Source organism: Homalodisca vitripennis, chromosome 3 (genome assembly GCF_021130785.1).
Source record: "Homalodisca vitripennis isolate AUS2020 chromosome 3, UT_GWSS_2.1, whole genome shotgun sequence".
Taxonomy (NCBI): domain Eukaryota; kingdom Metazoa; phylum Arthropoda; class Insecta; order Hemiptera; family Cicadellidae; genus Homalodisca; species Homalodisca vitripennis.
In genome coordinates this window covers 146,305,779-146,594,136 of record NC_060209.1, presented here as the reverse complement: position 1 = coordinate 146,594,136, position 288,358 = coordinate 146,305,779, and the positions used below count along the sequence as shown (strand labels likewise).

The 288,358-nt window shown below is 30.4% G+C and overlaps 1 protein-coding gene across 3 annotated transcripts; it reads right to left on the bottom strand.

The window, feature by feature from the left end:
- Positions 1-71,507: 71,507 nt before the first annotated feature.
- Positions 71,508-191,256, bottom strand: LOC124357641 (dopamine D2-like receptor). Of its 3 annotated transcripts, XM_046809615.1 has the most exons (9): positions 190,638-191,256; positions 189,747-190,177; positions 91,115-91,224; positions 84,981-85,233; positions 83,617-83,805; positions 80,195-80,301; positions 77,311-77,476; positions 74,556-74,814; positions 71,508-73,797 (listed from the first exon to the last, which is right to left on the bottom strand). In XM_046809615.1, exons 2-9 carry the CDS (start codon positions 190,053-190,055, stop codon positions 73,583-73,585), a joined length of 1,608 nt encoding a protein of 535 aa, XP_046665571.1. In that variant the 5' UTR covers positions 190,056-190,177; positions 190,638-191,256; the 3' UTR covers positions 71,508-73,582. The 3 variants fall into 3 exon arrangements, with proteins under 3 accessions (XP_046665571.1, XP_046665570.1, XP_046665572.1); XM_046809614.1 differs by having other exon boundaries at positions 189,747-191,256; XM_046809616.1 differs by having other exon boundaries at positions 77,311-77,473; positions 189,747-191,256.
- Between the last annotated feature and the right edge of the window lie 97,102 nt (positions 191,257-288,358).

The window sequence follows — 288,358 nt, the reverse complement described above, 5'->3', positions numbered from 1 at the left end:
TTTCTGAAAATGATAACTAATTTATCAAGGCTGGTGTGGTAGTGTTCTGAAAGTAGAAAAAAAAAACTGTCAAGATCCTTAAGATGACATGATAAAACAGACTTTTATGCCGAGCTGCTTCGTTTGAATACTTACAGGTAGTCCAATAGTATATAAATGATATGATAACTAGAGTTCGATATGGATTATAGATATTTGCCCTTGTTATATACTATAAGAATAGAACTAATAATTTTGTTTTAATCAGTATGTATTTCATACATGAGTCAACGTTATCATAGAATGAAGATTCCCAAAATCTTACTATCCCTTCAATAATAAATTATATACAAAGCAGAAGTTACTTAGGGAATATTTTCTATAGAAGGACTGAATTTTCGAAAACTTACTTTGTTGATTACGTATTAATTATCCAGAAAAAGCTATAAAATAATAAGTTGAATTTGTTATAGAAGAGTACTATAAGACATATGATTTCCTTTTTCTTCGGTCCCTGCAGGGGACGATTCTATAACAACGACGCAACTTTTTAAGGACAATTTCAATAAAGTTTAAATAAGCATAATAGTAACGCATACATACAAAATGCAAGTAGTGCAATTAAGTTATTATTTTTGTTTTATTTGTATTATTATAGTCCTGAACAACGAATATACAGTTAATGTTACCTTTGTCAAACAGTTGAAATAATTTTTTTTAATAAATGCTACTATAGTTTAAACCTCTAGTAAGCTATCTTCTACTGTATAATAAAAAGAACTGAATCTGAGGATTACTTATCTGAAGTGGTATAATTGAACGTTTACAAACAGAGAACGAAACACAACTATTCAATGAATAAATAACGGTACATCTGATACACAACATTTGATAGACCTATCACAGACAAATATTAAACATTGCGCCGGCATAATAAACGATAAATGACAATAGGACTAATTTAATACAATATGAACGATTGAATAAGTAAAGGAAAACAATGAACTTAGTGTAAAGTAATATAAATTCGAAGAGCAATAACACATTCAGTATTGATTGTAAGTCAGGAATCCATAAGGCCGAAGATCGTGCCAATACCACAGGAAAACGATGCTTTGGTATTAACGTCTTTTAAACTCGTACTTAATGGTATCATTTAAACCACAGTACTTCATGTAGCATTACTATAAAGTGTATTCAGACCCAGCCATGTAATAACCCATATGTCTTGAAAAATTTGTTTTGCTATGAATCGTACCTATTCTGTTTACATAATAACATTTCCTGAACAATTTTAACCTAACTGTTATCCTGCTAATAGCTTTTGGCGAAAATCTTGTAAAATAAAATGTCTCTAAAGATAATGACGTTGACTGCTGCCTTTGCTTAAAGAAAGAATCCATTTCTAATTCATCAAGTTAATTTGAAATTAAAGAATTTGATATATTACACTGTGGTGAATTAAAATTTTTGATAAACAAATAAGCATTTCAGAATATGATTTCTTTAAATCAAATTTATTTAAAAAAAAAAACAAAAAAAAACATATTGCTTGCTCCAAATATTGTAAATATCTTGTAAATCCTTTCAGAATATTAAATTTAGCAATATTTATACAAAGTTGTAATTGAGCAGAAAGGCGTGCGTGAGTATGGCCGTTCGTGTAACATTCTTTGATCATTTATACATTAAATGGTACTTTGGTACTATCACACCGTTATTTTTGGAAGAGATTTTCTTACTGGGAATCTAAAACCAACATCATTACAAGCATTTAATTAAAAAAATAACTAGTTGTACCAAAATAACATATAACCTTTACGTGTGCTCACGTAATATGAGCTTGAATTTGGGCACTACCACGAGGGATGTTTTTCATATCCCCGCACTGATTGTCAGGTGCATTTCCTATCTGTTCTCTCCCAAACTCAATTTACGTCCCATATCGTTCAAATATTCCTAAGCCCGATCAACTCACTGGTGTCAGCCATGGGTGCCATCACACGTTAAAACAGAAAATCATTTATCAGTATAGTAGACAGTTTTGGGAATGCCATAAGGTCATGAATTTGCTGGTGAAAAACCAATAAAGTTACTCTAACATAGGTGCCTGTTCATAGAGGAATTACAGTTAATGAAGGGGCATACACTTGTGCTAACTTAGGAGACAACTGTCATCTTACTGGTCCTTAACCGACGTGTTCATGTAACTTAGCACGAAGATCGGTTGACAAGCGGATGTTTAATAAACACCAACAACATAGGAGAAAAACTGATGGGAACGTACAGGCAAAGCGGATGCTCAACTGAACATTAAGGAAAATTGCAGCAGATGCCCATAGAATGAGTAGAACGGAGATCCGTAAGATGACTATTTTTACTACAGCTCATTGGATATGCCGAAGTCACCTGAACAGAATTAGGTATTCCGGTTCATTAAACACTGTGCAGGTGTGCAGGAAATGTGGCGAGGTTAACGAAACAGCCGGTAACCTCAGATTTGAATGTCCGGCATTACAGAGCAAACGCTCAGGATCTTTAGGCTTTATATATATATATATATATATATATATATATATATACACACACACAAGTTTGATAGAACAATATTTGTGGAATAAACAAAATTTTGGTTGACAAGATATCTCTCTGATGCCGCCAAATCTTTTGACATTAAAATCAAATTTTAAAGGCCTGTTACTTACTTTGGTTCTTACTTTATTACATTTTTAATAGATTTTATTATGGAAACGTCCAATATTTTCAAAATTATACATTAACTACACTATCAATATGAGTCAAACAAATACTAACATTGTTTATATCTAATATGCTCAAACTTAGTTTTAACCAAACCATTCAATCAACCCTTTCAATACTATAATATGTTTTATTAATCCTCGACATCTTCATAGTATAGTGTCATAAAATTTAATTAAAAATATTGTCACAATACTATCATCCAGCTAAGTGAAGTGTATAGTTAAATATATGAAATAAAGATTTATAAAACCCCTTTCTTTATTCCTATTCTTGTAACTAATTTCCTATGATGTATTGTTTAAAATTATAGGTTTGCAAATTGTTTACAAACCAAATGCTAACGATATTAACATACTACGTATTAAAAGTGAATATACGGATCGAAAAAGCTTGGAACCAACAAGATTTAAACTATGTAGCAAATTTTACTTTTTATGCTTGTAGATGATGCGACATAATATTGGAAAGGTAACGTAATTATAATTGTTCCGAGGAAAGAGTTAATTTCTAACGTGAAAGGAACACACTATTTAACTGTTCCCTTATAAACACTTCTTTTAAAAGTACAAGTTTTATTGCCATGGAAAAATTCACATTATTTACAACAATAACACACATAATATAAATTATTATTTTATTCTACTAGGAATTTCAATTGTAAATAATTAGTCTTGAAAAGATTAGTTAAACTACTATTTATAATATTTTTAGTACATTAAGATATATATATATATATATATATATATATATATATATATGTGTGTGTGTGTGTGTGTGTGTGTGTGTGTGTGTGTGTGTGTGTGTGTGTGTGTGTGTGTGTGTGTGTGTGTGTGTGTGTGTGTGTGTGTGTGTTGTTATATAACATTTTAGCATATAATATAAATAGAAGTTTAGTGTAAGGGGCATGGGGATGGGTCAGACATAGTGCAGCTAAGTGGTGCCACTCTCTGTTATGGTGGGTGACAGCAGGGAGTAAGTAGAACTATGTACTCTCTCCACTATCATGCCTGGGCGTTGGGGAGACAATGGTTCTAACTATGCTCCCTAATGCTTTACTTTACTTTGCTCCTCCCTCACATCATATACTTGTCTATGCTGATGGCCATAAGATTGAAAATGGATGAGATGATGCATGTCACGGCCATTGCAATATAGAAGTAACAAACTAATGGAGTCCCCACTCACCATTTATGTGCAACAAATAAATGCGTAATTTCTTACCTATATAATTATACGAGTACCTACTAAGACCTAACTTTAGTTTGTAATATTATTTAATGTTATATCGTATTCTGTAACAGGAACTATTGTCAGAAAATAATAAAATGTACATTCAACGCAAAAACCTTGTGCAATAACCGGTATTTGTACTGCTCGAAAAATATTAAATGAGAGGTAGGCTAACCACGTAATGTGGTGTTTTACGTTATGAAGTCTGAATATGTTATGGTTTTAATCAGACCTTCTTATGTTTTCCCTTTGCTTACTATCGTGACAATACACACTGTTACACTGTTTAAATAATTATTATATAATATTAAGCTTAAAAAATTTTACAATAATATAATTGAAGATCATTACCATATTAGGAAACCCAGCTTTTAAACGATTGTAAAAGTAGGATTATGAAATTTTCGGTAATTTAAATGAATATTTAACCGCAGCAATACTTTTACATCATCAAGAGGCATGCAAGCACCTACCTCATTACTGCAATTCTATATTTTAATTTATATACACAAAAGGAACATGTTAAATAATATAGTCTCTTGCACTACTGAATATACGGATTATAAAAAATAACAGAGTTTCGAACATTCAAAATCGTCAAATATTAAAACAATAAAACACTAGGTTCAAAGCATAGAAATCTATCCTCTTCTTTAGATGCCAAAAAATAATAAAATATTGTGAAGCATTTAAAGATTTAAAATTTTTGAAATCCTCCAATAATTTCCGATTTTTTTACGTTTAAAAATAAACATCGGTCTAAAACTGTAATCAAGATTTATTTTTATTACTATTGTGTTCTATTTTAGACCACATATAAACAATTATTCGGATTGTAATGAAATATAATACATTTTTCGTAATTTTAAACACCCTCTTCTTAAATCTATCCTTGAACGGGACGTTGCCCCAGCATGCAAAATAATACGTGAAAAAATCTTTTAAAAATGACAACCTTACTGAAACTGTTCCAGTTTTATCGGTAATTATAACTTAGTCAACTTACTAGTTTTTACTTCATTTATTAAAATTTAAAGAAATTATATTATTCCATACGTATATTATTATACGTATTATTCTATACGTATTGTATACGTTTTAAGTATGTGAAATGTCAGAATATTTATTACGTTTAATTTTGATACAGCATAATTTACATTTATGTTTAAAATCGTATTTTTTTTATTTTTAGACAAGGCAAACTATGTAGAATTTCGCCTAAAAGCATAACACTTGTCGTTCATCGCTCTGGTCAGAGAAGGGCAGGTAATGTATTTAACGCGACACGGTACAGCACTTTGTCTCTTGTTGAACTAGTGGCTCTATGTAGATACAGTAAAGGTGAGAATGTGTTTGATAAATGGTGAATTGTTTGGGTGACAAGTGAGCCGAGGTAGATGTGTCCATGCACTTGTCTGCCTTTAAATAGTAAATGGCGTTTTAGCTGTAACAACGTTAATGGAGATATAGGTAAATACGAACATTGAACCGGAACGTCGCACGTGAGTTTGGTTCATCCAAGTGTCATGTGCAAATACCCGCACGAATACTGATGAGTCCAAACATTTGTCTTAAAATACTACTTACTATTTAAATGTACTTGATAATATTTATTTTTGCTATAAATATTAAATTATTCGAGACAACAGAGTATAAAAAAGGTTTGTATTTAATAGTAGTTTTTGAGTTTCACTGTAACATGATATTAACTAAAGAACGATTTTCTTTTACTGTATTCCAGCTTGTATAAACTCTTTAGCAACATATATTGTATTAATAAATAATTTATCTAACTAAATCTACTTGTGAAAGTTGAGTTTAGCTCCAGTTCAACTTCTTCTTACGTGCAGCGTCTGAAGTTTCATGCAACCTTTCCCACCTTAGTTGCGTTATGTGTATTAGACTCGGTTTGCACTCAATTGTGCACCTGATGAGACAATTAGAATACCTCTTCACCTAGATTGTACTACTTTTATTAGTTTAGGTGTCTCTGATCTCGAAACGATGCGGGGAGTTTCCGTTTGAGCTTCTTTGTTCTTCGTCCCTGACTGTTTTTGTATCCCTTCAGACGAACATGACTTCAGATTTTTAGGAGTCAAGTCTGCAACAGCGTCATATTTCAGATGCTGCCCGTAAAGGAAGATTAACTGGAGCTAAACTCATAAACTCAACATTAGTATTAAATAAACCCTTCCCACCATAGCTGCGCTACATATAAATGTACTTACCTGTATATATTTTTCCAACAATGTGTATTTATGGAAATGTTTAAAGCAAGATAACGACTTGTATTTAATTATGAAACTTTGTGCTTTGTTTTGTTTGTTTTGTTTTTTAACTGAATTTAGTATGCAAACAACAAAGCTCTCCCTCTCTCTTTGAGTAATATAATACAGTGGATTAAGTAGTACGAGTATTTAATATCTCCTAGAAATACTGTAAAATAATAAGTGATAAGTTTTAACTATATATTACGTTATGGTGGTTTTTACGCATTCGAGACACAGAAAGTGTACGTCTGAGGCAAAATCTTGAATCAACGGATAAGCTGGGTCTTCGTAACGCTCAATTGAATCTCAGAAACGGCGAGCAATCTGCAGTTTCCATCGTATGTTTCCTATAACGTAACAAAACGATTTCAGTATCATTTCTAAATGTATTTTGGCTATCAATTCCTTATAAGATACATGCATAACAACACTATAATTGAGGCACAGGCTCACTAGCCAAATAAGTTTTACGTCTCTTTCTATATTTTATTATAAATGTATTACAATATATTAACAATATATTAAATATTAAAAGACTCCGAATATGGTCTTCTATAATTGTAATAAAGATTACCATTGTATAAATATCACAAAATATTATATAAACTATAACCCAAATTAGTAATAAATAAGTGCAAATGAACCAGAATAATCATTCTTGAGTCATAAAAAACTAGATAGTGATAAATTTTTTTATGTCAATCCCTTATGTGCCGGGATTATCGGAGAAAATTAGAGGAGTAGGTAAAAATTTCAACACCAGACCCACGTTCTAAACACACAATACTATTAAACAAAGTCTCGTAAAAACAGAATTAAAAAATGGAACACAGGATTCCAAAAGCTATGTTTACACTATAAAATGTAGTTGGAATAGCGAGACAAAAAGACCATTAAACGTAGGGATAAAAGATCACAAAGAAAACACAAGAAAGGCACTCACAGAATAGTCAAAAATTGCACACCATTGTTAGTCCGAAGGCAATCATATGAATTAGAATGAAGCCAACATGATACATCGGAAACCACATTTGTTTAAAAGGAATACTGCAGATCTCAAAACGTAGTGTTACTAATGTTTTTTTTTCACTGAAAGATATCAAGTCTGGTAAAATCATGTTTCCTTTATAGCTTATCTATATATTAATGAATTAGTTAACTAATACTTAAGAGATGCACAACATTATATAGTTTATTGCAGTAAATACGAAATCAAATGTCTCTGATAAACGTTTGAAAACTTCAATACAAGTGTGTTTCAAATATAGTTTATAAAGAGGCAGAGATATCGAAACAACCTATTCGTCAAATTCACGCTGTTACGGAGAATATATATAAATTAAATTAAATAAATAGATTATTTCTAATGCATCAGTACTCTAACAATAGATACACGAAATTCCACTTTAATATCGCATTTCTATCGTAGTCTGGGTTGTTTTTGTGCAATAAATATTACAAATTAATTTTTAAAATACAAACCAACAAAATAAGAATCTAAGTACTATAAATACCTTGGTCTTAAAATGTATACTAACAGAAATGAAAGATAATTAAATAACTTACTTTAATGACACTTAAGTGAAACGTTTGGAAGAGTTTAAAGAGTTCATGGTTTCATAGGAAATAACCTCTCTGTGTTACTTTTAATAAGGAGGAAGTAATTAAGACATTATTAGTCTTAAATCGTTTTTCGCCATAAACAATTCAATAAAAGTCTATACTAATCAGGCTATTGCTATTGCCCTAGTGGCAGTACTAATCGAAAATTTCAGCATAACTTCATTGAAACCGCCTCGATCTCAAACCCCGTTCTAATTTGAATATATAGTGCCGAGTAGTGTAATATAAAATTATGTATCTGTTACCTTTGTAATACGGCTTGCAAAACTGATAAGAAAAATTAATCATATAAATATCTCAACTTGTTGGCCAGCTTATAACATATTTAAAACAATATGTAGGCCTAACTATTACTTCTTTATATTTATTAATGTGTTCGTGGTATCGTTTACATGTAAATGTTATAATAATTTTCTGTCGCCAGAAACGGGCATAATAATTAGTGATCTCATAAATAACTTAAGTAAGTTTTTTTGGCTAATTACTTGGTATTTCATTTCTTTTAAATTTGGAGGTGTGTTAAAATTATTAAAATGTTTTCTACCAAAAAATGTTTTTGGGATAATAAGTATAAATAATTAACTTCAATAATAAAGAATTAATAACATTTCAGTTGTAACAAAATCTACCTACTTCTTCCGCCTGAGCTAAAGAACTTTTATAAATTTATGGTCAGTAACACTGAAAGATTTATTCATTTTTTGTTTCGTATTTTTGGCTGAGAAATTGAATGCCTTCTATTTCATTTTTGAGGTGGTCATTAAATTACCCCCTCGTAAAAAAGCTCTAGTTTGTTAAAAACTAGTAATAAATTTAGCGAAACAATAAATTTCCAACTTCACACCGCGGTGGATGAAGTAGTGAAGTGGGAGTGGGAGGATGGAGTGGTGGGTGGGGGTTGTCAACGTCTACCAATACAGATGATTGATGAGCTTCACAAACACTCACGTGCTGGAATATGACTCAAACTCAGACCTATAAAACTATACATTTACTCAATCTCTCTACTCCTGCAAGATGATTCACTAAAACTCTTGAAAGAGGCGTTTTCATTTATTTCGTATTTTAAATCCTAACTTGCACAGTATAAAAGGGCTAAATTATTCGGTTCATTTAATATTACAATAATATGTTAATAATATTGGTCCCATTCAATTACAATGATAACCCATAGTGTTTCGTCTTTATAATTTAGAATTTCATTAATGGTGTAATAATAAATTTAAGTGTAGCATTACATTTATAGTCATTTAAAAATTCACATTTTGGTGTTGTCAAAAATCCTTGGACTACCAAACATACCATCGGCAACATTTAAGATAATTTATTTACCAAATATTGTAAGGATATTACTTAGTAATGGATATTAAATTTGGTAATAATTCTTATGTGATATCTAAAGCAAAGAGTTAATTTGAGATCAACCTCCCGTCATTCAATCGCTTGCGGACACGGTATAACAAACATTTTCTCTACTCCCTGCCCCACTTCAGGTAATTGAGCTATAAATCTCCGACAGAAGTGCAGCTCCCTTTCTGAGTGAAACTTTAATATTGCTGCACAACTTCAGCTCTTGACTCAGCTGTGACTTCTCAACAAAAATTGTTCAAACAAACACTCCATATATATTTATACATTTGTATTTCGATGTATTATTCTGTAATTAGTACTGAGTTAGTTTTCTAGAAACTATCAAAACCGAAGGTTATACATCTTTTTATAAGAGAAATTATGTCTGGCTTAAGTTAATTTGATTATGTGTTGCTAATTATATCTTTAAAACTATTCATTCTCTGTTCTCATATCAAAAAAATTAACATATTTAGCTTTATAATAGTTAATTAACTATTTAATTTTTTAGCAGCCCAAAAATGGGTAATTTACTATAATTCAGACATAATTATTTGCGAATGAATCAATATAATATATTTATATTTAAGGTATAAATTTCAAATCTAATTAATAATTATGAAATGTTATTTATATTACTTTTTTAAAATCATTTATACGTAGTCTGACCATACACAACTTCTTTTATTATTCCGTATCATTGTACCATAGTTCAAATTCATTTATGCTGAATCGCGGTAGGAAGTAGGCTCTTATTAACTAGACGCGGTGCGGGGACATTGTTTGTTCAGTTGGACCGGCAATCAGCTGATCGGTCAGTGACGTATCGGGTGATGCGTTCCTCCCGGCTCGCTGGAGGAGCGGTCAGTCGAGTCTTGAAGCCACGAGGAGTACGTGTAGCGGTCGAGTTAGTAGCTGAAGTTCTTTCTCTAACCCAATAGTTGGGATTTAGAGTAATTTATTTTTCGTGGGTAAAGTCAATTTGAAGTATTTAAAATTTTTAGTGCGTTTTAAGATCCGATCTGCCTCCGTAATCTTCAAAGTAGTAAGTCCCGTACCAGCGTATAGTTAATATCTTTTATTTTATAATACTGTATTAAAAATTTCTAAAGTTTCCCATCTTTCAGAGTCTGAAAATTTAATTCAAATTTTTGAAGTTTTGTGAATTAAATTTTGGTGATAAAGTAAATATCAAGTTTTGTGTTATATTAATTTTGAGTATTTTGAGAAGAGAACTTTTATTTTGTTTTGTTAATTTAAACCATTTTTGGAGAAGTATACATTTTTAGTTTAATTTTAATTTCAGTACCTTTTGATCAGACTCTTAATTAGATTTGATTGATTGAGTGATTTTTTGAATAAAATTGAATCAAAAGTTTGTAAACTTTGTAAACTTTTGGGTGAACTTGAATTTCGGAATAAACTAAGTATTTCCGAAAAGTTGTTTAATTTATAAAGTATTAGCTCCATATAAATTACAAAATATGTGCTGTAATAACGGTACATCATAAATAATTATGATCAGTATTGTATTTGAATTTTTAAATGGCTCGATTACGATAAACAAGCACTTTTTTATTTTAATCCTATTGTCTTTTATGATCGAAAAACAATTTTAGCGAACTAACTTGAGTTTTTTGTTTGCGTAGAACTTTTCACAACATTACTGAGTTGTCATGGGTCTCTACCTGTTATAATATTAAACGTCTTTAAAAATGGTAATATCAGAAAATCTAATATTGAGGAATTCAGTTGGGGGCCAAAACAGTACCATAAAACAGTTTGTACATTTGTTTTTTATATACTTTTAGATGTTTAGTGTTAAAAATATACTGATTTTGTATTACAATCTACTACAGTTACGACGCAATATATAATGCAAGAGATAATATAAACAGAAGTTTAGTAATTGTTCAATTTACATGAAGCGCGATCCAAATTCATTTTGACATGTACATTTTACATTATGAAAAGCTTCGTGTGCAAAAAGAAAACTATTTATGTCCACAAATAACTGAAAACGTTGTACATAGGTTCATGTACATAAGTTCAAAGTATAACTCTGTAGATTTTGAGATTAAGGTTAAAAGGATAGTTTTTCCACTTGACTGTCACATTTTGGTATAACTCTATTCTCTACGTCCTGTAGGATTCTTATTAAATCCTTTCTTCTTTTCTATTTATATCTCTGTTATAATTAGTTTTGCACACGTAATCATATAAAATAACAAGATATAGGTGTACAATATTAGGTAGTAATAATATTGGAAAATGTTATTACACACCTGATATTTATATTTTGTTAATAAGAATACCAGCCGTGATGAATTTATCAACAGGTCCATCATATTCAGAATGTCTAAGTGAAAAATCCCATAAACTGACAAACAATAAAAAAATTCATACAAGTGCTCAGAATCTCTCTTTAGCCTCAGTGTTCCATGATCGAAAAGAATTTAAAGAAATCTCAAAAACTAAAACACCAAGTTGTGAACATAAAAGTGTGAACATTGTTATGCTAAATAAAAAGAAACTACTTTTATCTATTTTTAATTTCTCAAATGTTTTTGGCACTGCTGAAAGTAAAAGAAGCAAATTATAAAAAAGTAACCATTATACTCCACGATACTTCTGAATGTGACCTAGTGGAGCTGTATCTGCTGTCTAACTCTGAACGATGCAGTACACATTGCTTTGTACACATTTTTGTATTTGATTTGTCTCAACCGTTCCACAGAGGAAGCGACCATATTAATTCTTGAACGTAAACCAGCTCTAAACCTAGTTGCAAAGACTAAAATTCTTGCATGCTATCTACAAGGTTCCACTAAATTTTTCTAATATTATAGCAAAATTAAGTGTTGGAGATAATAATATATTGGAATTATTAATATATATTAAAATACAAAAATATTATTATCAAATCCATTCTACATTATGTTCTGTATTTAACACTAATAATTTATTGCTATTACGTATAAGATAAAGTGCTTTCAGAGGCTCACATGTCTAAACTGGTGTTGTACGAAAAATTTTATATGTGATTTAATTTATATCACGAAGTAAATAAAACATTGTTTCTTTGAGAAAGAGTTTGACAACGGTATTTTGTAGAATTTAAATTTGGTTATTGCAGTTTTAATTTTTCCTACAGATTTATTTCATGCTGAATAGGATTCATCGACTAAAGTTAATCAAATAACAGTATATAATATTACAAAGTACCGATAATTTATAATTTACCATTTTTAGAATAAAATATACATAGAATTGTGGTTTTTCTTATTGAAAATTAAGCTAAGCATATATAAGTATCCATTTAACCTTATTAAAAACAAACACTTACTTAGGCTTGTACGATTTTTGACCTTCTTAATATCCGCAATATGTAAAAAGGTCATAGCTCTTTTGAGTATAATGGATAGAATTTAAATAAAAATTTTAGTATAAACCATTATAATATTAATATTATTATTAAAATGTTAGATAATAATTAAATAAAAACTTAAAATACTGCGCTTCTGACCGTTCAGTGGGTGGTAGACGTTATATTAGATTTATGCTACCAAAAAACTTGTTATATTTTTAGTGTTGTTCCTTATTGTGTATTGTTAATTTTGGATGAATTGTTAGTTTTTAGTTGCCGTTAATAACCGCCATTTAAATTTTTCTTGTTATTTAGAAAATTTTTATTAGGGGCATATTTACTATAAAATTTTTTAAGTGTACTGTCATATTTGTTAGTGCCATGTTATTTATTGATTATGATCTATTTATTATTTAAAATAAAGATCTACAATAAAGTTATTGTGAATATCGTAATAATTAATGTAATACTTCAAATAATCAATAACTCTATTAGTTATTTGTTATTTTTTGATGCAATAAAAATTTATATATATATATATATATGAAATGGGTTATACTTGATAGCTTTAATTTTTGTTTAAATTGTTCTATTTAAATTATAATATGTTAATATTGTTACAAGTAATTAATGTAATTTGTTTCTTAATTTTCCACGTATGCTAATACGAAAATCAAGTAGATTTAGTTTTCTCCCTCAAATAGTGACTAGCTAGAGGATAATAGCAAAAATGTAGGCATTTCGTTTTAGTGTGAAATCCGTCACGCTTACGTACGATAGATGCTCTGATAATATAAAGGTAAAAATATTCACTAAATTTATGCCAAAATTTCATGCAGTGAAGTTAAACTTCATAAAACTTGATGTTTCTTGTGGAAATACAACATTTCTAGTCAGTAGGTCAAATCTTACTCGTAACATCGTGCGGGCAAAGAGACCGAAAAAAATAAAATTTTACGGCCCTTCGAGTAATTGGCTTCGCTAATCCTCAGCCAATATAATTGTCTGACATTAGGTTATCCCACGCTTCATTTGCTAGTAAATAAAAATATTGTTATTCAGTTTTAAATAAAAACTGTTATTCTGTATTGTAAATCTAATGGTCTCCTACTACTTGTAAGTACAAAAAGGCCACCTTTATGTTTATAAAAGGTTGAAATACGCCACACCAGGATCCATAAAAATATAAATCTATATCTTATTTACATTATATAACGACAAACAGTCATTAAAAAACAAATATTTTAATCCCACTGTAAAAAAAATTAACTTTTTCAGCCAATTGTGTAGCAACGCAAGAATGCGCTGAAGCAAAATATGTCACCGAGTTTAACATTAGATAATCCACTCTATTTCCGTTTCCTGTAGCCAAAGTGACATGTTGAAATCTAAGGTTATTGATTTCAGTCAAACTTTCAAAGACGTCACTTGAGGATTAAGGAGAAAATCATGTATTTCAAGTAAATCATTGTGTACTCTAAAATTATTGGTCAATAGCTTTAGTGGTTTTTCAAAATTGGGTCATACTTTTAAAATGTTAATATCCAACAACTACAAATTAACTAAACCTAAAGTGTATGACACTACAGAAGAGGATTCCTTCATTCAATACTCCGTTTCATACCAATAACATTTTATTTATAATTTAGTGTATATTTTTCTCTTTTAATACATTTCAAATTAGAGGAAGAAGTTACTTTTAAATTCCTAAGGTTTTAATGCATAAATACTATACATTATATCAGTTTATCGGCTAATATTTACTTTATGATTGTAATACATTTAGTATTTTTCATTGCTTTCTCTAAACACATTTAAAAGACATATGTTATCCCCAAAAGGCTTTAAACTATGTATAGTAATAGCTTTCCCAGATTGTAGTGCCCAGGTCAATGAAACGTGCATATTTCTTTTATTGATTGAGTGAAAACTAATGACTACCTTCAATAATATACTCATTGTTATATACACAAATGATGGTTGATTAATTTATATTTAATGTCCATATTTCGTTTACAATAAGTACTGTATGAAGGATCTTGTTTGTATAGTCTCATGATAAATAAGAATTATTGTATACATAAACAAAGAAAAAGTCGGATTGTTTTTATTTATGCAATAATATTAGAAGATAAGTTAATATTAAAATACGCAAAGAATTCTTCACTATTACTTTACAATGTGGTATAAAATAATCTGTGCAAAGTTTGTTAAATGTTAAATTTGTAAAAAGTAAACAAACAACAAACATGTTTCGGGGCATGCGATATGTTTTCAAAATAAACAATACTTCTGAGAATATGTTACACTTAAGAATAGAATAACCAACAATAAATGAGGTACAGCAGCCGTGTGCTTTAAAGTATTTTCTGCCGTCACACAATCGGCAAATAAGATTTCACCGAGAAAGATTTTGTTGTCACAATTTTTTTGCTGTTGACATTGTTCACCTTGTTGAAAAGACTACTGTTGACTTTTGTCAGAGTTGGTGTTACTGAAAAAACACACGGTCTTTGGCTCAGTAATCTAAGGACTATATAGGTTGTTTTAGGTTGTTTGTCGTACTTGTGCAACCTTGCAGAAACGCTGGACTTACTTCAGATACAACTAAAGTGTAAGGTATAACTACAACAACTTTATATGAGAGGCAATTAGACAGTTTTGTTATTACTATATAATGATATGAGAACAACGGTTGGTTTCACGTAATATCTTTATTTAATTACTTGCACAAGAAGGAATATTTCTTATTATATTTGTAGAATGTAGGTTCATTACACATTAAAGTTTTGAATTACCTTCAATAACTTTTTTAATTTTGTCCCTCTATGCATAACATTCTATGATCCGGTAGATACACACTTGAGTTGGATTACCATGTGGCTACTAGAACCTGTATGGATGTGCGACAAGTTGAGACGCATTTTTGAATATCACATGTTCATGACGCATGTTGTTGTTCACAGGAGTACAATATTAGTTACTGAGGTATTGGAGTCATGTGGCTGTCGCATCTCTCTTCCGACAGGCTTGGTCGTGTTGCATGGGATGACGACTAGGAAAAAGCATTGTTTTATATTGGACTGTAAACACTATTGCAACTACTGCGAGCACAATACGATATGCTAATGAAGTATTTAATGGTATTGTACATTTTTTGCATAGAGCAAGTGCTTCTAAATTAAATTAGAAACTCTTTAATAACCCATTATCACAAAAGAGTGCTAGTATGATCTAGAATATAGATACAAAACAAACGTACAATCTAAAACTTTATTAAAATTACAAATATATAAATGTTAGAGTTTCATTTAAGTTATGTTTATAGCCTGTAGACAATGAAAACATACCTTTGATTAGATCAATATGGGTTTGTACGAATGTTTTATGGTACGGATTTTGAAGAGAGTAGGATAATTATTTATTATATCTCTTAAGAGGAACCTAAAAGATAGATATGTTATTTTAAATTTAAATTAGTTTTTTATTTATTTATTTACTTCTTTTAAACATTACTTCATCTAACATAGTTTACATTTATTTTAGTTTTAGAGTTTGAAAATAAAAAAAAATTAAAGTAGTTTATATTAAAGGAAATAAATACTCAGAGTTTTGTGACATGGGGAAAACTATAGCTTTATAAAAAGCAAAACCGAAAGAAACATATATCAAAGTTTTAGTATTACGAAAAATAATATATTTATTTAAAAAATACCACGTTGAAGCGACACCTAAAGTTACAAATTATAAATAATTCACATTAATCTTGAAACTGCTTAAAATGTCTACGTGTGAACCATTAACCTTTATTAAAAAATTGTATTGACATATTTCAAATAAATGTGTAATAGACTATCTACTGTATAATTATAGTTAAAACATGCAGTTTTCAAAAATTGGTGACTTTATTTTCGTAATATAATTTATTTATTAACTATGTTTATAGAATTTTAAACTTATTGTTCTTTTTTCTATAAATTAAGAGGGAATTTACTATTGTAATCTCTCACATTGTTTAAGGGCTGTTTTTAGACTATATTAATTTAAAAATGTTAAATATTTTAAAATTCATATAGCGATGTAATTTTAAAGTTGGTGTACATTACAATGCCTAAAAATATCTTCAAATTATGCTGTGGAATTAATAATTGTTCATTGCGTTGAAAAAAAAAAATAGATGATAGTTTTGTATCACAAATTCTAAATGTAATTCTTGTGAAAATGACGAAAATAGAAATACCTATAAAACTATCAGATAATCACATACTGGAATACTATGAACTTAAAGGGTATAGAAAGTTATACCTAGTAATAATAGTTCATGAAACTGTTAAAATACATGGAGCTATGAGTTGGAACGTTAGGTTATACTAAAAAGTTTAAGTTATAATATGGACCTAAATTAATTTTTTCATTATTTAGAAAGTTAATTAAACAATAAAACTTTATTATTTATATTTTTTTGGCAATGAAGAACCTATAAATTTTATGTTTGATTTTCACGCTTTTATTGAACTTTTAAAAACCGTGTTACCAGATGTTTCTTATTTTCATTACTTATTTTCATACGGAGTTTAGTTTTTTCATTCAGTTTTTGAAAAAGTAGTTTTATACGAAATATTGTACAACAGATTTAATTTTCTTTCAAATATAATCTATAGGGTGTTTTTAGGCTCTACTGGTCACCTTTGTTAAAGTTAAATACATTTATTTAGGATTGTGAAAAAAGTTATAGAGCGATATTTCTATACCTACAAAATAACAGTTCACGCTTTTTTATATGTAGTTTTTTTCTTTCTTAGAGATGGAAAAGCACTAGTTCATACTCCGGCGTCATCTTCACAATTTCAAGTAAACGGACAATGACATATTTTGCTCTTATAATCCTTTATGAAAACATCCGCTTTCATATATCAATACGACGTCTCTCATTTTGCAATGCGACTATACTTGGCATGCATGTGACTCAAGTCGATGTGTGTATACCAGGCCATAGATTTATTTTCACCTGTACTATCACCAAATTAAAAAAAAAAAACAGTAGTGCAAGTGGTTTTAGATACTTTAGCCTAAATGATATCCGACCGTTGAGTCTGATTTAGAGACTTCGTATAAATAAACACTTCCCGCAGTGGATTTAATCTCCTTGAAACGACATCGAGACTATCATCACAAATGTATAGAATTAATGTGAATAAAACTTACCACAAGGAATCTTTGGCCCTTGGGTTGATGCCCATGCCGGTAACCGGATATTAAGCAGTATTGACCTACTATACATTCCTTTAAAAATAAAATTGAAATTTCACGTCAGTAACATAATTCAATGCAATGGACAAGAAGTTTTATAATTTGCAGTCTTCAATGTGATTTTTCATCTTTCAGAAGAAATACAGCTGTGGTATATGCTTTACAAACTAAGATCGTTTCTGTAATACTACTGATTTTTCCAGGTTTATTGAAGCTCTTAGAGTAGAATATTCGCCTTCTCCAGTCGGCTTGGTTAGAAATAAGGTCACTTGATTACATTCCTGTTGTGTGTATTCTGATACGGATCTCCCTGCAAAGGTTTTCTTTTATACGGCCTGTTTCAAGTATTGGAAAATGCTGAGTTAGGTCACTTATCAGGTCGACCATTTCAATCACGAAGGAATAAAAACACCACTGTCAAGGATCAGTATACCTCCTAATTTAGTTTTAATGCATGACATATTAAAACGGTGGGAAGTCTTATAAGCCTTTTAAGAGCTAATTTGCAGAATAAATGGGCAGCCTCTCATTCGCAGTGTTATATATTAATTGCGTTAATGTACGTTTTTCAGTTTACAGGCATGGAATGGACACAATCGTGACACACAGGTTCCCTACGCTCAAAGGTGTGCTTTTTTGTGTTTATTTTTTTAAAAGAAATAGTAAAAATTGTTTTAAATAACAAAGTAAGCAGAGTAATTTTATTATGATAAGTATCATTATGAAATTAATATGCAATATAAATGTTAGAATACTTTTATGACACTGAAAGGATTTATTTTGTTCTTTCTATCACAGTTTAAATACATTGAAGATCAACTAATCTCCAAATAAGGATGGGACAGATTATACGAGATCAAATGATTAAAAACAACTGTTAATATTAAAGTTGCTTCCTGAATTGAAAGTAATAAATAATAAGTAATGTATAGGTACAAAATGTAACATACCACGGTTACATCTCGAAAGAGAACCTAGGTGAAATTAATTTATAACTACGTTTATATAGGATCATACAGTGGCATTAACATTATTTTACATACTTAACCGATGTTAGGCATAATGCTTAAAAGCGTATATCATTTATGTTCCACAAATGCTATACAATACATCTTTTACTGCTAATAAAAATAATATGGGATTTAAAAAATCATAAAAACACTGTGAAATTTAGAAGTGGGCTAAATACGTCATAGTGATGGATAGGAAGGGACTGCAGAGAGACCGCGAAAAGGGGTCAGTTAATCAAGTAGATAACTCTCGAGGGTGGTGATTTCAACGCTTACACTGATTAATAGCATTTACATGATGCCACAGTTCCTTTAAATTGAAATATTAGGCTAACTATTATAGCTCATAACTAAAATCATGCTCATTGTAAGATTTCCTTCTTAAAAATTACTGGGACTTAGAACTTTCATTTCTTAATAAAGTACATATAAACCTAGTTATAGGTTTTCTGTTTTGTTTCAAAAATTATTTCATTATGAAAAGGTACACTTTCTTGCACCACTTCTCTCGCAAACAGGCTCCATTGAAGTGTTATGCAAAATCAGTCTACATTGCAACGCTTTATAAAGATACCCCACGGGTGTTTAAGATTCAATAGCGCTCTGCTGAATTCCATAACGCATTGGATTCGTAATAACAATAAATTCAATTTTACGAATCCAATGGAACCGTAATTTTCCGGGCGATTCAATGAAATAAAAGGAAAAAGATATTGACTTGCATGTAGGTTGCCAATTAAATAATTATTTTGTTATACATGAATATGCATGGATGCATATGCATATGCACGATCAAAACTGAGGGAGTGATAAGATATTCTGATTGTAACTACTTAATTCTGAAAAGAAAAAAAATCTATATTCTAAAAATATAAATTAAACAACATTTCAGTGAGGAAAAAAACTGTTTATTCGTGGTCACTTTACCATATTAAGTTTCTAATCATAATTTTATAGTCATATAAATATATCTTCCCTTCTAAGAGGTGGGTGGCGTCTGCCCTGTTCTACCAGTTGCTGGGTACACCCATGTAATAGATGTTTGATTGTAATGAATATAGACATCTAAACCTATACATTTCAATTATTAAATATTGATATACCAATTTATTATTGACTAACTGCCATCAAATGTATAATATTAAATTTAAATCCAGATATGTTTATTTCTTTATACATATGGTAGTTAATCCCATGTTGATTACTTGTAGTATGATTTTGTATTGGAATTAAATTATTTTACTTCAAGCAATATATAATGTTGTCATTTAAATTTGAAACCCAACTTTGAGTCAATAAAATGCCTTCAATTTAGAGAAAACGTATTAAAATATTCAGTACATTCGCTGTATCAGGGAAACGTGTACAGCTAATTATTGAGGTGGTTTTAAAACAACTAAATGGTTCATAGGTTAAAAGCCATACTTTGTAACGTTTTGCCGCTTGTTTTATCAGATGTTTTATGTTCTCTATTACTATTAAAACAAAGATTGTGATTTTTTATTGATCAATATTTATTTAATCACTACCAAACTATCAAAACAAACGAACTTGAACTGCTTGCAAATAGTTCTATTAATACTAAGCAATATATAGCGGAAAACTGAAGTGAAATATAGGAACAAACAGTTTCAGTTATTTCAGTCTAATAATAACATTATATATTTTCGTTACACCATAACAGTATGTATTAATATAATTCTCCTGTTTTGACCTAATATAGACGAAACTCAGTATTGATTGAACAAGGAATGACTGAGTAAAATGTTTTAAACGAACCAAATTTACCTTCCTGAATAACTGACAGGATTTTTTGAAATGCTCGCTTCTGCCAAACAAATTAGGAACACAAACAACATATTAAAAGGCAAAGTTATAAAACACTAAAACTTTTTGAAACAGACAACTAATGTTGATATTTTACCAGTCATGAAATTAGGTAGAATAGCAAATAAAACTAACCTAAAGCCAGGGGGCGAGTTGAGACAATGACAGATGGAAGGATAACTCCATACCTGACTTAATTGAAACTACTGAGCGATTACATGCGTCAAATGGTCACAGAAGAAATTAAGTTTTTCATGAGATCCTCACAAAAAACCTACTATATTGTAGCAAAATCCATTCAAACAGTAAATTTTTTGAAGTTTTATTTTGAAGACTGAAAGTTTCAAAGCTTTTATAAATTTATAAAATAATTAAAGTCCTTAAAAATCGTTGTTTCTGCAATTTCATACTTATATATATATATATATATATATGTATAAGTATATATATATATATATATATATATATATATATATATAAATCTTATCTGATTTTTTATCATTTTAGTATTCTTCTTTATTCCAAACAACCTATTCATGTATCGTAGGTAATACTTTTTGCTGAACTACTACCCAAAAAATCCTCTAATAGATCGAATATCTGTTAGTTTAACAGAAATATGTGTCCCATGTTCTACTGTTAAATATAGTGTATATAAATTGTCATGCACATTTTTTCCTTTAAAAAGTTCATAACGTTAGTTCAGGCCTCAGAGGGGTTCATTCCTGGTTTATACCTTCCAGTTGAAACCATACTTGGAATAGCAAAAACCGACCTGTCACTTATATCAGAGCAACCTTATGGATGTCCTGGAGCGGCACATTACTAACGACACGTGTCGAGATTTTGCTGTGCAAATGTAATTCGATAAATCTAGTCTACAGCGGGAGATGACTTTTGGAGTTGGGGGGGGTCTCCAAGAGTTAAATGTTTTAAATGTTCTTACATAAGGGTACCCCCCTTTCTGCTTTGATTGCGAAGGTGGTTCAAAGCTGCCTCCTCCTTCATCCAAGGGGACAGTACTGATATTAGTGCCGTAATTTTTTCCTTATTGATCTAATCAGGACGCGGTCCCTCCACCCAATCCTTAACAGTCCAGAATATGCTGTCACTCTGGAAGCAGCGTATTTCAAAGTCCTTTTAGGATAAGATGCATTTTTAAGCTTCTTTTTCTAAGAGAAAAAAAGGCTAGTATAGCAGCTTCAGTATAAATTTTGAGTATACTTATTTAGTTTCAAGGGTTGTCTAAGTAACTTTTATAGAAACATATTACTTGTCTCAGAAGCCAAATAATTTTCTATGGTTAATGGGATTTTTCTATTGACGAAAGTTTCGAATAATATTGAATAATAAACTGTCAGACATTGTCAAATAACCGTCCGTAAATGTTAACTTTTCGGGTCACTAGTGGATGGAACTAAAGTAATTATCGTCATTGCCATGCTAACATGTTCCACACAATGTGAACTGCGTGTACTAATGTGTAAGTCATTACACAGTGTATCTAAATTTGTTGGGCATCACACGGCTTTCCTGACAAAAACCACTTATCAAAACATTTTTTATGAATACTAAAGTAAAGAGTGAACTAAAAGAATTTGATTCTCTATTGAGCCTTAAGAATTTTATTCTCTTTTTTTCGATTTCGATTCTCTTTTTTTCAAACTTACATATTATGTAAACTTCCTAACCATTACAAAGGTTTTTGTAAGTAATCACTTCGGTGAAAACGAAACTTTATTATCTATTTTCATTTTATAACAGAGGTCGAACACTGTGGACTACTGTAGGTATTACACCATAACGAGTTCGGCTTTGTGCATTAACTCTTTTTATTCTTCTACATACTTTACCAGTAAACTCAGTTACACAGAGTCATTTTAGGAACAAAAATGTAATTTTCTCAAAATGTTCAAAGCCTAGAACTGAAAAATTTAATTATCACATTTCAAAGTTTTCTAATCCAAACATAATTAATTGTACGTAAATTTATAAATATATTTAATAACAAAAAATATTTCTTTTTCTAGCTATAATATTTTTCGGGTTAAATATTGTGTTTTCATTATAAATTTAACAAAAGAGGTGGTTTTAGATTCATAACAACGTTTTAGAGCGATTATTGTTAGTAAATAAATGGAATTACTTTGTTAAAAATCAATATAAGGACTATTTCAAAGAAATATTACATTTTTAGCGGTTCATTGTATTATCTGTATGGGGTATTAGTTTGTATGATGGTAAAAACAATGAAATAGTTACCTAAATTCGTGTTTATTCATATATATTTTCATTCGTAATAAACCTTCTTATTACATACGAAGACTGACTGCTATTATTCGAATAACACTTATTAAATTATTTCCAAGAATTGTCTTTTTTCAGAGGTATTGGCTCAATCCGTAATTAAAAATTTATTGAAACATGTTACACTTGTTCTCAAAGTTTTGACTTGTTGGTAAACTGTTTGGTAAATATCCTACTACAATCTGTTTTTTGAATTTGATACGATCCACCTTTATGGAACACACTGTATAAAAGCTTGTGTGTGAACTGACCGCTCTTTGACCAACCGCAACTCAATGTAAATATACAGAATGTACGATGCGCAATGTTTCATCCGACTATACTAGTCTACCTTTCGGTATTGCATTTGACGATGATTATTTGCAGATGGAACACACTGTATAAAAGCTTGTGTGTGAACTGACCGCTCTTTGGCCAACCTAAACTCAATGTAAATATAGCCTACAGAATATACAATGCGCAATGTTTCATCGGACTATACTAGTCTACCTTATAATAATTATGTACCAGTGAAAATCATGGTTTCAAATATACCAAACACGTTTCTCTTGTTCTCTGCTTGTTTTAACTATGCATTTATTAGAACCAAATATATATATTTAGGATAAGTTACGTCTTTTTGTTTGTGCGAAACGTAAATTTCAAGATTTATTTAACCGTCACCCTTTATGGATCCAGACTTTGCCTTAAATTTGAACTATTAAGATTAGTAAAAGATATTTAATCTAGTAAGTTTATTTACAATTCCCTGCAAATAGTATTTTTAAATGGAAAAGGAACCGTTTTCTGTGTGTTGTTTAAAATAAACTATTTGACTTGTATTTGCTTGTGATATAAGTTAAAATAAACAGCAAGAAAGAGATGAAATCCCTTTTGAGGAGAACGGTTATATTTGTGCTTTCACCTTTTAGATATCAAATACTAGATCGCTGTTTGAACCGAATATATCGTACAATTTTCATGTTTATATATTTTCCATATCATTCATATCTACCAATTTTATTACCTTACCACTTTTATAAAGGTGAGCATAGTTTTATTAGTAAAATACGATTGAAATAATTTAAATTGTGTTCAGTAAATATTTAGTAGGCTATCTTTGACTAAAAATTAGTAAAATGTAACTCCTTACTTACTTTGGAAAGTGACGACTAATTTATAGTTTGTGTATATCTCTAAAACGCACAGTTAAATTGTATTCATCAACTATGGTCTTAAACAAAACCAGTTACAAATATTCGACAAACTATATTTGTAAAGTGTCTGAAAACCATCAGTCTAATTTTAGTTCGATACAATTCATGAGACACGTTGCTTCAACCCTGATACTTTACTTGCTACTAATACAACACAAAACCTGTACTAATGTATTTGTTTAAATAACCAAATATTTACATGACCTGTAAACTAAACACTTGCCAAATCAATTTTAATATTCATAGAGTGTTTATAAATGCTTATAAACTAAAATAATACTAATTGATTAGCAAAAGATACGTCTTTAAGAATTTTAACTTAAATGTGAAACGAAGACTAAATACTCGTAAAATGACTTCAATATGCTACGTTATATTGATTCTTTCTTGAGTTTGATATTTACTTTCTGTTCGAATTTGAATTTTAGAATGTAGTAGTGTTAAACACCAAATGTCACGTAACAGTCTATGCTGGTTTTGCATTAAAATGTCTAACCCTATAGCTCATTTTATCTTCTTTATCATATGGTGATATTTGGAGCAATCACACAACAGAGAAATTCTTACATCTCCGTCACAAAATCAAAATCTTATACCAGTATATTCGTATTCTTAATAATTTATTCATTCTTATTTTTTATTGATGCTAACCCGTAAGAAAATTGTTAAAGTATTATCTAACTATATTCCAAATTCTATGAAGAGAAATGCATCCAACTCACTGTTGCTTATATTGAAATGAGTCTTCAAACATAAATTTATAGTAGACAGTAGGTCAGTTGGTTTTTGAGATATCATGCAAATACATGAAATATTTTCATCAATCGAGTGATAGGCTTTGTACTTTAATATCATCTAATCTTAACCAATCTGATTCGTTCAATTATGTTGACAAGATTGATAGTATCATAATACTTAACCTTTTTGGAACTTAGATTTTTATACACAATTTAACTTTAAAGGTTTGGCTCGTTACTGAAATAACGAGGGCTCCTAACACCATTAGTCGAATTTGATGTTAAATCATTAAATATAATTAAACTCGGATATGTTTGAATAAATATTATATGTATTTGTTTAAATTATTTCTTCATAGCCAGAATACTCTCCTGCCCACTTCACATGTTACGTCTGTTTTTCATCTAAAAGTATTATATACTTAATACTATGTAGCCTGTAACATTTTTAACAAACATACCAACACAAAATAATGGGTATTAAAACCTTTTAATTTCAACATTTTTGGCATGATTACGTATGTTAAGTAGAATAATATGGTATTTAGGAAACAGATAAAAACAATAACCTACAATTAGCATGGTAGAAGAAATTTAATAACGAAGAAGCTAATAAATAATAATTATTATATGGTTTTATGACACTGGATTACCTATGGACTCTGCAAATTTCCATAAGCTACGTGTTACATAATTAATGGTAGTTACACACTACATAGATCATGTTAACATGTAAGTCATGGATGTCACATGTTTGAATAACGAATTTCACATTTTATTACAGGAATTCTATAATGTTAATTGCAGCATACTAACTGTAATTGTATTATTAAATTATATTTGGTATACGAAGAATTCATCCACGACAATTAATCAAAATAAGACAAGGTTAAACCAACGCAATAAAATATAAAGAGGTGATATTGTGTTTATTTTGATGCCACAGTTCCCATTAACCATCGCTAGAAGGATGTGTCATTAGCCATTACTCAAATGTTTGAACGCATAAACGGCACAGGAAGATTGAAGAACCGATGCTAAACCTTTATTTCAGTATTTTCTATTTTGTGACAGTGATGAACTTGATACCTACACATTGTAACGCCTCGAGATGTAACGTACACTGCGCTATGAGGATTGATTTCAATGATGTTTTGGGTCATTAAATATGGCTTAATATATGATATGACATCTCTGGTTCAAACAATACATCATTGTCAATTTACTAACCACACAATGCGCACCGTTTTAATCAAACGATTATACAGAGTATTTATTGTTACGCCCATACACTGTTTAATATTCGTTGTCCGTCGACGATTTGTATATCACTACTCGACATATATTACAAAATTTTTCTTTTATAACCTAAATAAAAATATAACAATTATAGTCCAAATATCATTAAAATGTAAAGTATATGTGTAAGACGTAATTAAAAGAATTACACATGTTTGTTATTTTTCTCCTACATTAATTAAGTAATACGTCTAATCTTACATTACATCATGACATATAATTGAATTTAAATGATTCTTAACCTCGATATTGAGTATTTCCGCTGCGTTCAGTACTCCGCAGTGATAAGTGGACTGTAGTTTTCTGTCTGAGTTTGGTGAAGGTGAAGTATTTTAATAAACTTATTTACTTTTGATGTAAACTCAAAGCGTAGAAGAGAGAGGTGTTAGGATCCTAGTAGAGCAGTGGGTTTATAGCCGTATTTTAATCTTTCATTGACTGAAATTCTGGAACGTTATTTGAAACAGTTACTTTGTACAGGTTTTAAATTTCTAACTCTAATGATTTTTATACAAAACTGTCTATTCCCCCCGCTTAAATTATCTTCTGGTTCAATGTATTTACGGAGCGAGGTTTTCAAGATTTACTTCCGGAACAAATTTTTAATTATGTGTCCTTATCTACTTCGGTCTACTTCCGTCTACCTACCTACCAACAGTCCTACGTCTACCCACGTCTTACCTACCGTCTACTTCCGGTCTAATATAGTTACAGTGTCATAAGAAGAGTTTGCCTTGTGCCGATAAAGCATATATATATATATGTGTGTGTGTGTGTGTGTGTGTGTGTGTGTGTGTGTGTGTGTGTGTGTGTGTGTGTGTGTGTGTGTGTGTGTGTGTGTGTGTGTGTGTGTGTGTGTGTGTGTGTGTGTGTGTGTGTGTGTGTGTGTGTGTGTGTGTGTGTGTGTGTGTGTGTGTGTGTGTGTGTGTGTGTGTGTGTGTGTGTGTGTGTGTGTGTGTGTGTGTGTGTGTGTGTGTGTGTGTGTGTGTGTGTGTGTGTGTGTGTGAGTGAGTGAGTGAGTGAGTGAGTGAGTGAGTGAGTGTGTGTGTGTGTGTGTGTGTGTGTGTGTGTGTGTGTGTGTGTGTGTGTGTGTGTGTGTGTGTGTGTGTGTGTGTGTGTGTGTGTGTGTGTGTGTGTGTGTGTGTGTGTGTGTGTGTGTGTGTGTGTGTGTGTACTATGTAGAACATTTTGTTTATGTTATTTAACATAGCTGGATAAGTAGTGATGTAGAAAGCAAATACAAAGTTAATATAGCTTTTACACCAGATTCCAGTGATTACCAGTGATTAATTTAAAACATCGAATGCATTGTAAATACTCTGTTAACGCCGTTACAAATCAACTATAATGATGAAAGCTTTAAATGTTTTCACATTAAAAGATTGGTAGGCTGAAATCACATTGTGAAATGTTTTAATGGTTTATGGAATGACAAAGAAATGAACTGTTGACACTGTTTCAGAATTCTTCTGTTTCAAGACTACAGTCCAAAAAGTAAAATAAGACGATTATTTTGAAATTTTTCATGCAATTGGTAAGGATTCTTCCACTGTACAAGAAGTTGAAAGGATTTTCCCTATATAACTATAACAGGCTACTCATTTTTATATATGTACGTATACATATTTCTTCATCGGTACATAGCAAACTCAAATATGGCACTTAAACTATCCTAGACCAAGATACTTTTTTACGTTTTTTTACGAATGAGAAATAAAGATAGCTAAATAAGTAGGCTACATATTTTTTAAATGAGGTTAATAAGGTAAACTAAGGTTTGGCATCGTAAGTGATTCGAAACGGCTACATGACGGCTTTTCAGTCCTACGTATGAATAGCTACACTTTTTCAACTTCTCTATGTCCTAGAAAAAAGAAGTCAGACACTAGCGTCCTTTATGTTCTAAGCAAAAAAACTATAAAAATAATAGTAATTATTATGATAGCATAGACATCTAAATGGCGTTAGTCTCTAAAATGTTTTATTTTTCAAATTTCCTGAAGACGGAATAAGATAAAATTGACACATGCTCCATGCCTTAAAAGGAAAATCATAATAATATTTTAGGTCATAACTCACCCATTAATGTTGAAAAAAATTGCACCTAGAAAAAACACCTAGAAAAATTATATTACGCATTTTCATTTTCCTAGTGGCCTAGAACAACGGAATTGAAAAAACTTCGCTTAAGCTTTCGTCACACAAATTAAATATTTTTTCATGCTGTAAACTGTCTAATAGAGTGACAGTTTAGATACAGATCAGGATATAAATTTACAACTAGAGGGAGAACTGTATTTTAATTTTCCATTTGTGGTAGTCTTATAAAGGTTATATTTAACACACATGTGCATCATGTACTCAAAAGACTATTGGTACACAAATTGAATATACCATAATTGGATAAATAAAATTGATATATAACAATTGTCGGAAATATTCACTTTACAACCGTAACAAAATGTTATAACGGAAGTAAGTTTCAATAGCCGTACTAAGCCGCTTTTGCACCGAAGTTATTTCCTTACGCACGCATATATTTTCTCGATTTTGGAAATAACTATAATCGCTACTAAGCCATTATAGTTGTCTAAGAAAAGAAATAAATTACAAAATCCGACAGTAGAGGTGCTTCACATAAACCTTCAGACCAACATTTGCATATATTTAATGATCGAGACAACAATTTAAACTATTAGAGCACCTAAATAAATTATACACGATGAAGATTACTAAAGGCTAGAGTAGAATAAAAAAAAAATTAAAGCAGGCTTTTTGTCTGAGGCCGAGTATAAGTGTTTTTTATCGTAGGATGTAGGCAAAGTCAATTATTGCCTGTGATATATAATTGATTCCACCTAGAAATGCACAATTCCATCTTCACGTGCATAAATACTGCTAGGTGGTTTACAATCCATATCTTTGTAAATATACGAGAAGTATGATTTCTAAACACATGCTTTTCTAGTAAAATTTGTACTCGAATAAGGCCATATTACTTATATTGCAATTTGAATGGACGATTACAAAAATGTAATATTTTTGTGTTTTTAAGTTCTATTTTTCGTACGTGTTGTTCTAATACAGTATTTGGAATATAATAAATCTAAATATAGCTAAAACTACAAATGCATCATTTTGTATTTTAAACTAACAATGTTACTAAAGCATTTAGTTTTTATATAACAAACTTTAATATATTCGGGTTGTACACGGGTGTCGAACAGTAGCGTGCACTTTTATTTACTCTAACTACGTTTCATACTAAGCCGCTATAAAATATATTGAAGTCGTGTCTTGATATATTTACTATTCTACCTATAAATTACCATTTAATGAGTAAATAAATGGTAATTAATAATACATTAATAAAATGAGTAAATTTCATAAAAATATTTTATATCAAGGTGATCTGTCTCGTTGGGATATATTAACTTGAGTATTGAAGTAAGGTTTCCTACTCACAAGAGGAAAGGTTGCACTACGTTTATTTAGTATTTTTACATTTGGTGTTATGGTAACCAACGAGAAAATTACAGAATAAACCTATTTAAACAGAATGAAAAGAGTCATGTAATATTTTAACATGTTTCGATACACGTGGCATAATATAGGCCAATTTGTTTGAAAACTATTCACAGGGATTAGATAGGTGGTAACTTGAGTATGCGTACAGACCTAAAATAACATGCACTAATTTTAATGGGCAGCTGTAGTACTTTAATTTTAATATGTAATTACGTAAACTTGTAAACGGGTTTTACTCAGAAAAACTATATAATAAATGATAATAAATTTACGTGATGGAATATTATATTTTAACCATATTACTTAAGAAGAACAGGAACATTACTTGCAGGTGAGTTTCTTTGTTAAAAATAAAAATCAACAAAGAAGTAGGCTCAAAGAGCTGTTACGAACTTTATTCAATAAAAAGGTTGAAGCATAAACACCAGTCCACTTAAATCCTACCTCTCGCCAACATTTGAGCACACAATTCACGTCAATTATGTAATGCTCGCTGCACATTCCATTCTAGAATCTGTATTGCGCATTATATTTTCGTGTTCAACACTTGTTACATATTGACACATCGCATTAGATGCTTAGTAATGATACTTATACAAACGGTATTTTTAAAACTACTTTTAATATTTTTTTCATATTCAATAAATTAATATAATATGTCGTAGTTTTAGATAATCATAATTTTAGTAGTTTAGTAGACAATACCAATATAAGAGAATGAAGCAGAGATTTGAGATATATAGAATCATTAAACCTAATTAAAATACTTGCTCAAGCCTTGGTTTGGTCTATCGAACCTGTAATAACTGTTTTAATAAGATTAAACTTTTTATCTGAAAGTGCTCATTGAATGTTATTGAACTTCCAAAAATAATCTGGTCTAATTTCTTATTGATTTAAACAATTTAGGTAACCACAACATAGCCTTACTAATTGCATAGTACAGAAACACTAATTTTATTGAAGTTAAATATAGGTTATTGAGTTTGTAAAATAAAGCTAGGTAGTCTTTAATAACATCACCAACAGTCTATATAATAAATATCGATGCGAATGACGACATTAATTAGGTTGATTTCATACAATTGTATCTATTGGAATTTATATGATTATATCTATATTTATATACACATGACGTAAATAAAAAAATACAAACTGAATGTAGGTAGTCATTGTGCATAGATTTAATAAGTTTTTTTATCCAATATTAACCAGTAAATAGTTTCAAGATGGCTGTCATCTGAGCTCGTACCAATATTTTACTAAATTCAAACTTATACCCAACACGATAATTTAGTTTAATATTTTAGGTAGTTATGAAATCATTTTACGTGAATATTTTTCCATATCTCCTAATATTTTCAAGATGGTGACTATTATGACTATCTTTTGATTATATCTTTCATTATTGTTGTTTGGAAAAGAAATAGTCTCATATATGACAAGGTGACATAAGAAAACGTATAAAATAGCTGGTAAACTGGATTGTACCTCCAACAATTGATTTTAATACCTAACCTGTAGGTTTTTTCCAAGGACTACATTGCGCAAACCTCAAATTCTTTGCGGGTAAGAATGACCGTTCACCGTTTTTCTATTAATGACAAAGACGAAAAAACCAGAAGCCTTACACGCTATTCAGCATAACAAAAGATTTGAGTATTGATATAAACTGAAAGCTATAAACTAAATTAAACCTATAGAGAATAGATCTCGAAATGATTTGAATTTAAGGAATATTGAATTGGCACACAACTTTCATTTAAATCGAAACAACCATAGTTGAATTATGTTTTTCCATTTGAATCGTTAGATTCTGATCTACAAATTCACCTTTATTCAAAATTGTATTATATTATTAGGTTATTATTTTTTTAAATCAATAAGAAATAAAAATTTGTTTGAATGTCACAATTGTTATTGTCATTTATAAAGTTTTTTACCGTACAAAATATTACTCTTGGTATAGTATACAATATTATTTTGAACGACTCCTTACCTACCGTAGTACACAACTATAAAAATACAACATTATAATACAAAATATTACTCCTTAGCAAACGGTTGTTAGGTAGATACGTTGTAAGCAGTATCGTAAAATCTACTGTCAATTGTAACAACTAGCTTGATGTTATTAATTAAAGGTTTAAAGTTAATTATGAAAAATATTATTAGTAATCTACTCGTATAAGTAGTTATAAGTAAGACTAGTGTAAGCACAACAGAGATACCTTATAATTTATATCTTATTTATTTCAATTTCTACTTTACATACTATATTGTTATTGTTGTATTGTTGAACGATCTCCAACATTTCGTTTTAATGCAGTATATAAATTGCTTATGTAAATAACGTAGTCATAAATATCACTTATTTTAAAATATAATATGAAATATCGCACATGTTCATGTTATATTGATAATTATAATTTGTGTCCATCGATATTTTCCATTAAACCGTAAATTGGATTTTCCAGCAATTTTATTGTTTATCATACTTTTTACTTCAAGTAAAAATAAATTAAAAGCCAAAAACATGTTATTTTTATATAGTGTGTACTTTAGATTGGTCGTTATGACATTGTCATAGACCACAATGCTTATCAAGTAAAATATATGTTGAATACATTCTGTTTTAGTCAACCGCTGTTACTTTTAAGATGATCGTGAAAGAGCATGTTGTAGGGTAGTATCGCCTATACTTCGTAATACAAATTTGTCTTAATAACATTCGTACAATTAAACCTATTTACAAAACAGAAAGCAAATCCATTACATAAAAATACTTTAGATATACTTTCCCTGTAATAATACAAACTTTCTTAGTATAACCTGACATACACAAATATAGGCTACGTAAAAAAATTAGATCTATAGTACGTAAATATTCGAATAGATTTACGGTACGGAACACAATACAATGAATGATTATGAATTAACAATGAAGCACTATATCTTATGGATATAGTTCGCTCTGTTTGGTGTCAAAACAGAGCGAACACTTATCGCACACGAGCTCACGTAATGGCCACACACATCGATGACTCCAGTGTCATTGCGTGGTACATGTCACGCCTCGTACCTCGCCAGTAGGGCAGTGTAGTGTACAGAGCGGCCGTGGCCGTCCATGTGAACATGGCAACTCTAACGTGTTTGCCTCTCTCGTACACAGTAACAGCGTTTAATAATATTACAAACGTTTTTGTATTTATTTTCTGAGCATGATGCATTTTACAGTTACAATGAATTAAAAGGGTTAGGTGTCCGTTTCAAAGAATATATAATTAATACATTTTACTGTGAAAACTGTTTTGACTATTAAATATATAAGTGCTTTAAACCTCTTTAAAGAAATGTTATTGAGTTAGTATATTTATTTTTTAATGTTATTTTCCCTTAAACAAGGAGAACTTATAAAGTATAACAATTTTCAAAATAAAAGGAAATTACATTGTATTTGGTTTAAACACAAGTTCTATTTAAAATAAAATTAACGTTACTACTATCTTAATTTTATTGATCGTATTTAGTGTTAGTGTAATAGTGAACGTTATAAAATCTACTACAAAAATTTTTAATTTAAACGATTACAAGGATGAACTATTGTAAAAATTCATGAAAAAGTTGGTTGTTATGTTCGAAAGATTTCAGTAATTTCCAATATTCTTTAAGTAGACTCACAATAAAAACTTAAGTATTAATAATATCTAAGAAATGTGTAAAGTCAGTGTCGACAAGAAAAATAGTTAACAAATTTAGTTTATTAAGAAATTTTTTTAATACAGATATTAAATTCAGTATACTCCCCTTTATCATTTGCTATGTGGTGTTTAGAGATCGGGTTACAGCTTTAAGCTATATTTTCTCACAAACAGTATAATGCAGAAAATCTTAAAATACCTTAATAACCTTGGACTGTTCTAATTTCCATATGAGTCTTTCATGCAATGTAAATGTTCTATAATTTTATAATACGTTATCTTTCAAGATAAAAGGAAACCCACAAAACCAAAATGAAGTTTCGGACGTAAAGATTATAGATGTAATATAGTTTTGTACATTATTTATTATGTAATATTTACCTAATATATTTTCCTGGAATGAAGAACTAGTTCGAGTTATCATAGGAAAACTATCAATCCTACAAAATATAATGTCTTTAATGTAGGATAGATCATGTAAATAATAGGCATTTAGTTATTTAATAGTGAATGAAAATTACTTATGAACTGTTTTAAAATGTTGTGGACATTTGTTTCTTAAATATTTCTTGATAGATAGTTTGCTAGTATATTTTCTGTTAAATAGTCTTATAAAGTTTTATTAATCTCAAAATAGCAACATATTTTTATCATTAATAACTGTCTAATGTCTATGATAACGATATAAATTTAAAAAAAAGCTACAAACTAAAAATTTAACGTAACAAAGTTTGTTTTAAATTGTATATACAGTAGGTAAAGCGTAATTATATTATTGGTTGGGGTGTTTACACTGTTAGTGGTCTATTGGTAAATATCAGGAGTAATGTGGTGGGATTGGAGAATCAGTATGCAAATTACAATTAAACGATAGAGCTATTCTTAATTCGGAAAAATACGCTGGAACATTAAATTAATTATATAAAATGATTGAGGACACCTGTTTACAGTTTCAGATTTTTTATAGTCGGTACAGTAATTCTTTTAAAACAATAATAATAAATAATCAAGTTGCAAGGCGACCTGTATGAAACATTGTCACTCGGTTTATTTACAGTCTGTTCGTATTCTACTGTTTGATTAATAGATCTGCCAGTCTTAATTGTTACCTTACCCAGGTCCCAAAGTAGACTTATTAGTAAGATTGTTTTAATAGACTTATCAATGATATAAATGTCTACGATGAATGGAATACCACGCGTAAACGTAGATAACATGAGAACAGCTTAATTCCTTCAATGCGGCTTGTGCCGGTGACCCTACTCGCGCCTCACTAAGCCTGACGAACTAGTGCGTCTACCGCAGTCTACGTGTTAATCGAATTTCCCCCCTTAAACCTCCCTGAATTATGGCCTAGTATGAACTAGTTTGCACTATGGTAATATATTTTGCATAGTGGTATAAACGTAAGGGTATTATTTATATTTTATAAATCATATTATGGTTTTCTAGGGTAAAATATATGAAGCGTTGTAACCTACAATATAAGTAAAATCATTAATTACAAATGACGCACTACTTAACGAAAAACAATAAAAAGCGAGAGAGGATCACATTTTTAGTCTAAAGTATTAACTTTTCGATTACCGACTTTTTGACAATCTTCCTACCGAGGCAATTTGTTCACACTTTAACAGTCTTTTTACGTTTAGATATATGTTGAATAGCACAGCTACTATTTGATCTAATAAAGTAAAATTTTGTTTTTATCTGAAGATTTAGTTTTTTTATATGATATATCATGGTAAATATGCAATCTTTAACAGTTATGAACACGTATAGACGTCTGAGAAAGTATTATATTGGATATGAGGACTTAATATACTATTGCGATTATTGTTGGTTTGTCGCCAGTCGAATATAAAACATATGTCATCGATGTCGATAAAAAAATCCACTTTATTCAATTAGGGTGGTATATGAGGTGAAATACATTGCGACTTATTACACACTTTGTACTATGTTTAACTTCCTAACAACTTCTCACAAAACCTTGTTATCGTATTTCAAACAATTAATTGGGACTGATAGACCTTTTTATGCGTCAAAATTTAGGAAATCTATCAGCACATTTATCAATTTTGCTGTTATCTGCTGCTGGCAATGTGGTTGAACACGTGAATGAGTAGTTTATAATGTATTCACAGCAACTACGGGGTTGGTCGATACTGTCAACTCTGATATGCTGTGCGGTCTTGACGTAACTTAATTTGTTTGCAACCCGGCAAAACATTATTTTACTTTTTGTTAGTTTAACGTTACAATTCGTACTACTAAAAAATACCAAGGGGAAAAACTTCACTCATTAATCTTTTATATTACATTTTTATATTGCTTGGATTATTTTACCCAATAATTCAATTAGTGGATACGAACAATCGATAGCTATAAGTCACATTGATTAAGGATAAGAGGTGTTACATTATCACGTTTTTAGTCCCGATAGTTTTCATTTATTGTCCAAAAATATGTGTCTATAAAACAATTTGGAAATTAATGATTTTAACTAACACCCTTTTTAATGCTTTAAAGCAGGTTGAGAAAAAAATGAGCTTAAGGATTGCTTACTTGCGCATTTGAGAAACTCGTATGTCCAAACAAACGACAGTCTCAGAACTCAATAATACCATCAAAAGTCATGACGTGACAACCCTGCCAGTGTGAGAAGGGTCTGCACTATTATCCTGCAAGCCATGATTCTTGCAAGCTGTATGCCTGACGATTTGTTGCTATTTTATTTATCACATTTATCTGAGATTTCCGTTATGTTATACAATAAAATGTTCTTAAACACTCGTTTTATCGCTTACGCTAAAAAATACAGAATGATGAGTTCTGTAGGATTAAAATATGTATTCGTAATTTTTCGACGAACGACTACGTTCAAAATTTATACTCCTTAAAATAGTAAGAAACACGAATAAGACTTTAAGGTTTGTGATATATCTTTATAAAACTTCACATTACTATATGCTACATGTATGTAGTAAATCAGTGTCCAATATAATATGCATGTGTAATTTGTTAAGGTTACATTGCACAACTTGCAAAAACAAGTGTTTTATTTAAAGAATCGATTAAGGCTAGTCTTGTGTTATTTAATTTACAATAACAAGTTAATGTGACAAAAGCAGTGTATTGTTTGCCGGTACTTTGGGTTTGATGCCAAATTTAATGAGAACTTATATTTTCTGTGCAATTTATGTTTATCTTTATTGAGCTTTTTTAATGTATCAATTAAAACATAAGCAACTTTTTATACAACATTTTCTTATTTTCATTTTCTACATCAGGCGTCTAAAACGTCTATATTCTAAATATTAAGTCCCGGGTTTAATATAAAATAACTATTGAATTATAAGATAAAATAGCAATATAAAATAACACAAAAAAGAAGGAATTTTAAGGTATCAGGTATAACATATATGTGTTAATTATAATTGCACAGTAATCGTCAACACAGAGATTATAGTTTATAAAGTAACATGGTTATTCAAAGAACTTTGATCTAGGTAATCGTAGGTAAGGAGCGGTACCGCGGAGGATCAAGGACCTCTAAAATCTAAAGAAGGAATATGAGTTCAGAAAGAATGGAGAAAACCGAGGATCTGTGGAGCATTATTTCAGCCCCGTCCTCCATAAAATTCGAAGACAAAAAGATTGTTGCTCAGATGTTGATAGAGACCACACTCTTCTTTACAGTTTTGAAAGGTACGGTAAAACAAAATCTTAGTAACTACCCGTGATTAAGGAATTATTGTAATTATTTATCTAAAAACTCCGAAAATCCTTAAGTCATCTATAATTATCAGAAAAAAGTTGAAGGAAGCCTGTCTTACCATTTTTTATAAAATATGTGTATGTATATGATTGGCTAAGCGTTTAACATTCTAGGTGCTGGAAAAATGTAATTTATGTATGGATATCTGTTTGTATGTCTGCGGTTGTAACGGCTTGATTATTTGGGTGCTTAAATCTAAATATTTAATTCCAAAAATAAGTTTGGAATAACCGTATTATTATATTTACTTTTGCTACCTTCCCTAATTAAACTAACAAAACATGAAATCGTTCCATCTAATTATTTCACCTTTAGAGCAAATGAATTTACTTGTATTAAGTTATATTTTCTAAAATGCAAATTGACTCTATTCTCTATAACGGCAAGGAGGTATACAAATAGACTAACTCAAGAGGAACTTGAGAGACTTGTGGAGGCCAAGATATAAGTGGCACTAAATCATACGTAACAGGCTCCAGAGTAGTTAAATATGTGAGATACGTGCTATTTTAAATTTAATAACACAATAAAACTAAGTAATTAAACTAAAAGTAATAAGAAGCGAAAGCTAATCATGACAGGTTTATGAATAGAATAAAACGTTGTGTCAGTTTGCACAAAAACATAATAGCCATGCCTTAAGGGAATGTAACCAGTAATGAGTTTGATTAACTTTTTTACATTGCCGCTGAAATTATAACTTGAGATTCTTCACCCTCTACGATTTATTCCTCTCTCCTTATACTGCAAAATATACACTGTTAATAAATCTTTTTTTCAGGCACATTCAAGTACTGAAAATGAATATAAATAATTCTTTATCATCCAATATTTATCATCAACAATGATTATTAATGTTGTAGATGGAGCTTGTATTAGTTACTGTTAACTTAATTACATTAAAAGATAAAACGAATATTTAATAATTTTGTTTTTGTGAAGGAAAATTTTTAAAATAATAAAAATATTACCTAATCTATATTCATACATTATTTCAGTGAACATTGTGGGAATTAATGTGACAAGGAGGTGGGGAGAGGTCGGTTCCTGCACAGTGCCTAGGGCTCCAGAGTATTATAAAGCTTTTCTGATCAATCGCACCTGGTCCCGCTACAATCTTTTGGGATTATCCATACCCACAAAATTATTCTCTCTACTATATTAAACACTTTCGGGTATACTCTTACCATTACATTTTGTATTGTTCTCTTCAATTTCAATTTTTTAACTTGCAGGTATAGCTATGCGTAAGAGAACCCATCGTAGCAATATGCTTACAGAGAGTTTTATGGTTACTAGATGTACAATCATTCTCCTCATACAGGTAATATAGTAATGTGTGGTTCTTTGATATGTTGTTGAAACCACATTAAAGTAGAGAGTAAGGCTCAAACTTTTATTAGTTATTACTTGCATAATCTGTAAAATGCTTCGTATTAAAGATACACCTACACATAAATGTTAATTAAATATATTTTACGTTAGATGGATACGATATTAGTTGCTTAGTCACTTCTGTTAAAATATTTTATTTTGTAGGACTTCGTGTCGACAGAAGAATTAGATGAAAGTTATTTTGTCGGTTGTGTAATCCTAAAAGTTAAAATTGCATTCACTTCCGTTTTATTGATCTAATAATCCGTTCGCTTGAAATATAGACGTGGCATAATATTTGTGGATTACGTTAAACGTTGAATTATTTTTACTAAGGACATTTGTTTATTACACTATTGTTTTAACAGGTTTAAAATAAATACAACGCATAGTAAACTTAAATTTAAGTTATATTATTTATTTTCTTTGGGATCAGAAAGATTTATTTATTGAATAACACCGAAACTGAGATACTTAAAAAACCTATTATATGTTACTAGCCAGTCATTTACAAAACTACTTGCTATGTAGAAGGCTTTACATATTTCGAGACAAGTGACACAGTTACTTACATCGAGTTGACGAAAATAATGTCATAATATTCAAACTTCTGCCCTCTTCTTAAATTTGTCTCAACATATTTATCTAGTGACCTTTACATAACAAGAATTGTTATAACTATACAACAAGGACATAATGCCCTGCCTTTCAATCGATTTCCAAAACGATTATAATGTGCCACACGCCACAAATTAATGAGCTTTTATAAAAAATACTTTGTTTTACGAAAAATAGGTTTTTTGGATACTGCAATGTTAAGCTTTTATTTACCGACCTTTAGCTGAAAATACTTTTCAACGTATAATAAAGCATAGCAACGTGAGTATCATTTTTTCAGAATATACACCACTCAGAGTCTTGTTTTTATTATCTGTGAATTAGTAACGGCTATTTCTCGATGGGCTGGAAACATTTCATTTATGTATGTATGTATATATGTGTCCTTGTCCGCACTCTATCTGAAAAGGTAAACTAACCTTTAGCCTAGAATATGTACTTATTTTAATAAGAGCAATATTAATTCAATGATGTTGCTCTTATAGATGAACTTTGCTAGCGTTCAATGAATAGGTACGTAAAGAATCATTTAAATTGATTAGTATAATTTATTACAAGAAACCTAAAGTTTGCATGTAATGATTTGGCATTCGGTATTATTATTTATTCACACAACTGATTACAGTTTAACTATCGACAAACCACAGAAGATGAATTATTGAAAAAATAAACAGTTTTTAATTTTGTGTTTGGACAAAATTGTGTACTAGGTAAGACCTTACGATAATAATTGATTGGTGAAGTGAATGAATTAAGTATGAGTGTTTTATTTTATAAGTAAAAGATATAAGTAAACCACATCCCGTTTTACGCAACAAGTTTCTCTGAAGTCGGATGTAGTTTCAAATCTATAGCTCATTTCACTGTAGAAATGCTCTGTAGATAGATGGAGAGATAATCATATAACAAAATAAACTTTACATTGACACAATTGATACATTCTGTCTGCCTTCTGATTCGTAAGCTTCAATGATGCTTCGCCTAATTCCATGTGTGAACTTCAACCATCAGAGAATCATTGTTTTCTACATAGATCCCCGATGAAGGTAGGTTATCTAGATATACTGGGTCTCCGAAAAAACGCTCGGATTTCCATCGGCCGTTAACTAAAAATTATTCAAGATAACTAAACGACTTAAAGGTCAAATTTAAGTTCAAATAAGTACGTTTTATTTTTCGTCTAGCATAGGGGAAAAACTCCTTGACGTACACAGAACACCTGCGTAGTGGCAATAATTATATTAACCAGTTTTAAGTGATCTGACAGAAACAATTACTTATCAGGGAAATTATGATTTTTATACACAAAATTATTGTACTCTCTGAACCATCACTGGGATGACGAAAACTCCTAATACCATTAGTAGATATTTTCTCTGAATTTTTTAATAATAATCAATAAGAGTTTTTCGGATAAATATTAAATGTATTATATTTAAATATTCCGTAATAAACTATTAGACCGCCTTACCAACTTCTCTTGTCACAAAACCAGCATTATGTTCTCGTGCGTTTGACAGATACCAGTTTTACCTACCTAATGCTATATAACCTGTAACTTTTTTTAAAGTGAATGAATGAATGAATAACGTTTATTCCAGCAATTTATATATACACTAGCTGTTTCCCGCGGCTTCGCACGCTTTTCGTAAGTTTTGCCCGCGTATGAGCATTTCTGGTTGAAGTAAATTATATTTCCAACCCCGATGTAGATTTTACCTTGATGTCACGATCAAGAAAATATGTCAAAAATGTATTGTACATGCATAATGTATTTTATTACAAAGTGGTCTACCACTCAACCTTTAAGTTCAACCAAAAATTTAGTTTAGACAATTATACATCATAACTTAGCGCCTTCAAATAGTGTTTCACTGTTTAATATACGTATCTATCTCGTAATTGCAGGTTATAATGTGCAGGCGCTTTGAAAACTTTTCTTCATTTTATTCGTTTATATTCACGACATAAGCGAATAATTCAGATAATAACTATCCTATCTTCTAAGTTAGACTAAATTACGGATACATGTGAAATTTGATTGAAATTGGTTCAGTCGTTTTGGAGTTTATTGGCAACATACATCGTGACTCAAGATTTTTATATATATAAGATATATACAATCTTTCTTAGATGAAATAACTATTATTTTATATATACAGCAGCTTATGTATAAAAGAAATGTAAAATGAGTAAGAATAGAAAAATAAGTGTAACAATACTGGAAAGCCTACATGGGCAATCTGCCTGTGCGTAGGCAAGATACCAATCTTCAAACATGGTAAGAAAGAATATTAGGGTGTCAATTTTACCTCTAAAATGTGTAAATTATTACCTATTATTGTTTTTTTTAATTAACTTGCAATGAGAACTGTAGAACGTAATTCAGTAACGAAAAATCCAAAAAAGAAATATTTATTATATGTTTTAGTAGACTGGATAGCCCTTGGATTTATGGAACTCCATTGGTTTTGTTATGTATAACTAAAGTTGGATACGTAATAAATGATTTATTTTACATGGATTACACATACAATTTGTCTCATTTTATTACACAATTTCTGTAGTGATAATTTGTGTACAATAACTTGAATTTTATCTCAGAAGTGATGACAATTATTCAAATACATTTCCTATACGAAGATTTAACGTACGAAAATTAATAAAAGCAACAAAAGCTTAAACCATGGCACTGAATTAGAAAGGGGTGATACTCTTTTTATACTGGAGTCACGGTCATTAATTATCGCTGCTGAGCTGTGACATTTAGCATTTCTAAAACGTTTGAACGCATATACGGCACAGTAAGATTAAATTACTGATGCTTATACACATATTTTTATTTCAGTACATATTTTCTATTGTATGCTAATGAAGATTTTGATAACTTGACATGGAGGGACAACGAGTTATAACATGCATCGCGATATTATGATTGTTTATAGTAATGATTTAGTGTCATTATGTGTGGCCTTGTGTATGGTATGACCTCTGTTTATTAAAACAATAAACCATTTTCAATTTACTGAGCACACAATGCGCACCATTTAATTGAACGATAACACAGAGTATTAATTCTCCGACAATGTAATTTTTTTCGTTTGAACAAACTTGTACATTATTGATCATCACACATTCATATTATTTAATTAAAAATTTTAACCTAAATAACATTTTTAAAATTACATATAAACAAAAATATTCCCAACGTAAAGGTTTAAACAGCAAGGAGTTAAAAAAATTGGTACGTGAGACTATAAAAAAATATTTTATAATTTTCGTTTCTTTACCCATTAATTAGAAAGTAAATAATACTGTAATTTATATATTATATTATATCATGAGATTTTGTAGATTTTGTAAATGGTACTTACCTGAAATTGAGTATTTATGCTTGTGAGGAGGCAGGGATAAATGATCTGTGGTGTTCTGTCCAAGTTGGGTAAAGATGAGGTATTTGAATACACGTTTTACTTCTGATATAAGTTCAAAGTGTAGAAGAGAGAGGAGTTAGGATCCCAGCAGAGCAGGGTTTATATTCTTGTTTTCATCTTTCATGGACTTCCGTTCTGGAAGGTACTTCGAAACGATTACTTTGTGTACGTTTAGTTTAACGAGTTTCTATAAAGTTTTACATAAAACACCTTATCACTTAAATAGGTTAGCACAGATTAGGGCTTCGTCATACTGTACCATTAGTTTGTTTTGAACTTTATTTGCGTACTATGAGTAACCAACAGGCTTTCAACGCGATTTTAAATTATTTTAATATAGTTTATGATGTAATACGATAGAGGCTTATGTAATTTCTTAAAGAAAAGTTGGCATTTATTTTGTCATTGTCAATTTGTTAAGAAATTCATAAGCTAAATACACTTTTTATAAGGTTCTTCTTACAGGTTTTCTTTTGTTCATACTAAACCAACGGAGTGGTATTTTTTTAGTAAAAATCGAGTTTTTTTATTTGTTATTCTTTGTTTAATGTATTTTTCAAAACTTTAACTTTTATTATTGTATCTTATTGCTAAGAGACTATAATAAATCAAACAAAAGTCATGTCAGAAGTATTTTGGGCGAAAATGCTGATAGGAGTTTTATACAGCTCATACAATATGTCCTCAGCTTTATAAAATTGGCGTTCTCATCCTCTTTGGATATTTTGTGTTGTCCATACTCTATGTGTAAAATAACAGCTGACAATCAGTATTGTTTGTAGCAGTGATTACTTCTGCTAACATATTTTGTTTACTTCGTTTTCAAGTAGTGATTTCATAAAGTTGATGCTCTTTGTAGTGTGTGTTTAGTAGTATTAGCTTAGTGTAGTTTCCAAAATGCCTAGAGCAAAGGTTAGTTGTAAAAGGAAGAGTAAAGACCATACAAGCAATCAGTATTCTAAGCCTACTACAACATTGGAAGAAAGCTCAGAGCCTAGGACTATGCCAACGCAAGGGAGCCTAAAATCCCCAAAATGAAGGTAAAGGTGTACTAAAGGTTCTTCGAAAAAAAAATTGTCATTTGATAAATTTAAGGCGTCTGATTGTGAAAATATTATTTTTGACGTACCCTTATTGTCTGATGCAATCAATTAGTTTATAAAATGTACATTCTGTAATCGTGCAGACTCTATTGAACTCCCATTGTGCAGAGATGATCGTGAAAACAATGGATTAGTTATAACGTATAATATGAAGCGTAAATTTTGTTTAGAGTCCATCAATTTCAAAAACTCAAAAACTTCCGCTGGTTGAGAGATCTAAGACGTAAACCTAAAATTCGTGTACGCAATGCAAACGATCGGTTAGGGTCCAACTGCAGGCTTTGTGTGTTGTTAGACTTTCCTAAGCCTACACAAAAATATAGAAAATACACACTACACTGCAGAAAGCTGTCCAATTTTTTCCTGAAAAGAGAATGTCGAAACAACGCAAGAAGATATAGTTGAAAATGATGGATGTACTGACGTCGCGGTGGCCATAGATGGATCATGGCTATAACGAGGATTCAAGTCGCTCAATGGCTTGGTAAGTGTCACTAGCTTTGACACAGATAAGATTATTGATGTGCCAATTCTTCCAAAATATTGTCAATTGTGTTCAATGAAAATAAACAAAGACACAAGTGTACCTAAAACTAAGACAGGAGCTCTGGAGGTATGGAAGTAGCCGGTGCACTGGGAGACTTTAGAATTTCACTAACTCGCAATTTTCGTTACACGAGATATCTTGGAGAAGATGACATTAAAGGTTTTTCAAATAGTCAATAAGGTCAAACCATTAATTTGGTGATGGGGCGACAATAGATAGGGTTGAATGCATTGGCCACATTCAAAAAGAATGGGGATACGGTTGCGAGAGCTCAAAAGGAAAACTAACGGTAAAAGGTTAGCTGACGAAAAGGCTCTGGGAGGTATAAATAGGCTGACATGTCCAAATAGACAAGCTCCGAACCTATTATTGTGTGGCCATTAGATGAAGGGTAAGCAATGTGGATGAAATGAAAAAATAACAGACTAGAAGAGGCCAGCACCATACTGTGTTTCATCTGCAAATTCCTCCTGTTCATCTGCTACCATTCTCCTCTTTCTTCTTTCTTGTCGTGCTTCCTTAGTTATACTTTCCTGCAGCCTTCTTCTTTTATTTCTGTCTCAGCAAATCCATTTACGCAGCGCACTTACACACGTTAACTTAAACTGATGCCTAGTTTCTTGTAAACTTCTAGTTTGCTGCTCTGGCCGTCATTGAATGAAAGTACAGCATCATACACACCAACGTTTAGTATTTTCTCCATATAGACACTTTTTAAAAGTTCTGGGCTCGTCAAAGCTTGGTAGTTTTATTAATTTCAACCATGACTTCATAAGGTAGGCTATAGATATCCATATAAGATATCCAATTGGCATATGTAATAATATCCCTTCATTCCGACTTATAGGAGATAAAGCTAAAATAGTCAATATCACAAAATTTCAAACTATATGAATTGTTAGGCGTTGTATTTGCACTGATCATGCTGCTGTGCTGGGGCACATAGACATTCCGTAAACTAATTCGTAAGCTTCATAACAATAAAAAGTTAAATGTAATGTTAACCATAAAACTTTCCATTCACAAAATTACTCAAGAATAGCATAAATGAAATATCAATACTAATCAAGGCAGCAATAAAATGATAACCCTTTTTACTTTGTTCCAACAGAATTAATGTTTAACAGATAGCCTATAGTATAAATAAAAACAATAGGTAATGTAAAACAGAGATTCAACAAATTATTCAAATTAGAAGTTTTATCCTTGTAACAAGTATTAATTGTTGTTTAAATATTAATTCCCCTAATTAAACAGTAACAAATACGAGGTATGAGTAAGATTATTAGTTCTAAAAGCAATTACATAAAGACCGATATACAACCACAATGTAATTCATAATTACAGTGATCCCTTTGATCGGGTTAATTAGTTGTACGTCGTCAATTACCGTTTCTCCTTCGACAGGTAATAAACCATTACGTGTAACATACTAAAAGACCAACAGGTCTAAAATGCCTGTGAAATAATTTCATAAAGGGAATTGAAATTAACAGCCTTTAAAAGGTTTCTGTATAATAAAAGGGGGTTGCGGACGATACCTGTCTACAAGGGTAGACACAACTCTGTCACAAAGACAATGCGGGACAATGTGGGACCGAAAATATTCAAGTGACTCCACATTCATCGAACAATTCTCTCTGAACATCACCATTAGATGTTTATTTTTGATCAATGATCATTGGAAGAGATAAGTTTTAATGTCGATGAAAAGTACTTTACAATAAATTAATTATATAATAAAAAAATCCCAATTATAAAACATTCTGGAACCAGAACACACTTGAGTAATAACTTCAAATTGTTTCCATTTAAACGTAAAATTGTTATATTGCATCACTAGGAGGATATGGTTATTTAAGACTATTAATTTAAAATGTTACATGCTACATTTTTCTTTATTTTCCCTCTTCTTTGTAAATTACGTATTGATTTTTAAAAACTGTCCGTTACGATTATATGGATATGACAGTTAAATCTATTAACTGTACTATCCTTATTTAATTAAAATCTTTTGAATTTTAATAGGCAGAAAATTTTGAATAGAAAAATAACTGTTTAGTGGGATACATTGTCGATTTATCGAATTTGGTTCGTTGGAGCAATTTGTTTGAATTTAAATTCTTCTCTTTTAAAACAAACAGTTGAACAAAGTATTTAAAAATTAATAAGATTGGTTTACAATATTACAATAAAGTTTTAAATTACTCATGATAAAATGTTATATATTTAGAGCATTTTAGCCTGTACGAGAATTAAAACGTATAAATTATTGAAACTCTTTTACGACAAGATAAGAAAAAAAATTCTTTAAAGTTAAACCTGTAAAAATTAAATTTAAAGAACATTATAGATCTTTTTTCAACGAAAGGTGGAAACGTGAATATAAAACTGCTCTTTCGTCTAAGCTTTGAGCTCATCAAGAGTAAACCGTGTATTCAAATATTTCAAATTTACCCACAACTCAATTTGTGGGACAAAAACCCACAATTCAGTTATTATTACAGAATGTTTAGAGCAGACCTATGGAGTTTCAGATTGAATATCGACCATCACTTTTTTGATTTTTATCATTTAATTTGACATTTGAACAGTTTTCAAGTGAAACTGGGCTATAAATGTTCATAAAGTATATTTACCAAATAAATAATTTCCACATGACATATTTAAATGATAAAGATATATAAATAATTTGTAGAGAGTGGTATTTATATTTTATAAAGTACACCAGCCACATAAAACATAAAACTATGTTGAGGTAGTAGACAATGTTCAATGAAACTGTGTGGATTGTGTACTTTTTAATTGACAATGATGTATCGTTTGAACAATGAGAGGTCATATCACACACGAGCCCATATATATAATTACACTATAACATAATTAATTTCAATGATCAGAGCGCTGTGAGCATTACGCCTTGTGATCCCAAAGAGTTCGACGTCAGACTATAAAGTTCTTTAGTCATTCCTAAAAATAATAAATTAATAAATAAAAAATTAAATTTGGCCGTGATTCCATAGTGTTTATTTGCCGTATATTACGAGTGTGGTGTGTCAAATGTCACAGCCTTTCAGCGGTGGTTAATGGTACCTGACCTCAATATAAACATGAAATCACGCTTTCTATTTCAGTGCGTTTGTTTAAGCTCATACAGATTTCATGACACATTTTTATTTAATATAGGTAACAATATTAATAAATCTTTAGTTACTAATTGGTAATGGTAATTTGATAACAACTGGGCAATAGTGTCGATGTACTTATATTCTACAGGTAATATTTAATAATATTGGATATCCTTGTAAGCAATTCAGATGAATTAGGTATTCATTAAACGTACCACAAACACGTCTTTTGTGTTCACTGATCCATAAATGTGTCTAAAAATCACATGCTAGTTACTATTACGTAATTTCCTATTTATGAGACAAAGAATATTTAACATATAAAAAAAGGACATGAATATATCATACCTGAGCCATAATTGTGCTATTATTATTTTATAGTAACCAATAAACAAACAATTATCAAATCAATTATAGCATCATATTCATTTGCAGCAGTTTTAAAAGAAAACTACTATTATTGGTTGTACAATTTTTCTTTATTATTGCAGTTTTCTCAAGTACACTGTACAAGATTACACTGGATAAAAAGGAACAAACAAAAGATGCATCAGATAACAAACTTTCTAAATGTAAATAAAATTTTTACATTCAAACAAATTTTGATTTGTTGTTGGTTAAATACAAAAATATATACCATAATATAATATTGAATTGAGGTAGATTTGTAGATCAGAATCCTAGGATTCAAGTGGAAAACTAAAATTTTTCTAATGTTAAGTATATTTGGTTGTTTTGATTTTAATAAAAGTAGGTGTGAGAATTCTTAATTCCATAAGTTCAAATAATTCTATGAAGCTATTATCACAAGGTTTGATTTTGCGTAATGCTTTGAGTTTATAGCTAAATTCTCAAACCTTTTGTGTTGGTGAATAATGTATTAAGCTACTGGTTGTTTTCGTCTTTGTGACTAATTTAAAAACTGGGACCGATCATTCTTACCCGCAAAAGAATTTGAGGTTTACAATGTAGTCCTTGGAAAAAGACCTTCAGGTTAGCTGCTAAATTGAATTGTTGGAGGTAAAGTCCAATATATCAGCTATTAGATAAGTTTTCTTAATGACGCTACTTTGAAATTGATCGGTTTTATCCATAAATTTCGGTGGTTTATTACATAGTTCACCCCCAAAATAGAAATTTTGTGAATGTTTTCGGCATGGATTTTAGGCCTTACAATGATATTCTTCAAACTGTGACGTCAATTAAATAATATTCTAGAAATTAATAGTTAAACTTTATATCCCACTAAACATAGCGGTTCCTTAAATCACGAAAAATGTGTTATGCGTAAGTTCATCTTTTAGATCGCATATAATATATTGTTTTACTTCAACAACAAAGTATCCGTGTCGTGAATAAATTATTTTACGTACCCAACAGGTATAACAAGAAAATTAGTCACTAGTCAGTAAATACGTTATTTGAATTTTAAGTAAACATTTATGTTTCCTAACCAAAGAAAACTGGTTTAATAATCACCAAAAGTCATCTCAAAGGGCTGGTTAAAGATTCATACAACTAAGCCAAACTTTTTGCAAATAAAATATACCAAAACCACGTAAACATGGAAATTGTACATCATACTCAGTTCAAAGGCAATCCAGAAACTTGTTCAGTGAAAGTTTGGAAGACAAATATAACCGCTCTACTCTCATGGGATGCCAATTCTTTTCTTCTACATCTTGTAATTCACATCACGACTTAGAAGAAGTGGTAAAATTGTATAACTTTAACCAAGGTAAACAAAGTAAATTCCTCACTACGCAATACTGAAACAAAGTAACGTTCATTCCTTGTTAGCAAAACTTAAACTATTAAATATTGCCGTTCAACTTTTTGAAACATGAAAAGAATAAGAAACAAGCACCTCTCAGTTCGTGTGCTTTTCCTGTAAATTGAAATACAAATTTCTTACGTTGTATCACAAAATAACTTACAGCAATAATAAAATATTAAAACAAAACAATGCATGATTTACTCCTAACAAAAATCACAATCTCCAGATTCGAATTTGCATGATGGGATATTTAAATTCAAATTCGAAACATTTAAAATTCATTTATTTTCGGAAATCATTGAGCACACTGCAGTATACGTAAAACTATATCCGTCTTACATTGATAATCTAGGAATAACATTTTTAAAGTGTTTTGTTTTCATACATATTTCTTCTTTGTACATATTCTTTCATACATATAAACTTTCCATACATATTATTTCACATAAAACCAAAACTAATTCAGAAATAAGTAATTTCGATTATTATAAACAAAATGAAATAATGTATAGATTAAAAAATTTCATTTTTAAATAATACATTCTGCTTTTATCAACAGATCAGTTTGTAGAGTAAATCGGGAAATTGTAATAATTTACCCAATTTTATTAAAGTTTTGTTACGATAGGTTTATTGGATGAGCGTTAGCGAAGCTTATAACACTTAAGAATATGAAAAATAATTTATGTCTGTCTCCCAATGTCTGTCCCAATATATATCTGCTGAACTGTCCACACAATATATATATATCAGCTGAACTGTCCACACAATATATATATATATATATATATATATATATATATATATATATATATATATATATATATCTGCTGAACTGTCCACACAATATATATCTGCTGAACTGTCCACACAATATTTCTAGAATAATCGAAAGACTTGTAGTTGTGTAGTAAGCCTCATTTATCTATGGGTAAAATTGAGTTCTATGATGTTATATGTCACTTTAGCTCAGCATTAACAGACATTCTTACTTTTGCATAACACTTGAGTAGCCTGAACATTTTAATTTCTACCAATCGTTCTGCTTTTCAGCACGACTTATCGAAAACGAACTAACCTATATACTTGAAATTTTCCATAAAGCTTAAGTTCTATGTCAGGAACATCGAATATATTGATGGCGCATAGACTTCTATGGTATTTACTTGAGCGTAAGGAATAGTTAAAGTGTTGTTTTGTGTAACCATGACCTTAATGAGAAAATCGCAGAATAAATTTTTATCTGATTAAAGACATTTATATCACATTTTAACATGTAACATAGTATCACATGTAACCAACTGAACTGAACTTAAAATTTTGCTTGCAACCCAGTGAAGCCTTTTCTACTTGACACGTAATTTGGCGTACTCTTACACTGCTTAAAAATTAAACCACCCTTAATAACCATATTTATAACTCCACTTATAGTAAAACATATGAAATTCTGTTTATGTAACGTATAAATAAGCTACTGAAATTAAATATTTTCAGCCCCTCGGGTGACAGGGTTCTCTAGAGGTCTGCTAAATAAACAGAAAAGCTAACGCTCTGTTTTGATAGAAATTCCCAAAGAGAAAGGTTTATTATCAGGTGACCGTGATGTTCACAGGCCGGTAACCACAAACGCATGTATCAGTAAACAATTTACCACCGTCGTCCGATGTACTGCTGTGCATTGTGTATTCTGTAAATTAATAGTAATGAGCTTCGGTTGGACAAAAAGCAGTCGCGTCACACACAGGCGCAAGCATAATGGCTGTAACACGTCAATACACGCAGTCCACAATGTATGGTACTTGTTACGTTCACGTGGAAATGCAATGGCATGTCACTAAATCAGGTCCACTCACTAGGGACACGGAAGAAAGTATATACGAAAGTTCAGTTGTTGATGTTTGACAGGTTAATATTGTCCGGGATATGCTTTCAAACTTTGTTCAATATCGAGTTTGAGAGCAACGCTTTCTAGAAGTTATAACGGCAATGTAAGTAAAAACTACTTCTTTTCCTTTTATAATAACTTGTGTGTTGTATTATTGTTATTATTATTATTTGTATAGTTTCAGCTAAGGATGTATAATATAAATATATACTGTAACTGTTGAAATACAATTTTTAATTTACTAATATCTGACTGAATCTCAATTCAGGAAATCTACTTACTTTTTTGCTGACTACTTGACATGCAAATCACCTTAGTCCGCTCTTCTCTACAAAATAATCCTGAATTCAGTAAAAAATTTTCCAGTTAAAAAAAGAACTTTTTGGCCAAAGCAGTCTTGATATTTGTTTAAAAGTAAAGTTTTTATAAAATTATAAATCTGGTTCTCGATCTAATTTAAGGAGGACAAAACTCATTGTATTATGATAGACTATTCTAAGGTTGATCATTAAACTAGATTTACGACGGTACCAGTCTAAAATTGAAGAACCAGGAACTACAGTACACTGATAAGTAAAGCAACATGGGTTAATTGAAAAATGTTGTAGCTTAATTAAGTAGTACTTTCTAGTTCAAAACCTCAAGCCACTGGCCTAATATATGAAACTGGATGTTAAAATGCTGATATTTACTCCTGTAAATGTCTCATTTAAATTTTTTTGTCGTATCGTATGACGTTTTCTAATAGTCACCAGCGAGCTGAGAACTCTCAAATTGGGTACATTTTTAGACGCATACATTTTACAGTTGCATTGGGTCCTTTATTAATACCTAAATATGGATCATAAAATAATTATTTAATATAAATATATATTTTTAAATACTTGTTGAACAATGTTTAACTTGTTTCCTAAAAAGTTAACAAAGTATGAGGAGGATATTTTCCTTATGGTATATTCCGATTCATTGAACGTCATCTATCATATCTATCATGTATCTATCACTTACTGTAACTGACGATATAATAATAATCTTTCAGCAAGAACTAGACCAAAGACAAGCGCACTAGCTTCTGAGTGGCGGTTAAGATATTAATTTTGCGGGTTCTGGTAGTATAGTGGTGGAAGCGTTGTGGAAATGGAATACAAGCTAAATAAACGTGTCTAGTAATAATAGTAAACATGTGGGTGTAATTAAACAAATAATTATTATTAATTTTAAATTAAATAGGGAATTATTTTATATTTTTAAAAATTTAATAAATACAGGGTGATTCATGAAGTTCTCCCCCCACTTCTACAGCACATTGTACTAGTAAAAGTAATGAAAAAATGTTATATAAACATAGGTCCGAAAACGATTCGTTAGCGAGTTACAGCTAGCGAAAGATTTCGCCTGAATTCCTGGGTAAAGAGTAAAATAAAGCCATACTGAACTTTTGGAAAGGTTCATTAAGTAAGACATATCGTGGGATTTTCTTATGTTATTTTTACCTGATAAAGCTAATAAAATAGGTTTCAGAACTGTACCTGTAGTAGTTTTTGAGGGATTCAGGGTTAAATGCAAAAAATTGGGGCACGAAACAATGTTTTTTTTAAGTTTGATGTATAATAACTTTGTTAAATTGGTAATAAATACATAAAATCAACAAACATTAATTGTAGAGAATTTAATTCTGAGAGAACATTGATATAATCAAAGTCTAAAATAAAACAGAAATAAGTACCAAAAAACGATAAATATTCAGTATAATACATTACTAGCTGTAAAGAAATACCGTACGGTATTTAGTTAAAATAAAACAAAAACAAAATATTTGTTCCTTATTGATGAGATAAATTGAGAAAACAAGATTAAACTGTTAAATAAATTTGTTTGTAAATAAAAATATCATGTTTTATTACGTTTGTATTTTTTTTTTAATAAAAATTTACATCAAATGTTCGAGAATAAATGAAGCAAAGCATTTTCCCATTATTGTTTACTAATCATCGAAATGCAGTTTTTTGTTTTATTAATTTCTAAGTTGGTAACGCACGAAATAACAGCTGATCAACAATGGTATTCTGTACTGTTACGTTAGAACTGTGTATTAGTGGTGTTTTGCAAGCTACAGCAGAAGATCGGGTTCTGTGAATCGTGTTATTCAATGCAATTTTTCTCTGAGTTATAATTCGATTGTTTATTCAGCGAAAAATACCTTACTTATTTACATCAGAGGAATACGCTGATATGGTTTTTATTTTGGGTTACTGTAATGGTAATGCTAGAGCTGCTGTAGAAGAATATGAACTTACGTTTCCTAATAGGAGGATTCCAGATACCAAAACAATTTCAGGAACTTTTCGTACTCTTCGGGAAACAGGATCACTACCAAGTACTAGAACCAATTATGAACGAGCTGTCCAACTTGAATGATGATATTGTTATTAATGCTGTTCATCGCAGTCCAGGTGTAACTTCACGACGTCTTTCTAGGCGGATAGGAGTTTCGCAGTCAACGGTAGTGGAGGTCACTTAATCGAAACAAATTTTATCCGTTTTCATAAACAAAAGGTTCAACATCTGGACGCCTAAATGCTGAGTTCTATTTGCATTTCCTTCAAGAAGAGTTGCCGAAACCCTTGGCCACCAGAGATCACCAGATCTATATCCATTGGATTATTGCATCTGGGGATGGATGAAGAGACATTGTATACAAGACAAAAGTGAATTTCTCGTGATGAATTAATTTGCCACATATTATGGATTCGGCTGTGCAGATACACGGAAGTCCTGAAAAATTAAGAAAACGCAACAAAAGCAATACACAAACGTGCTGCAAAATGTATTGATAATGATGGCCTCATTTTCGAACATCTCTATTATAAAAAGGTGCGTACGGTTGGCCCAACCTGATAATCGTTTTTTTGGTACAGTTCTGAAAACCTATTTTATTAGCTTTATCAGGTAAAAATACATAAGATTCCACGATATTTCTTACTTAATTAACCTTTCCAAAAGTTCAGTATGGCTTTATTTTACTCTTTACCCAGGAATTCAGGCGAAATCTTTCGCTAGCTGTAAATCGCTAACGAATCGTTTTCGGACCTATGTTTATTATAACATTTTTTCATTATTTTTACTAGTGCAAATGTGCTGTAGAAGTGGGGGGAGAACTTCATGAATCACCCTGTATTTTATTACGTTATTTATTGTACAAATAACGTAAAACTATTCATAAAAATAGCTTTGCTCAGTCAGTAGTACAGATAACTTCACAGTTTCCATAAAGTTGGGATTATTGTCACTTAGTTAAGAGGTGATTTTAGTACAAGAACGTGACCAGGCAAAATATACTGACCCTGAAAAATAAACTTCCTTTGACAACATGATAATACATTTTTGTTAAAATAAGACTAAATACAGTACAAACAAAGTTATTTAATTTTGCGTTAATTGCCTACTTTAACACTGGACCATGTACAACGTGATCCAAGGGAATGCCAAAGATATTTATATGAAAACTCGTTGAGCGATCGTTTTCATCCCTGGGCGTGACATTGCTGTTATCCTAAACAGAACATCAAAACAACAGTTAGTACAACTACTGATAATTTGTTTATAAATAAAATTGTTTTATTTTAGCCCTTCGTCATTTCGTTTATTATTGAATAATTTATTTTGAAGATTTTAAACTATAATATATATAAATAGACTACCTCAAACATAATTTATTTACAATGTGCACGGTTATGTTTTTAATTAAATGTTGTTAAAAACCTCCTGTAATTACATTTCACATTAAAGATATTGATTACGTTCAATTAGAGTTTTTATAATTAATAATGAAAAAAAACTGTTGAAACGGTTTATGACATTGCTCAAAAATTTATTCATAAATATATCTGATAACCAAATAAATATAAATATCTCAAAGACTAGAACCAAGGAAAATCAGGTTAAAAGCTTACACCACTAACTCAGCTACCAGGTGACTAAGTTAGGAAGGATTAAAAGAGTTATCACGGTAATTAATAATTAATGTTAACTTAAGGAACATAACTCTTAATCATAACATTTGGTACATAAGTTTTATCTAGTGGTCTTGAGGTGAACTAAGGAAGAATTATTACCTTACCCTCTTACCTCAGGGCTGTCTCACTTTCACAATGTTGCCAAACGTTCCTTACATGCAGCAAACGCATGTTATTACTTAAAAGTGCCTGAAATCAGATTTTTTAATCAAACATTGCACAAAAACAATACATAATCATAGATTTAATCATGTTTTACTTTAAGTCTGTAATAATATTTAAAATAGCGGATGTATGTTTGAGTAAGTGGGAACAAATAACAACATGTTTTGTTTTGTATTTGATAATCGTAGATATGTTGTTTAATTTAAGAAAAGCCAAAAAAGTTGTTTTTTTGTTTTTTTTTTAATACAATAGTTAGGTTTGCCTAAAAATAAACCTTTATCAATGAGATTCTAGTATAAACTGACACAAAAGTAGTTTGTAATGGTTTAACTCCTCAAGATCTCTGGGATAAATTAAACTGGATATCCTTCCTTAGAGACGAAATGGGACACTCTAACTTGTCGCACCAAAAATATCCACAATTAACAATTATCTCTGCTAAATGTTGTGCGTAAATGATACAGAATCTGTAATTGTAATTCCTTCTAAGTTGAAAAATTACAAAGATTTATAACCGACATCATTGTAGAGTAATATTTCTATTAAAACAAGCATTCAAACTAGCATTTATATAATGTCATAAGACAGTCGCTAGTCAAATATATATCTGTTTATCTTAAAATATATGTTTTTTAATTTTCAGATCTAATAACCATGACAGGTAACAGATTGTAAACTTAATATGTGTCTTGTAAATCAAATCAGACTAAAAGTGGTGTCAAAACCACTTATGTTAAAAATAATCATTTATGCACATTTTGATAATATTTTATATTTTGCATAAGTTAAGGCTGAAACTTAAAATTTAATTATAAAGGAATAATAACATAAACAATCTATGTTAAAGAAATAATGTACTATTAACAATAACAGTTTTAAAGGGGATACATATGTATTAAATATTTTTATTAACAACATTAGACCGATAGTAACGATATAATCTTCAAGTCAGTGGTTATTTTTAGCAAATTTTTTACAATAATCCAATATTTTAATATCTATATATAATAAGCAAATCGTTTACTCATCACTCATTCTCCAACTTTTCCGATATCCCAAGAAGTTAAGGCGCACGAGTGCCTCATGAGTTAAATATAAAAACTCATGTTCATAAAGATCAAACATCTATAAGGGTTGGAATACGTTATTCGACCATTACAATTAAAATTCTCTTTTCTTCCTCTCTTTTTATCTTGAAAGATAAAATACCACACACACACCTGCCTAATGATGTACAAACGAAAAAAGTATTGTTTTGAAGACAATTGTCCATAGCGGTTTAAATGAGGTCACAGCTTACTACTACTTCTATATATTCTTTGTTTTTAAACTCCTGCTCATTTAAAAGTGAAATTAAAAATATATGTGCCTTCTCTCAACAAACTAAATAAATAATTTTCTTTGAGATAATCATCACATAGGGAAGGAATTAGTGTTTATAACATGGTTAGCATTTTAACTTTACGCTTACCTTGAAAGTGCATTATGGTCTACACTAATCAGAAATAAGTTAGACCAGAATTACAGTATAATGACCGGAAGTAGCAATTCTTTTCCTGAAAAAAATTTGTAGCAGCATTGCAAATGCTACATATGATAACGAAAACACTGTGCAGAGGTAGTAGATTATTGACTGTAAGTAAACGCCTTAACTGAAATTGAAATTTCTGACAAAAGTATTTACGAGTAAGTACCAATGTTCTATTTTCATCGACACAACAAGGCAGACGCTACAATGGCGGAGAAATAAATTTAAATGTATGTAGATTTAAATAGACAGAACACTGAAGAATTCCCTCCAGATCCAAATATGTGTATATTTTCTTTATCGGGGCCAAACTTCAAGGGCTTCTACGGAACCAGAAATAATGTTTATCGCAAGCAGATTACAATTACCTGGAAAGAGACGATTTCTACTTAAACGAGGCAAACGTGAAACGCTACTAGGGGGTTTGGAAATAGAAAGGTTTTGTTTAAAGTAGGCTTCTTAAACAGAGTATATGTATAGTTTGTTGATCATAGCTACAATGAAAACTATACTATGGCGTGTGAAATAGAATGCCAGTGACAGCTTAATTTGTTCTTATGAACTCTAAAGTATGCAAAATAACGTACCAGAAATAAGTCTACTTCTGAATCAAATTTATAATAAGGCTGCATCATATTACATCTTACTTACTTTGGTTAATAAGTTCATAGTATTCCTCCACTCTGGCCTAAAACTAATTAGGTGTAACTGAATTTTATGGGAGTAATTATTCATATGCCATTGTTGAATGTCACAGTGAAATGTGTCAAATTCCCCAATACTCGTGAACGATCTTTCACCTCCAACATAAGTGTCCCAATACTAATTATCCCAACTCGTAATAATTACAACCAACTTAATATCAAATATATAATAATATTGGAGTATCTCGAGTGACATTTAATTATTTTCAGGAATATTTATTATGCCTGTTAAGATGGATATATTTTTGATGTACCTGTTGATCAGTAGGAAATCTTTTGAGTAACCAGCGGTGCTTTTTTACAAATAAGGCTTTAGAGGTGCAAACAGTGGTACTTTTTATACGTGTTAATATATTTTTATTTTACTACTTTTATAAAAAAAATTAATACCGTGTATATGTTATGCTGTCTAATAACATAATGTCTTGCAAATAAGTTAACCATTATACAGTAGTTTAAATGACATGGATCCGGAAAGGATATTTAGTAAAGTATTTATAACATTGTTGGATTAATTTATAATCAAATATTATGAAAATTATTATAATCCCCTTTCCCGTACTCCAAAGTGTTTAGTTATAGTTTTATTTTGATTGAAGCATTTGAAGTTAGTCTATTAAAATAATGACTGGGATGTTAATAACAGTTACCATAATGCTTATTTATTTTATGAACTTTTAGAGTTTAATATTTCCAAGTACAAAATAAAAATAATAATTTATTAACTATAATTAACATAATAGTCGGTAAACGTAACTATGTATAATAAATAAAAGAAATACTAGGATGTTGTAAGAAAGGAAAAAAAGTATAATATTTTTATTTCAATAGATGCCATCCAGCTTTTAATATTAAATGAATATTAGGACGGTTTCTGCAAATTTTAGAGGCGGACTTAAAGAACAGTCTGTATTTATGTAGGTAATCTTTTAGGTATAACATTAAGTACATTGAGTGGGTAATATCTTATACAACATTCTAGAAAGCCCCTATATATTTACTGACCCAATTTATTTGTAAAAGATGTCTTAAAAATATTAACGAAGTTTCAAGGATGATAATCAAGACTCAAAGAGAATAACATTATAACAGCATGAGAGTAATAGTATGTGGATTCCTAGCACCACTAAATTAATACTCTTAAGAACTGAGTTAGTAGTTCATAATCCAATTTATAAAGTATTTCCTTGAGAAACATTCTGGAAACATTTTACATTAAGAGTAGACACTACATTAAAAATAAAATCGTAAACTTTTTAGAAATATACTAACAATTAAAACTTTATATAATAGCATCAAATTTAGTATTAGACCGTTATAAAAAATAAAAAAAAATTTTAATATTGTATTTCAATAGTTGCCATCCAACTCTCGTTAGTAAAACACTTTATATAAGTTTAAAATATGGATGTTTTATATGTATGTATCATTGATGTCTATATTTCAGTACTTTATCTGACCGTTTGAGGCACTAAATAAACATTATCCAGATTAAAACGGCAATTAGTAAATACATATTGTTCCTTGCAATGTCCTGTAAATAATAAGAAGCGGTGGCTTAATTACACCTGTTTTAATTATGCATCACTGCAGACTGCTCTGATTGCTTCCTCAACAGCAGACGAGTTGTACATTCGTGTTTAGTTGAATTATTATTTTATCAGCTAAACGACTAATGTCCTATACTGCATTATTGTTATTGTCTGAGCGAAATATTGTCCGGGGCTGGACAAAATATTGTTTTTGTCTCTTTGTCTGTCGACAAGACATCATATCAATCTGACAAATATTTTAGAATTTAAAATGTTCGAGAAGCTTCCTTTCTATATAACCACCATCCAGTAATTTATCATGCTGATACTCAGATAGAGAGAAATTAAATGTTCAAGCCCCTCGGGTGAAAGGCTTTTCTAATGCTCTGCCAATAAACTTACCTCCATTTCTTTTGAAATAATCACGTCAATCTAGCATGTATGAACGATACTTAAATATTGAAAATTGTTATTTTTACTTCTTTGGAATTTAGAAATTACTTTCGATAGTTTATATTTTACACGCGTTTGACAATCTCTGCAACACTTATAAAAGGCTCAGTCAGATAGCATGTTGCCTGTCAAAACTATATTTTTTTATTATACGTATTAGTATTCTTTATTCATGATTTCTCTAAGTACTGAGTGACATTACCTATCAATATGTTTTATACGAGTAAGAAAAGCATAAACACCCTGTTTCTTGTAATAGATGGAATATAGCTAAGACGTGTTTTATTGCTGTAAATATTTTCTAATGTGATTGAAAAATTCAGTGTTGCAATAGCTTTTTCCAAGAATATGATATTTGAATTAAATCCAAAGGGATGCTGTAATGTTTCAGAATAGTTGTTAGTTTAGTAGAAAGGATTACTTTTCTTTCAATGTTCACAGCGCGCGCCACGAGACTTAAAATAAGCGGTTACTTCTTAAGATATCGCGACTGAGCGTCTCAAACCAAAGAATAACTGTCCCTACCATTTATTTCTTGAATATAGGTATTTTTAGTCCTATCAATATACTCATACTCCCGTATTTCAACAGCTACCAAATTAGTGGCATCTGATTCTATGATTCAGATGTCAGATTGTAATATTCAATTGATTACTCATAGCTTTATTTATAAATATAGTTACGGTAAAAATTTTTGTAAAGCAGTAACAAATGTTTGTATTGATTACTTATTTATATTTTGGTTAACTGTGGCTGCTATTTGTATCTACATAAAGGAAAAATGTATGTATTTGATCGTATTTTAGGGGAAACATACAGATTAATATCATTCTAATTCAACTTAATTTCTTTGAAATACTGCTATATGATTGTGCCTATTGTATTAAATGGTTCTTCGAGAGTTAAATAAAAGTTAGTAAAATCATATCTTCATTACTTTAACAAATGCATAATTAACAATAGTTAGTTGCATATCATATAATGTCTTAAAACCTATACGTTATCCACAGTATTTTAATTTTGATTAAAACTATAAGATTTACTGAATGTGTTCAGTGATTGTGGCTGTGAGTTATTTAGTTACTCTGGATGACCGTATTACGTATTCAGTTTTACGTAATTACGAATATAATAATGTGAATTACATTTAGTCAGTTAGTTCATAGTTAATTTCATATACTGTAACGAGTATTATTTATTCTAAATGCAGAACTGGTAAACTAAATACATCTTAGTCGTTTATTACGTATTGATATTGTACATTAATTAAAAGAATTTGAAACATAAAATTAATTATACAGTTAAAAACTAATAGGTTTAAACAGTGTTTTTTTATACTATGTGAAGATTATACTATTGAATTGAGGACTTCGGTTCAAAACAACGGATTCATCTGTTTTAATTGAGTCTTATCTTGCGTCGTTTATCTTAGTGATATAGGAATCTGTACAGGAAAATTGTGACAAAAAAAACATTACAAGTAATACTGTAGGGAGTACCCGTTGTTGTGTACATAATTATAACAATAATTTTCTGCATTGATCTTAATATAACGAGACCAATTTGTAAGCTTACTGTTAGCATGGTACAATAAATGATGCTACAAAATGTTCATCTGAGTCTTGAATTAAGTTTTATTTCTTTATAGCTTTAACTCTTGAAACAGCATGAAACTCATAGCATAATTAAATACTTATTGCCATTTAGGTACTATAATATATATGTTATGAATGGATTGGGTAGCTTTTGGAGGACTGATTGCTGCTCGGTCTAAGGCGTCGGATTACGTATTTGAGTTAGAGAATGCGTATTTTCAAATCCTGTCTGTGAACGAATGAATTTTCGTCAGAAATGTTGATCTTATACTAAGCGTACTCTCTCACTATCCCTCATTTCTGTTTGTAAGATCTTTACACAGGTCATTTCCAACGAGGATGGGGAGAAAACGGCTGAAAAGAAGATTAGCCTCTCATTTTGTGTATCAAAACTCTATGTATAAAGCATAAAACTGTAACAAATGAAAGAAATAATATGAATAAGAACACTTTTAAAGTAGAATTAGAAAATTATAAACATAAACTGACAAGTAAAGAATGACTGACATCAAGAATGAAGGGCGGTTTGGCACATGAAACCAAAGGTAAAACATTGAGGTGTAGATAGTCCAGACACCACCGCACTCAATCGTTATTTATTGCACCTACCTTACATTTCCTGTCAAAAATATCATTTTACATCTACTGTTTTTATTTGATGAATTTTCTTCACTGTTCAACAAAAACGCCTTAATTTCAAGTAACAGGTTTACACTCAGTTCTAAAATATTGTAGGGGAATTCCTATTAGGCGGTATTTCAAAAATATATTATAATATATAACTTATATTATTATTTTACCAAGGTTTACGATGGTAAAAAAGAGCTATTCATCTTTACTATAGTACAATGAAACGTAATCATAACTAGTTCACGTTATGAGACTATTATTATTTTTAATCATCTCTTACTAATTTACACAAATAATTACTAATTATTGCACTTTTATTTAGGAGCCATTCTTTTCCTTTCTTTTATTTATACGTCCCTGAACACAAACTGTGTATGTTCACAGTTTAAGATAGATCAATCCATGAGTCATCTGATATGGAAAAATATTATGGAATAAGTTTAGACCAAACTTTCACCTACGAATTGGGGTATGTTTCTGATATGAAAGTATAATTGGTTAAAAAAGCAAGCATATCACTGTAAATTGGGTTTAATAAGAAATCTCAGAAATAGATAGGGTTGAAGATTTCATTAAATAATTTCACGAAATCACACTTATAGTGTTAGTATTATTAAGGCGATATGGATATAATCAACAATACAATCAAAATTATATGATTGAATTCATCACATTACATGAGTCATCTCATCACAATTACGACTATTAGAAGGACAACTGTTTAATAATAAACAACCACAAATGTATGAAATCTTAGATTAAATAAGCTTTAATTTCATGGACTCATTAGTTTAGTATTTTATTTCTAACAGTTTTGGTCTATGCCAGTGATATTGGTACTACACAATAACATGAATATTTAGTTCTTTACTTACTTGTCTTCTTCCGCTACCTCAATAAATAGCAATATTTAACCTTTAGACACGGTTTAATGGCATAAAATAAAGATCTACAGAATAATAAAGTTAACATAATAACATAACATAACAGTAACATAATTACATGACAACATAACATAACATAATAAAATAACAGTAACAGTAACATAGCATAAATAATATATTGGGTATAACATAATAGTTATCAGGTTCAACTTGGAGGAGTCAGCTGTCCCTGGGTTTCTCTTTGTTTCAATATTGTACCCGTCAGGCTAACAGGCGAAGTCGTTGAACCAAATACCTTAATGAGAAGGATAACTGATTTAGTTATGGCTAACCATGTTCAAAAACACCTGGTATAAGTAATATAGGATTCTAAATATAAGGCGAAATCAAGCTGTAATATTTTCAACTAGCAATCTTTTAGCCTAGTAAGTCGATTGAGTCCAATAAACACTTTAAGGCCTGCTTTTAGTAACATACTGGTAGTTCTTACAAAACTTCCTGATAAGTAAGAAATTGAAACGTAGTGATTAGGAAAACAACAACCAGACAACCAACCTAACTATATTACTGTGGGATATTAATGGAAAACTTTTAATCATATACATAAAATCCTATTTGTTATTAGTGACTTTATGTAATCAAAATACAACTTAGTTTAGTTTAGGCAAAGTGTTCTAGGATAGGTTCACAAGTATAAACCTGAGTAAATATAGGGGGAGATAAAGTACTTTTTACGGACATAATTGCAGTTATTGAGCATAGTTTAAATATATTTACAAGTCATATAAGTCACGCAGCGCAGAGTATATCATTGAACTCGCATTCGGCTCGCTGGAGGCTACGCCCCTAGGCCCCTAAGTAGGGTGTTAGCAAATTCCAGGATAAGCGGGATATTTCGGGAACAGGTTTAGTCCGAGCATTCGATGAGGAATCTGGGCGAGCTTTCAAAAGAAATAATAATCTTGCAGGCATTTTTTCCCTTAATTATTTTTTATACGATTATGTCATAGTTATCTTAGGAGTAAATAACGTGCAAAAATTTCATTTACCCAGGTCAATCAGTTCTCGAGATATCGTGCGGGCACTTAGTTTCAAGGGTTAACACCGATAAACGCAATAAACGAACAAGATTTTACTCTGTTTGCTGTAGTTTATGAACAAAGAAAATAAAGCTGATCCGAAGAAAAACCTACCAAAAGAATTGTAAATCAAGAATCTAATATAGTGTCATTTGCACAACAAGGGTTAACTTGACCACATGTTTATTACTGTGTTCTAAATTGAGGCAAACGATATATTGCAGATTCATAAACGTGTATTAAAAAATAGTTTGCCATACATCACTTAGTATAAGAGAAATTGTCTTGTAAGGCTATTGCAGTTTCAAAAACTAGGTAAGTATGAGCATATATAGTTCGACATCGTATACACACGTTATTGACACTTTCCTAGAGATACACATATATATATATATATATATATATATATATATATATATAATTATTGAATAAAATGTGCGTGGTTGTAATAAGGTTCATTCTTAATAGCTGTATGTTTATTTAAAAACTAATAATCTCTTTTTCAATATTAAGTTCTCATTTTCAAGTAATATTTAACAGTCTTTTTCTTCATCTACACTTATATATTCTACAACTTATATTTAGTTGATATGATACTGATATCAAGTAAAAGTAGCTTTTAATGTAGAAAGGTTGCTTCCTGTTAGATCTGTGTACACAAGAGAGCATGTATAGGGCTGATTAATGATTGGCCATGGCTTGACTGGCACCGAACATAACGGCTTGAGTCATGAACATTTCACGATAACAGATGACATTTCATTACCATTAGACTTGCAAATATGGCCTGGATACTGGGATGTAACTTAGAGGTGGTAATCGAGGATAATGTACCGAGAACTGTAACATTATAGATTGGATCATTATTAAATTTTTAATATCGTTGTTCTGTTTAGCAAGGGTAATCAATAATTTATTTAGCAAATTACAAACTTTTACTGCTTCTTCATTCTTTATATATATATATATATATATATATATATATATATATATTTGTATAAAAAATTATATATATATATATTATTAACAACAAATTTATGTACATAAAGTATCTATTTAGTTAAAAAAAATTTTAATTGATTAAATATAAATAATTCATGCATTTAAAAAAAATGGGCATATGTTCATTATCAATTGATCAGTTATAAAATCGTTATAATATTATATTTATCTTTTGAAGTCTTTGACGATCCTTTTTGAAACGATTAGAAGAGTTTATTTATAAACACAAAGTGTAAATAAACTGTACAATTTGCATATGTGTATGTAACTGAAACGCCAATCCGTGTTTATAAGTTGTGACATTATTCCATCTGAAGTACAATTAATGTACTAGGGTTATTGTTAAGATCGATGGGCAGTATGTACAGTTTAACTACAAATCACGTTTTGTTTGTTAGCTTAAAAGTACAAAACTGAGTAAATGTACATAAGAAAAATCCACTGTTTCCAAACATTATATTATTATGTATACTTGTAAGAAGTTTTTTGTATTAAATATATGTATAAAATATGTATTATTTCGGGAATTTAGAACTACATGACGAAATTCAGTTTGATTAAACTCATATATATATATATATATATATATATATATATATATATATATATATATATATATATATATATATATATATATATATATATATATATTGCTGAACGTCACTTAGGGCAAACGTTATCAGTGGTATGTATAATTAACTACTAAATCTGATGTTGGTTCCTATTGGCGTAGATATATTTAGCTTAGCGATAGGGAAGGAGTTGAATAGTTTTATCTCTCTCTATTTTTCTGTTGGTCTGTTAGTACGATATCTCGAGAAGACACTGGCGTAAAGGCTTGAAATATTTCATAAAGCATAATATCTATCTATTTAGCTGAACATTAGATTTTTTTCTTTTCATTGATCTTTTGTGTATCCATGATGGTAATGTTATGATCGCAACATAAATACATGTGTAAGCTACCGTGTACAGTCATATTACATTGTAACGTATGCTATATTATAACACATATTACTTAATTGTACATGCGATATCTCGAAAAAGATTTTGCTGGTACAATTTATCTTTCGCCTACCCAGGAATGTTTCGAAATACATGTAGTTTTACACATAATTCATTTTACAAATAATTAAGAAATTTATATAAAGTTTGAAATTAAAAAGGTAAAGTACAAAAATTATATACCTCTAAGTTTTAGATCGTAACATAAATAAAAACAAATAAAATAAAAAAATAAAATAGAAGTATTCTTTAGGTAAATTTAAATTAAAAACTCGTCAAATGATCGATATAACGCAACAATGTACGCTGATTAGTAAATTTTCATGGATTATACAACTATGTACAAATTAGATCTAATCTATACTAATTGAAAACAGTCGTAAGTACAAGAAAGTGTACGACATAGATTATGATAATAAGAGACTAGGTCCCCACATGTAGATTATTAGTATTTTTTAAAACATTGTAAAGAGCGAATTTAAATCATAATAATATATATTACGATGGAATTTTATTGTTAACACCTAAAGAGTTTTGGAATTTATAATTCTCCTTGTTTCTTCTTTTAACTGCTACACAATATATAGTATTATGGTGTTTCTAACACATACATTATTTCCTCTTAACATTCTAGATTACTTCCTGTTTAAAATTGTACTGAAATAATTGAAATCCTTATAGAATTGATTTAGGATCATATTTTTTATGTTTAAAAGTACTAAATGCTATGGAAATTCATTCCTTTTAAGTAGACTTCATAGAAATCACCATATTGCATGGAAAAACCATAACAATTCTAATATGTGTTCGTGTATTTATACTAATAAATATGTATTTCATTAAATTCCTGGCACCTTCAGTTTGTTTGCATAACAGTTATATGAAAGTTTATTCTGGGAATATATTGTTTTTATTGATTTAAAAAATATAAAATATCTCATAAACGTGTTTACTTATTCCCAGAAGGGTAAAACCATGCACAATTTAACAATTTAAACCAATTTTATCTCAATTTAAAAATAATTTTTAAATGCTTTGATATAAAACAATTCATATTCCACTGCATATGAGATGGCATTGGCAGTCAGAGAATATCTCAAGCAAGTTAAAACTATAAAGCTGGTCTGGAATTACATTTCATAAAAGTTTTGCCACAAATTTTCTATGTGCCAGAAAGTTTTGGGATATTGAGCACATAAACAAAACAAGAGAATAAAGTAAAATAATTTTTGTTGTTACCAAATTTACATAACTATTCTGACTGAGCTGGAATTATAGAGAGTTTTATGTAGAGTGACTAACCTAAGGAACTGAAACATAAACTCGCTTGATAAGCTTTTCCAAGCCCATTATCTGCGGATGACAATATTGTTAGAAACAAAAAATGTGGATACATCAAGTATAAAAAAATCATACGACATCGTTAACGCATTTATAAGTGAATTTTCCATTAATTCCATTTTAATGGAGTGTATTATCATCCAGTCTGTTCACCAACACCGTTCCTCATAGAAATTGAACTAACCCACTTCAATCTATCGTACATCATACCATGATATCTTATTACACTAAGGATTACTTTGTACACACTTCCTTTAAAGCTTACCTTTCAGTCGATTCCTCTTTTCAAATTTGTAATCTATCTCTGTCCCTTAAGATCTAAAGTCTCAATAATCACACAGCGTCCTTCTAAACAACCCCAGTCCCTTTACCTACTTAAACCTTAAACAAAATTAGTATATCCTAAATTTATTTAAACCTATCTAATTTCAACTACTATATCTTACCTTACTCTTGATAGTACTGTGATGTACTGAACACGCACACACTATCCTTGAGTGAATTTGACAGTATTACTCTGAAACTACATTCCACTTACTATGTTCAAATTTTAATCTCTTCCTTGCGCACAACAGGCTACTTATCAAATTAGTATAGCAGTCAAAATTTGACTATTTAACGTCTTCTGGATCAGCAGTTAACTCCTTTCATCTCTTCCACCAACTGACATATGGTCACGTCAATAAACTGCCTACTTCTTTTTTAACGTGTTGTCACCAATCTTATAGGCATTCAAATAATATTCAAACAGCTAAGCACACCCATATTCATCTAGAAATTCTTCCCTAACACTTTTTTATCTACTGCCTATAGATATTTCCTACTTCTCTTAATCAATTATTTCTTTCTCCAAACTTTACTCATATTCCAACCACAGTTATCTCATCACAACACTCTACCAAACTTGCTAGTTTTCAGATAATCCTTAACATCTTAACGTTTTATCCTCAATAAAATGTTATAATTATTTCTGAAAAGAGTTATAATTGTGTTTAATTTTGATGGCCAAGACAAGAAAAAAAACCGCATTAAAGGTATGTCCCTGCTCTATAAAGTAATCCACCTGATTTATACATCAATAATTACGTGGTAACTTCCGCTCAAGAAGCACAAGAACACTGGAATTCCCATTTTTTCGTGTTTCTAAAATCCAAGTTACTTTCTTAGTTGATATTGAGTCTTTTGGTTCTCAATCAATTTTATTTTCTTAAAAACGATTTAGTTGGCTCCAAGGTTACTAAAAAGTTTATTAAAACAGTCTTGTCTAAGTTTCAAGTACATAATATGTATATCTATCACTTTAACAACGAGATGGTTTTTAGTAGATTAATAACATTTTTGAAGTGGTGATCGAACTGAAAGTTTTTTTTAAATATTTGATAATACGTAAAACTATGTAAAAATCCGATTTCAAACTCTTAATCGGTACAAACAAAATTATTTGAAAACCCAGGTGTGTATGATAAAAACAGTTAAAATTATAAACCCTTAAAATTTTTAATATGATACACTTTAAAATTTTTTTAAGAAGCTCAAAATACCAAATAAATTAGTTAAAGTATATTTATAAAGGTATTAGTTTGGTTACCACCTGCTTACCTGTTTGAAATTTAATGAATATCATTGAAATAAATAAAATATCATTAAACCCCTCCATGAAAATATCGCTATTGTTTATATTTATTGTTCAAACAATCGAAATTTCACGTCTATGGTAAAGTGAATTGTATGTGTTTTGTATATTTCTGTATGTTTTGAATAATTCAGAATATTAGTAAACGTAAGAATTAATCCTATATGCCGCCATAGATTTTTTTTGCCTCCGAACAATAAAATCGTCAAATACTTACTTTGATCTGTTAGTTCACTGTACACCATAAACCACAGGTGCTATGATGTGTAATGCGGAAACAGACTTAAAATAATAGCACTAAGTTAATATTTGAGGAATATATTCGTTAATCTATAAAAAATTCAATAATTCGCATGAAATAGAATAAAAGAGGCGATTATTGCTGTTTACAAAAATTCAAATGTTTCAGATTAGTTACGCATTTTAATTTATGTTATTTACAAATGATCTTGTCAGCAATGAAACAAATATTTAACCCAGCTCAGAGTTGTGTCTAATTATACGTAACTTTAATCTCTAAAAGATAACTACAAGAAGAATAGGAGTGTCAATCTAGCTCGTCTCTGCTCTCACATAGCTAAAGTTTCAGGTATATACTTACTTATGTTGTTATATAACATGTTAAATTCAAACGATTGTACTTAGTTTATTGAAAGTTACTTATTCAGATATATTCGCGTTGCCATCATGCTTACGTAAAGGACGGATGTAAAATAATTACAAAGAGTGACAATCAGTATCATATGAATATTTAAGGTGATATTTATAATATACTAAGTTTGTATAATTTCAATTTGGATATGAGCATATCTTTCATATATTTTAAAATAACTAACTCAATACTATTACATAGTAGCAACTACAAATATACGTAAAAATAGTACTTACACAGGATAACATGATTTTGGACAATTTACAAAATGGTTACAACATGTATCACACAACGTTTCTAGGATTGTAACGTATCTTCTTCATCAGGTGGAGGAGGTATTAGTACATAAAAAAGAAGAGAAATAAGAAAAAAATTTATGAAAAGGGTATCACACATCACACCGGCACGGATGAAAGTGGGATACTAACATGAAAATCGATGTCGGCTCTTTTTTTGGCGCGACGGCGTGTCATCTGAAACAATGGTACAGGGAGGCGGAGGTCACGAGAAGGAAGGGTAAAGGCAAGCCGCTTCCAGCCCTATGTTTTGGTCCTAAACTTTATTGTCATTGTGTGTGTACGAATCTTGTTGGTTGAGGTTTTATTAATTGGTATAATCTTTTTAGGTTTCCTACCTAGTTCTTCTTTTAATATTAATACCCAAAGTGTTCTAGTCTCAAGGTTTACTTAGCGATTGGTCTGCTAATTTTATGTATGAAGCCTCATAAATTTTGGGTTCAAAAATCTCCTCGTGGAGTAATATGTTTTCTCTTCCTATTTCAATTGACGAATTTTAGACTAGTAATGTTGAGCAATTTTAGATGTTTTCACTAGTTCTTTATTCGTAGTTACTTTTTATTTTTTATTCTTACATTTAGTGGTCTATTTTGTCTCGCCTAAACAACAAACTTTAAACCAAGAATAGTACTTATGCATAGTTTTTCTATCCTGGACATCAACATTTCCATAGGTTAAACATCATATTACTAGATCACAATCCCCCTTTAACGATAGAACAATTATTTAAATCTTAAAAAATACGAAATTATGTGTAATTTTAAGGATTTACTTTAGTTTTTAAGGTCCATTTTAGCAAGAGGCACTGCTATATATTAAAAAATATATAAATGACATACAGAAAATTAACTATAATTTTTAAATAGTATTCCATATAACGATTCACGTTTCTGTAAAGTTTATACTGTAATACCAATACTTCATAGCTTATGAAGTGCACCAGCATTCAAATATGATATGTTTACGTATAGTTTTTATTTTTAAATATAAATACATAGCAAAATTTGGAAAATTCATTCCCTACTATAAATTTGTATTGCCTAGAAGATCTGATTCCGTAGTGACATATTGAATTCCACCACTGCATCAATACTGAAATGAATATCAGGCAATAAGATCAGCACTGCCAGAGAGGTGGAAGACAGAGTCTCCCCCGAGAGTTTATTGTTCAATCACGCGAAATGGGGCAGCCAATCGACCGTAACCCGCAGATATAACTACCAGCCGCGCCGCGCCCTCAACTGCTTCTGTTAACTCTGGTCAATGTACATCTGCGTATATCACACACTGTAAATGGATCTGTTTACTGTTCTAAGGAGGGAAAAGAAACACAGTGTATCTTTATTTGCGAAAGAATAAATTAATGCATATAAAACAGAACTTGTAACTGTTGTAACCTTCAATTCGAATCCAAATCATTTCTGGATTAATATAATAATGTAGGATCATTTTATTTTGAAAAATCTTTGAACTATTCCAGAAAATATGTACAAAATTATCATGGAAATAATGATAAATCATTTAAAAGAATCTATGGTGATTTTTTGTTTCCCACTATTAATATTGTTCTGTAAATAAGTTGAACTAATATTTAAATCTTAAAAATCTATTTGTCATAAGAAAAATTTAAAATGCATTTTTATAAATCAAAATTTGTCACAAAACTGCATGTTATACACGTTTATTACAAAATTTTTACAGTTTATGTTAGGATTAAAGCTATTAATAGACAGCTACTAAGTAGACGCCACGGCTTAGTAGAACGTTATAGAAGTTTTCTTATTAAGAAAGTGTAATGCTATTATTGGTAAACATTAAATTTAATATGTACAATTTTATTGTATCTACCTATAATAATTGGTTTGCAGTGACGATATTTTTGGCCCTGGAAGAAGTTAAACCACAATGTGTAAAAGGATATAGTATATTTATTTACATAATATAGCATATTATGGTACAGTATAGACAATACATTGTATAGGTTTATGTTTCCCAAAATAAAGCTTAAATTTAAACTATATAAAGCTCAGTTTCATAAACAAGGTATAAATCTGTTAATATTTAACTCCTACAATGGTAAAGGATTTATTTACAGTAAATGTTCATTTACATTATTGCATTTTGGGGTAACATCGGGGTACATTTAACACAAGGACCCTGTTTACAGTTGATTCATCTAGGTTAAGCGTATTTCTATATACAAGATGTATTTATAGATAAATTGAGAAATCTCCCTTTGGAGAGAATATAAAAGGATATTTCCTATCCTCAGAATATTATTCAAGATTCTTTCGAATAAATTGGTTACTTACAACCATGTCAACATTTTTATGACGATGAAGTTTTTTTTTACGAAACGAAAAAAATAAATCACCACTATTGAGGATATTGTTGCTTATTTTAGAATCAATACTCTTAAATTTAATTAATTGTAATTATAACCACCTATTCTTTGAAAGAACGTAGCTTTCAGTACAGATAATTTTTAAATCGTCTTATAATGTGGCATTATAATAAAATTAACACAAATAATTCATTGAAATTAAGATACACTAATAAACGTCTAACTTTAATTAGAAAATTAAATGTAAATGAATTATTAACACTAATTATTCATAACTTTACCTTATACATTTTGATAAAAATTATTAAATGTCTAGGCTGGATAAAACAGATATGTATTACTTTTTTACCGTGTAACGTGATACATCACATACGTCATAGGTTTCAAAGTTCAAACAAATACCTTTTCAAGCCTGTATATGAATATAACTACACTTTTTCCTGTGGAGTCAGAATACACAAACATTGTAGTTTTAAATTCATTGTATATCGATGAGATATATATGGTGTTTCCATAATGACTTTAACTTTGTTTTTTTAAACTAACATGTCAAATGTCTTAGTTCTAGTCGATGATCATATAGAACTTTAAAACCTCATAAAACCGTTTACAAAATATTATAATCAACTTTAAATACAATTGTACTTCAAAAACTACGTATCAAAAATAGTTGGTAGTTGTAATGGTAAATGATTTTAACTCCAGATATCAAAAGGAAATTATGATAACCGGATATTATTATTATGGGTACTATAGTATTTAAAAAATAATAATAAGGATATTAACTTTAAGTTACTTAAATCAGTTTGGTATTTTTTTATGACTTATATATATTACATTAAGAATAGCTTATCATGAACTTAGCTTTATCATGAACATGTTATTAAATTGAATTAAAACTCAATTAAAGATTACTGTTTGTTACAGAATGATGTTACGTGTGATTAATACAATTAATAATACTTTAGTTTCATTAGATTTGAAAACGAAAATTATTCCGAAATAGACTTCAGTCAACAATAGACGTTCCAATTCAACAATAATTGTGTGCCATGACAGTTTTAATTATATTTCTAGTATGAAATATAAGAAAATTTTAAAATATTTAATAAATCAACAAGTTATTGTCTAACCGATATGAAGCAATGTTTTAAAAGTTTAATAATGCATATATAAATTTTAGATTAAGAAGGTACCGTTTTTATTAAGTATGAATAAAAAATATTGTAAATATTATTAGCATAATAAATTTAAAGAATAACTTTTTCAAGAACATATCTTTGGTCTCCTAAATCTATATTGTAGCAATACAAGATATAAAAACCTCTTTTTGTCAAATGTTTTCATATATTGCATGAATATTTCGGGATAAAGTTTTAAGTCTAAACCAGAATCATTTATAAACGAAATGAAAGCAACCGTTTTAATTTAAAGAGTTGAGATTTTGACAGTTAAAACAGACGTTTGCGTAACTCACTCACAAAGTTAGTATGGTGAATTTTAAACACTGGTTTGAACTATGAAAAAGCTTTTGAAAATAGTATTTATGTAGTAAATTTTTCATCGTGGTAGGGAGACAAACCAGATTCTCGAGAGTTTGGCGAATCATGTTACGATAAAGTGCGCGGTAGACTGAAGATCACGTGCCTAGCGCCATGAGCTTTTTGAACGCTTTGCGGAACTCCGGGTTGAAAATGGTGTAGATGACGGGGTTGACAAAACTGTTCATGTAGCCTAGCCAGGTGGTGATGATGAAGGCAGCGAGGGACGGCTGGCAGGTCGCACCCAATTTGGTGCAGACGGCATCCATCACATTGCAGGTGAAGAACGGCACCCAGCAGAATAAAAATACACCTGGAAACACCACAATGTATTTATGATCCTATAGCTAAGACGCTAAATCACTACTCGAAGTTTTTCTCGTGTTTAGTTAGTACTAGTTTCTTTCTATAGACTAAGTGCTGTTACAATCTTATTTTTACATTGTTTTAAACTAATGTCATAGACAGCAGTTTGTATTCAAGTATTTTGAAAGCTGTAGTTTTGGTTTTACTATTAAAAGACATAAAAGTAGTACGATAATATTTTGCGCATAACAAGTTTTGGAAGAAGTAGTTTAATAATATCCAATAGTGTATTTCATGCTTGTTCAAAAAATGAATTTCAAAGATTTGTTTCTTAACTAGTAATCGGATAGGTTGTTTATTAGGATCATTAGGTTTATTAGACTTTTTTAGACTTATTACAAAGTATAATCAGACGCTGAAGCTTTTATGTAATAGAAAATTATTCATCTTTTGCATGATTAGTATTGGATAGTTCATAGGATTTAATTTAACAACGACTATTTGAAGGCTTAAGCTCCTCCCGAAATCAACATCGAACCCAAGATACGAAACATTTATGGTCAGGATAAAAGGGCAAATTAGACGTTTTCCAACAACTTATAGTGAGAAACGGTTATATCATGTACAGATTTGTGTAAATGTATGTTCTATTATAGTAAACGAATATTATATGGAAAGGAACCATAGTTCATATTTGGATATCATTTGTTAAATTTGAGAACAAATGCAATTTTAGTGAAACATTAATCCTAGAATAAACGTTACCTAAAACTATAGCTAATGTCTTCGTTGCTTTTCTTTCCTTCTTTGCGGATGACTTTTCTCTCTTTTTGCGACTAGCCTTGTTGACCTTGTAGATGGTAAATCTTGTGCCCGAGGAAGCTTTCCGCTCCTTTTTCGATCCTGAACCCTCGTCTTCCGAGGTGGTTCTCACGCTCGCCGAGAGAACCCGTTTCACCGGAGCAGCTGATTGCGAGTGAGCGGGCTCTGCAGTCATTGATCCGTTCCGTCTCATGGCTGAAGGCTATGTAAAATGAATTCTCAATCATCAAAGACATACAATATTATTATTAAAAATCAAATGCAGGGTATAAGAATGCGACACAACGTGTGGCGTAAAGTTGAATGTTAAATTTGAGTCATATATGATCACAGTGAAATACATTAACACTTTCTGACAGAAAACAAAATGCATATGCCATCGTATTAGGTATTAGTCTTCAAATATGCCTAACCAAATTCATTGGTTTGACCTTGTACCATTATACGAGCTCACTCTTGTCTATTTAGAAAAGAAGTTTTCATGCGAAATTTATTAAGATATTTTGAAACATATTACAGTAAAATGTTTTGTTCTATGAGTTTAGATACGTAACAGTCATTTTAAAACGAAGGTTCCTGTGAAGTAGGGAGGGTAATACACACTTGAGTTCGCGAAAATATATCTTTACACAAACATTTTACTATATGAATAATCTACAAGTGAATTAATGTAAATTGAAAAAATGAATTAATGGTGAGTATATGCAACTGACAGTTGCAAGCAAAGGAAAATAATCATGGATAGTTCGTCGTGATTATTTGATATTGCATCCTGATTACATTCACTACGAATTTCAAATTATAACTTTCAATTGAGTTAGGCGAGATCACAATGGCCTTATTCTCGTGCCTGCTAGAGACAGACGTCTTGTTTCAGTGATCAGATTGTCCACCCAGCTCACAATTTGGTTTAGCTTAGTGTATTAATCCAGTCATTAAACAAGGTTATGTCAATAACATTTTGGAAATGTTCCGTGTAGCAATATTAATTTTAGATAGATTGATAAAGAACCTGGTTACCTTGTAATTCATTCCTTTTTTGCTACTAAAGTCAATTGATGTAGATATACAATACACTATGTCAGACTTACCTTAATAATACTAATATTTTTAAACAGATATTAAATTACACTTCAAACAATATTTGTGTTATTAAGGAATGCTATAATTGATTATAAAAGAAAGAGTTTTCGTTGGTTTTAGATCAACCTACAGTATTATTTTAAAACAATATTGTTTTAATGTACATTAATTAGGTATAGACAATAACAAATGTTATATTGATATTACAAACATTTTGCCTTTCATTACAGGGATTGAAGAAATGTAATTTCAGTCTATGTATATCTTTCTGCATGACTGTTTGTCTGCAAGCACAATCTCCAAAACGGACTAAACTTTTAGGTTTTATTTCGTAAACTGAACTATAAATGTGCTCATTCATGCGCTGTAGAATCTATAGAATAATTGAGTAGACAACATCAAATAAATTAGACTTTTTCAGGCCCTTATCTAATATTTTTACTCTTTGTTAATATAATATTAAATTTCCCAATCTCAAAATTAGTTTACTGGATTAGTCATGCCACATGTATTACACGTCTCCTACGCATTATTGATTTTGTTTATAGAATTGGGACTTTTCCATTTGAATGAATATCATCAGAGATAAAATTATAACATTTCTATGGGTGTTTTATGGAGTAGAATCATTTTACTCTTAATACAATAAATAGATGTTTTGAGGTTCTATGAATCATTTTGCATTACAAACTAAAATTTATTTTAAAACTCCGATAATAATATAAATAAAAACACAAAATTTCTTTTGGATGTTAAGTACATATTAATGCAAATAGTATTGTTTTGGATAAACTTCAAACAAGCCAAATATAATTTGTAACATCTTGTAATACTATGATATTATGTTCTAATAACGTAACTATTTAGAACTTTAAATATTATATGTTACCCGTGGATTTATGTAATACTTGTGGAAGTAAGTATAGTAATGGCAATTGATGGATTCTATTTCCAAACTAACTTCGGGACAGTTAAATGCGCTGCCACTAGCCTTTAATTCCTTGAGTTCTGAAGTCTTGGTAGAAAATTGTCATATTTGTGAGATCACTTAAAGTAACATGCATTTTTCGCGCAACATCATAAAAAGTTTTAAAGATATTCCTCAAATTTCATAAAAATCTCTTTAATTTCTTCGAGGGTAGTATGAAAAATTCTGAAAATAGGAAGAAAACCCGTCAAGCTCCTCCAAGATAGCCTATGATAAAGCAAATTGATGTGCGGAGCTCCTTTGTTTAAATACTTACTGGTAGTCAAATAGTAGCAAATTAACATGGTCACTGAATTTCAGTATGGATTATAGATATTTGCCCTTGTTATATATTAGAAGAATAGAACTTCTGTGTAAAAAAATTTAACTTTACCTTTAATTCAAAAGTCAAAGTTATCATAATGATAGGATCTCCACGATCGTGTTATCCTCTCAAATTATTTAAGGCAATAATATTCTGCAATCAAGGGAGAAGTACCTAAGGGGGTATTTGCTACATAAGGATAGAATTTACATAAAATTTGATTTTTAATGATTACATATTAATCATGATAATGCTATACAGAAGTTAGTGACAATTGTTAACGTACATTACTATAAAGTATAGGAATTTTACAAAAAATTTACCTTCTGAGGGGGATTCTCGTCGACTGCTGGCAGCGGCCTGTGGTGCGGACTGGCAGGAGGGCTGCTGGCAGCCACTGCTTCCTCTAGTTGGGAGGCAGCATACCCTGAGTCATTGTTACCTTTTTCTTCCGTCGCTACAGGAGGCGATGCCACAGCACCCACACTACTTTTAAAGACAGTATCAATAATGTAAATTAAACATAGTATTTAACGCATACATACACAATGCACGTGACGTGACTTAGTCAAACAGTTTAAATAGTAGTGATATTTTTTCCATTAAAAGCTACTATATTGTAAACTTATAGTATGTCTTCTGGCGTATAATAAGTACTAAAGTTAGGATTATCCATCTGGAGTAATCATAATTTAAAAATCACAAACGCAGCACAAAACATAGTGATTAAATAAATAAATAATGATATACATCATTGCGTATATACCAATTTTATATACACTATTTGATAGGCCAATCACCGTAGAATATTTATCATAACACGATATCGTGGACGGCAAAATACAAGACAGCTCACAGTAGGCCTAATTAAGTATAATACAAGGGATTGAGTTATTAAAGGAAAATAATTAGCCTAATGTGCAGTAATATAAATTCAAAAAGCAACAACACATTCTTAAATGATTGCAAATCAGGAATCCATAAGGCCGAAGAGTGTTATAATTCAAGAAAAACAATGCTTTGTTATTAACTTAATTTAAATTCATAGTTAACGGTATTATAAACTCAACAGTACTTTTTGTATTAAATTGCAGTTAACTTTATTAAGAGCTAGATAGTCAATAGAAAAATAAACCTTGAAAAAGTATCTTTAATGAGTAGATTGATATTAAAATGCTTTAAGGAATCTAATTTCATGCAGTGCGCTTAAAATATTCGAACGGATACTCATAATACGTTAAAATTACGCTTTACTCGACTACAATTTAAAATGTACTTTGAGTTGCTACTATAGCAATTGCCAAAGTTAACGTCACTTACAACTTGAAGTTAGCAAAAATTATTTGTAATCATGCCAATATTAATAATAAATATCTTAAAGCCAACTTTATTTGTGTAAACAATTTTCAGCATCAATTCTAAATAAATATTAACACTACATGTCCGTTCTGTCTCATAGTATAATAATGATATAAAGGATTTACTTATTGAATAGTTGTTGGACCTCATATATGATCAATTCATAACAAAAATCTTCCTTGATTAAAGACTGTAACTGACCTGGAACTTCAAATAAATAAACCGCAATATATCTTAAAGTAATTATTGTTGCAATATTATGGCGATATATTTTTCCACCACTAATTATATTACGAGGGCCATTCAATACTTAAAGAGACAAACAGATCTAGAGAGGGAAATATTTATATTTACAAAACAACAATTTTACTACTTTTCAACAATTATCTTGAACATTTATGTACTTGTTCTAACGGACCACAAGATTTTTATACCAGCTGTTAATAAATTCTTTCTGTTGGCGTTTGAGCTAATTTTCATAAACCTATTGACATATTGTTATCCTGGAACCTCTTTCTACGCAATTCCTAAGCAGACCAAAAAAGTGGAAATCATTTGGTGCTAAATCGGGACTGCAAGGGAGATGAGGCAGTACTTCCTTGCTCATTTTGTTAACAGTTTCTCGGGTTAGTCTAGCAGCATGAAGACGTGCATTGACTTGTTGGAGAATCACACCTCTCCTCTGAGATCTACTACGTTTCTCATGGCTGGCTTCACTTTGTTCAAAAGCATATCCGAGTAGTATACGCTGTAGTTTGTATGCTTCTCTTCAAGATTATCACAAAACCGAACCTTCAGCATCCCAAAACACCGTCAACATAACTTTTCCTGCTGATGCTCGGGTTTTGATTTTTTTCCCTGACAGATGAGATGGTGCCTTTTTTATTTTGGCTCTTAATAGTGAATCCAAGTTTAATCACATGTTAAAGTTTTGTTAATCAAAGTGCTCACTTACTCTTTCATAACGTTCCTGTAGCTCTTTGCACACTCTTAACCTTGTTTCCTTGTGTAGCCGTGTCAAAAACTTTGGGACTTATCTTGCACATGTTTTGCGGTACTTCAACTTGTTTTTAATAATGTCATGAACTGTACCTATACTCACATGTAATTTTTCTACTGCCATTTTCACAGTGCCTCTGTGCCATCATTACGCCAATTACGCCATCAATTCAAATTTTCCGTGAGGGAGTTTATCTTAAACTCTTCGGCCAGGACGGTGTTCGTCAGACTGAGTCTCGGCCATTTTTTAACTGTTCTACTCACTTGTAAATATTTGCACAATAAAACAATTTTTACCTTACACTGCAGTAATTCTAGATAATATATTCACTAGCTTTTCACCTTCAGCAAGTAAGAAACGAATATCGTTGTTTAACTAAAGTAGAATTTTCAATCGGACTTGACGTAATAAATGTATTTGTTTTCAGGCTATAAAAACAACAATGTTAATCAGTCAGCTGATAAGGTCTTATTCCAGTGATACCAACTTATAAAAACTATAAAAGTACCAAAATTATCCTACTAATAGTTTTCTCCCCAAACCTGTTTGTCTCTTTAAGTATTGAATGACCTTCGTAGTATTTTTTTAACTGAGTATTAGATATTTTACAGGATATAAATTAGTTGTTATAAAGAACAGTATGTTACCGATCTCTGTTTTGTCAAAGCAAGCCAGAAAACACTAACTGTCATAGTTGGTCCAGGATAACGGACGCAAAATCTATTAATTTTATCTTTTACGTAAAAATTAATTGTAGATCTAAATAAACCTTAAGAGTTAACTAAATTAGTTTATTTTTTTAAAGCTTCAATATTGAGCAAAAGTAATCAAGATAGTTTCATACTTACGCCGCTTCCTCTACTACGGTAGCCAATATAAACTCTGTTGACTTGTCGTTGGGTATCACATGGCAGTCCTCTAGTCCCGGCGATCGTTCGCCGTCTTCATCTTCTTCCTATGCACAAAAACATATCTGGTTTAATTTGTACAAAATTAGTATATTGTCAATAGTAAACCTACATATTGTATTCTTTTAAACAGATTAACTAAAAACTCATGATGGATTTCTAGTAGGATTTTAGAATACTTAATTAAGCCATTGCAGAAGAACTTTGGCCAGGCTTAAGCAACTTATATTTCTGTTTAAACATCAATAAAACAAGCTAATACTTTAACTACAAATAACATATGGGAAAAAGTTTATAGTTATAGTATACATATTTCCAAACATTTTACACAAACCTTCAAGCAAAATCTCTATATAATATATGAACAAACCTTAACTTAATCTAAAAATGCGTCAAATGTAAGATTAAAACCTCAACACATTTTGTCTCAAACACACTAATAATGAATGGTGCATATTTTAAATTATTTTTTTGGATAATAATGGATATAACGTTTTTCAATATTTGAGTTGGAGTCTTCTAAAATAGCTATTAATATGTTGCAAAGCAAACGTATTTACAATGCAAAATATACGTTTAAATAATTCAAAGACATTTTTACTGAATCCTTCTAAGTTTATAAGTGATGTTACGTGTCCATATGAATGTAGAGATTATTTTTACATGTCGAACAAAGAATATATACAGCGTTATGCCACCGTGTAACTAAGTAGCTACACTATAACTGTAACGAAGTAGTGATTTAGAATGATCCAATACTATAACTAATAAGTAACCTTTAATTTTAGATTATTAGTAGTCACAAAAACCAAATACACAAACATTAGTTTGCCAAATATCTGCTTATCGGTAGGTACAACCACTGGTTTTATGGTTTTTAATACAAGCTTATATTTGTAATATGGGCATGTTAATAAAACATTGCTTTAATTACGACAATTTGAAAGTTATAATTAAAACGCACATTGGATAAACTGTGTAATTACTCACATCTAAATAATTTGTAAATAAGCCTAGTGAATGATTTAATGCTCAAAATGTATATGCTACATTTTAAACTATGTTCCTTGAACTTATTCTTATATCTCAATCACGCTTGGAAGGGAAAGCCAGCTTATTTGTAGCCTGTACACAACACATTCTCATGTACATGCTAAGAAGAGCCTTCAATATTAAAGGAGCCCCACTGTCTTCAAGAGTCATCTTTCACAATGGATTAGACATATCGGTTCACCCCTCTGGATATTAGCGGTTAGTGATGTGTCGCTGCAGGACATCCGTAGGGATACCCAGACATAAAAGACATTGGTTTCTTCCTTTATCCAGTGTAGGTTCAACTGGAGGTTCATACAAGCCATCCAGAAGTGAAAAATCTTGGGGAAATCGATATAATGTTTTGTTACAAAATTAGATATAACAAAAAATTTTTTTAGCATATAACGAAGACAAATTGACGTAGTCGTGTTATTGTTATCATACAAGCAGACCAACATAAATGAATCAAAGAATAATGAACCACTTCAGATACATAAGAAAAAAATTAGTTGTAAAAATATTATTTTACGTCTAGCCTTCATAATGCACTGCTTGCGGTAAAAAAATTATTGGGTTTTCCATTCGTTAAACTGTATCATTTTAACGCATATAACCAGAGATAACGTAACACACCTAACTCACAGTTTATGGATACTAACGTCCACTCTCAATGGAGTTAGAGTAATATAGTGGATCATACTTAGTGAGGTGTTGTAATTAAACAACAAAGTAGTACTTAGCTCCCACAGTAAAGCTATCTTATCTTTACTATTTTCTTGGTTTAAAAAGGTAAAACTCAGTTTATTGTTTATAACATGAGACCTCATAAACAAATGAACAATGATGGTGCATATTAGGTTTTAACATCATAACTTCCTAGATATTACAGTAAATATTTTTTGAAGAAGAGATATAATAGCTTCTTCCTTGAATTTGTAGAATATTCATTTAAAGTATAATATTTACTTAGCAACACAGTACGAATGCTGGCCAAAACCATGAATGATTATCGATCTGTCTGCATATTTTCAATGTATTTATTATAACTTCGGTAGAAAGCTATTTCTTGAAATAACTCTTTGAACAAATGTTTTAAAACAAATAAGTCAACAATATTATGCATATATCATTGATACGTGGTAACTACGAGTATATCTTGAATGACTATTTTTTGCAATAAGAAAACAAACGAGATTCCTTATACCCTTATAAACTATATATCGAAAAATAAAAAATGCTAACTTAAAATTAATATAAACGCAACCTAGAAAGCCTAATTTGTCAACCCTATCGTTTCTTCATTTGATTGACGTAATAAAACTAATGGTATATATTTTTCACCATTTTACTGAACAAATATACATTTAAATGATAATAGAAAGCTAGTGTAGACAATTACTAATGTTATGTAAAAATATACAGGAGAATGGTCCTTAGATAGATTAGATAGAATAGATTCCTGTTACATTTGCTAAGGAAGACGAGTAAAGTGCCTAGCAAAGCTCACAGAATATTTTATTGTTCCTTTATGTATTTGGTTAATTGATGAGGATAATTAGAATAATTTAAATTAACGTCATAGATGGGATATAAAATAAAAATACACCATGACTTTTTTATAAACTTAAAACATTTTTTTTATTTAACCTCCTGGTGTAAAAGTGACTTTGTTTAAAGATGAATTATAATCAACAGAAAATTTTAAATAAGCAACATACAATGTTTATACTTAGTAATGTTCAATATATTTTAGCTAGAAGATTAAAATTTCTATTTAAATTGTACTACATAAAAATATACACTTTTATGGTTGTCATTACAATATTTGTCTTATATTTAAAAACGAACACAATAAGAATATTGTATATTATTCGAAAAAAAAATATTAATAATAGGTTTCTATGATAGGGTATGATTTCTTAGTCGAAACTATTATGTTTATATTGCTATGATTTTCAATTTTATTAAATTTTACTTTATAAAAAATTAATTTAAAATGTGTAATGTCTGTTGGCCAGTTTAATATTAACTCAGTTGTCACTTTGAAAACTCACTTTAGCAGGAAATATGCCTGAACTAATATTTTACTAAAATAAAGACGGAATTTTTTCAAAAAACATTTTAAATTTCACGTACTAAATTCAATAGTTATGCATACATTGAATTTGGTATTGTAAAGACTGAAAAAGTTTTCAGAATTAAATTTATTTAAACATTTTTAGCTACTCATTATAAATATATGCACTTCAATTTAACGTAATTAGTAATCTCCTGTCTTCATAGACATGAGCAGTATCAGCCAGTAAGAATATTACAGAAACACCTACCTGACTACCGCTGCCAGTGTTGGTAGGCGCATCGTCTATACTGGTAGTGGGTACCAGAGCCGAGGATGCCACCAGCGTTGTTTCAGCCAAGCGTCTCGTCTGAGCTACGTTCTCTATCACTATACCTGGCTTCATGTCCAGATGTGGTTTGCGAGCTGCCTTCTGCTTTTTCGCTCTGTTTCTTAATGCCTAAATATAAGTTTTAAATTAGGAATATACCAATACATCGAATACACATACAGGTATAAAGAATAACTCGTAATTAAACAAATAATTAGCATGGCACTACAATTCAAATGTACAAAATAAGTTCTTTCCGATTATTTCATACAGTTAATTTATAAATTTTTTTATTTAAGACTGAAAGAACAATAATATTATCAATTTGAGCCTATTATATCTATTGGCTTCTGAAAGAAAACATCGAAACTAAAAAGAACATACAGAGATGGTAAAAGAGTGGTAAAAGACATAGAGTATACCATTGGTTGCAAGTAATTTTTATCTCCTCACAATCTATGGAACAATATTCTAAGTATAATTATAGAGTATTTTCACATTCTGTGTATCCCTTTTTCTAACTAATGGTAAATACAAAAAAATGAGAGCAGTTTAAATTAATGTGCATTGAATCGTTTGGATGTTCATTTCGTTAGTACGGATTTTAAAAATAATTAAATTATTATGAATAAAAAATTATATTTACGAAAATCAATAAATTAATGAATTTTATGACTTGTATTGTAAATTTATTTGTTCATAATTTTCTTTTTCAACCTTATATCTTAAATTAGAAAAGAAATTTCACTAGCTTAACAACTTTAGAAGTCGATATTGTACATGTTTTAAAGCTATAAAAATACTCATTATAATAATTGTGTATATTAATAAAACATGTATTAAGTACAGAACATATAGTTTGTAAATTGTGTGTTTTATTCATAATTTAATAATATAACCGATGAATATTCGTCAGCAATGTTCTGCAATTTTTTAGATTTTTACCAGTGCCTCAAAATAAATTGCATACTAAATGAGTATTTACAAGTCTAAGTAAGTAACTGTCTCTAATGCAGTTTTTTATTTACCATTCTACCACTTTATGCTCTATTATTCATTTACTATACATATCGTAGCTATCGTGGGAAGGGTTGATTGAATCTCAATGTTGAGTGACGCTCCAGTTCACCTTCTTCTTAGTGCAGCGTCTGCAATCTGAATAATCCAAGAGTCAAGACTGTGACAGCGTGAGTTCAGATGCTGCTCGAAGGAAAAGTGAAATGGAGTTAACATCAACATTGAAATAATTTAATATTACTTTGAAAAATTATACAACTAATTTTGGTAGAAGAATGTACGTATACCTTAAATATACTATAATACAGGAAGACCATGATGATGCAGGGGATGTAGAAGGACGACAGGGAAGAGTAGATGATGAAGTCTGAGTTGTAGAAGATGCAGAGGTCTGGGATGCGGTCAGGCGTGTTGTTGAGACCCAGAACTATCGGGCTCCCGATAGCGGCGCTGATCACCCACACCAGAACTATAGTAAGCCACACTCTGCGGTTGTTTTTGTGTTTGGCATACTTTATGGGCTGCGTTACAGCAATATACCTAAGTTATGGGAAAAAAGATTAATTAATACAGTTTAAAAACAATTACAATTTATAATTAAAAAAGCAACAATATAATTTATTAATTTACGTAGTATTTCAATCTAAATTGCTCCTATCTATTGCATTTTACATGAAAATCCTGTCTAAATAGCTCATAATTTAGTGATCTAACATAACCAGTTATACATTTTATAAAGGAAAGTTTTAATAAAACATTTACTTTCTCTATAAGTAGATGCACTATATATAGCCAAGGATTAAAAGTTTGAGATCAGAACACCTTAAATATACATATTATGTGAATAGACATATATATGTCCCATGCATCTTCATATAGATACATAATTTTAGAAATAGTCTAGAGGCAAAATCTTCAAAATCTGTAAAGATCCTAGTGGTTGAGACCTATCACAGAAATATAAATCGTAGAGACTGTGGGTTAGCGTCCCTAGAATCTTCCAGAAAGACAGGCCGAGATATTCCATATTTTTCGTACATTTTATGGCCGTAATCCCCCACAAGCCTTCTAGAGGTGGAAGGTACTGTACATAGACTCAACAAGCTTCCAATGAGAGATAAGTTCCAGGTCTCAGTGATTTCTGAGACAGAAATAGTGTCCTAGAAATAATGAAGATGACATTTCGGTTTTCAAAGTGCGGTTGTTTCTATACACAGTAAACTTATATATTCTGAGATGATTTAAAAGCTGGAAGATTATAGAGACTTTAGGTCCTTGTAATACCAGGCAGCTTTTATACGCAACAATCTCCCAGTCGTCGGAAACTGTCAACCTAACAAAACCTTGTAGAAGTTAGGAAAATGTCTAAGCTGAATTTCCCTTTATTCCTCGATAATATTAATTTTTTAGGGTGTTTAGGGTGTAGAAGCATCAGAGGATCTACAATATTACTATGGGTTGGGGATGGCTGTTACGACTGTTAAAGGACGAGATATTTCTGATGGCTGGAAGTCTGAAGCTATTAAAACATGATATATTGTATAACAAACATATTCTTGTATATTTGAAACTTCTTTAGCAAATTTCTGATTATTAAATCTTTGAGAAGCAAAAATGTTCCATATTGTAGAACTTGAGGGATTTCAGTGATCTGATATCCCCATAGGCAAGTCGTTTATAGAGTATTAAATAAAAATAATATCTTGATGTCTTTTGAATTCGATAGGTGTAATATATCAAAACCATTTAAATGTACAGAGTCCGAAACGTTTTCAATCTCACCGAATATATAATTCTTTTTCTCTGACAGAGTAAATCAATAATAGAAAAGCTACTTGTATATTATTAGTCGGAGAGTAAAAAAACCATAATATCAGCAACTGAATGCTCTTATGTGAGACACTCATTTTTACTTTTATTGAAAGAAGAAATATTTTATTTTATTAATATAACGTAATAGAAAATTACTTCTGAGACAGAGAAACTGATAATCACAAATATTTTGCACAACTTATTGGCATTGTTTATACTTATTTAAAATAGCACAGAATTAGCTACCTATGTGTTATACAATAGCATTAATAGTTAGAAATCTTCCATTTATCAACAAAGTTTACTCAAATATGACAAGCATTGTTTCATACATTGCAGTGACTTGAAAGGAGCTAAACAGATAAGCCGCTAATCTAATCTATTGATTTCCCCTCTAATTGGCATAGATAGGACCAATTACTTGATGAGTTATCCTATTTTGGTTTGGCTACTTAGTGCACCAAATGAGTTCCAATAATAAAAATTAAAATTACTCATGACCACTCCTTTCAGTATTAGGCTACACATTATTTTTGCTTTCTTCCGTTACATAAAATTGTGTACCTTAATGTAGGTAGTTAAACCGCCTGTACTATTAAAATGTTCTGGCAGATTATGACATCTATCATACTTATAAACCTAATTTACGTATAAGAACTGAATGGAAATGTTAAATTGTAGATAAATTATAGTTGTAAGGATTAGTTTCAAAACAATGGTTTGCTGTAGCGAGGAAAATGGCTTTATAAGTTTTTGCATTGGGCTTCAAAGTCGTCTAAAAATAATAACATCTCTATAATTATAATGTTTAATTTACGATTATAATCTAAACAGAAATGTAGATATGTACAATCGTATCGGTTTAGGTCATTAAAATAAATTTTTTACAAAGATTTCTCCGGCAATTTCCCCCTGCTTATTGTTTACAAAACTAGTATTACTATGTTTCGGTATCAGCAGTCACTCTGATTTCTTCCTCAGGAGGATAACAGGTTTCACATAACTTAATGTGTTAAACTATTTATCCCCATGAGGACAACATCAAATTGCAGTTATTGAAACGTAGTTTTCCTCTAAACGATGACAAAGGACCGGAAAACTCCTTTTTTTCTTCATAATTCCTCCATCATAAAAAAAACCTTTAATCAAAGAAATGTTGCATCCTGTGAAATATTAAACAAATATTCGAGCATTAATGCAAAAGGTTGAACTACTGAGACATTTAATGCAATGAGGACTAGGATTGGTTGCGACCAGTTGCAATCTATTTTACTGACATTGGTACTTGCCGTTACTGTTCTGCTGTATTATATTTGTGATTAGAAATTAAACTTTCAAAATCATGATACCTCACAAGATTTCTATAATTTTCCAAAAAAGTAAGATAGGGCTAGTAATTTAAAGGCCATTAATAATTAATACATTAGATTTACCTATTGTAACTAAAAAGCTTCTACTTTTGATACATTGATAATAAATTATTAGATTCTATATTAGTTTAAAACATGTTTCTAACGTATATCAATCCTTCTATCCTATCCTTCTATCCATCTATCCCTAAATCAGATTGCATGCGGCTGACACACCCGTGCCCATTTGTGCGTATTATGTTTCCTTTCGCTATATATTTATTAAATTAGACTGGGTAGTGAGCTTATGTAAAACATTAACAATTACTATTTTTGTCGTACATTTAATAGAAAAGTGCTGATTGCGTTGGTATTCACAGATTCAATAATTTATAATTCGAATGTTGATCAGCGATGTGGAATAAAAGAAAATGGAAATTCACCAAGGATCTGAATGAAAATATTCACTAAATCATACCTTCAACGGTTCTATTATACATTTAAAATAAATATAAATAAATTTTTTGAGCGTATTTGAATTAGTCTTTAGATAGTGCACGGAATGCATTTATGGCACTTAAAACTGGTAAATTCAGGTCATAACATCCATCATGATAAAACGAGAACCAAACAACCTCCGAATACAATAGCGCAGTACGGCAGAATATTCATACCTGCTGCCCTAGTAGGGCTGAAGTTGATTAATAAACTTGTTGAATGCTGTAAACATAAATCCCAAATCAAATTCTAGCTTGACTGAAGTGCTATGTGTTGGTATGAGTTTGCAGAATTTTATTCAGCCGCTGAGGAAAGTATTTTGAATTGCCATAGAAGAAACTCTATGACAGCATGGTGTTTTGTGCGTTATATTAAGAAATTGATTAAAACGCTGTGAAACAATTAACTATAGTCTAAGGGGAAAAATTATAATTATTATAATAATTATATTACTTAATAACCAGTGGCATATGTTTGTTGTCTGGAACCAACATACACAAATATCACATTCTGTTTTTAACATAAAATCTTTTGTTGTGTATAATTAAACACTAAGATCGTTTAATATCTGAACATTGTTCCGTATATGACAAATATTTCCATTAATTATATTTAATAGTATTTCGACACATTAATTGTCAGCCAAATTTGATAAATATTACGTAAATAATGTCATGAGTACTATCATATATAAATGATTTTCCTTGCTGGGGTGACTAGTATGTTCATGTGTTCTGCAGAAGAGTATAACGCAGGCCGCGGGCGATACTATAAACAGGCTGACAAGCGTAGTTGGCCTTATTCCAGTTCGGGCTAATGACAGACTACCCACAATCTGTTGTGCTTAAAACTCGTTTAGTTCACAAATTCTATATTTATTCTCTTAAGAGTACTTTTAGATAATACTACCACCTTTGATGAAACCTACCAATCCATTTTTATAGTCAATCTGTTGTTTATTACCACCGATATTACGAACACCTGAGAATGGTTGTGTGGCTTGCGGTACGTAGGAAACTGATTATTTTATTAAGAGATCGCTTAGGTTTCTGTTAGAATTTAAATTTAATTTCGTTTAAGTACAGTTGTTGCACCTATCAATGATGACTATGAGGAATATCATTATTGCAATATTAAATTATAGCCTATATTTGCTGCTCTATTGTCATATATTAAAATTCAAACTCCAATGGGTATCTCTAAAACTCATCAAGTGCCAAAATTACAATATTTTCAAAGGTTTAGTAGTAGCTAACTTCAAATCTTGTAATATATTCTCCAATTTAAATATGAATTTTTACCTTTAAATCTAAATCGATGTGTGTGTAAGATTTCATTACATTTAGTTTATGATTTCTCACATTAATTCAGTTATTCTTAAGTAATCCTCACTGGGGCTCCTATGCAGTAGCGTGTTGAGGAGGGTTTAACGCAAACTGTGTATATCGTGAGAGGTTACTGATAGTGGGTCCAAAATGTTCTCCAATGCCCGTCTTTACCAGTAAACAGATTTTATGTGTTCGTTGTTATTCCTCTTCTTAAGCTTATCCCATTATAGAAAGGTCACCTATTTCCATGCAAAAGTTGATAAGCTGTAAAAGATAAATATCGGTATTAGGTCAAGTTTTACGTATAATAAATGTAATTTATGATGGAAACTATTACTCCACGAGAAATTTCCCATGCTTATAGGATTTTGATATCGTTCATTTTAATACAGAATACTAACAGCAAAGTCATACATTTACAATTTATCAACATGCTTAAAAGCATATAATAGTAAAAATGTATAACCATTAAATTAAAGTATTATCTTTACAAATGTGTAAAACTTAGGGACATATAACTCAAGACCGAGATTTTGCAGAGACTTTTTAGATTTTTAGTCTAAAATTGAATACACTTGGAGGTTTCATCTCCTATTTTAAGTCATCCACTCTGCATTTCGTCTAATAAAATGCCGGTTTTCTTTAAATTTTCCGCAACGAAACTCCCGTTGCATTTAAATTATAGTATTAAACTTTGTTAGCCACAAAATACACTGAGTGGTATGGTAACTCAACTAATGAACAGAAAACTTTACAAGCAGCTATTTAACTTACATTTGTTTAATAGACCTGCGATCAATAATATATTGGCTATAAAAAGTAGGTATGTATGTCCAGTACGGTGAACCAAATAGTCCTTAATATAATTTGAGTTAATAATGCCAATTTAGCCAGGCCATAATTGATTAGAGGAGTAATAAACCTTTTCATAGCCAAATGATAAAATTTAATTTACACGCACACGTGCGCGCGTGTGAACTTATGCTGTTACTGACCTATTTAATTGAGTATATAATAATGTATAAATTGTACATAATAAATTATTAATAGTATGATAACCAAGCCATAGCAAAGAGTGGCCACGTCCGCTCATATAATATAAATGATTATTTGATGCTATGAACGACTATTGTAAATTATCCAAAACATATTTTAAATTGTTATTGATGCTATTACACTACATGCGTTTAAGATACATGTATAGTTCAGTGATATCTTAACATTTAACATGGAAAGAGGTTACTTATAAGAAGCATAGGGGTCAGACATAGTGCAGTTAGGTGCTCACTATCTATCTTGGTGGAAGAGAGGACAAAGTGCAACTGTATGCTCTCTCCACTATCTGGGCTGGAGGTTGGGGAGTCAGTGGTTCTAACTGAGCTCTCTAATGCTCTACATTACTCCTCCCACCACCCCCTCTCACTCTCTATTTACCTGTCTATGCTGATGGCTACAAGGTTGAAAATGGACGAGGTGCTGCATGTCACGTCCATTGCGATATAGAAGTCACAAACAAAAGGAGGAAGTCCCCAGTCCCCATTAACCTGCAACAAAGAAATGCGTGATTTATTACCTTTATATACAGGTAATATATATATATATATATATATATATATATATATATATATATATATATATATATACAAGTACTTATATAAGGCGTAATCTTAGTTTATAATAAAATTATATTATATATTGTATTTTATAACAAAAAGTTTAAAATATATTAGGTCATAAAATATACAAAAATATACATTCAATGCAAACACGTGCAATAATTTGTATTTCTACTCCTAAAAAACAGATAAAATAATAAACTACGTAATATGGTACTTTAAGATATTAAGTACGTATTTATTTTCTTTTAAGACCTTGTAATGTTTTACTTGGTATTATATCGTGACCAACATAAATTTTATATCATTGCAAGCTTACAAAAGTGTTACAATTATGTAATCGAATATCAATACTACATTTTGAAACCCAGGTTTTACATACGCCGTAGCTTGCAGAGTAAGACTACAGTATTTCAGGTTGGTTAAAATGACAATAAGCCACAGTGAGACGTTTATATCAGGAAAAGGCATCAACATACCAGCCTGATAGTGGTTACGTTATATACTTACATTTATGCGAAGAAAATGAGGATATTAAATTATATTTTTTTTCTTTTGTGATTGGATATATTGATTAGAAAGACTAACCGGATTTTGGACATTCTCCATCGTCAAATGTTATAAGAATAAAACACAACGTTTTGAGGATCTAAATCCATCCGTTTCATCAAGGTTAAAAGTCATAATAGCAAAGCTAACCCAAATCAGTATAAAGGAATGAACTTACTTAAGTGAAAGAATTGACAATATTTATATGCAGAATCAAACCTATTACAATACAAACTCACTACAGGAAATATATTATACAATCCAAAAAAGAATAGAATGAGGAAATTGCGATATGAGAATATTCCGTAACATGTGGTACATTAGAAAAGAAGAATCGTGGCAATCGAAGGTTGGAAGTGTTTTCAAAATTTTCTTATATTTTTAAATTAAAACAAATTAATAAAATAAAATTAAAATAATAATAAAATAAAATAATAATAAATAAAATTAAAGTTTGAACAAAAAGTGTATTCCAGATACAATACAATTATTATTATTACATTAGTAAATATTTTATTATAATTTTTCTTAACAAATAGGTAATATTTATTTTTTTTATAGAATGAAATAAGTATGTAATATTTTTTAAACCCTCTCCTAAAGCTATAAGCGACCTTTAGAGTAGGATTTCTGGGTTTCAGTTAAAGTAAACCTTTATTTTGACACTAAACGCAACGTATGCTTCTTAAGAATTTCTTACCGACCCTTGAATGGGACGTTGCCTTAGCAATTAAAATGAAGTCCATTCGTCTAAAGCCCATTAAATTATTACAACTTTAATGAGAAATTAATGAAAAGTCCAGCCTACGTTATATAGTTATAGTATACCAGTAGCTATAACATAGTTATCTTACTAGTTTTTACTCCATATATAAAAAAATATATTTAAATAAATAAAAAATAAATAATTTAAACTTTAAAGAAATTATATAATTTCGAATGAATACGCTTCAATTTCGTAAAATACCAGAGTACTTTCACATTTAATCTCATAAAGCAACAGAGTTATATTTTAGTTTAAGATTGCGTCTTTTAATTTTAGACGAGGCAATCTGCGTTGAACTTTGCCTAAAAGCGTAATAATTGATGGTCGTTCATAGGGGTGGTTGGGGTCAGAGAAGGGCAAGTAATGTATTTAACGCGACACGGTACGACACTTTGACTCTAGTTGTTGAACTAGTGGTTCTATGTAGACACAGTGAAGGTGAAATTGTGTTCGATAAATAGTGAATTTTCTTTGGTGACAAATGAGCCGAGTTTAAATAGAAAATGGTCCACGTTATTCTTAATAATAGTTTTTACGGTTCACTTTCTCACGATATAATTTTTTCAAATAATGAGTGTTACTAATAAAGAAACTATGAGGCGTAAATGTTTACTCTATTAAAAAATGATTTAAATGAAAATTTTAGAAAATTACCGTAAAGAAACAAAACAAAATTTCATCGTTAGTCTTGTAAATTGTATCATTTATTTATGAATTAAAAAATCATTACCTTTGCAGGTGATAATGTAGAATTACTACTCATCCGTATCTGCTACAAAAATATAATGGGAAACGAAAAATAATTACCTCGACAGATACCGACGCCAGTCATATTACAAATTGATAACAGTCTGTTGACTATTACAATGCAATGTGTTTTAGCCTTTATGCAGCTTATTACAGCCTTTAAGCGTCATCTATTGTATAAATAAAAGTTCTTTTCATCTAAATCAACTGAAATATAATCCACATACTCACTTTTTTAAATTATTTTTTGCTGCATTACTAATTGTACTAATACGTTATATTTAAATGAAAGTACACAATATCTGTATAAAGTTGAAGACTGTAGAGTTATATTAAACGATAAAATGATAAAATGAAAAGAATATAAAAGTGAAGGAAACAGAATTATCCGGACATTTTCCATTGTTTAGTGATACCAAAAATAAGAGACACTACGTTTCGAGATCTGCAAATCTGATCACTTCTTCAGGTAATAATGTGTTAAGTTAGTTATTTACATGAAGAAGAGATCAGATTGCAGGTCTTGAAACGTACTGTTAATTATTTTTTGTATCACTGAACAATAGGAGACGTCCGGAATAAATCCTGTTTACTTCAAAATCCTCCTATCGTCAAAAACAAACTTCAAACAATGAATATAACATTCATTATAAAATCGTAAACAGAGTAAAATGCATTTTACATAAAAATTGTTTTTAGTTAAAAAATTTTAGTTAAAACTCAGTTGAGTTTTATATTTTTAATACCTACAGGGAGACTGTTGATTAGTCTGATACGTAAATGAGAAGGCAAATTTCTGATAGCATTCGTTCTGTATTTTTAGACCCAAAGTTTTTCCCTGCCTGTAGATGGTGAACATCCTCGCCTCAAACGAAAGCGCACACTGATAATTAGAAAATATAGAGACAAGGCAATTGCAGTAATCCTAGTTTCCCAATTATTCATGTCTGCACAACTGTCTCGCACTGAAACTTAGAATCAGCTCTTTATTGGAGTTGGAAGACCCGTTCCAACCTGTGTTTTGTGCAGCTACCCCAGATTCTAATCCCATATCCTAGATGAGGATAGGTTAGACCAAAGTAGGCCATCTTCAAAACTCCAAAGTAGAAATACTGTGCCAAGCTGCGAAGAGCACAAATATCTGATGCAATTTTTCCACATATGTGGACAACGTGATTATCTTAAGTCTGAATCCGAGTTAGGTATAATCCGGGGAATTTTATGGATGATTTTCTTGGAAAGAAACATCATCCACAAACAATGAAGTTTGTTTTGTTTTAAAATCTTAATTCCTCCATGCAAATGTTAAGAAATTTTATTTTGATTCATTTGTTTTCAGGTCGATTAAAAACATTTAATGCAGGAAATTAATTCCTGAAAATTTTTATGTTTCCAGGTCCTGAACTGTCCTTGACGAAGAGAGCCTTATAATACGCATAATTAAACTACTATCTATTTTGCATTGATTGGTACAGATAATTTACGTAAAACAAAAAGAGAATTGGTACAAGAATACATCCCTGCCGGACTCAATGGGCGACCTTTGCTTTTGAGTATATTGTGACCGAAATCTGCACAATCGGCTCTTGGTCACAAAGATAAAACTCGACATATTTTAAAAGGCAGACCCCGTACTATTTACATTTCCAGCTTGTGCAGAAACGTTCCATGATGTACACAGTCGAATGTTTGGAAAGGTCAAAAATACGCTTACCACATGTTTATGCTTCTCTAGTGAATAGAAAACTTCCCTATTAAGGTTTGTTATAGCAATTGCTATAAATAGTTTTTCTCTGAATCATAGCTGATTGAGACTGAGAATTTCAAAAATTCCAGAAAAAAGTTGAAGTTTTCAAGACATACAAACATCTACTCGATTTAACATCAAAACGTTGCGCAAGATTAGTCCGATTAACAGAGAAAATACGGAAAAAAACTCAGATGTACGTACGAAACTTTCAACACAAATATATTTCATAAAGAGACAAAGATAAAGAAACAAACTATTTGTTGAAAACACTGTGTTATAGAAAATTACAACAAGTTAAATTAACTAATAACTGTATTAACTGATTGTGTCAAATATATCAATATAATAACAATGCATAACAAAATTCAACTTAAAATAGTTGTAAAATCTTAGTATGTCTTCTTTTTGTAAAATAATATCTCCAAATATGCGTTAAAATACAAATTAACAGGCATATGAATGTATGTATATTAAATACATAAGCTTTAGTAATCTCTTCTAATAGCAATAAGAGGCAATATGAAAATTAATTTATTAACAGTTAAGTGAAACGTTTGGAAGAGCTTAAAGAGGTCTTATCCATGGTTTTACAGGAACTAACCTCTCTCCGTTACTTTCAATGATGGGAAGTGTTGAAGACATAATTTGCCTTAAAGCGTAATTTGCCATAACCTCGTTAATAAAATGTAATTGATGCGAACCTTTATCCTTTTACTGCCGGACCTAATTTAAATAACTCAACTGTAAAGAAATGTGCCACATATTTAAATTGTAATTCCTATAACATACCGATTCCTACGTTCTATTTAATTAATTTTTTACTGCTTTAGCTTTAGTGTAATGTATTTTAACCATGTAATACTCAAAATATTGGTGTGCCTTATTAATTTTGTAATGTAATTTTAACAGTAAATTTACCAAGCTTATCTCAACAAACAGTTTTTAACTATGTTATTTCTTAAGATTTATACGTCCAATCTCCCTTAAAAGTTTTTTTTAGTCCTATAAATACACTTATATATTTATTTCAAAGTATTTAATTAGTGAAACATTGTAAAATAACCAAAAAATACAATCAGACTAGAGGCAATGATGTTTTTATTTATAAAAATGTAACTTCATTAATTGGTACAACATTCAAACCACGACATACATGAAATGTATTACTCATTAACACAGTGTAATACAACTCAGTGTAATATTAACAAACAGTTAATATTACCTTTAACTGTTTGAATCTTGTTACAATATCAATTTAATGTCCTATAGAATAAATTGCAATTAAGTATTAATTTATTTATCTTGGATATAATAAATTGTCTTCCGGTTTCGTAAAATATATCTTTATCTATTTAAGTTATGTACAATGAAAAAATTCGGTATTAATAACAGACTGCACTAAATTAAATTTCTTTTATAGTACGAAGTTTCTTTGAGATACATAGGAAATATTTTGTAATGATATATTCCAGAAATGAGTTTAACAAAAAAGCTTAAAAAGAAGAGCTGATTAAAAAAAATTTAGAATTTCAAATGCATACTTATATTAGGATTATTTACAATATATAATAAATTATTGTATACGCTATAATAAATGGTTTTTATTACAGAAAATATTGATAACCGTAATTTTAACACACACACACACACACACACACACACACACACACACACACACACACACACACACACACACACACACACACACACACACACACACACACATATATATATATATATATATATATATATATAATATATATATATATATACTATAAGTCGTAAGATTGAATGTCCACTATTCCATTTTTGAGGTTTGTTAATAAATTCTCTCATACTACTAAAGGCTTTAGCCTAGTAGAAGCTAGTAATAAACTTAGCTTAACAATAAATTTCCAAATTCACACTACTAAGGATGAATAGGTGGTGTGGGAGTGGGAGGGTAGGAGTGGTGGGTGGGGGTTGTCAACGTCAGCCAATACAGATGATTGATGGGTTTCACAAACACTCACTTGCTGGAATATGACTGAAACTCAGACCGATAAAAAACTATACTTTTACTAAAGCTCCCCTCTCCTGCAAGATTAATCGCTAAAACTTGTGTTAGAGGCGTTTTCAATATATGTTATATTTTAAATCCTAACTTTCACAATATTAGATCAAAATCCTCAATTTTACAGTTCATATAACATATCATATTGGTAAATTTGCAGCTAAAATATTGAAGTTATAAAGTAAGATTCGTCGACTTGAAAAATTAAAATAACAATAAAAATGTTTTTAATACAAATTATGCAAATCTATATTCGTAAACTGTGTGATCTATTTGTGACATTCCACACGTTTAACAAACTAGAATTACATCACACTAGGGGATGTGTGACACACTGCACAGAAGTTACATGCAAAAACTGATGTTCTGCTGCTCATTTCATTTTTGAGATGTCTTGTGGAGAAACAAATAGGCAGATAATCATACAAAAAATGTGTTACATCCCCCAGGCAGGCAAATTAGAATATTTAATAAGTGATACGCTTCAATAACGCAGAGCTAAATTCTATCACCATCATAGACATAATTTTTGTTGAGTAGTAATAAAGATACAAGCAAACACAAGTAAATTTTAAGTTTACAGATGAAACTCATAAAACACATAATACTAATGTTCATTTGCACTAACGCTTAACAAAATTCAACGGAGTGACGTTCTTCATCATTAAATCGATGTTGCCTATATATAAATTATGCTAACGGATGTAGAGTTCTTGAGATATTTTGTGGACAGGCAGACTGAAATGAAATTTGAAAAAAAATTAAATGAAATCGATTAGTAGACTAATAAAACAGTTTAGCCTATAAAACAGTGAACGTTGAACAATAGCAACAGCCTCAGGTGGGGATATGCAAATTGCAGATACCAAAATAAACATTATTTTAAAAGTAACAAGCGACAGGGCTGATATGTTATCTTGAATTGAAGTTTTTTTAAAAATAGTTAATTTGAGATCAACCTCCCGTCACTCAATCCCTTGCGCCCCCGGTGGAACAAACATTTTCTCTACTCTCTGACCCACTTCATGTAATTAAGCTATAAATCTCCAACAGAAGTGCAGCCCCCTTCCTGCAGTGAAATTTTAATATTGCTGCACAACTTCATCTGTGACTTCTCGAAAACAATCATTCAAACAAGTACTCTACAGATATTTACAGCGTTTATCTTATAAATATAGTATTAACACAGAGTTAATTTGCTGGAAACTTCAAACTTTTTTCCTATACACACATGTAAAATCCAACAAAACCAAAAACTATACATCTCTTTAAAAAATGTATTGTGTCTGGCTGAATGTTATTTGACTAAATTTCGTACTGAAACTTAAACTATTCATTCCGTGTTCACACATCAATGAAGTACATATATAATTTAATGATAGATTATTAATTTTCCTGCAGTCGATAAATGGGAAAGTTAATAATACTTTATACATAATTAATTAGACATAAATCAATAGAATATATTTTCATTTCAGTAATAATTTCAATTTTAGTTAATAACCATAAAATTAAATTTTTTGTATTTTATAATAAATATCCTTTAATATATTGTTTAAACTTTAACATCTTTTTTGGGTTTTGTACTTAGTTGTCTTATTAAAATACAATTTGAATTTATAGTGCTCCATTAACTTAAGTTAAGCACTTTTGTATTTTGATTATTAAGTTGACGTCTTTTATAATCTATACAAAATTTTAGATAACTAACTTAACTCTTATGTTTATATGGATTTTTTCACATCATTAAAATATTGTCAAAGATGTCATTTAACCTATATTATATTATACGTTTATAAACTACAGTGAAAATTTGAAAATATATTTATTGAAATTTGTTTAGAGTCAAAAACAGTAACATGAAATAATTTATGTATTTGTTTTTTTTTTGTATACAACTTTTGGTATTTTTTGTTAAAAATAACCTGATTTTACAATAAAATCAACTATAATTATGATGCAATTTATCAAGAAACAGAAAATAGAAAGAAAAGTTTAGTCATTTTTCAATTTAAATCAAGCCTGACCCAAGGGTGGTATGTATTTTTACTTTATGAAAATCTTTGTGTAAATCCACAGTATAAAATGGAGCATTTCGTTAAAAAGGAAGCGTTATAGTCAAATTAACTGGCAATTACTCCCGAAGCCTACATTGAAAACAATCACTGTCACACAGCTAAACCAAAGCAGGTTATAAAATCAGATTTATGGTCTATTTAATGGTTCTTGACTCAGAGCGAATGGAATAAAAGACGAGTTATGAGTGATTTGACAATAAACGGCGCCGCATTTGAAAGTATAATGGGCTTGAAGTAGTCTCTATTGTAACAGAAGAGCATGACATTCGCAGTCATTAGTTCAGTGCTTGAACCTCCCTTAGCATTGTTCGGAGCAACTTTACAAATCTCAAGTAAGAGCAGTCGTACTATATTTGGAGTTTTATTATTTGTTCAGATTTATAATTGTTTTTCTGAAATTAATAAACACAAATAAAAGACCCTATTTGTAAAGGAAAAGTTCCGTTACATTGTACAATACTAGAAGCTGGGCATTACCAGCACCTGTAACTTATTCATAGCTGACATGAATAATAAGTTCAAAGCTTTTGTATCATTATTATATTATTAACTAACACTAGTAATTATTCATTATTGCTCATGAATTAATAAAAAAGCGTAAGTATTTTGAGTTTAATAACATATTAACAGTTTTAAGTGATAGAAAGAAATTTGTAATTGATACTGTTATTGTAATTTGATCTATGAGACTTGACAGATAAGGAGGATATATTTTAATAAAAGTAACCAAAAATTTATTAAGTTCAATTTTAGCTATTGTTGTTTTTAATACCGGCGTTATTGTTATTGTTTAGTTTCAACAGGTAAATTTCATTATATTATTATCTTATATTTTATCTTTACTATAATACACAACTAACACATGCTTTTAATATATTCAGTATTTCTTGTTCGTTACGTTATAACTGGCATCTAAACAAGCATATTATGCTGCTAACCCCAAAATGTTTCGTTTTTTTCTGTGAAAATGAATAACAGCTGTTTTTGTACGTAAACCTAACAGTATCAGATGTTGAGTCTATATGTAATACACATACAAAAGCGTATGATTTAGAAATTCATATTTATTATGAAAAAGATGGTTTTATATAACACAACCGTTTCAAGATTTATTTGTATGTAAAACACTTTTTAAGCAACTGCAATGCTCGCGACGATCAAAATTACCATTAAATACTAGAATTTAAATTTGGAATATTACTTAAATTATTCAACTGTCCTAGATTTGAAGATTAACTTAATTGAAAAATACCAATGTTTCCTGTTATTACTACTATACAATTATTGTATGGAAATATTACAAAGTAACTAAAGACATTCTGACCACCACCATGAAAAAATTAACGATATGTCCAGCAGCGTTTATATTAACATTGTCACTCGTAGTAAAAACCCAACTTTATCAATCATTATAGTCTGTCTTAAGAATTGTTTTTATATGATGTAATGTTATTTTATTAATCATGTTTTTAAATCTTTTTTTTTGTATTTAGGTATTATTTTTAATTTGCTTAGGGGTTTATGATATAATATTAATAATCATTGTATATTCCAATTCTCATCTTTTAAGTGGTCATGTAATGACTCGTATTATAAAAATGAATTCCTTCCAACACGAAATATTCCATTACCTTTAAATTAGTATCCAATTTCCAACAAAGGAGAACATACACGGTCCAGCAACTCTACTCGACAGGTTTGTATTACCGCCAGCGTCAGCCCACACGTCTTCTCTACCAAGTTAACAGACACGATTACAAGGTAAACACTAACATAGTGAGACCGGTAAATTAATTGCATTGATATAGTATTTTTAGGTAACTAGAACATAACTCATATTCCAACAATGGCGGTTGCCATTTCAATGGATTTTCGTAAGCATTATTATGAAAACAAGAAAATTGCGTGATAAATAAGTTTGTAAACAAACAGGGGTCGCTTAATTATAATATTTTATTTTGTAAATTTAGTAACACATGCAGCCTAAGATAATTAGCTATAGACTTTATATTCTGCATGGAACATCAGTGAAGCATGTTATGCGGCACGGAATGTGAAGCACTTCTATTCCTTTAATCATCATTATTAAAGTTAATATATTATATTATACTTAAAATCTATTTGTAAAAATTAAATCTAGTTGGGTAATTAAATTCCACCTTTCGGGTTTTTGTTGTTTACGACATTCCCGCAGTAATACACCGAGCTAAATAGAATGTTTTCATGAATTATATTCAGTGTTTTTATAAGAAATAAATGAATTTTTAAACACTAGATATGATAAATAACTTATTAGAATATATTAAATATTGAGTCGACATAACATTCATGTAACGTTTGTGATTTTTTTATAATAAATCTAAGAAATAGTTTTTGGATGTCGACTTTTGATATTTTATACAGCTAATATGTTACATGCCAAACAAGATTTGATCCTTATCACCAACGTATGTTACAAACTGTGGTTTACTTATAAATATTGTTATTTATTTTTTATTAATATTAAATCACACAAAAGTAGTAGTAGTAGTAATATGTAGACCAAGATCTTTTAGGAAACATTTGCTTTGTACAGTCTAGTCACTGTGTTTGTTCCTAAATAATAATAGGGCGTTAAAAATCCTGCCTGATCTAAAATGCCATAAAAGAATCTTAGAGGCCAACGACGTGTTTTTCTGGCAACACGGGCAAACACTGGGTGATTTAGCTGATCGAAAGTGTCGAACCCTTCCTTAGTTTGTTAAACAAGTGTACTATTTCGGGATTTCCGTTTCTTCATTTACACATTTATCACCATGCATAGTATACAGCAGGCAAAAGCAAAACTCAAAGAAAACACTTTTTAGTTTTTTGATAGTAGGAATGAAGGTTGGATTTATCTCTAATTTTTACGCAATGTTCCCTCTACTGGCAACTTGTAGTTAGTTGCCATAGTATCTGCCAAAGGTTTTGACATAAACCAATTATCGACAGTGACGTTACTACCTATCCTATGTATAGGTTCTGTAATTTCTTTTGCCAACCTTAGAGGTTGATTTATATCTCTTCAGAAATATTATTTTCCAATATAATGTATTTCGTTTGTAATATAATATGTTTTATTATCACACATGAACACAATTTTCAAACCATATTTATGAAGCTTAGAAGGAATGTAAACCTTGAACGGGCATTTACATCGAAAGGCAAGAAGATGCTCATCCACTGTACAGTATACATGGGGTGTGTAGCAAGATTTTAAGAATTAAATTATATATATAAAACTATGAAATAGTTTATGCCTTGGGTATAGATTTCTTTAGATCCTTACGGCATAGTGTTTTAGGTCATTACCTATCAATTATTATAAATGTACATAATAGTTTCAGTAGTGTTCCAGAAGTATATATGATCAAAATTATACTTAAAAATCTAAACTAATCATTCAGACGAATATTAAAAATGTTGCTCTTATCGTCTACTTAATTTAACACTACGATAAAATCAAGCATTCTTTTTAGTTAATCATCTTCCAGGTAATATCAAGTCAAATCAAGTCAAGTAAAATATAATGGAATTACTCTTAATTTTCAAATATAGAATAATTATAATTACAAGCATACAATACTGAAAATACCGCGACATGTTCCAAAGCATGTGCCTGACGACGTGCTCTTATTTAAAATACTATTAAAAGAACAGACATTTTTTAAATTTATTCATACAGTAAACACAATTCGGTTCTCCCATCAAGTATAACGAAATGAAATAATAGTTACGAATAACAAAAATAAATATATAACCAAGCGGTTAAACATGTATAATATAAGGACACGACGGCAAAGCAACTAAAGGTAGTTGAAATAAAAGGTAGTTTATAACGATAAATGGGAGTGAGGAGTGACTCGCTATCAGAGCTGGCTATCCGCAGCTACTGTAGGTAGTAATCAGTCGTTTGAACTGACCGATTGGTTCGGCCCGCAGGTCCCATCTAAGTTTTTTAATGATTATAACTGGGTATTTGTACTGGTCCACCCTCTCGATAGGCTGGCAGTGACAGGCTATGTTACCTGAATCGCCGTATGAGTATAGTACTAATTGTAATTTCGCGGCTGGCTCACTCATAATGATCTTAATGGAATTGGTAATCATTTTTTTACTGACGTTCATTGTTAAAATGTTAGTATGAATCCAGTTTTGAATTATCATTAGCTCGTTCGATCCAACCGAATAAACTTCTTGTCAGGTTCTTCCCTCGAAAACAATTACTGTGACATCTGCAAACAGATTTGACATTCCAGTTATATTTAGCTTTGATATGTTGTTTATATAAATGAGTAAGATTAAAGGACCAAGTGTACTCCCTTGAACGACACCGTAATTTACTTTCAACAAACGAAGTAATTATTTCGATTATTTATTTATAGTTACAATTTTGTCCCCACCAGCTAAATTTAGAACCATTTTTATTTCTTTTATAGATTGTAATTTATTAATCAAAAACGTTATGTCAATTGAATCAAAAGTGTATGAAAACTAAATGAATTAAAAAATTTCTTTTAGTAAATTCATTATATTTGTATTAATTTTTTAAAAGGCGTCTTAAGTATATTTTACCTGCCTGAAACCAAATTGTAATTCTGATATTAAATTATTAGATTCTAAAGATTTTTTAATTTTTTAACACTTCTAAACAACTTTACCAATTACACTAAGCAAGGAAATGGATCAGTAGTAGTTCTTGCCCGATTTGCTGTTCCTCTTGTGTAACGGAAAAACTTTAGCCATTTTAAACCTTTTTAAAGGCAGGGAAAAATACCAGAAGTTAGGCTAAGATTAGTTCAATGTTTGAAAGGACGAAGAAAATGTATAATATTAATTCTTAAGGTATTTAAAGGTAAATCGTCATATTCAGGAGCAGTGCCACCACGCATCTAAGCCACGCATTTTCCACCTGGCTGTCGGTGAGAGGCTCCATCTGAAACACAACACTACTAACACTCTAACATACTAAAATACTAGAGTAACAATACTCTAGTAGTAACAATACTAGAGTTTGGTATCATATATGAGTCTACTGTTAAGCAAATACTTGTTGATAAATTGTACTAAATATACCCCAAGCCATAAAGTTTTGAATGAATATTGTTATCCTTCCTCTGTTTAGGTATTATCTCTTTAAATAAACTTTCTTATTATCACCAGAACATATTTTTCCTTCTTTCAGTCTAGAAATAACTAAAAATTATTGCTTATTTCAGGGTAAATTTAGTTTTAGTTTAACTTTAAATTATGGGCAGTTACGTTTTGTGAGTACAAAATATATCTGAATGAACTGAGGCAGAATAAAGAAACCCCATAGTAGTGCTGAGATCAGTATTTTATCCTCTCAATGTCAGAAACAGACAGGTGACAATCCCCTTGAATCGTGTGATGTCACCAGTATTGCTGAGAGCTACAATACAAGCTCTGTATTGTTCTGGTGACATCGACAGAGCGCTTTGTATCTCTACACGAATTGTTGCTTCCAATAACCATTTTCGTAATCCAGTTTTATCCTTTCCCACCCATATATCACGTTTAAAAAATAGAACTTCAAACGTAGTGTCGCATAGTAAATATATTATGTTTCATATTCCACTTCCTGTTTATAAATGGATTTATTATCATATTCTTGTAGATGCTTAATTTAAAAAAATGACTGCACTAATAAAGAATGATGTTTAATTCAGAGACACATATGGTTCTCACATGAGAGTTCCATATAACTTGTTTTAAACGTTTTTGATGAAAATAGAAAAACAGTTTTCCAAAAGCTAGATTTTATTATAACTTAGAGTTTTCAATCAATGTTACTTTTGTTAAGGACCCTACGATACCTTCTTCAAGCCTTTTCACTTGTCTGTGTGTGCCATAACTCATATCAATCATCCTGGAGATTTAAACTTAGTACGTGCGATCCTCTTAGTCTCAGTAAAAATCACGTTGATTTTTGGGTCAAAAGTTCAAAGGCCAGTCATACATTTTATTTATTCGCCCGTATGTGATATATATTATAGTAGCAAGCTCCTATATTATAGTAGACGTGAAAATTGGCATATAAGTATCTCTTAGTTCAAGAAAAAATATATTTATTTTAGGGTCCATAGGTCAAAGGGCAATTAGTTAGTCTGTCTGTTCCTATGTACCATAACTTTTGAGAGAACATGTCTAGACACCTGAATGCATTGTAAATAGATTTTTCTAAGTGAAAAGAATAATTCTATGGATTTTGATATAATGAGTAAACGGACAGTCTTCCTGTCTATCTGTCACTTTCTGTCATGACTCTTGTTACGTAGTCTCGGGTCCTGACATGATTCCTTGGTCTGGTTTATTTATATAGATTTTTAATTTATTTTTTACTCACAACCTGAATTAATAACAACTATCTACAAAATAAAAGCAAGTTATCAATATCTGAAAATAGTGTACTGAAAACTGTTATTAAACGTATTATATTTGTTTTTTGTTAATAATAATGGCAGCAGAGTTGAAAGCGTTATAATCCGGCAATCTGACGTTAAGAAAAGTAATATTTAAGTGATACTAAGCGATCCTATAAACAATTCTAAGATTGATTATTTTCAACCTTAAATTAGATTAATTTCACTGAATTAAATACGTTTTGGGGTTGAACATAGAAGGAAATATAATAAATAAAGAAGAGCTAATTTCCAACTCAGGAATGTAAATTGTTATCAGTTACAACATAAATTCTGGGAAAATAACTGAACTATTAAAGAGAAGTGTTGAAGATGGAGCTTGTATTAGCTACTATCAACTAAATTACATTTAAAACACTGAAAATAATACTTCAAACTTTTATTTTGTGAGGCCTTTTGACAGAAAGGCTATCTTCGTCAGACCCACATAAAAAGTAAATAGAAAAAGGATTCTTTATTTTGATTAGGTAAAAATTAGGTATTTGAATTTTTTTAATACTCGAGCTCTGAGCCTCCTGCTCGCTGGATGTAAAATAACTGTTTATTGTGATTGATTACTCAAACCATTTGGAATATATCCAGGCGTTTTATAACTTAATTTACACCATGTATAGACGAATATATTTTCAACTTTTATTATATATTACGGAATATTTATCATAATCTTTTTATGTACGTACTAAACTATAAAATATTTTCCGCATTTAGAAAAGTGGTATCCATTGCAAAATAAAAATGTTTCGTTATAGAAAGTGTTTGAGGACGGTATTGTGCCAAAATCCGATTTGGTGATAGCATTTTTCATTTTACATACAGATTTATTTCTCACCAAATAAGCTTCATATACTAGACTTAATAAAATAAGTATACAATAAGTATAAGTAGTATACAGTATTATAAGCAAAACCTTATATTAAAATACGGTTTTCATGGGACAGATTTTTTTATTTGTTACATGTATTGGCAGGCATAACGATTAAGTTAGGCATATTTAAGTAAACCATTTATCTTTATTGGAAACAAATATGTAACTAGGTATATACGGTTTTTGACTCGTAAAATATGCTAAAAAGAAATAGTTTGTAGCTATTTTCACTATAATAATTAATTAATATTATTATTAAGTATTATAATCCTATACTGTATTATACGTAGCCTATAAGTAATACTATAAGTATTTTTCATAACTAAATGGAAATAAAACTGCGACCATAACATATAGTAAGGTAAATTATACACCTCAAATAAGAATATTATTCTATTCTTAATTTAATTAAAGCACATTAAATAATATAATGTGTTTCTGATTAGTAAAAGACACATACGCTACATCGTGTAAAAACAATATTTTGAGGCTCCAAACCAGTAAGAGTTGATCCTCCCATTCAGGTTATAGATAATTGAGATATTCACGATACTGGCTGTGTTAGTGAACTTTATTTTTAATTTGAATTGTTTACTTTTTACTTAGCTGGTAGGAATCTTGCTCGCCATTTATTATGTAACATATATCCTTCATTAAGGATATATGCAGCATTTCAAGCCTCTTAGCTCATTTAATTAGGCCACATGAGTTACTATGCCATATAATCAAATGTCATATAATAATTGTACTCAGATTATTTACAAAGTTGCACTGTTTTATTGTAAATCTTCCGTTGCCATCATGGTTACTTATTAAAACAATGAAAAATTATTCAACAATACAAATTCCATGTAGTGAAGTTTAACTTGATCAAACTCAATGACTATTACAAAAGTAAAAATTTGAGGTCTACAAGTCCCTTCGTTATTGATATATTGTGCAGGCAAAGAGACCAACACAAATGTAATGATCCGGCCCCACGAATAGTAAACTTCCCTAAACCTAAGCTAGTATAATTTCTAGATGTTATTCCACCATTTTGTTGTGTTTGTACACTTCATTGCATGAATGAAAAAGTATGCTGAAATTTAATTATTGCAATATTAAAAATGCTACAGACATATAAATTAGAAGTAACAAAGTTTTAATATTACAGTAGCCTGAGAGAAGTTGTTTTAATAGGAAAAATTATATTATGTATGATAATTTAAATAATATCTGTATTATTCATTTAGTAGATTTAGAAGTTGACTTATAGTATACAAAAATTCCACTTAAATTTGAAGACAAAACTACAATATATTATTGGATATAATGGATGTATGGTGTAGACTCGAGAACTACTGTGAAATAATTTAGCCTAAGTATTAAAATTAGGGGTGAAACAATATGTCTGCTATATGTACGCCGTTAGTGAAAATGTCACATATGATCGAATAGGAATCATCATATCTGTAAAAAAATTGACATTGGTTTCAAAGCTCTCATTAGCATTTTAGCATTGAATATGGTAAATATGTCTCTCTACAAATCCAGTGTATTGGTTTTGAGGGCCATGTCCGAATTCTTGCACGCTAAATTGAAGTATGGAGTGTGTTTAAGCTTTAAAATGCTTGAAGTTACTATTAAATATATTTACCATAATTTTTCTATGAAAATTTTAAATTTTTTTATAACTTTTAAACTGTGTATTATTTAAATTTAAGAATTTTTCTTATAAATTCAGGAAATATATTTGTATATAAACCATAAATTTAAATATAAATTATATAGCATATTTAATGTGTTATAAACATTTTCATCACTCCAGAAGTGTTTATAGTTCAGGAAAAAACGTCATTAATTTTGTATACTTAAACATATCTTACTATAGCTTTAAGGATTTTCAAAATCAAGTCACTTTTACATTTCTGATATCTACTAACTATAACTAAATATGTCTTAAAAATCGAGATAATTTTTATATGGTTAGAGGAGTATTCTTTCATTACTACATTATTCATGTAAAAAATAACGTTATTTTTAAATTACTATATATTTTCGGCTTCTGATAGCAATATTATATTTTTAAGTTGTAAATACGTGAAACATGAATCCATTTTAATATTAAAGAAAAAATGAACCTTTAATTCCTATGGTGTATAAGGTGTTAAGAATATATATTGTGTTATATATTGTGTGCCTTGTAGTGCCAGTTTTTGACGCGCTTAATATTTTTAATGTCTTTCTCTAAAAATATTTAAAGACATATCCTCCCCCAAATGCTTTTAAACTATGTACAGTAAAAGCGTTCCACGTTTAAAGATTCAAACTAAATAAAACGTGCATGAAAATTGTCTTTAGTTACTGAATGAATCATTGTTTTATCAGTTTAAGTAATATAGAAAATACAAATCATACATTTTTATATATAAACATATATATTTATATATTTTAGGTTATTATTAATTTATTATTGATTTGATTCTCCATAGTTGTTTTACAATAAGTACTGTCATAAGAAATTTGTTTTTTGTGATATGAAAATAATTTGTTCAGTTTAAAATTTTTAAAAGTAATTTTTCATGATTTATTGTTATAATAAGATAGGCTACAATATGAATAATATACATAACAAAACTTATCTCTAAAACTTTAAAACTTTTAAATGTGGTCTGTAATATAATTTGGATATTTTGTGCTAACACGAATAAGATTACCTTAGTGACAAGTAAACACACATACACATTTTTCCAGGGCCTGTGAGATATTTTAACAACGTACATTATTTTAATGACATTGTTTTACTTAACAATAGAATAATTAAAAGTATAGGAGATACAAAAACCGTGTGCTCTACAAGATTTCTTTCATCTCACAATAGACGAAAAAGATTTTAGCGACACAGATTTTGTTGTCAATATATGTTTTTGTTGACATTGTTCACCTTGTCGACTTTTGTCCGAGTTGGTGCTACTAGAAAACACACAGTATCTCAATGATTTAGGGATTGTATAAGTTGTTTAATGTACTTGTGCGAGATTGCCGGAACGATGAACTTACATCTGATACCACTAAAGTACGAGGTATAACTAAAACAACCTTACAGGATGAGCAGTTTGGTTATTACAATGGAGGAATTCGCGAGGAATGCTTAATTTCGTATATCTGGGAACCTTACTCAATAGTTCACAATACTTAATATGAATCATTAGACTTATTATACAAGTGGCATGAGATAAATAATATCTTTATTTAATAACAGTTACATTATTGCTAATTCTTAATATGTTTATATAATTTATGTATATCACGCATTAGAGTTTGGAATTTCCCTCAATAGGTTTTTTATTTGTTTCCCTATGTAAGTTAAAAACGTTGATACACTTTAGCTACGCATAAAGTGACTTTAGTCGCATTTCCATACGAACTGAACAAAGTCATCTCTTACATTTATTAGTCCCTTCGCGTTATTGACTAAAATTGATTGATATTAGTGTTAACAAAAAGTTGATTTTTTGCATACTTGATTGTTTATATTTATATATAATTTTGCTACGTTTTATAACAATAACTACTAATATCAACAAACTCATCATCAATATCCAAAACATTAATAGTATATAACCGTATTGAGATGGATTTTGATACCTCTGATCAGATAGACTGACAGATAGAAATGAAAAGTTTCAGAACCTTCGTTAACACTCAACCAAGGATCACGCCAGTCGAATTTTTAGGGTGAACTGTACTGTTAGGAAAATGATTTGGATGTGAATTTGAGTTGGAAAATTATATAGTAGTGAAAAATCATTACGTCATTATTGTAGGTTACAAAGGTAATATATGCATAGACTTATCAGTTACTTAGTATGAACACTTGCCATATTAATTGTTTTCTAAATATTAAAGTAACTTCATTCCTCTTGTGTGTTTCTTATAAAAAAAATTTATAAACAATAAAAAATAATTTACTTTCAGAAATAAGTTAGGAAATACTGTAAACACATAACGATTCATTGTATAAATGTGCTACAAAGAAGTAAGTTGTGTTCAGCCACGTAGGAAAGATTAATGATGCAGCCTCCTGAGAATGTGAATCAAGACGCTTAACGCCTGCACTATAAGTTACCAACATTCACGTCTTTTCACACCACAGTAGGGTATTTTATCTGGTGATAAGGTTGAAGGTTAAAAAATTCAATACTGCATTAATTGTTAAAGCCTTCAAAACCCTACACGTGTAAAAGAATTTAATCGATTAATTATCACGTATGATTTTTTATTCGAGACTCGAGCACCCAGACTCCTAATCGTAAGTAACTCACATTAAGCTCTTCTTAATGGATGCATTCAATTGTAGCAGAGACTACCTACGTCTTTTTGAGGTGGCCTAGATTCGCACAGCTCTCAGTGTAGAGTATTCACGATCTCCAGTCAGTTTAGTTACAAATAAGGTCACCCTGGAACTTGATTTGATTTCTGCTGTGGATATCCTGCATGAGTTATTTCTTCCTTGGCTTATGTCAAGGTTGGACCATTACAGTTTTGATCAATATACCGACCAATTTATTCTCAATTTATCTTCAATTTAGAAGTCTGGTAGGTTGTTTAGGAGTTAATGCGCTGAAGGAAAGGCAGCCCCTCATACAAAGTGTTATAAAAAAACATTAAAATGGGCTTTTAGATAACGTCAAAACACTGTGACGTTTTGAAGTGGACATAATACTTCATAATGATGGAGAGGATGAGTTACAGCGGAAATGGTTACGCTATCAAGTAGATAACTCTCGAGGGAGACGATTTAAACGCTTACACCAATTGCGCTTACACGACGCTGAAGTGCTCTTAAATTATAAATAACTAAACTAATTATCTCATCTCATAATTAAAATGATCTTATGTCCTACATTTCTCCCTTGCCAGGCAATACTTATTCTAAACGTTAAACTTCAACCAAATTCCAATGAAGGAACATCCACCATAAATTAAACTACATGTTCTCTTTGTAAATATAAAGTTGCATGCCAATAGCTTATAGCTCAATTTGTTTTTGAGGTATTCAGCTGAAGACAAAGAGGCAGGAGATGAATTTCAAAAGCATTTAGAGATGAAATATAAATATCTTTTGCATGTTTCAGATTACATTGCACTGAAGGGGATCAGATAGAATTTAATGATAACGTATAATGTGTAATCTACAGCTCTGTTCCTTCTCAAGATATGGTATTGACAGGGGGAGAGACAGAATTGAAATATTTCCAGACCAACCAGTCATAGGCTCTCTTACCCCTCAGCCAATGAATAGTATGACATTGCTTACTAAAAATTCGACAATTTAATTTCTAACTGAATTCATAAAATCCTACGGTTTTTATTACATAGAAAGTGGCAAGATCACTTTTGTGCAAACCATTAATATCGTAAAATATATATTTTTAATTAATAATTTGACACCATAAAATGTGTTTTTCAAGAAATAATAATCTATTACATCAGAGCCACTCACGATATACATTACAGTTGTAGTAACTCCACCTAAAAACATTTATTAATTTTCCATCCTTGTAAAAATTAATACAGACCATTCAATTATTCCAGTTCTTTACGTAATACAAAAAAAAAATACTCTATTCAACTTTGAAAGTTTACGTTTTTGAATTAAAAGGGGGAATACTTAAAAATATAAAAAAAATATTCACATGTAATCATTATTTCCAGTCGCACTTGTTTAGAACGATTCAGTAGATAAAAGCAAAAGATTGACTTGCAGGTAGTTTACCAATTTATTAATTATTTTGCTATGTATGAATATGTATGGATACATAGGTATATTTACAATCAAAACATGAAGAGGGATAATACGTTTAGGTTGTTACTTTTTATAATTGAAACACCATTTCAGTGTAGTAAGTAACTGTTTATTTGCTGTCGTCTTACCCATTTAGTTTCGCAACATAATTTTATAATTATACTACGAATTCCTCCCATGTAAGAAGAGGGCGACAACTGCTTGCGGCCTAGCACACAGGTAATGTAATGGATCGTTGTAATATAAATAGTAATCTAAACCAATAACACGGGTAAATAAACAATTTTCATATATATATATATATATATATATATATATACATATATATATATATATATATATATATATATATATATATATATATATATATATATAAATTTGTGCTTATTAAATTCACACACACACACACATTATACATTTGTGTGTTTGTGTAAATTTACGAAATATAGATTAATTACTGTCAAATTACATCACGTTGTAATAGTTGAAAATCATAATATTATATATTATAACGTTAACAATTTTTATTTCTGTATAGCCTACGTATATTACTTTTTTGTAATATTAAGTAGTGTAATTTATAAGGTAGCTAAATCTAATATTATAATTCACATGTAAAACTAGGCCGCGAGTATAATAATTCCCTACAATATGAGGAAACAAATTTAAATATCCAATAAATTTTCTGCAACAGGGAAAAAGGTTAATATAAATTATTCACATATATTTTGAAAGAACTGAATCGTTCAACAGTTATAAAAACAATTCGTTTGTAACACTTTGCTGGTATGCTAATCAGATGTTCTCGGTCCTATAATCTGATCAAAACAAAGCTTGCGGTTTTTTATCGGCCAGTATATATACTATATTAATATTATGCAACTATTAAAATAACTAGACCGGAACTGTTTGAAAATAGTTCAACTTGTATTGAAGCAATATTTAATACTAAACCGACAAAGAGACACCCAAGCTACTCAAATCCAAGTAGCTGTACCTGTTGCAAAGTATGACAAAGTTTTTAAAGTAGATCATAAATTAAAATATCAGACGGACGTGTTGTAGGAACAAAATGATTTTGTTATTTCAATGTAAACATATAATCTTCTCTGATATACTTCATCTTTTCTGGCGTATTTTAGACGGTACTCACTATTTTTTAAGTGAGGAACAACTAAGCAAACATTTTTATGAAACACATTTTAATTTCTGAACATTTATAATGTGATTTTTGAATATATGTGTTGTGCCATAAACATTAGGTTATTCTAATATCATATATCAAAAGGCAAACTGATTTACCCCTAAAACATATTAAATCCAAACACTAAGTTTCAAAGTTTAATTGCCATGAAAGTAGGTAAAATAACAAAAAAGGTAACAGCATAACCAGTGGGGAGAGTTGACCAAACGACAACACAATGACGGAGATGAGACAATGACAGATAGAGGGATGACTCTCTGACTCTGCACCTGACTTAATTAAAAGCCACTGAGTGATTACATGCGTCAATTTGTCACGAAAGAAATGATATTTTTTACAAGATCCTCACAAAAAACCTAGTACACTGTAGCAAACTCAATGGAAAAGTTATATATTTAAATACTATTAAATGCTTAATACACCAGCTATCATAAAATATTTTACTTATATAATTATTAAGATAGTTAAAAACTATTGCTACTGCAGTATTATACTTATTAACTAGCATTTCGTACATTTGCCACCATTATATACCGTTTGGCTAAGTTTTTGTAATATAATATTACCATGCAAAATGTGCAAAGTTTTTATTTTTGTTGCTCTATAAATTGAAAGAACAATACATTTTTGAACACTATTCATGATTTTAAATTACAAATAGATTGGAAATGTATATAAAGATGGCAAATTTCCAAAATCATATTATCTCTTAGATCATCTATTGTTAATAAAAACTTTAAACAATGCACTCATGGAAGATTTTATTTTAAGATATTGGTACATTTTTATTTCATGTGTACTGAAGAATTTGTAACACAAATATGGAAAACAAACGGCAAAAATTTGTTTAAGAAATTTTGATAGTTAATGGAAAATTGTATGTATTGTATAATGATATAAGAAGTAAACGTTTACCTAATGTATAAAGAAAAGTAAATAAATCTTATTACTTAGATCAAAAATGAACATTAACAATTTAATTTAGTTCTATATCCTAAAAAAATTTTTAGCTATTCATCAAGATAGCTAATGCTTTTCATCGAAATTGTTACTCTAAAGATCCTTCAATCCGTTTGGCAAAATAAATATGCTCCTCGTATTATTGTTAATGTGCGCGTACAAAAATTAAAAATGATCATAAGATCTTTAGTTTCTTTCATGAAACGTTATTCTAGACTCCATGTGAGTTTATTTATGGCTAGTTGTTTATACCTTCCAGTTCAACCCACACTAGTTACAGCAAAAATAAATGTGTTACTTAAGTCTGGGCAACCTTATTAATGTTAGGCAAAGCACTAACCTCAAAAATTGAGATTTGGGGTGCAAGGGTAGTTTTATATGTCTAGTCTAATGCGAGAGATGACGGAGTTGGTGGCCCCCCTTGCCTGCTTTGATTGGACAGGTCGGTACACAGCTGGCTTTTCCTTCTTCCGAGGAGACGTGACTGAGATCAATGCCCTACATGTTTCCTACATGGATTTCGACAGGAGGTTGCCTCTAGTCCCAGCCTTACACATCCGGTATTACCTGTCACTCCGGAAGCAGCGCAAACGTCCTTTTTGGACTATGTGAAATTTCTAAGCTTCTAATTTTAAGAAAACAAACATATTTAGTGAGGTGCTTACTAGAAATCAGAGTAGACGTATTTACGTAGTTTTAAAAGGTTTTTAAAGTTTTTTCATAATCACTCATTATATATCTTTCAAAGGAAATAAATAAATGTGTAATCACTCTTGTAATCCATTATTGGAGTTTACTATCGACGACGTTCCTTAGCACACTTTTAGTAAATGATAAGCTGACGAGCTGATAAGATCTATGATATTATCCAGTGAATGGCCGTATATATTTACTTTTGGGGTCACTAGTGGATGTAACTAATGTCATTACCGCCTATTACGGGCTATGAGGCGTAACACTTACCACACAATGTAAACTGCGTGTACTAATTTTTACACAATACACAGGGTGTCTAAATTTGTTTCAAAAACACAGATGTTCTGACAGATGCAACGTTTGAGAACTATTCAACATTTTTTTAATGAATACTTAAGTAAAAAGTGAGCTAAAATCCGTACGAGTTTGATTCTTGTTTTTTTAAACGTACTCAATAAGTAAGTTTTAAATTTCAAATACTGGTGATTATTCAAATAACACTTAATGAATAATCACCATTAAGTAATATTTTTGAAAGGTATTGGCGCATTCCGTATTTAAACCCTCGTTGAAAGATTTTAAAACTGTTCTCAAGGGTCAAATACTATAAAGTTATTTTAAAGAGTGTTCAAAGAATATGTAGTAAAATTCCATTCATTAAGAAAGTTGTAAACTGAAAAAATATACCATACTCAGGAGAAGTAAAGAATACATTCCTAATAGTTTTGTACAATTCCTAAATACGTAGTACTACCTGTTTATACATTAGATGCAACATTTACGATCATTTAACAAAAAGGTTACGTATAAAAGTTATTTGAGTATTACACAGTTTTTTCACGGAATTCGACAATCTTATTATGCTGTCGCTGTTGAATTCATAATAAATTTTTATTTTTTTAGCATTTTATAAATTTATATTAAAAATCAAGTGATTTTGTTAAAAGTAATCAGATATGTAAAAAAGAAGAAGAGTATAGTGGGGTTTTGAATTATGGATCTGAAGACAAAATATCAAGCTACTGGTCTCTCAGGACTCAACCTTATCAGAATTATGTATTCCGACAATATCTTTTGCAGTAGAGTATAAAGCTGACATCAGGACCGTTCAATATGTATTTCATAGCATTGCATTGTAGTTTTTTTTATTTTAAGCTTTCATAAAAACCCTAATTACAAATAGTTAATAATGCTTTGGTTAATATTTATGTACTTTGAAGTCGGCGGTTTAAATTATATCAACAAAAACATATTTTTACTTGTAAAAGTGTACATCATTAAAACAAACATTATGGTTTAGCGCGTAGCTTATCACTCGAGGTTCTGGAAATATCGCATTTGTGTCTGTAGCTATGTCTCTCTGCAAGATATCTCGTTATAAACTGAACTATAAAATTGAAAATTTTACAGAAGATTTATATCTATATGAGTAACATGCTAGTAACAAACGAGAAATCGTAGCATTAACCATTTTTTACATATTAATGCAGTCATATATCATTTTAAAATGTGCAGCTTATCATTCGAGGTTCTGGAATTATCGCATTTGTGTCTGTAGCTATGTCTCTCTGCAATATATCTCGTTATAAACTGACCTATAAACTTGAAAATTGTACAGAAGATTCATGTCTATATGAGTAACATGCTAGTAATAAACGAGAAATCATAGCATTACCATTTTGTTGACATATTAATGCAGTCATATATCATGTTAAAATGTGACATAGTAATATATGTGGCATAATTAAATTAACTATAGACTTGAAATTTAGGTGCTGTGTCAGTAAAGCGTGTTTCGAGATGTTATGGTGTACTCCCACTATGTCTTATAATGATTTATAAAAAGTTAGATATGTCGTAAAATAATTGTGCGTGCATACCCAACATAAAATGTCACAGTTTCGTTATTCAGATTTAATACACTAATTCAAATAAATAATTATAAAGTTTTAAAATTTTATTCATACATACAAATGGATCTAACTCAGTTAAACTATAGAATGCAAGACTACGAATATGTATAATGGAATGTTAAATTTACTATATTATTCATGAAGACCAGTGGAATGACTTTCAAGTGAGTTTCTTTGTTAAAAATAAAAATCAGCAAAGAAGCAGGATCAAAGAGATGCTCAGAACTTTATTCAATAAAAAGGTCAAAGCATAAACACCAGTCCCCGGAAATCCTACCTCTCGCCAAACTTTTGAGCACGCAAGCACCGCCAATTTTTAATGCTCACAACACATTAATTCATTTTTTAAGCTACGCAGATTCTTTAATTAACTGTCCATATACTTTTCGTGTTCATTATTAAAATATAAATTGACACATCACCTGCTTAGTAATCATACTTGTAAAAAAATTTGCATTTAAATGCATACTTAATATTTGTTCCATTAATATATTAATAAAACTAAGTCAAAGTTTTAGAACAGTATACGTTTAGTAGTTTTATGTACGGTAAACTTCATATCAAAACAAATAAATATCTAGATGAATGAAGCAGAGCTTTGCAACTTCATATGTCATAAAATAAAATTAAGCCAAATCACAATATTCTTTCTTATGTTACTTTATACAAGATTTGAAGAAATCACAAAATGTAAACGATTTTTTTATGTACGACCACTAAAGAAACGCTTCCACTAACCAGGAGCAACAAACAACTGATGACTTTCAATTGTGACATTTTTGGCACTCCCTGGTGTGTAAGCGTATATTTAAAGTGGTCTTGCTCGCTTATACATTCACGGATTTTGTTAGAAAAAAATATTTAAAAAGTAATAGTTATATATAATTGATTAAAAACTGTTAACAAACAAAGGTATTTAGAATAATTTAAACTTTTAAAATAATATTAACTTTCATTTATTTTTTAACTATTCCAAACTTGTATCGTCATTATTACAGGGTGCCCCACGTATAACCCGAAAAACATCTCAGGTGGTTTCCTCTCATTAAATTAATAAAAAAGTTTGTATAAATACATGTACATAACCAATTATATCTTATCAAACTGCGGCTAGGGAATATTTCGCATTATTGTTTTTAGTTTTTGTTTATGAATTATGAATTTTTTTGGAATTTAAAAGCGTAAAAGTTTAAAATACTTATTCCCTTACAAAATTTATTCAAAATATTCTCTTTACTGTTTGGCCTGTATATGCATCAATAGCGCCAGTTTTAATAAAGGCAATTCTCAATGAAACCCAAAATAGGATTTTTATTTTAAGCTATATCTCATAATGTCCTCGGGGTAACAAAATTCTTCGTAAGCCTTGAATACCATTATTTTTTGTGGTATGTAGGTACTTTAAATTGCTCGCTATGACACCGTCATATAAAACAATGAATATACTTTTTGCGATTAAATGTTTATTGAAATTAAATAAGGCTATTGCCATTTCTACAAATTTAATGTAAATAAAAGTCATTTGACAGGTATTTGGTTTTCCGATAATATGTTCGTTTGGTTATTTAAACGCATATGTGACATATACGGCTAAATACAAAATAATTAAAATCGTAAAATGTAAGGGCTCTGTGGTGTAATGGTAGCACATTCACCCGGCAAGTGAGAGATCCGGGTTCGAGTCCCGGAGGAGGAAGTACTTTTTGCGATTCAATGTTTATTGAAATTAAATAAAGCTATTGCCATTTCTACAAATTTAATGTATATTTATATAATCTCTATATATAGTTTTTTCTGTTTTTAAAATATCTGCTATTTGTATTACAATTTTGAGATAATTGTAAGGTTTTTCCAACTATAGTTTGTGATAAAATGGCGTTAATAATTATCAAACACTTTAATTTATTCACAAAACAAATAGTAAGCATATATCAAAATATACTGCAATAATACAATTGAGTTAACGTAATCTACATTTTTTAAATATGTTACTTACAAAAATCAGACCGATAGTACGTTGAATATTTGAATAAATTTACGCTACAGAACAAAATAGAATGAATAATCATGAATTAACAATGAAGCACTATTTAACAGAGCGCACACATATCACACACGAGGTCACGTAATGGCCATACACATCGATGACTGCAGTGTCATTGCGTGGTACATGTCACGCCTCGTACCTCCCCAGTAGGGCAGTGTAGTGTACAGAGCGGCCGTGGCCGTCCATGCGAGTCTAACGTGTTTGCTTCTCTTGTACACAGTAACAGCGTTTAATGATATTTAAAACTTTTTTGCTTTTTTATGTTGTGAGGATCAGTAATTTTGCAGTAGTAATGAAACAAAACGGGAAGGTGGCATACTATTAATATAAATATAAATCAATAGTAAATTTTACTGTGAACATGGTTCTTTCTGATAGTTATATAATGGATTTACACATTTAAAGAATATTTCTTGAGTTGGAATATTTAATTGTTAGAGTTGTTTTCCCTTAGAAAAAATATAATTATAAAATGTAACGATTTTCGAGATACAAGGAATTTCTATTACAGTGGTTTAACCACAAGTAGGTTAATTTTTTAATAAAATTTACGTAAGTACTCTCTTCACTTTATTTGCCTCATTTATCATGTCATAGCAAGCGTTATTATATCAAATGAAATAAATTTTAAATTGTAAACGATGGCCAGGATAAAAAATTGGTAATTTTAATGTTTGAAAGAATTTCGTATCTTAAAATCTCCTTTACGTGAAAACACAATAACAATTAGATGTTACGAAAAGAAGTCTGTGTCGAAAAGAAAAATAATACAAAAATTTAGTTTGTTATAAAGTTCTTAGTTGCTGTACATATTAATTTCAATATACTCTTACTTATCGTGTGTTTTATAATGTCTAGACTGCGGTTACTACTTCATGCTAAACTTTAGGTTTAAGGGAGTATAAACTCTCAGTGCCTAATAAATTTACTTCCCTTTAATGAAACTAAAAACAAGGATTTGTATATTAATAAGTATAGTACGTATAATTAATAATTATTAAATGACTTGAGAAAACAACTTGGAATACCTGTGTGGAACTTTTGAGTTATTTTGAAACGATAATTAACAAATAACTAATTTACAAAAAAAAACTAAATGATGTACAGATTATCCTGTCAACTAGTTAATTTACAGTCTGTTTATATTTTACTAGTTGAATAATAAACTGACCCACTTAATTGTCACGCTACCAAGCTTCGAATGAATAATTATAATCATTTACATTTAATAATTTGTATTTAATATTTGACGCTATTTATATACTTAACTTGGCTGAGTGAATACGGACATTTTGACTTGACTGTACTTCAATTTATTTTTCTTAGTATACGGGGTATATTAGACTTATGAAGGAACATTTGCGATGAATGGGAATACCACGCGTAAACGCAAATAACGTAAGACTAGTGTAATTTCTTCAATGCGGCTTGTGCCGGTGATCCTACCCTAGCCGCACTAAGCCTGACGAACTAGTGCGTCTACCGCAGTCTAATTTTTAATCGAATTTTCTCCCATCAAACCTCTCTGACTTGTAGCCTAATTTCAACTCGTTCGAACGATGGTGATATACTTTTCTTAATTTTATAACAATAAGGGTTTTCGTGAAATATATAAAACCATAATGTAATCTTCTGGATACAAAATATGAAGCATTGTCAGCATAGTAAGATGGTCCAGAGATTATATAAAAACAAAAAACATTATGGTTGCCTGTAAATTCGGTTTTACGGGTGAAGATTTTACGTGACAACGTATATTTTTCGGTAGAATATTTATTGATATGAATATTATTAAATTGCACAATAGGAACAAGGAATTGAATGAAAATAAGAATTGCACAAATTTTAACTATAGAAATATATTTTGTTTACTAAAACATTGTACATAATTTGAAATTAATTAAAATTTGTTATTGTAAATGGTAAAGTTGAATAAAACATTTACTAAAATTGGAATTTGAAATTCTTGCTAAACACAGTTAAATTCTAACTCCGCGCGTGGTGATTGGTCGGTTTAGTTCGTTTGTTTGGTCGCACTGTTATGACAGGTTAGAGGTTATAATTTGTTATTTTAAATGTTTGACTAGCAATACGCGCTGTTTCTTCTCAATCGACTGAATTACGATGGATTGCAGAGTGATTTAAACTAATAATTTACTTATCACTATCAACATTTGTCAATAGTATGACATAACCTATAAACTCAGTTTCTCAACTTTTGTGTCAATCTAACAATTAATCAATCAATCATAGTTTACGATAATGAAATATCAGTGTACAATTATTTACCTTTATTGTTGTAGTTGTTGTAAATGACGAATCTAAGCACTCCACATTTTCACGAATAAACATAGTTATCTGCTTTATCCCGTGCGGCGGACTCACAGTTATCTGCTTTATCCCGTGCGGATCCCGTGCGGCGGACCCACTGGACGGGCATCGTAACGTTACCGGGCGTTACACTTTTTCATCAGTGACTCCGAGCCGCAACCTAATTTAAGACGTTGTCACGTCAACAATATTGTATTAATTATGTATAAAATAATGAAAACAATATTAGAAAGAAACACACATTTAGATAAAGTATAAAATGTCTCAATTACCCCGATAATATTACATGTTCACACTTTATCAGGCTTATGCATGGAAATCAGTGTTGAATAACAAAAGTAATTTTTGAGCTCACAAGGGAAAGTATTGGTGTTATCTGAAGATTTTGTAGGAATTTTTCACAATATGAATACTTTTAGACATCTAATTAAGGACTATGTTTAGTATCAGCCCTTAATATGTCTTAACGATAATTGTTTACTGATAGCTAGTCGGACATTGTATGTATGTATTTACGTGTATATATATATATATATATATATATATATATATATATATATATATATATATATATATATATGTATATATATGTATAATATTTCAATTGACCATTAGAAATCAAGAAACAATCAAAAATAGCATATTTGCTTCGATATATCCTACGAAACATTAAATGTTATATATCATATATATATATATATATATATATAATGTATGTTGTTACAAAACATTTCCTTTACTTAATTATTGTGATATATGAGGCGAGAAAACGTCAAACTCCATAGATATTGTATTTTAAATAATTAATCGAGCCTGATTGATCATTTTATACTTCCAAATATTAGAAAATATATCGCTTCACTAATCTTGCCGTTGTCCGATGTTACCAATGTTGTGGAACACATGAATGAGTAGTTTATAATGTATTCACAGCAACCACAGAGTTGGTCGATACTGTCAACTCCGATACGCGGTCTTGATATAACTTAATTTGATAGCATACCAGCAGCACCGTTATCGTTATATCGCTTATTCATAATATTACGTTATACGTATTGATATAATACTTAAAAAGAAAAAACCTGATACAAAAAAGAAAAAAGAAAATACATTATTTAATTTGTTCATATTATTACTATACTGCTGAATTTTATTGATCCGCCAACTCATTCACATGTCACGAACAAGTAATCGTGTAATCACACGTTGATATTGGTTAACATTTTACTTAGTAATGTTTTTACGCCTAATGGATATATTTCAATTTCCTAAAATATTTGTCTATAAAAGACAATTTAGATCCAACGATAAAAGAAATGTATTTTTAAAACTTTTGTATGAGTTTGAGAAAGAAAAAGAACTCACGGACTGTTTACTTGCACATTTAAGACACTCGCATCTCCAGACAAATGACAGTCTCAGAACTCGATAATAGCATTGAAAGACGTGAAGTGACGATCCTGCTAAGTGTGAGAAGGGTCTGCCCTTTTATACTGCGTGCCAAGAATCTCTCAAGCTAAAAATTTGATTATTTATTGCTCTTATGTATCACATATTTATCATATTTCCGTTATTTTACACCCTAAAATATATTTATAACCATTTTAAAATCCCAGACGGTTAATAATTAATCGTACGAATTAATTATATTGCAAATTATTTTGGAAGAAAACGTATACGTGATTCTTTGATGAACATTTAAAACGTTTTAATTTAAACAATATATTTAGTTTTAATCTTTAACATGAAAAACAAATAAAACGTAATCTATATTTTCAGAGCTTTACGATAGTACGTGCTACATTTAGGTAAGAAGTTACTTTTTATCAAATATTTGAAATAATTTGAAGTTAAATCTCACAAGTTTCTATAAAGATCTGTTTTATTTAAAAGAGTTGAGAATGACTATACGTACATTATTTCATTTTTAATTATCTAGTCAGTATGAGAAATAGTGAGAAAATAGACAGAAAATGTTCTGTCTCTGCTCCCGGTTTTGTAAAAACTATTGATGCTAACTCTAATTTTGTAATTTATTTTAATTTAACATTAATAATTTACCATGGTTAAACGTTGAGTGAGCTTTAAATTTGTAGTAGTTTATACATCGTATTTCAGTTAACTAAGACGGATCAGTTTAAGAATTTTTGGAAACATAAATTTAGTGTGGAAGGATTTCATACCACTAGAAACGAAAAAACTTAATTTATATTCGCTGACAGATAGCACCTATAGACCTATAAAATAAAAATTGCTTATGAAGTATGTACAAGCAACAATGTGGTGTTTGCATCATGTTGGATTTATACATGCAACATAAAGGATAGTGCACGTTATTCCTTAGGATTTGGCTGAGCTTTGGTAAACGTTTTTATGTTGGCCTTATGAGTAATGATAATAAAAAAAGGAAAATCATACAATATTCAAATTTATAAACAAATTTGTATACATTCTTGTGAGATTTTAGAATGTACTATTTGGTGGATTAGTTAGTTAGATATTTCTTGGATTCTATCAGATCTTTTGATACTTCGTTGTATCATTGTATTTGTATATACGTTAGGAAGAGTTTGATGATAGCCAAATGTAGTCTACAAATGAAATTTTCAAGTATGAACTTAAATGTGATGTGATGCAAACTCCTTATCTGATTAGCAATGTCTGATTTTTGGCGTTGAAATTGGGTTGATATACGGTAATGCCAGATGATATAGTTCTGATCGCTAAGAAACGTTATAAATAAGCTAAATCCCATTATTTTACTTTCCTTAATCATTAATTACACGTATTTTAAGAATTATTTGCGTATTTAACAGTTTTTACTGTGATATTTAAACGAAAATACTCTATCATTATTATTAGATTTCCTTTTGCTACCTACTATATTACATGATACACATTAATAATTGTGGTAAACAATACTGAGGGGATTGTTTTATACTCTCTAATTACAAATTGTACTATACAAATCTAATTACAAGAAATAAAATTTAATTCATTTATTTATAATCCGAAAGACATAACGTTGATGTTTTTGCGTTATTAGAAAATGCAATAATTTATAAATCGAACTTTAACCCCTAATATACATACCATTATTTTAATACTGTATTTTATTCAACTGAATGTTAAGATTTTTCAGTGTATTAAGTGTAATCCATGACCTTTTCAATTATTCAGTTTTCAATAATGTTGCTGTAATATGAGTAACCTGTTCAGTTGTGTATTGATAATTAGAACGCCGTAGGGCTTCATATCATTGTTCTTTATCCCTGTTACTGGCTCCTATTTCCAATGACGTCATTGATGTATTGCAGGTTTAATTATTTTAACGATTGATTTATGTATGAGATAAGATAAATTAACGATAAGTAAACAACAGAGTAAATTATCCTAGTACATTAATGTAATGTGTCCCTAATTTTAAAATATTTAAAAAAAAAATCAATAATACTCAACTTGGAGATGATTGTGAACAAAATACCTTGCTCCTGACTTTAAATATAAGTAGTAAAATAACATTGTGATCTTGTTGTGGTGAATATCACCATCTAAGATTAGATCGTCCTGATAACTTAGGAGGAGTCCCAAGAGTATTCTCTTAAACGGTATTAGATAATATACTATCCTAACACCACATATACGAGATCTGAAGGCCCGTAGAAGGATGACGCGAAATGGTAGCACCCTGAGTCGGTATCCAAACAAAGATAAAATTCATAGAGCTGTTTCATTGGTTTCAATTATGTCGGAATGTGAGACAAACTATTCTCCCTCTCTCTCTCTCACACACACACTCTCTCTCTCTCTTAATCTCACTCTCTCTTAGTCTCTCTCTCTCTAGCTTTATCCATAGTATTTATAATACTTATTAGATCCAAAATTATGATATTTTTCATTTTAACTGAACTTACAAGTTTAGATTGACAAATTAAACATTTCGTTTCTATTGGTTAAATAATAAAAGAATATAAAATAATACTACAATAAAAGACAAACTTTCATGCGTTTTATCAGCTACAGTTATGTAGGTACGTTTTGGAAATACAAGACTTACTTCTACTTATCTTTGAATAAATTGCAAAAATACGTAAATGTGTGTTCGTAATTTGTAACGTGTGTCTTCGAACTTGATGATTGTAATAGTCATATATTTTTAGTCCTATAAATACACTTATGTATTTATTTATATTAAAAGTATTTAATTGTTGAAACATTGTAAAATAACAAAAAAATACAATCAGACTAGAGGCAATGGCGTTTTTATTTATAATAATATAACTTCCTTATTTCGTACGACATTCAAACGACGACATACATAAAATGTATTACTCATTAACACAGTGTAATAAAACTCGTAATATTACCTTTAACTGTTGGAATCATGTTACAATATCACTGTATGTCCCATTTAAGTAATTGCAAGTATTAATTTATTTCTCTTGGATTGAAAAAGTTTTCTTCCACTTTCGTAAAATATATCTTTATCTATATAAGTTTTGTACAATGAAAAAATGTTCGATTAATAACAGACTGCACTAAATTCCTTTTCATAGCCCTATTTCTTTGAGAAACATAGGAAATATTTTGTAATAATATATTCAAGAAATGAGTTCGACAGAAAAGCTTAAAAAGAAGAGCTGATTAAAATAATTATTTTTAAATATTAGAATTGTCAATGCATACTTATATTTAGATTATGTACTATATCATTTGAACACACACACACACATACATATATACATATATATATATGTATAATATATATATATATATATATATATGTACATGTATATACGCGGAGAGTAAAAATCATAAATACGTTCTGATTAGTTTTTTACAAATAAAGATGGGGGGATAGAACTCGAGACACATTTGTAGGAAATATAAGTGAAAAATGTAGTCATCATTTGCCTAGGACGGAATTTGGAGGGGGCTCAAAACGTTTTAATTAAAAGACCCATTAAGCGCTACCTGATTTTAAAGGTCTTGATAAAAGAAGAATTACAGTAGGGTGTTAGGCTTCAATCGCCCAATCCCATGGATGGACCAAGATCATAGTGTTCATTTGTTGTTTAGATATCACCTATTAGAACAGAGTATTTGCACGATAGTAGTAAATCAAAGGTCAATAAATACATACACTACGATTAGTTTAGCTAAACTCCACTACAAAATACCTGCTAACGCTTTTATTGCTGAAATAGAATGTATTACCGCCAGCAATTTTTAACTTAAAGATAATTTGTTTTTTGTTAGGAATGAGTCATTGATTGTTGCAATTTAATCATTTTTTGTAAGTTATTTTGTGATTCAACTACAAAGACATTATAAATGTAAATTATAAAATATAAAAGAACTAAAAGGGGCATGTAACGTATTCTTAAAATGTTTGAAGCGTTGAACAGTTATTTTCAATATTTGTAGGTTTGCTACCTAGGAATGAACTTTATTTCTTTTCGATACTATGCAGTAAGGAATGAACCTTAGATAAACTTAGTGTATTTGACTTCTTCTTATAAGTCGTGATGTGGTTGCAAAATGTAGAAGAAAAGCGATGGGATCCCAACAGAGTAGAACGGTTATATTTGTCTTCGAACTTTCACCGAATAAGTTTCTGGGTTGCTAAACTGAATATATTGGACAATTCCAATGCTTAGGTTTTCGTATATTTCATATGCAGCAAATGTATCATGATATTTGTGAAAGTGGGCAACTTTGAAACATTCGTTACCCAGTTCAGTTTTCCATGGTTGGGCTACATAATTGTACACATTCAATACACTTATTTAATGTATATATGTATAATGTATAAATATAAATATGGAGAACGTACCTGCTAGAGACGACGAACTATGAGGTTTTACAGACTAAAATTAAAAATTTATCGGTTCGAGTCCAGATCCCTTGTAAAAATAATAAACCTAGTAGGCTTGACAGTTAGCACCACTGGTGTATGACTAAAACCTCAAAGTTTACCTACTTGTGCCTAAATCTCTCTTTTAAAATACAAGGACTGTTTGACTACTATATGTTTTAACAGTATTATTTATTAATGAAAAAGAAATATAATCAACTGTGATGTATTAAATCAATTGGTTATAAACTAGTAATGAAAAATCAGTAGCTTGTACAAATATTCTTTGAAAGAGATTGTTCTTACAAAATGAAATTTAACTCATATAGTTCTTTCTTATAAGTTCAAATAAATTTGACATACATTTTAATAAGGTGTAAAAGCTCAGGATACATCTTATCTAACTATTCAATCATCACTTAAGTTGATTATTGATCAATTATTAATTAGGACCTTTTAGGGCCAAACAATTATTATTCATGTTCGTCTTTCTGGATTTCGCATACAATTTCATATCTGTATAGGCAACAATGAGTTTTCCGATGGTGTATGTCGCTCCATAGGATGTAGCTGAGTTGCAGGGAATATTTTGCATGTTAATATTGTGGGTAATAATGGTTACCTAAAGGATAACATAAAATATATTCTAGAAGGCAGTGAGTAACTGTGTCTATTTATAAGACATGACCTTTTTTCATGGAGTAAAAGAAGCAAAGTAATATACAGGAAATTCAATGTTAGATGAACCATAAAGATTTATAAGAATCAGTAAAATATGTATTTAGCCTACGATCTTCTTAACTATAGGCACTAAAATAATAAATTAAATATATATGCCTAATTCATTTTTTAAATTTCAGAATTTCAGTAGGCTTTATCGTATTACTTTATAAGCTATTTAAATAATAAGGCTACGTACTTCAATTTTGAAAATAGCGTGGAAAGCCACGTGTACTACTACTATGCTAACAACATTCAAAACCATCTAACGGCACTGCAAAATGATTCGTAAATTTATGTTAACCTGTAGTGATGAGGTGTTTGATGTAAAACTCAATAGAAATTCTTCAATATAAAATCCATGAAAAGTAACCGTATCAATGAACGTTCTAGAACTTCAGTCAATGCATGAAGAAAACACGAATATAAACCCTCTGCTCTGCTGGGATGCTAACTCCTCTCTCTTCTACGCTTTGAGCTTACATCAAAAGTAAAAACGTATATTTGAGTGCCTAGTCTTTACTCAACTCGGACAGAAAACCACAAATAATTTATTATTACCTCCGCAGAAACATGTAGTCTAACACGCCAAATGTTTTAAAACATGCTGTTTGAAACATAATTACGTAAAACATATTTTAGTAAAGTTTTAAAATTTAATATTATTATTGAATGCAATTAAAAACAGGCGATTGGATAAAAAATGGAAATATAGTTCAATGAAGTGGTGTGCATTGAGTGCTTAGTAAATTGAAAAATTATGTATTTTTTGAACAAATACAAGTGATATCACACACAACGCTTGGCATAATCATTATAAAACATCATTATAAGGAATCATCACGTGGTGCACGTTACATCTCCATGACTCAACAATGGGCAAATGTAGCTCCTGGACTATAAACGCCCACACTAGGTATCTGCCTAGGACGCAAGTTTTTAGGAAGCGTAAACTTTTGGAAGAACAAATTATTAAAGTTCATAAATAGTACAGAGAGGAATGATAATATGATATGCAAAGAAAGTCAACCAAAACTATTTTAAATTCGCTTTTTTAAGTGAGTTATATTGAATAATCGACTCAGGTAAAACGTAGAATTATGTTTTTACACATTATGTTTGCTCATAATACTGTCTGTTGAGTGTTGGTGATGGCAAAACTGACTCTGATATAGCTGTAGTGGCAGCAGTGCAGACAAGCGGTCAGCTGTTTCTGTTCTGCTGGTGGACTGGCACATAAATTACCTGACACTTCCTCACCTCACTCTATTTGTCATTTATGTTTAATTGCTAACGTCAAGGTAGAAGCCATAGCAAAGACAGTTTTTGTTTATTCCATACTTTAGATTGTGTAATGATTTTTAGATGAATCGCACTCCATCACCATAACAATATTTTAATGTTTTAGTGAAATTTAGTATGGAAAGTTTTTCAATATGGTAAAGAAGATTGTGTGGAGTTGGAACATTGGGAAAGAATCAAAAGTATTGATGTATAAATCTTATTTCCAACCAATTTTATTATATGGAGCAGAGACGTGGACGTGGACTAAAAATGATTTAAGCAGATTGCAAGCTGCAGAAATGAGATTTTTAAGAGGGATAGAGAAGACTACAAGAAGAGATAGAATAAGGAACGAAATAACTAGAGAAAGATTGAAGGTAGTTTCACTGCAAGAGACAATGGAAGGAAGAAGAATACAGTGGATGGGGCATGTGAAGAGGATGGGAGATAATAGAATGCCTAGAATAGCACTGGAGAAGGAGGAAGGAGGAAGAAGACCAAGAGGAAGACCGAGAGGAAGATGGGAGGACCAAGTGTGGAAAGACATAGAGAGAAGGGGACTACAGAAAATACAGGTGGATGAAGAGGAGACCTGGAACGATAGACTAAAGTGGAGGAGGCTGTGTACGACGACCCGTGAGAACGGAAACGTCTGACGATGATGATGATGAGTGAAATTTAGTATGTTTAGATTAAGTTTAAATTTTTATTTAAATACGATCAAATAATAAGTGAGGATGAATGTAGAAAGCGTGCTGCTGATAAGCAAAGTAAGGAACAATAGCTTTTAAAGATATTGCCCAAAATTGCGTCCTTCTTTACTCAAAGATCCTTCTACCTCGTTTACAGCTCCATAAACTAAGGACACACTAGGCCTGAAGTGTTCTATCAAGAGTCATCAGGGACGCTAAATACTGTTCCTAATAATTAAGCTTGTTTGTTTCCAATTGACTTTATTATTAATAATAACAAGAAAATATATATGGACATATATTTTCTGAGTAAAAATGTTCATGCATTAGTTTTTACCAGTAATATTTATGTAAATAACCCTGCAACTTGGGACATCACCGTGGCTTCAACTGTTGATTATATTGCTAAGATTATCCCAAAACAAGATTTTCAAGCTGATCTTACTAGATGTGAGCGTGCATACAATGACGGAAAGAAGCGTTCCCTTTCTACCAATTTTTTAAAATGTACTCTTCCTAATAGGTGGGAAGACATAGGTTAGACTTCTTTTGTCCTAACCTCAGTCGTCTCGTAGTATTTTGTACCATGTTGTTTATTTCAATCCATCAACAATAAAACAAACTTTCTACTGGATTCAATGATTGGAAACAATGCACTTACCTAAATTAACATGAGCTATGAAGAGACCATCGTTCTAATATACTAATTTTTAACAAAATACGAAAACAAACTTTGCAAGTACAAGTAAGCACATTGATTTCAACCTAATATAAGTAGGAATCGCATTATTGCCGGAACACATTACTTAGGATTGTGTGTTTTATACGATTTAGCTGAGTGTGAAAATATATTCTTAAATAGGTGTAACACTTGAGTTGCTGGGAAAAACGAACATTCTTACTTTGGTATAACAATTGAATACCTTGAAATATTTCGTTCGTTTGTTTTTTTTCTGTCTTTCCGAACGTCATATCGAGAACGAACTGATCTATCGTTGAAGGTGCACGCACATCTAGGACTTAGATGAGCGTAGGCAAACATCTATACAGTAGTGTTTTATGTAACATGATGGCAATGATAAAATCAAGGAATACATAAATTTATATAAAATAAATAAAAACTAAGTCATTACAATTATATGATATGTAACATAGTAACACATGTAGCTTAGAGATGTAAACTTCAAATGTTGCTTGCAATTTGCAGTGAAGATAGTTAAATGTCCTGAAGTATGGCGTACTTCTACCTTATTTAAAAATTAAAACAATTGTAATAATTATATTTATAACTCTACGTGTATCGAGACCTGGGAACACATGTTTATATATCGTAGAACTGCGCTGCCGAAATTTAATATTTCCAGCCCCTGGAGTGACAGGATTTAATAGTCACTTATAAAACTTATAAACTTATAAAAAAAAAGATCTTTATTTAGATTCCTAAATATAAATGTTATCGTCAGATTTTCACAGGCGGGTAACCACAAACTCAATTCTATGAACGATTTACTACCATCGTATGATGTACTGTTGCGCATTGTGTATTCCGTAAAAAAAGCAATGAGCTGCGGTTGGACAAAGCGCAGTCACTTCACACACAGTTACTCGTATAATGGCTCTCACAAGTCTGTATACACAGTTCACGTTGCATGGTACGTATTCGCCTCATGGCCCTTCAATGGCCTGTCACTGGTCCACTCAATAGGGACGCCGAAAGAAAGTTTATATACGAAGTTTAGTTGTTTGATGTTTTGACAGCTTCATGTTGACCGGGATAAGATTTAAAACTTTGTCCAATATCTAGTTTGAGAGCAATGCTTTGTAGAAGTTACAACGGCTATGTAAGCAAAATCTACCTCCTTTCATTTTAAAACGACATTAGTAAGTTTTGTATTTTCTTTTAACTAAAAGTAATACAATTTAAATATATTCTGTAAATTTTAAAATACAATTTTTTAATTTACTAATTGTTATTAAATTTCAACTAGGAAATCATCATACTTTACATGCGGAATCTCCTTATCCCCTCTTCTAAAAAAGTCCTTAAAAACTCAAAATTAGTATTCTCCCTGTTTAAAAAATGTTTTTAGCTTCTACAACAGCATGACCAGAGTACTTGTTAAAATAATTAACGATGTCCGCTTTGGAATTTCTAGGATTCAGGCATAAATATCAACTCAGCTTCAACATTGAACACCTTTTGAATATGCTTTATAGCCCTGCTCATCATTAAACATAACACAAATGGTTTCTATACAGTTAGTGTTATATTTGTCACATTGAACTCTCTTGTATATGCTAAAATTCTAGATAAAAACATTATAATCAACCTACTAAAACAAAAATACTTGGAAATCTTCAGAGTAATTATCAATGATTATTCATTAAGCTGGATTTATGGGAGTTTAAAAAAAATTAAAATCAGGAACTGAAGTAATCTGATAATTAAAACATCATGGAGTCATAATTGAAAAACTCTTGACATAAACTGATCAGGACTTTCTTACAGTAATTAGGGGCTTCTGGTAGTATAGTGGCAGGGTCGTTGAGGAATTGAAATACAAGTTAAATAAACGTGAGTATGCCTTATAATATTAGCAGGTTTTGGTGTGTAGTTAAATGTATAATTATTAGTGATTGATTATAAACTAAACATTGTTTTATATTTTATAAATTGTTACTAATAACATGTAACTTAGTGACGTACACTTAGACAGAAATATAGATTTTCTTAGTCAGATGTAGAGGTGATTTACAATCTTATCTTATATTCTTATCTTAACAAAAAATAATGTCATTCCTCTTTTAATTTAATTTCAGTATTTTGTTGGTTTCTCATTACTGAAAACTCAATAAGTAGTTTCCTACTTTTGAGCAAAGGGGTTATATTTTATTATTAAATTTGGTATCATCTACAAGTAATACAACTTGTAAATTTAAAAATGTATGTTTCTCTTCTCTATATGATTTCTTAGCCAGTTTTTTTAAAGAGGAGTTTGACCTTAAACCTCCATTGGCTAGGATAATTTATACACTAGATATATTTATTTTTAAATTTTATAAATCATAATGAATTATACGGATAAAAAATGTGTTTCATTGTAGGTAGATGATCTGACAACCACTAAGATATTAATAACTTTTGTTAATAATTGAGTTAGTCTTGTAATCATGTTTTTTTCTCATGAATACTTATTTTAGACACTTTAATTGTATGACAAAAAATTATGTACTATTAAAAAGCCTGTTTGGTATTTTTAAAACCCATAGCAATTTTTTTAGAATTATAGAAAAACTTCATTGTTGCCGCGACGAAGTAACGTAGTGGTTTCAATTAAGTCAGGTGTGGAGTCAGAAAGTCATCCATCCATCTGTCATTGTCTCAGCTCTGTCATTGTGTTGTGGTTTGGTGCACTCGCCCCACTGGTTGTGTTTTATCTTTTTACGTAATATTTATATATATATATATATATATATATATATATATATCATTAAGATAAATAATATTACGTATATGTAAGATATTACATTCAAGTACATGTTTTAAATCAGTACCACAGGTAATTCAATCATTATATTGTAAGTTATATGAATAATTAAAAAACATATCATAGACGAGAGCTGAACAAACTTAATAAATCACCATATAGAGATTGCTATATAATTAGTAAATAATCAATGTTGGTTTTGTGAAAGCTTATTGATTAAGTGATGCTGAGCATCTTCTAGAGTAAGCCGCAAATAAAAGGAAACTTGTTAAAGCTCTGTATTGTATTTAAAAAAGAGATTTTCTTGTCCTGATTGAAATAATTAAACTATATAAGACATAACTGATTTTTGTAAACAAATTAAAAATTTATAATGAACAAGCTATTTGAAGTACAGTGGAAACAGAAAATTGTGCAGCTACCTGTATTGTAAGCTCATGTAATATATGTTTGGGGGTTTTAATGGTTTATTATTAATTTCTATTTAAATGATATGGCATATTAGCTGCTCACTAACTCCTATAAGAGCGTTAGAAAAATATCTTCTTTCTTTATGTATACCTATCATATTGATCCAAACTCAAGACCGATGTTGTTATCTCAAGAACGAATTAAAGTAAAGACTTTAATAATGGTGTATTATTTTGCCAGCTACTCAACTGCTACTGACAACACGTAATAATTACATATTTACTGTATTAATGTTTGTACTATAGGAAGATAATACTACATGTTTTAAATGTTGAGTTGGTTGTGCATAAAGAGAAAATTTCACCTAAGGTAGAAAATCCATATTCTGTCTGTTTTAAGTATTTTCGAAGAAATAATTCAGATATAGACTTTAAATTTATACATAGGCAAGTTCGAGTTGGATGATGGTAATAGGCATCCTATCGTTATGTCCCTCATTCTGCTCTTAGCGAATCTTATTATGCGAATATTGTTTGATGCACTATCCTTGTATTATTTTAACGATGACCATCCAACTACAAGAAATTATGGCTAAAACTAATATTTTACTAAACCTACGAACAATTCAGTTTGAAATCCCTTGTGGATAATTCCCTGGGTAGTCCCTTGCGCATTTTATTGATTGGATATGTCCATTCTTTGCTTTAATTCGTTAGTTGCGTTATTTAAATGAAACGACAAAATAGACTATATGAACACTTTGAGTATATAGTAAAGGCTATAATGGAGTACAGGTAAAGTTACTGAAAATATTACATTTATGTATTGTAAAAATACAATGATTCCAATTTTATGTTCATTTGAAATATTTTATTTACATCTATTTCTTATTATACTTTTAGAATTAATCTTAATTTTGTTATGACAAGCTATTTGAATTGTATTGTGAGCGTGTTTTTGGTTTAAATTATGCATGATGCCTCTTAATTATAATTGCGAGTTTCGTACAGTGATATTACAGATCTTTATAAACTGTGGTCTTCGAAAAACTTAAACGTTATCTTTTGATTCAATGAAGGCCCAATTACTTGAGTTACTATAAAATATAATATAGGCCTACCCATTTTTTTATTGTAAGACATAATTATGTTATGTAAAAAAGAAATCTAAATTATAAACATAAAGGCAAATAATTTAACTAGATATTCGGATTTATAAACACAAATACTAAAAGGAATTTTCTTTAATTTTAAATTATTTATAATGAATTATTTAAATTTAGAGTGCTTTCAATATTTATTTATTTTAATAATTAAACTCCATGTGATAAGGAAACTTTACTGAAAGGTTTTCGTAAACATGAATATCAGCACATATAGCCATGTAACTTCAAAATTGGACTTGATTTAACATTTTAATGCTTAATTTTAGTAATTTAATTATTGAGATAAAATATATACCTATTGAATTCAGGTTTAAAATCAAATTTAATTCTGAAATTTTATATTCTTGTTTTTATATTAGAAATATTATAAAATCTATTCTATTCTAATATTATATATCTAATCTAAAGTAGTTGCTCGTAGACCAAATTGGTGTTTTTTTGCACAAGGCTCATAAATATTCTTACATGAAATTGTGGTCTACACCTTTCAATTAAACAGAGCAAAAAATCAATATATAGCCTAACCAATATTATTATAAATTATGTTAAACTATCCTGATGTTACCTCTAGCTGGTTTATTTAAAACAGCTAGGTACTAAAACAGCTGATGGAAATGCAAGGTTTACTTTGAATATTTGCATTTCTACGGAGATTTCTTTAAATATGACAGGAGTAATTTTTGACATGTCTGATATGCTGTCCTACAGTCTTTTATAACCGGAGGTCCAGATAAATATTATACGTTTTATTTTATTTAAAAGTAACTTTAATTTTGGTATTAGGTACAACCTATTTATTTTTGTGACTAGATTATTTAGCAGAAAAACTTATAACCACAACATTCCAAATAACACTGAATATATGTATTTTACACACACACACACACACACACACACACACACACACACACACACACACACACACACACACACACACAAGATCTTAAATGACTATTAAAAGTAAAGGAATGACTGTCAAAAAATAAGCAATGTAATTTAGTAAGCCAACTTTAATTCCCGCACGCGCCATTATAGGGGCATTGGGAATGTACGGTTAAAAATGCATGTAATGATAGATACTTAAACTGCAAGTACTGTTAATGTTTTGCATGTATTCAACTTTTGTAATTCTCTGAATAAAGATCTTTTGAACTTGAACTTTTAACTTTGAACACACACACACACACACACACACACACACACACACACACACATAATTGAGATACTAATTTTACTATGGCCTAATAAAATGCGTACAAAACTCCGTGGTTTTTATATTATGGTATTTGATTTTAAGGGTGATTTATGTAAACATTTTATATTGAGTGATTTTGACTGATGTAAATCGCATTTTGTTAAAATATTTAACTGTTTCTATAATATCACTAAAATCTATTAAGACTATTTTAAATAATAACCTAATATTATTTAAAAGTATACTAATAAACATATTATATATATATATATATATTTTTTTTAAATAATAAGTAATATTAGAGCATTATAAAGTGCTAGGTACAGTAATTTATAACACTGTAATATTACAGTGAACAAAAGGGAACTCCCAGAATGCGACGGATTTGGAAGGGGAAGGTCGGTACCGCACTTTGCCCTAAGGCCCCAGAGGCTTACGTAAACCTACCTGATCAATCGCACCTTGCCACGCTACAATCTTTTGGGATTGTCCATACACAAACAATCGATCCTCTACTATATAGCATTAAACACACGATACGATTTGATGTCCTCTCACTCTGTTTTTAATAAAAATATTAATACAACTATGCGTAAGAATAAGAAAAATATCAATTTATATAAGAACGACGTTTTTATGTGACAGTATCAGAGGAGATCCCTATTCTCTTTTTTTGTGATTGCCACGGTGAAGTAATCAGCAAAAGCTATAATCATTAACTTGGGTTTATCTGATCTTTATAAAACCTTAAAATAGATAATTAATGTTTTACGTTAAATTTACTTTTTGTATTTACTTTTGTGATGTGTCTGAAGAAGATATCCTTGATATCGAAAGGCCTCACAAAATAATAAAAGTATTAAATATTGGTTTTATGTTTTAATATAAGTAACTTACGATTTTTAAATTTGTTTGGAAAGTTTCTTGAAAGGGTTATAAGGAAAATAGCAAACATCACACAACTTTGAACAATTTAGTTTTCGAATTACACAACATTTTTTAAACTATATATATATATATATATATATATATATATATAGTGAAACTAATTTATAAACACAATTTGTACATTCCTAAAATAAAATTTAATATAAATAATATATTAATGCATTTTGAAAATTAACTAAAACGTAAATAATCTAAAGTTCATTGCTACATTGCTTGTGGGTAAACAACTTTACCAATTATATAAATAAGTAAGAGAAAATATGTATACTCTTTTTAAAAATACTTAAGTGTATTTTTTACAGATTGTGTAATATTATATGGTGTTGTAGGATACATTTATACCACTTTATGATTTATTTACAAGTTGTTGGGTTAGAATTATATTGCTAAGGTATGATCAGTTGTCGATTGACATTTGGATCACTATTGGGTTTCAAATCAATGTTCCCTGCCCCTGGAGCTGTCTCCCGTTTCGAGTGGGGGGACTGATGAATTGCAACGTGGGTGTAAGGTTTAATTTAACGTTGGAAGTAGTGACTTGTAGGAGAGATAAACTCCATACTTTTAACCGTACATTTCCATTGAGATAGTTTGTAATAATTTCGTTTCTACTAGTATAAATACATACAACCCTTCTGCTATATTATTTGCTATTTAAAAATTAGATACTATTCTTTTTGGAAATTGGAACAACAATCGTCACTGTTCTAAACTTTTCCGAGTGTTGCTTCATATTTATACATTGAGAATGATTTTGTTCCTTAACTGGTATCATACGTCTATGAGACGGACTCAAACACTAATACCTCTCCTAGATCATCCCCCCTTCCTTAATACCAGGATACTGGATAGGGAAAAGAATTTGCTTCAAGTGGATGAAAGGAATCCTTATGGTTAATGTAAGAACTATAAAGCAGATTTATTTGACATACACAGCCACCGATACAAATGAAGCTGAGATTATAGCTCAGTTTCAGCCCAATAATTCAAGAATAGAGAACTCTCTATGTACCGGTACGTATTCATAGAAAACTTAACCTTGTTTTCATATTTTCACAAAATAATTTAAAGTTCTTATTTTTCTTTCACCCATGCACCATCCGCCTTCTACTGAAGACAGCTCAGAATAACCTGAAATCATTGCTTTCTACAGTTTGACAAACAGAGTAGTCGATAAAATCTGTATACATTACTGAACGAAGCAAAGGATCTTTTATTGGCCTATGGTGATTATGTTTTACACTTTTTGACGCTGGTTATATTTACACTCTAAACCAAAGCTACATAGAAGTTACCAAATTAGGTTGATTTTAATACAAGAAGTCTCTAACACACAGCTTGACTCATCCTCACATGGCACGCAGAATGGCAATTGTGAGAAATTTACCCCATAAGTTGGAGCCTTTAAGAGAATCGTTTAAACTGAAGATCAGCTTTAATATGTACGTAAATTATTAAAATCAAATTGATATTCTCCAACACTGTTAAAGAAAAGGATAAAATATAGTTCCCAGCTACTTGGAGCAGCCATTTGCCTAGAATATGCTAAAACGTGTATACAATAAAGAGAAATAAACTCATCCCTTTAAAAACTATATAACCTTAAATGTAGATGGATACTACAGTAGCAAGTAGTATTATATTTTTGTTAATATCTACGCTATAAATTACAACAACGTGACTTATTACCATACATGTAGTTTAAATTACTATATATCTATAAATATTACCTAAAATGTCTTTATATCGTAGAAAATTTTTGTAAATGAAATTTAGTCTATAACTCAAAATATTAATCGGATTGTGGTTTGATTTTTTTAATGTTTCATACAAATATTTATGAGAATATACAAATATAAATAATTTTTTACTCAACAGTGATTTAAAGGTTAATAAATAATTTTCGGCTGTTCTGTAAAAAATTAAGAATATTAGCTGTAGATAAGAAATTAAACATTTCCTTTAAAAATTTTGTAATTAATGAAATCATAAGATTAATGCAACCTAGTTGAACAAAATGACTGAAGTAAGAAAGTATTTGAAAAATAAACGAAAATTTACTTAAGAAAATTAAATATACCTACTTAAAGTTGACATTACCTTTATTCATCTCTAACATTTTACTGCAAAAATTATATAATTTACTTTTCAATCATTTTCTTGTGGGCCTGATTTCAGAAGACTAACATTGACAACTTGAAATACCCTTAACCCGTCTAGAATGATACAATTTAACTGACCGAAAAGTATCTAACAGTAATAGAATAGCAATATTTTTATAATTTAAGGTAATATTTCAAAGGGTAATGATACAATTTAACTGACCGAAAAGTATCTAACAGTAATAGAATAGCAATATTTTTATAATTTAAGGTAATATTTCAAAGGGTAATGATACAATTTAACTGACCGAAAAGTATCTAACAGTAATAGAATAGCAATATTTTTATAATTTAAGGTAATATTTCAAAGGGTAATGATACAATTTAACTGACCGAAAAGTATCTAACAGTAATAGAATAGCAATATTTTTATAATTTAAGGTAATATTTCAAAGGGTAATGATACAATTTAACTGACCGAAAAGTATCTAACAGTAATAGAATAGCAATATTTTTATAATTTAAGGTAATATTTCAAAAGGTGTTTATTTATATAACAGACTTCAGAAACTTTAATGGTTATAAACGTGTTCCAAAATTATTTGGAGAAAGTTTAATTATAAAGTTTAAGTATATGGAAGTTAGCTAAAGCCATACTTTTACATTATCGTGCACATTGTGTGGCCACAACGGATTCTATCCTTATTGTAAAATGTTTGTAACTAAGATGGGAACTAAATAGTGTCATGTGTATGCAAATAAAAAGTGTACTTAATTATGTGTGTAATTCCGTTAAAGCATTAAAATAAATGTGTGTTAGATTTTCCGTTAGTAATCCAATAAATGTAAGTTTCGTAAGAAATAAGATTATTGTAGAATGGAAAAATTATGTAAAAGGGATTTCTTGAAGGGTTCACCAATGACATGTATCTTGTACAATCAATGTTCCTTAGAAGTAAGTAACTCATCCACGAGGCTATCGAACTACGGCTTTTTTTATAAATTATTGATGCCATACACTTTAGTTGTATTGTTTTATGAAAAAAATACATCTACCATGATTTGTTATGAAATATTTACCTAAAAGATCTTGATCACGAATTTTAACTCTATTGTAAATGATATTGCTGGTAACTGGGCTGATGTGAAGTCTTAAGGGACCAGTTCGAGACCTGTCACGAGCTCCATTATTTAATAATACTACCTCATAAACTTGTTATATTGTTTTATATTTATACATATTTTTGTGGCTATGTGATATAAATAAACTTATGAAGTATAACTTAACCTTAAAAACTGTTCACGTGTTATAATTGCTAACGTAGCAATTAAATATTGACTTGTCATGAAATATTTTACCAAAATTTATAATTCAAAATATCCTCAAATGTCAATTTTCCAGCTATATGGACCAAGAGGGCTGAATTACACGATGGATATCATTTTCAAGTAAAGAACATAAATGAAACTTGATACGTTGATTTTTTTGGAGACTCAAGTTTAAAATTGGATTTTTTTATTCGTCTGACTATCTAAATTCTACTTCGAAGAAGACTTGTCTATAATGATTATTAAAGTTTTATACGTAAATATCAAAATATACATTGGAATAAAAATAGAGAACAGTGCTTAAGTCCTGTTTAGATTCACTCAATCTAGCAACTCGTCTCATCCTCATCTTTTTTACGGATCTGCGGCTGGATCAAGGAAAACGATTTTTTTGAGAGCAGTATTTGGGGTTTTACTTTGTGGTACCTAGGGAGCATAATAAAACCATTTTGAACATAACTGTTTTGGAAGAATTGCTATTAAAGAATCCTTTTACAAAGTGCTGTAATGGTTGTTATCAAGGATGTTAATCCTTTATTTTAAAATTGAATGATAGAGAGTATATAATGTTTTGCAATAGCAAAATTCATTCCTTATATGGTTTTTAACTTTATATTATTAAAACCGTCACACTTTTAAAACAGATTTATTGTTATACAATAAAAATGTTTGTTAAAATTACTTTATTGTATCTAGAAAAAAATGTGATTACATTTTTAAATTACACAAGAAATGTTTCATACTTATTGCAAAATAGATATTATTATTACAGAATATAAATTATAAAAACTATTATTAATAATATAGTAAATTAACTTGTAACCTGATATTACTAATGCACCTGTAAAAACTATTACCGAATAACAGAGAAAATACTTTTCAAATATAGAGGAATGAGTGAATAAAATATCGGGGGACATAACTTTTGCCGATTTTACTTAGTGCTATATGAATTTTGAAAGAACAAAATACCAGGGCTACAATTTCGTATTCAATCTACACGCACAAATGAAAAAAATCTATTTGCACCAATAATAATTTTAAGAGACATGTAAGCAAAGTTTTATATCTAACTACTAGGGACCCGTAAGTCCGCAGACATTTGCAGTATTCAAATATTGAATAACCTATACTTCATGGGCATAATGCAATAATAATCACTTTTTAAAACGTGTAATTGTCACTGGAAGATATTCTATACCCTGAATAATTAAATGGAATTAAAAGAAAAGTGATTTGTTTTACGACTTAGTTAAGACTATAAGGTCCTTTCTACCACTTAAAGTACTAGCTAATTTAAAATGTCATAATTACTCAAATTTAAGTTTGAAGATCAATGTTTTGAGGTCCTGAATTTGGATATGAAAACAATGTTTATTAGTTCCAATGTACTAGATAAATTTATCCGCAATATTCTATAAATGTTTTATAAAAAGCTCATTATAAATCATTATTATCATCCTGACCTACGACGTGAGTTTACTCGACGCCTACATCAGCTGCTCTGGGGATAGACCACGGAACAACTCTTCCCTCTGATCCTGTTGTGTCTGCCTTTGAGCATCACTACTCCCCGCCTGTGCCATGACATCGTAGCCAACATCACCGCAGTCTCCTGCGCTACCAATTACACTCCGGCACGACAGATTCCAGGCTGACAAAAGCGGCAGTAAACGGGAAATACGGTAACTTACAATAAATTTGCTTTAATATATATACCACTCTCCAGCGAGGACTAAATTGACGAACTCAAAAATTTAGTAAGAAACAAATTCGCTACCAACAAACTTTATGAAATCTATATTTTGTGTAAAGATATGATAATATATGTGCTTTTAATAATTGAGAACAGTCTAAACAGGTAAAACATAGATCTTTGAAAAATGTGGTGGTGGTGTGGAAATATTTAAAAAAATATCAAAGTCAGACTTTTTTATAATTATTTCAGAGCAGTCAGAATTAAAGTGATAGGTTGCATCAAAGTTAGCTGTTTTTACTAGCGAGCTTTACAATCTCGCAGTAATAATGAAGAATTTTTTTATAAAAATTAGAACTTTCATTTACAGACTTGAACAATCGCACTCAAGATTCCATCTTGTTACCGATTACAATACTGACTCTTTGGACAGCGTTCTTCCTAACATGGTTCGACTGGCCGATTTATTAAAATAAATGTATCTTAAGCTACTGCTGAAATACCCAAACGACTAATACCTACTACAGCATTGACAATATCACTAATCTCCCAAATTTCACAGTGTATGAAATTCATACAGCAATATATGGCCAAGAAGCCATAATAAGTGGAGAAAAGCTTGAATGGGAGTCAAAAATTACAAAGACAATAAGAGACAAGAGCCCAGAAAATAACGCTCTCCACAACAAATTCCTCTGAAAAGAAAATTGGACTTATATAAGTCTTCTGATAATGTAGAGCAACAATTTAAAATTTATTACGATTGTCTAAATTTCTACTTTACCATATGCTACCTTACTGAAAAGGCGAACAATTGAATCATTAAAGGTGTTCTGGTTTCGAAAGATAAACTTGAATATTGAGAAGCACTGAAAATAAAATATCATAATTCATTTCAGATATCATAAAAAGACCTTAAGAAAAGTGGTCCAAGCTGCGAAAGCATATGATGTCTCTATAAACATTCCCTCCTCAAAAAGTGTTCCGGAAACATCATGAGACTTCATTGAAAATAAAAATTAGATGTCTTCACAAATCAAACTTAAAGTTGGTTATAGCCTGGTGTAAGATGAAGCAGGGGTTGTCTATGGGTTCAACAGATTTTTCGCGTCTTTTACTTGTGGGTAAATTCCCCTTAAGCCTGTACCAAACGTTTTTCCCTATGCAAAGATAGATTTCAGTAGCAGGTATTGTGTTACCTCCTGACCTTTGGAAGAGCTTGACCGAATTATCCAGCAGCTCCCAACCAAACAATTAAATAATCTCAATTTTATGTATATATGGTTCATAAAGAAATACTCCAATCATAGTATGAGGTCTTTGTTGGAATCAGTAAATTTATGCCTTCAAACGGGAGGTTTTCCTTTTAAAAACACGTGCATTAACAATTATCGGCTTGTCTCGATATTGTCTGTTTTAAGCAAAGCTTTTTTAGAATGTTCTTAATAAGAATGCTTTAGTTTATGAATGAAAAACAAGGTCTCAAAGGAAACATTTGGTTTTCGAAAGGGCAAGGAAACGATAGAATTAGTCGTGTGTCTATTTGACATAGTTTTGTGTGGGATAGAAGTTTGAAATCCCACAAATTGAGTATTTTTCAACCTAGCAAAAACATACGATCGTGTAGATCACACTAATTGACATAATGAAATCCAATGCCATTAGATGTGTGACCCTAATACGTATAAATGATATAAGATAACCCTACTTATCAAAGTGTCAAATTTTAGGTGTTGTGTGAAAACATAAAAAATGTTAAGACTATCCAACTTTTAATCTAAATTTTATGAAACAAGTCACTGATAACAAACGTTTTATGCCAAGCTTACTGAGTCCGGGGTCAATACTGATAAAGTTTTAGAATCATATAAGTGACTGAGTCAAAGTCCACTAAGGATCCCTCTACGAGGGCTTACTGTTTCTGTAGCGTAAATTAGTTGGAGATCTTCGCACTAAGTTAAAGTCAGAGAATGATATCTTAAGGTAGATAGAGAGGGAGAAAAGGATAAACACAGACTTTACATGCATTCATACTCATAGATTATCGGGCCTGCATCTCCATAATTGAGATTAGTAATAAATATATATTACGCTACTCAAAGGATACTTTTAGTAGCTGACTTTAAAATTATTTTAAATAGGGAAAGTTTTACTGACATCCCAACAATATCAATATATTATTACAAGTTTTTAGCGAAAGATCGGGAAATTGTTTAGTTTGGTTCAAATAGAAACTCAGTTAAAATTTATGAACATTGCATTCAAATATTAATCCTCTGTATTCAGCACATCTTGCACAGATGACCTAGTTACACATATTTTCTTTTTAGAAGTTTGTATTTTATTATTAGAAAAATAAAAATTCTAATCTTTGTCCTGTTACAAATTGATAATAACAAATCAAAATCATCTATTTAATTTGTAGTACAATAACATTTCTGTAGCTTAAAAGTAATAAAGAATGTATAAAATTAGAAACTAATAAACTAAAGGAATAAAAACAGCAACGTTATAAAGTGCTTAAAGGTGTTTCATATAATCCAAATATATGATGCATTACTTAAAAATAAAAGAATCAGTTACTAAAACTCCCAACATGTTGGATATATTTATAGTCCGGGTGTTTTTTGTTCCAAAAGATTGTATATAGTGGCTGTGGATGAAATTGACCGGAACAAGTTTACAAGTCCCTTGGGCACCATCAAGTAAAGGGCACGCACTGACCTTCCTTCATCCCTTCAGTGTTACGAGTGTTAGCCCTCTGTCTACAGGTATACCAAGGTTCACTCTGATTTTGTGCAGTGATAGGTAATATTGAGGCACACTGTCTGCTGTGATTATTGCTGGTAATCTAGCATCGATGTATATGTTGCATCATACAACGAAACAGATAATAATCTATTGTAAAACTCTTTACAAAAGTAACATGCCAGGGTTAATATTCATGTCATTTATGTTGCTGTTAAGTTAAAAAACTAAATTATTTAATATATGCCGAGTTTTTTTTTTATTAAAAAGCGTTTTTGGATAGTGGCAAAGAGAAATATCTTTTAACCCATGCATATAAATTTATACTTTAGATTTTTGGCTAGATTAATATTATTAAAATTGGAAAATCGGATCCCATATAAAGCCTAATTTTACCCATCCGCATGTGAATTAACCTCTGTGACGGTTATATCAAACTGAATTATGAGAGCCTCTAAAGTACAAGGTCGATGGTACTGATAAATATTGCTAAGGTCACAGAGGTGATTTGATCTTGCACTATGTCTAAAGTCTATGAACGTGCATACGTCTTTGACCGTGCGTTTATCGGTTCTCCCATTTTTTTTATCTTAGAGAATCAGTTAAAATTTAATCTAGAGGTGTGATTTTCTTTCATTGATAAAGACGTGAATTCATTTATAATTCAAACAAAATATAATTTTATTTCACCTCTAGGTTTTCTTTAAACTTTGTCCTATTCTTGGAAAAGATCATGACTGGTTATGAGAAGGATTCCTATAATTATTTTACTTTATCAATTGCAATGCAAGTATTTTGTTCATATATGGATTCTAAGTAACGCCTTGTTGAAATCATCATGAATACGGTCTTGATTGATTGATTGTGGTTGAAAATGTAGGCTTATGGTAAAATTAATGATAGTATCAATAGTAATAGATATACGTTAAATATTAAAATCAGCTAAAAGATTAAGATTCTCATAAAGCACTTATTTGGTCGTTTTATAAGTAATATTAGTTTATTAGAACAAATTTAATGTACCTAGATTCATCTACTTTTACGTTATAAAAATTAATTATACGTATTTATTCTTTTTGTTTCTTTATTCCGTTATTACCAAAATATGTCAGGATGCGTTTCTCCCCATATCCCAATTTTGAATTAATTTTTGCTTAAAGAGTAAATCTAATTTCAGTAAAAAATTTATTTCGTTGAACATATGAAATGAAATATTGGAAAAAGTATTAAAATTCTCATATTTGCTTTACAGCAGCAGTACATTCAATACAACTTCAAATTTATACACGTCCGATGACCGTAACCGAAGGTCGAAGGAACAAGTGAGTGTATCCAGCTGGTGAAGTGTGTTATTTTTTAAAGTATACAAGAAAAATAAAACTTTACTTTTCACCTATGCATCACTTTTTACTCGTCGAATGTTCGTGTAACTGATAAGATGGTACATGGATTAAAAACAATTTTGTTTATACTGTACATCTAGTGCGATTTTGATGTACACATATACAGTTAAGTATAATTTTTTATGTCAAATTTTGAACATTAACGTTACGTGTAATCACAGTAAAAGGCACATAAAAAACTTCGTTTATATAAAAACTTTTACTATTTCACAATGTTTAGCATTTTAGAAAATTTTAATTTTTTTCATTTTGTATATATATATATATATATATATATATATATGGATATTGGATCCATAGTTTTAATCTATGGCTTATTTATATAGGCAACATATGTTAAAATGTTTTATGATTTTACTCAGTTTGCTTATAAACTTATGAGGTCAGGATTTCCCCCGTTTTCAACATGGTTAACCACAATAAAGCATTAAAAGATGTTATCTAACGATCGATCGAGTCCCATGAAGTGAAATTAACCAACATTGAAGTCAGTGTTGCATAAACATCAAGCTAAGTGCAAAAGGTCAAGTGTTTAGATTAGTTCATTCTCAAGTTATCCTGCGGTCAGACATACATGTCGGTAGACAGAGAGACAGAAATGAAATGTCCTTGCGATAGGCTTCGTTAATGTTCAGCCAATTCAGTTCTTTGTAAAGTAAAAGTAAATAAATTATTTATCCGGTGAACGCGTGTACAATGTGTATCCCTAATTCTATTTGGCCGGAAAATTGTGGTAGATGCAGTATCTTAGGTGAACCAGTATGGCAGGCTTTTGAGCTTCTCATTATTTTTCATTTAAGTATTTTAGCGAGGAAAACATTATTAAAATATACCTCTCAAAGCACGGCTCACACAAGCTTCGCTCCCTTGTGTACTTCGGTGTAAACAAAGCCGAGGTGAATGTTAACGGTTATTGAGGCAGCTGCCGCCACGCCGACAAGCTCTGATTAACATAAACACTGCTGCCTGCTCATGGCTACTCCTTCTTGTTAGTGCTTACTTTTTTTAATACAACGTCCAAAAATTTACATAATAAATTACGTTGTTCTCATCTTTAGTTCGTATATGTAAAATAGTTAATAATTACCCCAAAACTGTATGCTTATTGATGGAAGTTTTTCAAAAACCTATGATCTTTTCAATTACATTGTCTATTTTGAAAAGAATAACTTTTTAGGTGTTTCATTTCTAAACAAGAAATAGACATTATGTAGACGTAATAACATTTTTTCTTTGAATACAATATTAGTGTGCTCAAAAACATTTCAAACTTGTATCTCATTGTTGTTTAGTTTAAAGTGTGTATTTGGCGATGATTGATTGTGAAGGAAACTGAATTATCCAGACATTTGTCATCATTCAGTGTAAAAAAAATTAGTAACAGAACGTTTCGAGAATTTCAATCTGATCCCTTCCTCAGCTGAATAACCAAGCTAATACATAACTAAAATCTACGTAAAAATAAACAAATCATACCAGGTCGTTGTGACAGAGATAAGTCAAGAATCAATACTACCATGTTCTTTGACAAGTGCAGTAATTTTAAAATACTTAAACAATATTAAAAACGTCACTAATTGTCACTGAACGATGTCAAATGTCTGAAAAGCTGTGCTCACATCATTTTTTCACATATAAATCAGTATGGTACGTAAAGAACAATAGAATAAATATTTAGCGCATAGAAATAAAAATTAGAATATTATAAACGACAATCTACAATACATATTTCTTCTTTTGCAAAAATGTAAGTAAAAACATTTGTTAATATTAAAATATTTGATGGATCAGTGTAACAACCAATAATTGTAGAGAACTTTAGCATTTCCCCCCACATAACACCCCAAATAGTATTCTAACGTAACCTGATTTACATAACAAAGTTTTATTTGTTAAAAATTGTATTCTTTTAAGAATTTTAGGTTTTCAAAAATCCTTTAATGTTTTTATCACTCACCTGAAACATTTATTTTCAGCCAGAAACCATTTGAAATACACTATTGAAAATTCTAACGGATCTAATATTTTTTGTTTTGAATGAAAACCTCTCCATCGGTTGGACAAGAGTAAGAAAATATATTAAAGTCATCATTGATTATATTTTTTCTGGTATATTTTTCTTGAGCATTAGTATTGATTTTTATTTTTTACAGATTAGCTAAAAATAAAGTATAAAAAGCGAAATATGATAAAAAAACCACCGACAAGTCACCTGAGCACTTCTTATAGTTTTCTTGTTTTGAAACAAGAGGCGCATGTGTAGTTGGGACTTGTTGCTTTTGTTGTTAAGAGCACTGTACTACACTCCGTGTTTCAAGAGAGAGAAAAGAGGAACATTATGTAGTACTTTTTGTTGACATAAAATTAAATAGACCCACAACGGACTCTCAGAACATTCATTGAAAGAGTAGGCATTTAAGTAACAACAAAGAGGTTCTTAAAGGATTACTTGTTAGCTAAACTTGTTAAGGGCTACCTCTCTTGTTATCAAGAAGAGTTATTATGGATGTAAAAAAATTATCTCCAATTTCTTCGGTCAACATGATCTATCTGATAAATTAATGAGAATTAATGACTTTACCTTATAGGATTATCCAGTGTTATGATGAATGGTATTTCCAGTTAGCTAATGTTGATACATTTACTTTTCCCTGAGAATTTTACCCGTAAAGACATGAGATATAAAATGTATGTAATATTATGAAAGTCTATAGTAATTTGGAATTATTTATTTATTTGCACCCATGGCAATTTGACCTTTCTAGTAACTGAGGATGTAAACTGCCATTGATGATTTTAACAGAAAGATTAAATCTGAAATATCTCTTCTTTTAGCCAGAGTAAAAAGATTTAGTTAGGACCCAAATTCCTCAATGGGTATACGTATAAGTGTACCCACATTTTAGTGCAACCGATCTCGAAAATATCCTCTGGATTGCTTTCCAATCTAGAAAAGTGGAGAGCATTATATATTTCCCAGGCTACCGACTCGTAATCAATAAAGTTTAAGTATTCTAGTATTTGTAGTATTCTTAAGTATTTGCGTATTGTAAAGGATTGTTACACTTATTGAGAGCCCATTTCTAGACACTATGACGATAAGGCGGGAATTCTACAAGCCCTGCTACAGATTTAATTACTGTGGTGCTCCGAGACAGGGAAGAGTTCTAATAGACTCCGAGATCCCTAATTACTTGACAACTGTTTAGAGACGTTTGATCATTATAGCGTTCACTGTCGAGAAATTCATAAGACAAATATAATTGCCACTGGTTTGTGCTTTCTATTTAGCTTTTGAAGAAGCAGTTTTATACAAACCAATTAAAACTAAACCAGAACCATTAGCAATTATATTATATTATATAATTATATATATATATATATATATATATATATATATATATATATATATATATATATATATATATATATACGTTGTGAGAAACTTACTTTAGAGAGAACTTAGAAAATACTCTACTTTTGGCCCTTTTAATATTTTTCTAGTATAATATATTCACGAGTAGCTTTTGCTTTTTTTCTGATCAATAAATTCTATAATAAGTTGCCTTAAACACTATTTTGATCAAACTCCGAATATTGTATTCTACAACTGTAAAAATTTATTTCTGTTGCCAATTGTATTTATAGGGATTATTACATATGTGTGTCTAATTTAACCTTATTTAAATATATGATAATTACTGACACTATCTTTTGATATTATAAGGCACGTGAATTTTATTGTTATGGCCCATGAGGAAGTTTAAATACAAAAATACAGTGTTTTAGTTGTTTCAACCCCATTTAAATCTAAATAGTTGGTTGATATTCATAAAATGTTATTTTACTTTTTAATTTTGCATTTTCGTATTAAATTTAATTTTTCCATTATTGTTTCCTTCATGCCTGAAATTCTATCTTAACCCCTATGGATGTTTGATCTTTATGAACATATTTTCCCATCTAATTCATTAGGCATACATATGCTAAGTTTCAACTTTCAGGTATATCGGGAATTTGGAATATTAGTTACTGATGATTATGTGAGAAAGTTAGGGCTTTGCCTTTTATATATAAACTAGCAGTTAAGCGCGACTTTGTACGTCCTAATGAACAACATGAACGTCATAAACATGTCCCCTGTAAATTTATTATTGAATATTATTAAAAATAAGGGATATTCCATGACAGATATTCTAGTCTTCTCATCAACTTCAGAATAGTTAAAGTGATATTTAAGATTAAGGAGAATTGTTCTAGAATTCTGAAATCAAAGGGTTTTTATAATTACCAGTGATATACAAAACTTTTAAGTCCATATTATATGTAAACGAATAGCAAAAGTAATTTCGGTAACACTGCTTCGATTAGTCATTAAAGTTTGTTCAATCTCTGTACTTTTCAAATACCAATCTCAAAGTGTCAAAGGAATTGTTTATTGTTGCTGAAAAATTAACTGCATTTCTTTACCTATAAGGTTCCATCTAGGAATTTTTAATATATTTTTTAAGTGGAATTTTGATTTTAAATACATTTCAATTAGCTAACTAAGTTTTTTTTTAATTTAACTTTATTATTATCTACCTGAATTTTATGTAATTTCATTATTTTCTAACTATGATTTTTTTATTTATAATATTACGAACAATCTTTATTTTCGAAATATCTTTTAATAGTTTTTAAAATACAAATCTTAAAAATTAATAATTATTTATTTATTATATAATTTTAAAATTCATTGCTATTAAGTAGTAAAACTTCATTATAGTGTAATTTTATTCTCATATATGAATTAAAAAATCACGTAAATAAAAATTGACACTTCTGGCATACATGTCTGTAATGATGAAGAATGAGAGAAATTAATGTAACCTGATTAACATTTTAGTTTCTCAGTATTATTGTTAAATAAAAAATAATAAATTGTATGATAAGATATTCCATAGAAAGAGTAAAAGCTAGGTAATTTTCTATTACTACACTCTGAGGGTTAGGAAAAAGGGATGAATACAATGTTAGAAGGGTGGAGCAGGCAGTGTCCCTTCGTGGAGGAAGGAAGTCTACGGCGCTCCAAAGAAGAGAGGGGAAATTGCTGCCTCATCTGACCAAAGCGGGTAGACTTAAGTCTCTAAGTTCTAAAGCCTTTGACACCTAGAAGAGACTACCTCTCTCTTCTTGCATTAATAACACATCCTTGCCACATAATTTTCCACTGAAATCTTAAAAATCCAAAATATAATAGATTTATTCATTGTTTAAATATCCAAAATCCCAAACTGCTCAAACTTATACATTTCACAGATGGTCCAAATTAGCAAAACTAAGGTGATTGTGATATTAATAACGGGAAATTTTCTTTGTTAGTTTGTTTTGCTTTAACGAATATAAAATTTAACCTATATTTATTAACCGAATTAAATCGGTAGATTGTAGCGATAAATTTTATATTTAAATTCTTAATAACCCTTAGAAGAATATAAGCCTATTCTGATAAGAAAATTTCCTCTGGACTAATTCCCATTGGTCTCTAAATCAGTTAAAATCCCATATAGGTCTTTAAAGCTGCAAAATACTAATTGAATGATTCTTTTAAATGTAGTCAACTACTGTTCCTTGTAAACATTGAATAATGATAACATGATTATATGCTTCATGAATTTAAGTACTATTTTAAATTTTTGACATTTATAGAGTAAAAGTAACACTTCTAATTTCAACATAATATTAAGAAGAAAAACTATTTAAAATATTTTAATTAATGACTATATTGTGAATGTATACATTTAACTTATAAAATTTCCTTACACATAGTGTATTTTTAGTTTTGTAAAATTATTTATTGTCATATTATAGAGAAATAATGAATTTCAGCTAAAAAATTATAACATAGACTATTAAAAGACCTATAATTACAGTCCGACCACAGCGACACACTGATAACAGCGTTTAATGTATAGTAAGCTCTTACAAAGAAATTTTGCGGTATCCGGGGAAGTGTAACTACTTCAATTGATTGTTTTAATTCCTAACCATTATTGAATCTACGAGAGTAAACTTTTCAGTAACTCCATATATAGAAGTCACACACGGTTAAATCTGGTAGGCCAATCTAAAATATAATTTCCACGACCAATCCAACGGTAATGAAGGTTGTCATTTAGTAATCACTTGACTGGATTTTCGAAATGAGGAGAAGCACCATCTTGTTAGAAGATTGCTTGATCCATTTCTGGAACCTTAAAATGAGGCAAGACTTACTAGGCAAGACTACCCAAACAGTATTTCTTTTTGATTTTAATAGGGTCTGTTCAAGAATGTGTGGATTACAGGTGTTGTAATAGTTACAATTATGCCTATTTACAGCACCATCGCGGTAGAAAGTGGAAGCATTGATGCGCATACTTTTACCTTTCTTTCCCCATGTGATCCTCTAGAATACTTTTTCACGATACTTCCAGTTTCTAACAAAAGATGTTTCCACTTAATTCTTGTTGGATTTCTAGGTGGTTCAACTCCTGGGTAGGCCACCTGAAAGTGTCTAATTGCTTCTTTAATGTAACCAAATGAAATAGCCTATGCACAACACTTTTTATTAAGCATTAAAAGGCATTTCTGGAATTTAAATACTAGTAAAACTGTAATGGAGGAAGTTAGGTTATATTTTTTTTTAGCACAAGCAATCTTTATATATATATATATATATATATATATATATATATATATATATATATATATTTCTTGTGTTCGTGTGTACGTGACTGAACTCCTCCTAATCGACTGGACCGATTTTGATGAAATTTTGTCTGTGTGTAGAAGGGGACTCGAGAATGGTTTAGATTCATGATTTGGTCTGATTTAAATAGTTTATTTAATTAATTTTATATTTATAAATTGTTGTTGATGTTAGAGTGTTTTATATTAGATCCGGCAGATTGCGCTACGACACGTAATACAAAGTGAACTGATACTTCTTCAAAGAGGCAAAAATATTTGTTTACATTGAAATTTTTGTAACTAGTAAATTACTGTAAACTGCTTAATCAGTAGTGTAATGCAGATTGCAGAGACGAAGTTATTATCTAATTTTAAATTTTGATTGCGCCAATGATCAATAATCCATCTAATGCCATAGAAATGCAATTTATACGCTGTTATAAAAACTATTTCATTAAATAAAGCTGTGAATGTTTGCACACAAAGTAATCTAATCTGCTTAGCTCCTTTAACATTGTGTCTGAAATTTTTACTGTAGTTTATTCAAAAGCAAATGGGGATAACACACTCTTGTCCTTATACTAGAAGCATATACCCCTTATTCATATTTATTGATCGGTAAAAATATAAAAATATACAAATCACTTAATCACCAAAATTTAATCTAAGTTGAATTCCGAAACCAACATATGAGACCATTGTTTAGTTAGTGCAACAGCATAAATCAATTGTGGAACTGTAAATAGATTAGACCGGGGGTGAATTTAAACGACCAGAACAGACTCATATTGACCGCAGCAACTTTTTAGTTGGACAATACACTTTCGTCATTGGGATAAAAAGGCTAACTCTTATTGTTACTGAAATCGTCGAAGCACTTCAATAAATTATCATGGAATGTTGGAGGGAATACGAATCTTATAAAAACTGTTTCACTTTACGACTTCAAGACCCCAAAACACTGTTTTTGAAACTTAAATCTAAAATGGATCAGGAGATTGGAATAGCTTTGAGTGACTATTGATTATTTCAGGAGTGTTTATTATGTCATATATAAAGAATACATGAATATATTGTCTCAGTTTTCAACAGGTAAATGCGTGCGAAGCCGCGGGTAACTTCTAGTATTCTGCTATAAAACAGCTGTTTTCAACAATGAGTGTTATTAAACAGCTGGTCTTTAAAACTGCAGCGTTGTTATCAAATCGGGTAATTAAGAAATGAGTTTTGATATGCAGCAAAATGGTAAAATTCTCAGTATGTCACCGTTGAGTTTCTAAAATGGTTGGGAACCTTCACAGAATATTTTTAAAACCTATTTTATTAATTGTGTAGGATTATAAATGTTCGGTACATGGGCAAATAATATAAAATCAAACGTTTAAACGTATATATATATATATATATATATATATATATATATATATATATATATATATATATATATCAACAATTTTGCTTTGAAATATAATTCAGCTAGAACCCCATAAACAAACACAAACCCTGAAATTGTTTCTCGCAATTGTTCTTAACCGTTGGCCCTCTTAAACATAAACACTGAAAATGTACCTGATGAACGACATGTCTATTACTAATTCCATTTTTATTATCATAGAACTCAAATGTGCTTCGACTTTGGAGTTCCTCTACATTTATCTATAATAGGTTTTGTTACTAAAATCGTAAGAGTTATTCAATTCAATACATGTTATATTGCATATAATGTGCAGGAAAAGCCGCGGGTACTTACTAGTAGACTGCGTTTGTCACAAAATACAGTTCTTCCATTACTACCATAATAGTTTCACTAATATTGGTAAATAACTGAATGTAGAAGTGTAATTGAAATACTTTGTACTTCTCTACTTCAAAAATACTTCTATTTTATAAAATTTTCTTCCTTAACTTTAACATTTATATTTAGGACCTACTTATGCTCCATTAGAAATCTATTGGAGTTATGTATATTGGAGTTTGTAATTCACGGTATAGACCTACTTTAGAAATATATTAAACAAATAAGTATCAGTACTCTTTCATATTTTCTATTACTGAAGCATGCTACGGCATTCACAACATGTTTAAATACTTATCCGTCTATAGTTTTATTTTGAAAGTCATATTTCATAATAATATGATATTTACTAAAGAAGAAAGAAAATCGAAACATTAGCGTTCTAAGTATATAATCATAGCTAACATAATATTGTCAATTGTGTAGTTATTGAATCCAATCAGATGACGTTCATGAGAGTTATAATTAACGTTCAACATTTTCCTTTTTATTGGACTATTAAAGGTATATACATGGTCTTAATCTGCTAGGCTCATTGTGCAAAGCACGGGGTGATAGTGAAGGATGGGCTTAAGCAAAGAAATAAAGAGAGCATCCGGTGAGATGCTGTGACGCGGTAATAGCTGTTCCCAGTTTCAATTATCACATTGATTTCTGCGTGAGCAACGCTATTGTACTTGTTAATACTTTACTGCTGTCGTTTTGATCATACTTAACCAGACGCTCTAATCGTCAATGTTATTTATTTGTGAGAGTATTACAATGAACCGTAACTGGTAATATTTCCAATGATACTTTATTAAATTCTCCAAAGGAATAAAATAGAAAAATTATCTGGAAACAACAAAATGAAAATAACTTAGTACATATCGGCAGGTATGATATTTCAGTATGTGTCGGCTCTCAAGGAGTAACCTCACTATAAATCCGTCAAGACGTTCCAGTGTTCAGTTGGTGAAAATGTTGTATCGACTTATGTGCAGTACAAAATAAACCACCTGGTAGACTGTGACCTATATTTCTGGTAGTGCTTTTATATGTTTCCCGGTCTCACGTCATATGTCTAAATCTCGACAGTGATATTTTCTTGCAGACGCGTAGAAAATATTTCATTCTTTGTGGCATTTCCATAATGTTTTTTATTGTTAGGTTATGATTATTCATGGCGATATGAACTGAAAGAACTAAAAGGTTAATAAAACTATAAAGTTAATAATATTTATAATATCAATTAAACTTATTTAATGACTTACGTATGGAAAACACATACATTAAACAGTCTGTTATTCTTTGATTCACATTTGTATTGGTGATGGATGATTTGAATGGAGTGGATTTCAGACGTATGTACTATTGACGTATATTACTAAAATATGGAAATATGATTCTCTTCTCTTCATAAGGTGGAGGCTTAGGCACAAGGTTAAGCATCCACAAAATTTAACAAAAATGTTGTATTGTTGTATTGCTATGACTAGCTAATAATGTAATGTATTTATAACAATATTAATATTCGTACGTTAAAACCAATATGGCCAATTCCTGTGGTAGTGCCTCGGGTCATTATAAATGAAAAACATTTATTAATAATAAATTTTAATTTATTATTATAAATTTATAATATATAAATAATAAATTATATAAATAAACATTAAACATTGAGACGTTTCTATATATTATTATATACTATACATGAAACTATTATTTAGACTGCTCTGTAAAATTTGTATGGCAATTTTTAAGATCAAAGCAATTTTACGAGATTTAAAGGCAAGATAAGGGATGAAAGTAATTACCGTGTCTAAGCACTTTAAGAACGATATCTCAATTATTGCATTACAGCCTACCATTACTTTTATTGGCAGAATTGACTTAGATTTATCATGTACTTTGTTTCTGTGAAATAAAACGTCATGGTTGCTCTAGAAGAATCAATTATAAAATTAATTGACAACTTCTGCAATACACTAGAAAACCTCGGCGCAGTTACCGTTATTTCTTTTTATTATTCTATTCTGGCAACAACTTGGCAAGTTATATTATTACTTTAATATATACTATATATTATATGCTAAAAGTAATACGTTTATGTTTTATTCGCCATAATTTAACATTGCAATATCAAGAATTTATTAGTACAAATTCAGAGATCATGTTTTTAGTCCATTCGGTACACAAAAGTTACGGTAACTGCAGTGATTACATTTCCAAAGCAAAATTGGAGGTTATTATTTTTTGCATTTATACAACCAAAGTAAAAATATATATTTTAATTTGGTTGTATAAATGCAAAAAAAATGGTATCTTTCAGGTTGAGAATTGTGATTCAAATTTTTTGTTAGTTTTGCCTACGAACGTAATAACTTAATAAAGCTTTAAAATGACTTCCCTTATCCATCGAGACAACTTATATCTGTAACAATCTGGCAAACAAAATATATTTATGGATAAATTAATTTATTATTTTCAAATTTACTTTATATAAACTTATAATAAATTATTCACATGAAAGGGTTAATGTGTGATAAGAAAATGTGAGTTTTAATTACGGAAAAAGCGCGCGTGGTGGTAACCGGAGACCTATCGAACGGCTATAAATTTAAAGACAGAAATAATTACTACGCGTGGCAATTAGATTATAATTCCATTAATACTTTAGTTCCAAGAACATCAGAGTAAATTACCACTAACCAATAAGTTTATCAAGTAAAAGGGTTACGAAAATATATGTAATTCATCTGAACAGCGCTACAACTGCAATATTCGTATGTAATTATAGTGTCGCAAACAGATGTTATAAAACAAAATTCAATCATGCTTTTTTATTGTCTAATTATCGACCAACAAGTAAATGGTAATAAAGGTATTCCGAACGTTTAGCTTTTGTGTAAATCAGTCTTATGTAATGGTTATGTTAATAATGTTTCTCACCAATTACTAAATTTTACACTGCTATTTCTGCTTCGTAGTATCACTTCATCTCGGTTCGTTATAACATCTACCCACATGTGTCGTATAGGTAATAAAGGAACACATAGTACAGGGTAATAAAACGTTAGCATCTACTATGTACACTCCACAGACCACATTGTTTGCCACTATTGTTTATACTGAAGGCGAAACATAAATATAAATTATCTTAAATGGGTTCTTTGTCTTGAATATCTCATTTAGAACAGTAATTTGCGGTTTGTTTTTACAACAAATAAGTTATAGTTTTGGTAAATTGTTTTTTTAGTGGATAACTTAGAGAATAATATAAAAATGGTAATGTTTCATGTCTTTCTAGTTAAAACAGTTATTTTGAGATAAAAAATTAATTTTTCACAAATAGTATAGCTATTTAACGGAAGTTAATAATGGAAAGTAACATAGAACGAATTTTACATTGAATTTGTATAAGTGGCAACAGCCTAATTTAATTTCAATAAATATTGAATCGCACAAAGTACTTGCTCCGCAGGGACACGAACCCGGATCTCTTACTTGCCGGGTGAATGTGCTAATATATATATATATATATATATATATATATATATATATATATATATATATATATATATATAAAACGATAATATAACGATATATTAGGGTGTTCCACTACTCACCATAAAAAATTTGGGCCCAATCAGAGAGCGATTACAGGTATCTATAGTTTTTTGATAACTCTAGTTTTTTATTTATATTTGGATACATTAACTGTTTAAAGGTTACTTTTGAGCAATTCAGCTAACAATTACAAACAACTTGCATTAAATAGGTTTAAGTTGTTGCACCTATTTCACCTGCTTTACTCTCATCAACATTCATTAGTGAAGATCCATTATTCTTATACTGGGATGGTAAATTGCTCACAGCATTGATGAGGGGGGGGGGCATTGAAAAAGTTGACAGAGTGGCGATTCTTGTTACTGGATACGGGGTCGTAAAACTTATCGGAAACCCTAAGATTGATCGCGGGACTGGTCAGGGACAAGCTACAGCTTGTCTAAACTCTCTGGGTGATTTTAAACTGAGAAAAATTGTGTTGTCGCATGTGTGAATGAAGAATTTGAAGACAGTTTAAATTCTAGCCTTGTGTGGATTCACGAGACACCATGCACTTAAAATTGTGCCCTCCTCCGGTTTTATTACAGTTTTTGGAGTTATTGAGGGCCCTGATGTTGCCATATTTAAGCATTTCAAGAAATTCTAGCCTCAGATTGACAAGGAAACATTTTCCCCCGGTAGTAATTATTTTTTGAAGACAATGACCAAACAAAAACTCAGAAAAGATCTGATGGACTATTATGGTACTATTTTAGAGAACCCAAATCATTCAAAGTGGTCTCATGATAACGACTTAGAGATTCTACAGTTGTGTAATGTCTTTCTTAGTGATATACAAGTTTAGAATCGAAAGTTAAGTTCTGAGCCCCAGGTGGTTTGCACAATGCACGTTGAATGGCTGAGGATATTTATTATCACAAAATAATTATTTAAGGATCAGTTTACCCTTCCATCTAAAGAAAAGAAGCGAATCACTGAGATAAGATGGTTTGTAAAACTAATTTATGGACAACATTGGAACGAGGCTCCCAAACCTGAGAAGGCAGTTGTGAATGCTTATTAGCAAGTTGAAGCATATCCTAACTGCATCGTTAAGAATGTCGCTTTAGTACCATATAAACGCCACCTATGGTACAATCTAAAGTACAATCATTTAACCATGATAGTCCTCTTGAAGCATAAGTTACACAGCGGACAGTAAAATTTGTTGAAATCCTACTTAAAATAAAAAAAAATAATAAAAGAAAAAGCCTCTTCTTTCCTTTGCAAGGGCCCTGTGTTATTGCCTACTGATCCGATCTTTATTGATTTTGAAGAGAAAGCACAGAAAATTAAAGTAGTGAATAACTGTGCAAAAGAGGATTGCTCTGACTGAAACATTTAATACTTCAATGACAAAAAATAAAAAAATAGTTTTAATGCCTTCTTCAGTTATTATACAACTACACGAAAGACAGTTTGCCACGGCGAAGAAGGCAACGCTGATGGCTGATAATGTTAATATGCTGTATTAAATTCGAACTTATTAGTAACTTTACATGTATGCAGATATATTTATTACTTTAAATAATAAAGTTATTTTTAAACCAAAGTATCGATGTCTGACTAAAAATTCTCTTGTGTTCTTTAAAGTGTAAAATCATAGGAACCTCTAAATATTGACTTAATTATCTAAGAAATGTTTCTGTGTTGTATAATACCAAATAGAACAAGGGGAAAATGTGGATATTATGTTTTCTAACATTTAAGTTTTTGTACTAGCCTAATATATATATATTAGGCTTTTTGCGATTCAGTGTTTATTGAAATTAAATAAGGCTATTGCCATTTATACAATTTAATGTAAATAAAAGTCGTTTGACAGGTATTTGGTCTTCCGATCATATGTTAGTTTGCTTATTTAAACTCATATGTGACAGATACGGCCAAATACAAAATAATTGAATCGGAAAAAGTAAGCGCTCTGTGGTGTAATGGTAGCACATTCACCCGGCAAGTGAGAGATCCGGGTTCGACTCCCGGCGGAGCAAGTACTTTTTGCGATTCAGTGTTTATATAAAAAATTATATATATAAAATATCCGTATATATATATATATATATATATATATATATATATAAAATATCGGTCATTCGTTTAGCCCCATACTACAAATAAGGTTTTGCCTTTATTTGGAAGAATTTAATTAAAGTAGAAAGAATAATAAAACTAAAATAATTTGAAACCATTCACATAATTTACAAATTTACTCAACTTTATTTTTATTGTTGCAGTATTAGTATGAAATTCCACGGTATTTCCTTAGTAAAAAAACGCATTTAAAGATTTCATGAATTACTAACATTTTGGAATATTTGACAGTTTACAAATAAAATAATTTACAAATTAATTGGTTTCTTATCGTTAAAAAATTCTATATTAACTCTAACATCATGTAAATATGATGCGAAGGATGCTTTCATAGTCGAGCATTGTTGTGGTGACGAAGTAATTCTATCTCCGTGGCAACGTGCAGTCCTATAATGAAGAAAAGCCATACTTTGGGAACCTTGGCTTACATTATCACAGATGTCATTTATGATCCATTTAGACTTTCTAAGATAACGCAGTTCCTTGTTCATAGTTTTCACTCTTTACAGTCTTTGTGGTCCAAGTTACATTTGACAATGTCTTTTAATGTCAATCATTTTCAATCTCTTTGGTAACACTTAAAAACTCAAGTGGCTTTTACTGTATTTAAATTAAGCTTAAATTATTAATTTATCAAATACAAATAATAGAAGGAAGAAATGCATTACACAGATAAAAATATATTTAGATTTTATAGCAAATAATGAACTAAGCAATTCGTAAAGTTCCATATTTTTAATTCCTATAGTTCAAATATATTTAGTTGTATTTCAGTTAAGCGTACATAAGCTCCTCACCTTAACACATCAATCCCAAGTATAAATTATTTATAAACTATGATTCACAATATAATAACAAATATTATACTATAAATTAAATTAAATACGTCTGCTTCAGTTTAGAATTGGTCGCGTAAAAGAATTATTTGATATTACACGTAGGTCTATTTTATATATTATTTTACTTTTTTAAATTGAAGAGTACTGAAAACATGTTATGAAGATTACATTGCATTTATCTCAACAGTTATTTTTAGCTGAAATATGTATAGCCTATCTGCAGTATAAAATTAATTTTTAGGCAGCTGCAACAGGAATAGATTTGATTTAAAATGTTTACTGGTATGTAGTGTCACAACCCTTCGATGCAGCATTAGACTTGTAAAAATTTAATTTATTCCCAAATAAAAAAAAAGAAATAACAATATGTGTAACTGCAGCATCATTAAAATCTTGCTCTATACTGCTTGGACAGGGTTAGCAAAAGGATTCTCCTGGTATTTAGCCAGCTGTATTTTAAACTTTAATTAAGGAATAGCGACTGAATACAAAATAAAATTTCATACCGTGTTTCAAAACAAGTTTCGAATTTATTACAATTTATGCTAAATTTATATTTAATTAAATTTTGAAGCAAGTTATCGTAAGTGAACAGTCAGTATTATCTTATCATAAAAAACATACAAGAACGTCTTTAAATACCTAATATATACATAAATACATTACAGTGACAATTGCTAATTGTATAACATTTAAGTGTTTCTTATACCTATGTAATGTGAGAATAGCACTGAATAATGCTAACTTGTAACTTTGAGTAACAAACGATTACGGATTAGAGATGAATTTTAATTTAAACATCAACTTCACTTGACGATCACAACACTCGACAGAGAAAGGCGCCAGAAACTCTCAAACTGCTTTGTGCTTCCTCTGTTCATCTCAAATAAGATCGGGGTACGCCTCGAGTTTATATTAAATAAGGCAAGCGGATCAAGTTTGTCCATTATATAGATAAAGACGGCTGCACACAATTTCATAACTTTTTTTTCAAACGACGTTTCTAGCAAAACTCGTGATAAAATGAATACAAACAAAGGTTTTCGCTCCAGAGTAAAGCTGTTTATCTCGCAATCGATTACGCATTCTTGCAGTGAGTTGCATAATCCTAATTCTGTAATGATTTTTATGTGTTCCACATACATGTTATTTTTTAGAATTGAGAAATTTCATGAATTGGTGGAAAACTCATAATAATATTAAATTGGTGGATATTTTACTATTGTATTATTTAAACTTGGAATTTTGTTGTTCTAAGTGATTCATGAAACACCTTTTTAAAAAAAAGTTGATAGTATTAGTGAAAATATTTTCAATGACTTACGAATTTCCAAAACTATGTAATTCGGGGTAGAGGTAGCTTTAAATCAAAGTAAATTTATTGAGACCTTCCCAAAAATAATCAAATAAGTAATTTACGAAAACTCGTATAGCTATATAAATAAATAACACATTAATAATAGACACTTTTATTTATTATACGTGCAACAATTTGATCAATTTGTTTTACAAAATGTCATTACTTTAACAAGTTGTTATTCATCGAACTGTACTATTGTTGATTTGAAGCTTTACCAAAAGTTTCAAATCTTACGTCACATCTTTTCTACGAATAAAAATGTAGCGCAATGCTGATTGTTCATTATTTGAAACTTAAGCAATGTAAACTCACTCAGAATTTTATTTTCAATTTAAAATCAATATATTTGAATTATTACGTATTAACGCAAATATTCACGTGAGTACTTCAAGATATGAGATATTTATCATAAATCTCATCATTAATATGTATGAAACCATTAGCTGTAAAACTGTTACATTATATTGCTTATGAAACATAAAACAATGTTACAGTTTGAAATTTCTACCACAACTAATTTCCCTTTCGGGTGAAAATTAGTGATCCATCCTTTGAGCGGTCAGGGCAATGATCTGGACGAGAACGTTTTCAAAGGGTTATCATCTCGGTGCCCTTAAGTCTACCTGACCACGACCGTAACGTTACCAATCGGTATATCTAATCAATGTTCTAAAATTATATACAAATTGTAACATGAAAAATTAAGTACATCGAACAAAAAATAACACAATATTTTGTAAAAAAAGATAACATAAAACAAAAATAACATTTATTGTACAAGTTCTTGGTAAAGCGTTTTCTCAAATAAAGTCTTTGGCGTCCATAACAGTAATTATCGTCAATAAAAAAAATTCTAAAGTTTTTGTTAATAAAATAAAATATATTAAGTTCACTTTTATACAAAGATGTACTAAACCGTTCTTCCATATGAGGCTGTTACAAAAGATTGTATTGAGTTGTTCAATACTTACGAAGTTGTATTTCTGAAGTGTTGCAAGTGTGCAAACCGATGATTATTATTAACCTACATTATTTCATATACAGGGTGTACATAAAGTCCTGCACGGGTATAATATTTTCTGAACGATAACAGATAAATCAACAAGATTTGGTACATCAATACTACACCTAAAAAATCTACTTTTTGAACGAACTATCAGTTTTCTGTAATATCATGGGGACGTCCCATGATACGTATATATATACGTATACTCTCCCAAGGAGTCAGAAGGAAATCGTAAATAGGAGCATAGGTCAATATGTACATCATTTTAAAGGGCTCATCTATCAGAGTTTAATGCCGCAAACCGCACTCAAAAAGATTGATCCAGTACAAAATGGAGGCTGTTCAAAAAGTTTTAATTGGTTACATTTTATTAGTAGCCATAACCCTAGTAAAGCAAAACTGCAACCAAACGAATACTGCAGCTAACTACTACATTATGCTTTTCAGTTGTACAGAAGTAAATTATGACGTTAGTTATCCTCAAGGGTTACAAATTTGGTCCTAATATATTGATAACGGGGAAAACCTGATAACAGTAAACAATTAGAAATCTCTTTTTTCTCATCTAGAAATAGTTTTTTATGTGCATCTTTCCAACTGTCAAATAACCGGAGGTGAACAATTCGAACATTTACTCTGAAAACATTTGGTAAGTAAACATCTTTTTTAAATAAAACATTTGAACAGCCGCCATTTCGTACTGGATCAATCTTTTTGAGTGCGGTTTGCGGCATTAAACTCTGCTAGATAAGCCCTTTAAAATGATGTCGATATTGACCTATGCGGGATGGACAGCACTACTAAACCTAGCCCTCCAACTGTTGTTCATCAAAATTTTGATAAACACAAACCCAATTATGATTGTTGTTCACCAAAATTTTGATGAACAAACATTCTCTTGCATAATCACTCATTACAGTATATTCCGGCAACGTATCGATTCGATTCATGCACCATTGGATTCGGGAAAAAAAAGCCTAAGGAATACTATAGTTTTATTCCTTTTTGTATTGTAGTTGCAATGTACCAAGTTCGTAGTTTGGAACGTAAAAGATGTGACCGCTATGTTGTCGATGCCGTCTGAGTTGTTGATGTGACGAGTCGTGTTTATTAGTAAGTTTTAGTAGGTTTTATTTGTGTTTTAGTGTTGTGTTTAGTGTGTGGTGAATTGTTAAATATTGCAGTAGTGCAAATAAATATATTTTAGAATAAAATACATTTTTCGAAAATTTTTCGCAAAAGTTTTGAGTAATGACAAAATGAAACTTTTTTCGACTCTTCAAAAAAAAAGTTATGGAATTTATTTTACTACTGCTGTATAGTTTACTTCATTCTGAGTAATAAAATATGCAAATATAACATGTATTGAAGTAAAACTGTATTAGTAAAACTTTTATTAGCAAAACTCTTACATATACACCCTATTTTCACAATTTATGCGCATCGCTGCTTTTTGTTATATAGTGTTATTATAGTTTCATAAATTTGTAAAATGCTTATGTGTTTCTGAAACTAGAATAAAATTTGACATAAAATGGATATCTCACTTTTATAGTTTTTCTTACTATAACTTGGTTTGCTAGGTATGGTCCCCCCCAAATTAAAAAATAAAAAATGTAAATTTTGAATTTCATGGAAAAAAATTTTTAGTCAACATTTTTTTAAGGCCAAATTTAAATACTAATATTATTATATGTTTAATTCTGAACACAAAAATATATACTTCTATATATATTACTTTTAATTTATATTTTTAATAATTTTTTTTAAAAACCCTTGCACGAGGCTCGAAAACATGCTGCCACTACAGGAAAAAATGACTGCCAGTTGGAGGGCTAGAAAACTAGAATAGCCTACTATGAATAGACTGGCTAATAGGAAAGTCCTAACTGCGACCCAAAGATAAGAGATTTCTAATTGTTACTGTTATCAGGTTTTCCCCGTTATCAATATATTAGGACCAAATTTGTAACCTTTGAGGATAACTAACGTCATAATTCACTTCTGCACAACTGACAAGCATAATGTAGTAGTTAGCTGCTGTATTCGTTTGGTTGCAGTTTTGCTTTACTAGGGTTATGGCTACTAATAAAATGTAACCAAGTAAAACCTTTGAACAGCGCCATTTTGTACTGGATCAATCTTTTTGAGTGCGGTTTGCGGCATTAAACTCTGCTAGATGAGCCCTTTAAAATGATGTACATAATTGACCTATGCTCCTATTTTAAGATTTTCCTTCTGACTCCTTGCGGGACGTTCCCATGATATTACAGAAAACTGATAGTTCGTTCAAAAAAGTAGATTTTAGGTGTAGTATTGATGTACCAAATCTTGATGATTTATCTGTTATCGTTCAGAAAATATTATACACGTGCAGGACATTATGTACACCCTGTATACATATAACCGTTGCATAAAGAAGGTTTCATGGTTTCAAAGAAATTAAAATTCAGAACAACACACATATTTAGTTTGAATTTTACCCTGTTGAATAATTATAGCTTATATATGAAAAATATTCGCTTTGTTATCGTAGTATTGCAGTTGACATCTATAACTATATATGCAGTTATTCGTACTACGGTTACTATGAGCATTATTTTATTTCTCTTCTTTATTTTTCAGTCATTTTGCTTAAGATTAGACATTGAATCCTAAACTACAATCATAACAAATAATCAATAGTTGAAACAATTTTTTCTCAACTTTACCGAAGATTTTCAAGACTACATTTTCCAACAAGACGTAGATCTATTTATGTGCACCTTCTTTACTTATAGATATATCACATCAGTTACCGGAACCTGGCTCACGATATTCTGATCGGACGCCATAAGACTTTTTTTCTTGGTTGACCTGCGGAACTCTGTACTGCTGCAGTGTAGTTTCTATATATGTTGCCTCTATTTACCTTACAGAAAACGGGGGATATATTAAGTAATTATAATCTCTCTAATGAATTCCAAAACCGATCTACCAAACTAACATACAAAACTTTATCTTAATAATGTATTTATTTAAGTTGGCATATGAAAAAAATTTCTTTTATTTCTCTAATTTTTCACTTATAAAATACACTGTATTAGCTTGCAGTGATGTTACTGATCATTTATTACAGTAGGAATTTATATTCAAACCGAATTAGATTAGGTGATCATACTTCGCAGCTTCTTACCAACAAAATAGTTATTTATACCATGTTGTATATTAATTTCTCGTTCTGTAACTACACTAATGAATTCTCTGGAGCAAACACAGAGAAGAAGAAAATTATAACATTTTATAAGGATATTTAAATAACCGATTCATTTTTATATGATAAATGACTTGTGATAAATGACACTTACAATGTTTTTAGTAAGTTTTAAAATGGTCTTAAAAACAGCACTGAAAGAAATTAGATGTTCAGGAGTAATAACAATTAGAAGTTATGCTAGGATATTTATCATTATGTCGCAGGAAATACGTACACTTAATTAATGATAATATATTAAAAATGTAAAACCACGACTTATATTCCTGTTGTAACGTGTTTTATTGATCTTAGATGATTTAAAATGGTAATAGGATTTCGGAAATAGCCATCGCTCTATGTCCCAAACTACAACACTAAGCTTCGAGAATGAATCTAAAATGCTTATAGAATAGTTACTAGAACACAATATGCCATTTTCTTGCGTACAACAAAGATATAATATGTAAGTTTTTAACATGCAGAAACACTTTAGTATAATCGGTGCAAGTAAACATCCTAAACATTAAACTAAACTAAAAATATAAAATGTTGTGGGGTAAGAAGTAACGTGATACATGACTGGTACACCTCTTCATAAAGTCCCAGACTGATGAGATTGAACCCCAAGGGATGCCACTACATAGAATCAAGAGCACTAAACAATACATGCCACACACCTCAGGAAGACTGAGTCTGTTAATACAAACCCTATTATTTTTTATTGCTCAAGTATAATATTCGTTATTGTAGTTATAAAAATTTGAAACTTTATTTTAAACAGTGCAACAATACATATTTTAAATAATTAGTACAGTACTTACAGACAGCTGAAATACATTTACTGGTATTCTTGTCACTTATAGCTGTAAAGCTATTCAGTTTCTAATTTAATTTATTTTGGTCTCAACTATTCTTGTAGTTATTTAATTATTATAAACATTGTCTAAAATATATTTAACTTCTTTCATAGGTAGAATGATTGGAAGCTATATATTAAGTTTTTTTTATATTCATGTGATTTAAAACATATTTTTTATATAAGAACGTATGGAAAAAGTTCCATGTGCTGCGACGACTTATTTGTTTGGATTTTATCGGAAAGAACGCAGCAGTGCGGATCAAATCCCGGGTCGATCCTTTTAAAGTAGCCTCCTTCAATATGACTGATATACATGGGTAGTTCTCGAATAACCTTTATGTGTTAACGAAATAGACTTACGAAAAACAAGTTAAAATGTTTATAGCCGTACATTAAAATAGAACAATTCACAAGCTTTTTGAAAATAAAGTTAATGAATTAATCTAAAATTTAATTTTTAATAATAATAACACAGATTTTGAGATCAATATTAATGTATATCAATAATTAATTTCTCTCTATATAAACTGAAATTTCTACAATTTTATTAATATATATATATATATATATATTATATATATATATATATATATATATATAATTCTCTTTATGTACGTCTTGGAGTGTTATTGAAGACGTACAATTACAGTTGATAAATCAGTTGGCAGGCCCAAGTTTTAGAATTTATTTGTCCATTTTTGCAAATAGTGTGAATATAAAAAAGACACAAAACGGGTCTAATACAAGATAATTATGTTTTCTATGATAATTTCACCTTTCTGATTCCGCGTGCCAAGTTAATAGAGATATGAATGCAATGCTGAATTAAAGTAAACTATGATTTTGAGTGAATCATATCAAAGATTACAATTCATGCAATTAAAATTCTTCAACTTATTGCCCTAAGATTATTAGTAAATTAAAACAATTCATAAAATTAAAATTCTTCAAGTTATCGCCCTAAGATTATTAGTAAATTAAAATACATTAATGAAACTTGTCGTATCAAATAATAATCTCTTTTTTATATTGCAGCGTGTTCACTGTCACGAGCCTAATTTAATTGAATAAATTCATTATGCTTTAAAATAACACACAAGCTCTAGTCCAAGAAAACTTTCCATTATATTAAATTATTTTTTAAATAATATTTAATAACTAGAATTTGATAATATAACTACATAAACTTATGAGTAATTCACAGTTTTGAATATGAAAAGCCTACGTATATACCTCAACTAATTGATAGTTTATAATAAAGGATAGGATAATACAAATACTGAGATGATATAAACAAGTTTTAGAAATCTTCGGTAGGATTGAGATAAACGTGGGATTACATTTAAATGTATTGTATATTTTTAATATAAGAATAAAAATTACATATAAAAAGATAAGAAGAGATGTAAAGGAAAAATGTGTGTCCTTGAATTGTAGATATCGATTTCTCATCAATGGTACAGAACAGTATTTGATTTAATTTGCATATATTAAATCAATAGCAGTACAATATTTAATCTGACCAAAAGAGACTTTTTTGTAATTTTTTAATAAATATGTTTATGTAATTTTAAATAAAATATTTTCTCCATTGCGTACACATGGAATACATCGGCCTAAATACTGTACCTTATTGCTATAAAATAAAAAAGAAGTAAAATCATACGTTATTTATTTATCTACTGCAAAAGTAGCCTAATCAATATTTCTGAGTGCCTGTACTGTTTACATAATTGAATTCCGTCCTGATATTAACTCAATCCTGTTATAGCATTTCAGTGCATCACAAAGACAAAGACGGTGGGATGATCGATTTAGGTCAGCATTGCTTTGACGATACAAATAGGATAGATGAATATTTTCTGTTAAATTGCATAAATGGTGGATCTATGAAGCATATCCCTCGTAGAGCTGGAAAATTTGTATTTCTATCCACCTGTCTTTTCGGACGATATACAGAAAAGGAAGTTATCTCTCAACTTTTAGCAATACACTTCATTTACATATGAGGAACAATGAGTTTGATGACTGTGCATGTCACTCCATGAAACTTTACTGAGCGTTACCGTATATTTTCACATTGGTCTTAAGTATAATCGTTATGTAAATTATAAATTAGCTGAATATATCTATTATAAAATGAAGAATGTCTTTATTAGAAGCAAAGTTAGGACTCTCTACCACTAAGCATATGATTTTTTAAATTACACGTTTATTCAATAACAGTTAAATATAATATACATGAGCCAGTGTTAAAAGTCTGTGACTGTAATTGCCTAAAGGGCAAAATCTGTATTTAGTTGAACGTCATTGATACATGTTACTCAGTAGGCTAACAATTTCGATTTTGTCTACAGGGAACATGAAAAGAAGTACTATTTTATATATACGAGTACTGTTTTATATATTTCATATATTTTATATTATATTAATAGATTTCTGAGACTTTTTTATTGCGGTAGAATAATTTAGGACTCTCAATACCACGTTACCTTCCTTGTTATGTCGGACTTTTAAAAACTTAATTTACCAGTTTCAAGGTCATAATTCCTGTGTTTCAATATTATTAAGTACCAGGCAGGAGTATGCCACATTACGTATCATGTAACCGTGCTTTGCTGAAGGTGCATGTAAAATTTCAAGCCTACGTAACTCATTTAATTTTACTACATTAGTTACTATTCCGAATGTTAAAATGCAAATATATTCAGTTCTTTATAAATGTATTGGCTGAAGTGTTAGCAAAACTATTAGCCAATGATATCGTGAGAACGAATTGACCTATACACTTGAAATTTTACAAAACGCTTTATTTATATATAACTATCAATCCCTTCGATGATGGTGCTTGTTACTCCAAGAGATGTTTCTGGGTAAACATTTTTCCATGTACAATATGGGCAACTATGATGGCAACGAGAAAATCACAGAGTAAATATATATGTAAACAATCTGAGCATGATTGTGTATGGGATGTATAACCAAATTTATCCTATTAAAATGAGTTACAGACTTGAAGTTTTTCATAAAATCTGTTATAAGCAACATTATCTAGTATACTCCTGCCTAATTTACCTAAGTATGACTTCTTACCTTCTGCATGTAAGTATTTAATATAAGCAAACATACTAGTAGGCAACGATTGATTAATTCATATATTAAATAATGTAGTACGCAATAAATTAAAATAAATCATATTATTAATTTATGATTTATTTAACTTTTATCATATTTAACTAACAAATTATGTTTAAGGTATGTCAGTTTTAATGAATAGACGTTTAAAGTGTTAAAACTAACTATAAATAAATTTAATACAATATTTGTCTTCAAGCTATGTTACTAACATAAATATAAATGCTTTCATTTTTTTTTTTTTGCTTGGTGTATGTGCATTATTTCTGAGTCTGATGACAGTTCCTTAGAGTTTGAAATGTACATAAAAAAATAATTTTCTAATTTTCATTGGTATATTAATTTTATTTGATGACATTATAGCTTTACACAGGTTTTTTCGCATTATTTATGTAACGAATACAACAAAACTCAACCACATCAAAACTTTAAGTGAAAAAAATGCTTTAAACAACGTCTATAGTTTATATAGTGATAAAATATCATTAACGATTATTCATTTCACCATAATGTCAATTATAACTGAGATAGATATCAGATAACTGCGTGTCTATAGTGTTAGTGTCTTATCGAGGTAAGGCCCACCTAACTGAAACTCTTAACTTGACACTGAAAAATAAAATTAAATAAATATGCTTAAAGACCATGTTCTTGAAAAGTATGTCTATATATAGATAAAAATTTCACCGATTATAAATCCATTAAAATATGAAATCATACATCAAATAAATCACTCTTTTTGTGTACTTATTTGAATTTAATTGGAAAAGTTAAAGTAAAAATTCAAGGACATGATAAACACGTTTAGAAAACTATGATTGCGACAAATGTCTAAATATATATTAAAATATAAAAACATTTTTTCCCATTGAATAACTGATCAGGGATACAAGTCGTACTGAACATGAACAATATAGATAGTTAAGGCTCATAATACTATTTTAATATCGCACCTGTTATAATCTTTGTTTCTTTGTTGTATCGAGTAATACTGGGCTTGTCTGGCGGTGACTACCATTCAAGAAATAGCATCTCCAGTATTTGGCTTCCACTTCAACATACTGGCAATATTTCCGTTATATGGAAGCTGCTCAGTCTGGCGCTATCGTTTTATAAATTCAACAAAATCGACGAAATATGTTTGTACACATTTTGACTGTTTCCACAATAGCAATTTTGCGAAGATTGCACAACATATTAGTCAGCGTCAAAGTGCAGGTTCAACTTATTCATGTTTAATCCTGTAGCTTATCAGATTAAACAGTGAAAGGAAAATGCAATAAGAAATAATCCATGTTTTTATAGACCAAGCATACACCTATATTTTAGATAGAGTAAGATACCCCGCATATGGAGTGGTTTTGTATGTTTCCTTTAAAGTTATTGTTCATCATAACGGAAATTGACATGGGCATACATTGAAATTGAAGAATGCTCTTAAGTTTGGTGTTCATTGTGTCATTTAATTGTTATTACTTCATAAGGTAGAACAGCACACTTCCAACATAATACCACCTTTATATTAAAGCAAATTTATTATATTAATAACTTTTACTTGACTTGTTATCGATTTATATTTTACACCCAATTCAAGTTTATAAAATAATAAAATGATTACACACAAATAATAAATCCCGGTTTACTATTTAAAATATTTTTTTTAACAGCATTAGCAGTTCTCAATTTTGAAGCTCTTAAGTTGAAAATGCAGGAGTTTTATCTTTTAAATTGTCAATATATATTGAGTAAATCAAAATAATGAAAGTATTAGGACGATTAATTATAAAAAAAATACTGCTGCTATATTTTATATATGTTCGTTATACGAAACATTGTTAATTAGTAGTATATCAATTATGAATCATTTAAAAATAGCAGCATACACGTATATCCAATAAACTTACTAAAATATTGCTGATATCTGTCAATTTAAACATGGTGACTGAAAAAGAAAATTAGTAATAGAGAAGTATATTGTTTCTGATAAATTAATGAGAATGATAAGTGTTTATTTGATATAGAAAAACTACAAGTCACTTACGTACTAGTAGATAGTTAAAAATACATACATCTAAGTTTTAGTATATTTGGATGTGAATATTTACGATATTTTAGAGTAAATTTAAATGTTTTATATATTAATCAGTAATGTTTTATTTTAGTACACAAAGGATATTTGATCACACCCTTCTACTGAAATGGTCGAGACTTAAATGCTGTGCGTATCACATGTTTAGGCTATAATTGAAATAATCCCATTATATATTTTAGTGTGTCAAATACGTTTTACACATATATTGTGTACGTTATGTGGTGTACCATTCCTTCTGCACAAAATATTTCGTCTCAGAGGCGTATAATCTATGCTATACACTTCTAAATTTTGGTAAGTTGCCAATTTAGTTATGTTTATAATAAATAAAGTACTATAGAGCATTGCAATCTTTCATTTATCGATCCTATTTTCCTCAAGGAATTCAATAAATAATGGAAGATATCCACTTAATACGTAAAACCAGTTGTTGTCAAGTTCTGTGGTATTTTTATACTTGTAAAATACTATGTTTCACTGAGAGTTAAAGGTTAAATGCAACTTGTTCGAGATAAAGAGTGAGCAGTTTATTCCCGTGTTATATATTGCAGGATGTGAGGAAATACAGTAGATGATATCGGTATCAATCGGTGTAAGCCAGCCTTTGTGGCAAGACCGTTGATCCGGTAGCTGATGGAGGATAGCTCGCTGGTGGCTCAACTCTACCCTATCTTGCTTGCTTCCTAAAGTAAGCATAGCCACTAGTCTGTTTTATACAAGAAATATGACCTTTATAGGCCAGAAATATATGTCAAACTATGCCAGCATAATAATAATGTTAATAGTATATAGTGCTTGACCTCACGAACCATTTTGTACGGTACATCCCTTATTCAAATAATTTAATTTAAAATATGTCCAGAATACTGTAATACAATAATTATTGCTTTTCCTTCAAGTGAAAAGTATATTTAATTTCATCCTACTTTGGAATACACTGTTCTAAACTTTCATATACCTGACACGTGTTTCCAATGTTTAACTAAATAAAGTCACAGTGATTCACCAGCCACAGCAGAGTTTAAACAATCTATCACTTTTTCAGACTTGATTTAAATTTAAATTTACTTTATACTTTTTGAACTTTCTACTGAACTTCAGATGTTAAGTCCTTAGATACCAAAAGGAGAGAACTAGCACCTTTCCACAAATCTTATATGTTTTGACGTACCATGTTGATAAATAATGTCCGAATACTAGTCATTCTTACATAATTCCTTTATGACGAAGGATACTAATTTCAAAACTATAAAAGGATTATAATTTTTTTTTTTCAATTCTTAATTTAGTATTTTACACGAACAATCTACATATTTGTATTTATGAATCTATATACAATGTATAATTAAATGTCTATTAATTCCTTGAAATATAATTAGGTTTTCCCGTTTAATATATACACATATTATATATATATATATATATTTATATTATATTACATAAATACCAATTTCAAAAATTTTTTAAGACTAATAACTTTAAAACGAGAGTTTTTTTAGCTGTAGTGTTCTTGTACATACAATATTAATGAGAATATGTTTTAAAAGTTGTTACCCATTATTTTATGAAACATTCAATGTTTCAGTTTGATACCATTAATTACCAGGGCGTTATAAATTGTTATTAGTAATTTCATATCGACAGACAGACAGAAATGTAAGTAAGATAGGACTACAAATCTTTTTGTGTGACCTATAAAATAACATGGTAACATTTTTCACAATTTATAGCATACCCTGCATATATGCTATATACTTCCTACAAAATTATAAATATGATATTTTGTGATGATTTTTAATACTGAGTTAAACAAAACAATAACATACATATTTGGACACAACTTGACCTGCACAATACTTAAATTTAAATATAAGATATGCTTATTTCGAAATACCACTTATAAAAAATCTTAAAAGGTTTAAGACAATTTATTCTAATTTATTTCCTATAGTATAAGGATAGAACAATATTTACGGTTGACCGAATAATATAAAGAACGTGTGACGCAGTGTCCTGCATTTTGTATTTGCACAAATCAAAATCAGCTTTTGTACTGTAATGTAACATTAATGACTAATATATAGTACTATACAACTGTAATTACGTAAATGATTAATTCAAACCAGTTAGTTTATTCAGGTCTTTATTTAATGAACAAAGTTTATGTTCTAAGTATTCGAAATAATTACTTTAATATTGTAGGACGGCTTATGGATAGTCGCTGAATGAATAAAAACATATGTACCGGATACTAATATGATTCAACAAACCATTACTCACAGTAAGTACAATATTTAAGGAAACAAATAAGCATAGCTGTCCCATGACCATAGAAAATGTAATCACAAAGCAATATACTAGGCAAATACAGTTGTCTTGGATAGAAAATCGTCCAGGGATATCGTGTCTATGGATATACTGATATAATTCCTAGACTGCATGAAAGAAATTGGATATTATGAGAAGATTACAAGCAAGATAATGTGTTTTATCAGGTAAGTAAGTGTATTAGGTTTACAATACTATACTTATCCATAACTTTAACAAACTATTACCTAGAATAGTTTAACAATAGGCATAACAATAGAGAATAACAAAGGAATTGAACAGAGTGACCCGAAAAGTAGACACACATTTACACATAAAACAAAAAAGCCAATTGTATATAATTCATTAGTAAATCTGAATAGTTTGAAAAGTTAATGATTTTCTCTAGTTGTGTTCTAATGTTATCACTAAGGCCATTTGGCATGCAGTAAAGAGATTTAGCACAAACGCAGGTATGTTAAAGATTCAGATAATCGGGTTAGAATTTTGCTGTTCGCTCTTGATTAAAAAAGCGAAATATAAGCGGCAGGAGTAAACTCTTAGTAAAATTATAAAAAGTATGTCTTAAAGAGCAAAAATAACTAATGGTTTACTTTATATTGATCAGCGAAATTTTGAATGACCATTATCTGTACATATGAATCAACCAAAATGATGTAAATAAATTATTCAGATGAATATTAATTTACCATTTAGACCAAATCCTGAGGGTAATTGAAATTTAAGAAATTTAAGGAATGGAGGGATGGAATAACGGCTGATTTTACAATATAGGCAACCATATGGTCTAAATACCAAATAAGTCACTAATTCTAGTACTAAAATTGTATTTATAGAAAAATCTAAATATTATACAATATAGCTAATTGGAATACTCTTTTTTATTATATTCATTTATTTATTGTTATCGGTAAACATTTTCTTCGTATGTATGCATTTTACTAATCATATATACATATATATCAACTAGCTTATTGTAGAATTTTCTTAAACTGCTAAGGCTTGTGTGTGTATATATATATATATAAACATATATATATATTATTATATATATATATATATATATATATATATATATACGAATTTGTTTGTTATATAAGTTACTACCACGTATCTTCATGGCTTATAGAACATTTTTTATATATTTTAAAATATTTTTGGTTGTATTAAAATAAACTATTTGTATTCAAATAGTATAGTATTACCTTATCTCTTTCGATGAAAATATTGAAGAACGCTAAAAGTTTACAAAAGAAACTTGGATCTATAAAAGAGATTGTTTCAACTGGTAACAGAATACTCTATAAATTCTCCTAGAGAGAAAACACATCCTCTCTTACTTGTTTCAAGTTAGAAGAATTGAGGGTGTAGCAGAAGCGGGATCAGAACTTGATCAATTCCCTACACGCTCCTGCTCTCAAAGCGTCGTCTACTTTCCATATGTCTGGATACAGCACCTCTCGTCGACAGAGCGCTTTGCCCTGTTCTATCAATCATTTACCAAACAAGAATCCTTAAGAACGTAAACCGTGTATTTAAATGTATTACAGTACCTTTTAGTTTATATTTCAATGACAACTGTAAAATATAAATCGCGTATGTCATTATTTACACTATTATATATGTACATATCTGTGTTTATTTCACAATCACGTTAAAACTTATGTAAAGTTGCATTGCAGTAAACAATTTTTATTCATTGAAAGAGTCTGTTAAAACTGGTATTCAAAATTTAATATTATAACAAAGCTATTTAAAACCATTTCTACGTATATTTTTTATAAGAACAAGACAGAATCAAATTTTCCTCTTTATCAAAGGCTGAATATTTTACCACTCTAACATTTATTTATCTATGAAGTATTAATTTTTTTTTTAGAAGGAAACAATGGAACAGATCATTTATATAAGCATACACACATGACGTGAAACGTAAAAAGCAAAGCAGTTATAAGACTACAAGTTAAAAAATATTTTTTTTTCGTTTGTGTTTTTAAGCCCAAGGTGTTTCAATATGTCTAAATTAATATAAAAAAGTGAAAATCCAACAAAACATTTAAAGCTCACTAAAAAATGGTTAATTAACTTTGGGGAAACCAATAAATTTACAGCTATAATTACATAAATTATACGAATGTATGCGTGGGATGAAAATGTTGTACATAGAGTATAGGGGAATTTAGGTTTCATGGGTTACAAACAAATAAATAAACTACCAATGTAACAGTATTTAATAAGAATTGTATATAATCCTTTATAGTAATTATGTTTTGGTTGCTTAATTTTATGTTAATATGTAAGGTTTAAGTTTGTCCACAGTTTTTTTGTAAACAAATAAAGTAACAATACTACAGACACCGAATACCAATTCTCAGCGTCATAAAATTAGTGACTGATAATAGTGTTTCTTTTTTTTATTGCCAGCCATCAAAACCGTGTAGGATAGTTGAGTATATTCCTCCGATTTTATATGATGTATGAAGTGAATTGTTTTAGAAGGAATAAATATATTTTCAATTAATTTTATATAATAAACTGCTCCATATAAACATGTCTTTCATGACAGAACAGCTATATTTTTAAATATTTGAAAGGACTATTTTCTATTTGTTTGAATTTATTAAATTTTTTATTTTCTGCATTGTTATATTTGATGGAAGTTACCAGGATTACTAAATTAAATAATAAACTAAATTAAATTGTAGAAAGAAATAAACATTTAATATTTTATATGAATTTAATCTGGAAGTCATCGAGTAAGTGTGGTAGTCACTATACTTATTATTTCACTCTTTTATTTGACTGTTGTTGACCACAGAGTGAAAAAATATCCACAAACAAACATCTATAGTTTTAGTAAAATTAAACTTTTAACTGTAAATATTTATAAATACAAAGTATGGAATGCTAGGTCAGTACTCTAATGCAGATATCAAAGTCAAGTAAGGCGTGAGCTCTGAGTGACATGTACTATCTTCGTTTTATTATATCTCTTTTAGTCAAAAATTCCAACTCCAATTAAAAGAGGCCCGAATCGCTTCATTGATTTAAGATTTAAAAAAATTACAAATCAAATATAATATTTTTAAAGCGTTGGTATCATAAATTTTGTTGGTAACTTTTATGTTTTTAATAAATAAAAATGTCATTCTATTTTTTTTATCGTAAAAGTATCTATATTTTTGTATAAAGTAATTTAATTTGTTAATAAGAAATTTTACAGGAGAAGTTTTACAGTAAACAATATTGCCTTGTATATCCTGGCCAGTTTCTAAAATACAGTTTTAAAAACAAAACAATATATTTATCTACAACCAAATACGGTAAACGAATCTTATTCTAGAGATTCCAATTCGACGATATAAATTCTTTGAAATATACGACAATGTGATAACGTTTTAAATTTGGTTTGCAACTATATTGTTTAAAGTATTAAACAATCTATTAGCGGGCAGGTTTTAGTGAGACTACAGAAGACAAAATCTTTGCGTAATTTGTAAACAAAGTAAAACAATATGTTTCAACGTAATAATAACAAAGATGAAATGTAAAACAATTTTCTTAGATTTCAAAAACTCATTACATGTTTAGAGATAGAACCTATGGTCTTTCGAAAAACGGTTCAACATTATTAAAAGTATAAAAGAATAAAATGTACTTTTAATTTGTAAGTACAGATTTAATCTCCAAATATTCTAATATATATAAAGAAAAGTAAAAGAAAGCTTTTTATGTTTTAAAAACAGGTTTTATGAGCAGATGATTAACGAGGATAATTTGTGCATAAAAAAATGTTTTAGTAGAGATATGGTTGAGGTTAAACAATGACGAGGTGTTTTCTCCATTTCAGAAAGGTGATTAATGCGCTTTTGTCGAGGAAATATGACGGGAAATCTTGGGACATATAAAAGCACTAAGGCCCCTATATAGGTCGCCTTCACAGCTGCTGCAGTTCAACACACTGTACATTCTTGGTTATAACAGTATATTCCTCGCCTTCTTTTTCTAGATTTACATTTATTCTCTAAACGGGATGAGATTTCCAGAAACTATAACAAGCAAATCTTTTATTTGTGTTTTTAACATTTGTTTAATATACATGGCTTTCACAGTTTGTTATAAAATAAATATTTTTGTTTGGGAATAAATCATCTGAATGTGTCTTTTTACTTCAAGCATAATATAAAAAAATAGAGCGAATAACAAATCAATTAATGAAAACATTTATTTATATTATTTATTAAATTTATGGTATTTTGTTCTATGAACTTTTAGTGAATAAGGGGTTGAATATTAAATAAATTTGTGAAGTACTGGAAACAGTCGGCATAAACTGAATAAAATGTTACAGATAAAATTTTTGACCTTCCCCTGACAATAATGAATAAAAAAACAGTGTGATGATCTAAAAATTGTATTGTTGACTTTTAATAAAAATATGTTTTATGGAGCGCCAAATAACATATATTAATATTACATTTTTTAGATATCCCCTATCAAATACTTAGCTGTACATTTAAATTGAAATATTCCTTACAAAGAAGAAACTTGTATTTATCAAATACAGTTTAAGAGTTGAAATATGATTTTTATTGCGCGTAATTATTATTTCCTTAAAACATTTTAACCAAGCCAACTATATGAATAACTAACTTACCACGCAATTACAAACTAGGTTAAAAGAAACAAATCATATAGAAAAGAAGGGATCAGATTTCAGATCTCGAAACGTAGTGTTACTGATTTTTTTCACTGAACGATGGCAAATGTCCGGAAAACTCATGTTTCCTTCTCGGAATTCTAACTCTTAATGAAATATTTTGAATCGCATTTAAGTTATTTACTATTTTTCATTTTAAATACCAATAAACTATGAGTTACCCATTTAAAATAATTTTTCTCAAAAACCATATTTGGATTTTATGCATGTTAACCACACAATTTTAATAGTTGTGAGAAATTCAATATATGATGATCAAAATATTCTGAGATTATCTTAGAAGTACTAAAATTAAACATTCTTAGTAAAAGAATTTATAAGTATAATGTTTATTCTATAGGAATATAAGTTTGTAACATAAATTACTACTTGTTACTATTGGAACAGATTAAGTCCATTTTTGCTAAGATAGTTTTACTTTGGCGTCGTTAAATATAAGGTTGTTAATAGTATTGTTGCTGATCTCTTTGGGAAAGTAGTATTTTCTTGTCGTCCATATGTTATGATAGATTAGAATTAGTTGTAACAGAATACTTCCTAGTTAAAGAGACAGGGACAAGTTAAACACCTATATAAAGTAAATTTGTCAACGATTTATAGTGTCTAATAAGTATACCAACTTTATGACGATATACTTCTTAATATATGTTTTAGCAGTGATGATTATTTGCTTCCCTTGCCAGAGTGTTGACTGCAGGGTTATAAACCATTTCGTTTTAATACTTACAGAATACTTCAATCAGTCAGTTTTTCCGATGTCAGAATGGTTATCATGTACTTACAAACAATGGATGTTCCAGTGAAATTTTAAACAACTGAATGACACTGTCCAAGAAAAGAAAAGAGCTAACTTTATTTTAAATATTTAGTTCATTTTATTAGATTGAAACATTTTATCCATACCAAATTCTCCGCAACACATATGAGTGTTTACCGCGATGTAGAGATTTGATATTTTGTCGATAGCTTGAACTGGATTGCAATGAAATTACAACTTCTTAAATTAAGTCCATAACTTACTTAGTAAAATCACATGTAACATGATAATTTTCAAACGTAACAAGGTAATGTTATTGTTTACTTTTTACCATCCAAATCCTGTCCTAAGGTGTGTGTGTTGCAGCGAAAATCTGCTACTTCTACACACAAACGAGATAGATAACATTACCTTGCTAAAGTACCGCATTTTGCAAATGAGACTTTTGTCTTTGACTCTTTTGGCATCCGAGAAAGCTCGTAGGTACCCTTTTGTTATCTGACTTTTGTCTTTGATAAATACAAACAGTACCAGCTGTAATGCAAATTTGCAAGTTCCATGGCTAATTTCCCATGCTGATGAGTTCCGAAAACATAACGAAAACAGGATTATACGCAAACTGAGTCATAAATCAATTCCCCATTTTGCAAGACACTTTGTCCAGGCGACAAGGCTTTGTCACAAAGAGATCGGTTACCATCTTGGGATCCGAAAGCTCGTAGAGCCCGGTGACCCTTTTGGGATCCGTTACTCCGTGGCGGCCAAAACGCTTTTGGATTGTGTGTCAATGCAAACTTATTCTTTGAGCTTACGCTCTTGACATATTTGCGGATCTTTCTGTTTCGACTTTGATTCGTCTTTTCAGCTAATGAGTTCGTGCGTAGAAGCAGCAGATTTTCGCTGCAACACACACACACCTTAGTACAGGATGAGGATGGTAAAAAGTAAACAATAACATTACCTTGCTAAAGTACCGCATTTTGCAAATGAGACTGTTGTCTTTAACCCTTTTTGGGATCCGAAAGCTCGTAGAGCCCGGTCACACTTTTGTGATCTAACTTTTGTCTTTGATAAACTTAACAAGTTATAAGATCAGATACATATTATTTTAGTGTTCATGGTTTGACGATCAAAGGTTGAAGGACTAAATCTTATATAAAGTTTTAGGCGTACATGATAATTTCTTGTTCAAATTATTTGTATCTATTATGCCACAACTGCGTGTGGGTAAGCTGTCCCGATCAAGAAAATAATAAACTGACATAGGTCTCAAGAACCTACTTTGGTTCAGAAAACACTCATTTCAAGCTCCTGTGATCTACTTCATGTCAAAAACTGTTGACTTTTGGTCTAAAATATTTCCAGTGCTATTTTAGAATTTTCCACGTTATTGTGATATATAGAATATATGTAAACACACATAAATCGGAAACTTACTTTTGTCAAAAGTCTACTTACGTCCCTTACACTCTTCTTTCTCACAAAGATAGTGCCATAGTTGAGTTTGCATTGTTGTCACGATAAATAAAACATACAAATATAATTGCGACCGATAAATCTACCACTGTCGAAAAGAATCTATTCCCGGTAAATAGGAAACTCTTATGTAACAATTTATGTAACAAACAAAGTTTATGTAACAATTTAGTAATCATTTGTGATAGGTTTTGAGTTATAGAAGTCTTGTTTTTCGGACTAAAAACTTTGACTTGTTAAAACATACTAGTATAAACATGCCACATCACAATGTCGCAGAAGCCAACCGGATGATGCACATAAACATTTACAGTTATCAGGACATATACAGATTATCATTAGCATACTGTTTAAAATAATTAAACATGTGGTTGAGCTGTCATAATCCTCTGTCTACACATAAGAGATGATTACATTCAACAGGCTCTTTCAATTAACATTTTGCAACATTAAAGATCAAGATGGGATTTTTCTATGCTTCACTGATTAAAGAAGTGTACCCCAGGGGATTTAAAAATAAGAATATTCCTATATTCATCCCAGGTACACTAAGAATATCCATGTAAATTTCAGTACAGTCGATTGAATAATATACACGTGGCAGCAAAATTATTATTAGGATGTGGATAATAAATTTTCTTATTTTTAATTAAATAACAAAAAAAATTATGAAACAGTATATTGTTTTTATAGATACCCACAGCGGGAAAGAGAAAAATGTTAATAATAAATAACAATGTTCTAATTTGATGAAAATTATGTTGAAACACTGCAAATTTCAAAATATAACCAAAATATAACGTGTTTTCGATACTTTAATTAATACTAGTACGGACAGTAAGTAAAATTTTTCAAAACCAACAAGAAAAGACAGTTATTTGGTGATTAGGAGTTAGTTGTGCTTTAATCTGACCATTTAAACTCGTTTATTTTATTCAACTCAACTAGCTTTGTGAAAAAGAAGATCTTAACCCAATGATGTTTTCTACTGTACTGAGTAGAAAATTAACAAACAGTTCTTTCTCATAGTATCGATAACTCATTCCAAGTAAGGTTTAGTTTGTTCTTTTCTATACTAGTAGTCTTACGAAGTTTTAAAAACACTGATAATCAGTGTTGTACTTAATAGCGTAGTGTGAGCAATGTCTCAATAACTTTCGTTAATAGTTACTGCCACATATCAAACTCTAATAAGCTACGCAACTAATAAATGCCTTTTACTAGAAATATTTTACATGTTATTAAATAAATAAATATTCTTACACATTAGGGTAATTATTTAAGACGGTGACATAAAATACGGATTGTTATTGTCAAAGCCTTTTGAATGAAAAGAAGAAGCCTTCACACGGGAAAATTTCTTTATAGTTTCATTATTTTAAAAATAAAACCAAATTACTTTCTACAAGAATGTCCGCAGAAACAATGACAGAAAAAATGTGGTTTATCGGGTACATTAAGACAGTCGCTTAAAAACTCGAAGAAAATGGCCTAGCCAGTCATTATCTATTAAACAAAGAAAGAAACATACACTGACTTTTCAATATTAGGCATCAGATTATTATTACTAGCACAATCTAAATATTTTTGATGATAAATCATTTATTCGTAACAAAATAGTTCGTATATAACGTCTTAACTGAAAACCATGTATGGGCGATCTGAATGACAACTTCCGGATGAGAATTTTAACACAGAATAACTATATAACTAAAAAAATAAAATTATCAATGGAAGAAAATTTTATTTCACCTATATGTATAAATGGTATTTAAAATAAGTGTTGTCTATGCCAACGGTAGTAGAGAGCATGCCATTTTCTTAATTTTACAGGAACTAAGGAAGTGATATCTCCAACAATAATACTTGGTGAACGTCTAAGGAAAATAATTCTTGTGGACATTTCATAAAATAACGCAAGCAAACACAGCACGTCAAATGTTTAAGATACCATATCTCCCTAAAGCGGAGAAAAGCCTACGGTCTCATGTTTACAAATGAATGTTGTATGTTAAATATGTCAGCTTTGTGTGTTCTGATTGAAAAGAAGGATCCTTTAGGAGCAATATTAAACCAGATGGTGTGTAAATTTCGAAATCAACATAATTTTATTGATTGAAACCTTATATCCCCCTCATAACTTGACCCCCCCCCCCTTAATAAACAATAAAAAGCACTTTCGAAGATTCCCTTTTTTTAAATAACCGGTTTCTAACATTATGGTATTAAAATTACTCCTGTAAATTTGTTTTGAATGTTGGACTACAAATATTAAAAATAGGTTATTAAATAAAGAAAATCTACAAACCTCAAATCTAAGACGATGCTGAGATTTATAAAACATGTTTAAGCAAGATGTATAGTTTATCCTTGTTCTTGGAGAGAATATTAATACAATTTCTCCAAATCAAGTACACCATGATATTATTAATGTTTACATTGTTTGTTTTTAAGGAAACGCTGGTATTAAACCAATACAACGTGTAGTTAATAAGATACCGGAACGGAATGGTTTCCCTTTTCTTCATTCCCTATACATTTTTGGGTATATAAAAAGTGTAAAAGCGCTATTAAATATTTTTAACTACATTATTCAGATAAACCACATTTAGGATACTTTATGGTATAAACATATACTTTTTGGTAACTTTTGCAACTTAGCCACTTTTTTCAAATTAGGGTATTTGTGTAATAACACAATATTTTTAATAAAAAGCTACATCAAGTGACCCTTGATTTTAAAGGGAGTAGTATAGGAGTATGAAATGTGAGAAGTGTGTATATGTCATTCAAGGTGTGCAAAAATTTTTCCTACTAAAATATATTTCAAATAGGTCCCATTTTCGTATGGTATAGGATACATACATCAAGTTCTCAGCATTCATATTCCTTTACAGTGCATCATAAACCCATTAAAAGAGGTATTTACTTTATGTTGATTGCAATAAAAAGAATTTCAGTTCCCGAATGGAAAATAATTGGGTTTAACCTGTAAATATCCCATTAAAAACAGATGCTATGACAAAAGATACCACAGGACATATTTTGTATATACACACATATATATATATATATATATATATATATATATATATTTTATATATATATATATATATAATTGTATTATATTGATATATGTATCTGTATACATTTCTATATTATAAGTATATAGTGATGAAGAAAACGTGATAGCAGCATCAGGATACAAGCGCTAATATCTCACACTTCGGAAGAGAATCTGAATACTGTAAATGATATCACTAAAATGTCTTGGCGAAGTAAGTACATTTTGTTTATTTTATTATCTGTTGATTTTACTGTTTATGGTTGTAGTTTTCAGTATCACTTGGACTTGATAAGTATTACATTTATAAACGCCGAAAACTTGATATCACTTTCTTACAGTTTGATAGAAAACCACATTTCACTCTAGTAACTACTCTTTTTCCTAGTAACACTCTTTTTTGCTGCTTTAGCGGAAAAGGGTTAAATGTATCCAGTCAGAAAACATTTTTTATTTCGTAAATAATTTGATGATATTCTTTATGTGGATACTGAAAGGCTAATACTTATACAATTGCATACATCAAGACTATATGCACTATTTAGTGCTAAGTGTTATTCATTTTAGGCTTACGTTATGTTTTTTCATACTTATAAACACGGATTTTAAACATTTATTCATATTTTTACATATTATCTACGGAATCTTTTAACTAAAGATCGAAATTTTTATTTTGAACGTGTAATTCCTAGATTAACAAAACTAGAAATATTTATCAGCCACAACAAAAAAGCATGAACAGTTTTTCAGGATTTCTTTCTCACTTGTCAAAGTATAAAATTTAAATTCTGATCTAATATTAAAAACTAATAACTAGATAAAAATACTATTGAAATAACAGTAAAATATATTCTTCAATAAGAGAGCAATTTAGGAACTTGTATAAATGAGATGGGCTTTAGCGAAGCCTATATCACTTGGGAAGCCAGAAAGAAATTATTTTATGTCTGACTGTTAGCCTGCCTATCTGTGTCTATACATGATATCTAGAAAAATAACTGATCTATAAACGTTATTGGTTTGATAGGATAAGCGTGTTTTGTGCAGAAAAATCTTCTCTTTCTCATTTGTTGTTACTTTAAAAATACTATACGCTGTACATTACATGTACATATTTTACGTACCCCTTTTTAATGTCACATTAAATGTTATTCACCAAATAAAAAAAACACATGTAGTACAAACATTAGGTTTAAAAATTAAAGATAATAAAGATAATAAACACACGACTGTATTAACTACAGAAGTACGTCTTTTTAAAATTCAGTAATAATATTTTTAATGGTTATACTAATGCTTATAAGATAAAAATGAGAAATGTAAAAAATACATTTATTTTAATATAATTATACATTAGATTTGTTTTTAACGTTGTGAATAAAATTTTATGATAAGAAACTTATATGTTAATATTTAGTTCATAGTACTCATTTGACTGATAAAGAGGTATAACTCCTCAGTTTAACTGAAATATATTTATGACATTTAATGGCATAAAGCCACGAATATCTTCAGCGACAAACAAATACTACTAAAAAATAATTAAAATAAAAATGCTAAAATAATATATGTAAATTTCTCTTCTGTTACACCCTGTATAATACGGCAGTAGTGTCCACAACAATCACATTATTTGCCGTAACGCACATCGTTACTGTTTACGGCACTCGCCAGTGCTTGTGCCGTAGTTTACTCAACATCATGCGTTACGACTACAACAACGTAACAGCTGTGTCAACTAATATTGATTTTTAGCACCGTATCCCAGTATATCTGACTTTATTTAACGTTAGAGGCTACCAGATCTTTTTTGAAATAACTCCGCATGAATGAAACATAGTATATACTATTTTGAATGAAGTAATGTTTTATGAATATTATGGGTTGTATTGATATGAATATCCGGTGTGTACTAAGATTTAGGTTTATAAAATATATAATACTAGTTATCACTTTTGATATTTCCGAATTGCATCTGACGTGTAAACGTATTCACTAAAACTAAATACAAGGAATATGTTAACAGATAAAATTTAGTAGAGATTAAACTGGTGGTTACTCAATATATGAAAGTCTCAATGAATGCTATTATATTACTACTGTTTATATATTTTTTTTAATTTCATTAGACAAGTATCAATTGTGATTCATAATATTAGAATTTTAGGGCAATATAGGGCAAGTCATTATTATGATTGGATCTCGTCACAGGCGTTATCTGTGGTGACAATGGTTGCATTTGTTTAATTAACGTGTTAATTTCATTGCCAATAATATAAAGTAATATACATTTTTTGCAAATAAATTATAAAAGTACCTTTCATTTCAAACATATATTTTATTATTATTATTATTTGATCATAGTTGTACGTACTCTATAAATAGTATTATTCCTAACTTTAAAATTTTGTGATATTACTTAATGCATAACAAAATATGTAACTGGTTTGAAAATGTAAAATGATTGCGCCGTAACACACATTTCCCTCTCCATAAATGGAAACGTAAATTGCCTCTCTAACGTTTTGCATATCACTGAGGTTTGAAACCCGTATTGCACCAAACTCGAACTAAACTAAGGAGATTCTACAGAATGATAGCAAACTTGTTATTTACAAATACTGAGCCTGTTATTTTAGGCAAATTCATTATGCCTGTACAGCTTGTCAAAAGGTACAAACATATACTTTTAAGTTTAATATGTAAGCATAATAATATTTCTGGTGAGATGGAGTAATCCTTTTTTACGTTTTGACATTTAAAAGGAGTTAAATTATTATTAGAGCATACCTGTACGTATTCTGCTCACAACATTCTGCTTAACGTTAACGCTTAGTAATATTACTTCATTTATAATTAATATATACTCCTGTATATGTCGAAATCCGTAACTGTATTTGCTGTCAGGTTAAAGTGGCCTACTAAGCTCATTAAGATGCTCTATCAAGAGAATGTCAATATGAGAGTTTCTAGTTGCAGGTATTAAGACATGAAATCAATTAATGCATCTTGGACGATGGCACAGTAAGCACTGTATGTTGTCAGTGGTAGTAATAGCACGGGTATCTTGTATGAGTACTTGTTACAATTTGTCCCAGAATTACTTGTCAGCCTTGGCATCAAAGATTCATTAGTCTAAAAAGGTTAAACAGTTTGACAACAGTTTTCTTATTATTGTATAATGACTCAATATAATTTTTCCTCCGTTGTTAACGAAACTACTTTAAACGTTCATACCAATTAATTTATGTAGAAATAAGGTGTCAGGTGAAAAAAATAATAAAAAAACATGACATAACCCATTCATTGAAACGTACATGCAAAAAATTCAATTTGAGATCTTACAATTTTAATTTAAAAACGGAATATATTTAATCATTTTTACCTCTACACTTTGCTTAGTCTACTCTTATTCCGAAACAAGTGATTCAAAATGCAAACAAACTACATTGTTTCGTTTAAATACAAAGTTTTAGCGTTTTTAACATGTTCATGTTTTTAAATCCATCGTTACAAGCTACAAACGTTATATTCTACACTGTACAGAAGAAAGTAAATTCTACTGAAGAATGTAAACGAAATACAAACAGTTCTTTTGATGAATGTTTTAATACTTTTTAGTTTACGGTAGAAAAAAAAGTATTGGATGATAGGATAGTGACAACCAATCGTGTATATGGGTCAGTACGAGTAAGAATAATTATGTATGTAAGAATCCATTCCACCTACTTTATAAACATTATTTTGTATAGCAGTACATACAAATGTTATAGAAGTGTTCAAAATTTCTTAAATTAATCTGTGAATAATGAGATTGGTTAGAAATTCCTTTCATTTAACGCCAGAGGTAATACGCTAGTTTTTATATTAATTAACACGTGAATAATATTATAACATGTAGTACCGTACTTCACGACTATATGTTTTATATACTAAGATAAATAGTAATTAATAAAACAACGACCCGCTGACTCAAACATTGAGTGAGTTTTTTGTACTCTACTTATAATCTTTAAGGACTTAAGTTTAAGTTTGTGGGGAACCTTCCGTAGTTAAAAAATAAACAATTTAAGTCATACATCGAGGTCGTAAGGTTATTTCCATTTATTCCAAAACAGTTAGTAATATGATTTGCTCACCAGGACGTAGACGGCGAAGGGCATGACGACGACGGCTACCAGCAGATCGGCTAGAGCCAGGCTGACGATGAAGTAGTTGGTCGCTGTCTGGAGGCTACGCTCACGGAATACGCTGAGTATGACCAGCACATTTCCGAACAGAGTGAGGAAAGGGAACACCACGAGCACAAGGGCCCAATAGTTCTTTTCGTGAGATGCGGGGCCTGTGGAGTTGGAAGCGTTCGTCGATAGGTTAAACTGTTCTACCTGAGGTACGAAATCCCAGTCGAGGTTTAGAGATGAATTTTCAGAAAATGTCAGGTTCGACATAGCGATCACTTGCACACCCGCATTTTACACGCTCAAACCAAACAACGAACGGAAAATAATAATAAATTTTGTGATTTACTCTTGTGATTTGTTGTTATTTGATATGTATTCTAGATGAAGTCCTTAAAAAGAAGATTCCTTATTATTTTCACTGAAGCATATCCTTATGAATACGATGTGTTACGTGAATTTCTCTTAGAGATGGTTCCAGTATGTCTTTTTTAAATCACAGTAAAAGTTCATCGGAGCATTTAAATTAATGAATAAATTTTAAAATATAGCTTTATATGGATGTTACAACTTTTTAGATAATTTAATGAACGAAATTGCCTTTTTCAATTGAGCACACACGTTATATACTGAAAACGTGAAAAATAGTTCACACGTTTCCTGGGAACTATCTTTTACATTTAATGATATTTTTATCAACCATTTTACTTCTCATATTCAAAAAACTATTACACTTAAACCTACAAGATAATGCATGTCCGTCATTCATTGCAACAAAACGTGTACGATATCATAACACAACAAATTATACGATCTTTAAGCAATTAGAATTATTCATGTGGAAATACCCACCTAAAATTCACAACGATGCTTTCGTACCTACAGTGACAATTTAAGCAACGATAAATCTAAATCTAAGTACACAACCTGAAGGACGAGGATGTAGATTCGTTTATTGGCATTTCTAAAGCAGTAGAGGACAAGGGCTAGACAGAGGAGTCTCATGGTGAGTAAGTCAGTAGGTCCACGAGCGCAGACTCTATTGATCACTGAATCACTGTGAGCAACAAGTAACCGCTCACCGCACTGGAAAACTGCCGTAACTACCCCGACCACTCCAACTATTTACGTAACGATTTTTTATTTTTCTGCGTCTGTACGTTAAAACTGTTTTAAATTTGTACTGATTGGATTCATTTCGATCAATTGTTACAGTATAATATTAAATTTGAACATCATATAGATGTGTGCGAATTGGAATGTAGTTATTTTGTTAAACTCTGGAACTCTCATTTCGCTCAGGGAAAATTTTCAAATCTTTGTTAAAATCCATCCGTTAATATTGTATGTGTTCCTTGATCCGGACTGAACGAAGACGCAAACTCTAGTCGTGCCTCACTATCATTGCGATGATATATGTTGGTGGATGAACACCCCCGGCACTGCGGTTCGCCGCGACCGCGCGACACCGACCAACACTCAGCATCACTGACACTGTCGACAGCGGCACCGCCTCGCTCTCACGGCACGCCTGCGCGCGCAGGCGCCACCATCCACCTTCCGAGCAATCGACAGCCTTTAATCACATCTAAGAGACTCTTCTGGTCCTCCAGTCGAGTAGTCGTCGCAGCTTTCTTTTCAAAGTCATCTTTTGTTATGCAGACGACTCTTGAAAGTCTGCGGTGCCTTGTTATTATCGTCGCCTGAATTTTACGGTCCAAACCCTTAACGGCAGGATCAAAAGTTAACCACTTAAATAAAATTATGAGTCAGATTATTCTTATAATAAATACCATACAATAAATAATAAACCTTTTTAGTCAATTTCTCTTACCACCCATCAGCGTAACTCTACAAGTATTTGCTCTGTTTCTCTGATATCACATTCAACTTAAATAGGAACTACAGTTGTAATTATATCTTCCTAGATATAAGACCACGTAATGTAATGTACTAGTTCAATGCCAAAAATTTCATTGCCGCAATACTAAGACATGGAATGTCAGAGAAGAAAATAATAATACTTTTACCCCAATCAGCTTTAAAACAGCGTAATAATTTTGAACTATTTCCCGATATTATTATAAAGAAATTATATTTTAAAACGTGGTTTTATTGAAAAAAACATGCATTTATTTTAAAACCTCAAAACTAAAATTCATATCACGGATCGGATTATTCATTCTATTCATGCAAACGTAACATCGTAAAGATTTGATCTAAAAAGAACTTAAATGTGAAATTCAAGTTAAATAAAACGTTTATGTGTTGAAGATGTAGACTGAGCATTAGCATTCAGTTACGTGTCAAACGTTCTCAACCCTCTGTCATACTTCCGTTGAATTACAATCGTAGCCTATATTTCGTTACTACAAAACGTTATTACCATGAGCATGCACTTTACTTACCCAGGAGCACACACTTTAACAAGCCAGTTGGTGTGGACAGTATATCAATACATACAACACCATTTATTGGGGAGTACGGTGAGTAGACTTTTTCACACTCAGATATGAAACCCTATTTAATTAGCAAAAACTATGTAAATGTGATATTTGGAAAAATATTACAAGAAATATTACAACAGTAGACTTAAAATTTGGCATGTAACTTCATTTATACATAAGTAGAATGAGTTATATGATGGTAAATGTTCTGAGCGCTATGGAAGCCTTTTACTCAGTAGGGTGATGCAATAATCATTTTGTCTTGTGATGTGAAAAACCTATTTTACGTTTACTGTATATTAGCTCTTTCTTTGAAACTTTGCATTGACTCTCAGAGAAGCCTGTTACACGTAACGTGGTGTGGCGCACTACCATCTTGTTACAGGTACAGTATAGGACGTACAGCCGTTTCAAAGCAAACATCACGACATTCATGTCTCCCGGAGTGGAATTTAATATCTCTGGACAGGTTTTGGTGGATATTTTATTGAATTGTTTTATTTTTCTACCATAAACATGTTCATTTAAAGCCACAATAAAAGTACCATTATGATTAGGTCTGCTCCCTTAATACAGTATGTTTTCTTGAGATAAATTGCTGGTTATTTAAATGATTACATCAAGCAAAAATGTGACGAACCACTTCTATTGGACAGCCTGTATTGGAGAAGCCTATGGATGCACTTCCTAGGGTGTCAGACTTAAGATTTGTTTCAGAGATAGCGTACGGTTCAAATCTAGTCTGTAACCGAAGCACTTTCCATCGGTACTGTCGACCTAGTGGTACCTAATAATCACCTAAACTTTCCCTTCCATAAGATCTTCGTACAGATCAGTGGTATATGATGTTGGGGAAAATAAGGCAGCTTCTCCTTCAAAAAGGGTTATGTCATCTCAAAATAAATCTGATCCCAAACAAATTTCTTGTGCATAAAACATTATAGCTTAAATACTCTAGGGTTAAATACTACAAAACAACTAGGGATACTTAAAATTATCAATTAAATTTTGCATCTCCAATTTCCATAGGTGACTATGCCATATTTCATAATGGCATTACCATATGGATTACCATGGATTAACATGGCATTACCATGGATTTAACATATCCATATCCATAGCATTTTATTACACAGTAGCGTGACATTTTGTAGGGTTTCAAAGAAAATATTTAATTGCGGTAGACACACATTGGTTTAATTTGAAAACATATAGCTATACGAGTACTACAGATGTACAAATGTTTTAACGAATCAGCTTTTACAAGTGCATAACTTGTCTAAATGTAACTCTAGCGAATAAATTCCGAATAAATGTATTGAAGTTTTACGAATTTCATATGGGAAGACCTCTGAAATTTGCATTCTCCAATGTATTAATAACTTAATCAAAGAGCTTTGTGATTTATTTACATTAAGAGATTCTGTTATACCTTCTGCGAGATTTTCTTATGAATGCAATGTATGTCTTTGTAATGATATGTGTATTAATAATTTAGTGGCATTTTACAATACTACAATAATGCTAATAGCTAGTTACTTGCAACACTAAAAGAATGGAACACTGTTAGTTCCATAAATAAGGTAGCTATGGTGATAAATGTTGATTCCATGTAAATGTTGAGTTCAGCTCTAGTTCATTCTCCTATCATTGCAGCAACTGAAATCAGACGTTGTCGCAGACTTGACTCCTTAAATCTGAAAAAATAAAACAAATACGCGACGGAGAAGCTCAAAACTAACTTCTTACATCGTTCAGATAGGAAACCTAGACTATAATATATAGTGTAATCAAAGTGAAGAGGTATTTTCATTTTCTACTCAGCCCCACAATTAAGTGCACTACGATGTTTCTAACACGAACCCAAAGCACGATGGAGCATTCAAGCTTTCTACACATATAAAAATATTTGACTACAGTCAAAATTATGTGCATTTAAAAAAGTGTATTTTCTAATCTGTATAAACGCCCCAAACACACTGTCTTCAGCATTTAGTCTTAAATGATTAAGTTTCAACCGACATTTATCCAAGAGCTACAGCATAACAAGTTCAACTAGCAGGGTAATCGTTAAAATTTCTTAAAGTTTGTAATTTATTCAACGGTATTTTTTCAACTATTAAAAAGCTAAATGATTTTACATATATTTATTAACCATTCAGTTTAAATTCTCAGCTTTATTGCAGATTTAAAACGAGATATGTACATTGAGACTAGTTGCCAGGGTGACGCAAACTAAGTCCATCTTCATGTAAGACGTGAAACAATATCAACGGAGTATAATTTGTCGGTTGGTTTATCCCCTGTGAACAAGAAGTTTGTAGAGGAGGAGTATCCCTATCCAACTTGGTCAAAGTGATAATACCAGAACTTAGTTCTGTGTAACCAATTCTTAGAATGAAGTATGACATATATAACTTCAGTAGACTTGTCACAAGTCCACTTCGAGTATTTATAGAAATCCAGAATTCCTATATAAAAATTGTATCATAAAATGAAAATAAGAATAAAAATGTATGAAATTCAGATCTGTTTTATACCATGCGCACTGCAATAATATTGTTTCATGTATAATTCAGGGAATTAATAACCCTTTAATTACAACTAAAGCAACAGGTCATTAATGGTTTTGGTTACGTAAATATGAAGGTTTCTAAAATATTTTATGTAATTGATGTAATGAAAATAACTAAAACCCTTTAAATTAGAACTTTTTATTACATACACGTGTTTCGGTTTGTAACCATCATCAGTGTACATTAACCTCTAAATAAATAATAAACAATTAGATATACACATGTGGACCTTTTAAACATATGTTAAATTTAAATGACACAGTTGTAATTTTCTTATTAGTAATCTGTATTTAATATTTTAATTTTTTCAAAAATTGGATTTGTCTTATTTTTCAGATTAGTAACATATTAATAATATTATATAAATAATAATAATAATAATAATAACATAACAAATTTATGTAATTGATATATAAAACTAAATATAAATCTTTTTAATTCGATTTACGATAAATTATACGTACTTCGAACCTTATATTCTTAGAAACAAAGTTTAAAATTAACTAGGTTAATACGTAATTTTTAAATGGTGAACAATTATATCTTAACTAATAAAAGAAAAAAATATTTTAGGTTAATATGTTAAAAACATGTCACACAAAGTTCTTGCTTCATTCCGACCAAAAATAATTCATAAAAAATAACATTTATAGGAGAATGCATTGTATGCAATCGTATGTGATATAAAAAATTACAAGAATTTTAATAATATTCAAATATTTATCTCTATTATAAATTTGACTTCTTAAATTAAAATTACAATATGTGAATTAAATACATGGATATAAAAAGTTACATTCATCTACTAGTACAGTAAATATATATTACTCTATTACAATATGATACAACTGTCACGGAACAGGTATATGAGGAGAACGCTGTGTTAACACGCATCAAGGTCCGAGAAAACACGACGACAGACTGGCGGGAATGGAGGATGTTGGACGGCTAGACTGATTAGGGATCTGAGTACATATGTGGGGCCATAACATGGGGGTGTAAATTTATACCTTAACCGGTTCTTCACCGGCCATGGCAACTTTCGAGCGTACGTGGTTAAGATGGGTAAGTTTGAAAGTTCCTTTGCGTATGCGGAGCACGACGATGCTAACCACACGTTGTTCTTTTGCAGACTTTTTAACCCTCGAAATTAATTCTACAGAACATTTTCTCTGATAGACATATTTAGAAAACTGTCTTTGCCTATGTAGTGGAGTGCTAAAAATTATAAATTAGATGAAATTCGATACAGCCCCGGTGGTACAAAACCGATGGCCTGATATGTTGGCTTAAGTAGTGCTCTCTTGATGTAATACGGAAAGGAGTCCCGAGAGGGTGTGATAACTGAGTTTGTAGGGTTTTTAATGGGCGCGGATCCTACTTAGCAGCGGATACTATGATGGTGCAATAGCATTTTCCACATTGATCCTAAAATTAAAGTATAGGATGACCATTTTTAAAGTTTCAAAGTGTCCTTTAAATGTATAGGGGAACAATAAAATTGGCTATTTCAATAAGTGTAATTTAAGCCAAAATGGTCTAAAATCAGCATAAAAGGTTTTATTTAATAATCATTTCATGTTTATATGGTTAAGTTTGCTAATAAAGTACACATAAAAATTCAACTTTAACACTTATCAGATTTTTTTTCTTATTATTCTAAAATTTTAATCATTAAAAAAATTGAATACAGTTTTATGAATAAATGATTTTAATTATGAAACTTATGATTTCTGTTCTTAATACAGATGTATAGACTCAAAATAGGTAAATTATCCTTATCATAACACCTGTTTTGTGTTGGAATGAAAGATGAAACTTGTAAAACTAACATTTATTAAAAATTATGTTTATGTTATTATTGAGCAAATGTACTAAATTTTAATGCACATTTAAATATATATGAGAGTACAAAAGTTTAAACATACTATATTTCTAAAAGTTTGTGAAAATACGTTAAATGGATCTCAATGTTATATGTTATTAGAAAAGCGCTTAGTTCAATATTCATTGACAATGTTCAATTGCAATAGATTTTATGAAACTCTCAAACTGTACAAAACTAACTATAAGAGTTTTATAATTTGGTATGTTTTCTCTTCGTAATTTTTCACGAAATGTAGTCTACTAACGAACGTTTTATTATTTTATTTGGTTATTGTGAAATAACCAAACTAGACTAAGAATTCATACGCTACCTATTAATCAGTAGGTTTAGTACACATCGCCAAATAATGGGCTAATGATTTCTAGTGTTAAGGGTATAATTGGTCTATGGCGAGAAACTTTGAACATTAATAACATATAAATCTGACTCCGGGTTGGCAGATCTGACGTAATAAATTCTGTAACCAAAGTCCCTGCATAGGCTACCGTATAAATCTGATTCATTGAAGTGGAAATTAAAAATTATCCCTGAATATTTCAAAATGTAGTTGCTTTAAACACTGATAATTAGCTGAGTTTTAGTGAAGTTTAACACATATAGGCTTGTTTAATATTTAAAATATTATTATCTTCAATATTAGAGGCTTATATATACTAATATGCTGTACTCCGTCTCATGTTTGTTGCGGAAACTCAAATAGTCGAAAACCGAATAAATACCGCTTTTACTGAAAACTTTTAACAGAACCAGTTAAACTGCTTGTGTTCTATTACATTGTAAAGGTACACAATTAGAGACTAAAGGCGCAGTTCAAAACTTTTCTTGGTAATCATCAGACATGCTAATAAAATTTTTAAGTTCAATATCGTATCGATATTTATATTTAACACTATTAACATCTATTATTTTTATACGCCGTCAATGTATACGATTTATATATTTAATCATATGGCGAAGCAAGTACTTTTTTTGGTTCAATGTTTATTGAAAAAATAAATTCGGCTATTGCCATTTATACAAATGTGAATTCATGTGAATAAAAAGTCGTTTGACAGGTACTTGGGCTTTTGATCATATATTATTTTGATTATTTAAACGCATATGTAACAGATACGGCTAAATACAAAATAATGTAAATGTAAAAAGTGATGGCTCTGTGGTGTAATGGTAGCACATTCACCCGGCAAGTGAGAGATCCTGGTTCGAATCCCGGAGGAGTAAGTACTTTTTGTGATTTGTTGTTTATTGACAAAACTTATATATTTAACCGATGCACGCTGTAGCGGGTCGCAAAACACGTCGATGAGAGCAACCGAGACCAAAAATTCTTGTTTATCCTGACAAGTTCGTTATGGAAATTACTCATTCCCGCATCACGAGGCTCAAACAGGCCATTCATCTTGTTGGTGCTGACAAAGACTACGTTTCCACACAAATCTTGTCAACATACTACACAATATGTTGATGAGGACAACCGGGACGATGGTTCCTGTTTATCCTGACAAGTTGTTATGTCCATTACTCATTCTTGCATCACGAGGGACAACCGAGATCGTTCCAGACAAAGACAAAGTTTCTACAACAAATGTTACTTGTTAGTAACGGACGACCGAGACTACAGCTCTTGTGTTTCCTAAAAAAAGCTCATTATGGAAAGAACCCATAATAAACATCGGAACTTACCGATGGCGAGAACAGTGTGACTATAATTCACAGAAAGAGATCTAGTATGCAATAGAGTTTTAGCCCATTCCATGACGGAAGTGCAGGGTACAGGTGGCGGCACAGCGCAGAGTAATCTAGGTTGTGCTATCATCAGTTCGATCTATTCTGTATCGCGCACTCCCTGAAATAAAACCCACTAGCAATGTCACGTAATTTCTAATTCACTTTACAATAAACAGTGAACATTCTTACCTGATGTACGTGGTAAATGTTTACTTATATTTTAAAAATACGATAGAACCCGATCGCATTAAATGAATCAAAATATTTTATTAAGTAAGCTACCGAATGTTAGCGTGTCTTTTTTTCTTTTTTTTTTTTTGAGGGAGAGGCAGGAAAAATGCAATTACGCAAATGTTAGGGTGTCTAACATATCTAAACTTTTATTGATATTTTCGGAGATATTGAATGAAAAACATGAAATAATATAAAGAAATTAGATTTTGTATTATTAAATTTGCGTAACCCTCTAACTTCAGGGATCTAAAATACTACCTTCCAAACTTAAAGTCTATATTATGGTATGACTCAGGAGATTTGAATGTATTTAATTTGCCATTATTTATCTCTGGAATGTTTTCTATGCCTTTTATAATGAGGTCCGTATTATTCGGCTGGAAATTTTATACAAAAGCAGACATCAGAACCTAAAATAACATGATTTTCAGCGGTAACTTATTATCCACTCATAAAGGAATAATACCAATGCTCAGAGTATACATAAAATTATAATAAAAATGCTTGGTAAAAATAAATAGGCTTTTTATGAATATTTACTCAATTACAGCAATTGAACTCTAAATTCCCGTATGATGTACAACAGTAAACTGTATTTTACACCGTATTACTTTACAACAGACATCAGGTTTCATAAACGATTCAGTGATGAATATTCCATAATATGCCGTGTTTAAAACTCGTTAAGCACGGACAATGGTCGACACAATCCCGCAGTGCCGTGACCTGTCTCTGTCTGGCTCAGACAGCAACGTTGTGAATTATAATCAGCTGTTACCTGCACCAATGTCGACACTTACAGCCTCGTAGCTCACTAATTCTACTTCCTTGTTCTTTAAAGTTTGTAAATAACAATAACCTCTTTCTCAGCATTTAAATTGTTAATTCTAAATAACTTTGTACTACAAAAAAGTGAATTTGTAATGAAAAACTTAAATCTCTCAGTTTTTATTACTTCCGGTTTAAACTGGCATAACTTAAAAAAACTGAATAAAATATTACAACAATATCGTGTATATTAGCTAAACTCACTTATTAATATAAGAATACTTTTTAGCTTAAAGAATAATAACATTCAACGTTCTTTAACTGTTGGCTAAACAGTCCGTCTGTTTTTCTTAATTTACTTACCTCCTCAATAAATCACATGAAGCAAGGCTTATTGTAGTTAATTTATTCAATTGTATTTCTGCAGGAAACTAATCATCTAGCAAAATACATAATAGATACCAGTAAGTATCTATATAAATAAAAATGAATTTCCGTTCGTTAGTCTCGCTAAAACTCGAGAACGGCTGAACCGATTTGGTTAATTTGGTCTTGAATTTTTTGTGGAAGACCAGGGAAGGTTTAAAAGGTGTGAAAAATTAGAAGAGTTTGTCATAATATTTAATAATTCAGGAAAATAATTATAATATTTACGACACGTAATCCAAACTTAACTGGCCCTAAACAGCTGTTGACACTTTCAGCTGAAGTTCATAAAAGTCACAGAAATATTTGTTTACATTACAATTTTACAAAGTATTAAATAATTATACAATGCCTGATCATTAGTCTTATGCTGAATACAAATACAAATTATTATTTTAGATTGCACCAATGACGAATAAACCATCTAATGCATTGAAAATAATATTTAAACGGTGTTCTAATACCCACCTGAAAGCTGCGAATGTTTTTTTGCACATAAGGTTGAAACTGGATGTATCCCTTAACAATTTTACTGTAGTTGAAGGAAAAGGAAAGGGATGGCACGTTCTTTCCCTAATATCAGAAGCTGAATACAAGCGACGGAAGTAGATGCATTATTACTAAAATAGTCTTATTAAACAAAATTGTAGGGTTCCATCATATTACACCATAAATCCTTTCAATATGATTACCTGTATTTTTCCTGTATTGATTGCCTTTTGTTCGATATGGTAATGATGATAATTTGACAATAAATGTGTTGTATATAATGTATGCAAACATATTTTATTAATTTTGAATTGTTATCAAAATTTCTAGAATAACGAAACAAAACTTAAACCATGTGAGATATAATTATTAAATGTGTCATGTAGTGCACTTGGGTATATATGTCGTTACTAATACATAATGTCTGAAATAAAAATTATTTTGATACAATGCAAATGTTTTTTTAATAAACATAAATATTAATTAAACATATATTGATCGGTCTTTATGGTAAGAAAACATATTTTTTTTTATTTCTCGGCACTTGAAAAAATCGGCACTTGAATCAGCAACATAATATGTTAGACTAATTGATATTATTTATAAACCCGGCTTGCTAATGATGTCTTCACTTTGCTCCCTAGAACCTGACGGCGCGGCGTGGCGGGAGGCCTCGGTGACTCGGACAAGTCTGGCACAGCCAGAATATTGCTGATGTTGTGCTCTTGACTTTCTCCTATTTCATCCAACGAGATTGACAGCGTGGCGGGAGGCCTCGGTGACTCGGACAAGTTTTGCACAGCCAGAATATTGCCGATGTTGTGCTCCTGATTTTCTTCTATCTCATCCAAATATTTTAACTCTTCATCAGTTAAATTAAGTTTGAAAATGTTATTCCTTCAGATGATGATGATGATAGCATTGTTGAGACGAACTTCGGTCTTGATAACAATAATTGTTATTTCACTTGATTCTTTTTCCTTGGCCCTATTAATTCTCATTATGCGGCTCAAATTGTGACCGTACTTGATACAAATGTTGAAAGTATCAGCGGTTATTGTCAAACATTCGTCGCATCTTAACAATTTTTTAGTGCAACTGGGACAGGTAGTTGTTTCATTCTGCCGTTCTATCCACTTTTTGCAAAAGGGACAATGCACTGTAAAAGTTCTTCTTGTATAAAAAAAATCAATCAATCAATTTGAAGGAAAGTGACTATCACGTTACAAACGAATTCAGCCAATTATAAAAACAAAGTGATCTGACACTTGATCTGACAGAAATTTAAAACACTTTTAAAAGACACCTTTATGCTTTTTTTTATTGTGGCATTGGCTGTAAGCCCATCTACCAAATAGGAACGAATTTGCAGACCACAGAGATTGTATTCGATGCAATGAGAATATCATCTCAACTAGATTTTTGCTCAACAGCTGCGGTGTCTAAGGCGCTGTATTCATTGAATTTTGAACAGTTCTAAGATGCCATAGCATGGCCTACACTATGATGATGATGATGCCTTTATAAAGTTACCGGTTCTGCAATACATAATTAGGGTTTACATTAATATGGTTTATGTTAAGACGTAAGTGAAATGAAGTTCACCGGGTCAGGTAGTATATTATAGATTTTCTATTTCTGTAAATTAGACAAAATTAATTAACTTTCATATATTTAGGTGCTATTCAGACAGATTAACTATACATGAATCGACACACAGTTTCATTAGTAGGGTAATTTTTGTTTGCCTTTCCTGTACTATCAAAAACTTCTTACAAAGTAGAACACAACAATTTCGCAGGAAGTATGATTCCTACTAGATTTGGTGGGGAATATTGGTTCAGAGTTTTCGCAGTCGTTATGTTCTCGTATTTAGCTCATACCACGACCTTTTTATTTCTTGTGGCAAAATATTTTAAATTGTGGGTTGTTTTCTAAATTGGGCATATATTTGTAACTAACAAAGCTATGACATGTAACCAATAAAGCATGTTAAAGGCTTAGTTCACTTAGTTGTCATATAGTAATATCGTATAAGTATATAAAATAATGTCAAGGTTACTTCTACGAAAAGATCAAATAAAGTAAGTTAGGAGTGTACTAAGTGCGTATGTAGCACTTTAATATTTGGCGGTTATGTGCACACTACTCTCTTATCAGAAAGATTTACAAGTCAGAAGGATGACACGCGCTCTCAGTTACGAGTCGGAAAGTTGGTTTAGACATGATTGGTTACTAATCTCACTGTCATAAGAGGAACACTGTGAAATGCAATTGAGAGGCCAAGGAAATTAACAAACATTTAAGTGATCTTTGATTATTAAGCTTTGTCCAAGGAATAATAAATGTCCAACGCCTAAAAAGCACCATTGTGTCGATACACTGTTTTTTTCCAATCTTATGACTCCTTCTAAGGGCTTTTCCTTCCGTTAAGGTCTTACAGCAATATAAACAAGCATGCGATTCCCTCATTAAAATAGTAAATTATCCAAAATAATATTAAAAAAACAACAGGGAGCCTTAAAATATGCTATATTTGAGGTAAATGTAGCTTATTCAATACTTAATCATATTTTTGTTTGTTGCAATTTAAGAAATCACGCGTTCATAAAATACTTCTGTTAAACCGTATAGCTCAAGATTTAAAACAATTTATGTATTTCCTGGGAAGTTTTACAGTTGCAGGAAATGTATTATTAATGTCACTGGAATCAAGTTTTTTTAAGTGAAATTACCACATGAATGACAGAAAAAGTGAAGAACGCATTCCTTAAATAGTAATGGTCATTTGATTGAAACTATTTAAATAATATTTATACTACCCAGTATCATTATTATACAAAATCAAATTTGTAATATAACCAGTTCTATCTTTCTTAATAGACATAATGACTGCATAACCCACACCCTTGTATAAAAATATAATGCTGTCTGTCCGTGTCTAAGTTTTTGTAACTCAATCAGGTAAAAACTACAGGATAAGTTATATTAAAATTCAACAGTGACATTATTAGTGTACCTGGTTAAAATCTACTCACCAGTGGTATAAAAAACACCCTTTTGGCTTAATCAGCAGATAATAAAAGTGTGATAAATGGTTGTTCTCCAGAAATGTTACGATGTGGCAACATAATCATGTGCCTAGTGTACCATTTTAAAACGCTACATTTATGTAGCTGTAACCTGTTAAGTACCAAGGTAATCCAGATAGTTAAATTAGAAGTTATATTTAAATTGTAACTTTTAATTTCACATTTGAGAAAAAAATAATTTACTTCATAAGTAGTGCATTTCAGATATCAATGAAAAAGATACCATCCTAAATTTGCTACTGAATTTTAGAAATACCTCAGACCAGAAAAATTACAAATGACAAAAATGGACACTTTATAAACGAAATGGACATCTCTCAGATTTGTATAAGTATATATATATATATATATATATATATATATATATATATATATATATATATATATATATATATATATATATATTTTCTTTATCGTGGCAACGAAAATTGCTCAAAAATATTTTTGACTTTCTTTATTATAAAAAAGTTGTGAGCATTAGATTTATATACAATATATGTATACACATAAGTTTATATTTAATATAAATAACGTAATCGAATCAGCGTTTTTATATGTATATGTTCAATGAAAATAATAACTTAGATCGACAAAAGAAAAAAAAAATATATATATATAAAGGTTGACCTGAGCGCCTGAGAAACATCACTGGACAGTTATTGGGTTGCAGTTTATTGCTCAAGATAAAGTCTTAGTCTAATAATGACTAAATTTAGTAGAACATAAGTACTTTAATACAGTATAGAGGACCTTGCAGTGTATGTAGGTGTTACATGATATATTATGGCCATGGGAGTACCGTGTGACATTATAACACAGTGCTTACATTATCTACCCCTAAAACATGACCAGCTTAATGTTAATAGAATCCAGCTGGCCGGTGTATTACATTAATGTAACAAGAGCAGAGACACAGTTCCGTTATCCACAAAATATAACAAACTGATGAGCCTGTTCTTTGTGTTTTGAATTACATTTATTAAAAAACTAAGCAGAGTTGGTCTTTATTGGCTGAATGTTAGCTAAGCCAATAACGATAGGGGCTGCATTTATTAGTAAAACCTATTTCTGAGTCTGTCTGCCCGCACGATAGCTCAATAAAGAACGTATCTATAGATTTAAAACTGCATATGAGGAACATCGAGTCCGGAGGTGGTGGATGTCTTTGTACAGAGTTTACCAGAGTGTTATAGGAACAAATTTACTATGGTATTATGTATAATTATGATCGCAATGAGAATACCTTAAGATTGAAAAAACGTTGAAACGGAGAGATGTCAGTATTTGGTGGATCGGTTAGTAAGAGTGTTTTATATATTATAATCGTTTCCGTTTTTACTGCATTTCATTTTTTACATAGACAAAGTAGAGTTTGCCTCTCATTTTTTCCGACTTGATCTGAGATAATAAGATGAATAAAAACGATAAAACGATTTACATAATGTTCTGAACAATTTAATAATTTTTTATTCAAATATTTAATACACAATTTATAATAACATTCGAATTAAAGTATATTTAACAAGGTATATATGCTATTATATTTTACATATAATATTTACACCGTTATTTATTAGATTTTTATATATTAAGAAAATATATTTTTAAGTAATAAGAAATTCAAAGCAACGTACGTAATCTTTATTGATCTCATTATTCACCTGTATTTGTGAAGTTTTACTTTGTTGCTTTGTTTACTTTGTCCATTCTTACGAGATAGATAAATAAATCTGCCCCCGTTAAATGACGCCTTCAATCTAAAACGTTTGAAAAGACCGTGGCAAATAATATTCTCAAATCTTACTTTGTTTAAAATTTTAGACTATAAAACCTGTTTTTTTACACATCCCCAGACTAAATATTCACATATTGTTGTGTTTGGAGGTAATGGGAGCCTGGAAAGGGCGTCGCAGTGGCTCTTCTCAATCCACCGATGAGAAAAAGTGTTATTAATTGATTCTTTTACAAATTAAGTTCCATTACTCACTGACACTACATTTTCAAAAATAACACAGGGTTGTAGGCATCATAGTTGTGGGTATGCTAAGCTCTCTGTTTTCATTAATTATTGTTTCATTAATAAAAATGGCCAGATGGCCACATGGTCCAGAACCTGAGGTCTTCGCTAACACGAATCGGCACGTTAGGTATATTCACTTTTACACATACATTGAAAACACTACCTTCTTAGATATTTTTCATAATTAACGATAAAATATTAAGCACAGGAAACCTATTATTAAGGTAAGGTTAATTTTTTCACCCGAGATAATGTTATGGGAAGGTGATAACTTAAAATATTTAGTTATCTAACTATATTCTATGAACATTATTTTTCTAACATGCTGCAATGCAAACCCTTTTTAATCCGTCAAAACCATGAAGGAATTTTCAACATCACAGAACTACCTCTGACAGGATAAATTTTTAAAGCTAACTTATATTAGTGTCACACAATCCATTAGGCACCTTTTCAAAGTGTTGTCAACATTACGAGAACATTATATGTTTCTTTTGATAATCAAAGTGAGATGTTTAAAGATTCGAATCATCTAAACCTCTAATTAAAGTACACCTTCTCTACTATAGTGTATCACGTATCAATAATAAACGAAGATTAACAATCAATTACTGAATAAAAAATTAAATGTTCTCTCCAACCGTAGACATGACAAAGTTCACTAGTTTTATACAGTGCTGGAACTCATTTCTACTCACGTTATTATGCAGCTAAAGTCCCTTTGATTAGACTGTCTGCGGTCACTTACTTCTCCCTTTGCACCTTCAGGGGAACCCCTGTTCATGATGAACCATCACTAAATATTGAAATAGCTTTAATCAATATTAAGAGCAATATTTTAGGAGTAAAGAGGAATCAAATGGTAAAACATTTTCTTCACCAAAACACCTGGAAGGGCTTTCTATATATCATTTCTTTGTCTTCCCATGTATTCATAAAAAGGTAATACACTACAAATGTCTTAAAATATTACAAAAAAAATAAATAAGTATAGTTCATGGAAAAAGAGAGTGAACTGTGGTCCAATGAAAGCATGCATTTCCGACAAGCTATAAACGCAGACTCGGATGCTAACGAGTACTTTCTGTTCATGAATTTTTTTCTTTAAAAAATATCTTTATTTTAAATACGAGATTAAAATCACCACATAGATCAATACACCAACAAGGATGATAGAAACATTATCGATCCATCAATACTTTTGTCAAACATTTCTCCAGTTAGTATCTAAAAATTTTACAGTTAATTTTTTTAGTAATTACAATATTACAATCTCCGTTTGTAGAACAAATCCTGACGTTTTTGAACCTTAATATAAGAATGATTAATATTACAAATAATAATAGCGAATATAAAATATGTAAAAGCGCAGTAAGAAAGATACAACGAGGATGACGAGCAGTGCGAGTGAGCCGAGAAAAAGTGGGTAAAGCCGACCAAAGCCCGAGGTAACGTATGTCCTCCATCAGTTGCGTCTGACGGCGAGTCGCTTCAAACATCTATCGGAATACATCACATCCAACAGCAATCAAATTCAGAAAAGCAAGCGAATGTTCGTTCCTTATTTACAGTTGAAAGTAAGGTAAATTTTATTAGTATACAATATACGGCATACACAATATTCCATGCTCCAGAATAGTATTTTTAAATTTTTTATGATGTATAACAATAATTTTAAAATATCATAAAACACATTTAGCTGCATTATGTTACTGATATATAAATAATATTGAAATAATTTGAGCTAGTATTTACTTAGAAACAACAATATTATTTAGTACGATTAAAGTAACATAATTATCGGGAATGTTATACATCGTTAATAGGTTGTCTATTTCTTACAAATGGATCTCTTTATTTAAACAATATTACAAGACACGGACATCTAACTGACAATAAATTAAATTGAAAAGTAAGAGATGCTTTTTTACATTATCCTGGATTAAAGAAAATTTATTATACATCTCCCTATAATTTTTATTTGTACGTAATAATTTTGATAGTTAAATTTTTCATGTACGTCGGATGAAAAACACCAAAAAGTAAGAGACTGGCTGGCAGTGGTCGTAGCGTTTTCTACATAACTGTAACTTTCAAAGTTCAAGCATTTAGTGAAACTGATCCCTCCCACATAGTAATCTAATAATAAAGATGTTAAAAGACAGAAAATGTCATTAGATTATTTGAATAGCCTTAACTAAGTATAGTAATTAATTAGTAAAGTAATTAGTTTTCCTCGTAGTCATTACAGTCACATATTAGATTAACGTAATTATTTCAGAATTACATAGTTTGCTACCCTTTGACTTTTGAGCTATTCCAACATAGTTTTTTCTTGAAACAAGAGGAACCTATGTCCCTAACCTCAGGTCTCTATAACTTTTTTAACAAGGCACAGGCGAACACGAAAATACAAGATTTTAAAATGAAACTGTCAATCTCTTGGTAAAAACATGTTTCTGCAAATCTGCCTGGTTTTCTGTTTTATGATATGCACATTTATAACTTTGATTCAATTAATTTTTACCATCTATATGGTTAATGTATAATTTTGTGTGTTTTTATGTAAATATTAAATTCTTTGATATGTTTTTTAATATTTGATGCGTTTAGCCTCACATAGTAAAATATAATTGTTTAAACTACATATTTAATAACACTTTAAATACAACTAAACTTATTCCCAATTCTTATTATGTAACAGTAACAGTTTATTAGACTTATATATATATATATATATATATATATATATTATATATATATATATATATATATATATATAGAATATAATCATTTAGTAATATCTGAATAATAATTGCTCTTAATATAAACCTCATCCGGTAGCAGACTCAACAAATTGTAAATCGGTAACGGTATCAAACTTGCTCAAGAGCCTTACAGCTACATAAACATTTGGTTCCAACTAACTCACAACAAACTATTTAATTAGCCCCTACATGTTTCGGACTGACAAGCTTTGTTTGTTCTGATTTTGTATGTGGCTATCCATGATTTATTTCATAGCTGAATGGAGCGACACACATATAATTCTATTTATACAATTTAAAACATTCAGGATATGTTTCTGTTTGTTTAAATTTATAATCATTACAATAAATTGTATTATTAGATAGTAAGAAACAGTGTTAATAAATGTTTTAATCATATCAAAATAACCTGTGTTATTATTTTTGTATGGCCACATTATTTATGTAAAAACTACTTTATACATTTTAATACAAAAATACCAAATTTATAATTCAACATCGCAACTTTAACTGTCTGTCTTATTCTGAGCACTACCTCTTAATAGAAAGGTCTTTTAGTACGTAGATTCCTCCTGGTGCATGAAAGAACTCTAATACTTTTTTTTTCAAAATGTCCATGAAAACCAATATTAATACATCTTAAATGGATTTATATCTATGGCCGTTATTAAATTACATGATGTTTTTCAGTAAGTTACCAAGCACTGTGACGAATATATCTTGTTGAATGGATTAGTTTCATGTAACTACCAAACTCTCTACGTTCTGTAGGGTACGCCATAGGGTCAGCGAGTGTAGGAATGGTACATTAAGACATCTGGTTTTTTTTGGCATTCGAATTTGATAACGGGATTACAATAGAGGTGAGTTTGAGTTGACAATGAATCTTTCGGGCCTTGTGATGGGAAAGTCTGCAGAAATAGAACCAGCATATGCGATATTTCGGTAAAAGTTTGCAAAAACACTACTAGATTAGAGAAGCATTTTGTTATTCTCCTTATAACAAAGTAAGGAGAATAATATATATATATATATATATATATATATATATATATATATATATATATATATATATATATATTGGTTTATATTTCCCATTTAAACTGTCATAACAGATTTTACACGCCAAAGTTTTATATTTCAGATCAGATGAGTATGTAACTGTTAGTTTACGTTTTGGTAAGCTGTCATTCTACTTTTAAAGCGTGTGGGAACATAATCATGCGTGACGTAAAACTATTTTTTTCGTTCTAAACATGCATCCATAGCCCGCCAAAGAAGTAGCCACTTCAACAGTGAGCTACAGTAACCTCTCACTAGTAAGGATATCCTTTGAATTCACTGGACGAAAAAACGTCAAAATGGCCGCTATAGATCCGCTCCTAGCTACTACATTCGTGATGCGTGACATTAAAATTCGTGACACAAAAACTTTTCTCCCATGCAAAATATACATCCATAAACCTCCATCTCAACAGGTAATATACGCTATTGGAAGGGTTTTGTACGGATGTGACATTAATACTCTAAATTCACACACCTGTTACAATCGTTACATTGAAGTCATTACATAGCATTACACAAGGTTTGGCTCACAAGCATCCAAGTACAAATCCTCAGTGTAATGTGAGCAATATATTATTAAAATCAGACAAAACAAACCCTTAATTACACTACTATTTATAAATTAGTTATATCATTATGTATAAAATCAGTTTAAAAAAGTTGAGGAATAAACCATTTGAAAGACAAAGATAGTTTTTTTTTAGATTGGGGTACTTGATTATAATACTAGAGAAAAAAGCCATTCAAATTTTTCTTCGAGCCAAAAATGTTTTATAAGTTGGTTCAATCAAATTTTAAATAATAGCCCTTTTTAAATAAAATTATTTTTTTACTAGACAACGAATTACAAACATGAGGTGTAGGAAATGTAGATAACTTGTTATCAGACTAAAAAAATAGCCTGAAATAAAATTTTGAAATTTAAAAATTGTGTTTATACTTTTTATCTTCAGGAATTTACATATTTTCTATTCATGCAAGACTTAATGATTTGTACCTTTTATTAAATGTAATTAAAAAAACGAATGTTTTTTATAATTGTTTTTTCAAGGAAAACATTTTTAATTTTAATAAATTTCACCTTCCATGTATATTTAACGGAAAAATATTCATACATGAACTGTTATATAAAATATATCATCAACCGTTTATCTGTATGCCTGAATAACAGACCTCAGACACCTTATTTTTCTGTACGAAACATTTAGCTTCTATTTCCAGCCACTCCTGGTGTTATATTTTCTATTTGATTTTTTTTTTTTTTTTAATGGTATCAGCTCTGTAACCAAAATTTTCTTTGAATTATATTTGAGACGAACTAATTTTACAATGCAACATTATGACGATAGTTTCTGGAAACTAATCAATTAATAAGCTCAGTCTTCATTATGAGCAGAATAATGGTGAGAATAGTTAACTAGACGTTAAAAGATTTTACCAATTTTATTTTATTAACGACACTACTTTAACTCTGTTGCAGTATCAGGCAGTATCGTATAATCGGTTTATTCTCAAGTCTACTTCTGTGGACATGAATTAGATTTCTTCGGCATACACTGGAGGTGTCATCGTGATTTTCTGGTTAAAACTGCGTCAAAAGTTTTAAGATTTTAAATGTGATAGCAAAAGTTCAACACGTTTTAAAACAGAAACGTTGTAGATGGTCAAACATTATTTTGCTATATTTTAATAACCCCTGGTAAACGCAGGAAATGATGAAACTGGTTATACGAATCAGACGACAATGTATTTTTTGAATTTATTCATTCAAGCTAAACAGTTAATCAACTTTACACAACTGTTCTAATTTCTGAGGATTGTTTCTATACCATTATCCACACAGTTAAGCCATTGCCTGACTTAAAATTTTAATAAGAGAATTTTATATTGTATTACGTTAGTTGTGAAAAAACATATTTATTTTGGTGTTAAACTTGAAATTACTGTGTGAAAATTTCATTTCTATAGAAACGAATCTTACATGGTGTTATAAAATACGTCTTTGATAGAGTATTATAGGTCACTTAAAAAACATCTTTTCCGTAGAAATAGACTATCGAACTACATTAAATTAATCTCCGAACCATAGAATCACGTAATATTTATGGAAGAATGGGTAGAAAACGACCGATTTGAAATGTAAATATCGTATTTTTGACAATTACTCCATTATTCAAGTTATGTTATGTGCCACAATGTATATCAATATTAATTTAGTAATATAGTAATATATAGTATAGTAATTAAGTAGTCTTGCCTATTGGACTTCTCAACGTTTTGGCTGGAATTTTGGTCCTATGTAAGCTTCTAGATTCCAAAATATTTTTAATATTAGACATTATTATTATATAGTTCTATAAAAACTCCTGGTATATAGCAATATCCAAGCCTGTTTTACATTTCGGCCATTTGGAATCAATAAAATAAAATTACGATATCTCAATATCTGCAAGTTCAAAGGTCTTGGATATTTTAAATGCATGAGAGCTATCGGCCAATATATTTTCTTAGTGTATGCCATTCCTGCTCTTGGAGTTTACCTGACTACAGAACTCCTCCCTCATGTAGATTTTCCTACTATCTAGAGGATTTCAATCTAGGATGTATATACCACTAGAAGATGTGGTAATAGGAACTATCGACTAATTGATTTTTCGTATGATTTTTAAAACTTTGTATTCACACTTTATATCTCAATGGCTTCAGAGCAATAATATGATATATTATCATATTTTTTAGCAATAAAGTGAGTATTTCCATAATATTTAACAATATAATTTCAAAAAATAATGGTAGAATGAAAATTTAAACTAAATATACTCATACAAATTGCCTTAGTTTTAAGGTTTAAATATATTAATAACAGAATAATTAATAGTGGATATCACCAAACCTCTTTGTGTCAAAGTTTTTGATCGATAAAAACGGGTTTGCCTTCTTATTGTCAAAGAATTGTACTATGGTTCTCATATATTAATAGATAGCTTAGATAGTATCACCTGGGAGACTACTTTATCAATTCATGAGGTTTTGGTTTTTTTTAAATAGTTTTTTTTATTTTAGGTAAATATCGATATGTTTTGATTCAAAATATTTATATTTTAACTATTAATCACTATAAATCGTTAAAATTTTTTGACTTGTGTTTCTGTGGAGTGGTCATTGGTCTTATAAGTGATATGGACGATCCTTGCTTTTTACAGGATATGGTACACTTTTAACTAGTACAAATTAGAATATTCAAGAAAATATAATGAGGAGCTTAAATTATTTATTATTAAAATTTATAAGTAATTCAATGTATCTCGCAAATAACATTGCAGTGAGAGAGGTGACGTAACAGCCGTTAAAAGGGTCAGTATTTTAGCAGAGGACGGGTATAATGTGATAGTTGGAGGCAGGTAGGGGAGGGAATGTAACGTAACGTAATTATAAAGCTGTCAGAGCGCGGGTCTGTTAACACTCTCCGTTGACATTATGTTATCTAATACAAGACGGCTCCACGAAAACCTTAGTGATCTGTAATCCGCATATATATTAATACAATGTGCTGATAGGTTTGGTTTGATTACATTTTATTTATTTTATTTATTTATTTCGTTTATTGAAGAAATGCTTACATTACAGGCATTGCCCAATTACAATGAAGCATTAAAGTAATACTAAAATATACTAAATAGAGGAAAATACTAAAAATAACAATTTAAAAGTTCATCTTCAAGCGCTCTCAAGACAATGACAAACAAGTATAGTTTACAGCTGAGAAGTATAACATTTAAATCAACAACAAGCAATGTAATAAAATGTGTATGGGTAATGTAAAATAATAAATAGTAATAGTTGACGACAAAATAACGATAGATATCTGTAACAAATAAATAAGTAACAACAACAATAACAAGACTTTAATATATAACAGTTAAATAACGATAATACAAAAAACCAAACTAATTAATACTGAGTGAAACACCCTGAATAAATTGGTCTAATGAGTTGCCAAAAAATATCAACATTGTTTGGGAGTGAGTTATGCAAACGAATCATTACATTTAAACGGAGAGTTAGCCGCCAGATTGGTACGAGAGTAACGAGGCGAAAACAACAGACGACTTCTTGAATTCAGCCGAGGGACACTGAATTGTAGTTTAGACAGCAGAGCCGAGTCGTCGAGCACACCGCCACCAGCTTATACAGGCACACCAACATAGCCACCCGTCTCTTCTTTTACCCAGGGAGTCAATACCGAACAATGATAACAATTCTGGATATGGAACGACTGTTGTGTAGTGATTAAAACTCTTTTAATACAAAAACCTCAGAAATTTCTTTTGGACATTCTCTATTAAGGCAGACTGATATGCGTAAGATGGGTTCCAGATAACAGATCCAAACTCCAATCTAGAATCTTACTAAAGAGCAGTAAAGAAGCTTTATTACGTCAGTATTTTTTAAGAAAGTTACTAGATCTGCGTATGAAACCTAAAATGGAAAAGGGAAGACTTACAAACTGAAACTACGTGATCTGCAAAAGAAAATTTCTCATCGAATATAATGCCTAGGTCTTTAATGGAATTATTAGACACTAATTTTGTTCCTCCCATTTCATAATCTAAACGAATAATATTTTGCTCAGACTTTCTATAAAATCGCATAATTGAACACTTATTGATGTTGAATTTTAAATTGTTGCAACTCCATTGAAAAAGATTATCCAAGTCATCTTGTAACTCCTCACAGTCAGAAATATTATTGATACTTTTGAATATTTTTAAATCGTCCACATAAAGCAAAAAATTACAATTTTTTATTGATGAGGTTATGTTGTCAATAAATACAATAAATAGGAGTGGTCCTAAATTTGACCCTTGAGGGACTCCAGACTCTGGATGGAAATCAAAAGATAGTGCCCCATTATATGACACATATTGAGTTCTTTTGGATAAATAAGATGAGAATAATTGTATCAATGATGAAGACAACCCAAAGTAGTTCAGTCTAGAAAGTAATGCCAAATGGTCTACCTTATCAAATGCTTTTTCGAAATCCGTATAAATGACGTCTACTTGGCCACCAAAATCGATAGTTGAAGTACAAAAGTCAGAAAAAAACTTAGCAAGTTTGAAGTTATGGATCGACAAGGGAAGAAACCATGCTGATGAGGAGTTATAAAGCTTTTTACGTGATAAAACAATCTGTTATACAATATGGACTCGAATACCTTGGCAGGTGCTGACAGGATTGAAAATTGGGCCTAAAATTCCTTATTTCCGATCTTTGACCTTTCTTGAAAAATATAGGAAACTTTTGAACGTTTCCAAACTTCAGGAAATTCTGAATATAAAATAGAAATATTAAATATGTGAAGCAAAGGAGTAACCAACAAATCAGAACATGCCTTGAAAATGTAAGGGGGCAGGCCATCTGGGCCAACAGAAGTTTTCGGTTTTAATTCAAGAAGAGCCTGCTGCACCTCACTGCGTGTGATGGAACCAAGTGTCATAGTCGGTACACCCGGCATCACCGTGGGAGCGGAGCGCACGACGCCACAACTCCTCACTGTCCAGCTGACAGTGTCCATACACCGAGCTAAAGTATTGGGCAAACTTCTCTGCTATCTGTGCGGCCCCCTCCACCTCCACCCCATCCAGTCTCATAACAGCCGGCATGCTATCTACAACTCTCAATTTGTTGATTTCATTCCAAAAAGCTTTAGGATTTGACTTAAGATTGCTCTCTACGTGTTTTAATGTGATTTTCAAATGCTTTCTTAATATTTATTTTGATTTTGCTTCTTATTTCCTTATACTCATTTTGAATTTCAGGAAACCTGTACTTTAAGTATTTACGTCTTATAATATTTTTTCGTCTGATTAAACTAATTAAGTGTTGATCAAACCAAGGAGGGTATTTACGATTTGATTTACAATAATGCGGCACACACTGACTGATAATATTATTTAAAATGTTATAGAAATAATTTACAGCTTCATTAACATTTAAAATATTTAATAAATTAGACCAATCTGTATCTTTTAAATAATTATAGATCTGGAAAAAAATCTGCTCTTTTAAAGTTAAATAAATAAATTAGAATTATTAAGATTAATTGAATTACAATTTTGAATTGAGTAATTGAAAAGTAATGTCTAGCGGAGGGTGATGCTTATCTACATTGACAACAGGACAAGAATCTACTTCTACAATTTAAACCTATAATATCTGATAACACTAAGTCTAAAGTTTTTCCATTGCTATTTGTGACGTTATTAAGCAAATTTCAAATTGAATGTTTTCATAAAGAACAATAATTGCCTACATACTGCATTACCTAGTTCTAACTTATAGTTAACCCAGAAATTGTGGTTGATTATAATCTCCGAGCACTAAAATCTTTTCTTTTTTTAGCTTGAATGAAATCTAACTTTTCAAAAAAGGGAACAGTAATCGACTAAAAGGTGAGTTTAGGAGGAAAGTATACATTACATAAAATAATTGTTGACTTATTCAACAACTCTAATCTTAACCATAAGTTTTCTCCACTATTTTCCAAATTATAAAGTCTTTGTACTTTTATACTATTGGAGATTGCTATAAGCACTCCTCCCCCCTTGACTTTCCTGTTTGCAGCTGACACCGGTCCCTACGGTATACTTGATAGCCGTCGGGAAACAGTTTCTGCATTGTAAACTGAGCTATTTAACCAAGTTTCAGTCAAAGCTATTATGTCCCAGTCCTTACTAAGAATATTCAAAACGAAAATCAGCAGTTTTTTTATCGTAACCCCCTAACATTTTGATAGTAAACATGCAATATTTTATCTAATACCATTATCTACGTTTAAATAAAGCCACACAGTATAAATTATAATAAACTAACCTTGAACAATGTTCAAAAGATAAACCAAAGAGACATAAAACACTTAAAAATAATAAAATATGTAAAGATCCCAGCAAACTCCTCACAACTAAGTACAGGCAATGTAAATTAATTTTTTAATAGGTTCATAAGTCTTACTTTACTTGAGTTTATCCAAATCCGAGACCTCCGAGACCAGAACCGGTGCGTGACCCTCTATCTTGCGAAGAAAGATTTTACCAGAGTTGGTTATCCAGGCGAACTTGAAGTTGTTTTCATCCTTGAACTTTCTCACCTCGTTCCAGAGAATCCGGGACTCCCTCGACAGAGGCTCGTTGACGCATCTCCTCCATATCAACGCGACGGCAAAATTTTACAATAATGCCGCGTGGAGACTCAGGCTTGTTTGGGTTCTTTGCGAGCCTGTGGGCAGCATCAATCATGGAATACTCCAAGTTGAAGTTTACAGCTTTTGCTACCCGTTTCACGACTTCAAATATGTCTTCATTTCAGGCCTCTGGCCACTCCAGTGATCTCTAGGCAGTTGCTCCTCGAGTATTGTTCGCCCGCATTTTAATCCATTAAGACATATGAAATCATCCATTATATGAAATACGTGAAATCTCATATCTTGTTTATTTTCTTATGGTTAATGCCTGTTAAATAATACTATTCTTGGTTAAGTTGTATACAGTTTAACGTAATACATATAGGTTGTGTTATCAGAAGGATTTTAGTTAGATATGTTAATTTATAATCTTAAACATATGTACACTTTCATGTAAATTTTTGTTCATGTAAATAATACAGTACTATGCATATATATATTACAAAGTTCAGGGTTTTTCGTGAAAATATATATTGTTATAAATTTTCAGCTTCGATTTCTTAGTAACCTTTTAATGTTTAGTTGGGGGTTGGTAGAAATGAGTATATTTGAAATGTGAATACACTATAGGTTGTACCATAATATATATATATTTGAATAATGAAAGCTTAATTCACGAATAACATTTTTACATGTTAAACAGAACCATCAGCATTGCTTTTTTAATTATATGATAATTTATAGCAAATGCTCTTTAAATATGGCCTCATTAAATAAAAGATAAATAATTCTTAAAGAATTAGAACTTAGCCGCATATGTCTGAGCGAGAAATATTTAACTCTCCATGTATTTATTTAGTAGTTTCATGCAAATACATATTGCTGAAGGCAGAGCGTCTTTCCTTTAGGTAATGTTCTATATAGCGTACGGTTTCTCACTTTGCTGGCACATTTGTATATACCATATTAATATCATTTAACACTGTAATGAATACCGAACATAATTAGATCAATGCAAACGTATATCAATTCAAATATTGTTACCAAAAATATTTTCAGAACACACTAGAAACAAATCACAGATTAAATATTAAAACGTCGCTTTATATGTCTGCTATTATTTAACTATTGTTATAAATTTTCAGCTTCGATTTCTTAGTAACCTTTTAAGGTTTAGTTGGGGGTTGGTAGAAACGAGTATATTTGAAATGTGAATACACTATACGTTGTACTATAATATATATATTTGAATAATGAAAGCTTAATTCACGAATAACATTTTTACATGTTAAACAGAACCATCAGCATTGCTTTTTTAATTATATGATAATTTATAGTAAATGCTCTTGGAATATGGCCTAATTAAATAAAAGATAAATAATTCTTAAAAAATTAGAACTTAGCCGCATATGTCTGAGCGAGAAATATTTAACTCTCCATGTATTTATTTAGTAGTTTCATGCAAATACATATTGCTGAAGGCAGAGCGTCTTTCCTTTAAGTAATGTTCTATATAGCGTACGGTTTCTCACTTCGCTGGCACATTTTTATATACCATATTTATATCATTTAACACTGTAATGAATACCGAACATAATTAGATCAATGCAAACATATATCAATTCAAATATTGTTGCCAAAAATATTTTCAGAACACACTAGAAACAAATCACAGATTAAATATTAAAACGTCGCTTTATATGTCTGCTATTATTTAACTATTGAGTTTATATTGAAGTCATAGAAGTTTGTGACTTGATTATCCCTGCAGGACAAAACAAATACTAAATAAAATATTAAAATAATGTTGTAACATTTTCCAGGATAAAACCAATATTGTGTACTATAATGTAGAGAGAAGAAATTGTAGCAATACCTTTAGTATTGTGGAAGGGACAGCAAACATCTGTTGTGGGATTGTGTGATAACACTATCCTCCTCATATAGAGCTACACATGGTACACATTATGGTTCACAGTCCCTTTACAAAGGTCTTTACAGATATTTTCATTCTTACGTAACATCATTGTCCATATTCCTCTCACCAGTTTTGCTTTAATATCTACACAGTAATGATAAGAAACATTTTACTATTTTTTTATAAAAACGTAAGGTAATTTTGAAAAGCATAATTAAAACAAAAGCCACAACTCACAACTCACGTACTACTATATGTTACCCGCGTCTTTGCTATCATTCTACGGAAATATAACAATGGTACCACATGTTGCGTATTCGGTATGAGAAATTAGTAAGCTACATGACTGTCATTAGAAAAGATCCCATTCTCTATAAGTATTTTAGAGCCATATAATGTCCACATTTTATTAAAAAACAAGACGGATTTTTTATTACGGAGGCCTTTCCAAGATATTTGGTTGTATATAAGTAGGATTTCTTTACCCTTAGGTCCTACGTCTTTAATATTATAGAGGCGAAAACTAAACATAGAACTACAATAGATTTGTAGTGCCCATATTTGGTGTATCATCAACATTTTTATTTCAGAATTTATAAGATACACATACATAGTTTTAATGAATAGTGTTTGGTATAGTTTTTTATTAAGTGCATGTCTTTAGAGTTAGTGAAGTTGACAAACAACATGTAGGTTTTAATGGAAAAGACATTTCTTAGATACTTTCACAATAAATTTATTAAAAATAGCGCTTTCGCCGGTTAAGGCATCATCAGTTTTTACATTGTTTACAGAAAACAAAATATTATGTGTAAAATAGAATAAACATATGGATAAAAAGAATAAAATTTAAAACTAACTGTAAAGACCAAAAACTAATAAATTATAAAAGAATTATGTAAAAAAAATATGGTTTGCAATTCATAATTTTGGAATGGATTTCTTTTTTTACTAATGGTATAAAAATATCACTGAAATTTATGGTTTCTTTTGGTTTCTTTATATTGGTCCAAAATAGTTAATTTATTACTAAAGTCGTTTGAACTATTCAATAAAATACATATAATTTTAGATTTAATGTAATGCAGAGCAAATACGGGTGAAACCGTGGGTAAGTTATAGTAGAAATATATATCATTTCTATTAGTCATAATATATTAGTATCATTGGCTTGAAAAGATGCGATAAATATAGGTCCTACCAAAAGTATTAAGTTTTAGGTTAATAACATACGTATACTTATAATTTACGTCAATTTTTATAATAAAGCAACTATAACAATAATATATAACGTGATGAAAAACAAAATGCTATGGAAGAGATCCTGGTTTTATATTAGTGCAAGATCATTTGTGGAGCCCATTTCAGTGGAATGTGGTTGTTACTGTACACGGAGCAGAGGAAGTGTTTGGCCTTGATGTTATAGGAAAGACGTGTGGAGTGTTCAAATGTACGTAAAATCCTTGTTAGGAATCCTTTACAAATTCTCACTTTGTCCCTTGCTTACAAGAAGCTGTGTCAACTCTTCATTATCTCTTATAAGTTTACAATTTTTTGATATCTAAATTCAAAAAAGTGTTTTAGTGCTTTGGGCCTAAATTGATGTCGTGTTACTTTGATTAGCATTAAACCGTATAGTTAAAGACCTATAACAGTTCGTTTAACTATGAAAGTACACATTTATGAATTACAATTAATTCAACGCACCAACGATCCTTCGACTCATTAGTGATATCCTATTGAGCTAACTAATTGTAGAACTCTACTGATAGTGAGTTCTTTAAAAAATTAGTACGCCACCCAGTTATCTTTCAAATATAACTGTCACACATTCAAAGAACAAGGTGGTAATTAATACGAGATCTACCAAATCAGAAGGAAAATGCTCTTAAAGGCCTGCAGCTGATTGAGACCGGAATCTTAAATGTGTATCAGAATTAGTTCCATGTTTTAAATTTGTTCAGGAACTAGTTAGATCAGGGCTTGAATGTTTCTATTCTCCAATCTTAAGAAGAGCAAAACAAATATACCCGAATTTCGTGGCCGGTGAACCAAAAGGTCTTGTTTATTGTATAGAAAATTTCGTAAAAAATGAATTTTAATTAATCGGCCTAATACTTTATCTACCAGCACAAAAAATTCATAAAAATTAAAAAACTTGGTAAATAAATAAAATCTATATTCTGGGTATTACAAACATATCGAAGTCATACTACTTTATATGATATTTTAGTATCCATACAAAAAGTTGAATGAGGAGTTTAATAACTAAAAATAAAAATAAAAAATAGATTTTAATTGATAGGTAACTGGTTTGATTAATTATACCTAAAAACAGTTCTTCATTATAAGTTACAAATTTGTGTAGTTTGATAGGAATCCAGTTTCAAATGTGTCTCAAATACAGAGATTTGGCAATGCTCAGAAAAGTGTTTATTATTTCTGGGTTTCTCCATATAAATTCGCAACTCAATTCAATACAAATATTTTAATGTGTAAATGGTAAACGTTAGTTTCATACCTGTAGAGAGTTAACAATTAAATAACTGTAGTTATTAAATAAAAAATGTATAAAAGCTTTAATAATTTTATGTACTTTAACACGCCTATGTTATTTAACTGGAACTAGAATGAAACAACCCATTTTATACCATAAAATCAAGTTTCTTTGTTGTAAAAAATCTATAAATTCCATGCTTCTGGAGGCTCAAGCAATCTCAATCATGAAATTTCATAGTCTCTACCATTGCACTATCTCTAGAATTTTACTACTCATATACTACCTAATGAGTATTACCTTACAACAGATATCTAGAAACTTCCATCATAGCTCCTCTTAAGCTTTGTCAAACACGGTTTTTACTTATGAACTTATGACCGGTCTGGAGCATTCGATCTCTAACAAATCTCAAACTATTTAAGCTACTATTCTATAAATATCACAACCTCTGACAGCTTCAATCCTGTAGAGAATTTTACCCCTTCCATACCTCTGGAAGTTTCGCAGGCATCTGGAGTATTAATGCCCAAATAGGTTTCTCAAACGCGGTATTATTTGGCCGAATGTTTTCCGAATTTCAAAGCACCCGGTTTGTTATTGTTATTCTATGTAACGATTCCGATCTTGATCGAATGATCCCACTTTTATTTATTTAGCATACAACCTGCAGAAACGTTTTGTAACTATCACAATTTGACATTACAATTTTCTGAATTCTGTGAACTTTGACTTCCTTAAGCTTCTTTATAGTGTATGGAATAAACAGTCTTCTACTACTCACTTTAACTTTTGTAAGGTCTTGTTCTTTGAAAATTCTAAATTCGGAACTTTTTATACCCTTAGATCTTTTCCCTTTACAGTTGTCAGCTTCTGATACATAACACACTCTATACCCTTTTGGCCGCTAGCGGCTACCGACCTATAGAAAGCACCCAGCCTCCTTGACATATATGCCTAGATTAATCTAGTTTGCCATGGATTAATGCCAATTTATATTTAGACTTTTAATGACATCCAGAACTGTAGTGAACAGTTGGTTTTATTTCTGGAACTTGTGCCTTGTTTCCGAAAGTGCTCATGACTCATTTTAATTTACAGTTTGTTCAATGGAACAATAAAATTATACTTTTTATTCAAATCAATGAACTTAATACCCATGAAGGTTAGTTTTGTAAATGGACCAATTTGGTTTCAGTGACGTTGAGCAGCAATGGATCAGCGTATATTCAATACAATATCTATATCTGTTATATTTTTGGTCAGGTATGTAATATATTTTACCGTTAGGCTCTATTCCAATTCGTTCAGATTATGATATTTTCTAAACTCATTGGTAATGTATTTTATGTACCTGGATTCAGTTTCGAGATATATGTTAAAAGTAGATACCATAATGAATAGATTAATACCACTTTAGGTATCAGACAATTTGCCTATTTTTTCCGACTGAGCGAGGCAGATTGTTATAAAATAAAACTGTAAAATGTCCATATTGTTATTTAAAATCGCATACGGCAATAGTCACTAATAGAAATAAACTTTACAGAGGTAATAAAATGAACTATTTTTCTAACAGTAAAAAAAAACCATTGAAGTTCATATAGTTTAACGAATTTAATTTTAAACGAATGCTTAAATATTCAGTTACCACAACTGTCAATATCAGTACACCGCAGCTTGTGATTAGCTGGGGCTTGATAACAATTACTTGACCCACGGAGGGGAATTAGTTATTGAGGACACAATAGTGTTGATTGTATACGCTGAATATTTGATGAACTATTGATGAAACTCGAAACTAATCTAATAATTAACACAACCAGCGTTAGACAGGATCTGGTGAGCGAATGATAGGATCTATGTCCCCTGGGGCCCAACAAAGTCTTTTCTATATTCAAAAATTCCACATTCAAATGGCTTATTAGGAAATAATATTTCTTGGTAATACTTAATCTTATGAAAGTGAGATATGGAACATTTTCAGCGTATGCAAGACGATTTTTGTAATTTTAAAAATAATGCTCATATAAAAGCATATTCATATCATTATATATATTGATAATACAATATTATATAAATATTATTCAAATAAGTATATATATATATATTATATATATATATATATATATATATATACTTATATAGTATATATATTATATATATATATATATATATATATATATATATATATATATATATAGTAATGCTTGCTCCGATATGAGTCGTGTTGGTAAGGCCCATGCCTGTGGGTAAGGCCCATATCCAGTCACAAGCAGGCCCTTACGCAGCCTGCAAAACAGGGCAAGATAATATCCAACTCACGCTGCAAGCAATACGGTCTCACTCTGTCTCCACAGGAATTTTACATGGACTAAAGGAGTTAATCGCCCACTTAATCCTTCTAAAGGTTGGTACAGAGAAGAGCGGCACTTAGGGTCGCCTGCGCCTATCGCACCGTTTCCGGTTCAGCCGTGGCGGTCGTGGCTGGGGTGATTCCTATTGACCTGCTGGCCATCGAGAGACAGACCGTCTTCCGGGAGGCTGCCGAGCGGGGTAGAAAGGATGCCTTGGCTGCTGCCAGGGCGGAGACTCTGCAGGTTTGGCAGCGGAGGTGGACGGAAGGATTGGACGGCCGCTGGACCTTCCGTCTCATTCGAGAGCTTCAATCCTGGATAGATCGTGGCCACGGGGAGATAGATTTCTACCTGTGTCAGTTCCTGACGGGGCACGGTTACTTTAGGAAGTACCTCTACAGGATGGGAAAAGTCAGGTCGCCTCGGTGTGCTTACTGCCCGGAGGAAGATGATGATGTTCATCACACCTTCTTCGCTTGCGGGCGCTTCACCGAGGCCAGGCAAACGCTCGCCACCACAGTTGGTGATGTTACGGCAGAGACCATTGTGGAGATGATGCTGCAGAATGAGGACGCCTGGAATGCAGTCACCACTCACGTACATGCGATCCTTCATCAGAAGCGTGAAGACGGATGCCTGGCTGACCCCTAGCTTCCGAAACAAGTAGTTTTGTCCTGGTTGAGACATAAGACACACGGACCAGGCAAGATGTCATCCGAAAGGGTTCCGGCCTGGGCTCTCCGTGGCCCGTAGGGGGTTTAGTGGGTAGTCCGCAAGGGAGTCCCACACTCCGTGCGCAAATGCATTCCCCCTACGTAAAAAAAAAAAAAAAAAAAAAAAAAAAAAAAAAAAAAAAAAAAAAAAAAAAAAAAAAAAACTACACGACACGCCAAACTCAATTGTCAGTAAGTGGCACGCCCCGTAGGTCTTCCTCCACAACTGAGTTGTTGTTAATTAATTGTCATAAATGATACAGTCCGGAAATGTGCCGCCATCATAACTTTTAGAATTTCAACCGTTTAAGTCATATATACTGATCTTGAGTTCACAATCAGAGAGATAGAGATTTTTGCTAATATAATCTGAAGCCTTCCACAACCCTGCACACTTTCAATGTCAGTGCAGAATACCTTCCAGGCTAATATCTTACTAGAGGACCTTGCGGTTGTACAATGCAAGAGGCTCGTGGTAAGTCCCAAGTACCCATGTTTTTAATTTTCTCAATAAAGCCGACTCTCTTTTTCAAAGAGGCTAGTTAAAAGCTCCACCAGGCTACTGTTGATCCTCTCCTATTAATTGTCCTGTAAACTGAGTTCAAATGAACCAATAATTGCAGATGTCAGATTGTCGGTAGATTTAACAAGCTGCACTGTATTGTGAATCCGTTTCAGGTTACTACCATCACGTTCTATCTGTACCTTTACCATTTCCTTATATGACTTCTAGTCTGTGTTTCTCGCATTCCTATACTGAATTTTTTCTAGTTCTAGTTAGAGAGGGAGAGATCGTGATACATATGCAAGCCATGCATCTAATTAAACATACCCCCTGTTATCATGGTCACAACTATACCTCCCTATACGTTCGCGTGTGAAACATCGGAACATTACCCTCATTTTCAATCACTATACTGCGGGAAATTGTGTTCTCCAGAAGCGATTTAGATCTGCTGGATCTCTCCAAACCGCTCTTCGCATGATGACGGTCTACACTTTTATCCATCTTTCTGGAGGGCGTGAAATCCAAATCATCATACAGAAAATATAATGGTTTAATCAACAAAGTTCGTATAGTACAAGCCCCAATCAGCCTGACTGCGAAAAAAATTCCAGATCAGGAATGCAGTCAGCTTGTTACTAACAACAATGCAAGTTCTGGCATTATGAACATGTTCCCTAAGAATGTTCAGTCCTGCCAAGGAAAATCCTGATATTCTACCCTTGCAAATCCAGGGTTCCTATACTAGAGCCACGTGACAATTTTCCTATAAAAATTGTTTGAAAAACATACCTGAAGCAGTTTTACTGTGCTGTAGATCTCCCTGAAGGACCTTCATTCTCAAGCCATAAGTCACGTCCTCATCTTGACCTATACATCAACACCACCAACTACTAAATCTTCGTCGATGGTATTTGAGCATGATGAACAGGCAGAGAAACCGAAAGTCTAACTGCCAGATGCAACTGCCTGCCTGACTGTCTTTCCAAATCAAGATATGTTCCGTTCTTGATTTCAGGATCCATAAAAGCTCTCACGAGTACTGAGGAAGTAAAGGATCTGCCCACTCAGAGCCCCGCGTGACCGGGTAAAGCTTTTACGCTTAGGAGGGCGCTCAACCCCTAAGGGTTCCGTTCGTACCACACTACCGTTGCGCCATGCATCCGTTAGGCCCCTAGGTCACCTCACACGTAGAGATTATGGTGCCCCCATTCATGCAAAAGCAGTGTGTGGTACGGTTCCAGGCATACCAGTCAATACTGGTCCTTGCTGACCTGACACCACTACTGCGCGGCGCCGGCCGAGCGCAACAACCGCGTAGATCCGGATAACCCATTCCCGTTGAGTGGCACTTGAGTGTCACCCCTGTGAGGTACGTTCCCTGTTTATTGGTGATCACTCCAACTAAGGTCATCTTAGTTTCAGAGACTTGGATACTTTCCACGAATTTTATCGAATGAATATCAAAGGATTGTTTTAAATGTTGTTTTTGAAGGGTTTAAAAAATAATTATCTACCCATAATGTTGTAGGGAAATGTATGTGAATAGGTGCGCAACTAATAGCTTCTGCCAAAGCACGAAACTCAAGTCATTGTCCATAAATTACTTTTTTCAGTGGCCTATTGTAAATGACCTAGAAATAAAATGATGTATTAATGTTATATGCCATTTAATATTTAATAATCTTTTATAGTTATTTTGAATTCTGAAGTAACAAATTATTTTCTCTTTAAAATATACCGTTTATGGTTAGCAGTTCTGATTACAATACCTTACTATGGAAGAGATTTATTTTAGTATTGCTGTCATTTATCAATACATTCAAGTCTTGTAGGTACTTTTAAGAAAGATTTACTTTAAACCACATTTTTGGATGTACTTAAATTATTTTGAGTCATATAACTCGATTAAAATGTTATAAAATCAATATTAGAAACAAGATTCTTTAATTTGAAATTGACTATTGGTTTTAAAATTATAGTTTTTCTTAATAACCAGCAAATGTCTTAACTGATTTATTTAACACCAATAAAAGAATTAGTTATAGGTAACCTATAAATAGATTTTGTGAGATGATCTCTCAGGAATCTACCATTTTATAGAAGCCATGTTGTCTGATTCAGAGTTGGAGGTCAATCAACCCCTCCTCCACCACGCAACGGTTGAAGTCCAGATTAAAAGCTTTGTCTGGCTAATAGTCTGCTTCTCTTGAGAATTGACGTCTTCAATGAAACAGGAAGATGTAATTTAATCAAGAGAGAACTAAAGATAATTTAATCGTTTTTGTTAGCTATTACGAATGCTATTAAATATATATTTCTGTAAATTACAAGGTTGTGCGAATGAATTACCTGCTACTATAAAACTTCAATAATTATGCAAGTAATTCGTAATAAATCAATATACAGAGTGTCAATTAAGTCTGGAACCTCTTTTTTAATTTTTGAACCATAATAGAAAGAAATACCAAAGTTCACACTTGCTTACTGGTGATAGTAACGTACACATCTGCCCCATTTAACGACCGGATAATCCCTTTGGGGGACGGTCCACAAGGAGTCAGACAAAATTCTTAAATAGCAGCAGCATAGGTCAAATTAGGTATCAAATTAAAGGTCTTACTTAGCAGAGTACAATGCCGCAAATTGGACTTCAAAAAAAATTGGGAGTGTCGATGGCCGAGCGGTCTAAGTCGTTGGACTTTGGGTCTGAGTTAGAGATAGCGCAGGTTCAAATCCTGTCTGTGACCGTTGCACTTTTTATCAGTACCATCAACCTTGTACTGTATCGACTCTCCCCCTTATTCTGTTTGATAAGATCCTCGCACAGGCCAGTGGCCCATGAGGACGGACAGAATAAGGCTTAAAAGGGTAAAAGGGGATCGGTCTCTCCTTTAAAAAAAAAAAAAAAAAAAAGGTAGATTCATTCAGTAGTTATAGCTATTTGAATTTTTAAACAATTCAACAATGTAAATTATTAAGTATTACATGTAAACACCAATTTTTAAGTACCTGTGATCAAAGTAAGTGTTCAAAATGTTTCCCTCCCATCATCTGACAATGTAGTAATCGAAGCCAGGAATCAATAATTATTACCAATAACACAACTACTGTTAGAATGTGAAAGTGGCAGATTGAGTCAAACACAGCATCCACAGAAACTTAACGTTTGGGCAGGTATTATAGGAAATCAAATTATGGGCCCATTATTTATCAATGGTAATTTAAATGGTGACTCGTATCTAGCAATACTCCAAAATGAGATAATTCCTGCACTACAAGCTGCTCTTGGTCGACAATTTCAAAAAATTTATTTCCAACAAGATGGCGCGCCACCACACTTTGCTCTCCTTGTTAGAGAATACTTGGATACAATATTCCTTCACAGATGGATTGGAAGACGTGGTGCAGTATAGTGGCCTGCTCGGTCCCCTGATTTTTCTCCGCTGGATTTTTTTCTTTGGGGATACCTCAAAGATAAAGTTTAACGTACTAAGCCTCGAGATTTGGCGCACCTAAGAAATCTCATAGTCCAAGAAGCTCAAGATATTCCTCGTGACTACCTTCAAAATGCAGTGGATGGCTTTTAAAACCGCCTAGGACATTGCCAGACGATGGTAGGGGAACATTTTGAACACTTACTTTGATCACAGGTACTTAAAAATTGGTGTTTACTTGTAATACTTAATAATTTACATTGTTCAATTGTTTTCAAATTCAAATAGCTATAACTACTGAAGGAATCCACCTTTTGAAGTCCAATTTGCGGCATTGTACTCTGCTAAGTAAGACCTTTAATTTGATACCAAACTTGACCTATGCTGCTATTTAAGAATTTTGTCTGACTCCTTGTGGACCGTCCCCTAAAGGGATTATCTGGTCGGTAATTGGGCAGATTTGTGCGTTACTATCACCAGTAAGCACGTGTGAACTTTGGTATTTTTTTATATTGTGGTTTAAAAATTTTTAAAGAGGTTCCAGACTTAATTGACACCCTGTATAACAACGTATTTCCAAATATGTATTATTTAGAGAGTTCTGAATGTTTTACCGAAAGGACCAGGCAAATAGGGTTGAATATCGCTGAGGTCGTACGTAGTATTGAATACTCGATTTGCAAAGTTATATGTTTAATTGTGGCAGATAAACATAATAGCACCACTTCTAGATGTAAAAATAAAATAATGTATTGCCACGTTACTGCCAACTAAAATGATAATGAACTAGATGATATCATAGGGGTAGGCCTAATGATTCCATCCAAAATGGGAATTTTGCATATGAACTTATAAAACTTTAAAATTGAGTTCCCTTCACGTTGATGTCGAGTCACAAGCGCGGATGTCTGAATTTTGGCTGCAAATTGCAGCAGTAGTGCGAAAAATTGAGGTTTAGTGACTAGAAGTTGTATTCACAGTTAAAATCAAACTCAGAGATTCGAAGTTGAAATAAGAGACTAAAATCAGAGACTAAAAGTTAAATAAGAGATTCAAAAGTTCAACTCGGCTAAAGCAAAATCAAGATAGTATTAGCCATTTATCGAAATACCTAAAGATTCTTCACAACGTGGTCTCGTCAAAAGGACCACACAATTAATAATAGTAATCTGCTAATTAAAACATCAACCAAGGTAATATACTTTGCTATTTACAACTTTTGCTATGTATTACGTTTAAAACTTGATGTCTCGCAAGAAAGGGCTAATTTATAATATGAAAATATAAATTTTAACTAACGGACAAGGCGCACTAGATGTTACTCATATGGGGTTACAAAGTTTACGAGAAAACATTAATACCCTTGCTAATTAGGTTATTATGCCTCCAGGAATTTAGTTCCAAGAACGTCGGATGTAACTTATATTAACCGTTAACAAGGAATTTAGTTGCGAGAATGTGTATTACATAAAATACAACTAAGTAACTGTACACTGTATAAGAGGTAATTAGAATATTGCAGTGTCTTAACTTAGAGACGAACTGTTTTTGTTTTTTTTCAATAGGAACATGTATTATGACCACAGTTCAGGCATTTAATGTTAATCAGCTAATTAGTACATCTAAAATTAAAAGAGCCTATAGGTTTAGCTTACAGTTTGGTCACATAATGACATTGTATATTTTTAGTATTCGGGTTTTTTCGTTACTAAGTCCATTATTTCTCTTATTTATCAACCAATTTTCTTACACTTGGTTTGTTGGAATATTAATTTTATTATGTTACTAAAATGTAAAACATTTTACTTTTTATAATCAGTAGTTTTTAACATTTTTGGGTTTACAGAATATTGGAAAACGCCTTTTTGAAATAAAGCTTATATAAACGAAATTTTTTCAGTAATTAGGGCTTTAGGTTATAAAGGTTTATATTAAATTTAAACTTAGTATGTAAGAAGTTTTTACATGAAATATTATCAAATTATCAAACAAAATGGCAGTTAATCGGGTAAATGTTTTCTTTCAGAACATTTTAATATTATGTTTTTGTTTATATTTTGTTTAGGAAGAATAACTGAAAATATTCATTGGTTAAAAGTTCAATTTAAAAAATTCAATAATTTTCCAACTTTACAATTAATGTCTATTATTGATGAAAGTTATCCAAGGATTCCCGTTTTGTTTTAATTTTAAACAAAAGAGATTTTTTATTTAATCTTAATACTTATAAAATATTCTATTATCTAATAAGTAAAGTTTGAATATCAATGCAGATTTAAAAACAAATATATCTTGATTTAATAATATGCAAACTACAAGTTGAATATTTGTATAATTGATTAATAAACAGTGTATGAGTTTTTAACTTGTTGTACTAGACATTAGGCCTACCTGTCCATGGTGCCATCTAACGTTATAAAACCATTGATTGTTGGTCTAGTCTATTGAGTTAATAAAGTAAATTATTCTACCAAAATCTCAGTACGAGTTTAAAACTTGTCTAGTGATAGTGTGACCTGTTAGAAAGTGATAAGTGATGTGTTTATAGTTTGGTATGTATTTAACATGGAAAAAGAAGAATATGTGCCTTCAGTACAATTTTAGTTAACCAAGTTTTTTATAAAGAAGATTTAAAATGGCACAGGAAAAGGATATTTAGCGTCAGATCGGATATTTCAGAGCATTGGATTCTCTATCATGACAATGTTCCCACACGGCAATCTCTATGAACTATTTTATGACCAATAAAGGTATTCCTGTGATTCTTGAGCCCCGTTACTTAATTGTTCTCAGTTTCTATGATTGCTTTCTGTTTTATATGATACAGAAATAGAAAAGGTGTCATCTTGGTACTATTGGAAACATCCGACAGACCGTAACCGAGGAATTAAAGGCGATATCAGTTAAAGCCTTTCAACACTGCTATGGAGAGTGGAAACAATGCATCCACCGCTGAATAACTGCCCAGGAAAACGACTTTGAAGGTACCGTAATAGAATCAATGTGTAAAAATATATTTAAATAGTTCAAATAAAATAAAAATCTTATAAATTTCCTGCCACACCTCGTTTTTAGTGATATTCCGTCAAAACAGATGTCTAAATGTAGAATATATACGAACTTGATGCAAAACTATTTTGTCTCGTGTACGTTTAAAGTATACAAAATTTTATGGATACAACACATACTTAAAATTACTACTAAGTAACTTTATTTCTTACCTGTAAAAGAACACGTTTTAAAATATTCGATGGTTATTTAATTAAATAACTCTAGTTTTTAAATTTTTTTATAAAACTTCTAGGGTTAATGTAAGTCCTTGTTTATATTCATAAGCCAGTATTTTATTTAGTACAAAATTTCTTTTATTTCATACGAATACTTCCAGAATTAAATACAAGAAAGAAACATGTTAATAAAAAGAAAAGGGTTTCTAGAATCTTTAGTATTAAGATTTTCTCAAAAAAGTAAGAAGAATTCTTCAAGTATTTACATTAATTTCTTTTATTTTATATTACAATATAATTAAATGAAAAAGGGTGGAATTTAATTTAGAGACTGCTATAGACAATCCAATTACATGGCTGTAAAAAAACCAGCCTTATTGTGCTTTTATTGTAAAGTTCTCTTTCTTTGAAAAAAGTAATATTCAATTTATTAAATCCAATAAGTTTAAACGATTTAACTTATATTTATTACTTTTGTTACATTCTTGATTTAAATTACGAACTTAGCTTTTGTGCTAGAAAAATTTTTCATTATGAAATGTAAATAAAGTACCTTGACAATATAGATGTACTTCTCTCACCTTTCTCTTTTTAGTAGGTTTAAGTCTAGAGATACATATTTAAACAGTACAAATCTAATATTTTGTAAAGTTTCGATGGAGTGATAGTACTGTATATACTCGTACGTGCATTTAAAGGTTTAATAGATTGACGAGTTAACCACGGATATGCTATAAATATCAACACAAGTGTATTAGAACTTCTGGTTCCAGTGAGTTTGCATTATTGAAACGATTAAGAAATACGTAAAACATTGATATATTTTAGTACCTATTTACCGATGTAGAAAATAGTGGCATATTCACAGGCCTGAGAAGCCCAATTCTCTCAAAAGGTAACTATGTTGGGTTTTATAGCAGTCTTTAAATATATAGTAAATGTTGAGAGAGAACACGGTAACGTTCAGATAAAATTTTTGACAGCGTTTATCCTTTTATAAAGTACCGTTCAATTTCGGTTTTAAATGCAAAGTTGTATAACTTACGAAGAAAGTACTCCCCAACCATTCGTTCCTTTTAATTAGCTCACGAACAAAGTGCAATTATTTTCTGACTTGTCAGTTTATCTTATCACATTGGGGAAAAATAATGTTTATAAATGTAACCAAGATATTCAAGATATTCAGTAAGGTTGGGTCTAGGAAACACTTCTGATGGTGTGCTATTAGGAGGTTTACATATCGATCTACATCCCAGCCATGTCACCGTGGAAGATGGGTAGGCCAGCACTCTCCACCTCTCCACTCACAGTAGGCAGGGTAGAAAAATCTCATTTACAGGCTAGCAATAGCGCACAACACTATGGGATCCCCACGAATTCACCTACTCTAACAGTCACATTCCCTAGAAGACTAGACCTATCGACAAAACCTTCCATGCGAATATAAGTCTCTATTTACCTGCTGTTGTTTGTATTCAATGAGATCAGAAATAGTTTTTGATGTTATACTTGATTTAGTTATAACAGTTCATGCTATAGTCTCTGAAATATTCCTTGAGAAGAGAGCAGATAACAGGCGTCAAAACGTCTTAGTATATACCGTATAGTATATCTACAATTTAACTATAAAAAATGATCTAATAAAATTATGAACATTTTCAATAAATGTTTCTGTTTAGGTCTTAAAGTATTATGTTCGTGGCATTTGCTGCTTTTAAACAGACAGAGAATCAGAACTGTTACTGTAATCTTATTACCCATCATGCCCTTTATAAAGTCGTAAAACTTGTCCGCATCTAACTAAACGCGCCCTTGCTAGATAAATCCTTTAAATCCATCCAACTACTGTATCCATTCATAAATAATTAGTCTGATAAGAACGGGGAGTATTTAGTGATTCATTCGTTGCATAATTCAACTCCATCATGCAGAGAAATTATATTTTTAAAAATTTTCAAAAGAGCTTCTTCACTCAACAGAGAAACGTTAACCGATTGGCTAATGATAAATTTCTATAAAAGGTTAAATACGTCTGCTTACAAGTTCCTGTTAAAATGATTTCAAATTAAATCGAACGTAGCTTTAGGAAGGAGAAATACCTCATACCTTGTTTACGAATCTTAAGTCATTACTGTTTATTGTCTTTATATTGAGCTATAACGACCTGTTCATTAAAAGTTCTTTTCTTTTACCTTTACATAACTTGCAATTCGATACTAATTAAATTACGTTTCTTTGTAAATCAGAAATGCGCAACGGCTAAAAGGGCTGTCTTAACAATATCATCTTTTGATACATCCAGTCAATTTAATTAAAAATAATTGATAAACATTGATAAGGACTCTGTCATGAAAATGTAACTGCCTCGCTAGGTAAATGAAAAATCTGAATTTAAGTCTCAGAGTAGTTTCTGCTTCATCAATAAATATTTTTTTATTAAATTAGATTAATACATATTTTTACCTACATTTGGTCTACCTCTCAGTAAAAGTACGTTTGAAAGAAACTGTAAAATTAAAATAATGTATATACAAATATGTAACGGACTGTAAATTATAAAGGTCTCTACTGGCAAATAAAAGACGCGTGTACGACCTCAAGCTGACCGACAATAATCACAAATTATTAATATTACATTTGCATACAGCAGTATAAAAAACTTTTTAACAATATTTTATTACGTATTTCAATACTATGTATTTTACAAAAACAAACGAATTAAGATAATTGAAACAGTTATCCACGGCTTTGCACACAATCTTGTAGGATTTTCAGCGCCACGTTGAGTTTGCATGTTACTACGACCAAGAAATTACAGATAAACACAAAATCTTCAAAGTCATCATCAGTCCAAAGATATCTAACTTGGAATTTACAACAGTATTTAAATTTATGGCAAAAGTTATAAAGTAACTTTGTCTTTTATATCTGCGTTAGAGCAGTGACCAAGCACTACACACTTAATTTTTGCTAAAATTTACAGCTAAAACCATATTATTAATTGAATGGTTTCATATCCGGATATTTTCTTACATTAGTGTGCAACAGTCTTTGCAAAGAAAGGTAGTAAAATAAGTGTTTTTACTAATAAGCTTAAAATATGCTTTAAGACTATATTTGTAAACTAATTGAAAATAGTGGTTAAAGTAATTAAACATATGGTGTGGTAAACGGATGTTTACATGGAATAGTTGAATACATCTAACGGACTCTTTCTTTGCAATTAGTCATATTTGTTTCTCTAATGCAACTTTAGAAATAAAGATGGGAGTTTTTACCCTTTTAGAGACCAATGAATTTGGGTTTCTTTACGTTAACCAGGGTACCTAACAATGTTAAAATTAAATTTAAATACTATCCATCCAGTATATTTACGTAATACATACCATTAGATTTTTATACAATAGAACAGATGAAATTATTAACGTATTTATAAATAATTTTACGGTTCTAACCGGTTTCTAGGTGTTACGAAAAATTGACATCCTACGAATTACATCGTCCTGTAAATTCTTAGTCAAATAGAGGAACATCTCAATCGTTACAAATTACGTTATTTGTTAATTATTAGTAAATATTACGATACATGTAAAATTTCGAGGCCTTAGGTCAAGTCGTTCCTGAAATATCCTACTCAAAAGAATCGATGTCAAATAAACGAAAGAAGTATTTTTGAGAACCCGTTAGCTAAGAGAACACGATAAACAAAGTTTGAATTATAAAGTTCAAAATCCAATTTTTATATATAAATCTTTGTATTTCGGTGATAACACTGGGTAAAGGATTTATTATATCTCAGTCAAACCCTATGGATTTACACGCTATACCATTAAAATCAATATTGACTATGTACAAATAAGCTTTTTTATATTTCCAAAAGTTATAGATAGAACAGGCCTTTTTTCCTTATTTATAATAAGACTCCTTGCTATAATTTAATGTTCAGGGCATTCCAAGCAGAGCATGGATCAATGAGCTGATTCAGTACTTCGAACCTATCTTAAGATACTCGTATAATGGCTGTTTTTCATCGGTGGACTCATCTGTCGGTCTGTGACGTCCAGACTCAACACTTAGACGCCCGAGCAATCATTTTTACCGTTTTTATTATACAGGTCAGTTCATAGGAACATGCAAATATATAAAAAATATTTTGCAGACCTCAGTGACTTTTCAGCTTCGATAACGCTCAATTTAAAAACATAGTATAATAAATAAGGATAAAAATATTTGGCAATACGTGTTTATTTAACAACCCTTTTGAAATGTCATTAGTAAGTTCCACACACAGAAAACATTACCGAAAAGCATCAAGGTTTGAGTAAATTGCTGCTAAAGAGCATCACTTTAGATGCACTGTTTACTTTCTCCGTCATTATCATTATCTTACCACTTCCATTCTCACTTCTATTTTGAAATGGTAAAGATAGTTAAGGGTCATAACTGGATAATGAGATGAATCTATATTACGTAGTACGTACTAATATAGCTCTAATGCCATAAAAGCACCCTTCAGTCACTATCCATTAGATAAGTGGAGAATACTAAAACCACCTTACAGATATAAGCAATTGAAAATTACATTTGAAGAGTAACATACTTCACCAAGGTTGCATGGGAATTTTCAAATCTACAGATATACGTATTACTATATGACACGTTATCATGTTATATGACCGACCGAATATAGTTTAGAAATCAATTTATTCTGCTGTTCTCTCATTGCTTTTCTGGTTACCCATAAGATCATTGTAAAATTATTCACTTACGCTCAACCACATCTCATGGAGGGACATATATCCTTAAACAACTCGATTTTTGTTATATATGAATGAGCTTTATGCAAAATTTAAATCTTACAAGTTATTTTACGCAGACAGATAGGCAGACAGACGTAAAACTGTTACGCTCCCCGAAGATGCTCAGAACAATTCAATTAAAGAGCTAAAAATTACAAACCTATAGAATACTACGGAGCCACAAGAAGGAGATTAAATAAGTGGACAAAATTGACACTAGAACTGCACGCTAAACCTAACGTAACAAAGTGTGATAATTAGCCAAAACATTCTTCCAATAGTTCTCAATCACTGTTAATAGAGAGATTTTTCTATTTCTGACACAATAAATAAAGCTATAAACATCTGACTTTTTTGTAAAGATTGGAGTATTCTGAATAATTTCTACTTTTTATTTGAAGGGTATCAAAGGAACCTTAAATACTCTGAAATAGCTAAAAAATCAAACGATGACACGCCGTCCTTCACTTATCTAAAGAAACTATCTTTTTAGTTACTAGCCGTTCTAAATAACACCGTTTCTATTACAGTTGTTTTAACAGTTGACATTAAAATTTGTTTCGACACTTGCTTAAAGGAATTAGTCTTAAGAGACTTTAATATGATAACAAATTATTACACGATCTAACATTAAATAGAGTATTAACGTTGTAACCAATATTATATGCAAGCATAATATTTAAAGTGCCATAAACTTAATTTTGTTTACATTGAGCCATATTTGGTAGAAAACTGTCTTATCTTAACAACCAGTGTTAGCGTCAGTTCGCATCATATCATATCTAAAATACTCTTTAGTACCGTGTTCATCTTTCGCTTTGCCTCATATTTTGTATCACATATACAGCTCAACTATTATCGCTATGATCTTTACTTTACTTCATGCCATGGCGATATTTTTGGGTTGAATAAAATGTAGTAGGCTGTGTGCATAATGAAAATTGTCACTAGTTGAGCAGGAAAAATGTTATTGTCTGAATATTTACACGATATGTCGATAACACACCTTTCTATATAGTTGAAGTTTTGCATGAAGCTCCATTCATATATAAGCAACACTCAGTCAATTTTTATATGATGCTGCATGCCACTATATGGGAGTTGGCCGAGCGTTAGCAAATGTATTCGTCTTATGGGTAACCACGACGGGAATGAGAAAATTGCAGACTAAATATATTTGTGAGCATTCTTAAGTATAATCTTACGAGATCGTAACTTGTGGTATATTAACAAAGATAGCTTATTCATGCAGAAAACATTATAGAGGAGAAGGTCAAAAGTTTTTAACTACGAGGACATGTGATTTCATCGTACTATTGCGTTGCAATACACTGATTGATCACCAGCACTCAATAACCTCATACATATTATTGCAGACTTTAAATTTTGCATTAAAATTTTTTCTACCAAAACAAGAATGAGTTCAATGGTGGTGCAAATGAAACCATGGAATGTGTTTGAACTTCTTTAAAGCCTATATACGTTTTTATTGACACAATTAATTTGTTTTTCCTGGGAAGAAAATATGTTTCTGTATGATAATATGCGCCTGTCCATCTGTCTGCAGTTCATTTCAAAAACAGATTTTAGTGAAAACTGGTACAGAACACGTGGTCTGACGTACTTATTTTCGTTTTTCTTAATACTAGGTTGGTATTTAAGAGTAAAATACAGGCAGCCTGGTTACAGGGAATGCTCCTACATTGTAGATATCTTTAGAAAGTTATCATTTTTTATTTTGGCGTTAAAACCATTATGTACTTTTGTAGCTTTTCTGTCATTCATAAGGGCCTTTAAAATCTCCCATACAAATATAGTTAATACAATTACGAGTATTATAAACTAAATTTAAATCAGGAGAGAAGTGTACACAATGTACTAAAACTAAATCTACTACACTTCTCTCGGAAAATAATTAAAAGATTAAATAAGTGAACCTTTTCAAGAATATTTTAGTTATATACACTAATTAAAGCTTACACTAAAAGGAACCTAAATTACTTAGTAGAAAATTGTGAGACAGAGTGATTCGTATAAATAAATTATTCAAATAAACAATAATCGAAGACAGTTTCTATATTTTGCGTAGGTAAAACAATAATTATATTATAACTTCAAATAAATGTAAATATGAATTGTTAATAAACAGTTTATATAATCTTTATGACGGTTGTTATCATTATCACTGTGACTATTTTCAGTTTCACAATTTCTCATACCTATTTATATTATCATATATTACCTACTACTCCGCTTTACCAGAGGACTAAGAGTGGATACACGTCATTGGATTTTATAGTTCCAAACTGTATGTGAATACAATTGTTATAATAAAATAATAGTGCTTAGGTATCAATTGATGTATTTAGGTGAAGGAAAGAGACAAACAAGTTGTTGTGAAGGCAAAGCCTGTGTGAAAGCTGTACTTTGGAAATTTAAATATGCGTTCAACAAAGTCGAGGCAAAGTATGGTAGCGAAATCTCCGTAATGAAAGATTATTATCAGTTGAATTAAAGATAAAAATTTAAACAGTTTATGTGGAAAATTTTATTTATAAGAAGAATTTCTTGATCATATAAATCAGCTTTTTATTCATATTAGTTCACATTTTGTTGAATGTTAAAATGAACATAATTTTCTTTTCGTTATATAAAAAAATAACCTTAACTTAACATTCATAATTGCTTAGTAAAAACAGTCTGTCTTGTCCCGTTGATATAACTCTTTTTATCAATAATTGTAAATATAAATATGGTATTTTCATTATTTCTCCTATTAGGCTAAACAGTGTAGTGTAAACTGCCATTGTATTATCATATATTTTACTCACCGTATTAATAATTAAGTAACATCTGTTGCTAAACAATTTTATCGTTTCACTTTTAATAATAATAATTTTAAAATATCATTTGAAATTATAGAATTGTATTTATTAGCCTTAGGTTCTATTAGTTTTTAATAAGAGAAGACAACGAAATCCCTAACTCACAGTAAAGAGTAATAAACATTTACAATTTGATAGAATAAAACGGAATAAACCCTGTTTCTCTTTACTTGCACCAGATTTCAAGAAAATTACTCTTATATACAATTTACCGCAGGCAGAAGTAAAGCCTCTTCCAAACAAAACAATCATGGCTATCCTGCATATCAAGTTAAAGTGTGCTACACCGGTATTTTATTCTTGATTAAAAAACTCAGTCCTTTAATAAAGGGTGTGTTACATAAACGATGAAAATATACGTGTTTTAATGTTACAAATGTTTAATACTACGTAAGAAATTCCATTTAAATTAAATATTACATCCTCTTTAACGTGGCAACTCTGTGTTTTCCACTTCAAAGGCTTTGTGGATCAGAGTTTGCAAGTATCCATTTTTTAAAGCACTTGTTTGTGTTTCCTTACTTTACAAGTATCTATCCTCACATACTAGTTGGTGGTAACTGCGTGGATTCAAGAGATTCGAAACCAAATATTATGACGAGTAAGGCTGGATACGGTGAGTGTATTTCAAGATCATCCTCATTGAGTTCTTTCTGCAGACTGCTTTCTCTCTAAATGTATTCCCATTTACGGGAACTTGAAAGTTATATCAAAATCTTTTATGCTTTTCTTTATTTCCTTTAGATCTTAATTTCTAATGTATAGATCTATACTTTAATTTCTTAATACAAAGCAATTTATGCAGTAATTATGAAGCAATTAAGCATTGGTAAAAGAAAATGTGGATGTAACTGGCAAAATCAGTGATTCACCCCTAGGTCAGAAACAGTTTCAACGGGATATGTTATAACAACCCAATCTATTTTATTGGTGCTTTTGTGTTTATTATAATTGGATAACTTGAATAAAGTACGAAAAAGACGATAATATATGATTGCGTTTCGTCTGATAATTATTTTGGTTATTCTATTACTTACTTGGTCTTAGTTTATAAGACGAATTTTATACTCTAAATTAGTGATGTGATTGTTGTTTACTGTCAGTGGTGTAGTCATAGATTTAAAATGGTCAGGAGGCCAAACAGTTAGTTAATTTTTATCTCTAACATTAGGCCAGACTTACTTTTGGTTTTAGAAAGAGTACTTGGATATGTTATATGGATATTAAAATGATTATTTATTTAAAACAAACCTTAACCAAGGATATAGATTATTTACATATGTGAAGTCAAGAATAGAATTTAAATACTTTTGCTGATTCCGGTATGTTTTCAAGAAGCGTCTGTATATTTAAAAAACACTCTCCTTCAACTAGGTTTTTACTTCGGGTATATGAAAACTAGGGTTGTCTTTAAAGTGAAAATAATTTAAAAATGTAAATGTAATCTCACTCTTATATTTTTAAGATACAACCTATCAACTGCATAGCTTGTACGGTATCTCCAATTTACAGGTTACTCCTGTATGAATCCTTATCATTTGTACAAAACGTTTAGCTGAAAACTTGCAGTTATACAAAATTCTATTGATAAGACTAGTAAGTAATACACACAAAGGGACATTTTAGATACTTATAACCATGAGAATGTACACTGTCATGTGGCATAAGCGAAGAATTAAATTCCTCGATAGCGTAATCACAGCAATTAGGTTTGATTGTAGCCTTGAGATCACATCACTGTGCTTGTCAAACGTTGCCACAATACGAGATCTGATGAATATCTTCCTGTCCGTAATGTTACTTATAATAGGTATGGAATTGGAGAACAAATAAATTTTTTAATATGAATTTGCCAACTTATGATGTGTGGTAAACCCACTAATTTTAATTTTAAGATTTTAATGTTCAGGAAAAGAGTATGAGTTTTAAGAAAATAATTATCATAACTACTGCATTATTTAATGGCTAGGACTTACATTCCCAGATGTCATGTTGACATCATCTGGACTACCTAAGCAAACTAACTGTTATTGTAATTTTTTTATTAAGAAGTTTGGTAATTAAACGTTGACACACAAAATATGTTCAGTATATCAAAAAAAATTTTCTTATTCAAAATTTCTGTGGACACAAAATTCCACACGTCACATTTTTGTGTGATTTCTCCATCAGTGACTTTTATAAATTTAGTGTGTATACATTTAGGTAATTGTAAAATGGAATTACTATTCAAGGTAAAGTAAAATTAGCACTTATGTAGCAGATAGAAAAATTAAAAAATCAGGAATAAACTGACTTACCAGTGTCCTTTGTATTCGTTCCTCACTCTCTTCAGGAAGAAATATTGTTAATATTAAAACTATAATGTTATGTTTTTATGTTTACATTTTAACTATATACTCCATTATAGTTAAAATAGCTTTAAAACTGCGTTAGACACTGTTGAGTAATAATATGATTCGTAAAGATTAAATTTCAAATAATTATAATTTAGCATACATAACAAAGCTATTTTTGTAAGGGTTGATTAACGTAATTGATGGGTCTATCTCCAGTTTACTTTTTAGTGCAGAGTCTGAAATCACAGACCTTTGTTATTGTATTTGATGTCATCTTTTTAAGAAGACATAAACGGTGACTGAACTCTTTACTTTGTTTCTAAATCAGAAACCCCCAGGTTACAAAATATAGTATAATATAGGTGAATATATATTCACATTGTCTCATCAAGTGCTCAGTTTAATGAACTATGATAATATTTAAACATGACGTCTGAGTAACTTTGTACCTGATACAAGATAAATTAAACAAAATACTATCCAGTGTGTCCTAATGTATTTGATCGATAGACACTCATGACTTAATCGAGAGTGGTAGTGTAATTGTTTTACCAGACAAAATCCGTAGTTGACATTCTTGTGCAGATATGGATGATGATTGAATGTATCGAATGGAGCGTCAGCAGATGACCCGACAAGTATGTATGTACGAGTGTTTTATATTTGATTCTTATGTATTAATTACTGAATATTATTACTGACCCAACCAATTTTTAGGGTATCTAGCTTGTCGGAACACAACTGATGTTGATTCAAGGAGTTTTTTATTCAGGTACAACTAAAATTTACTTACATTTGCAAGTAAGATGTAATATTTATGTTTATGCAATCCTTGCTTTATGTAATTTTATTTTTTTAAAGTAATTTACAGTAGTTAAAGTATTAAACTTATTTATTCCATATCACATTTTTTAATTTCGGATCAGAGAATAAAAATATTTATTAATTAAACATATTTCATAAATTTTTTACTAAATAAGCGTTTAGTGTACAGGATATTTTCTTAGGTCTTATTATATGCGCTACAGTTATGAGGAACAAAAAAAAGGAATTAGGGTATTAGTTACTTAGAGCACTAAGAATAATTATTTGTTATTAAGGTCAAAGGGAATTTGTTCAATAATCATAAATATTAAAATAGACTTTCAAAATTCATTAACCATGTTCCGACTGAGAATTATTACTTGCAGTTCATTTACTAATGACAAGAATGCAATAACGTGTACCTAATACTCACATGACATGTTTAACAAATATTAGTTTGCACATCTAGCTTTCCTACTGAATTAAAATTACTACCAAAATATCAATAGATGTATAAGACAATATTTATAATTATAAAAGACAAGCATATAATTTTATTGGGTCTTTAATATGATTAAATTCCTAAACGTAGTGCGGTAACTTATACGACGATAATTAAACATGTGATAAAAATATTACAAGTATTACTTAAGACGTCTGATTTGATAAAATGTTAAACCATTATTATACCTCAATATCAGTAGTCTTAGTTTCCACAGCCTTCATGAGTACTAATACACAATCATTAGTAAGAGATAACATCTGTATTTAAAAAATGATAAGAAATAAAAATGTACAGTGTCTCCAGAGGGCTTTACAGAGCCGTTATAACACCCTAGCATTCTGAATTTACTTGGCCGGGTGACAGTTTCAGGAGGACACACACTCTCAAGGGGGACATTTTTAGCATAAATGATGCACAGGACAGGTTCAGAATTCATAACTCACTCATACATTTACAATTTTAAGTCCTTAGAACTTTGCAAATAATTTTACTTTCTTTAAACCTAATTAAATTACTTAACATTTTATTACAATAATTCTTCTAAACAATATTAAGTATTACATTTCCAATAGTAAAGTTTTATATGAATTTATGTTTAATGAATTTAAATATTAAAAGTGTATTAATTATAATGAAGGAGGAGGAGCTCTTCTTATTGGAATATAAATTTTCTATTATTTTACAAAAGAAAACTCACAATTCTCTAATAATTTGTGTATTTTTCCACGAGGCCTTTCGACATCGAAGATGCCATCATCAGGTGTGAATCAAAAATTTAAAAACAAATATCAGCTGAGTAAAACTAACAAGATTTATATGGTTAAAATTAAAATAAAATAAATATTAGTATATGTATAAAAGTTTGGGTCAAAAAAGAATTTAGTCATATTTTAAAGGAATGGTGAATTTTGAATCGGTCCAAAATCATTGTTTAATATTTTATCTAATGCGGTAATTACTAAGTCCGGAGCTTTAATATAAGTATATGCATATGGTCTTATTTAGATTTTTAACGTGTACGATTCCATATTGAAAAAATTAAACATCCATCTTGCACCTTCAAGATACCCAGGATGCATACCATTCGTCTGACTTTTGTTACAATGTACAAGTATACAGTAAAAGGCACTCATGAAATGCGATCATATTTCCATCGAATTAAAATGTTACTTTGAATAAATGTACATACAAAAAATATTTTTTCAGGCTCTCCAATGATGTTGCTCATACTAGTCCTATTGAGTTATAGTTTCAACAACACTGCCCACCGCTTATGTTAGAACTCTTACAGATTTGTAACTAATAATGTCCATATAATTAAAAATACAAACACGTTTAAAATAGCTTATATCAAAACTTGAAATTAAAAACTAATTTTATACATATCCAAACATCTTCTCTAACTTTCACGTTTATAATAAAATTAAGACCTATAGATATACAAAGCACAAATTTATTCATAAATCGTCCTTCATAACTCCCTCTTTTACCACTTAATTACGAAACAACCATTGATATCTTTTTTGTAACGAAATAATAAATATCAGTTTATGATTGTTAAGGGTTGTTTGTCCAGAATTAAATTAATTAAAGCACATACTCAGTTATATTTTCAGCGTTGTTCTAACAATGGCTAATTATTTTTCATCTAAAATACATAATTAAGTCTTATGGAATAATTGTTTTGTCACACAGAGTACACACAATGATCAGTAATAAAGCCGCAATTGTAAAGTTACTGTATCACTCTAAAAGATATTCTACATTTTTTAAATACTTTTTTGTACTTTGTTCCGCATGATAATAACGCTAAGTAATACAGTAAATTTATTTAATTTATTTTACTCATTTATTAACTCCATTATTATGCCTAAACTTACTTGTATGTTAGTTTAACAATGTTATCGTTTTATTTAAATTAGATTATTGACCACATATTCTTGTCCTCCTTGACATATTCTCCTTATCAAAATGGAGAATTAAAAAAATTCATTTAAGTTCTAAAGCTCACAATTCTAATTGCTCCACGTTCAATTTCAATAGCCAACGTGAGCCTTTGCATTTGTTTGCTTTATTACTTTTTGAATAGTAAAAATCACTTACTTAAAGTGTACTGAAATATGTATATTTTTACTTAATACCTATACTATCAATCTTATAGATTTCAAACTTTGATGATAAGTTATCATGAATATTTCATGTTTGAATTATTTTTCTGAAGTTTTATAAATATTTATTATTTTAAAGCGAAACACCACTGAAGAAAAAATCTTTAAACGATAGGTTTAAACTGGTTCAAGAGTTTTCACATTGGTTATTATCCGGACATTGATGATATTGAAAAAATGTCGCTAAAGCTCAACCAATAATTTCATGATATCCAAACCAAACGCAAGGAAATATGCAAGTAATTCTTCATCATATGTTAAAGTAACATTACTTACGGAGGCGCAATATATGAAGACATTAAATAAGTAATGTTTCGACGCGGGAAAACTTGGATGTTAAAGCAAATTTTCCCTCATGTACCATGTTTGAAACGAGCAGTCTCACAATTGTGGATATTCTACAACCCGGATATCATAAAGATGTAAAAGATAAAAGATGTAAAAGATGAATGGAAACCGGTAACAATAGCTTCGCCACTCGGAAATCATTTGCCGCGGATCGTTACAGCTATTGTCGAGTGAGATTCCTCGTATTCTATCCAACAACGTCTCAGTCACTTTGTTGTCTGCTTGAAGCCGCGAGTAATATAATCTTCGTTTGTTGCTACTTACAAAGGGAGCTAAACAGCAAGTCTCACATATAGATGTTGAGATAATAAAATACAGTTTTTTATTAAAATGAACTGATACAATACCGATGTTGTGTAACTTTAGAAAAATATTTCTACGTGCCGATGTTTAATTAATAAATATTTCTTTCAAAAATTAAACTTCTGTGTAGGGTAGTGATATTACAGAACAAATTTATAGCATGCAGAAATCCTCTACAGTTTTTTTTTCTTTTTGGAAGATTTGTACTAGGAAATAATTGTTTTAAACGCCAGGTTAATTGGTGCAATACTTGAACGAACTTAATTATACGTCAATCAGACGGCAAACTCTGAAGATCTCACTAAACCATAATTAACACAATTTTAGCCTCAGGAGCTTTGAAGTAACAAGATTCAATAGGAATTAGTTAGTATTGCGGATCTCAAACTACATCCCATGGCTCAATACCATATCAAAGTACAGACAAATTAACATATATAATCATGGCTATTTGTCAATGTTTAAAATATTAAATTGCTAATATTAAAACCTTGATTATCCAATGAACTAAAATAGAATGGTCTGAAGAGTAACGTAATTAGGTTACATATTGTACTCACTAACTGACGTAACAGTATTGGATATACTGATATAGTTTGGACTGGATATAACGGCTACAAACTGAAAATCCATTTTTGACTGAGGGTTTACTGGGTTACAATTCGTGGTAAAACTCTATTTTTACTATTTCATCACCTGTACAATTTCCACATTTCGTCAATCGTGATCTCATCTTTTGGTGAAAACGTATATCTCATTAATTGTAATAATAGTTCACCATATTTGAAACTCTAAAATTTAAAAATAAACTAATTTTTAAATTGAGTATATTGTGAGTTTTAATAACAAGACATACAGTTACTTAATCCATTAACTGATTAACATATTTGATGAGGTAAATTAGTTGGATTGGTTGATTTTATACAACGTTTGGTAATTTAGCTTAACTTTAAATAATTAACATAATATAAATAAACTTTTAACACTTTTTAACTTTTTATTTTTATTACACTATGTACATTTCGGAATCATTGATTCCATCTTCAGGTACGAATGAGGTTAAGTTAATTATAAAATAAATAATTAAATCAATTTGTCATGTGTTTAGTACTACCTTGGTGGCTAAATTTGTTGTATTTAATTTTATGTGAGATCATTGTATATTGTTTAAGAGTCTATCGAATAATAAATTTCTTGTTAGAAAGTCTTTGTCATTTAATAATATATTATGATTAATTTTGGCACTTTTGTAAATTTCAAAATGTTCTAAAGTGGATAATAAGCAACTTTTTTGCTTGTGTGTAAAATTTCAAGATTGTTTTCGATGTTAGTGTAGGTATGTATGTAACATTAACTTTAAATTCTTTTAATGTTATCTTCACGAAAAGCTACACATTAAAATGCTTTTCTACTGGGTTTTGATGACTGGAGTGACTGCTGCAAAATTGGATGGACAGAGCTTGTATCGCAGCTTGACAAATGTTTATACCAACTCACTTTCTTCTATCTCTTTGCTCGATTGAAGTGATTATTCACTTATTAGTTAGACATTTATATGAGTTTAATGTAATGTACTTCTGATTGAAGCCAAGTGGACAGTTTCCTAGTGGTTACAACCGTGACCCACGTAACAGCTTGAGCAGTAAATAACCGATTTACATTGTATTTCAACAAACAATACCACCTATTTTTCAAGAAAATGACAAATTAATTTTCCATAAGAATGACATCCAACAATAGCCCCGCTAGTTTTAGTAGGGTATGAAATGGACTAGCAGAACTGAACGATATTTCTTTCCCTAGAATAAGTTAAATCAGCGTTAGCCAACTCTATAAAGAATAACAGCTGAAATTCTTTAGTCTTACTATAATTTATTCAAATTATCATTTAATTGAATAATGTGTTCCAAGCTAATAACACCCAAGAACAAGTTATAATTAAAATAAATAAATAAAGAAATTTTCCAAATATTTGAAGAAAAATAGGTTGAGTTATATACAATGCAAGTTAGCAGTATAAACTATTTACAAATGTTACGAATCCTAGTGTCGATAATAACTTATAACCAAATCTAGTAATCTACTTCTTGTTAAAGGTATTTCCACCCCTATTGTTTATTTTGGCTTGTTGTTTCAAGAACAAAATAAGTATAAAAACTAAGAGTACCTTTTACAAACATCATTACATTGTTTATACATTATTTAATACATTTTCAGAAGATGTGAGGAACAAACTAATATTAGAGGAATGCTGGTTACATTAACCTTAGTTTGTGTCATGGGAAAAGGGATTCTTTCAGCTCACAATGCAGATCTCCACTGCATTAGCAGACCAAAAAGCGTATTGAAAGCAAAACAGTGTTCAGTAAATCCACCAAATAGTGATTCATAGTCCCTAATGTTCATGCTTTTAGTATTGAAATACTAATCCTAAACTTTTTAAGTATCCATTGTTTTTATGTTCACTTTCGAATAGCATAAATACGATTTGATTTATACGATTTATTGGAACATCTTAATATTCAAATAAATTTAAATCTCTATATTTACATTTTGTAAACTAGAGCTGTTATACCGTCAAGTAAAATTAAATAATCATTAAATATGGTATCCATTTTCTATCCTTCATTTCCTTTCCTTCGTATGTATGTGCAAATAATTACAGTCTGAATTTAAAAAATCTAATTAACGATTTTCGGTTGAAATCGCAGAAAATTTATTAATGTTATCTATAAATAAGTACGCATTAATCTTCCTCGTTAAAAATTGTACTATATTTGGAGTATTTATTAACATTTAAATTTAGTTTCGAGCAGGATCATTGTATTTTTTACATACGAATATCATACCGCGCATGTAATTAATGAGAGAGGAGTTATTGTGTACGTAGTATCAAGTCGGTATGTGTAATAGCTAGTCATTTTGCCAAACTTTATGTGTATCATTTATCCAGCTAGTATACACACTATAAATATAACCTGATATAGATCATAGTCATTAATCATGCATTATTTATTAGTTTATATAATCATTAGAATGGGTTAGCTTGTTTTGGTTAGTGTACGTTTTTTTAGGTCTTTTCAGAAGGCCGTTTTGTCACATGTTTTATCCCACCATCCTGATATTAATACGTTGACTTTGTCGATTTAGCTATTCATTGACTGGTCAAAGTAATTATTTTCCTAGCATAATTGTTACTTTGGCCAAGTCGCTGTATGGCTGTTATGTATATTGACTGGTTAAAGTCATTAAATTATATATACATTTATAAAAATTATATAACGTAATACTGACATAACGTATCAAAGATACGATATGTGTGTACTTAACTCACGATAGAGTGGTGTGAATATTGTTACTGACTGCTAACTCTAATAGAAGCCGCCGGGCCTAACACGAGTACACGCACTAATATAGGGTGAGTTGTAAATGAATTTCATTGGTTTGGTGGTTTATTTTTGTAAAGCTATGCACCGGTTGGACGTGAGGCTAATCGATTTTCCAAGTGAAAAACCTTTTTGTCTTTCCTGCATTAAATATAATGCAGTAAATTTAATTTATCCGTACAGGTTACAACACTCAAGACTTTTGTCGTATTAGCTTGGGAAACAAATTATTCTTGAACGCGCTGTACAATAATTCAGTGTAAAATAATAGTATATTTAAATTAACAGAACCTACTCACTCATCCCTTGGGTGTCGACCGCTATCAAAAGCGACCTATTTTCCACCAACACGGAACATACCCTACTCTCTTAATCCACAACCTGGATGTCCTCAACTGTGGCTGTGATAGTGATAGGAATTATCACAATGGCATATCAAATATTTTATTTTGTAGTGGCAAACCTATCCTCTATAATGTTATAGAAGATAGAATGTATTGACTTTTCTTCTTAAAAATATGTACAAAATAAATTTAACAAATAATCACAATACCTTTGAAAAAAGTGAAATATATTTCTTAAAACCAAAGAAACAACTAACGATCTTTTCCAAAAGTATGACTGCTTTGTAATTTACAAAGAATTAGTACGCAGCTGATTAATCTATATAATAATTTGAGGTAAGTAACAGAAAAGAGCAGTAACTTTAAAAATCCGACATGAGTTTAGATCCTCCTCCAGAATTGTTACATAATTTTGGCAACCCAATGGATGCCTCCTGGGGAAAGGCAAATCACTAATCACAAATATCGGGATATTTGGGTAACAAGGGTGGTTTATAGGTCTAACTTACTGTGCAAAATACTTGGTAGAGTGCATGGAGTTGTCTTAAGGTGTTAACGGGGTATATAAGTCTAAACATGGGGAAGTATTATCTCTCCCGGTTTCCTCTTGCCGGATAGATGGGAAGGGGATGCAACGGATTCTTCTTTCTTCCAAGTTGACATGACTGAAGTAGTGCTAGTTATCCCTCATAGGATGAAAACATATTTTTATATTATGTCTTTGGAATATTAAGTGTCACAATTAAAGTGCAGGATATTTCATTCTAGTTTTTATTTTTATTTAATATAAATGATCAAATTAAATAATATAACAGTATAATACATATACAATATAGAAATAATCTGTGGCAATAATATAAAAGGAATGATTTTTTCTGGGATTAAAGTGGAATATATCCTGGAGCAACGGTTTAGAAAGCAGAGTAGACTTCAGACAAACAAAAGATCACAACTTACATGTCATGCAGAAAAATTTATATAATTGATTGTTTACTTCTTCTTATTATGTTATAAATACACAAATATTAACCCATTAAGTATTACCTCTAAAAGTGTACTTAATATAGGAATAATAATTGTAATATAATTATCAAAGCTTTCTTTTGCCAAAACAATTTGTTTGGCAAAATATTTTTAATCCCAACGTATCAAAAATGGCAGAAACTTGAAAACTCTCGTAGGTAGATTACGTGAGTACAAGATATTTGAAGATATATACCACATTCTATGAGTATGTATTAACTTATCTTTCACGAGTCATGGAAAATGTTTATTTATTGCTATTTAATTAATGGGAACATGAGCGTAACTTTCTCAATATTTTTATCCATTAAATGGGAGAGTAAAGAAAAAAAATAGTGATAGAGGAAGATATTTATCTAAAAACTAGACCCTTGTAACTTACATTGGCGGATTATCTGGCGCCACACGTTTCCAAAGCCTTTGGGTCGCCTCGGAGAAACTTAATGGTGATTCCTCCAAATAACTGAGACGTGATACCCACACGTATTAATAATTCTGCTCCCTGAGTCCTTGAGTTCTTTGATTGTATGCTTTAAAATTGTAGGGTAAAAAGTATGGAATACAGTTACAGTGCTCACAAAGTATTAACAATAAACATAATCTAGAAGCTGAGAGCATTGTGTAAGCACACAACTTAGTCTTAAGAAATTAAATGACGGTCAGCTGCAATAGATTTATTGGCAGTAGAAATCCGAGTTATATCAAAAATAAAAAAAAAATAACTGTGCAAATGTCTTTAACCAATTATCGACGCATTAACTACATTTTCAAATTGCACTAAGCTATTTTTCGAAGCTTTAAATATACTGTAATATGATCTCTTCAATATTATTTTTACTTTGTTTGGACTAAAACATAAGTAAATTGATAAATAAAGAGCCAAGGCTTTTTATTATACCGTAAAACATTCTATAGGGACATAAACTTGTTCATTGAAAATTGTAAACTTGTACTTTTACCTGTCCGATTATTATTTGTTCACTTAATTACCGAACACGCAAAAACTACCAAATATTTGCTACTTGTCGATAGTTTATGTTTGTGTGTGTAGTTTATAAAAGGGGTGTACACTCTTGGCTTTCAGACACATCTTTTAATAGTCGTTTAAGTATCCAAATAAATTTGTATTTACAGACTCAGCTTTTAAAGAAGAACCATGTATCATTTGGTTACCGTAGCGGTTTTCGGTAGTTATTACTCCATTCTTTGCACTAGAGTATTGCTATTTATTTGTAACTTTTAGAGTTTTCAATGTCTAGTGGGTATAAATAAACATTTATTTAGTTTTTTGTGTGAAAAACACGGACGTGTGTGTAATATTTGGGTAAATTGATTGTGAACTGGAAATTAGTTTAAGATCTTATAGATTCAATATATTTATTATTAAGTAGATAATTTATCGTAAATTTCGCAATGATTGTGAATTGTATCAGTAATGGCATTATCAATGTACTCGGTAGTGAATCAGAAGAAAATGTAATTTTGGTAGAAATAGATGAAGTTTCATCTGGGATGAACCATTTCCTAGTGGATTAATTGCGATTGAAACTTACTTTGAAAATAATAAAGATAAAAATACACTGTTGTTCATTTTTTGTGCATATAAAAGTACAGGCCTATAAATATTTTTTGGGTACTTACATTCCCAGAACTCTTTACGTAAAAAAGATTAGACCTTTATTTCACAGTATTTACTTTTATAAAATTTACCCAATTTTTCAATAGAAAAATTGTTTTATAACGTATTCTTCTAAATTTTTAATATATTTTTCTACACATAATATATTTTTAGTACAACGATTGTACACCCAATTGAATTCAAACTGTTATAAATATATACTAAATAGTGCAATTCATTCTTCTGCAATTGAAGATTTAGTAGGTTTTATAGCCTAGATAAATTTTTAAAAAGTAAAAAAATACTTCCCTTACTGAAATATTTATTTATAATTTTTAGGTTAGATATACGACTATATAACACAAATTAATAATATTTTGGACTTCTTAAAATTATTTTTTTTTACTGCAATTTACACTTCGTACGAAATATTTCTTATCTTAATACGCTTGAAACTGACCATTAGATACGATAGTAGAATAAATGTCATTTCATCATCTTGTCGACATTATAAAGAATAATTTTAGGCTGGAAGACATGAATTTAATTTTTTAAATCTCGTAGTCTGACTCAGAGATACATACATTATATTCCTGATGATTTGTTTTATCTCTGTCAAAATAATAAAAATGTAATCTAAAATAATACATTGCTTAATGATTTAACCACTCTTATAGACTTCTACATCGACCCCTATTACTTCCTAAACTGCTCCTGAATACTTAACGGGAAATTCTTATATCGATTTTATTAAAGCCAGAATGGGTTGATATGGAAGGCAAAAAGTTCAAAATTAATAAGACCCACACGCTGTTACCTTTTTCGAAAAGCGTACCGGTGAGGATATACTGGTAAAAACCATACCATACCATACGAATAAGAACAAACGATGTTATGTTTTAATCCAGTTAGCATAAAATAAGGTGATGTCTACTTATCGCATACATCATGATACCTTATACTATCAACGTGTGTTCTGTGATTATAAGAAATGGCACAACTGTAATTGTCGTCTTCCATTGATTATTGACATCCGCAATCTGGCAGAGAGACAGTTTATTAAACGTGCATTCATATATCAAGCATAATCCCTACCTTAGATTTAAAAGTTTAGTCTGGCAAGATAGTAATATTTTTATTCTCAGAGTTTAAGGACATCCAAAACTCCACAATATAGTTACTACTATGTCGATTATTTCAAAGGTATTTATAAAAACTTATGTTCATGGCCATCACAAATATATAGTATTTGGAGACGAAGTAGTTCACTTTTTAACCCTCTAAGAAAAAGGAGCACTATATATTCTTTAGAGTTTTTTATAAAAATAAAAATAAATATGGGAATGATCTATTACCCTCTGAAATTTGTATATGCAGTATAAAATTATATGGCTTAAATATATGTTAACACATCATTTGAAAAATGTTGTAAATATAAATTAATTATCAAACGTAGTTCATAGTGTATAAAACTGTGTAAAATGCTATCGGTTCATAATAATTAATTGTGAATCTGATCATATTTTAAAATTATGTTACAAACATAACAAAATATTCTTCCTATTTTTTTCGTGTCTTTCATCACTATTTTATTTTGTTTCCAACGCAAGAAAATGACTACAGTGTTGCGTACAAGAGAGCAATAATTTGAATCGAGGTAAATTAATCGAGGTAGACACCGCAGAAACTTGAGTTATTACTCATCCGAGAACTGCTCGGATCTGAGCGAGTGTTACAACTCCTCCGAACTCATTACCAACAGCTGAGTGGCCAGAAGGCTCGGGTTGATTCATTGTGCAGTTCATGAAAAAGGTTGAAACATTGTACTAAGAAATATTACAAAGTAAACATATTTTATTGCTTGAGCGTTATGATTATACTTATTTTTGATGCACGTGCAATGGAAAAATAACTATAGAAAATATGTATCTCCCATTATAAGATAGTTAATAAAATTTCTCAAAGATTAATGATTGTGATGTTGTCATTGTAATAGTAATTTGTGTACTTTTAAATGTGAAACATAACGACTAATCTTAGTCCTCTTCATTTAAATGAAGGAATTTAAGTGTGTAATGTTCATTGTGTAATTTCTGTAAGCATAAACTTAATAACATTTTTATTTATTAAAGATTCGAAAGGTTCTTTTTAAATATCGTCTGTACGTCCATACATTAACTCTTCTATTAAGCTTTCTATAGCAAGTACCTTTAATAAAGAAGCTTAATTATATAATTGGCTTAAACGGTCATAAGAAAAGGGTCAAGGTAGTAGTTTATTAACTCTTCTATTGAGCTTTCTATAGAAATTACCTTTAAAAAGGAGCATAATTAATGATTGGGTCAAACGGTCATAAGAAAAGGGATGGACGTCCATCTGCTTGTAATATATGTCCGTATATTCATAATAAAACTGTCCTAAACGCATGAAACTCTGTACATAGATTTTATTTAGGTACAAGGTAGAAGTTTATTAATTTGTGGTTATAAATTTAAAGAGCAGTCTTTCCGACTACCTCTTTCTCTAACTCTTTTGTTATGTTCTGTGAGGTTATTTGATACTGCATTAAACTGATTTATTAAATTTTGTACTACACATGAACACGATGTGTCCCGTTCTAGAGTCAACTGACACAGCATTTTTCACTAATAACATTCCAAAACAAATGTTATTCATATAAAAATTTAATGAATATAAAAATATACAAGGAAACTTCCTTTACTACTTCATTGATATTGTGAGCATTTTAGTGATGCATATGTGATGTGTAATAATTTTTTCTTCTAAAATAATGATCATTTAAATAATAGAATGATTTGGGCTGACCCCTTTACTGTTTAAAGTGCTTTGTTTCATATATCCCTGTTAACGTTGACTTACGTGTACTCATTGTGATCGTTATCTTTTTGAATGTTACACCTTACCTTTAGGAATTTAAATCTAAACATAGTAGAGATAATATTTCCGTAAACCGAGTGTTTTTATGGTAATAAATACAAAATATAAATACCAAAAATTCTCTAAATTCTGTAACTTTGCAAGTATTATTTTATTAAGAATGATTTTGAACCATTTGAAAAATCTTGCCACTATATTTCCTTAAATTACTTTTTATATTGATTTGACTATTGTAGCTTCACTTAAATTAACTTGAAGAGAAATATTATTCATACGGTCTAGAACCTATTTGTTAAGATATTAAGCATTAACCTATTTGTTTTATAAGAAAAGTTACTTTTTCACTGTTGGTCTTTTATTAGAAACCTAAACCTCACAAGAAACCCAGTGTTTAACATTAGATTTACTAGTATGTAGAATTATTGGCCTTATCAGTTTTTAAAAATTATAAATTAATATAATGGAATTGAATATCAATTTGTTTAGACTTAAACTAATTCCTATAATTTCTCCGTATTTGTAAATCATCTAGATTCATATTTTGTATCACAAAGTACTTTTTATTCTATCCCTTCTTTAAAAAAAAGAAGTGAATTTTCAATACAATCTGTATATATAACAATGGGAATATATTGCTGTGTAAGTGTAAGGACGGAAATCAAAGAATAAGGAGAGCAGACGTTATATATTGCGTGGTTGCTATAGCAACTGTCAACAACTGATATTGACACCAGAGCTTTTTCTCAAGAACATCAATACCTTGCGGAAATAGTTTTTTTTAATAAGATTTGTGTACACTTTGCAGCAGACATATTAAATCGCATTTTTGGTGCCCGACATGCATTATAAGTTGCTAATTAAATATCAAGAAATATTCCATAAATTAAAGATTGCTAATTTTGTACTGTTAAATGGGTTCCAAGGTTGTAATTCTTTGTAAGTATATCATAATTTTCCACAAACTTAAAGTGAATTGATTTTAAACGATAGTTTATAACTTATATGTATTAATCTAGTGGATATTTCTTAAATAGTTTACGTACGATTCTGGACAGTCATCTAAACCTTCTGTAAAATCCTGCATTGCAACTCATCAAATAGCTGTTTTAATAATATTTAACTACATTGAGGACTTAACAACTTATTAGTTTGCGTTCAGGTTTTGAATCATACTTGGAATCCTTTTGTAGAATAAAATGTACTATTTCAATTACAGTATAAAAACCCCAGGTATTCCTGCATAACTATTACTACTACAAACATGATATTCCCAATGGTTGGAAGTTCCAATATTGAAATATTAATAATATCTGGATGGAAAATTTTATCCTAGGGTATGCCGAAAGATATAAATAAGATATAGGTTTGAAAGTGACTTGTGACCAACATGTCCATCACTCCATATTTTCTGTATGAATTCTATGAATTATTCCAATTCAAGTTTATTTTATGCGCTAGCACAAACTGAAATTATATTTTTTAGGGCTGGATATTTGGCAACATATTACTTTTACTTCGTTACAACCCTTAAAGTAACGTATTACCTTAATTATGACCTCATTAGAATTCTAATAACAAAAATATTTAACATCCACAATCAGTCAACAAATAAGACATAAATATTATTTTCTAAAAATAACAGCTTTTGACTTTCCTGAAATGTAAAATTTCTTCTTACGATCCATTATCAAATAATGCATAAGAATAATTTTAAAACTTCTACTTGCTTAGGAAAATTTAAATTGAGATTAAAATTGAAATATCACACCTGCATTTAATTTAAAATTATTCAACCAGTGGATTTCAAGAACGGAGGATTTCATGACACCCTATGACAATTACATATGAAATTATAAAAGTCCTAATGTATTTTTTCGTAATATTACCATGTATTGTAATATACCAAATCAGTAATACCTTTGTAAATTCGAAATAATACAATCAATTAAACTTACAGGTATTAAAATAGTTATAAAATAATAAAAGGATTTTCTGATAAAAAATATTTTTAAATCTTTTACTTTTTGAAATAAGTTTAGTTTTACGTGTTTAGTGCAATATGACAGTCAAACTTGTACTATTGTAAAAATAATTATTTTAAATAAAAATTATTTAGTAATGAGTTTTAAGTAGTCAAAATAGACTTGAAAGGTTTCGGAAGAATGAAATGATTCTCTAACTCAATGAGGGCTTTAAACGAATTCCAGCTGGGTATTAAATGTGTCATTTTGAACTATTTTAGAGTTTTGAAACACATACGTATTACTTGTGTGGTATTTTATACATCACAACACCTTAAATGAATCCAGTAGCCATAGCAAATTTTAAAAACCAAAAATACAACATTTTTCAAACATTCTATTTCAATTTTTTTTACAGATTGATGTCAGAAACTATTCATATTATACGTAACTATTCAGTCATATTTGGTTCTTTTTTTGGAAACTTTTTGTATTTTTACTGGTTAGTGGCATGACAAATCAATTTCTTAATGCTTGTATTTCTATCCGCACAACGGTTCGAAAAGCAGTTCAAAATGGGATATAAAAAATAAATTTTTTAAGTATGAAAAATTTTGTAATATTTTATGTAGAAAAATGTTTTGAATGCGAGATTTTAAAGTTGGCGAAGAAAGTTAATGGAACATTTAAATTCATTGCTGAAGCCTTGTGAAGTTACTACCGATATTCCTAACAGGATGTGTTTTGCAACACGAATGGTGTCGGCTCCTGTACTCTCATTGAGTACATAATGAATAACAAAACTCTCTTAAATGTATGTATCTATAAAAGAAATGTAAGATTTATTACGTAATTACCTTTGACTAAATTACACTTATTTGTTAGAGATATTTAGTTTCAATGTTTAAATTTTTCCCATCAATTCGCCTTGTACATCTGTGAGTAGCGTTGGTTGACAATAATAGATAATTGTCCATTCCAGATAAACCAAACAACTTTGGATGATCATCTAAAAATCTAGTTACTAACAGGTAATGTGTTTTGTATGATGTTTGTGTAAGATAATTTTCATTGTTCTATTCCACATATTACATAGAGTTAGTGGTTTCAATACGTATGCTAAAAGAAATATTCGAAATAAAACCTTATTTAAGTACGAAATATAAAATGAGGTTTCAAAAATTCTCGTAATTTAGAGTTATATAATAAAGAAATTTAAGTTTGATTACATGATTTGACTTCAGAGTAAATAATAGTCTACTTTATGTAATGCAAGGTAATAAGCTAACCATTGTGAATGCTGGTTGTGTATAAGTTTGTCGCACCAGTGATCACTACTGTAGTACACGGGGAGAGAGAAACTAGTTACACGACTAATAATTAACCAGTAATAATAATTACTTGCCTGGCCAACTTGGTAGCAACTCATAGATCAAATTTAGACTTCTATTGTATACTCCTTACTGATACTCAGTCTTTACCTTTGTTCCATTGAAAAGTTAAAATATTTTATATAATTTTATAGCGTATATGTTTGTAGTAATCAAGAAAATCAGAAGTGCTCTTAATACAAACATGATGCCTTAAATAATAGTTTTTCATGTTTTGTACCTAATTGTTTTAGTCGTTTTCTATTTTACAATTATATATCTATAGTATAAAGTCGTGTTTGTCAAATTTAACGGTAGATCAATTGCCTAAAGGAGTCTCATCAGCAATTCTAATCCAAGTCTACTTTTAGACTTCTCAAGACAGTGATGAAAATATATTTAAATAAATGAGATTTTCCATATTTTAGACTAGTTAATGGACTAATAATCTTGGTAGTTGTACATTTTTACAACTTGGTATAATATTAAGTAGTACTGATACATCTATATTTCCTAAAAATGCTGTATGATGCCAGGAAGGCAGTTGGATACGTTCGGATAAAATTTAAAGTTAGATAATTAAAAATAAAACAATGTTACTAAAACGTAAACAAGAGATAAAGGATATTGCATTTCAGGATAGTATTCGTTAGTCATGATAGTCCTTTCCTAGTAAATTAAAGGCACAATGTGTGTGGCTTTACTTAGTCCTTAAAATTTGTATTAAGTCAGATAACCTACATTATTAAAAACTGTCAAATTATTACCATCAATATTAGAGCATAAAAATCGAAATCTTTAGATAAATCAAGAAAAGATGTCATTCACTCTTCCTGATTCTGAATATACCAAAACCTTTAAAATTCGTCGAGGGTATATAATATATGATGAATTGAGCATAAGAAGTATATTATATAATGTTAATGAGCATAAACCAACTATACGGGTTTAAATAATCTGTAATCATATAGCAATATTTATATTTAAAATTATTGATATACTACAGCGATGAAACTTAAAAACCAGGCTTATCTTTTAAAATACAAATAAATCAAATATTTTTTTATTAGGATCAAACCGATATAAAAGTTGAAATGTTGTTGAAACCCTTAGGTTATGATATTTTCTGCCTTTTATCAGTAATACCTCTATTTTTAAGGGCTAAATTATATAACACTTGTTATATTACCTACATTTATGTGGTGAAAGAACCAGAAAGTTGTAAGTATCAGTTTAAAATGACAGATGGTGGTATCTTGTATTTCAGGTGCAAGGTTTTGGATCGGGCAGTAACATCGTAAGTGCTCGTATTCAAATGAAACTCCATTTTCCGTTATCAGGAATGAAACTGCAATTAAAATTAAGTCTCTTAAAATTACTATTTTCACTTCAAAACATGTCGTTTTAATAAAAAATCTTGTATTGTGTAAATTAATGATAGTAAAAAGTACTCTGTAATATGAATGCACAGTATTTCTTCAGGTTTCTATTACATACAATAAAATAATTTAACTAGATAATATATTATTTATATTATTATTTTTGTAATACCTGAGGCCTGATATAGTTTTACCTAAGTGGGAGAAGACTTGAAGTGGGAAACGATATGTAGAGAGAAGCCACCAGTGGAGTGCCACAGCGATTAATGCTTCGCCAGACCTTGTAGAACTTACTATCAGGTAGTGTGTTCTGCTTTTTTCTCCCATCCAGCATATATATTATCAGATATGGCACCGACCTTGCTCATGTAACCATAGCGAGGACAGTGCGTACTTTAATGAACAGAGCTCATAAAACCATTGAAATGTCATTTGCAGGATTAAGCACTGTAAATGACCACACAAAAGACTGAGGAGTATATCATGACTGGACCGAGGAAATTTTACCCTATCACCTTCCTTTCCTAAGGTTTTCCGAAAATCCATATCAAATACTTTGCTATGTGGTTAGTCAGATTAAGAAACTTTATTCCCTTAGTTGAGGATACGGAAAGGAGGGCACATATAATGGCAGTAGCAATAAGTAGAACCATGAGAAATATCAAGCATCCAAAGGAGTAAAGGAGTCAGAGTGGCATTTGGTTTACTCTAAGAAAAAATCCGTTTTCTTGTATGGGGAAACAATATGGGCATTGGGCAAGTGCGATGCTGGTCGGCAAAACCAAGGAAATTGCTCTCATGGTGCATTGGCGTAGGACTGTAACTCTGGAGGCGGTTTTGGTATTGGCCAGCCCTCCTTCTACTCACGTGTTTGTGAAAGCGCCTAAAACCATCTGGGAGAATAAAACAGGGGAATAGTAAGGAAGGTTTTACGATGCCTTGCAACGTGAGTGAGAGGCTTCGAGCCAAGGACGAGCTCCTTATGCAGTGGAAGAATGTGGTGATCAAGCCGGCGGAGAGAAAGAGTGGGGATGGAGGGGCCCCTCCTGCCAACTACAGATAGCCCGTGTATTGGCATAGTGGAATGAGCAGTCCACGCGTTCTCGCTCTGTACTCCTCTGAATTTAATTTAGTTCAGTACCTGTCAAACCTATTAATGTATCACTGTATTTTCAAACCCCTTTCCGAAGTTTAGTACAGCATAGATATATTTAAATTACATTTTCAAAGCTGGATGTTGCAGGATGCAGCACAAGTAAATTGCAGACAATCAATGTGACAAGCCTCTTAAAATGTACCACTGTGTTTTTAGCTTCTACTCTGAATTAAACACATTTCAATAATATGGTACATAATACATATTTATTACATTTCCAAAGCTGGATGCTGCAGGATGCAGCGCAATTAAATTTATTTCATTACACCTTGATTTTACAACATAATTAATGACAGGCAATTACTCTTGTATGTAGAATACAAATAAACCAATACAACGTAATATCGAAAGACCCAAAAAGACGTAAGGAAGTCTAAAGTAACAAAGTAACCTCGTTAAATTCAGTAGCGTAGCTAGAAAACTTTCGAGGGTGGATTAAACATCCAGGAGGATTAAAAAGAGCCCTACTCGCAAAATTTAGAAATTTGTTTGTTACAAGTGAATTCTCAATTTAATTGTACTTTTTTAAATTGTCTTAGTCACTCGAAATGTGATTGTAAGCATTCATGCTTGCAAACATTTAAACTTTTCAAAAGATTCAAGACTTGTGTTCTTAGCATAGTAGTTAAATAATGATCTTTAGGGTCTCCAAAATATAAAATAAAAAATTAAGTTGAGTTTATTAAAAATTGCATCTTTTGTATTAAAATGTAAACCAATAAAATTGTTTTGTAACATAATATTTGGTTCATTGCATTTCCAACTGCCTAATCAAATAAATATAATTTGTAGGTCACATTACTATTAGTTAGAAATTATTCGATAATTGCCATGTACTAAAGATCAGGTCAGAATTATAATTGCGTACGCCAGACGACACATGACACATATCAGGCTTGGTCGTAGTTGCATGCACAATTTCAAGTCTATAGCTTATTTTTCATTCTCGATATATCCAACAAACAGACAGAGAGCTATTGCTATAAGTTAAAACTTGATCGTAATAATTTGAGGTTATTAAAATATTGTAATTTATTAATGATGTCACGTGCTATGTTAGGTATTTAAGTCAGGTAGTTGTCATTGATTGTGTCATATTTCTATAATTATGTTTTTGGTTGAATATTTACTCGCAATGTTTACTTCAATAAACTATATAAATTAGTGTAATTTTAATTGTATCATAAATCTGTATATTCGTAACATTAGAGATCAGTAGGACTAAATTATTTTCATCATCTGTATTACATAATTATTTCTGTAATATAAGTGTAATATTTCTTACATAAATATAAGTGTTTACAATATTGTAAACCAAACATATACTCATATATGATCTTAAACTGAATTTGTCAGTTACAGAAATATAATATAAATTAGGAAAATGTTGTATTTATTAAATGATTTCACGTGCTATGTTAGGTATTTAAGTCAGGTAGTTGTCATTGATTGTCATATTTCTATAATTATGTTTTTGGTTGAATATTTACTTTCAAGTTTCTTTTTTAATCCCCTTAGTTTATTACAGCTATTACATAACTCTTATTACAGATTTTGTAGCGTAATTATTAATTTATTTACTACCAATTAAGGACTCCACATTATAATATGTTGCTTTTGCCCTATTAATTTGAATATATTCCAATAGCACAAAACATATATTTACCGTCGTTTTAAGCCTATATGCAAAATATGATGAGATTATAACATTTTATTCGTTATGCACCATCTCCCATTTTGTAAAGTGTCTTTGGAGTTATAAAGAAAGTTCAATATTAATATAATTAATTCGATATAATTTCTATGTTTTGCAGATAGGTTTGGATATAAAATGACTCATTAATTCGTAAGATAATAGAAATCAGAACCGTTCCGAACTGAGGTCGCTATCAGCCGCATGTTACAGGGTTGGTCGGCACTGCTTGGCTCTGACCAGTCGACGAATTTTCGGGATTTATCGGTACTGCTCGATTCTGCTCGGCTCTGCCCCCACTCTTTCTCTCCGCCGGTCTTGATCACCCCATTCTTACACTGCATGAGGAGCTCGTCGACCCAAGGCGCTTGGACATGCCACCAGATAAGGATACAAGAGTGGTTAAGGAGGAGTCATGGAGAGGTAAATATTCCCATGACATAAATCCTATCAGGACTTGGTTGTTTCGGACGATACCTGAAAAATATTGGGAAGAGAGATTCGGGCAACTCCCGTTACCACTAGCTGGAAGACTGCGGAACACACCATTTTTCTGCAATAGATGCGTGGAGGAAAGAACACATTTTTAGAATACCACTAGAGATTTAAATACTGATACCTTAATTTATGTCAGGATACAATGGGAAGACATTTGGTGTGCTATCAGCAGTAGCGAACAATTTCCATTATCCGTTGTGAGATGGAAGATGAGGTGTGAAGACTAAACATAAAGAAGAGCAGCATCAGTGCAAGGAAATCACCCAACCGAAGTAATGCTCTGCAGCGGTTCCGGTTGGGTGGGCAGGAAGGAAGAGGGTGGGGTTTAGCGGCTCGGTGATCTTTATAACGCATCCAACCCCACATGCACTGGATTGAATGACATTGGACCCTTTAGTGTATCTGTTAGTAGATTTCAAATCCTTGGTCAAAATAAATTTCTCCTAGTGAAAACTAACTAGCTCAATACTGATACAATTTTGTCTAACATAGGTTATGCAAAAATCTTCTTTTAATAAATATAAAATACAAAATATATTTTCCTTTAATGAAAAAACTTATAGATAACCAGACTTTCTCACAAAACTAGAAACATTACAAGTTTCTGTTGTAAAACAAGGTAAATGTAAAATGAAAAACTGGTTTTACATATAAATAGTTGTACTTAGAGAGTTTTAAATTAATCGAATCATGTTTCAATCCTACACAAGTTTCTGTAAAAAAATCTGTTTTTGTGCTACAAAACATAATAATTTTAATTTTGTTTGGTCAACAATTTAAAAAATGTATCTATATGATTTTGAAATTAAACGATTCAACTACAGATTTTTTCTTAAACTTTTTAAAGTCTTAAAGTTTTAACAACTGATAAAGCTACATGGTCCGTTTACATGGTCTGAAGATGAAAAATTATTTATTAAAAACGCATGTCACGATAAGACATGCTACCAATATTCTGGATTCTTGATGGAAAGCAATTACCCTTTTGTATGTCTTATAACAATCTTCAATCTTGGGGCTAGAAGCAACAATGTTAGTTAGACAACAAACATAGTTATAACACACACTTAAGTACCATTGGTATTTTTCATGCTAAAAATATGAAGTGGCTCAGTTCAACAATTAATGTCAATGGTATACAAAACGTTCACCTGGGCAACTGCCTCCTACTCGGTCAATAGCATTTCCTCAATATCATATAAATACTCGAAATTAACCCATTTACTCAAGTATTTCAATATACATATATAGATAAATACACACATATATATAATATTATTATAAGGAGTTTAAAGCAAAGCTGACATGGATAATGTACCAACGATATTGATAAATTTGAGTAAACTCATAGCAATTCATTAGTTTGTTTACTTAAGTGATCTTATTATTTGTCAATCTGAATTTCAAACGTCAACTGTTTCTAGCAAGGAGTGCGGCGTAAAGTTCAAGAGAAGTTATCAACTTCGGCTGTGAATCAAAGTTTCTGAACTTTTACGGAGTTCCAACCAGTCTCCTCCGAGCATTGTGTCCACGTGCTGACAGAACTGAGTCATCTCACCGTTTCCATGCTTTTCATTCTCAATCTACGCACAACTCTTCTTTACCGTAGATTTCTCTGGTCAAGTATTCTTTAGCTATAAATTTGATTTCTTTATCAGATCAATTAAATAAACCGGGAATTAAAGAACCAGACAGAACGTAACAACATTGCAGATCAAGTTAAAATGTTCCATCTTTGAAAATTAAATCAACCAATTAATAAATGTTAATTATTTTGTTTATAGACGTGATGACAAATGTTATAATTCCGTAATATATTTACTTGTTTCATTATCAAGTACTACAGTTAAATATGTATAGGTCTTGCAATTAGACAATTTGCTCGCGCTTCAGTTCAGCATTTCCTGTAACTTTTCTAACTATAAATTATTGATTACGAAAATACAATGTAATACGATGTACAATGTAATATACAGTACTTATTGAATTAAATTGGTTATTAGGAAATAATACTGTTGAATAAGCACACGATTTAGAAAAATCACATGGATTTCAGGAGTACTAAGGATTATCTAAAATTATCAGCATATTTCACTGTAGTATTCTGGTACTTTAGGTAAGTACTTCTAGTTTCAGTGATTCTTTTCACGATTATGCGAAAATTTAAACAATAATATTAACAGATAATAATTGTGTAGCGTAGATCCATCCTTGTCATGAGATATCTGGTCTCCAACAGAGTTAATTAAGGGTACTGCAGTTTTTCATCGATGATAATAAAGACACTTTGTCTTGCTTACAAGTCACAGGCAAAAAGGTATATAGGATTTAGGACTAGTAGAAACTAAATTTGTAAGTGATAATAACATTCTTTGTTTGAAGTTTATTTTTGACGATGAAAGAATTATGAAGGAAACAGGTTTTTCCGGATGTTTTCTATCATTCAAAGAAACAAAAATCGGTGACACAAATGTTCTCTCAACGATGGAAAATATCAGGAAACATCCGGAATCTAAATCCTGATAATAGCAGTTATTTTTTATTTTAAATTATCAGTCCTTATAGGACAGAAATATCTGTTCTTTTTTAATTATTTATGAAAATCATTAAAAATATAAAACTGTGATTTTTTTAAAAGAATTAACTAATATATGTCCAAAATTTATTATATAAAAACTTTATATTAATTTTAGTTTAGAGCCGTAAGAAATAAGGATTATAATAACTTACTAATAATTTAATATTTATTTAAATCATAAGTGTAGCTCAATGACGCAGTCAACTACTTGCCTTATGGAACCTGTTGTCCAAGTCGAATAACAGTGCAAACGATAGTTGATTATTGACAAATTCCAGGGGTCAACTCTGTAACCGAGTCAGATTCCAGACGCTGCAGAAAGCGAAAAGTGACATGGAATTAAACAATTTTCAAACTAAATCAATCCTTCCCACCACGGCTAAGTAATGTGTAAATTTGTATATCACTTTGTAATAAACTATTTTTTAAGTTCTCTATTCATAAGATATGAATACCGCAAAAGTCACACTAAGCACATATCGTCTGGCACCGGGATTATTGGTTTCTAAAACTTTAAACAATAACGGATCAAGTGCTCTTTTTCCATAAACAAGTGTACTTCATGGATTTATTTTAATTGCAAATAGCTTATGGGACACAATAAATAAACAGTATAATAAAATGAGATATCTGTCAATTTAATTATTATATTGATATTAAATCAATATCACTCATAATTAATGAGTGTGGATTGTTTGGTATATAAATAAATAATGACTCGTTGATTACCTTTTGATTGCATCATTAACAGATCTAATGATTTTTAGGTCTTCCATTATTATTATAATTTAATTATCTCTTTATCAACATTTTAAAACCCTTTTAGTTCGAACTAAGGGGAGATGAATTAATAAAAGTCTCTCTTTTTTGATGTAATAGGGCAAAATACAGCAATACAAATGGTTAAATAAAAGCTGATGCTTATTTTCACAATCCTTATAGAATAAGGTTTTCCTTATATTGTCGGTCATTATAATACAGGATAAATCCTTTTTAAATGCAGTGGCCATTACTTCCTGCCGTCATAACTCTTTATGTAATGATTCTTAATTGTATATCTTGTATGCAAGAATCAGTACCTCGTGTAAAAAAAACCATACATGTATTGAGGGTGCACTCTATTATTCATGTACAGCTCTTGTAAGCAGTGAACCAACACAAACCAATGAGATGGTATGTGGTGAATGGTTTTGTATTGATTACTATATCGTACTCGTACAAATCCAATAAGCTAGTGTATTTGTTTATATCAATACAATGGGATCATAAGATGAGTAAAGTTCACCTAAGAGATTTTTCACAGTGTGTAGTTACTGTAATAAGTGATCCAAATAGTTTACTCTAACCTTATGATATGTTATTTACCTTAGAAATTACTACCTTAGTTATTTCAGTATGAAGTTGTATCAATATTTGTTCCTATATGCATATAAAGAAATAAATTCTAAGAGTATTTATCACCATTTTGATAGACGCTGTCAATTGTTAAACCAATCACGGAGATACAGTTACACGGAGATGTTGCCCACAATAAGCTTCATCAGAAAAAATGGCATTAATTGTCAAAGGTCTAATTAACGTTTTAAAACTCGGATATTTAAGTCAACAAAATACTCAATAAATTCATCACAAAGCTGTCAAGATTCCTGATTAACTATTCTTAGTTCAATAGTAAAGCTTTAATTTGTACGTAATTACAATTTTGAGTTTCTACTTGTTGCTTTATTGCAGAGTAAATCCACATATTTATGAAGCAACGTACATGTAATTTCAATTTATAACTAAAAGATATGTGGTACAGCAAACTCAAATTTATTTTAGCTATATTTCAAGCAAGGCCAGAAATATCTATTTATTATTTTCTATGAAATTGTATAAATGGCAATTGCCTTATTTAATTTCAATAAACATTGAATTACAAAAAGTTCTTGCTCAATAAAAGTATATTATATATAAAACTTAAGGGCTTTGTGGTGTACATTCACGTAGCACATCCCGGCTGAGCAAGTACTTTTTTGTGATTCATTAAACATTGTGCTTACACCACAGACATTAGAATATTTTTCGATTTTATTCGAAGTTATATTAATTACAATATAACTAATAGGAAACGCCTAATATTTCATAAATAATAAATACACTAAATAATGAATGTGAGTTTCTTAAATACCCAAGAAATTAATCATGATATAAAACAACATTATTAAGTTCCTTATATGTAGTAATTGCCTATAAAAACGGATAAAAATAAAATAAAAATTATATCATATAATTTTAGAACTTTTATTTCCAAATATTTCTCGTGTTTCTAGAAAATACCATTACTACTTAGCATTTTTTAAATTAATACATACCTGTAACAGATTGGATTTTAATTATAATTTTATTTACTTATTTTTAAATTTTTGTTGGGGGGGGGCTTTATCCCTAACAATGCTAAAGCTCATCACACACATATTAAAGCTAAAGCTACACTGAAAACATAATTATGGTCATTAAACTATAATTTGGTACCATATACGTAATAATAAAAGACTGGTAAAAAATATATAAAGCAATTAACCAGTACCTATATTTATTAAGTGATAACAAACAGCAAGTTTTGTATTGTAATAGAGTAGTAAAATAATTTCCTGTTATTCAAGAGCAAAAACTACTAAGAGTATAAGTTTCCGTGGTAAATTTAAAGCCGTTTTGAAGAGCGTCGTGAAGGAGGAACAGGTGATGTATAGCTTTCTACACAGCTGGTAGTTCCAGGTGTAACAACTTCTGTTTTTGTTCTCAGTTCCGTAAACCCACAATGGATTTTGTTCCCGCTCTCTGACAGTTGAAATTTATTGATATATACCTATTGGAAAAGCATTTGTTACCAAATGACTTTGTAAGAAGTTCTTCTGTGAATTATATTTCTATATGTAAATGTAGGAATAACACACCACGTGTCGTGTAACAGGCTTTACTGAGGTTATAGGCAAAATTTCAGATGTATAACTCATATTGTTTCGAAATTTCCTGCGAGCAGATAGATAAACATACAATATAACTAACGACTAATTAGGGTTCCTCCACATTAGTATAAAAATAGTTAAATTATTAATGGAATTATTGAAGCTATTCAATTCAATACGTGTAATACATGAAACGATACGTAGACATTAAAACTATTTTGCGTTGAAATGTAATCATAAATTTATTTTACTCTGTAGCTTCAGTGCACAAACACATTGCTGTCCAAAGTGTAGTATTTAAAAATATTGGTATGAATCGGGGGACTAAAATATCTTTCAATTGCCCTTACCTATCTCTGGAATTTTTATATGCCTTTTATAAAATATATTTGTATTATTCAGCAGGAGTTTTTTATTTTGGAAATTTTATTAAGTGCTAATAACAGTGCTAGAAACTAACATGACTTCTAGAGCAAGCTGTGAATACTCCTAAGGCAAATAAAATCGATACTCAAAGTATTATTAATGATATAATGTAAATTTCTTATTGAAAATGTGCTCTTTTTTTATAACTATTTACGATATCACAATGGTAAACCTCTAAACTCTTGCATGATGTAGAACAGTCAATGGTATTTTACACCTGATGACCTTGCGACAAGCATTAGGTTTTGTAAACGATTCAGTGATGAATGATCCATAATATGCCGTGTTTAACACTCGTTAGCCAGGGACAATGGTCGACACAATCCCGCAGTGCCGTGACCTGTCTCTGTCTGGCTCAGACAGGAACGTTGTGAATTATAGTCAGCTGTTACCTGCACCAATATCGACACTTTCAGCCTTGTATCTGGCTCATTTTATTCAAATTACTTCACTGATGTTTAAAGTTCATAAATACCAATAAACATCTTACTCAGCGTTTTATAATTAGATATTAATAATTTTGAATTACAAAAAAGTAAATTTGTGAAGAAACAAAATTACAAACTCTACTTATTGCTAATACTTCCGATATACGTACATTATTGCAATTGATGTGACGAAAACTGTATAAATTATGCTGTACCAACATCTATAACTTTTGTAGATGCATGAAATGATTAAGAATACGTTTTGCCTTAAAGGCAGACTATAGTAAACTTGTTGGTCGGTAGAGTTCGTGTGCTGTATGCTTCTTATCTTGTCTTCCCCATAAATGACAAAACATTAAACTAGCAATAAACTATTACTTTTATCAAAATGTTTGTGCCTGGTTTATGAAAGTAGCTCGTTGTATTTAATTTAATTATTTAAATTTCTAAAGGAATCTATACAAATAGCAAACTAAAGAACACTACATTTCAGATTTTAAATATCTGTTAATTAGACAAGACTAATTAACTTTCATAAATTAATAAAATTAATGAATTATTGATGCTATACAAAATAAATTAACTACACTTGAATTGAATACCCTCAGGTACATTGGAAGAGTTGAATCTTCCTGCCTTCCATGTAATTTTCAACATGTTTAGATATGATAAATCAGTACATTAAAATTTTGCAAAAAGAATTATTCCTATATGAATTGGAATATATTTTTTCAGACTGGTTACGGTAGTTTTGTTCGTATTTAGCTCGCAATAAGCAATTTTTATTTACCTATTAATGCATTTAAACCGTAGGTTGGTTTGAAAATGGTGCATTTATTTATAACTAACCAAGCTATGACATGTTACCATTAAAGCACGTTAAATGCCTTCGCATAAGTATTATACGGTAATAATGTATAAGCATAGACTTTCCAAGTTGATTATTATAACTCCGGTAAATAAAGTAGTTTGGGAGTGTACTAAGCGTTCAGTTTGAAATGCACCATGATGTTACGGTGTACATTATGCACTTATTTTCAATATTTACAAACGAGATTGACGACGCGCTTTTACATTTATGGAGTCTTCAAAGTTGGCTTAGTCCTGATGAGTTATCCATCTCACTTACGACTAAAAAGAACTAATCTGAAATGTTATATAAATTAATAGACAATTAAGTAATTTTTTATTAATTCAGCTTTTAAAAAAAAAATAAAATGTTCACCCATAAAATCACCACGGTTTGGATATACCGTATTTTCCAGTCTTAAGAAACCAATCATTCAAGTAGAAGTTTGAATCGTGTGAGGTTACGCCTAGACTTGCAGGATAGATGTTTTTTTATATTTATAGAGTTGACTATGGCAAAAAGAATAGACCTCGCATCTATATGAGGAATTATAACTCTACTGTTCTAAACTATTTCATTCATATCAAAGTCATTAAAAAAACTTCGTAATATTTTTATAATTCATATTAGATACTTTATTGTGCTTAAATCTAACTATTTTGAGCAGTTATAAATGTTACCACTCAGTATTAATTCATCAAAGGCTATGGTAACAGTACTAAATGAAATGAAAACCGGTTTCAATTTCTCTTTGAGTTTAAATTACGATATCTCTCATAGATGCATGTGCACTAAAGAATTTAATGAAATCGGCATATTTAATCTTATTTCAGAATGTTAATGGATACTACCTACTTTTCATCTTTCTAAGAAATTGAATAGGATGCTATAAAATTATGTTAGTTCAGAAAGAATACTGTATCTTTACTGCAGCTTTTTCAATATCTAGTTTTGATCAGCTCAGCGACAGAGATTTGAAAAATAGAATAACACCAAGCACGAGATACCATCACCACGATCATCTATTTAATAACATAACATAATAATCAAAAACAAAAATGGACTTGAAATACATTATAACTTAATTCAATATTGATTTATTGTATAATTCATCACTTTGCACTTTGTTTTTATTGACGAATACATGCACTCCAAAACACTTATATGTATATATATATACAGGGTGTCCAAAAAGTCCCGGGTCGGTTAAATATTTTTCTAAATATTTTAAATAGAGCTACAAAACCTTACACAAAGTTACTGGACATAAAAATCTATTTTATCACATATTCAGTGATCCGCTACTTCCTCAGGGGGGCGGCCCGCTAGGAGTCAGAAGAAAATCTTAAATGTAAGCATAGGTTGATATGCATATAAAATTAAAGGTCTATATTAGTAGAGTACAGAGCCGCAAACCCGACCTCAAACGGACAACCGAGTCAAAAATGACAGCTGTTCAAAGATGGCTAAGAGTTTGCAACTTAGGTTAATGTAACAAAATACACTGATGAGCTTTTTGATTTTAACTTTACTAACCCAAAACTGTTTACAATTTAATGAGTTATTCAAATGACCTTCAAACACCTCAAGAAACACCTCATGTCCATTTTTTAATGTTAGGATAGTTAATGCGTTGCAGTTTATTGCCCTTTTGTTCAGTCCACTTCAAAATATAAAATTTTAAATTAATAATGAAAAATTTTGGTGGGTATAATTATCTAATACATGTCTAAAGAACCTATGGAGTATATTCCCATTCCATGATATATTGTGACCATCTTTAGTACCGATTGTCATGATAACACAGTGCTTACAGTGTCTAAAAGTAAAACACGGCTAAAGTAAAGTTAATAATGTCTGGCAGACCGGCGCATTACATTAATTGTAACAAATGCATTCAAAAGTGCTATGTCTAAAAATTTTAACAAACAGATGAGCCGGTTTTCTGTTTTTGGAGTTATACTTATAAAAGTTGGTCTTTATTGGCTGATTTTTAGTTAGGCCTATAACGAGAGGGTCTTGTTTTTACAGTAAAATTAATTTATGTGTCGTTCTGTTTATACGATTTCTCAAGAAATAACTAACCTCTAAATATGAAAATTTTTATAAAGCTCTGTATGAGGAACATCGAGTTCAAAGATTGTGCATACAATTCAAAGGAATTTAGCTATCTTAGCGAAATTTTGATATGTTCTAATGGGTAAGATACATTAGAACTTTTATAAAACATTACAAAGCATCTGTTATATTAATCTAATATTCTGTGTACAAAAATACAAATATTTTTATTGGATTTTAAATATGTTTATAACACTTTAAAGGCTAAAAAAATGTAATTGTAACACATATGATCTTAATTATATTAGGTATAATGATTTTTTAAAGATTCACATTGTTTCTTTTGTTAGCAGATAAAACACTTTATACCTAAAAACCTGGTTTTTTACATATCCCCAGATTTAATTACCACATTGTGAACAATGTTTGACGTGCTTGACGAGGCCGTCACCGCCTCTGTGATCAATTCACTGACGAAATAAAGTATTATTAAGTGATTCTTTTACAATTAAGTTCCACTACTAAATGACACTATCATTGGATATATAACTTTTGATAATTTTTAAGGTATTCTATTTGTAGGTATGCTCTATGTTACAATTAATTATTATTTCAGTGAATAAGATGGCGAGTATGTCTGTCATAAGAATTACCACTTTACACACGTAGATGTCTCGAATGTGCTCCTGACATTTAACTTGTCTTCAGTAATAAATATCCACAGATTAACATACATGGAACGTGGCTTTATTAGAATATACTACCTTCTTAGTACATTTTCATTATAAACTGTATAGAATCAAGTAAAGGAATGTCAAAGTGTTTATGGTGACGTTTGTCATCTTGGATAATTTGTTGTTGAAGTTGCAACTTACAAAGTATCATTTAAAAATTACTCGGTTAGTATTTGAACACTAAATGTTTCACATTTAACCCACGTTCTGCAGTGAAACATATTACGCAAACCATCAAGGATCTGTAGAAACCATGTAAGTCCTTAAAAAATATATGCCAAACATCGCAGGACTATCTCGGAAAGAAGTAAATTTATTTAAACTATAATGGTAACACCAATTCCACTAGTGATTCTTAGAAATGTTTGGTCAACCTTACTAAAACTTGAATTGAATCGGTGTCAGTCGTTAGTCAACACCATCATGTATCTAGTATGGTAATAATGTTTACACCCTCTTCTTATATCCACTATTATGTACAACGTATCTAAAAATTTTGATAATCGGAAACACTCAAATCAACAATCATTAACTGAATTAACAAATTAAAGTTAATGCTGCCATAAGTTTTCCCCTGCCACATCCGTGACACAGTGCACTTATCATAGAAAGTGCTGTTAATCGCTTCTACTCACGTCATTATGCATTAATAATCCCTTTGTTTAGACTGTCTTTGCTACTAATTTCTCCCATATGTACCTTCAAGGAAACGACTGTTAAGTAACAACTATCATTAAGAATTTAAATTTTGGAATATTTATCTATAAACTGTATTGCTTCATACTTGATAACCGAGTACAGAGTAATATAGTGGTAAAATCATCTTCAATAAAAAACATAGAACGGCTTCCTATAAATCGTTTTCACGTCCACCTATCAATTCCTAAAAAAGGAAATGTATACCATAAATGTATTTACATACTAAGCGTACACATATACAGCCAAATAAATGTTGTTGACGGACGAAGAGAGAGGACTCTGTATTTCCTGACGCAGAAAAGATGAAGCAACGGTAAAACATGTATTATATATTGTTAAAACGTTTCCCCAAACCCCTGTATAATATAATATCTAAAATATAACAGAAACTTTTTTGTCTCAGCACTAATATAGAAAAACCCTCTCCATAAAAACAGGTCATGCATTTTCACAAACCAGTATAAGAATGATTAACATTGCGGTATAAAGACGCATATCCAAGTTGAAAACGTGCAGTAAAAATGTTATAAATAGAATGACGAGCTGTACGTCCGACCCGAGAAAAAGTGGGTAGTGTCGACCAAAGCCCCGAGGTAACGTATGTTCTCCATCAGTTGTGTGGCGGAGAGTCGCTTCAAACATCTCTAGAGATTCATCAAATCCAACCGCAATCAAATACACAACAGCACGACGTTGTTCCTTATTTAAATTTATCTTTGCAACAACAAACAAATTTTTATTAAATCAAAGATAAATTTATTAATAACATATACCTTTCATTCCATGCTCTGGCATAGTATTTTAATTCACGAATTGTACAGAACCAAAATTTCAAAAATTAAGTAAGTATTCATCACTTTTAGATGAATTATAATACTGATATATGAATTAGAAAGAAATAAATTTAGCTAAAACTCTATTACAGATAACAATTATATTTAGTACGATTAAAGTAACATGATTATCGGGTATGGTATATTCATAGATTGTTATTAGGTTATATAATATCTAACCAATTGTTCACTTCAAAATTCGTGTAATTTTGTAAAAATTTTTACAATACGCAAATACATAAGAAATATAATAAAACCTCTAAGGAATCTTGTTTGTGACTTTATCCCTGATTAGGGATCACAAACTTTTTAAATTCTTACCTTTTAATTTTTATTTTCCTGTTCCTACGATAAGTAGGAAACCAAAAATTAGGAGACATGTGTTAGGTGGTTGCACCTTCTGACCAACCCAACTGCAGAGTATAACTTTTAAAGTTCGTATTAACCGACAGAATTGTAATAAAATTGGTTGTAAAGACTTCATAGTACACTATTAGTTAATTCTGTCTATTCTTCATTTTGTCATTTTTACATGTAAGATTCAGTTCAATGTTTCAGAAGTAAATTGCAGTTTGCCACCCTTTAACCTTTGTACTACAATCATCAGAATTTATTCCTTGAATCAAGAGAACCTATGTCCTGAGTTTCAAGTGTCTAGGACATTTCTATCAATATTTACACTATTCTATCACTAACACATAAAGACAAAGTTTGTAGGTGTATCTTGTCAGGTTCTTGGTAATAATGTGTAAATAGGCTAATCCATTTGTTATAATAAGCAAGTTTATCTTTTGTATTATAATATTTTTTACTTTTTATATACTCATTGTGTGTTTTTAGGTGTTTGTTGCTGTAATTCTATGATAGTTTGTTAATATTTAATGCACGTGGATTCATACCGTAAATTATAATATTTTTAATAACATATTTATGAACATTTAAATTACAACCACACAATAATATATATATGTGTGTGTGTGTGTGTGTGTGTGTGTGTGTGTGTGTGTGTGTGTGTGTGTGTGTGTGTGTGTAGTCAAATTGAAATCATCTTTATTTACATAAACTTTAAGTTTAGCAATTGCGTCAACAAATAAAGGTTTAGGTCTAGTTGTCTTGTTTGTCTTAGGTCCTCCTTCCGTAGAATTCGTTTGGAGAGTAAAATGGTCGATCCAGTAGCCAGTTCTTGAGGGTTTGTCTGAAGCGTTTCCGGTCAGTCATTTTCAAGTCTTCAGGAAGAGCGTTCCACATCTTGCCGCCAGCGTAGCTTGGACTCTTTTCAGTTGCTGTAAGCCTATGGCGAGGCAGGCAGTAATCAGATGCATGTCTTGTGTTATATTGGTGCATTTGTGCATAGGTCCTTGCTGCCTCTGGTGCTTTGATGTGAACATGCATCACAGCTTCTAGGATGTATAAATTTACATCAGTTAGCATTCTATGTTGTTTGAAGGAATCCCTGCATGTTTCCCTGTATTGAAGACTTCCCAGAATTCTTATAGCTCGTTTTTGCAGCACCATTAACCTTTGTATGTATATAATGCAATAAATTACAAATATCTAAATAATAATTGTTTCTAATAACCTCACACAGTAGCGGACTCAACTGTAAATCGATCGACAAAGGAATCAAACTTGTTCCTCGGCCGTACAAAGTACAACATATCACTGCACCCAACTGACAGCTAATTATTGAGTTATTGAATTGTTTTCCTGATTTTGTACTTGGTGATTCCGTAATCTTTACTTTGCTAATTTAATTTACGGTTATTGAAATATATTTATATTATGTGTGTGAACGTTTTCAATGTACGAAATGTTACAGTTTTTTAAGTTACCCATTTATACAGTTCCAGTAAGATCTGTTATAATAAACTGTATTATTGATTTATAAGAAACAGTATTAATAATACTTTTTAATTACTTTATGTTAAACAGTGTTAACATTAACTTTAAGTGTTAATATGGTCACTTTCGTTGACTGTAAACCACTCCACGGAATTATTAAAAATCCCACATGTCTCCCACAAGTTTTCAGAGGTTTTCGTTTTATTATTTGTGTGCTAAAAGTGATGACAGTGTGCTATGGACTCATACTATAACTCAAGCCACTGATGTATGTTGTAGTAGTTTTTTGAACTGCTGTTATATTATTAGGGGAAATCCTTTTTTATAGCATGTGAATAAAATAAAGTGGCTGTTTATTTACGCATTGAGAGTTAGCATAACTCTTACCCGCGATTGCAAAGAAAAACGTATGTTTGCATAGCCAGGCCAATTTAGCAAGTAGCCCGTAAGTCGTAGGTTTATCTGAGCTTAATACATAGTTGTTCAACTGTTCCAACATTCTAAAGTGTCACTCTCATCACCTTAAACACCCAATGATCTTCTTTTAATAACTCCAGCATCAATACATCTCAACTTTGATTGCCTCGTGTTGACAAATAACTTTAGAAGTTTCTCGTGTAAGGTTTTGCAAGTGACTCCACTTAATCACAATACAACGAGCATCATAGTTGGAATATTCTACTTTCAGGCGATGTTAAATGACAAAATATATCTTACTTTCTAAATTTATAAATTTATAATAGAACGTTTTGGAAAATTTGGTTTCAATTTGAATGGAAATTTTCTATAACAAACCTTTATCTTAAACTCCAGAAATATTTTTTGTTCGAAGGTTCTTTTTAACGATGGAAGGATTGTGAAGGAAACAGGATCTCCAAACTTGAAAAAACTAGGCCCAAGAAAATGTGATTTGCCTAAAGACGGCAAGGTGAATACGGATGCAAATAATAAAAATGTAATCAACCTATCTTCAAAAATCCTCAATGAAGCGGAAATATCAGTCTTATCTAAGGGTTTAAACTATTTTGTGGTATAAAAATCGGTAAAGGCACTGGATTTCGTAACTGGAATCGAGTCGGCTGTTTCACAGTTATCTTAGGAACAGGGTGACGGATTTCGTTGTGAGACCAGTATTTTACTCAGAAAAATTCCTCCCACAAAACCCAATTTGACAATAGAGGAGAAAAAGGCCATGTCGATCCTTCGGAAAGACGACACGGTCAAAATTTTACCAGCCGATAAAGGCAAACGCTACTGTTGTACTTGACTCAGTATCGTATAAATAAAAGATTTCGGAAACTTTAAATACTGGCAAATATACAGTTTTAAATAAAGACCCGACTGATTCATTTGAACGCAAAGTAGCAAACACCTTAAGAAAATACCAAGAATTTTTTCAGGTAAATTTATATCTAAATTAACTCCTCACCACTCCAAAATCCCCTATATATATATATGGCCTTCCCAAAATCCACAAACCTACCATCCCTCTCCGGTCCATCATTAGTTCTCGTGATTCACCTTGCAGGGAATTGTCTAAAGTCCTCTTGGACATCTTAACGCCATTGGTAGGAAAAACTTACTCTTTTATCAAAAATTCCAGGGATTTTGTAGAGAATTCAAAATCTCTAAAGTTGACTGAAACTGACAAACTGGTAAGTTTTGATGTTGAAAGTCTATTTACAAATGTACCAGTTCCAGAAACTCTCGGAATTATTAAATCACGTCTCAAAGAAGACCAAACATTAAAGGATAGAACTAAACTTCCCGTTCCAGTAATTATGGTACTGTTAGAACTATGCACTCAATGCAATTATTTTGATTTAGAGGGTAAATTTACAGTTAAGATGAGGGGATGGCAATGGGATCTCCACTGTCTCCTATTCTCGCCAATATCTTTATGGAGGAATTTGAGCGAAAAGCTTTGGCTTCAGCTCAGTTCAAACCGAAGATTTGGTGAAGGTAGGTAGATGATACCTTCGTTATTTTTTCTCATGGAGACATTGAATTAAATAATTTTTTGAATCACATTAATAGTATTTCTCCTTCCATCTGCCTCACAATTGAAGTTGAAGTCCGAAACAAGCTTCCCTTTTTGGATGTGTGTGTTTTAAGAGAAATGGATGTCCTTAAGACAACTGTTTTTCGAAAGATAACACACACAGGAAAATATTTAAATTATCAATCCAACCATTAAAAATCCGTGAAAGAAGGAGTAGCCTACTCGTTGTTTGATAGGGCAAAGAGCTTGTGCTCAGATAAACATGGATTAAAAGAGGAATTTAAGAAAGTTGAATCGTATCTCAGAAGCAATGGATACCCTCAATTAGTAATAAATAAGTGCAAACGAACTATAAGAATCATTCCTGAGTCAAAAAAACAGAATTGTGATTAATTTGCGTTTATGTCAATCCCTTATGTGCCGGGATTATCGGAGAAAATTAGAAGAGTAGGTAGAAAGTACAACATTAGAACCGCGTTTAAAACACACAACACTCTTAGACAAAGTCTCGTAAAAAGAAAACCAAAAAATGGCACACAGGATTCCAAAAACTGTGTTTACAGTATAAAATGTAGTTGCAGTAGGGAATACATAGGCGAGACAAAAATATCACTAAATTTAAGGATAAAAGAGCACAAAGAAAACACGAGAAAGGGTCTCACAGTAAAGTCAAAAATTGCCATCATTTTTGGTCCGAAGACCATCGTATGAATTGGGATGAAGCCAACATAATACATCAGGAACCATATTTCTTCAAAAGGAAATTAATTGAGGCAACATACATTAACTTGGCAGACCAACCAATCAGTCAACCATCAGTTGAGATTAGGCCGCTTTAGTTGCCAGTTATAAAAAATTAACTAAAGAGAAAACCAAAAGTATCATACGGATCAGATATTTGTAATAAATCAATGCCGAGTCACAATATGGTTTTAAGAAGTTCATCTCGCATGAACCAATAATAACGAAAGGGCCCATTCCTGTCCCCATTCCTTTTATTTCCGCCATCTTGTTTTTGACTGCCGTGATGATTACCATTGGCTAGTGTCCTCTGGTCAGTCGTAGGTGGTGAGTAGACGAATGAAGACGTATCGTGACCTGTATTCCGTAGTTCAGTTTTAATGATTATTGTTGTGTATAGTTTTTTATTAAGTGTATATTTATAGAGTTAGTGAAGTTGACAAACAACATAGTGGTTGTGTATCCTGACCTAGGCGTGCCACAACGCTTTGGTACAATTTGTTTATTTTAACCTAGTTTGTAATTATGTATTAGGTTACTTCTTTACCTGAAGAAGAGATCAGTTTGCAGATCTCGAAACGTAGTGTTACTGATTTCTTGCTGCAATGAACGATGGAAAAATCACTGAAATGTCCGAAAAAATCCTGTTTCCAGAAATATGTTGTCAATTCTGATTTCGTAGTCTTGCTTTTAACACTTACAGTTTATATATTGTCTGGGTAAAAATTCGAAAAACAAAATTTTTATATAGTATTATATGTATATTGTTAAGAAAAAAATTTATTTTGCTTTTATACTTGAACTTATTGCGTGAAAATTGTATCGTTCATCTACATAGTATCGTTATGATCGTCTTGGATAAGATATAATACGCTTCTTCAAATCAACTTTAACTTGGAAATAGACTATCTAGCAGATAATTCTCAAACCACATAATCGTAACAGATACATATTAGTAGGTCAGAGGGTTAAATTGACAGAATTAAAAACAGAACTTTTATAACGGCACAATTCATTCAGTTATTAACGTTATGATATGAGTGACAATGTATATCAGTTTAAATTGAGTAAATAAGTGAAGTTTTACAATGCAATAAAGTTATTAACACATATACCGTAAATTTTATAGTCTCATACAATTTTTTAGCTTTAAATTTAAAATTATATTTAAAGCGAAATAATTATTATTCCAGTTTACCAAACCAAAGTGATTCAAAATTTTTGCTTGATAATAATAATTGGTCTGCATTCAAATTATCAGTAAATTCTGCTATTGTTCTCAAATATTCATTGATGGCTTGAACAATATCAGCTGGGAGATCGTTTTTATCAATACATGAGGTTTTACCATTTTGAACTTGCTGAATTTTACAAATATAGGTAAAATATATCGATTTATTTTTTTTAAGGATTAATCATTGAAAATAATATTACATTGTCAGAACTTGTGTTTCTATTGACTCGACATTTTTGGTTTGGTATGAGATGGATGGTCCTTGCATCTTAAAGATTATTTTAAATGTATAACTTATACAATGTAATAAGCTTTTAAGGTAAAATTTTAATGAGAACTAATATTTAATTTTAAAATATATTGTAAGTAAAGCATCGTATCACTCAAATAACATTTCTAGTAAAATAGTGGTCTCAAAAGTCGTTAAAATTGTCAGTTTTTTAGCAGGGGATGGGTGTGATAGTTGGAGGCAGTGTACGGGTAGGAAATGTTACGTAGCGTACATGTAAAGCAGTCAGTCACGTCAGTCAGTGTAATCACGAGTCTGTTAACACTCTGATGACAATGTTACGTAACACCATATAGCTCTATGTAAAACGTAACTGTTCTGTAATCCAAATAAATATTCATATAATATTTAAAGAGGTTTGGTTTCCTCAATTTTTCACTACATCGTGAAATTTATGATCCTACAATCTTCGATCTTGATTATTTTCGTATTGAAGCTTAGTACATGAGAAGAAAAGCTATTCTTGTGCAAATTCTAACCTTTTTTTATAAAGTTGCCTTTTATTAAAATTAACTTTAGAAAAGTAATGTTAGTGTTTAATTAAAGGTAAGATCCAAAGGTTTTAAGTTAGACCTGTTAATACATAGTATAGAACGTATCCTTCTTGTATGTAAATGTGTGTCAATAGTGTTCCCAGCTTAATCACACTTGTAAAAAAAGGATTATTAATTACACAGGCCTTCAGCATTACTATTAATTAGATTTCTTGTATAACATTGTTGAAAATGGCAGCAATTTATGTTTTTGTTTTAGATCATCAAGCCTTAGTTGGGTTCTTATTCAAAACAGCAGCTTGTTATATTAATATGTGACCATTCTCATAATGTTACGACAGTTTTAATGACCTGTACAACAGCCAGATAACTGTTGTAAAATATAATGTCTTTTTACAAAATAAAAATTATTTTTGATATCTGATTTAATTATATAAAAGGTATTTAGCGTATATAGAGATAAAGCTCACTTTTCAGTGAAAAGTGTTAGTGACTTGTGTTTAAAATAAATTACGTACACTATAAATATAAACTGTATATTTATTTATTATAAACTTCAATGTTTAAAAAAGACAGTATATCGTAATTTTCAGATTCAATGAAATCTTTTATTTAGTCGGTTGTAAATTAATTTAAAAAGTGCAATCTTTTAATTATAATTCAATTACTTCTCCTGATCACTTCAACAAATAGTTTAATTTTATAAAAGAAAAGATCAGAGCTCAAGTTAGGGTAAGTACTATTGCACATGTAGCAATTTAATAGTAGCAACATCATATAAGTGTATTTTTTCTCCCAAAAACAAATTAAGCTTTAGTTGAAGACTTTCTTGATATCTTAGTTAGAAATAGTGTTTGATTACAAGGAGCATACTATTTGCACAATATTTTGGAATAAAAATATATTAAAATGGCGTGTGGTATTGTTAATATTGGTCAATAATTAGTCACGGTATATAACCTGGCTTTCATGAAAAATACTAATATACCATTATCAGTTAGAAATACGTGAATAGTGCAGAGTAGATTCTTGTTCAAGACGTTTAAATGAGATACCACGTGAAGTTGCAGGACAGTTTTATAAGTCAAGTTATATTTTTGTGAGTTGATTAGATTGGAGGACTGAAATATTACCCTGTAGAAAAATAAAAAAGTAAACAATGGGTGAAAATAATGTTACAAATGCTTTCTCAGTTAAAACTAATATTATGTGCAATAGTGTAAAAAGAACAGACGGTAGCAATATCCTAAGTATTTTGGAAGGGACAGCAAACATCTGCTGTGGGATTGTGCCATAACAGTATCCTCCTGATATAGAGCCACACATGGTACACGTTATGGTTCACAGTTCTTTTACACTGATGTTTACAGGTAGTTACTTACATTGTTACATTCCATTGTCCACATTGCTCACGCCAGCTTCATTTTACTGGTTTACAAAAAATGTGTAGAAAAATAACTACGACTTCTTTCAAAATATATCATTACGTACGATCAGTATTGTGTTATACAATATACTATATAATGATAATATATACCACATCCGAATGCTATTATCTTAATCCTGGCGTACTTCCCACCTAAATAGCCTGTTCTACTATGATTGAAACTAAAACTAAAAGAATCTTCAATACCTTCATAGTCATCGATAAAAAATCAACAAAACGCGCACTATTATCTGTTACCCACATCTTTGCTGTCTTTCTACGGAAATAATATAAGAATAGTACCATAGGTCGCATACTCGGACTGAGAAATTTGTAAGCTATATTCCCCATCTTCGGAATTATTTTGGAGCTTTACAATGCCTAAATTATGTTGAAGAAGTGGGTTTTTCATGATGGAGGCCTTACCAATATATTTGGTTGTACATTATTTAGGATTTATTTACCCTTATGTCCGGTATCTTTCATATTAGAGAGGCAAAAACTGAAGGCAGTAATACACTATATTTCTAGTGCCCATACTTGGTATATCATAAAACTTTATTAAATATTTAATAAAATTTAAGTATATGGTAACGCTAATCACCACAGCGATAAATGTGATTGTACAAAAGTACAAACCTTATAAAGTTGTATATTTGTTTACTCTGTGATTTCTTCGGTGCCCTCATGGCTACCCACAAGTCTAACGTAATAGTTTTCAGAAATGTTTTCATTTGCATATGTGAATTCGTGTTAATATTTCTACTCTGTTATGATAAAATCCACGAGAGTGAGAGTTAAAGGGTCAAAGCAAATACGCTTTCTCTTTCTATTTAATTTCATAAAACGTGAAGTATATAGTATAAAACTTGACTGGTTACAGCTAGTATATTAATGTTATAAACACATTAGAAATAATATAATAATTATTTAATAAATTGACATTAACACTCTTTGTCATAGCACTTAGACTCCAACACATACATAAGCATATAACAGATACATGGCATTATTATGAACAGTAACTGTTGATAAACTATAAATACGCAACGAATAAAGAAAGCAGAAAAGGTTAATGTTACTTCATATTGAATGTCAAAACACTGTCATTTTGATTATTTTACATTAACAGTTGAAACATAGTTTTATGCTTAAACAACGTTATGAGTTTTAAGTTATAAATTATGCTCCCAGGGGAATGTTTGAGATGATGCATTCGGATATTTCCTGCTTGCCGTTCTAAAATCCTTCAAAATTCTATACCTTTTGTATGAGGTTTCGGTAACCTCAGAGTCCCGTTATTAAATATTATTCATATTAAGCAAGAAGCCATGTTGCCAAGTCAATTGCAGATTCTAAGAAAACATTTATTCAACGCTATTATTTAAAAATATATCATAATTTTATAATATATCCGTTATCTCGTGTTTGCTATATCAAGCAAGAAAAATATATTAAAAAACCGTATTTTTATTCATAAATATTTAACTGTTTTGTGTAAACATGTATTTTAGCAGCACAGCAATGCTTGTTTTTTTTATTTAACAAATACTTTCAAAGAGTTCAAGTTTGCTAATATCTTAAAATACGTCTCTTCTCTAAACTAGTTTCTAATAGTTCTAGTGTTACAATACATTGAAATTATTCAATAAAATATATGGAATGTTCGATTCAGCGCCATGCAGAGGAATTCCGGATAAAGCCGCGAGTAAGTGCAAGTATAATGGTATATTAAAATTAATAAATGTACTACAGAGGAAAATTGGTAACATTATCTAAAAAAGACGAAATATAAACGGTTCTTACGAAACATTCGTATTTATGTTATTAGTGTATTTATACTTATATTTTTTGTTAATTTTGTTGCAAACTAATTACACAAATTATACAAATCATGGTTAAGAACAAAGTGTGATTAGAGAGGTTGACTGCTTTTATGTTAGGACCAAAACCTCTTGTTGAGCCCATTTCAGTGGCATGTGGTAGTTGCTGTACATGGAGCAAAGGAAGTATAGAGCCGTGATGTTATAGGAAAGACGTGTGCAGTGTTGAAATATGCGACAAGTCCTTTATAGAAATCCTTAGATTTATTTAGAAAAAAATACAAATATGCTAGAATTTTGGTGCTAGTAACCGATAAGGCCTTGTTTATTGTATGGAACGTTATGTAAACAAGTTTTTTAATTAATTGATCCAGTTTTAAACTACTAATCTCAAAGTGTGCAAAATAGAAAAAGTTATATTATATAAAATCGATACACATTTTTTAACTTGTTTCTAAATATACGAGATAATTTATCTTTAATGGGATTTTTGTAATAATAGAGGTGAAAAGTTTTAAATGAAAAGACTTTATATCTTAAGAGCAATAATAGAAGTCAACATTTGTTTGAATTATTATATTTATAAAAATGATCCCTTCCTTACAAGTTACAATAATGGAGTTTCGATAGGTGTATTATTTTTACAAATTATCACATTAAACCGAATTTTTATTTGTTTACCTAAATTCAGTTTGGCTATATTTTGCTATATTGTTGAAAATTTCCTGTTTACTCCATAATATACATTCGCAACTTTAATTCTATAAAAATGCGTTAAAACCTGTTGAGAGTAAACACTTGCTAAACATTGTTCCCATTAAATAAAAAATAGAATATCTTCATTCAATTTTGTAGTTTAACATGCCTACGATATTTAAATGAAATGGGAATCAAACAAAAAATTTACACCTCTAAGTCAAGTTCATTTGTTGTTCAGAAACTCTATACATTCAAAATATATGGGAAGTTAACTATCTCAGTCATGAATTAGTGAACTGGTTTCGAGCGTTGCAGCACCTCAGGAAGCTCCTGACTCATACACTACCTACTGATTATTACTTTACAACAAATATTGCTCCACCACAAATAAAAAAAAACCATAGGATCTCTTATGCCTTGATTAACACGCTTCATTTTAATAACCCTTCTGGAGCACTTGGTCTCTATTAAATTTCAACATACGTTATCTCCCGTAGTCTAGAAACTCCCAACCTCTGAAAGCTACAAACATGCAATTAATTTCAGCCAAATAAACCTCACCCTCCCTATTTTTGGAATTTTTGCTGGCATCTTGCATATTTATGACTAAAGAGATTCCTCAAACTTTCTATGATTTAGTTTCAGAAATACTATGGACTCCTATGTGTTAAATTTTTAAAAACCTGGTTTTAGCTTGGTATTATACATAGAAAATTACCCAGTATTTTGAGCGCTCAGCCTCCAGAATCTTTTAGGATATAGATAATTGTGTCTTTAATATTTTTCGAATTTTATGAGTTTGGACTCTTTTAAGGTTACTCAAACTCTCTTAAATCTACGGGGCTGTGGAAACGCACGGCTATATTATCAAACCATTAGCTCAATCTTTATTCGTCTGTAAGGTCTTGTCGTCTTGGCGATCTTGATTTCTGAAACTCAAAAATTTTACAGGTTTTTTCCTTTAGAGTTCTCAGCTTCCTATATATAGCAGACCCTAGACCCTCCTTGTCACTATATGCACCCATCCTCTCGATGTCCAATTTTCGAAGTCTTTAACAATCTCTAAGACCTCGTGGCTATTACCCTAGTTGTAAAAACAATCTACATAGATTCTTTAATTAAATTGTAATGTACATAGTATAAGTGCCAATTTTGGTGTGAATTCTAAATTCGTGGATGATAGAAATCTATGGTGTTTGACAGCCACTCCAAAATTATTCTAGTTTTTCATGTATTTCTAAAATATAAGTCCCAATATATATTAAGATTCTTAAGAACGTCCAGAATTGTAAAATTGGTGTAAGTGTAACTTTATGCCTTGGATCCAGAAGTTCACATTTTTAGTTTTCCTTTTAAAGAGTTTTACCATAGAATGATTATTTATTTAATGTTTTATTTGGTTTTTCATTCCCATTTGGTTGTAATGGAAGTAAACATCTATAATCTTTACCTTACGGCTCTATTCAATTGGTTCAGACTTTGCTATTTCCTAAATTCATTTTAATACATTTTTTTATCCGAAATTAATTTTAAAATATATATTATAATTAAATACCATAAAATATAAATTATTTATATTTGCAATATCACAAAATTTACTTTATTCTTGTGACTTAACGGGCAAAGTGTTATAAAATAAAATTATAATAATGCGCGTTTAGTTATTTAAACGGATATATTAGGCTAGTTACAAATAGAATGACATTTTGGACAGGCAAGCATTAAATTCTTGTTGTTTTTATATCGATAAAAGCTATTGATTTTACCTTAGTAAATTTGTGTACATGAATTCTTGTTTTCAAATTCAAGCGGATTAAAATATTTATCAACGTAACTGTCAATATCAGTACAGCGCAGCCTGTAATTAGCTGGGACTTGATAACAATTACATGACCTACGGAGAGGAATTAGTTATTGAGGACACAATAGAGTTGATTGTAAACGCTGAATATTTGATGAATTATTAATTAAATTCGAAACTAATCTAATAACGTACACGACGGACGATAGACAACATCTGGTGAGCGGATGATACGATTTATGTCTTCGATGGCCTACAAATTATTGTATATATATATATATATATATGGGAAAAATTACTTTTGTGATTTAATGTTTATTGGAAAAATTAAATTAGGCTTTTGCCATTTATACAGAATTGATTAATGTACATGAAATACGTTTGGCAGGTATTTAATCTTCCGAACATATCTTAATTTGGTTATTTAAACGCATATGTGACAGATACGGCCAAGTACAAAATAACTGAATAATAAAAAGTAAGGGCTCTGTTGTGTCATGGTATCATATTCACCCGGCAAGTAAGGGTTCCGGGTTCGAGTCCCGGCAGAGCAACTGCCTGTGGACAAGGTTAATTTTGAATATTTACAAACAGATTTAAGGCATATATTAAATAACATTAGCTATTTTCAAAACTTCCTCTCTTATAACTGTCTGATTGCATATATATGTTAGTTTAATTTTTTACGAGGTTAAGTGATAAGGAGGACTTTATAGTCCTAACTATGCCTCTAATTAACACATTTCTCATTTCACTTCATTTTTTAATTTCTGATTCGAAGACAAGTGCAGTTCTACATTAAATCAAGTAGAAACCTCATATTTTTCCGTTGCCCACAATTTAAAACAGCCCCACATATAAATCTTTTTATTGTATTTAAATGACAACTAAAATAAATCAAAGGGACGATCCTAATTCTTTTGTGCCTATGTAGTGTGGTGCTAATCAATCATCAAAACAATTTAAATATACAATAATATATACAATTAAAGTTTTTTTATCTTTACCAGAAATTACCTGTATCAACTGTCACCTTCAAAAGACATTTCCCCACAGATAATTGCCATGGATGACATCTTGGGGTTAATATATTAGATGAAGAAAGTTTTCCCGAGAAATAATTTTATATCAGCCCCGCTTGTTTTAGTAATAATTGATATCAATAGAAATAGTTCGTAAGAAAAGAATAAATCTTCAGACACAATAGTTTTGGGGGACTTTAAAGTAAGACACTGTCCAAAGAGTTATTCCCAATATTATAGTTTAATATCTTTTACACACTTAAAACTAACCATTATACCTAAATGGTTGTCAGATAACTTTATACAGGCACATTCGGAGATAAATTATATATATATTTTTTGTAAATTCTTTTGTCTGCAGTAAGTACTTTGTGTTTTTAATGTATTGATCTATGGAACATGGGCCTGAGAAAATTACTGTTCCATATCAATACCTCCATTACAACTAACGTGGCTAACAATCATTTTATTTCTGAAGGATTCTTCAGAATTTTAATAAAATCCTGTTGTGTGTTATGTTCTGGGCGAAATTGTCTTTCGGCTCTTAGACTGCCCTTATTATATTATGGAGACGTACGTGCAACACCAGAAGCATCATGACAAATAATTTTGCAAAGTTCGCTCCAGTCACATGAACGCTTCTTATTTTACAGTAAAACATATGAACTACTAAATATATTTTATTTACGAACTCATTATAATTACAGATTTTGTCCCCCTATCATATATTTATACTTTTATAACATTACTAACTAATCAAACTGTTTTTAACTGTACTGAAGTTAAAATGTTATTCTGTAAAGTATGCAAGTTATATATTAAAAAAAGATA

Excerpts from the sequence above, each read along its gene's own strand:
- LOC124357641 (XM_046809614.1), bottom strand. The coding sequence starts at position 190,055 with ATGTCGAACCTGACATTTTCTGAAAATTCATCTCTAAACCTCGACTGG. Across the intron at positions 91,225-189,746 it reads CCTTCGCCGTCTACGTCCTG|GTTAATGGGGACTGGGGACT; the intron begins GTGAGCAAATCA and ends TCTTTGTTGCAG. Across the intron at positions 85,234-91,114 it reads GTAGCCATCAGCATAGACAG|GTATATTGCTGTAACGCAGC; the intron begins GTAAATAGAGAG and ends CCCATAACTTAG.